This window comes from Miniopterus schreibersii (assembly GCF_964146895.1).
Source record: "Miniopterus schreibersii genome assembly, chromosome: 5".
Classification (NCBI taxonomy): domain Eukaryota; kingdom Metazoa; phylum Chordata; class Mammalia; order Chiroptera; family Miniopteridae; genus Miniopterus; species Miniopterus schreibersii.
The window spans coordinates 15,828,705-16,117,062 of NC_138106.1; the positions used below are offsets into that span (position 1 = coordinate 15,828,705).

A 288,358-nucleotide genomic window follows, 5' to 3' on the forward strand; every position below is an offset into this window, starting at 1 on the left:
ATAACCCATTGATGCTTAGGTCCATGGATTGTGACGTTTTTGCTTGGTAAAAAGATTTAAATATAGGATGTAGATGCTCGGGTTAGCTATAAAGAACCTAGGAGAGTTTAAATGGGAAGCAAACACCATTTTCATCTAAAATTGGTACTTTTTAGAAAACATATTCTGATCAAATCTTTCAATAATGATATGATACTCTCTCCAAACTTTTCTGCCATATCCTATTATATCACTTTTGCTTATAGTCTTAACTAGACATTATATGTAGTAAAATAGAGAGCAAAAACTTTGAACTATGATTTTTTCATTTTTTGCTTTCAGCATAATTTTAAACATAAAGTTATGATAAATTTAAACGCATGATAATTTTTAATAAAATACTCCAATATAAGTAAACCAATAAAAGAAGACAGGATGTCAAAAATTGTTTATAAATAAATATTTGCAATATATGCAGGAAATCATTTAAAAAATATTCCTTTGTCTAAAGATTTTGGAACTGAAAGAGAAGGTCTTCCTTATTATCTTTCCAAATAATATTTTATGTCACTATGGAGAAAGAATATTATTTATCAACATTCAGTACTTTTTATTCAGACTCTCCGTGTAACATTGTTTGGAATTTCTAATGAAAACAGCTGAAATTCTTGCATTTAGAGTATACTTTGAACATCTGTATCCTTCAATCTTGCTAACTAATAATAAATGTAATTTTACAAGATATAATTTTTAATTAATGCCCAGCAATTGAGAATTATCAATTTTTCCAGTTTACTACATGCTAAAGGACCAAGGAATTTAGTCTGTTGAATAAAAAATTAAAATTATTTTCTTAAGAACTGATAGTAGGTAATAATCTGTTTATTACTTAATATAGCATATGTACAAATTTTCTATAGTTTCTGAAAATTGTCCACAATATTTGACAGGAAGTCACTGATGAATTTCTTTTTTCTCAAAAAATATACCATGGATATGAAATAGATATATTTTAATATATCAACCATGTAACTATTATCCTCAAACTAGAAATAATTTGGGCATTCTATTATATTTAAAAGTTTGAAAAAAATCAAAGTGATTTAGTGTAATTCCATCAGTAACCCCCCAAAAAAACAAATTATGTACAAGATGGTAGAGTACAAGCTCTTCACAATTTTTTAATTAACTGCTCATATCATCAGTATCACATATCTTATCCTTCTAATCTGTTTCATTAAATTCTTAAAATTCAACTCTTGCCTTGTCCTATATTCTAGTTTACATATAATCAAAGAATAGTCGAGAATTTAGAGATAATTTATTCTAAATCTCTTCATTTTACAGATGCAGAAACTACAGTCAAGAAAGGTTGTGTCATTTTTTTTTCTTTATATTTGAACATTTAAACCTACAGAAAAGTTAGAGACTAGTAGAGAAACCACCTACAGAATCTTCACCATTTCTTACTATTTACAAATTTGTTTGATCTCACTTCACACACACATATGTGTGTTGAAGTTGCTGCTGGACACCAGGATACTTCATCTCTCTTTTAGAACAATTCTCATTAAGACGTTCTCACACAAAAGCACAGCACTGTTAAAAACCTCAAGGTTATTTATAGTAATTGAGTTGTAACATCTAATGTGCCACCCATATTCAGATTTTTGTCTCAAACGTGTCTTTTGCAACTTGTTTTTTCAAACTAGGATCCAATCAAAGTTCATTTATTGCATTTGGTCAAGTCTCACTGGCGTCTTTTCATCTAAACCAATCCTTATGCTTTTTAGTTGTTTTTAATGACAGTCCAGGCCAGTTGTCTAGTAAAATGCCCCACGTTTTGGACTTGGGTGATTAATTCTTTATGATTAGATTCAAGTTAAACATTTTGGGCAAAAATATGATACCCTTCGTAGTATATAACTCTCATTGCATTAATCAGGAGTTACATAACTTACTATTTGTAATCTCAAATTAGATCACTCAGTTAAAATAGTAATCGTAAGATCTCTTCATTACGAAGGTCCATTTGCTCTTCATAATTTAAAAAAAAAAAAATCTACATGTAGGGTGATATTTTAAATTGGTGAATATTCTGTTCTCTAATAAATTTTTACTAAGTGACTTGCATATCTTTGATACCCTTGCCTAAATTTCACGTTACATTAGGAATTGCATAATAGAGATTTGGTAAGGCTATCACTTCCTCCGCATTTATTGCTAACATTCTTCTGTTTTAGAAGACAGTCTCTCTCCTTCAGGCCTCCTTAGTTCCTTACCCCGTCCAACCATATAAGGGATCACTTGATTACAAATGTCCCTTTGACCAGAGATCTCCGTCTCACACGTGCTCCTCCCCTTCAGCATGGCAAATGCTCTCGCCCTTACCTACCCACTAACATACTCCATCCTGGCCATACCAGCTATGCTTTGGTATCCACTCAGTCCCAATTTTCTGTGTGCTTTAAAGGGCTGAGGAATGACTGGACAAGGGATCCAGAAGAAAGGAAGAATCTAGGCTATGAGTTTATTCTCAACCAGATTAAACTTCAGTGTCAACCAAGGTTGGCCCCAAGATTAAGGCTGAAGGACATGTTATTTAGTTAGTTAGTTAGTTATTCATTTATTCATTCATTCATTCATTTATTTATTTTTTTCCTCCCTTTCTTTCTTAAATTCTAGTGGATATTTTCAAACACCAGAAAGATAGAACCAGAAAGAATGGTAAAATAAACCCCTAAATATCCATCATTCAGTTTCAACAACTCTTAATATTTTGCCAATGACATGGCATCTGTTCCTCACTCTGTTGTTGGATTCTTTCTCTGCAGATGCTTCACATCACATCATTCCATCCTTACGTGTCAGTGTGTATCACTCTCCGATAGGGTTTGGGACAGACAGAATTCTACGATGGGGCCTGGATTCCTGGACCCTGACGTGTACATATCAACTCCCAATTATTTAATAAAACACTAACCTAGACACCGCTCTAAAAGGTTTTGTAAAAGTAATTAAGATCCTACATCAGATGACCTTAGAATGGGAAGGTTTTTCTGGTGGGCCTGGGCTCATCACACGAGCCCTTAAATCTAGGTCTAGAGGTCAGAGGCCGAGGAAGGTGGTGACTCACTACATGCGAGGGATTTGACATGCAAGATGTTCTGTTACCAGTGTGAAAGTAGAGGAGGTCAGGTGGCAAAGAATATGGCCTCTGGGGGGAGGGAGCAGCCTCTGGCCTGCAGCAAGGAAGAAAATGGGGGCCTCAGTCCGAAAACAACAGGAAACTGAGCTCTGTCCACAACCTGCTCGAGCTTGAACCCTGTGCCTCAGAAGAGAATAGCAGCTCTGAACATCGCCCGATCGGTACGGGATTCCTGCTCCACAGAAACTGTGAGATGATTCACTCTGCTGCTTAAGCTGCTAAATTTGTGGTGATTTGTTATACAGCCATAGAACACTTTTTTTTTTCCTAAATAAAACCACCACACTATTATCACAGTTTATTATGTATGATGTATGAGGGGTTCTGAAGGAGCTATTCATCTTGGCTGTGTCATGTTATATGTTATGAACCAGTCGAGAAAATTAACAAAAGATAACCTTATAACTATGGGCGAGCAAATTCAAACAGCTAAGATACAAATAAACTTTTGGATCAGATCCCAATATAACTTGGAGTCTGTCTGTATTTCTGAGATTAATCAGTTAAAGAGTTGTAATCAAATGACTGTGGAGACCAAATTACTTAGAGCATGTTAAATCATGTCAGAGTTAACCTCCCCTCTTTGATGAGTCTCTGCAATTTAAAATAATTCCAATGAGTCATTTTTCTAAAAGTTCTTTGAGTGTGTGTCATTTGCATTACATATGAGTTCTTTCTCCCAAAAGTACTTTTCCCTTTCTAGTCTTTTTTTTTTTTTAATAATTTCCCAATACTTTACTCACCTATTCCTTGTACTTCAAGGTTTGGTTTTTAAATGAGCTCCATAAAGAAGAAATCATCTAACAAAGAGATACTTAAGCATTAGTAGTTTTTCATTCTGAGGGTGGGTACATAAGTGTTCATCATATTTTCTGAGCTTACCTTTATTTAGAATTTTGTTTCCAAATTAAAAAAAAATTGGTGATTTTCTAAATACTACTTTTGCTGCTTCTGACATAACTTTCCTTGTGAATTTTAATCTCCTGATCATCCTCAGTATGACATTCATTGCACAGTTCTCTTAGCTTTTGACTATTCATCTCCCTAAAACCTTCATTTGCCCAACTAACTTCCTTAAGGTGTATCCTTCCTTCTATAAAGATCTCCTCTGGATCTTGTCTTTCCAGGTTTTGTGGAAAGAAATTATTGATACTTCTCACTCACCTTTAACACACAAGCCACTGATACTTAATTCCTGAAGTCACCCACTTACATAATCAGACAGGCCGATTCCCAAGCCTGTCTCTTGCGAGTTGAGGCCTATCTTGGTTTGTAGCAAATAGTCCAAGCGTGTCTGTAGATAACAACAGAAGCGCTGGCAGCTGAAATTGCCTGAACGTAGAGCAATCAGAGTGTCACACAAGCTTGGCTTGTTTTAAAAGATTTCAATCAGTGGTTCTAAATGTGTGGGACATAAAAGGTCGCTAACTCATACACCTACAGGTACTTCAGTAGCCTGAACATATATGGTCTATAAGAATATATTCTACTATGTTCAAATGTACGTAGGTGATATTGTGAAGAAGTATTAGTAAGTTAATAGTAGGTTTGTCATTATGGATTTTCCCACTCTATGAATAGTAAAAATAGAAAGGCAGTTATATAGGATTCTGCTATATATGAATATGAATCTGGAAGGGTGTATATAAAAGTTGAATAGTAATAATCTCCAGCTGATTGAAACAAAGAGTAATTTTTATTGTCCTCCTTACAGTTTTATGATGATGACATGTTGCTTCTGTAACTCTCATACACAAAAATAACATGTATATGCATAGTGTGTGTATATACACATATATACATTATATATATAAAGTATTTTCAGGAAGCAAAAGTGCAACATGTCCTGACACTCAGAAAACTTTGCAAACGCCTGATTTAATTAAGAACACAGTGTAAGGGCTTAGTTTCTCCAGTGTGTGCCAAGGATTTGAGCTTTGATATTTTTGTGAATTTTCAGACACTGTAAACATATGCGACTTAATTTGAAGACTTCTAAAAACTGTGTAACTGCTAGTAATTGGCTTTGGGGAAGAACAGAACACATTAAGGCTCATGTCAGTGTTTTATAACAAACCATCACATCCAAAGCTTTGCAATATGACCACCAAGGGCTCGCTCTATAGTAGCCAAATGACATCCACACTTCCCATCAACTGTCAGACCTGCTCTTCAGAACTCAAAAGTAGTTAGCTCTGTTGAGAAAGGCAGCTGCTTCCAAAGAGCAGACATTAAATCCCCCTTAAGAAATGCTCTTTCTCTTTTTGATGCTCACAGTCCCATAAACGGAACCCCCCTAACATTCTCAAATACATATCTCATCATTGCTCCAAACAAACAAAAAGCAAATAAATGAAACCAATGTATCATTTTATACGCACTTCCCACATTATGCACACCACTGTTCCCTGGGAGTCTCATAAAAGCAGCCACAGCCCTCCCGCAGGGGCTGTGATCTTCTGTGGCCATCGCCAACGGCCGCTCCGTTACCTGCTGTAGATTTAGGTACGGCCAGTCCCCAGCAACTTCCCTCCAGAGACTTTTTTTGACCCAGTGCCCATTTTGAAACATGTGGTTGTATTGCTGTGGTTGTGTGCTGTGGAAGGAGAACATATCCTTTCTTTGTTTCACCATAGAAATAACAAACATAGCCCTCTCCCAGCTGGCAGAAGCAAAGTGTGTCACTAATCATAGAAAGCGTCTCTGCTCAGGAATTTCAAACGTTCTTATAGAAAAAGAGCGTTTCTTATTAAAACAAGTTTCTATTAACATAATTCATTTACTAGGACATGGCAGGCTCTTAGAATTTATATACTCATTTGATTGAAATTGTAATGAATGTCCCAGGAATGAAAAGTAATATATCTTTAAACCGTTTTTGCATGTATGAAAAATGTAAAGAAAATAAAATGTTGATTAGAAAAAAATTAATCAAGAAGTTATGCAAATATGCGAGATAGGTTAAAAGTTGAAAACCATTTTTAAAGTGTTATTTTCTGTTTCATATTCGTTATCCAAGAAAAACTGAAAGACTATTATTTGTATTTTATAAGTTACTAGTTTCATTAAAACAAATACAGTTTTTGGAAATCTACTACAAACAAGAAACTGGGATGGGACAAAAACAAAGTAAAGCATATTTCACCCCCTTGGGAGCTGGCAGCAGGTAGTATATTTTCTTGACTATGAGAGTCTTATTGTTTCCCTATTCGAATAGGTCTCAGATCAGGACCAGTCTTTCAGTTAATGCACACATTAGGGGAAAAAAAGTGTTTAGTCATTTGTGCATCTAGCATCCGATTCCCTCATTCTTACTGTACCTGATAGTCTAGAAGCAGGAATCAGAAGCTGGCGCACCACTTAGTGCCCTGGAAATGGTCCAGATCTCATTAGGGACAAAAGAATGGGTAAGATGAGGGCTTCGGAGAATTCTCCTCAACACCAGATTAGTTTCCAGACTGCCTTACTCTAACTGGGCGTTTCTACCCGTAGAGAATCTGACATGCGGCCTATGACTCCACAGTTATAGAGAAAGGTGTCATTAATGTGACTGAGAAATAAGGAAAGCTTTCAGGATGCTGTAGCTGCCAGTGTATTTTCACCGAGGCTTTGTTTTGCCTGCGTCATGTCCTTACCTGAAAATATTAAATAGTTCCGCACTCTAAGGCCTTAAAGTTTGACTTCAGGCTCAGCTTCAGTTGGGCTTCTTTGGACTCCACCTGTCTCCAGGATCTAGTCTAGGACTGTGCTGGCTAATTCTATCGAGCACTTGAAATGGGGCTAGTGTGACTCAGGACTCAAGTTTTAATTGTAGTTCATTTTAATTCATTTAAGTTTAAATTTTAAAATGAAACTGCAATTTTCTATATTGATTGCATATTGAAATGGTAATATTTCTATATACTGAGTTAAATAAAATACTTTGTTAACATTTCTTTCACCTGTTTCTCCTTAATGGAGGAATTAGAAAATTTTCAGCGATCTATGTGGCTTGTATTATATTTTTCTGGTCTAGGGTTTTTCATTGGAAAAACCTTGCTTTTTTGATATTCTACACTTCAAATCCAACTTGCCTCCTTCTCCAGATTTTCCTTCCCGATATAAAAGACCCTTGTGCTTGTCAGTGTCAGAAACCCAAGAATTTATTGGCACAATAAATGAAAAGAGCAGCGATAAGGAGTCAGGGACTACAATGATATTATCAGAGTTCAGTTTTCCAGGTAGCTAATCCAAGCAAGAGCAGAGCTTAAATTTTCCAGAAATAAGTCTCCTTGGCTGGCTTGAATCATGTGCCCCTCTTTGAACCAATCACTGCGGCAAAGGGAAAGGGTTAAGCTTAGTGACCAGTAAAGAAGAGGAGCTGGCCCAGAGCAGAATTCTGAGAGTGGCCACCTTGAATGGATGAACCCGGTGAAGGGGCCCAACGGGAAGGCCGAAGGAGAGGGAGGGTGCTCCGTGGTCGGGCGAGTGAGGCCAAGGACCCACCCGGAGGGCGCTAGACGGAGGAGGGGCCGCAGAGCCACGAGCCGCGAAGGTCAAGTGAGAGGGCTTGGAAGTGTCCTTTGAATTTGATAACAAGGCCATTTGGTGGCTTTGGCAAGAGAATCTTGATGAATAGGAGAGTCAGAAACCAGAGAGCCAAGGGATGAAGCATGAGGAAGGTGAGGGGACTTGACAGCCTGGCATGTCCTAAAAAATTTTTACCGTAGAATTACCATGTGCTCCAGCAGGTTCACTTCTGGGCATGTACCAAAAGAACTAAAGCAGAGGCTCAAACAGACACCTACACAGGCTCACTCGCGGCGGCCGCGTTCACAGTAGCCGAAAGGTGGCAAGTGCGAGTGCTTACCCAAGATGAACGGAGAGGCAGTGTGCGGTTCACACACACGGTGGACAGTTACTCAGCCTTGAAAAGGAAAACAACTCCGGCACATGCTACAACCTGGTTGGACCTAACTGATACAAGTCAGCCACCAGAAGACAAATATTCTATAATTTCACTCTTGTGAGGTGCCTAGAGTAGTCAAGTGCCTAGAGTCAGAACTAGACGGCGGCTACAGGCCCGGGGAGCGGCAGGGGGCGTGTGCAGTTTCTGTTTAATGGGCACAGGGTTTCCGTTTGGAAGCATGAAAAATCTCTGGAAATGGATGGCGGTGACTGTTGTACAACAATGCACATACACTTAATTCCTCCAAACTGTACACTTTAAAATGGTTTTAAAACGGTCAATTTTGTTTTACGTATATTCAAACACACACACACACACACAGCTATGAGGAATTGAAAGAAGTCAACGTTGACAACTTTCTCAAAACGGGAAGTGCAAGGGGCAGGTCAGTCAGAGGAGCGCTTTTGAAGACGTAGGGACGTTGAGCGGATTCACCAGCCTGTAAGGGATCATGAAGCAGATGTGTGGCCACCAGCCAGGCAAAGGAACACGGACACTGAGGGAGCCCGTTAAAATCCAGCATATCAAGCCCTTTGCTTCCAAAAGTGAGCCTGTGTCTTTGGGGTGAGGCAGATGAGCCTGGAGTTTTATAATAATATTCAAATACAATAATATTAAATTACAATAATATTCAGTTTTTATCAAAATACATAATATCTAAGCAATGTGATTCATATTAGTAACTTGATTTTCCTACAAGTATCTCACTAAAGAATTCAAATAAAATTTTGTATTGATGGCACACTGGTGGGGTTTTCTGTTTGGAGTTTTTTTGTTTTTTTGGGGGGGAGGGCAGCTTTCTTAGTATTGTTTGTTCATTTATTTTTACTTCCTGCAAATTCACATTAAGTACGAGTTTAGGTGAAGTGAAAATGCTTCTATTTTTAATCATCCCTAATTACACTTTATTGCCCCTTTGAAAATAGGTCTAAGTAAAAGGCAGAGAGGCGTGTGGTAGGATAGTTTGTAAAGTCCAGAAAGTGGTTCTTACAACGTGTGGAAGTTTGCATAATTAGGAAGTTTTTCTTGCAATCCGCCTTCCCCTCCCCAACGAGCAAGGGAGGCAGGGAGGGGCTGCCGCGTACAAATTGCAGCTACCATTTGCTTCGGTTATGCAGTAACCAGGGAGAAGTGCATATGAGTATTTCCTTTTATTTGAAGTGGACAATAGTATTTGCTCTGGTCTACTGTTTTTGCCCTTTTTTACCATTGTCCCTCTTGTCCTGTGTAAGTGCTTTTAATGCTCCAATCTGTTAGAAACTTAACCAGATACATGCTCAGCATTGCAGGAGGTGCACCTGTTTTTCGCTCTTGTGGCTGAAGTTGAGAGGCCATAGCACATGGATAAGCAACAGTTTCGGTTTTGCAATGCTTTATCTGCATGTAACAGGCAACTACTCATGAGAAAGGAAGTTTAAGACTTGTAGGTAGCAAACCACCACCCAGATTCCAGGAAAATGCCCGTTGACTGAAGTCACTTTTTTTTTTCATTTTACAAGATATCTGTAGTCAGCTAGGTCATACTCCAAAGACTTTAATTAATTAGCCTTATAAAAGCAATTTCATTCCTCGTGTATCAGCTTGACAGTTTGCTTCCGCACAGAGCTGTATTTTCTGGTTTTCTGTGATAATCATTGAACCACACACGAGATGTTTCCTCATGTAAATGAGCAGCACTTAACCAAGTATAGGCTACATACATGTGTGCATATGTTAGTTATATATGTATACCCACGCAAATTATAGCCTGTGACCGTGCTTCCAAGTGTGAGCCTTGTGAATGACTTTCCGTAACATTTATAAAACATAATGGCTCTGGTGTTTCATCACTTCCTCTTTTGGTAGATAGCCTTTTGCAGAGAGAAAAAAAATGCCTCGAGAAGACAGCAGAGGAGAGAACAGAGGTCTTTGAGGAGCTGGTAGCTTAGCTTAACTATTTAAGCAGCTCAGCAAGCAACTGTAAACAAGACAGAGGTAAGAAGAAACTGTTACTTGCTGTTTTTTATTTTATTATTTGGGTTACTATTTATAGATCAACATTGTTAATGCTGGCTGGGTTACAAAGTAGATTAGATAAATCGGATACCTCTCTCTAGGGAGTAGTCAATATAGTAAATGAAAGTTTAGAAAATTTACAAAATTTCAACTTGGCATTAGGGCCTTTTGAAAAGCTGCAGATTTTAAAAGTTCTTGCTGATCTTGAATTATTTCAACTGCAGAGTGAAACATACTTCTTTTTCTAGAATTTTACACATAATTTAATGCTGAAAGAACTTTTGGATTAATTTATAAACTTTGAGAGCTTTTTCTTCTCCTAGCTCTAGTTTATTCCTAACCTTTGTAAATTCTACATATATCCTTTTGTTAATTTTGCATTTTACAGTTGGACTTTAACCAGGAAAAGACATTCTTGCATTTGTTTTTACCCAATGCCAAAATATATTGTATTATCTACAATGTGACATTTCAGTATTATTTTTTATATCATCACATGATGATATTTAAATACTATAGAGAAAGCAATTTGTAGTATAGATAGTATGATTTTAGAACCTAAATAAGAGGAATAAATCCAATTTTAGAAATTCATCTTTTTTTTAATAAAATTAATTTACAACTATAATGGTTAAAAATGGAGCAAGAACTAAAACAAAGTAAGACCAATTGGATTCAAAATTGGAGATACAATCAAGCAAAAACTGATCTTATTAGTGAAAAATTAAAATAATCTAAATCCAGCAGAATTTTTTCTTGATTGTGTCAATGTAGAGCAATGCTTATATGTTAACTAATACAGTTGTATTCATTATTTACCAATTTCAAATCTTCCTTGTAAAAACAGTTGGTTTCTTTATACTTTGGTATAAACATCATGGTGTTTAATACATTTTTTAAATGCAGCAAGTGAACTATTCTATTTAGACATATGGAAGTTTGAACAGTTTGCTGCTAGCTCTACTCATTTTGAGAAGCTGAAACATATCACACCTTTGCTTTGTGAGATTTGGTAAAAGGTAAATATCCCAAGTAATAGAGTATTTGAATGCTTACTTAATTTGTTTTGGGGTATGTGTGTTTTAATTAGAATAATCTCTTGGCTTTCAAAGAAGAAAGTTTGCATTGTTCCATCAAATAATGGATTTAATTTTTTATTAATTTTGGTAAACAGTGTATCATACTGGCCCTATTACATTACCTGGAAAATAGGTTTGTTTGTGTTTTTGAAGTGAGGTGCTATAACAAGAGATTACAGGGGAAAGAACGCAGATTGTGTTATAAATTCAGGAAATGAACTGTCAACTCATGTTTGACATCCTAAGTAGATCGACATTTTTAAATTAAGTTGATAGCTGTGAGAAACCCATAAAAATTGTGCATGTATCACACACTAATTAAACACAAATAATCCCATCAGAACTTGATTATGTTATTTACAACAATACCATTTTTAATGCTCTCTTTAAAAAAAAATAAAGGAAATATTTTTAAATGTCCAGAATTTTAAGTTTGAGAAATTTTTTTATCATGATCTATGGAGCGCTGTGGGTGTGTTACACATAGCTTGGTATTACTGATAACAACCAAGAGAAAACATAGCCCAAGGAGATTACAGTCTCCATTGATTAGCACTGTAATTAAGAGCAGCAAATAAGGGCAGAGCCGTAGAGAAAATGCCATCCTGCTGGCAAGACAGATGCGTTGGTGCTGTTGCTGTTGAGAATTATTCAAGTCTCTGAATGAATAGCCTAGTTCTAGATTATGGAAACTAAGTTTAGAGTTTGTTCCAGATTATGGAAATGAAGTTTGGGGTTTCTTCTGTCTTTGAGAAAATTAATTTACAGAAAAAATTAGTGCCTATCTGACTACGTTTCCACAAGACATAACGATTGTTGAAGGCGACATTTTTGTCATTGTTAGGAGAACAGGGGACGCATTGCATGTGCTTGTTATTTCACATACTGCGGCAAGAAAAAGCATTTAGAGCCTGTCCCCAAATCCAGATATTTAAAGTGAAATGATATTGTAAATATAAATTTTGACTTTTGAACTATAGGTGCAAATTTTACTACGTTTCATTAAGATTACAATCATGTGAAACACTAAGACATAAATTTTCATTGAATCTAATAAAAGTAGAAACTGAATGACTGCTGTACAGCATCATAAAATTTTATATCTGTCTTCATAAGGCATGTGGGTGATCTTTCTGGGAATCTATGAAGCTATTGATATCCAGGGGTGATACAGCTAATCTCACAGTGTAGTGGTGTCTCCCTCCTTCAAGGTATGAGCCTCCTACCTTAATAGTTTCGTTTTCAAACAGTGATGCTATATGTTTTTGAAATGGCGGGACTTCCAAAACAACTTTTCAAAGGTTGAAACATTTGTTGGTTTGTTGGTTTGTTATGTTTTCCCTTCTATTGGTCATTTTCTTATTTACAAAAATAAAGGCAAGAAATTTTGTTGCCTGAAAAAAAGATTTGGTTTGGGTGCAGACTAAGAGGAATGGAATTCAGAAACAAAAATCCTCTAAATCTAGATAATGTGGGTCTTCCTGGCTTTAAAAACAAATTTGTGTCCGTCTACATTTGTTGAACTATTTATTTTTAATCGATGGGACTTCCAAATAAGTGCCACATGTAGCATATTCGTATTTATTATATTAATAAAAATATGTGTTAAATAAATGGAAAATTATTGTCTTCACAAAAAATATGCACTGTGGCAGTACATGTGCCCTTAAGATAGAATATGTATCTCGTTTCCATAGAAGAAATAATTTCTGCCAATATCAAAGACAGATGCAAGTACTTTTACATTTCTGCATATTTCCATTTAATAGATGCATTCAATGCAGTCGATTCATACATCTGTGCTTAGAAAATAAAAACACTGTTATTTTTTAAATCTGTAAAATGTCAATTATTTGTTGTTGGAGCATTCTTGTTATATTTCCAACACTAACCTGACATCATTGATGTTTTTATTATTTTACATGAACTAAAACTAGGCACTTAGATTTGATGTTTTCCAAATCCCTTCCAGCTTTATTTTTTCATTGTTCTGTACATGTACAGGAAATAGATTTTAATTTTTCAGCATTATTGTGGAAAATACTAACTTTGCATTTTTTAATCCAGTTCTTTAAAAAATGGCATTAAGATAATAATATTGGAGTCATGGAAAGTAGGTCAGAAGTTAAGTTAACCTACTGGCATTGCTCCATGAACTAGCACAAAATGTCATGCCTCATAACTTTTCTGTTTTATAGATATTTCACTTTTAGTGTGTTTTATATGTCCTGGTCATCACATTCTCAAAAATTCTTATTTGGAAACAATATAAATAGTAATATGATCTTGAAAAACATTACCAGTTTGTTCTCATTCTGAAAAACATGAAATTGGTAGAATTTTTTTTTTACATATATCTTAGTTAAATTTATCTTAATTTTTCACAAGAAAAAAAAATAAGTAGATACTTTTATTCTTTTTCTTTGTTGGTGAACAAAGAAAAAGAACTGAATTAGAGTAAAGGCAAAAAACATTCTCTGTGAAATTAGGCTATTTTCTGAGTAAAATAAGACATGTCTGATGGCACTGGATTTTTTTAAAGTGCTCACTAGAAATGCTTGTAATACTTCATTTTAAATTTAGAAATAATTGTAATCTCAAAAAGGTTGTAAAATAAAAATAATAGATTGAGCTCCATAAACCCTTACAAGACTTGTCTAATCTTAATATTTTTACCCCATTTACTTTATAATTTGTTCTCACTCTTTATATCTTTCCTCTCCATAATTTCTTTTATGAACCACTTGAGGGTAAGTTATAAACAACATAGGCCTTTACTTCAGTGCCTTATTACTAAAAACAGAGGTAATCGCTTACCCAGTGGTTACATATAATTGTCTACTTCATATATTTTCATGGATAAGATGCTGCTATCTAAGGTGCCCATCTTCATTTAATAATACCCCCTACGACATTTCCCCTCCTGAAAAGGGTCGAGTCTAGAGTCAAGGATCACATTTAGCTGCAATGTCTCCTTAACCTCCCATAACCTGGCACATTCCCACATAATTTGTCTTTTATGAACTTGGACATTTTAGTGAGTGCAGTCCATTCACCAGCTCCTTTTTCTTTTTAACAGAATGGTTCTCATTTTGCACTTGTCTGACATTTCCTCGTATTCGATGGCGGCTGTGCGTTTTCTACAGGGCCCCGCATAGGTGATGGAGCTTCCTCTCGGGCTGTTGTATCTGGAGCACACGACACTCACCTCTCCCACGCTGGTGGTGCTCCTTTTGGTTGCCTAGTGAAGGTGCTGCCTGGTTTTTATAATGATGGCTCCTCATGAGAAACTTCCCCTTGGGTTTAGTATTAATTGATGCTCTCATCTGATGCAATCTTTCCTACCACGGTTTCAAAATAATGATATTTTAACTCCAGGACTCCCTGCACTTCTGTGTCGATCTTTTCCCTTCTACTGTAAGCAAAAAACTCCCTTCTCTCCCATTTATTTAATTATTCATAGATGTATCTATCTGTTACTGAATTTCTGTCTTTTCAGTGGTTTATAGTTATCAGTGCCTTAATTATTTTGGTGCTCAGAGTGTCCACATTTGACAAATGGGGCCCCTTTGTTCCGGCATCCGTGTCTTTGCGGCCTCCCCCCCGCACATTAGCGAGCACTTTGTTGCTTTGTGTGGCAGAAGATGTTCTAGGCTGATCTGGTGCTTTTCCTGTCCCACCCCTGGAATCCTTCATCTCTCATTTCTTTCAGCGGGGGATGGTGTTAGCAGCCGAGATCTGGGTGTCAGGATGCTCACTGCCACCGGAGTGCTTTTGCTTCATGGCCCTTTCACAGAAGTATATTAATGCATGCACACATCTAGGGACACAGACATACAGGTGTGCACACACAAATGCATGTGCATGTATACGTAAAAACACAAATCCATATGCATGGATTTTGGATGTGATGAGCTCATCCGACACCTCCAGTTCCAGTCCGTCCCCTCAGGGTTCCCGCTGGCCCTGCCCTGTCCCATTTTCCGTGTGCTCCTTTTTCCACAGTGTGAGCCCCGGATCCTAACATCATAGTCGTGCTTACTCACCTGCTCAGTTCTGTAACACACCTAAAATAGCTTCTGAATTGCTTGGCCCAAACCACTACAATAAACAAACCTCCTGAAAAAGAATGCAGCGTTTCTGCATGTGCCTCTCCCCACGCGCCCAGCCCCCCACGTGCTGTGTCCCTCAGTTATTTGGATGAACTGGTCCTTCCTTCCTTTCCTCTTCCCTCCCTATCTCCCTTCCTTCCTCCCACCGCCCTCCCTCCCTTGCTCCCACTCTCCCATCCCGCTCTTTCTTTTGTTCAGGCTTATCACAGTGTTCCTGTGAAATACAGTTGGGTTCATTTATTTCAGCTTGTTTGCAGTGTTAGGACATTTTTCCCCCCTTTGCATTCCTATTGATTTAATTTTATTGTTTTGAATTGGTTTACTTTATTTTTTTTTCTCCCTAAGCCATGGAGATTATGTGCTTCTTGCCCCAGCCATTTTTATTAAACACACTTCATATGTCCTAATTCAACCATTCTGATACAATTCGGAAATAACTGTTTGAGTTACTGGATGAACTTCTGTCTTTATAGTTCACTTTTCTTCAATCTATATTTAGTCTGGAGTCAATTACCTTCTTGGGTATTCCAAAAACTGACAATTTCAGATGAGAAAGTAGATATCTTTGGTACTTGATCAACCTTATAAATTTATTATTCCAAATGTTTGTGGGGGTTTTTAAATTTTTAAAAAATGTGTCTTTATTGATTTCAGAGAGAGGAAGGGAGAGAGAGAGAGAGAGAGAGAGAGAGAGAGAGAGAGAGAGAGAGAGAGAGAGAGAGAGAGAGAGAGAGAGAGAGAAACATCAATGATGAGAGAGCCATCAATTGGCTGCCTCCTGAACACCCCCTACTGGGGATCGAGCCCAAAACCTGGGCATGTGCCCTGACTGGGAATCAAACCAAGATCTCCTGGTCGATGCTCAACAGCTGAGCCACACCAGCCGGGCCAGAGGTTATTAGATAATTAGGTAAGGAAAGTAAGGAAAGAAACAACCATGAATTTATGTAGCTCATAAGCACTGGAAAAAATTCTCACCCTTTTATATGAGTGATTCTAGAATGTTCCTGGCCCCAGCACTCCCCCCCTATTCTACTCTAGTACTTACAGCTCTGAACACATGTTAATATTTGTGGTAACAAGAGAAAGTGGGTCCATGTCAAAAGATTCATTTTCAATTTCCATTCTGTCTGCAGATCTTGGGTAAGTTACTTCTCTTCTTTCTCCAGATATCTAGCACCATAACTTTACATTTTAAAAAAATCCATATTTCCTTAACTTTCTGGCAACTTCTGGAATCACACCTCACAGGGATCATTACACTTCTTCACTCAGCTATTAACAAGCATCTCAAAGTCAACTTGTCCACAATATAATTCCTCATTCCTTCCCTGCTCTTCTCCATCCCCAATGACTTTGGTCAGTAATTGGCATCATCTTACACCCAGGTACCTAGGTGAAAGCATCATTGATTCCTTTCTTTCCCTCACCTACATCCTACTTATCAGTAAGTTTGTCAATATATTTTTCCAAACTATGTCCCAAGGCCGACCAGGCTCACCCCTCTCACCACCTGGAACACAGTGTGAGACGTTGCCATCAGTTCTGTTGTAGCTGCCTCAGAAGTTTCTCTTTTTCTACTCTTGCCTCCTTGTCAGCATGACCTTTTACAATGTAAGTCAAGTCATGTGGCTCCCTTCTCATAATTCTTCAATGGCTTCCTGTTTGAATGGGGAAAAATCCAAATTCCTCACTGTAGGTTATATGTCTTGGCCTCCACCTGCACCTCCTCTCTCATATCCCTCTTTACTCTTGCCCCTTTACTTACTAAGCTCTGGCTCCACTCACTCCTCACTTTTCCCCTAGTATATCCTAACCTCACTTCTGATTCAGGGACTTTGCACATGATCTTCCCACTCTCTCAGCATGCTCTTCCCACACATATTGCTTCGTTGTTCAGATCTCTGCTCAGATGTTCCTCCAGAGGGATGTCTTCCATGACCAACTACACATTGAACTGTAATGTCCCTAACCCAGTCACTCTCTGTCCTTTTGCCCTATTTTAATTTTCTTGATAGCGCATAATACTACATAAAATTTTCATCTTTATTTCTTTATTCAATCATTTATTGTCTGTTTCTCCCACTAGGATGTAAGTTCCACCAGGGTAGGAATTTGGTCTGTTTAATTCATGCTTCATCCTCAGTATCTAATAATGCATGGAACATGGTAGATACTCACATAAATGATTAAGTAAAAGGCCTCCACATTTCTGAGCCTCATGTACAAAGAAAATGGGCATAATAAAAAAAATAACAGCTATGTCCCAGGGTCATCTGGAAGGGGCATGGTCATGGTAGTGCTCTAAACTACCATGCCATTGACAGGTGGAGATACTTCTGTTAACACTGAGTGAAAGGAACTGAAACAAAAAAGTGGCCCCAAAGCCAACGAATAGACTGAGAAGTTCTCCTTTTTTCTGTGTGGGCTCTTTTCCACTGAGCTAAAAAGAGACGAGTTTACGGTGGCTGCTGCTAGTCTCTTAGAACCTGAGCTGCAATCGCACTGCATTGCTGCCCCGCTGCTTTCTCGCTTGACTGCCCCTGCTCTCCCCACCCAGAAACACATGAGCCCACCCTTCTTTGCCGGTTAGGGTTCATTGCTTTCCTCAAGCCAGATGGAAGAGCGATCTCCTTTCAGAATCCTTTCCTGATCAGCCATCTGTCTCTGCTGGCCTCACGGCTGAGCATATAGCTCACATATTGTTTTGCAATTATTTCCTGATTCTATTTTTAGTCTTGAAGTGGATTATAAAGCTACTGCAGGGAAACTGTTTCTTCTGTGCCAACATATCAAGTTTAAGGCTATAAACATGACTGGGTTCCTAAGAGTACTGGGTCCAAACAATAAACATGATCATGAAGATAATGATGACAATGTTAATAATAATAATTTTACTATTACATTTCTTAGCATCATTTAGATTTTTGTACCATCGCATATCATTTCTTAATACTAGCTTTTAGTAGCATTTTAAAATATCATTTTATGTCAAACCTTTCCCATGATTAACTAATTTAATACCCTCACCAACCCTGTGAAAGAAATACTAGTATTCTCATTTTACAGATTCTTTTAAAAGTTTAATAAAGTACAGCCTGGGAAATATGTACTTCGTAACTTACATAATTGTCTAAAGACTGTGCTGTGTACCTGAAAATAATACAAAATAACATTTAATGTCAATTGCAATTGGAAAAAAAATTTTTTTTAAGGAAAAAACCTTCAGAGAGCTTTGATAATGGTCACAGAACTGATCCTGGTGTGCCCGTCTCTAAGCCAGACCATCACCATATTATTATCTGCCTCTACTGCTTATTTATTGAGAAGTAAAGAAGGCAAAGCTGTGGTTTAGGTACAGCTAAGACTCTACAGATTATATGGTACGGCCCTTGCCTCAGAAGTCTTACACTCCAGTATGAAAATTATTAAAAGAAGTGAATTTTCAGTCATAATATGAAAAATATAAAGTGTCACCTGAGACATCACAGTGATTGAGAGATATGCCTCCAGGGCAGGGATGGCACCAGGCTCCTGGGAAAGGCACTCTGAAGTTGAAACATCAAAATTTCCAGTAGGTAGAAAAGATTTGGGATGATACATTTTCGCCAAATTCAGAAAAATTTCAAAGAACTGAGAAAACATTTGCATGCTACGTGAAATTAATATTGAGCCACTTTTTCTCTAGTCTACGGTCCTCCCATAGGAGGTGTTTGGTGACCCTGACTCTGTGGTTCTACTCAGAAAAAAGGACCTTAATTCCTGTGAGAAGGCTCTGTTTTCATTTTGAGATGCATTTGTCCATGTATTTATATATCAAACATTAGGCAATTAGCACTGATCTAGATGCTGGGGAAACAGTGATGGACAAGACTAAGTTTCTACCCTCCAAGAGCTGAGCTTCAGTCTAGTGGGCAGAGACAGGGAGTACATCAGTAAAGAGTAAACGATTAAAAAGGAGATTTCAGGTGACCATAGCGGCATGAAGAAAACTCAGCAAAGTAAAAGGACAGAGAAACAGAGGAGGGCAACTTCTCTGCCTCGCTGGCCTTCCCGGGTGGCCTCTCGAAAGGGTAACAGTTAAGCTGAGCCCTGAGTAATGAGAAGGTTGGGAGGGCCACACAGAGAACGCTGGGGAGAATGGCCCAGAAAGAGAGATGGGAGCGCAGGGGCAGGATGGAGTCCGTTGTATCTGAGAAGCAGACAGAAGGGGTCCAAGTCTCAGAGGGCAGTGGGAGATGAAGCTAAGGAGGTACCGAAGGGCCGGGTCACCTAGGCTGTAGGCCAAGGAAGGAGTTGTGCATTCTGAGCCAATATCTGCAAGTACATGCTCATGCGTGTGGACTGGGGAGAGGAATGCAATGAATGAACCATTCACTCTCTGTGTTTAACACAGGCCAGGAATAACTGTTGTTTGAAGAGAAGCGGGAATTACTACATAGGTCAAAAGCTTTCTTAGAAGATAAATTATTATATTTAGAGAAGTTTCAGGTAAGCTGTGTTTACCTTCAAAGGTTAGTTACGTTTTCTTGCCTTTTCATTTCCATAATAGCTGCACATTTGATAAAAGCGAAAGGGGCTCGAACATTATTTAAATTTGCCAACTTAAAATTTTTCAGCTATTTTACTATGGAATTATTGAGCCTAATGATGGCCATAAACCATAGGTACATTGATATCTGGTAATGGGGTAATCAGGCGTGTTCATTTTTGCATAGAGGGGAAGCCGAAAGGACTAGGGAAAAGGCTATTTTCCAGTCTCCAGAGACAGTAGGTGTTCTGTTGCCTCAGTGCCAATGACAACAGAGACCCTTGCACCATCAACCTGTTTCTCTCAAGTAGTAATAACTTGGCATTTTCCACAGTAATTATAAATATTCTCTGATTTATGTCTATTATCCCAACAGATCTAAATGACCCAATTATTACCTTTTAAATTCCAGACTTAGTTGGACACAACTTTTGGGGGGAGTTGGTGGTTGAATGTGATTTAGGGAGGGATATAGAATAGCTTGATGAAAAATACATATTCTTTATTATTATTATTGTTATTATTAAGTGAACAGTGTCAACATCTTTTAGGTAGGAACCAAAGAACAAATGACCTCCCCCTATACTTAAGAAGTTAAAGACAAAGAGGTGAAGGGATTAAGAAGTACAAGTCGATAATTACAGAGTAGTCCTGGGAATGTAAAGTACAGCGTAAGGAATATAGTCAATAATATGGCAATGACTATGTATGTTGCCAGGTGGTACTGGAAAATATCAGGGGAGCACTTTGTTAAGTATATGATTGTCTAACCACTATGCTGTATACTTGAAACTAATACAAAATATAGTTGGATATAACTGTAATGGAAAAATAAAATTTAAAGTTTTTGAAAGAAATATAAAAGAAAAAAATGATATTTATAGAAGCAAAAAAAAAAGTTAATGACAACTAGTATGGCTTCTATTTCTGGTTTGGATAAGAGCTGACAATGAAAACACTCTCCTATGGCCTTGGACTATGTGTGCTAGAAGGATGGCGATGGGTGGGGTTGAGAGGAACAGAATCCTAATTTCTCCAAGGCAGGCAGACATGGTATTGTAGGAGCCAGAAGCTAATTTTGGGGTGTTCCTGAGAACGTCCAAGTAGGAAACCAGATGCTACTGCACTGGGAAGTGTGGAGGGGTACAGGTGACTATGATGCATTGAACCCGATCATGTAACTGTGGGAATGATGATTCGCCGTATTATCGGATCATTGCAAAGTGTGAGATGCTATGTGGTTTCCAGGGCATGTGTGTGAGAGAATAAATGCATGAAAATCTGCAATGTGTGAATAAAAGGGAATGCTTTTAAAACATGAAGCCACTCCCGGGCCTGCTGCTTACCATAGGCGGACAGATCAACCAAGTAGCACATCTATGGAAAGTCTGGGAGGAGCAGGTTTTCTGTCCTAAGAGCTGTACCATGTGTTGTTTTAGTTGTGGAGTGTAGAGAGAACACATGGCCTTGGGACAGGACTATTTAGTTAACTTGATGACCTTCCTCCAGAACTGAATGCTAAGGATGCTTCCTCGGAGCCCGTCGGCCTCTCCTCCTGCCTTATTTGGCTTTGTTCCCCTGGTTGGAAAAGAATTTCTTTCACAGGCTAAATGTTCCTCTTCTGTGGGTGACGTCATCATTCCTGTGGCCCAGGCTTTTGTTATAAACCGTACTTAGCAACACACGGTCATTCTTTTCTCTCTGAGAGTTCTGAGCAGTTTGTTCTGATCACGTTGAGAGGCACGTTTTTTCAGGGAGGTAGAAGTAAAAGCTGAGCAAAAGGGAAGCTATGCTTGAAAGGAAGGGTCTCTTGACTTGTGTTACTTAAAAGAACAAGTAGATAACTACATTTTTATCCTGCGGCAGCGGTTCTTACTAAGTTAAAAAAAATTCACATACACCTCTAAAGGAAGTGGTTTCCATGCCACTGTGCATCATACACCCGTCTTGAAAGTGTTAGATGCTTTTTTGTTTGGCTTGGCTCATCCTTCTCATTGCTTTGCCTTGTCAGGTCAGTAGGGAAAGTTGGACAAAAGAAAGCTGTGCACTTGCCGGTTAAGAGTGATGTTTCTAAAGTGCCTGTTTATCATTCCAGGGAACATTGTGGATTCCCTTTTAATTATATCTTACCTCTCTATTCAAAAAACTGTAAGAGGATCTGCTTCTTCTCTTGCTGAAAGTAGCCGTAAATTTCTTAAAGTCGTAATTTGATGTTAACCCGTGTATTTAAGAGACCTGAAGTCTGACATGAGTTTATTTTTTGAAATAGCCTAGATTTTTTAAATTCATAATCACTATCTATTTTAAATGATAGACATAGCTATCATTTCTCAAAGGCCTGGCCTATGTTAAGTTAGTTTTCATGATGTCATTCATCATCACAGTTTTGTGCAGAAGATGTCTTAAGTTTGCAGGAAGCTGAGACTTAGACTGTCCAGAATCCTGTGCCTAATAATGGACTCCGAAAACTGTCTTTATTTCACAGGAATTAAGGCCATGGGCAAAACAGCAGCCATTAAAAACACCCTCTTTTTTTTTTTTAACCTGAAACTTCTGAAAAGTGTGATGCATCACAGACCATTGCACCAAGTTGGGGAGGGGAGGTGGGTACGTCCTATTGCCAATTGCAGCCGTGTGGAGAATGGCCTGTATGTCATATTTAGCATGTGTGTACCTATTGTCTGTAACTCCAAAGCAGACAGTGTTTTCCCTTAGTCACCTGGAACTTTAGTCATAAATGAAATAGATTTACTTGAGTTGGCTGCTTCTATCATTATGGTAAGGAAAATATCCAAAGTTATGCCTACTATCATCCATGTGCTCCCTTTTCCTAATAATTGATGTGACTGCCTCATATAAATTGGATATTTAGTGCCAAATCTGCCCTTTTCCACAAGTTCAAATCTAATCTAACAAAGTTAACACCTCCCAGGGCCCATGGAGAGTTCTCAGTATTTAAGGACAAATTATGTACAGCTTTTTCCAAGACCTATCTACCAGACTGTGTAAGAATAAACAGACTTCTAAGTCTTCACAAGGTAGAAAAACTCCTCTGGCTTAGTCTGTAATTTAGACTATCTTTAGAGAAGAATGACTTGATGAAAAGAGAGGCCCAGAGTGGCCAGCCTCTTTTATGTAGCGAACTTTTTCTTTGCTTAATTGTAGAGACTAAATGACAGGTAGGAAAGTGCTCTTGCAGGAACGTGGGAGTCTTGAAGCTGTAGAAAGAAGCTACACTGTGCATGGGAGTAAGCCTGTGGGCAGGAGTTACAGTCTACGGCTCTATTGCTAGTCTAATCAGGCATAAACATCCTTACAATGGCACCTGAACACAATGAACTCCTATAAAGGCACTTGATACATTATTTAAAATAAGCACATATTACCTTTTATATCCAGGAACAGAAAAAAATAATTTTACATCCAAGAACAAAGATTTTTTAAAAAGAACCTTTAACTTTAACAAAACAAATGTTAATACTATTGGATTTTTAAAAAAATTTTATTGATTGATTGATTTACTTATTTATTTAAGAGAGAGGTGAAGGAATGGGGGGAGAGAAACATTGACTTGTTGTTCCACTTACTTAGGCTTACTTAATTGGTTGATTCTTGTATGTGCCCTGACCAGGATCGAGCCTGCAACCTTGGTGTATCGGGACAATGCTCTAACCAACTGAGCTACCCTGCCAGGGCCCATTGGGTTTTCATATATTAATTCCAAAGCTCACATGCCATACTCTCTGAAAGTATGAGAGAGAGAAGCTGGCTTGGTCTTAGCTGTCTTAGCCTTAAGTGAATGAAAGCAAACACACACACACACACACACACACACACACACACACACACACACACACACAGTGGGGCAGTGTGGTAAAGATCAGTCACAGATTTCTTCAAACCTTGCCCTCAAGGGCTATGTGCTGGACACCCTGCATCTTAACAGACATAAAGTCACTCTTTCATGCCACCAGTGGTAGAATTCTAGCTTACAGTTGGAGAGGAAATCAGGCCTTGTAGACACGTGGTGTAAATAGCACTGAGGGCTGTCACACACATAGCTGTAATTCTAGATGTTTGAAGTCAATGAACAAAAGAATCATAAAAATAATGATAATTATCTTTTGAGTTTAGATTTAGTTGTTGAGAGTCATTCTTCTCTTTCTCTACACTTTGCACATTTATATAATTTACTTAATTGATTATAATTCTTTACTGTTTCATATCTATCGCCCCTGCTGGATGGTATATTTCAAGAGGCTTGAGGCCCAGTCGCGCTCAACCTGTAGCCTCAGATTCTGGGAAAGGCTGGAACTACGCCAGGCGGCTTTGAGGACTGGGCAGGAAAGTTGATAGCAAAAAGGCTTAGAGTGAAACTCCAGCAGTTAGTGGTGACCCACAGCCAGAGAAGCTTGAAAAGGGGAAAGAATGTTCAACATTGTCTAAAAACACATTCATTACTGAGAACGCTAGGTGGGATTAGGTCCTGTCAGCAGTTACTCATTGCTAAGCTTATGGCAGAAAAATGGGCATTCAGATCCATGCAGGTGTGGCCAGAAGGGTATTTGGACTGGTGGCACATTCACAAAGACCAAAATGAAGTCTTCTAACATTACCTGCACATGAGATACAAATGAGAAATGTCCTGTTAATTTATTTGTATTCATGACTTAACTATATTTGTTAAATGAATTTATAAAGTATATTAAAATTTGCAGAAGTTTTTCTCTCCAAAAATTCATATATATGACATATATGCATATATGTACATAGTCTACAACAAACATATATCTACAGTCTAATATAAATAAATCCAAAAAGAAGTACAACAGGATACTTGTGACTCTCAGAGGCCCTGATGTCATTCTCAAGGGGCACGCATGATCACAGTTTCTTTGGAAGAGACAAGGTAAAGAATTTTAGGCAAACAGCAACCTAAGCATTATAGAATATGTAGGATTATCCTCTGTGTGGGCTTGATTGTTTGTCTAGTTTGATTTAAGCCCACAAGCCACTGATGCTTCCTTACCTGGTATAAAGTGAAACATATTTCAGTTGCCTAAGGAGCGCCACATACAAGCAGGTGCACAACAAAGGCGTGACTAAGGTGCCCCACCATCTGAGCTCCCTAAACCTAACTCTGTTTAAGATAGTTTCCTGCAGAGAACACTTTCTATAGAGCCAAGTAAACTCTACTTGCCAAAGGGAAAAAATGGAGCAGGTCAATGGATTGCCACTGAATCTGGGTAATTTCATTTCCTAAACTCCAGCTCAGTGGCAGGAAGCCTTAGCTGTACGTTGAAATCATCTAAGGAACTTAAAAAAAAAAAAAAAAAATCAACACCTGGGTGTCGCTCTCAGAAATTCTGATTTCGTTGATCCAAGATGTAGTCAAGAACATCTGTCCCAGTTTCGGTCTCATTTGTGCCATCTCATAGGCCTCTCGTGATGGTTCATAGAGATGATGTGTATAGTTACGAGTCCCTAACATTTCAGTTTCCCTTCCTGGAAAGGGAAGGCAGTGGGGGTGGGGAGTCTGGGAAGGTGGGGAGGAGGGATCCTTCCACAGCCAATTAGTGGCTCCTTAGGGGTTAACAAGCTGTCCTTTGTCAAAGCAAACACTTTGAAAGGATTAAGCCTCATTCTCGCCTTAGTGAGAATGACTTTAATCAGATAATCTCCTATCACCTAGTTGAGGATTTGTTATTCCAAGTCTGGGGAGGCAAGGGGAGAGTTGCAAGGCAAGCCTGGGACTCACCCGGGGCAGGGTCAGGAAATCCGCTGTCTGGGGAGCCCAGGGTCTGGGAATTGGACTTGACACTTAGGAGGCTAAAGGCAGCATGGAAACTAAGGAAAACAAACTTTCTCCTCAGGCTGCAAGGGCAAGGTTTTGTTTAAAGTGTTCACATGATCATCCTTTGTCCAATGGCCCTTCACCACCTTCCGGTGTCATTCTTTCTGCCACGAAGCCCTAACATGTGCCAGGTAATTTTACCGTTTGCCAGCTGCTTGGGGGTCTGTGCGGAGCAAGGCCTGGCCCAGCCCGCCCCGCCTTGCCATCTGCTTGGCACATGTGAGCACTCAGGGTTTGCTGAACATAACTGAATTGTTTCATTTGCTACACTCTTTCCCAAATGTGTGAGGCTCTTTTTTCCCCACATCTGTCTCCACCAACTGGACCAGACTGTGAGCACCTTGAAGTCTGAATGATTTCTGTATCACCAGTGCCAAGCACAACTCCTGGCCCATAGTCAGTGCTCAATAAATACATATTAAGTCAATTAAGGAGCAATGCCAGCATACGGAAGCCTACATTAAGATATTAGAATAAAATTTGGACTGTACTGCTCAGTTGCCCTACTGTTGGGCAACGCAAGGAGGGGGAAAAGAGGAAAAGGTGTGTGTGAAGCTCCCACCATTTATTAATGTGATAAAAATTGCTCTTATTCAAAAACGCCTTTGGGGCACTTCTTGAGACATGACCTGAAGGTAATTTCAGGAAACAGAGGTAAGAAGGAATAACAGAAGCCCACAAAAGATAGATATTAGATAGATAGGTAGACAGACAGACAGATAGATAGATGATAGACAGATGACAGGTAGATGACAGAGAACCCACACAGTAGAATGAACAGAGAAAGGGATGTGGAATATTACAGAAGCCATAAGAAAAGAACCTGAAACATGAAATGAGTAGACAGATACAGTACACATTTAGGGGGGGGAAATCAACCTCGCTATTGGTATTTTCAAAAATTTGTTTACATTTAGGAACAAATAAGGCAATGGTCATATTTTTCAGTTGCTTTTATTCTACATGGAACAGAATCAGTACGTAGAAATCTTTGGATTATAGTACATAAAATAGTTACACTATCACATTTGTACTGTAAGGCCTATTAGATACTAATTTTAAAAGACTATAAGGGGATTTGGTCTAAGCCACAACACACAGTTTTATGAGATGGTAGGAAACATCTCACACTATTACATGTATTTATATATTATAAACATGCAGAAGTGATATGTCCACTTTCACCTTCTGACTACCTGTTTCATATTTATTTTTATAACTATGTTATTGATTAAAAGATCATTATTATATATTTTCTTTTCCTTAATGGCAGTCCATATTAGAAGACATGTGTATATCCCAGGCAGAGTGTTTAGAAATACATTGCACATTAGACACATTAATTTAGGATCCGAGAAACAGGCTGTGACACTCTGCACTGTGAGGCAGGAGGCTTGACCCCTAATTAGCTGTGAGGTTTGGTCAAAGATCAATTCTCCAGTCTCCATTACCTCATGTGACAGATGAAGATCATAATGAATGGCATGGGGGATGCCATTTATTTTACATAGTTATATTATGAGAGGAAATGGAGGGAAATGACAGAACAGAAGCTTGCATATATAGTGCAATATCAACTATGTAAAAATGTGTTGAGAAGTGCCTGGAAGGACTGTAATAATACCAGTACCTATCTCTGGGAATTGGAATCACTGCTGATTTTTATAAATATATTTTATCTTCAGTAGTTTTGAATTTTCCATACTGTGTTGACTATCAGGAAAAAATAAATTTCATACGCACACACACACTTCATGTCCTTCAAGGCATAGAAATGACCATCTTCCAGTTTCTTTGCAGCTCTGACATGTAAGATTCTACTGTTTATTTCACTGCTAAGGGTCTCACCTAAATCACTTTCTTCTGCCAGGTCTTCAGCCATCTGCTGCCCCTTGCCCTCTGAGCAGGACCCACTCTTTCAGAGCACTTTCTGCATTCGGGTCTGAGATTAGGCCATTAGACTCCACACAGCAGCCAAGGCGAATCTAGTTATATCTGTGAAAAGCAAATCTGGATCCTGTACCACCCCCCACCTCTAACACCAGCAAACACCTCAATGGTCTCCACGGACCAAAAGTATCATGACTGTAGCTTCCCACTTCGAGTATGATTGGCTTGATTAAGGTCGCTTCTCTCTCTTGATGGTGAGCTCCTGGGAGTGTCCCGCTGGTCTTTCCTCATCATTGGATGAGCTGGGACCCCAGGCCCGAGGCCTGCGGCTCCGCTGCTTTGGCCTTCTGCAGATATTCCGCACGGCCATGGGGGCGCCGCCTGCCTCTGGCCGCCTCAGTTCTTCCCCCTCCTGCTTAACCACCACCCCCTCCTCACCCCCAGCCCGCTTTCTTTCACGTCAGGGCACTTGCCTCCATCTGAAACAGTCTCTTGCAGTTACCTGTCTCCTTAGATTTCCTCTTTCTCTGTTTAGGGCCTGCGCCTCCACCTGGCAGGCTGCAAGCTCCCATTGGGGTGTGTTCATCTCTGTAACCACAGTGGCCAGAACAGGATGTAACCATGGTGGACGCTCAGTGAGCATCTGTGAAGTGGAGAGGCATTGTGCAAAAAGTGTTTTCTGTGTGGCAAGAAGGAAGGACGAATAGAAAAATGGAAAGAATACAAGAACATGGAAAGAAATAAAGGAAGAAAAACGTATAGTAGAAGTCTAGTGTGGCTCCTCTTCATATTACAGTTGGGGAACCATTATGCCTCTATTAGAGTTTTTATTGCCCCAGAGTCTTTAGGAAAAACAGTGAAAATAAATGGCCTAAGAGAGTCAGAAGACGTTAGTGCCAGTTCTGCTGTGTCGCAGTGCCAATGTACTTACACAACGGATGCTCTCCCATCTAACAAGGGAAAGGGCTAGATGGTCTCTGGCGTTCCATTCCCTGCTAATATTCTGTGGTTCCAAACTTTTAATTCTGAAATGTGTTTGCTTTCTACTTCTCTATTCAGATGCCAGAATAATTATATTGGAAGATTTAGATTCAACCATTAGGTAAAAATCATTTAATTGAGAAATGCATAATCAAATCAATATTTTAACTTAGTTTTAATCTTTATAAGTACTTTAAGACAAATACATTGATTTTTACATATTTTCACATGTATGTGATTTATGCATTAAGTGGTATATATTACATGTGCAGTGTGTTGTATGACATAATATACTATGTACACAATCTGTTGTATGATATAATATATAGATGCTTCTTGGCTTAGGATGGGGTTACATCCCAACAGACCCATAGTAAGTTGAAAATATCTGAAGTCGAAAATGCATTTAATACGCCTAACTTACCCAACCTCACAGCTTAGGCTAGCTTACCTGAACTGTGCTCAGAACACCTACATTAGTCTACAGTTGGGCAAAATCTTCTCTGTGACTGCCCAGCATCATGACAGTGTAATACTTCATGTTGCTAGCTCAAGAAAAGAGCAAAATTCATAATTTGAAGTATGGTTTCGACTGAATGTGCATCACTTTCGCATCATGGTAAAGTCAAGAAAACCAAAGTTGAATCTCTTTAAGTTGGGAATGTCTATACTCTCTATATACACAATGTATAATAAAATACATATATTTAAATACTGGGCATAATTTTAAAAACTTTGGTGTGTAAAATATATAAAGGTCCTTGAAAGTAAACTGAATTCATATCATTCTGTCAAGTATATTTATTCTTAAACAAGTTTGAATCCAGGCTACGAAAGAGTGTGCCTCCTCCCCTGCTGTGAAATTTAACAGAGATGCTCTTGCTCCATCTACTTAAAATGGATTCTCCATACAGGAGTGTTTCCAACTCTCCATTGCCTTTCATCAGCTTCCTCTCTTAACCATCTACATTTAATCATGGACTAGAACGCAAGGGACCTGAATTGGGTCTCAGTTTTGACACTATCTGGCAATGGATTATTTTTATCCTCCTGTGATAAAAATCAGTGATTCAAGACCCTTTCATATTTCAATATTGGAAAAGCATACCTTCTTGGGATATTTTCATTTATATGATTTTGGGGAGGAGCTGGAGGGGGCAGAAAAGGCAAATTATATTTGGGAGCAGTGAGAGCTTATGGAGCTATAAATGTGGTATGTCGGACAAGAAGGATACAATTCGGAACACCGACACTCACACACTTACCCAGGCACCTTAAGGACTGCCATTTGGGTGAAAAAGGTAAATGCTACCATTTCCTTGATCTACATATTGGTAAACCAGGGAGTTGATATTATTTCTAAAAATGATATTTCTTCATTGTATTTCTATTGGGATTAATTGGTATAGTTAAGACTTGAGTGGTCTGAAATATTTCAGTAACCCGCATTGAGCATGCTTTCTTTTGTCAGAAAATGTAGCTTTATTTCATCTGACATTGTTTTCTATAATTTTCCTCTCTATACATAAATGATCTTCTTTATATTTATGGGTAATACTCATCAAGCTGGGGACTATAAGTACACTTCACAGAAGTAAGAGAAACCATGATTCTCTCCTGGCACTGACAGAATATCCATGGGTACGCTAAATGAACTATTTACTTTTTATTACTATAATAATTTTTTAATAATTCCCACAATTTGAAGTGCAGTTAGAATTCCTCTAGTAGTTGCAAGCTGGCAACATGATTTAATATTTTTAACATATGAGATCCGCTGTTTGTTATAGTGCTTCAAAATTTTAAATGTCGTTATTCATGTGATAATATTATAAATGATAAATTAGCTAAACCAGTGACAGTGGAGTTTTATATCACAATTTACTTTAACTCATGCTTAAGTCCTCAGTTGATCGTTTATATGAGGTTTTGTTTGTTGTTTAGCCAGCCCTTTTCCTTTCTCAGATGTAAAATAACATTTTTTCTTTTCTTTGTTATTTACTGGGATGTTTATTTTGTTTCTAACGTTCAAGAGTCTTTCTTGTATTTCTTTGTAGTCTGTTTGGTGGAGCAGAAAATTTGTCTCAGTTTCAATTTCTCTTTTGTTCCCAGAACGTCCCCCCTCCTCCAGTGCTGCAGTGGAAAAATAATTTCCCCCTCTTGCACCATGCACAGATTCAAAGTCCTGTTTTTCACCATGTTGTTCCAAATAGCGAATTTCCTAACCCACAAGAAAACACACACGCACAAAAACACACCAAAGCACTAACTTGGAACTCCGCAAGGGTCTGAGAACAATTGCAAATAAATTTCCTGCAAGTGGGATCAGCCCTTGGCTGTCCGCTGGACGCGCTGAGGAGAGGCACATGGGAAGCAGGAAGGGCACCGACCTGCCAGCAGATGCAGAGGTGGCCCAGCTCAGAAGGCACGGCCTGCTGTCCTGGGAAGTGGGAGGCAAACTGCAGGAATCGAGGGGCAAGTGGCAAACAATTCAGTAGGCTAACCCAGGGATTTGGAAGCCTCCCAAGGCTCCTCCTTTCCTCATTCCCTGCATGAGTCACTTTTCCAGTCTGTCCACACCCATTCAGCCTTCTTCCATCAGCCGCCACCCCACACTCCAGTCACCCTCAAGCTGTTGCCACAGGATCTTTCCGACTTACAAGTCCCAACTCCACATATCTCCTTGCTGTGTCAACTCTTGTAGTTCACCGCCGTTTTCAGAGCAAAGTTGAGACTCCTTGGCCAAACACAGACCTACTCGTACCAGGTCTTAGCTCATCTCCTGCCACTCCCCTACTCTGATCCTGGTCTTCCAACAGGCGGACAGGAAGACCCATTGTGTTTGCCGTGCTCTTTTCTCCACCTGACTTGGACTCACCTCCTTTTTCATTTTGCTAATTTCTACACACCTTTCAAGGTAGCCATTAACGTGACTCCTCCAGGAAACCTTTCCTGACTCTCCTCAGGGTTGGGTTTGTCTCTTCTCCAGGAGAGGTATTATCCTTGAGGGTAGGGACTCTGTCTTGGGCACTCTTGCATCTCTGGCATAGCAGGCACTCTAGTGGCTGAAATAAATGTTGGATTGGAAGGAAGTCCTCATAGCTATTAACGGGGAGGTAGGGAATGTCCATCCATGTTCTCTGGGAAAGTGCCAGCGTCCTTTTAATTTGTTTCAACTGTGTGCGAGCTTGGGTAGATTTTAATGATTAACACTGGAAAGTGGCACCCTTTAATTAATTAATTAATTACTTCTGGAAGGGGGACAGTGTGCAATATTAACTGAGTGTTTTGTGGATCTAGCCAGGGGTCAAGAACTCCTTTGTTACTAGTACCTCTGGAAGTATTTTTGTACTTGAGCACATTTCATGATTTTTTTTCCCTTAAGCTGGCCCCACCCTCTTTAACACAACTTAACAAAGTTGTAGGAAGAACATGGAGCTGTATCTACCATCTTGTTCCAAATTGTGTCCAAACATGGAACAAATGTTTTTCATTAGTATCATTGAACAAGTTATCAACATCCCTTAAATCCAAAGAAAACTCTACCCCGGAATCTCCAAACCTTTATCACATCACGTTAGTCCAGGATTCTTTCCGTTCAAAGTGAAGCCAAGTTACATCTTGTAACACCCAGTGAATTATGATTCGGGGCTGTGGTTTCTTTTGTGCCAACAATAATATGACTTATTTGCCTTGGAATATTCCAGTATTTCAGAAAATGGTATTTTATTTTTGGGGGGTGGCGGGGGTTGGGGGACTCTTTCTATAAATCCAATAACGCAGAAGTGGGCAAGAAAGGGGATTTTGCATTGCACATATTACTTACAAACTCGATGGGCAGCTAGTCCGCCTGACTAGGGACTTCCAAAACTGTGGGCACCCTGTCACTTGAGAGAGACACACGGGCGGCAGGTCTTGCAGATGTTTTCCCGCCCGCGAGCCACCCAGGTCCAGCAGCCGCGCGCGCGGCGCCGCGTTCAGGGCGCGGCCCCAGCAGGTCCCGCCGCTTCCTTCTCGCCGCGCTCTCACCTTCAGCCTAACCTTGCGGGCTTCCCGGCCAAGCCGCGGCCACGGGCCTGCGCGGCGCACGAGCCCACTCGCGCGCCCGGCGAGTCGGAGGGAGCCGCGAGCCGTGGGAGCGCGTCCCGCCGCCCCGCGCCGGGAGGCCGGCGGGGGACGTGGGCGATGGGAGATACCACCGGGCGGCTGCGGGGACGCGCCTGGCAGCGCCGGCTCGGGCTCCTCCCGCTGTCCGCGCCCACCCGCGGCGGCACCCCCCCGCGGGCTCCGCCGGCCCCGGCCCGGCGGCGGGAAGTCTCGCCGCGCCTTTGCGCGCCGCGTGCGTCCCGGCCCCGCGCGCCCGCCCCGCGCTTCCTGGTGGGGCTGGGCCGGGGGGGAGGGGCCGCGCAGCGGCAGCAGCGGCGGCGGAAACCCGAGCGCGGCGATAAGAGGCTGCCCGGCGACATGCAGCAGTCTTTCCACTGCGGCTGAATGAGTTGTGGCGCTCGCGATGCTCCCGTGACCCGGCGCTGACAAGTTCAATTTTAAATCGCGGGCCCCTCGGAGTCGGGACTCCCACAATGCCTTGGGCGCTCGGTCGGCAGTCCGGCTGCCCGTGAAAAAACCATGTGAGAGGTAAGTTTCCGCGCTCGCAGTTGGCCCGCGCCGCCCGGCTGCCCGGCATTGTCTGCGCGCGCCCGGGGGGGACCGGGCCGGGGAGGCGGCGGGACGGTCCGGGCTGCGGCTCGCGGGCGCGGGGACTGGCTCGCAGCGGCCGCCGGCCCCCCGATCGCGGCATCCAGGGCTGGAGGGGGCGCGGGCGGGAGGCTGCAGCGGCGGCCCGGCTCCCGCAGCCCGTCCCCGGGCTCTGCGGACATGTCAGAGCGCAGCCGGCTTCCAACTTGGCAGGAGAGAGAGACAGACAGACAGAGGGAAAGAAAGGGGGGTGGGGGAAAAACAGGTGCGTGCAAGTGTATTTGAGCAACTTAATGACCTTCGTCGGGGGTGGGGGGGAGATGCGAGTCCATCCGATGGGAGCCACCGTTTGTCCCAAGAGGTCCCACATCCCGGTGCCCGGGGCTGCCATCCAGCCCGCTTTGCATCTGGGCCAAATATGTGCACGCAAAGGTTAAGTCTCCGCCGGTCCCCATAAATTACGCATGACATGTTTAGCTGGGCTTCCTTATATGGAGAGTGCTGTATTTCAGTCCCCTCGGCCTTTTTGCCAAGTTTACGGGGCGGAAGACGCCCCGCAGGAGAGGCCCCGCCCCGCCCCGCCGTTCGTGGTGCGTCACCCCGCGGTCGGGGAGTGGGTCCCCGCGCGCTCCGGGCGGAGCCGCGGGCGTCGCTCCCCGGAAAGGCCGAAAGGAATGGAAAGTAGTTAGTCCTCGGGTTCTGGTTTTTAGACAAAAGCAGGACAAATATGTGCAGCGCTTCCCCCTCCCCCGTCTGCAATTTTTTTAATTTTTTTTAAAACGGAGCCGGAATCTGTTATTGGTAGTAATGTGTCATGTGAGAATACTTTGATTGCAGAGCCTGTAACACGAGCAGGTATCTGGGGGAGCTTGGGCTTGCCCCTCGCGCAGCGCTGTGCAGCTGCAGGGGTGTTGCCAGGGGAGGAACCGCGTCCTGAAGCCCCTCCCTGCGCCTTCCTGCGGGGGGGCCCCGCGCGGGGGGTGGGCTTCCCCAGGCCTGAGGGTAGGACGCGCCCCCAAGGCTCTGGGCACTGCCCTGGCTCTGGGTGCCCATCAGCGCGGGCACAGGCGACGGCAGACGGGAGGGAGGCTCCGCCGGGCCCGAGGGGTTTCTGAAACCCATGAACAGACCCAGGGAGAAGCCGTGAGGAGTGCCCCTGGGCTGCAGGCCCCGCGGCGCCCCTGAACTGGACTCGGGGCGCGGCGTCGCTCCCCGGTGAGCGCGGGGTCTGCGTGTGAGCCGGGGCGCTTCGCGCGTAACTGTTGCAGCGCGCTCCGGGTTATCTCCGTGCGCTCCGCGGGCGTTGCTGTGTGTCTCCCTGTCTCGGAGATAAAACATTATCCCCGAGACAAGTCACAGTGAAAGTTGAACGAGGGTAGAATTCGTCCTAAGAATATTCAGCTCAGAACTTAGAATGCCTGAGATGTCGTTTCAGCCAGACACTGAATAAAGTTATTTTTGTAGCCCGAGAAAGCACATTTGTTGCCACTTGTATCTTTGCTTTATTAAAGTGGGTGACAAGCACAGCTCAAAACTGTTTTTTAGGAACCGGCGGTGTTCTCGTTTTCGTCTGTGATACATGTATTTGCATGGGAGTGGACGATTGTTCTGTTATTGTGTTGTTAGAACTTCTCACAAGGTGTAGACAGAGCCTTCAGCTTTATTTGTGTAATGGGGGGGTTTCCTCACTGAGGACTACAAAAGTTGCCTTTTGTGCTTGAGGGAACAGGTTGGGTCAGCACCAGAAAACCTGTTCATCCTTCCATCCGCCTGTAATTACAGCGTCATCTAAGACATAATAATCAGGTCTTCTTATTACTAAGAGACTCAGAAAACCTCACATGTGCTGTGTTTAATTTTCTCCTCATGTAACTAAGAACAAACTTGCGTGCAGATGCACATCCAGTGTGATACTCTCTGCAGCCAGGCCGGCAGAGCACCCAAAATGTTTCATGGTTTGAGATATGATGGCGTGTGTTTACATTTCCACATTTGAGGCAAACTTAGTCTCCAAGTTGAATTCATTAAATTTTGCTTCCAACATTCTGTTCTTCCTCTGGGCACAGAATTCCTCGGAAATGAAACACTGGGTTCTGTTCCAGAAAAAGAACAGAATATCCCAAGGTATCTCCTGGGAGGAGGAGGGGAGGGTGGGGGGCAAAGAGTAAAATTGTATTTCTCATTGAGGGAGGAGGTGTTCCTTCATTATATAAAATTTCCTATCTCCATTGTAAGCAAAAAATAAATTGCCCTTGCATTTGTCATTGTCACCATACATCAGGCCTGTGTTAGGTATATCTATTTATGGAAACAACTGCCTTGCTGCATCTTCTGGCTTTCTGCTTTGCTAGGAGATGCTCAGATTAGAGTTCACCTTAGCTCTTGCTTGGACGAAGCTGAAAAGAATGGGTGATCGGGGTTTCTTATACTCTAGAAAAAGGCGTCAGCGTGGGCAGTAGCTATGCGGGTCTGGGGAGTGGAAGAAGGAAGTGAAATACATTTACTTAAATGTTTGGCTCAATATAAAGTCGTAATAGCGGTACTGATCATAGAGGATGTTACACAGGAAGATTTTAAAGTGTGTGGCCTGTCAGGCCAAAAGCTCCGTATTATTGGAAATCTCGAATGTGCTGTACAGTAGAGTAGCCACTAGCCGCACGTGGCTGTTGAGCACTTGAAATTTGGCTGGTCCAGATTGAGAGTTACTCTGAGTGTAAAATATATACTGGATTTTGAAAACTTTGTACGAAGGAAGAATGTAAAACATCTGATTGATATTTTTATATTGATTATAAATATGTTGCAGAGATAATATTTTGGATATAGTTGTTTCAGTGGACTATATTATTATATAATTTCACCTGTGGTTTGTTTTTTTTTAAATTTTTAAAATGTGGCTATTAGAAAACTTAAAATAACAAATGTGGCAGGCATTACATTTCTGCTGGACGGTGCTGTTCAAAGGCACTATTCTGGGAGAAAGCCTAAGACTTTGCTGGTCAAAACACAATAAAATGAACTTTTTTTTTTCAAGCTAAAGACGTTTAGTATATGTAGAAATTCCTCATCATTCTTATCCATTATAACCAAAATTTTAGAAAACAGACCACCTAACATCTATTTTTATTTCCTCAAAACTACTATTTAGTTTAGAGATTTAATGGTGAGGTAGTAATAACACAGAAAAGGCTTATAATTAGGGGATGAGTGTTAACACCTCTCAAAGGCCAGAATAGAGTATGATTGCTACTTAGGAACATTTTAGAGACACTATAGTTATCATTGTCCCGAAGTTACCAAACATAAACGAGTCACTAAAATTTATTTTAGAACAGAGCTTTCAGTAAATAACAATTATCTTCAAATGTTTAATATGTGTTTTCCTTGCTATGACTTTCCTCCCTTAGAAAATAAAAACACCAAATAAATCCAAACAAACTTCTGACCAAATGTTAATCAAAGGTGAATTAATTCACCACGATGAAAATTTTCATCTGTAGGGGAGAGAGCTCTGCTTTGAATGTTAGAAAAGGTACAAGTACATTTCTGCAGTAATGTTACGGGCTTTGAAGAATTCCTATACGCGGAGACAGTATCTTTATAATTTGAACACATTCTTGAAAAATCATCTGACTGGTAAACAAAGCACAATGGCATAGGTCCTGGAAACATTCCTTTTAGATATTTTCATAACCGAAGTTCATTTTGCCATGCGCAGTGAGAGTTAGGCTGAAAACAAAATGCAGTTCTTTTCTATCTATATAAAATATGCTTACTTTTATTTCCCTGAAGGATGCCAAAGATATAAGACAGGAGGGATGTAGTGGAGTTTTTTTTTTGGTGGGGGGGAGGTGCAGCAGATTTTATAGGGAACCTCCGAAGAATTGCCTTTTGGCTGGTTGTCATCTTGAATCTGTCTCCCACTATATGAGACATAGCTGCCATTAGTGTCAACACATGTTTGGAGCGTGAGGGAACCAGGATCCCCATGAACACTGAATATCATTTCTGATGAGTCATGGAGCATATTCACTAACGGCTAGAGAATTATTGATTGCAAAGCAGAGAATTCAAGAAGAGCTACTGACATACGGCATTCCACGTCTCTAGACATATTTTGTATTTTTAGATTTGAAGTAGGGAAATTTGTATGTGGTGTTTTTCATACTATAAAAACATACATTTCTGTAAGCATTACATCTATATCCTCGGAGAAACAGCAAATACACGGTTACAGTTTTCTACATGTTATTATTAGTTTTTTAAAAATGATTCCAGTACATTCCTTTGAGATAATTATTCTTGTTTAAAAAAATTGTATTTGACACTGGATTTTCTTTATATGTAATAATGATACATTCACATTTTGTTTTTTTCTGTCATATCTGATTATGAGAGAGCATTACCTTTACAGTGGCCTTTCAGCGCTCAATGGGGACAGTTAACTCTCATGCTATAGAAAAATAGTCTGGGGCAGGTGGTGGGAGTCAAGTTAAGTTCCAGAATAGGAGAGCATAGGGCCTGCTGTGGGGGAAAACTTGGGAAAAGCTGGGAGCCATTGAATGAACTTGCCACATTCAGTTTCTCCAACCAAAGACCCCTCCCCCCATTGATATTTCTGTTTACTAAATTTTAGTTTCAAAGTGCCTGTGAAAAGATATACCAGTTCCTATAAGCACTATACTTGTCTACCTTTATTTTGCAGCTCCAATCTTTGTTGCAGTACAGGTAAAACCATAAACAGACCACAAGGGGATAGCACGTTTTGAAAAGTGCAACACATTATAAGTGTAGAAGGTGATATCAATATTATTGTCATTTTAAAATGATCATATCTTTATATATTTATTACATTTTTGTCTGTATCTTGAAAGGAGTAATAGACTTTGGTGGGGGAGGGGCACAGACAACCTCACAGTGTATAGATTTTATGTTACCATGGCAGATCTGACTAGATGCGTGGCCTGCGGAAAACTGTTTACTCTTTCTGTTCCTTAATTTCTACATCTCTGAAACGATAAACATATAAATAATAATTAGTAGTAGAAGCTGCTACTTGTTTTACATTTCCTTACAAAATATCTAATCTTTTTACAGCTGGAAAATAGGCCTTAAAGATTAAGTAGCATGACTAGAAAACACTTTTTCAAAAATATATATTTTTATTGATTTCAGAGAGAGGAAGGGAGAGGGAGAGAGAGAAACATCAGTGATGAGAGAGTCCTTGATCGGCTGCCTCCTGCACGCCCCCCACTGGGGATCGAGTCCCCCAACCGGGGCATGTGCCCTGACCGGGAATCGAGCCGAGATCTCCTGAATCATAGCTCCACGCTGGCCAGGCAGAAAACACTTTTTGTCACTTGTAGAGCTATGAGTCTTATTTATTTTTTCCTTTATCTCAATGTCCATATTTTTAACCAATTTTTTTTTTTTGGTCTTGCCTCCAGTGCTATCTAAAGATAGTGAGGACAATGAGAGCTATAAACAGTGATTACTAACATTTTGGACTACATTCTTTGTGCCAGAAGGTTTGTGAGTTAACTCCTGTATTCCTCAGAAGCACCCCATGACATGCATGGGTACCATTAATATCTCAGTTTCACAGATTTGGAAACAGGCACAGGCCAGTTAATTGCTCAAGGTTACTTAACGAGAAGCTGCACCGTGCAGCCTTGGACCAAAGTAGCCCAGCTCTAGAACCCATGAGGGTATGTAAAAGAATAGGAACAGATGAAAAAAATACTTGTATTGGGTGCCGATAGGAGATTGAGACCGTCCATCAGCATTTTGGAATACTCTAGTCGTGTTTTCTCCAGGATTCGAGGAGACTCCGGAAGAATGGGGGGAAACCATTAAGATGAGAGAAGAGGCATGGGAGGCGGGGGGCAGTTAACAGGCAGGAAGGAGAAAGGAGTCAGGTGGGAACGGGATTGGTAACTACAGGTGGTAAGTTTGATACACAGTGGGGGACGTGAGCCAGTTGGCCAGGCAAGCCGCCTTACGGGAGTCGGGTTTTAGTGCATTTTCTAGAGGAAGAGTAGGACACAAGAAGTAGAGACTGTAGAATAGAGATGAGGTTACTAATTGAGGGTAATGATGGGAATGAAAAGGAAGACGTGTGCTGGGGGAAAAGTCACAAGCTTGGGATCCAAAGGATGTAGCAACTGATGTAGACATTAAAAGCGATGGGAGGTATTAAAAATCATTTTTAACACAGAGCAAGATTTTTTAAAAACTTTTCTTAAAAAATTCCTTATTTAAAATTTTAATGTTATCCCTGTTCATCACATTGCTACTTGTGAGCTCTTTTAGTTGTAAAAGAACTGTACTTTAAAATATCAGCAAGAGAAAAATACTTAAAATCATGTTTTATCAGGGACTCTACCTTAAATAGAAGATACATGTTAAATGTTTAAAACACTTCATTTCGTGTCAAGCTCTTTAAAAGCACTGGATTTGATGAATTATAGAAGATCGCCAAATTTTTTATCCCAAATTAGTAATTCTAAAGTAAGCATAACGTCATCTTTAGGGGTATATTGTTATTTGCTAGGGACGGCCTCATCGTTGGCCAGGCAGCCCTGGCCTCGTACTGAAGTTCACACAGATCGCCAGTGGGAGCTGTCCTCAGCGATGCACCGGGTGGCAGAGAGATTCATGATAAAACCAGTTTGCAATGTGCTCAATGTGGCTGACGTTTATACTTCTCAGACCTTGCTATTTTAGGGAAGGTGTCAGTATAACTGTGATATTCTTTTTCCTGGACATAAAAATCTTTAATAATCAGACACTCTTAGAAACAGAGTGAATTACATATGGGAATAAATAAGCAGTTGCATTGAGTTAACAGCTACCTGGAGTTGTGAAGATACTTATATTTCAAATAGAATAGAAGACTTTATAGGAATACTCGTAGGCCTTTTTACTTAAGGTCCTTACATGCTTTTAGAAGTAAACAGCTTAACATAGTTTAAGTGGAAAATATCATAGCAATGATAGATTATGTTTAATATACATGGAGAAATTCCTATGAAATCAAGACAGGTTTTGAAAAAAAGATTGATATTTACCACTTATTGTTTATTTAAATGCTCTGCATCCACGAAAGATAATTTAACAATTGCACTGTTCATCTATCTTTAAATATAGTATGTTTACATATAGAGCAGAGGAAATAATATTAACAGTGCTAATATTATGTGAAAGCCAACTTAGTACATCTTTTTCTGTTATTAGACATTTTTTGCCCTTACCTGGATTTTGCTTTGTACTATACGGATGTGGTAAAAATCTGTTTTGTTATATTGTTTAAGATAATATTTAGGAAATGTTCATTTTTAAGCAACTAAGATTAAATAGTATTATAACTGAAAATCCCTGTTTGCCTTCTCTGTTCAATGGGCAAATTTTAACTGGACAAATGTACGTCAGATTATTTTCAACCATTATTTGCATTTCATTGCTGAAACTTTTCAGGGAAAGCTGCATTGTCAACTTAGTGGCATTCGCATAAGGTATTTGGTCTTAAATACCCCATCACCAGGACTCTTAAGAGTTTTGATGGACACAGCAAAAGCGAACAACAGGGAATACAAGCGAGTCTTTGACCCAGGTGCAGAGTCTCTCTGAGGTATTGTATTACCTTCCCCAAAAATAATTTGAAATGTCCAGAGCAATAATTGAGACTTGGTAAAATATATACAAATAGAATTCTGCCTAATGCTTTCTGGGGTACCACATTTACTGAAAATTGCATGTGGGAAATAACTGTCTCGGAGAAATACAGTGTTGAGGGTGGGATTTTTAAAGTAGATACTGCTTTGGGGGCAATTAATACAGGAAGAAATTGTGTCTGTTTCTCAGAAATGGAGGATCAAGTTTAAGTGTGGAGGCCTTTTCACTTACTAAGTTGTTTTACTTAGCTAACAAGAAGGTTAACTGTAAGGTTAACAATAAGGTGATACAGGCAAATGACTTCACCCTTTGTGTCCTGCCAAGTAATTAACAAACATATTTTGCACGCCCGTTAGATGAGGTATTGTAGTAGGTCAGGAGACAGGGACCCAACGGAGAATTACATAGTTTATATTCTTCTTTGACATGGAATTGGCTTATAATTGGGGAGCAAGATGAGAAATTGGCATGTAACTGGCATGTCGCTGGGGAGACAGACAAGGGAAAACGTTAGCAGTGCACCTGAGTATAGCTGAGTGCCACAGGAGGACATTCACAGAAGGAAGCCTTTGTGGAACCGAGTGGTCGGGGCATGCTGTGTGGTGGAGGTGACACCTGACATAGGCCCGAAGATTACACAGTCTTCAGGATATGGGGAGAAACGGTGTGAACAGGTGGAAGTCGTGAGCGTAGGTGCCATACTTATCTGTGCCTCTTCTCTACGTGACACGTTGCTGGCTTACGTTCTTTTGGGAGACACCGTCTTGTAACTGTGCTAAGCAATTAGGGAACAGGCCTCTGTGGCAGGAGCCACTGTCCTCTGATAGAGGTAGAGATAAGGAAACTGAGACTCAGAGAAGTGAACCTACCTGTCCACGTTCACACAGCTGGTGAGCAGCCAAACTCAGTAGCAGCCAGGTCATTCCTCACTTAAAAGCCAGCATTCTCTGTTTCCCCTTTAGGAATCTGCCAGGAGTGAATGTGGTATAGTTACGAGGCAGTAATTTTAAAAGCTCACCTGGACAACAGCTGACATAAGTCAAGAAGGTATAAATTTAATTTAATAGGCCGGCGAATAAATTTTTTTCTTTTGCGTTAACGTTGGATTATGAATGGCATGTTGTTTGACAAGTGCTTATCATTTTTTTATTTATAAAAAACAAAACAAAACAAACAAGGCCTCCTGTCTTCAGCAGATAGGATAAAGGCTTGCATTAGTGTGATGTTGCATTGCATCCGGGACCCTTTTCAGGGGAAGCTTTGCACAGGTCCAGGAGATAATGCACTTCCAAACCCGTAATGGAACGCCAGAAAACCGTCACCGCGACGTGACGGGGGGACGCCGGGGTGCATGGTAAATTCGTTTGTCATCCTCTCGCGGTCGTTTATGCTTTTCTGGTGCATCGCTCTCACACACCGGTCTGTGCTCTCTGCCACGGTGAGGCATAGCTTGTGATTTGAAAAGATAACCTATTCATTGAAGACTTGTTTGGAGACGTGTCATTTTGCTAACAAATCCCCCTCTTCGTAGAGTTATGTCGAGCACATACCAGGTCAAATTGTATATTGTTTAGAGGACAATGCAAGAATCTTATGCCATTGCTTTTGGCCTCGAAGGAGAGCACTCTTACTGAGCGAATGTTTATTGAGTGCAGTTCTCCACGGGCCACCTACCATGCTGTGTCCTTCAGAGGGTGAAGAGCTGAGTGGGATGTGCCCTGTGCTCAGCAGTGTCCGGTGCAGTGATCGAAATATTCACAAGTAATGTACGGGGGAAACAAAGTGGGCACGGAGGAGCCAAGAATAGGCTGCTTGTGGGCAGAGTGTGGGATTTTCCCAAAACCATCCAGTAGACACATGAACTCTTTCTATACTTTGCATATTAGAGAAAAGACAACATCAACTCACAGTTTATTAAAGTTCAGTATTTAAGACATTTATTTTCCTGTTCGAGCATTTGGTAGATAAACATGATCCAAACATAGTGTCGCCCTGGATGAGGCAGAAGAGACTGATTGATTTCTGCTGTTGGTACTTTTGGAGAAAGGCGGGACATACGAATCATCGAAAGCTTCTTCACGCTCAGTCCCTGATCAGGAGATTAAAACACGCGGTCCTGACAATCAAGTTTCAGAGCCTGCGACTTTTTTGTTAACAGAAAAGAAAAATCCGTAAGCGGGAGGTGCGCTGTATTTAACTTGAATGACAGAGGGTTTCAGATGTGCACACGATGCTCTTTTTCCCTCCGGCTTTTCTTTGTGTGTAGGAAATAAAGCTGTACTTTGTAGGCTGGCTTCCAAACTTCCGAATGGTGACAGTGCAGCCGTGCGTGTTCTCAGAGACCCCATTCAGCCGTGAAGGGTCCGTTCCTGGTTTCCAGGATCCGATCTGTGTTCTAGGTTAGAAAACTCAGAATTTTTATTTTGTCACTTACTGTAATTCATTCTTGCCCGTCAACCTTTATTTAAAGTCCACTGCATAAAAAAACTGCACGATCATACTCCGACTGAAATTTATAAGAGAAGTTAAGGTTATAGTTCTGCTTTTCTGAAGTGTAGGGCCTGAGGAAAAACGTGTATTCATGGTGAAATAATGAGAACAAAACAGAACCACTGAAGATTAGGCCATGAGCAATCATAATAATTATAAAAATAGTTACGTGCTTGCCAGGAACTTATTTTATACATGTGACTGTGTGCAGTTCTTACACAGCACTGTGAGATCTGTGTGTTGCTGGCTCTCTAGTTCACAGGATAGGGAGGCTCCTCAAAGTTAAGGTCAGTTAATGTGCTCAAGGGTCATGTGGCAAGGTGCCCCGGGTGCCGAGGTCTCAACCCAGCAGTTTTGCTATTTGTATGTTTCCATCAGTATGGTACCAATTAAGTACATAAATACTCATAGTAATATAGATTTGGGGCCTAATCCAGGTTAGTTTTAGGAAGACTAAGCGAAGGAGATAAAGTGTGAAAGGCAGGTTTTGAAGCATTGTGGTCATAAAAAAGCAGAAGATGGAAGAGGCTTTGAGGTTTCGCTGGCTTGGGAAGGAGGGCCGTATCAAATGGCCTAATCTGCCTCTGTGGTTTGCACACCTAATACCCTGTGCCCCGGCACTCGCCAAGATCAGCAAAATCTACTTTTAGACTCAAAATCATTACCACCTGTGAAGTTTCTGATGTCCCTTGTGAATGACATTGCACTCTGCCAGTTGCTCAACTGGTTGGCTTTAAGTTGTACATCGTAAGAAATGTCTTGAATCCAAAAAGTGTTGCAAGTGGTCTTATGATCTATTCAGCTACATTATTGGAGGCATTGGGGTAATTCCATTCATTTCTCTCAACAATGAAAAATAGAAATCGGTTGCGAACATTCAAATAATCAAATGTGTCATTGAGAATTGACATTCGCTTGGAGATTTCTGATTGTGTTTTCTCACTTTCTCCCCAAAGTAATTAGAGCACGTCTGTGTGTATGTGTGCATATACGTGTCTTATATATGTTGTACATGTATATCCCAAAGTAGTACATAATTTATAGCTAAAAACAACAGAATAAATGAACGAAACTGAGGGATAATCATTCACCAATTAATGTGATTTCATAAATTTGCCTTCAAATTGTACACTTAATATCATTTTGTAGTTCTCTGGACTGATCACAGGTAGGACTTGTGAAATTGCAGTATACCATAGATACTAAGTAGAAACAAAAGATACTGTGATATCCAAGTATAAATTTAAATATATTATTACTCTGTAATAGTTATCAAGGCTTCAGATCACTTGATAGATAGTATTATTAAGAACTTTAATCTATGTCTTAATGAGCTAATTTCCATTACTGTTTTCTTCTCTTGATGTTAAACTTTAACCTGTTCACACAGCAACAGTTTTGTTTGTTAATGACCTGACATTAATGGATTTTAAAAAATAGTTTCCTGTCATGTACCAGGAATTCTCCTGTGTATTTTTTTCCTCCTGCATAATTTTTAAGAGAAATATTCCATGCCGATGTACTAATTTTCAGGGAAGAAAATTAAGCACCTATATTTCAGTTCACTAGTTCTCTGATAAATGAAGTATAATTAAGCATGCAGATTCTGCAACATCTGCTTAAATATTAATTTGGGTTCTTTTATATTCTAGGCACTGTATTAGGCATTGCATATATAATAGTTAACACAAACAGATGCAATTATAAGAGTGCAATTATAAAATGTAGACATCTCTCAAATCTGAAATTGGCCATTGCAGAAATAATGACATTATTATGGTCCTTGTTGCCACAACATTTAAATAATATTTTCAGTAATTAAAAAAAAATTATGTCTAGATGTCAGCAAATATTTATTCTAAAGCTTCTATCAACATTAGGCTGACTGTGTATAAGCAAAGTATTTTCATGTAAAAGTGCCATTTTATGCTGAGAATGACTGCTTTAGGATTTAGTGGAAGAAACAGTATCACAGAGTCATGCAGAAAGAGAAAACTCGGTTTTGAGTGGCAGCACGCCATCCGGAGTTTAAAAGGTCAGGCTAGTACAGGAGGCCCCAGTTTTGCTAGTCAGTGTCCAGCAGAAAGCTGTGACAGCCGGGCTGATACAGCTGGAAATATCCGCAGCCTTGGAAGCCTTGAGCCTTTCGGAAGGTCATTTTGGCATAACGGTGCGATTCCCAGGGAAGGTCGAGCTGGACAGCCGGGCAGGAAGATGGGTTGTGATCCCAGCAGCTGCACGCCGTGGGGCAGTTGTTAACCGCTGGAACAGGGTCCCCTAATTCTGTATGGCCGTCTTTCATGGACATTTATAGAGGAGCAAGCTTGACTTCGGTGGGCGAATTCTAACTTCTCTTTTCTGAATCTTGGTGTCGCATTTATAATCTTACCTGGTACCAGGACAAATGTGGTTTAATTTTATTTATGTATGATGGGTGCTCCGTCCCAAAAGGACCCGAGTCGGCTTACAACAGCAAAGTGCACATAAAATAGGACTGTAAAAAAGAGACGTAACAAATCAATTAGAAGGAAAAGAGATGAAGCCGGTACTTGAGATGAAACTGAGCACTAAATTTATCTCTCAGCTTTCTGGCAACCAAAGCAAAAGCTTTAGGAAGTAAGAAAATCCCCAGTTTATTTAATAAGATTTCTTCATATGCCATATACAGTCTTATTCTTAACCCTGAGGGTATTTAGTAAATATTCCGACTCTGCCCTTGGGTGAAATCTTGGAATGGATGAATTCCAATTAATTAGGAAGTGAAGGCAGAATCCTTGCTGACTTGGGTCCCACCCCCATCCCGCTTTGTCCCCTCCATCCCATGGCACGTGGGTGCTCTAAACAGACCGATTCTGCAGTGTTCACGTCTGTGCTTTTCCATGTCCTGTCTTTGCTCTGTGTTCCTTCAGCCTGGGTTGCCATTCCTTTTTGTCTGTAACCAGACGAGACTCATCCTTCCACGCCTGCCTCAGATGTATTTTCACTCATGAAACTACCCCGGACATCTCTCTCTAAATTCCCAAGTTTTATTGTTCTCTCTGCTGTGTACTTCTCCCCGTTTTTAATGTACAGTTATTTGCGGGTTGGTTTTACATCCCCAAATAAGCAGTAAATTCTTCCAATCTGGATCCGTGTTTCCCCCCTGTGTCTGTCTAGGCTACAAAAGAGGGTCATCAGTGAACTTAATATAATCAATACATACTTTACTCACATATTGTTTATTTTTAATGAATATGCTTTTTCACTTAATAAGGTTATTTCCCGTATTGGATGCACGTGTTTGGATTTAAGGAGAGCATTTCTTTTTCTAGGATAGTAGGGAAGAAAGAAAGAATGATAGCAAAAAAGCATGAGGCACAGTTAGAATAACGTCTGCAATTTTATTTTTCAAAGGAGATCTTTTGGGGTAGTGGAGCTGGGATTGCAATATTTTTATAATTGTGTTGACTTTGGGCTTTCATATTAGAAAGGAACTTAATATTTACGATTTCTCTGTGTCATAAGGTAACTAGTATAAAAGAGAACAGGTTTGGTACATGTAAAAGAAAATATCATTTATGCCATTTCAAGCCCTCAGTGCTTTCTCCCTGGTATAATTTTCTGTGGTTTTAACTGCTGTCAAAAAATCTGACTCTACGTGGCTTAGAAGTGTTTCAGACAGCGATTCCATCTGCTTTTCAAATACCGTTTTAGTGGCTGATATAGGTCAGCCTTACTCTATGCATATTTGCTTAACATATACTCAGTTTTATACTTTCAGAGCAGAATTCCATTTTGCTTATGTAGGTTTCTACCATTTGAGCCGCTCTCACGAAAGCTCTGAAGAAAATGTAGGCTCCTCTTGCTCAGAAGGCAGACAAACAAAAATAAAATCATGCTCAAGGACCTCTTCTTCAACAGCTAATCTTTAAATCACTTAGTAAGTAGCACCCTGTGTTGTATTAATTATTAGATTAAAACTGATTAATATAGTCTTAACTAAGAAGAAACTGATAGTGCAGTGTATAATTTCACATCTCTAAGTGTACATTATCAGCGTCCAGGGCATACTCCAGAGATGTACAAGAACAGCAGCATCCATCTCTCAGCTCTATGAAGGGATCATCTTTTCTCCGTAAGAATCTATTCGCAGGGCTTTCACCTTCCCTTACACCTCGGTGCCGGCCACAGTGATGCAGGCCTGGGCCTGTCACCATATCCCACTCCACCCCCAATCTCTCTGTTTGATGGCTTCTGTTATATTTATAGTCATTGTCGTTTCCATAAAATGTGGCATGAAATTGTCAGCATGTGCTATGAATTAAATTTCAGATTTGATTCAGAAGACCTCATTTGGGGTCCTGATTCTTCCATTAAATTACCTTAGGGGACTTTGGTGAGTCGGTCACTTAACCATGCAAGTCCGACTTTATTTGTTCCCAAGTGGTGAAGTTGTGAGTAGCAGATGGCAAAATTCAGATGAAGGAAATTGTATACTAAAGTATAAAAGATTATTTGCTAGTATTGAACAATAACAATGTATAAGTTCTGGGGGAGGGGATACATTTTTCTACTTGGCTCCTCCAGTAGAAACTTTTTATTAAAGAGCCAGAGGAATACCTTGCCAATTTTAATGTATAAATTGAAAACAAATGTAGCACAAGCCAATTTCTCAAATGTTAATTTCTTTAAGGGTTATTACTTAATGAAGGAGCATAGTTTGTAGTTTTACCTAAAATAAAGTAGTTCTTACTGTGAGAAGATTAAAGCATTATTTAGGTCTTTTTTCCCTATTAAGTTTAACTCAGAGGTTTCACTTGAATTTAAATAAAGAGCTAGGTTTTAGTTATATACGAAGAACATGATTTCACTGATTTCTATGTTAAATTTTTTTCTTTATCTTTTCAATAGTACACATCCATGCAAACATAATTCATACCTACACACCTATACAGACATCGATCCTTACTTCACATTATATCTATTTAAATTGTTAATAGCAATTGATTTTATCCTTTTGTAGTGATTGTATAGCTGCTTGTTTTTTCATCTTTTTGCAAAATAATTTTACTACTATAAATTATTATAAATATGAAATAAGGAGACTAAATATCACTCTCTCTAACCTATTTATCTTATGTATATGTGCATTTGACATTTAAACAATAATAGGAATGTAATAGAAAATTTTTTAAAATTTGATTTTAAAGGGGGGGAGAGAGAGAGAGAGAAGCATTGATGTGAGAGAGGAACATTGCTTGGCTGCCTCCTGCACGCACCCTGGCTGTGGATCAAACCCACAAGTTGGGGATGTGGTCTTAATGGCAATCAAACTGGTGACCTTTTGGTGTGCGGATGATGCTTAACCAACTGAGCCACACCAGCCAAGGCAATAGAAAGTTTGAAGAATGCTTTGTGATCGCTCTCCAGATTTATCCAGTGTATCACTTCAGATATACTGGGGGGATTCTTTTTACAAACCAAGTGGATTTTGCCTGCTGACTTGGAGTGGACTGTTGCTGAGCAGGACTAAAAAAAAGTGATTTGAGACATGACGAGTATTATATGATGAGTAGTATCCTAGAGTGATGTGGAGGGCCATACATGGCGCCTGATTTAAAATAATATTTTAAAAAATGAATATAGCAGAACTTTGGATAACATTTTGCAGGTATGTCAGTTTTCTGTCTAGTTGGTAGAATGTAATCCAAAGGCATGTTACCAAATCTCAAGCAAGCCATCTTTTCAGGATAGAAATTAGGTTTTTAGGAAATTATTGGGTAGAAATACAATAAATAATTGCTGATGGGAGTAGTATGTTAGCTTTAGTTGATTGCTAACATTTAATGGAATTAAGAATAACCTAGAGAGTTTGGTTAAAATGTAAATTTCTTCCTGGCCTTTATCCTTAGTAGGTCTAGGCTAGGTCCCAGGAGTACGTATCTTTAACAGCCCCTTCTGGCTGACTGATTCAGACAGTCTAAGAGTCTTTCTGGAGCATTAATATCCCGGCACAAAAAGTTTTGCTCTTGATAAACTGTTGGCAGTTATTTGAGGTTTTTAGCCAGCTACCAATGCATTATGATTTACCTTGGGAAGCTGGTCATTGCTCTTTAAATGCATGTGACGCTGTTGGAAACACATAGAACTTTAATCACTGTCTCATTAGGAGGGTGCAGTTGGCTCTTTGGATTTCCTCATGTGTTACAGCTGTCCCAGAATGCACAGACCCTTACGGACAATTAACATAATTAAGAAAGGGGTGTTCTTTTTCTATTTAGCAAAGGAGCTAGACCTTAAGCTGCCACGTTAATTTTTTCATTGTGGTTTCAGTACATATTCTCTTTGGGAAAGTACAAAATCCTAAGAATAAAATCTTTGATCTCATCTCCTGAGAAGCATGATTTTATTTATACTCTGACAACATGCTAAAATCACATTGACAAAAAGATAATAAAAGCAGTGAAAATGCCCACATTTTGCCAACCAGGCATCTTAAGCCTTTTGAAAAAATCCAGTTTCAGGTACTTCTTTATTCTATGAACTGTTTTAATAATTGAAAAAGAACTGTCTGAAGAGGGCAAAGTGAAGGATGAATATTTTATTTTCTAACAGGGCATACGTCCATTGGCAAAAATCATACAAGAGTATATACCTGTCTTGGTCATTTTAATTGGAAGTTCATGTCACTTGAGGAGAATACTGCACTCCAGAGTCAGAAATGACTGCAAGAGGAGCCCTAGCCCCGGGGGAAAGGACCGCATGGGAAAATGTGTTTGGGCCTCCATGAGTTCACCGGTTTTATTGTGCCTTAGCTAGTTTGATAACATCTTGCATTATTTATAGCAGTTGTCAGAAACCATTTCCTTTAGTCAATTAGTGTCTAAAAAAGGAGGGAGTGGAGCAGGATATTTTCTGACATAAGTAGAAATAACGTGTAAAAAAAGCATTCCCGTAACCATAAGATATTGGGCTCTCAGAGGTTTTCCAAATAGAACATGCCCCTCAGACTGTTAACTACACATTTTGTTTTTATTAATAAGAATAGTAAGTTACATATTGTTTGTTTTGATACTCTGTCACCCGAAACATTTATTCAGACTTTCCACTCCTGTTCTTTGGCAGATAATTACAAAATATAAATATTGGAATTGTTTTAGCAATGAATGATTTATTTTGAAATAATTGGAGTTGAAAAACTGATTTTACAAATGTTTTCATTGATTAGCTGCCATGTCAGGGCTAACAACTCTAAATGTTTTGCAAAATGACAAGGCTTCAGTTCTGTTTGTAGGAGAAAAGACATATATCTTTTGCCCATTCCCGCAATAGAAATTTACAGTCTAGATTTACAGTCTTTTTAAGGTCTAACATAAATTTAACAAATTCATTGTTGGTAGAAGTACACTTTGGTAAACATTTTTTTGGGGACAAAGTTTATTCTAGTTCAAAGTTCATATATGCATATATTACATGTTTTGGGTGTTTATATTATTAAACCCACTCAAATGTAAGCATAGTTTGGTACATAAAATTGCAGCATTGCTTGAAATAATGAAAATTTGTATTAATTTAGGTGACCACTAGTAAAGAACTGGACGTATAGTAGAGTAATACATAGTTGTTAAAAAGTACTTACGTTGAACTATCTATTGGAAAAGAAGGATCATTAACATTTATTGTAGAAAGCAAGCCTCAAATATGCTTAGAATGTTTCCATCATTTGTGTAAAATGATAAACTGTTTATGTATATATGTATGTATATGAATAGAGAAAGAACTAAACACATACTAATAATAGTCAGTATCCTTGGGATGAGGGGGTTCTGCTTTGGCAGTAGGGGGAGAGGAAATTCAATTGGACTTCCAGTAAAACCCTTCTGTATAGTTTAAATTTATTGTAGTGAAACACACTCATTTAGTGTTGTCAAAACTAAAAAAAGAAGAAAGGAGAAAAGGAAGGGAGGGAGGGAGGGAGGGAGGGAGGAGGGAAGGCAGGCAGGCAGGCATTAATGTATGTGATTCATATAAATTATTTGCTAGAGACGTCTGTTCATCATTTGACCTTATATTTTCCCATCTCTTCCATTATTATTTAGTAGCATCTCTATATAGAAAATAGCCTTATAATTTATACCTATGCCCAATACATCAAAAAAAGCAGAGCCATAGTTAAGAGTAAAAACTGTTAATTCTTTGACTTTGAAATAATTAAGATTATTGTGGTCACTGGAGATGAGAAAGTCTAGGTGTAGAAGGAGAAAAAAAGATTCAAAGTCTAAATAGACAATGTTTGGTTGAAGTTTTAATTTACTCTTGAGCCTTTACATTTCTGATATGAGATCCTTTATTTTCACACCCTTAATCACACCACAGGATAGGTTTTATTTTATTTTATTTTACATCTCTTGGCATTTTCTTGTATGTTTGCAAAGTTACTGTGAATGAATGACCCAGAGACTCCAGTTTTGCATTGTTGTTAGATGCATATGTAATGAGATTTCAGTTAAGTGTTAGGTGTTCAAGGAAACAGAGCTGTGACACCGCGTGTGGGAAACGATTTATGTTTAGATATACATTTAGTTATCATGGAGACAGATTATCTTTCTATCCAGTTCATCTTATGTTTTCAGACTTGTAGAACCTCTCGGTGTGTTTTTCGTTTTTATAAACTAAGCCTTATAAGAAATATTGAGGTAGACACAAACGAAATATATAATATACCTCCTTGTTACCACCCTTTTAAAGACCTGTGGAGCTGCCTTTTGGAATTTTATGCTTCTGCAAAATACAATCTGAAGCTCAGGGTTATTACATAGCAATTGCAATAATATTAGCATAATTTGTTGTTTTTCAACATCTCATCTAGTTAAACATGTGAGTTCTGTAGAACGTTCCGGAAAGAATACATAAGCTGCACTGTAGTGAAAATAGCAGTTGTCAACACATGTCTTTGTAACATATCTTCCTCCTTTAAACCAGGAAAAAACAACTGGGTCTTGACTCACTATTAGTCAGGGAAAACAATTCTTATTTGTGTGTGAAGATATGCAAATTTGTGACTTTTGATTTTTAATATATTTTTATTGATTTTCAGAGAGAGGAATGGAGAGGGAGAGAGGGATGGAAACATCAATGATGAGAGAGTCATTGCTCGGCTGCCCCCTGCACGCCTTCTGTTGGGGATGGAGCCCGAAGCCCTAGGCATGTGCCCTGACTGGGAATCAAACCCGATCTCCTGAATCATAGGTTGATGCTCAACCGCTGAGCCATGCTCGCTGGGCACGACTTTTTTTAAAAGCTCAAGTTAAACTGAGATTCTGATATTTTATTGTTATGGGAATCAATTCCGTTCACATTGGTGTATTACTAAGAGTATCTGAGATTCATTAAAAAGGTAATATCTAAGATAAAATATATCAATCAATGGAAATATCAATAGAATTGTTACGTTAAACTATGTAACACCTTTATGGCTTGAATATTTGTAAAATTTGCAATAAGAGCTACATATGTGAAACTATAGGGACTTTTACTGATTAATGGAAAGGAGGAAATGTTTATGCATTGTGTTGTGTTATGGGAAGTCCACTGATTCATTTAATTAGGATGCATTCAAGTAACACTATACTATATTCACAACTGGTTTCATTTATTATATTCTGAAGAATAATTATTTTAGGTCTCTTTATTTAACTATAAACAGATTTTTATATACTTTTCTCATAATGATTAATAATTAAGCAACATATTTTGGGCACTCTTTAGTAGAACTAAGCCAGTAAAAATTCCTAGATTGAAGTTGCTATGTTAGGTTTTTAATCAGACATCTGGAAATTCAGGATTTATCTATTAAGATCAAGCTTTTGAGCTCAGATATAGTTGATGGTATTGAGGGCTATTGCCACATTAAAGCTTTAGAAATTCTGGGAAGTATGGCAATTATGATTATCTGGTCCTAATAGAGATATGCTTTATAGTTTGGCCTGAATTCTAAAATTTCTTCACATGTTGACTTTATTGTTTATCTCAACTGAGCATGCTCAAATGGGAAACAGGCATAAGTTAATCATGGAGACCTTGATGACCATTGGTTGTGAGAATGATTTCTGCCTTGGAAGGAAAGTTGGACCAGTGGGGCAGAGAGGTACACATGCAGCAAACTTCAGTGATGTGCAAGGCCCATGGGAGGATTGCCTCAGTTCTCTCATTAATCAACTTCACACTTATTTTTGAGTTGTGCAATAATGCTATTAGGGAAGCACAGATGAATTTGCTGCCATTTCTCAAGCACTGAAGATCATATTTAAACATGTTTCAGGCAGCGATACCACCAGTTGCAGTAAGAAGATAGGTGGTGGTGGTCAGAAGATATAAAGATTGGATATTAAAACAAAGATCTTGGCCCCTAGTTACTATGCCAAGTAAAATATAACTCGGTTAAGTGAACTTCAGAGTCAAGGTCAGTAATTACGGAATTGCATTGGGAATGACATTATCACAATGTATTGCCTTCCATTTATTGTTCACAGTTTGTCCTGCTCATTTCACATTGGTTGATTCCGTTGGGTCAGTGCACCAATCTTCCTGAAAATTGCCAGGATGGTGACATTGGGTTTTTCCACGCTTTAGCTCTTGAGCACATACCAGCATTATTAATTTTGTTGAATTCTGTATTCTGATTATGAAATGATATGGACAGATCAGAAATGACTACCTAACACTAACAAGAAAGCTTATTTGTGTAATAAATATAACACTCAAAATAGGATTACTGTTTTTTGTAGATGAATGATAAAGTAGCCTGTGTAGCGTTATTTCAATATACTTTTTCTTTTTTAGACTAAAAGAAATGTTAAAAAGCTTCCTGTTTGAATATCACCAGAAAAAAATGCAAATTTTCTCTTCTTTTGCCAGAATTGAAGACTGATTCTGTCAGAAATTCACAGATAATTGTTTAAATGCTCCAGAATTTGCAAAGCTGCGTGTAACTGTTTGCAGTTACTCTGTGGATAAAAACATTTCAGCAACGTCACAGTTAAGGAGGAATATACATATGGCTCCACGTTAACTTCGTTGCCTCGTGCTCTTTCCAGTGCATGGGGTTTGGGGCTGGTTTTGTTCAGTGAGAAAGGCGACACTGGCAGTGTCTGAAACTGCGAGTCTGTAGCCCAGGTGTTGTAACTCGTAGAAAATACTTGTGAGCCAGCGTTCAAATACGCAGAGAAAAGATTCAGTCCTGCCGCAAATACCGACTGCCGGCTTCCTGCGGACCGGGCGCCGAGCGGGCCTGGCTGCTGCTTGGAGAACTGGCCTGCCCGCTGCCGGGGAGCTTACATTTCTCTGCAAAGGTCGATGAAAAGCTGAGTGTGAGATAGTGCGTGATATTGTGCCGAATACTAACAAGTGTGTGAAGAAAAGCAAAGCCAGGGAAGGGGCTAGCACGTCAGGCCGGTGTTGAGAGGAACAGAAGGTTGGGTATTTTTTCAAAATTAAATTTCCTGGGGTTGCGTTGGCTAATAACATAATTTTCAGGTGTCCTCCTCTGCTAACGACCATACTGTGTCTGTGCCTGTGGGTTCGTTTTGTTCATTCGTTGCCTCTTGCTTTATGTCTCACATGAGTGAAGTATTATTGTTGTCCCTTTTCCATCTGACTTATTTCACTTAGCTTGATACTCTCAAGATTCATCCACATTGTCACAAAAGGCAATATATCATTTTTATGGCTAAGTAGTATTCCTTTGTGTGCGTATGTATATATATTAAGAATAGCTCTATTCTTAATTTTTTGGGGGATCCTCCCTAATGCTTTCCAAAGCGGCTGCACCAATTTCTATTCCCACCAGCAGTGGACAGGGGTTCCCTTTGCTCCACAGCCTTTCCAACACTAGTGTTACTTGTCTTATTGATAATCTATCCTAACAGGTGCGAGGAGATGTCTCATTGTGGTTTTGATTTGCATTTCCCTTAAGGCTAGTGAAGTTGAGCGTCTTTCCATGTATCTGTTGGCTATCTCTATGTCTTCTTGGGAGAAGTAGACATTTCTCTGTTCAGGTCCTCTGGTTGAATACTTTTGATAGTGGGCTGGAAAAGCTTCTAGGAAGATAACTTCGCAGTGGAGACTGGATGAAGGCCTGTTTAGATGCAAAGCTAGTGACCTAGAGTATACAAAGTCCAGCGAGCCCTTGTGATAAGTTTATCTTCTAATGATCTTAAAGCCTTTTAAATTTAAAAATTTTGCCTGATAGAGGAATCCATTCAACATGAGCTTTTTAATCATTGTCTGAGTTAGAGGACTCACGTTTTATTTTGTCTTAAATATAAATACTTAAGGGACAGTAATTGTTTTCTAATGTGAGTGCAGTTTAGTTAGTTGCTTTTGGAATGATCTTTGTGGATAGTGCATCACTCCTAACGCTCCTTCATGATTCCTCCGTTAGGAGACCACTTGATGATCAGGGAATCAGACCTATCAGAATTTCAAAGGGATGCTTCGACAGACCTTAGGTTGCTTATTTGAGTTGGTGAACACAGCCTTTCTTCTCTTGGCAGCAGCTTGCCACCCCTAATACCTTGCAGCGTGTCGACCAGCAGGCCACACTGACGGTCGCTGTGCCGATCCAGACACTGTGTGGTTCAAAGTTATCTTAATTTCTCAGCAGTATTTCCAAAACCAGTCATTTGCTTATCTCCTTCATGATTTTTGCCAATATTTTACTTAGTCTTATTCTTTAAATTTTTTTAAACTTTAGCCTGTTCCTGAGCTCTCATACCTGTGTAATCACAGGCTTGATGGGCTCGCTTTATTATTCTCGTGCATCTGTTAAAATCTTGTTTTTGTGTCCCTTAAAATGGCTATGGTGCTACCAGGAGTGTGTTACCCGTCACAGAAACACTGACCTCAGCTTTTTGTTACATGGAGTCCAATACTGCTGAAGACTGCGTTAACCCATTCAGATCACAGTTTTCCCCAGATAATAAATAACAGCTTTGTTACTTTACTTAGTAATGTAGTGAGTAGAGAAATGGCTATACAGCCTCCAGAAATACTTGGTTGTATACTGAAATCTTTGTTAATATTTGGGACAAACCGTGGACAAAAGATTTTTCCATGAGCTAACTTAGTAGTGAAGTACTGGTTTTCCAAATAAGTTTACTGATTTGTTATCTATCTATTCACTTACTAAATTTATTTAACAATGCATTAAATAAATTACTGAAGTTAATTATGGACTTGTTGACACCAGTGAAGGGGGTGAGAAGTTACGGTTTTGGACAGGGGCTCCTGCTTGTCCCCTCCAAATACACGCCGTCAAGTCGGACATCTCTTCCAGTTAGATTAAAATTGTCTTCGTAAAAAAGAAAATGGCCTCGTAATTAGTCAGTTAACTTCCTCAATGTGTAACCTATTTCAGAAATCGAAAGCTATAAAAAAAGTCCCTAAAATTCCCAGCTAGCCACTCTGAGATGTAATAGGACCAACCTGCCTATAGTTTGGTTCAGAAGAACTGAAATGATTCCTAAACATATGTAAGAAATTTAACCTTGCTCAGAGACGCCATCCAGTTCTCCAAAATAGAGTTTCGTCTCACACCTTGTCAGCGTCTGTTTACCCTCTACTGAAGTATGTATGTAACCTTTCGGTAGATATTTATGTGAAGATACCCACTGTCAGTTTAATGCTAATATGCATCAGTTACTATAAGAGTAATTGGCAATTTCCCTCGCTTTTTTTACTTGATCCTTGAACTTCTTCTTGAATTCCTTTCCTCTTTTATATTTTCTTTTTTCCCTTTTTATTCCCCCCCCCTTGTATCTTAAAGTAAAAAATAAAAGTGATTTCTGATATCACTCAAGGAGAAATTGGTTTTTGGTTCTTGTGGCAGAATGTATATGCTTGTGGCGGAACAAGTCACATGTGAGGAACTGTAGCTGAGTGTGTGGGATTTGATCAGTAAGTAAGAGAGGGCTTGTTGTTAGGCGGGCTTTAAAAAGTTTGATTCTCACTGCAAAACTGTTACAGTCTCTAATCTGTGTTTTTTGTTTGTTTGTTTGTCTTTTTGCTGTTGTTCAGGGTCAGAAATTTATCTCAGACACAATTTACCTATTAGTAAATAGTTTTTACCGTAACAATATTTCCTTTAATGATGATTTACAAAACAACACATATTTCTAGGGCTGATGTGTTTGCAAGAATTTTCAGAGTCTGGACATTCCCCGCACATGTTTCAATATTGTTCTATGGAACTAAAGCCCATTACTAGTTGAAGTAATGTTTTGGGAATTTGGTGTTAATCTAAATCCTGTAAAATGATTTACCAAAATACTCAGTGATGAAGATTTTCAGTCTGCCCTGAAATTCTTTTATTTAAGCAAAGAGAAAGATAACCTAATATCCGCAGTTCAGTCACATCAATTTATAAAGTGTAATCTAAATGTGTTCGTGCCCTCCCCTTGCCCTGTGTCAGGGGCTGGAACACATTTCACCAGGTACAGCTAGGTAACAAGCATAAATGTTGGCATCCATTCTGATTCTCGGTGTCTATGCCTGGCCGATTATCAATATTTTGATATCATCCTTGCCTATATATTTTACAACTAAATAGTATTTTCAACTTATAAAATTATGCCTATAATTCTTTCAATAATACTTTTTGAAGTAGATAGACTTTCTCTGCTACAGAAATTAAAAATAGCCAGAACATCCATTTGCTAGCATTTGAGTAAAGTATAATTGGTCCTTGAGTGGACTAAGCCTGTAACACGACCGAAAGGAAAAATAACCAACTCTAGAAATGGATTTTGTAGCTGTATTTAGACACAACCGCCAAGCAGGGAAGGCATTTCTAATGGTACCATTCTCCCTTCTCACACTGCGTGGACCCCGTAGATCATGCGGAATATTTTCTTGAGTTTGGGGATATATCCTTATATAACCATATACATGTTTATTACTATCAGTTTGAATAAAACTTATGAAATATTTTTTAAAAATTTTATTATGTTCTAGGTAGTGACTGGGTAAAAACATGGTGCTGGACCCTGTTTCAGGGGTTTTACAACCTGGGGGGCAAAAGAACTAAGAGATACAAAGCACTGAGCATATCCTGAGAGGGAATAATGTTTCCCGTAGTTGGCCCAGCCTCATGGAGAAAGTGATGTTTGAATAGCAGTTTGAACAAGGAGAAGGGGTTTGCCAGATAGAAGGGGTGAGGAAGTGTGCGTCAGATCAAACCAAGGGTTAGCGTGTAGCAAGCCTCAGGAGCTCACAGCAGCATGGCACGTGCCAAGGGCCCCCCAGCTCTTTACAGCCCCTCTCCAAAGGGAGGGTGCTAGACTACAGCACTGGGAGGAACCAAACGGTAGAGCGGGTCAGTTCCAGGCAAGGGGAAAGGTTCAAGACGGGACGTTACCAGACGGCTGGCTGCCAGAGGCTGGGGGGAAAGCGCAGGGATTGAGAAGGACAAGTCAGCAGTTACACAACAGTCCCGGGGCTGTGAAGCACAGCCTGGGGATACAGTCAATAATATTGTAATAACTGTACAGTGCCACGCGGGTGCTGGAAATACTGGGGGGACCACTTCGTAAAATATTTGATTGTCTAACCACTGTTCTGTCCGCCTGCAACTAACACCAAATAGTATTGAATGTAAACGGTAATTGAAAAATAAAATGAAAAAAAAGAAAGGAAGAGGGAGCTGTGAATGGTGTTAGAGGTCAAGGAGAAGCTTTGGATTTGGCTTTTGCGGGGGCGTGGACGGCCGTTGCTGAGCTGGCAGAGCAGTGGTGTGGGGTCACACTGGCACGGACTCCAGAGTGGACGGGGGAGGAAGCGGCAGAAGCACAGCACGTGTGGATGGATGACACGCGAGACATTGGTCAGTACCGACGGATTGGGAGCCCCGGGGGAGGAGGGCTCATGGCCAGCAGGGCCCCTTGCTCCGCCAGGCCCCCGCCTCCTTTTTGGAGTCACTCGGTGCCTTGGAGGGCTGAGAAGGAATGGAGGGAAGGTTGGCCTGTGGAGGGCGTGGCGAGGGAAAGAGGTCTTGAGAAGGAAGGGAGTGAGCTGAGGTGGAAGCTCGGCTGTGGGCAGGCGGAGGGAAAAGCCCTGGGAGACGAGACAGTTCAGAGGTGGGTGGCAGGGAGCTGAGAGGGAGCTCATGCCCAGGGACCACTGTTTTGGCTGGGACATATTTGTGACATACGAGAGCATCCCCTGTGGATAGCGGGAGGGACCCGAGAGGGATGAAGCTCTAGGAGGGCTGCTGCGTGGGATGCGAGAGGGGGCTGGCCAGGGCCAGGGCGGGTCCGAGGCAGCGGGAGGCCCTGCGTGACTCACGCGGGGCTGTTGTAACTTACAGAGAGGCAGGGACCGGGGTGCCCGGGTGTGTTCCCGCATGTGGTCATATTCATGTGTTGTGCTCATGTGTGTGTTCATACGTGTGTTTGTGCATTTTTTTGCCCTGGAGACAGTTCCGGACCAGATAGAGTAATCGATCATTTGATTTGCCCACATTTATGGAGATCCACCTATTTTATTTTTCTTCAGCATGCTAGGGTTGCTGAGAGAAGTAAGGTTATTTCTACCCTCTGGAACATGTAGTCTAGTGGATCAGACTATAAGGACATCGAACACTGTGGCGCAGTGTCGTAACTCAGAGGAGGCAGTGTGAGTGGAGAGGGAGGAAGTGGCATCCTGGAGACTTCTTGGAGGCAGTGACCTCTTAGCTGGCTTCTGCAGGAAGTGAATGGTTGCAGGTGAGGTATTTCAAGACTCTGGAGGGAAGAACAAAAGAGATTGTTGACTCAGGTGTGGTACATTGCTCAAGGCATGAAGTGACTGAGAAATTCTGAATTGGGGCAAATATTTCGGAAGGTGGATGAATCTTAGAGTTTATGACTGACTTGACTTTGTTTTCTAAGAGCTAGGAATTAGGACCAGAACATTTTTTGAAAACAAAAATATTTCTTGAGCATTGGTTGGTATGAATTGGTTCTGTTTCATTTTTCTCAATATTATCCAAGCCAAGTGTCTGGTAGGTTTCAAAAAATTAATGTTAAGAATGTCACTATTAATCCTAAAATAAATTTTTAAAAAGTGTGGTAGATATTCATGTCTATATGTATATAACATATTTTAACATATTTATATTCTGTATTCTGATTCAGTTATATATTCTGTATTATAGTCTGTATTCTGATGTTATAACTTGGACATCAGAATACAGACTATGCCAGTTGACCATTTTTGACCCTTGAATAAGTGTATCAGACACTACTTAAAATACTGTGTCATTGCCTCTCTGGAGTGTGAAACTCAGAGTTATTAAAGCCTTGTTTACTTCGTTGGTAACATTCATAAAGCAAAAATACATACTTTTGTTTCTGTGACTACTAAGCGTTTTCCGAAAGTATTTCCTTCTGATTGAAAGAGAAAGTAAGCTGTTGAAAGCAAAAATGCCTCGCTATAAGGAGCAGTCCTGTAGTGCCGAGGTAATAGCTCTATTAGGCAGTAGGGGATCCCCCCACCCCCCCCAGCCTCTGGCTTCACCCGTACCCCTGAAGTGCATCACGCTGCCCAAATCAAATTGCTCACTTAATATTTAATGTTTCTGCAACGGAATCACTTTCTCCCTGGAGGTCGACTTCAGATTTGCCAGACACGCTGACAACACTGCGCTCCTTATTTTCCCCACATGACCTCAGCTTCTGCTTAAAACATGGACGAATAAAGGATGCTTTTGTTCATATCTCGCCTGCCTGTGATATATTGACAAAGTGTCTGCCGGCTGAATGGAATAGTTTTACAGTGTGAGCGCCGCTTGCAGCGGAGGGGCCGGGCTTGGGCTTCAGAAGGAAGTGAATTGGATAGGTCAGGAGAATGTACCATTTGGAAACACCCCTTTCCTTTTTTATTCACGTGTCAGGACAGCAGGGGCAGGCTGCGGGTGCCGGCCCTGCGCAGAGCCCCAGGGAAAAGCGGCTTGGAAGTCAGCTGCAGTCTTTTAAACCTTGCTTTTTTCCCTTCCCCCGGTCACGATCGTCAAGTGCTCCGACTTGTCGTAGAGGCTGTTTTGAAACTAACATGGTTTAGTCCACTAACTGCATGTTGGGTAAATTCAAAACCCACATGCTCGTCCCTTGCAGTGGAATAAGTCACATCTGATGGACATTTTCTGTGCTTATAGCATAGTAATGAACGCCTGACAGGCGCGACCTTTCATAAGACAGCCCCCACTATTGGCTTTCTGCCCAGAATATTGCTGCAACACTCTCTGTGATTGGTTATCTCCCCTATCATGCATTGCTCCACAAGGGGAAACGGCCCCTTTTTTTAATAAATCTACGATGGCTGGCTGCAATATGCCTCACCGTAAGTATTGCGTGTGTGCGAGTGTGCGTGCGGGTGTGCGCGGCCGGGAGAGAGGAGAGAGCAGGCCGCCGCGAGCACGACCTAGTCCCGTAGCACATGGCGAGGTTGTGGTGCTGTAGGACGTGGGTGAAGTGCTACTTAGTAAATCTTAACCTGTCTCTTTTTTCTACAGGTTGGTACTAAGAAGTGCCTTTCCTGACGTCTCTGCTGCTTGGAACCGCTTCTAGAGCAGTCTCTGCTTTTGCCTTGCTTGCTGCCAGCTAGACTGACGACAGCACCTCCACCCTCCACCTCTAGCCCAGACACCCCCATTTCTACCTAGAATCAAGAGAAAAGCTCTGAGTATCTGGCATTGCCCTAGGCTGCTTTAGTTTTAAAAGAAAAGTTTGCTGAAAAAGTAAGATATCTTCTGCCAGGAAATCAAGGAGGAGAAAAAAAAAAAAAATCATTTTCTCGATTTTGCTCTAAACTGCTGCATCTGTCTATGCCAAACTAATCAATACCGATTGCACCACCAAACTCCATTGCAAATTCAGCTGCGAGGAGATTCCCTTTCAGACAACTTTGCTGAGAGCAGCTTGGAGAGAGCCGGTGTCCAGGGGTCTGCCACGTTTTCATGCTTGCATTTTGGGCTCAAAATTGGCACTGGGAAGGGGTTACTGAGAGCACAAGGCTGATCCGAGGCCCTACTTTTAAACGTTCATCTACTTAAGAGATCCTAGTATTTCTCTAAAAACCAAAACTTCTTTGAATTAACAGTTTCATGCTGTGAATTTCTAGTGGGAGATCTTTTCCTTGATATTGACAACACAATTTTCCATGTACTTTTAAAGCAGGGAGTGGGGGAAAAGTATTTTGGAGGGGACGTTTCGTCATCATTTTACAGTTTTATCAGTTCAGCATTTTTTTATTTTTTTTTTTGGTAGTTGCCTTTTTTTTTTTTTTTTTTTGAGGGGGGGTTGGGTTTGTTGGTTTCACTGAAAATTTTAACTACCTGTAAAATCTAAACATGGCTGTTAGTGTCGCACCAATTCGGGACACAAAGTGGCTAACACTGGAAGTGTGTAGAGAGTTCCAAAGGGGGACTTGCTCACGGCCAGACACGGAATGTAAATTTGCACACCCTTCGAAAAGCTGCCAAGTTGAAAATGGACGCGTAATCGCCTGCTTTGATTCATTGAAAGTGAGTAAATATTATATTCTTTTAAGGATACGCAATGATTGAACAGAGGGGATATGGACCTAGAGTTCACTGAGTTTGGAATTAATGGATTGCTGTGTTCATAGTTTAGTTCTATGGTGTGTTCTTATGGACGATGCTGGGGTTGGGGGACTTTATTGAGAACCAATAGAACCAAGCCTGGCCAAACTTGTTTGTTATGATTAACGTTATCAGTCCTTTAATGCTATGATTTTTCTTTTTCTAGAGCAGAAAGTGTCAGCTTTTTAGCTGACAGTGTCTGTAATAACAAAGTCAGTGTCTGTCTGTAGGAATAGTAAATGTAGATATGTGTGTGTTAGCATATGCATAGATTATATACAAGGCCATGGCAGGAGCTGAATGAAGATGACTTGATTTTGCTTGTTTCTCAAGGTGCTTGTAATGTTGTAAAAGAATAGCAGATATTAAGTCAGCTATACGTGGATAGATGTTTTGTATTAATATTTTGACATTATGGATTTCCTTTTGATTGTATGAGCATGTTATTTTAAGGCCAGAAGCAATGCATTTTGTGGAAAATATAATTAGAAGTAAGGTTCTGAACTGCTGCTACAGTCCCCTATCTGAGCCATAAACTTTGTTGAATGTGAGTTTTATAAATAAGTAGAAACTCTTAAGTATTATTATTAATGGGATTTTTTTGAACTTCTAAAATTTGAATATGAAGGCACTTAGATTTTTTTTTTTTTTTTGGTAACAATCTCAGCTAGAAATATTAAAAGTTAGCACCAGCATACTAAAAAAATCACTTTAGTATATCTAGACATTCAAAAACGTCATTGTGTTTCAGGTATCAGGTTTGACAATGGGTCTTTGAAAAGACAGCATACATGTCTTTATTTTGACATACAAGGTCAAGTCTAGAAATGTGAAGATTCCTGGGTACTCTTGTCTATTTGGTTTTAATTCAGTTGCCTTCGAATACTAATGTGCCAATATAATTCCCTCTTTGAACCTTTGAGACGGGGATCTCTGTCATTTCTACATATATAAAGAAATAAAAGTCTCAGTTTTATCCTTTGTTTTGCCAAAAATAAATAGTGCTGTAATCATAATGCTTTCTTTAATAACACAGGGGTGAATGAACTGAAATAGTTAACTCTTAAGTTAACACATAATTCACCCCAATGTTATGAGTGTACTTAAAGAGTTTAACTATTTCAGTTAATTGCATTTTTGGTCCAGATTGGGCTGCTCACTTTGCTAAAGTTCTCCAAAGACTCAAGGATATTATCTTCAGAGTAGGGTTAAAAAAGGGAGGTGTTAAGAACAGAGATAATTTATAATATTAGGTTATCCTTAAGAACAACAGAGATAACTTATAATATTAGATTATCCTTAATGTCATAGTCCTAAAGATCAGTAAGCAAAAGCTGTAAATTATCATCGGGCCCCTTTTTCCCCCTTCTGTCCGAAGGCATCATTGAAGGGCACAGTGGTTGGACCTTTGTGAATATGTATTCCTAAATTCACCCCGACTGAATCTAGGTGTAATTAGAAACTGGGATCCATAAAATGAGGGGCAAAGGGCTAATTACACTTGTCGGTAAACAGCTGTGTCCATAAGTAACCCTGTTTTGACCCAATTACTAGTAAATCCAATTTTTAATCCTACAGACAGTGGATGGTGCACTCGTAGCTGCAAAATGAAGGACATTTAACTTGGCTGTGACATTGAGTGGTTTCGCAGAAGACTTGCCTCCACAGCATTTGGAAACATTGTGAAACATTAAAATTCAGTTGCTATTTTTCCATCTCAAAATATATTTTTTTAGTCGCTGCTTACTTGTGGCCGCGGAACAGTCCCCCTTTGAGTAAAACAGCAGCAGCGTTGCTTAAAGACATGCTGTGTGGTTAACTAGATTCAACTGCCACATCAAGGACTTTTTTTTTTTTAAAAAACAACAAATAATTTGAAGATTTTAAACTTGCTTATGAAATGAACTCACTATAGCAGCTAATCAATGCAGACTTTGTTCTTATTCTTTGCCTTTCTAAGAGAAACCGAAATTTAATTTAGAGCCTAAAACCTGATAAAATATTTTGATCCGAAGGAGAGGAAGAAAACACAAATGTATTTATGGTGACGCTTCATTCCCAGAACAATAGTTCCTTAAACGTGAGTGAAATAACTATGTCAAGAATTAATTTTAAAGTGTTTGAATAGGTAATCGAATGTTCATGTTTCAAAAATTACATTTTTTTTATATATAGTTCCAACACATGTGATTCTTAACACAGTATTTGGAATCCTACCTTTTATAGAGTAGTCTTCCTGTGTTCAGTTTTGTGGCTAAAATAGATCAAAAACATATTTTAAACCAGTTCAAGTAAGCCTGTGACTCATGCTTGAAGTTCTGAAATTTGGGAGCATTATGAGATTTCCATGCCAGTAACTGCTAGATCATTTGTATTGTCTCAGAGAGCAAACGGAAGGGATTGAGAGAACTTGTAATATCCTGACTTCTTTAATAAAATGTGTTCTATGTGTTGCTGTAATCCACAGTCCAGCCTTTTCGGAGTTCTTGAGCCGTGAGATGGAGGTAGCCTGTGTAATCTACTATTTTTAGCAAGTTAAAAAGCAAACCAAATACTCTCTGAGAGGACCCTGTGAAATGGCTGTACCCTTCAGCTGTGCTGTTTCAGACTTTGGCCAGGCTCCCAGGTGACTTACGTTTAGAGCAGACTTTTACTTAGAAGAGGAGAATTTGTTCCATTAAGAACAGAAGTTGAACGGTTCGGAAAAGTAGTTATGTAAAAGAAATCAGTTGGCATATGACTAAAGGCAATGGGAAGACAAATAGCTGATAGTATTTTAGTTGCCTGTTGGTGATGTTAAAGTTTAAGTAATGAACTTAGATTAAATATACTGCATGAAAACAGAATTCTGTACCACAATAAACGTGTTGCTAAGTAAAATGAAAATACATGACAATGAGGAATGAATATATATATATGTGAAGTATGTTAGAAGTGGAGTGACAACAATATGAAAGAGCTAAAGCTGTAATAATGTGCATTGGTTTATAAATTAAACAATATTTTAAGTACTTAATTTTCTTTTAAACTTGCAGTCTTAATATACAATAGTCTAAGAGTATATTCAAATTTAGAATCAGATTGCTTGCAAACTATAGATTTGAGTGTTTTGGCTGCATCAGAAATCCTGAATATTTGAAAAGTTACATTATTTTATGCTAGAGAGGATTTTTTTCCTTATGGTTTCTAAAAGAGATGACAGAATAGAAAAAATTAAAAGAAAAATATCAACACTGCAAGCTGCCGCTAGAACATTACGTATCAGAAATTATTATTTAGTTAGTAGGTAATGGCAAGTTACCTATTTTTTTTCAGTAGCAACCTTTCAACTAAAATGTAGGCAGTTGATGTAAAGAAGCCTACAGAATGTATTTTAATGCGATGCCAAGTTATTTGTGTTATAAAAAAGCTCTCACCACATGAGGACAGAAATAGACTATTGCTTGTCGGTTCTTTTTTTTCAAGTACCATTCACTTTTCAGGTGCTGGGGCGGGGAGATAGAACCTTTACGTTTATTAGCTCTTTGCCAGAAATTTAGCAAGACTCTTTTATATTTGAAAACTGTAGCCACTTGTTCTCTTATCCCATGAGGCTATTTTGTTTAAGCATTTATTTCACTGTTACACACATTAGTGTATATAGATAGCACAGCCGATCAAATTGATCAGATAGATCAGACCCCACTGCAAGTGGCATAAAATCAAGGGCACTGACTGAGCACATTTAAAGTGTAATTGAAGACCTCGAAGAATATATGAAGTGCAGAAATCAGCTGTTAGAAGACACAAACAAGTGAACATCCAGGTAAATGGACAATTAGAAAGCCAAAGTCAGCGAGGCCAGTCAAGTCCTAGATCCTCCCATAGGACGAGCTTGCATGCCGCCATCATGAAGTGGTCCCCAAGGTTTCTCCAGTTTACTGTTGGAGGACCTCCCCTGTCAGCACACTATCTTCAGTGCAGCAACTGCCCCTTGTGCTGCTCTTTCCAAATCCCCAGCAGAGTCTGATAATCCGGACAGAATGATATCTGCAAGTTTCAGACTAAACATCCAATTTTCAATTACAGCTTGGACCTGGTAGGCTTCTAATTGGAATAACTTTTATCAAGAGTTTTGTTGTTGTTTGGTTTTGTTTGCTAATGGCATCTCCTATGTGATATTAGAACTTTGACGTCTTATGTTATATAAAGGTACATATTCAGTGTGTCTGTCGGTGACAGGTTGACACAGCACTTTCTTGCTTCCCCGTAATGACTCCAGACACGAACTCACTGTGAGGCCCAACTGGTGCAGTTGTGTGTATCATGTCAAAGTTCCAGTTGTGTTGTCTAAGCAGAAAGTTCACGGCTTTGCAGAGAAGACCCTGTGAGTGAGCTGTGATATCATCAGCTTTGACATGACCCTTTCCTTAACGAAATTCTCAATGGCTGTAGCTGCTTTGCTAACAAAACTTTATTCATTTATCTCTTTATATTCTTACAATTAGAAGCTTTTTAGAAAAAAAATTTTTTTTAAATGAGTATAGGTTTTTAGACATTTGGACACATTTCAAGCCAGGTTTTGAATCTTGCTTACCTAAGGCCCTAATTCTAGAACTAGTTAATTTGTTTCCTTCCATACAATTTTGGCACACTGCTTCTATTTTTATTTTTTTCTCATTTCAGCTTTGCTTCAAAACTAAAGACAATTTAAACCTAAAGCAATGTGGCACTTACAGTTGAGTTCAGACTTTAATTGTAACTCAGACTTCTAACCTTTACTCAAAATTCTGATTCCGCACCTCAAGACAATTCCATATACAAGACTGACATTGACTCAAAAGAGTCCATGTAACGTGGAGTAAATCTAGTCAGGACGTGTGTGACATACGCCCAGTTCATGAGAGAGGTAGGTGAGAAATGGAACAGACGCCTCGGGGCCCAGTTAGGGAAGCTTATCCTGTCATTTTCCTTGCCAAGGATAAGTAGAGGATTTCAGTTATCAGCATCGCTAATCCATTACCTTTCATGCTGAGCAGTGTCTCTGCCTTCCCACAGACTTTGATAAAGCTCCTTATTTTCTTACAAAGAGATCCTATTGAGGAAATTTTGAGGGTTGTTTTGTGTGTGTGTTTTTTTAAACTTTAGCAGGAATACATTCTCTGCTTTCAGGTAGGGGAGCCATGTTCTATGTTAACAGGCCAAAAATTATCAGTCAGTGGAAGCAGATAACTAAACAGATGAGTTTTGATTTAGCACTAATGATAGTTATTAATAATATGTAGCAACTTCAGTCAGAGTGACTGAAAACTAAGCAAACTTCGTTGTTTGATGTATGTAATAGATTATTAGAATAGTGATTTTTGTGTGAATTTCACTGTAAACAAGAGTAATTCTAGTGAGAGCTTCTTATTCTGATATTCATTTATAATGAACAAAGTTTTAAAATCTAATACTCTGTTTCTTATACAAATAACACCAAATGCACATCACCTACAGTATTAGTTGAGTTCTCTGGCACATTTTTAAAAGATTTTCACTTTGAGATAAAGTTTGACTTGTTCGAGATAAAACCTTCTATATTATAAGGACTTGTGTTTTGAAAAATATGGATAGTTATAACCCCTTGTCCATTATAATTTCATTGAAAGACTGTCCCCTGGGTACCTTTTGGCCTTGGTCATCTCTGACCTCTGGTCTTCTTGTGTTTTGTCTCTGAGTCTTTCCAGCTTCCTAATTGTTCAGCTTCCTAACTATTGGTTCTGATCCCTCTTTATGTTTTTCTCTGGAGTCACACAAAAATGATTTAGACATTTTGTCTTTAAGGAATTACATTTGGCATTGAGTAACAGAGACACCCCCTCCCCAGCACGGGGTGCAAACAGATTAAGGGTTTATATTTCAGTCCGTTGTCCAGGCCTACATGGTGACTCCGTAGTCATTAGGATATAGGTTTCCTCACCCTTAGTTCCCGAGGAGCACATGCTTTCATCCTTAGGATTATTTCAGAATTGCAAGGTGGCCACTGCAGCGCCAGCCATCGTATCTGCCATTCTGGGGGGCGGGAAGGAGCAGGGGCAAAAGAGACCTCAGCCTTGCTCCCCCAGGCTCCTTTTAATGAAGGTCCTTTAAGCTTCACCCGGCGATTATTCCTGCTCTCTCACTGGCTGATTCTGGCAGCAGGGAAAGCTGGGAGCTGTAGTCTTTAAATTGTTGCTTGGATTAAAATCAGGCCTTCGGTAGATATAGTTGAAGGGGAGAACGGCTTTCCAGGAGGGCAGTCACTGGGATGGGAGAGTTAGAGAGATTTCCCCTCCCCCAGTAAACTTCCAGGATCAAGTAACTCTCCCTGAAAAACACCTGGGTATGGGGGTTGTTGAGGAGAGATCGCTGTTGAAGAGAAACTTTTATCTTCGTATCTTGGCAAACCTGTCATCACTTCTGGTTAACCAGAGCTGGCTTTTTCTTTTCTTTCAAATTATGATATATTTAATCAGTAAACCTGGCATATCAGAAATGGATTGAGTTTTTACTTATGTGGAAAAAAATGGCTTCATTTTTATTTTTTATTGCCAATGCATATTTATGTACACAGTTACATATTTATAGCTGGACTAGAACAGGAATGCATGTCATAAAACAGGTCTCCAGTGATTTTATTTGGCAGGAAGAATCTATAGTTATTATGATACCTATTCCTGCTGCTTCTACAAATGTATTTGTTTTTTATTTCCTCTGAAATAAAATTAGTTACTGTTTATTGAAATTGCTATATGTTGGTCAGTATTTTCAGTGTTTTATTTCTTATTTTTTAATAGTATTTAATCCTCACAAAAACTCTTTGAGAAAGTTACCTTTATTACCATCATTTCACAGATGGATGCACCGAGATACAGAGAAGTTAGGTGACATGCACAAGGTCACTCAGCCAGTAAAATGTAAACTCCACGCTTGGTAACCGGACTTCACAGCCTCCACTTTTCTATAAAAATTGCTTCTTAATTTACCATCTACATCCTAGGATTCAACAAAGCAAGCATCTGAACGGCAGTGCTTAAGAATAAAACTTAGTGTTTAAGGCAAATTTACGGCATAGGACCTAAAACAGTGAATACTCAAAAGTAATTACAGGTAAATTCAGCAAATGAAGCAAAGAGTGTACACAAAGTAGCAGCAAGAACGCTGCCACCAAATTTGAAAGATTATATACCTGTTCTAAGTATATGGCCATATAGAAAAAAGGTTGTAAATTAATCATCTTCAATAAGTAGTTACTGTGTCAACTATATAGCTGCCTCCCAATGTATTAAAAAAATGGCATGTATTCCAAAGTGTCAATGGTTTAGGAAGCATTTTCCCACAGAAGCAATGTGGTTAAGTCATTAGGCCAACCCGGGAAGCCAAAGTAACGCATAGGATGCTTGAGTTATAGTCCTGTACAAATAGCGCCCTGAAACCCTAGTGATTAATTAAACCCAGGAGGCTCTACAGAAGCATTATAAGTATCATCTTATCATAAATCTTAAGTACTGCTAGCGTCATGGACCCCAACTGCTTTTGTCACGTCTTTTCCATAGGAACGTTTTATTTCAAGTTTCAGCGTGGGGCTCCAGAAGTTCACCTTGGCCTCCTGCAAGGGAAGTGGCCTTTCCCACACTCCTGGGACCCTTTCCCCAAGTCAGTGCCATGGTTTTCTGCAGCTCCAAGTTTGGGTGGCTCCTGATCCCCGGAGCTGTTCCCTTTGCACAGGACAGAGGCTCAGGATCACAGGGACTCAAGGCAGGGCAGGGGTGAGGGGCTGCAGTCCAAAGCTTTCCCAGGGTGGAAAGACTTCTTTGTCAGTATGTCTTCCAAGTAACCTCCTTCCTTTCCTTTCCTTTTCTTGTCTTTTTTTTCTAAAGAACCCACTTCCTTTTTGAATATACTACTTGTTGATCCGCCTGGTCCACTGTGAAACTTAGTATTAATAACCAGCTTCTCTCCTTTCTCTTTTTTCTGAAATTTTCAGAAGCGTAGCTGTTGTTCTGATACTGTTGCTTTCTAATGGTATTAGCTACAGGGAAATAGTTGAATAGTGAAAATATCAAACTAAAATATTTTTGGGGGGGGCCATTTTATCACAGGATATAGTCAAGGGATCAGCAATAAAGAACCAGATGTGAGAAGGACACTTAGGATAAATGATAGGGGTGCGGGTTCCACAGTTCCGACTGTGACTTAACCACTTCCTATGTCCAGCTTGGCGAAGGCAGGTGTTAAAACCGGTCCTCGGGCTGATTGTCACGGGGAGACCCGCGTGTTGGGTGGCGGAGGTTGAGCTTGGACGGGGAGCTCCTCGGCAGCATCGGAGGGGCAGTGGGAGAGGAGCTTAAGGAAAGGGGCTCGTCTGGCCCTGGTGGTTCACCTGTCCCTTTTCCCCTCCCTTCCCTCTCACAGCTGCTAATCCTGAGACCACAAGTGGGAAGAGAAGGAGAGGGAACCCCCAGTATGAGAGTTCCCATGGGCGCAGGATCATCATTGGTCATTTGGGAACCACCTCTATGTCCACCCCAGGTCACAGTTGTAGGCTTAGCAGCACCCTTTTGCAGCCCCCTTGATTTGTTCCACAATATGTGTGCATATTTTTAGTTCGGGTGACGTTAGGTTGAGACTCACTAATTACTGAGACCCAACACCCTGTGTTCTCAAGACCTCATAGGACGCCAGGCATCTTAAGTGAGACCATCTCTAGGCATAAAGTTCAGATTTTGTGTGCAGGCTTCTGGATTTCTGAATCACTTATGCTTAAGTCCAGGCTGTTCTCACATAAGGCAGGAAGCATCTGTGTTAATAGTCGACAGTAAATTACACAAAGCAAAACATGGAAAATTAAAGTTAGAAAAGCTGAGAAGCTTTTCTATCATTTTCAATTTTCTGCACAAGCACGGACATAATCAGTGTTTAGGATCTGCTTGTGATGGATAAATTACATCTGTAATTCATTCTTTCCATGTTACTGCATTCAGATGATAATTTGCTTTCAGATATCTTTGTTCATCTAATATTCTAAAACTGTTCTTAGACTGAAAATAAGTCTAGTAACATCTCCCAATCCCAGGAAGCTCTCATAATTAAATAGTGTTGGTTTACCAAATGGGCCAAATTAAAAAATAAAAGATTTCAGAGACAAACAGAGCCACATTTATTATGCCCAAAATAGGATTCCTCTTTGGTAGATGATGTTGCTCCTCATAAAACAATTCTCCTTCAAGGGAGGCAGCCGAGAACTGAACCATGAAGGAAGGAAAAAACGAAAGAATTCATTATTTATATAAAGAATCCTGTTAAGAAAGATCTGCATTCCGAATGACCTAACTTTCTTCACATTATCTCATATCTGTTCATGGCTAAGTGGAAACTAATGAAATCTAAATCTAGCCATGAGAAAAGATTATCATCACGATTTTATTTATTGAACTTTTTTTTCACTGTTATGAACTTTTACTCCCAGACAGTGCCTTCCATGAATCATAGTGGAGTAATAAATTGAAAACAAATGTCCACATAAGAGAACCCAATATATTTTAAAAACAACAACAAAAACCTCCTCAAACTCACATGAACTGAAGAGTCATTATCCACATTGAAGAAGAGTCATTCCCATTGCAGGTTTTGCATGGTGAAATCAATTTAAGTAGTTCTCCCAAAGCCTGTAAATGGTGATTAACATACAGTAGTAGCTTAACATGTAACCTGTATAAAATGGGTTAGGTATGCATAGTGAGAAATGCAAAATTACTTGATATATATTTTTTAGAATTCTTATTACACACTTTTGTCTTCTGTATTTCCCATTAAGGATTAATAATACTAAAGGGGAGATTTTCACCAGAAACACATACTTTTATACTGAAGGTTTAAGAATTGAAAGAAATTGCAGACCTACATAGATGCCACTTCTGCATCTCAAGTAAAGGAAAATAATCCATATTTCCTCCCCTTTTCTTCATTTATTACTTGCTATGTACCATATAATGTGATAGACAATCTTGCTGCAAGGGTGGTTCATGCGGAGCCCCTGACTTTTTGGGGGTAGATAGACTATTTGTTACTATGAGCTTTCAAGCTTCTGAGGAGTACAGTGAAGATTATAGTGATTATAGAATAATGAAACATTGCTTTAACCCTTCTATTTTTTAATTTTAAAATGTCCCAGTAAAGCACAGATTTGCCCATGTAAGACACAGTGGGCATTAAATGTCATCATATTTGTCTGAGAGATTTGTTTGGTAAAACTTTGGAATCCATTACATAGTTAATGTAGGGAGAGCAGCTGAATTTCAGCTACAGTTATGTGTGCTGCCAGAGAAACTGTTTGTATTATTCACAATGGGTTTACCACTAATTTTTCCATGGTAAGAGATTCATACCAGACCCATTATCATATTCTATAATTTAGCAAGATAAACCTGAGTCAGACTGATTAATTTTTTTTTTTAGTTTTCAATTACAGTTGACATTCAATATTAGTTTCAGGTGTAGAGCACAGTGGTTAGACATTTATATAACTTACAAAGTGATCCTCCTCCCAATAAGTCTTGCACCCACCTGACACCATACATAGATATTATAATATTATTGACTATATTCCCTATGCTGTACTCTACAGCCCCATGACTATCTTGTGACTGCCAATTTGTACTTCTTAATCCCTTCAACTCTTTTACCCATCCCCCTTCCAATCCCCCTCCCACGTAGTAACCACCAGTTCTCTGTGTCTATGAGTTTGTTTCTGTTTTATTTGTTTATTTTGGTTTTTAAATTCCACATGTTAGTGAAATCATATGGTATTTGTCTTTCTCTGTGAGTCAGATCGATTTTTAGGTAGCATGTAGAAGTGGTTAATTTTACTCCCCTGATTTGATCCATGTCTATTGATTATATAAAATGATGAGGCTCAGAATGATTAAATAATCCACATGAGGTTGCACAGCCGGGAAGCGGGTGAACCGGGATTCAACACAGGCAGCATATCTTCAGAGCCTATGCTTTCAGCCTTGATTCTCAGTTTAACTTGTTTAAGGTGGCAGTGTCATGAAGCACCACACAGTGATCTTAAACATACAGAAATATGGTGTTAATTATTCGTGAGACTGCAGAGTAGAGTGATGGACATACTTAGGCAAGTATTTGTTGAATCACTGTCATGTCCTGAATTTAAGACCACTGTAATTTATAAAAAATGCTCACCTATACTTTGTGTTAATTTTGAAAACCATCCCTGAATAATTACTAATGATATTTTTTCATTTAATATGGGAAATTTGCACTGCATTTTAACCTAGAAGTCTGATAATCTAGAGAGTCCAAAACTTAGGTCAAGAAAAATTTTAAAAGTAATGCCTGACTGAAAACAGTATAGTGCGAATCAAAATAATAGATTGTTCTGGAAAGAGAGAGAGAGGGAGAGTTTCAGGATTCCAAGACAGAACTTAGAAGTGAAGTAAAGGGCACCAGATAAGGAGGTTTTCATTTAATAAATATTCTTATGATTTTTTTGATATAAAATAGAATATCCTTTCTAATTCAAGGAAGTAGTATGATTATTGTTCTTCTAATGCATAGAACCATGAGACATTATTTTGTAAGAGGCTGAGATTCTGTTCCTTTTATTTCATGAGTTTTACTGGGTATTTATAATAATATTGGAAACAAACAGAAATGTACTTAGAAACCTTTGTAAGTTGTATGAAATTAAATCCACATGAAGCCATTGACTTACCTCTTTGACAATGATTCATATTGTGTCTTCCTACCCTATGCCACACTTAAGTATTTATGACAAATTTTGACATTACATTTTAAAAATTAGGAGTAAAATTTTAGAAATGAATTTTAATTTTCTGTATGTTTGTTTAGTACTTTATGAACAATGCTGAAATACCTAGATTTAGTAAGCACAAAGTTTTTCACATCACTGCCTTAATTTTAATGATGTATTTAAAAATACATCATTCTTTTTAAGACTTTTGCATTATATGTAATTGGAATAAGAAACAATATGTAAATATAAGACTCGCTGATTGCATTTTGTTCCTGATAAGGCAAAAAGAATGTGTTTGCCCTCAGAAAAGCATGAATGCAAGATTGTGAAATTCCTGGGCTTCCTGGGTATTTAGTAAATATTCACACACATTGTAATCCTGGATGGTTAAGAGATGTATCTCAGACATTAGTGTTCGTTATGTGATTTAAAATGCTCTCTGAGAAATATGTACTTACCCTCACAGAGCAGCCCACTTGGATGAATAATAGCTTGGACAAAAAGGAAAAGGAAACCTTAGACGTCAATAGCGAGCGTTACAAATACCTTTCCTGTAGTGGTTAGACGAAACTCGGTGCCTTTTGGCCATTTTCTTGAATGTGTCAGTTTAGTCAAATAGCCATATAGAAATGTTTTTAACCAAATTGATTGTCTTTGATACATAAATTCAAACTTAGTTTATAAGTCAGACTTATATTGTGTCCAAAACCAAATTGATCACAGGGAAACGTAAGCAGTATTTACTGTCCTTGATTTTATTTCTTTGGACATTTTCTTCATTATTTTGTGTCAGTTTTAGCTTTACCTTTTTTTTTTCGTTGCTGTTTTCTGAGTGTCTAGATTTGCCTCTGTACTCTCTTCCTTGGGAGGACATTTACAATTACTATTATTTTATAGCAAGTAAATATTGGCACCAGGAATAATGAGAATGTGACCACTGGTGGATTTCTCTTAGTCCCAGTTCTGCTTTGGAATTTTTAATCAAAGTAGGATCTTCAGAATAATTGCAAAAAGCCATGTGCAAAAATGCGTACGTAAACAACTGTTTTGTGACCTAGAGCAAGACCTGGTGAAGAGCCTAGACCATGAATTCAGCTGCATTAGGTTTGATTCCCTCAGCCACTTCCCCTCCCCAAGGCTCAGCCTCCCCTGTACATGAGGCCAGTGCTGCAGCTCTGAAGGCCTGGGAGGGCTCCGTGAGCCGGCTCTGTAACGTAGACCACTTCATGCAGGCTCTTGCTCAGTGTAAATATTCCATAAGTGCTACCTGTGGGTGTTCTTGTCCGAATGCTGGAATGCACTCTTAAGGATATTTCCCCTTACAGGAAGAACTTTGCCTTATGTCAGAGTAAATGTCATGTTAATATGAATAGTGTACTACAGGTATCTCTTTGTTATTTTATTAAAAATAATTAAAAGTGACTTTTATCTGGAATGTGTATAAATGTGCATTGTCACATACTAGCTTATTTACTTACCTGTTACCAAGGGAAAATGCCCCTTAACCTCTTAATGTGTAGATCACTTCACGTTCAGCTCATTGGGGTGGTATTAATGAAATAATTCAGTATTGATATCATTGTCTGTGCCTGAAAACCCATTTCCTAAATGCAGTTACTTATGAATGAAAAAGTGGTGGTAACTATCTGTTCCAATTTTTAATTTCATTTACAACGAATGCTTTATGCTGCTCTAAAATAATTCACATTTGGTATTTCAAATACTATATTATTGCACAGTAATACAACATATAAATATATTATTTATGGAAATTTCTTCCTAAAAGACTGACCTAAGACTTTTTTCAAAAAATAAAATTCACATTTGTTCAGTAAAGTACCTGTACACAGTAAAAGGTTAAATCTTTTTTTATTCAACATTATCACTATCCCTACTTTTTTTTTTATACCTACAGTAACTTACTTGGTAAAATATCTACGAGTTCCTCAAAGCTGTAAAGAAGCTTCCAATTCCATGATATTCTATTTGTCACACCCTCATTTATTTCTCCCTCTCACTATTGCTCAGCATTAATAGGGATCCAGTTCTAGCCCAGCACAGTGGTCTCTTTTGCTCCAAGATATGGGAAGGAGCTTGCCGAATCAATCCACAAGCTTGAGGCTTTTGATTTTGATTAGAAATAGTCAGCAAATGAGGGGGGGGAGATCCCGATCCCCGATTTTATTGGTTCTTCAAGAATAATATAGCCTAGTAGTGTCTATGGCCTGCTCTGGATTTGCCTTTTAGGTTGTGGCTAAATGTTGTTACTTTCTGATTCTGAACGTGAGCTGTGCACTTACTGTTTGATTAACTGCACCATGGCACTGCCTTCTCCTCAGGACTATTGGTTATTGCCCATTCCATTCTGCTGTGTATTGATTGAGTGTGTGGTGATGAGTTCATTGTGTTACTTGATGTCGAAGGACCATCAAGTACGTGTTCAGAGGAGATGCTTGTAGTCTGTTTAATTGAGTTGGCTATTTAGGCCTTTAACATGTTCAGAAACAATTAGGAGAAAGTACGGGAGAACCTCTGAGGGCAGGGAACATTACATTTGTTTTCAGCATTTTGGAAGATGCCAAACATTGTGCAGTAAGGCTTCCCCGGAGCTAACGGTCAACTGATATTAGTCAGCAGATGTGGCAAGCCTGGGATTTCTACCCCCGCCCCTGCCCCGTTCCATATTTTTCTTTTAAAAATCAGGGTAGGTGGCACCTTTAGATGCTCACGTTTGATTGAGCAGATTTCACTTCTCTTTAAGAATGGTTTCCTATAGGAACTACCTATTGTTGGACAAAAGTAGACATAACAAGCAGGGTGTATGTGTGTCAGTGGGTGCTCACATATCGGGGGCATTGCAGGGGGAGAAAATTAAGCTAAATGATTAAGCTAGGAATTAAATGAGCTCTTATCTACTACAGTTTTGTTTCATGTTTCATAGTTAAATTTGTTTTTCCATGCAAATTATAACATTTAAAGTAAGGCTGATATTTACTTGTTTTTCTCTGACATTGTTTGAATTTCCCAAACTTTAGACAATTCGTACTTGATGTAAAAACATTAGCCTTCAGAGTGAGATCATGGTACCATGATCCTCTAATGAATGTTACCTTTTGTTTTAGCAGCTCAGTTGGCTCAGAGCCATGGAAAAGTTTTTATTTCCCATCAGCTCCAAGGTGGGAGCCAAACCAAAGTTAAAGAAACATTTTCCAGCAGACAAGTTTCTGCAGATAATATCAACAGTCCGAGAGCATGCGCTCGTGTTTCTCCCTCTCCCTCTCGCTCCCTTCTAATGGAACTATTAGATCAGGAAAAAATATTGAAATACTGAGCTTGAAAGTAACTTTCATGTGAATAAAGGAGCTTCTTATGAATTCTTCCCAGTCACATCATGGCCTCGAAGTTTGCTTAAATTTTCAGAATGTATTTTCTTCAGTATGGATGAGGGAGGATCACTGTCTCCCTGTGTTAATACCTTCCAGGGCTTTCTGCCACCTCTGCTTTGTTTGGCTAGCATAAGATTTTTGAAGAATGAGGGAACATAAACAATTATGACTGGCTTTTTTTTTTTTTTTAAATACCTATTAAAACCCTGGCCTCCAAAGACCTGCCAGTTCAGAAATTTAACAGTAGAAATAGTGTATAGGATATGGTGCCAGTTGGACCACTTTGCTACAAATACCTACTAGACCCAAACCTTTCCCTTGCCTGGTGATCAACCATACTAACAGTAGGGTCCACTTCATGCCAGGTGAGTCAACAGCTTACGTGGCATGCCCACTGTGTGCCAAACACATCTCAGGTACTTTTCCAGGCTTCCTGCGCAAAGCGAAAGAGACTTGGAAAGGTGTATTTCTCCTACCACTTGCCCCACCACCCAAACCTACTCAGTTGGAATCTCTAAACCAAGAGATGTGCCCAGATACATTTTGTAAAAGCTACATGCTTCTGGATAACAACCACTTGTTTAATACTGCTGAGAAGTCAAGAGAACCTAGCATTTTTGCCATGGCTTCTCAATCTATATAGAAGACATATTTATCTCCTAAGGGTAAAACCATCTGGAAATCTTCACATGATCCAGACTTTCACATAGAGCTGGCTTTGCTTTCTGATTAGCACTGTGGATCCATTTTAAACCATTATTTTAAAAGCAAAACAACCTTCTCACCTACTTAGTATTTCTTATTCATAATTAGAAGGTTGAGTCACTGTGTCATTAATGTTCCCCTTAAGTTTCTGATTCAGATATAATTATTTCACTCTAAATAACATTCCCTGTGACTTCTGTTCTCTAAAAGAAATAATGCTACTTGATGTGCATTGATTGTAATTAGCAGGTTTCCATTGACTCTATATCCTGCATTTTGTTATATCTCCTCTATTAATTATAATAAAACAGCCAGTTGGTAAAACAATGAGTGTTATTTTTGAAAGATTCTTATAATGTGTATCAACAGATGTGGAGTTCCAGTGATGATCTGGTTAACCTCATGACTATTTTATTTTTTGTAAAGAATTTTTTTTTTTTTACACAATTTATTGTCTCGTGATAACTCTATATAGAGTACTCTCCAAATTACTCTAATATCTTCTCTTTGAATTTCTAATCAATTCGTATGTGTGGCACTGAAGTTAAAAAAGCATGAGTCATAATGAAGGACCTTACTTTGTTCATTTTATTTTTTTTAAGTGTAATAAATTTAAATGTACAAAACTTTTTTTGCATGAGCGGTAGTTCTCAGGCATAGCAAATGAATGTACTAGCATGTGTGGGTATAGTTTTATAAACTATCAACACATGAAAGTGGTCCTAAAACCCCAAATTCTGTTACTTTGGAATTTTATACATAAATTGCTTGTGTTGTTCTGGAAAACAGGGAAAATCAGTGGTTAGCCTTAGCCTGTAGTATATTTTGACAGCATGAATGAGTCAGGCAAGCAATTTTCCAGACTGTTTAATCGTACAAAGGAAAGGGCTTCTAAGGAAGTCATTCTTATGACTAGCTAAACAGTATTTTTTAGTAACTGTTACAGAGAAAAACAGGTCACCATTGGAAGAAAAATGAAATCTCCAGTTACATGCATTTGAAAGTGATTTGATCACTAAAATGTGTTTATCTTATGAGAAAACTCCTTAAAAGGATACCGCTGAATATGTTTCCAAATATTTAATGAATGTTGTCTTCAAGCTCAACAAGAAACTTTACACGTTTTAATTCAACCACTAAGGTAGAACTTCAGCCACCTTATTTTTTGAACTGTGGTTTTTTTTTTGCCCCCTGCATTTGCACAAATAAAACTACATCACATAACCTTAAAGATAAAATGCTTTAGGTTTATAAAATTACTGCAAATTTATTCCACTGTGTGGTTCTAAACTGCATTTGATCGATGGAAAATCATTTGTTTGTGGGTTTACAGATTCTATTCTGGATGATTTGTCCAGCAGCAGCCCCTCACCCGGTGACATAACACTCATTGTGAGCTTGATGGATTCTAACCACGGGGTTTATTATTACTGCATAGATCTTCGTAAGGACAGGCTGCAAATCTCGTTTCTAAGCCATGACTAGCTATTATGTCAATTGGAAGAACAGAAATAAAATCAATACACTTAAAAAAAAAAATAGACACTCTCTAGTCATTCACAGATTGTGGTCAACTTTGAAATGGTAATAACCTGGCTAACAAAGTGCCCCGAAATTAGTATGTCTTTGCAATATCAGGTTAATTTTTAAGTTTGGAATATAGCTGACTAACGTTATTTTTATTTGCACTATTGGAACTATCTCCAGCATTTTTGAAGTGACTTAAAAGAAGAATGAGATTCAGCAGTGGTTCCACTTAAGTTTTTACCAGAGTCACTGTGAGAGAGGCACATCACTGAGTAGTAGCCAAACCTCCACTATAATTAAATCTTTTTAAAAATTGTGAGAATGAAAACTTCAGGTGCTAGGTTTCTCCATGAAAAACCTGACTTTTTCTTCTTGCCTAAATGTAAGATTTGTTCACTTTGCATCTTAAAGGATCGTTCACGTAGTGTTCAAGGGTTTTGCTTGATATTTAAAGATCATTTTTTCCCTTTGTCACTTTCAACAATGAGCTCCAGTGATCCGTAAGTTTTTGGGGTTGCAATTGGAAGAGTCTTTAGAAACGATGCCATGAAATCCATTCATTTTTCACATTAGAAAACCAAGGAGCCACCAGTGAAGTTAGGGCTCAATATTTACAAAGATCCTGAGATCACCAGGAACCTTTAATTATGACTTGTCAGTTGCTCACAGCAAAACCTAGAATATGTTGTCTTCATTTCATGAACATGGCATTACGGACACGCTGCTACTAAGGCCGGGTCACTACTATTTTCTACTATTAAGGTGGATAACTTTCTTGACTAGTATTCTGATGGGTTGATTACTGGCAGCATTACAGGTGTATGGTGTTTTGTTTAAAGCATCCCCCTTGCCCCCAAAAAGTATGCATGTATATACCTAAATTTACTGCACAATTTACTAGTACAAAAGATATATAGGACTCAATTTAAAATTATAATAAAATATACAATATTATGAATTTTAAATTCTTTTTAGCCATTGGTCCTAACAGAATACTTTTTGCCCCTGCTAAACTTTTGCATCTGTAGCCAGCCTAGTGAGAGATGAGTTTAGTTGTCTCGGTGCCCTTACTCATCAGAGGGCCCTCCTACAATGATTATCAAATAAGACCAGCTTCATGAAACGAACAGCTTTTTTCTCTGCATTTTCCTACCGTTTTATATGTCACAGAATAAATCACATTATACCTGACTGTACAGTTCGCTTATGCATGTTTCTTTTTCCCCTTTCGTGTATAAGCTGAGCTTCGCCAGAAGGGGAAGCTTACGTCATCACCTGTGTGCGCGTGGTGTTTTGAATATATTTGACATTCATTAAGTGTTTGGTGAATTGAAAGCCATGTTTCTTCCTGACCATGAGCAATAATGGTGAACAGATTTCTTGTGCTTTCAAATTCAACTTTAGAAATTTTTTTTAATGTGATGGGGCATTTGTTAGGTATCTGCATCTAATAACTATGCATGAACTATTTCTCTGAGAAATCCAACACCCTTCATTTATGGTGGGACCCATCTAGTTAAATTGACCTGGTGTGATCATGGACTATTTCAGTTCCGTTGATGTAAATTTCTGGAACAGGCCTTTCTTGGGACTCATGCCGTGTTTTGTGTGCTACCTTGTGCAGCCAGGGACCTGGTCAGGCTTCCTGGTAAGATAGCTGTCTGCACAGCCCATGTCTCAGAGGGGCATGAGACATTCATCGGGGCACTGCACAACACAGAGTTATTTTGATAACAGCATTAATACTGTTAGTAAGAGTGCTTGGTTGGAAAAGTATCATGCTTTCAGAGGTGGCATTGGGAGAAGTGATACTACCAGGATAGCAGCGACATGATCAGTGTACTGTGAGAGGCACATTCTGGAAACCAGACTGCAACTGTAATTATTGTGTTTTTATTGTAGACTTAATAACAATAACAGAAATACATGATATTTATAGGGAGATCCATGCATCTCTATTACATTTAGATTTCTGTGCACCCTAATTTTAGAAACAAAAATTTGTTTTGTGTTCCCAGTGCAAAAACCTGACAGTGCTGCAAATCTTCAACCTGAAACAGAAAAGAGAGTCCAAGCTTCGGAAAAGCATAAATGCCTGGGCCCCTGCCACTTGTTAACTTGCTAAAGTTTTTCCCCCTCCAACGGTTATTTTAGGAGCTGTATTATATAAGCTATTTTTAAAAAGAACTGAAAGTTCTAGAGAATCCAAAATGATCCAGATTATGTGTTGATGCCAGTAGTCCTAGCAATTAAGAAATTTACATTTATCCACTGTGAAGAGGATCATCAGGAGGGATTAAAAATTTAGTACTTCAGGCTCATTAAGGGTTAGAGTGGAGTAATTATGTAGCTAGTAACAAGGGCTACAATCACCACTTGAACATTAAGATATGTTACTCATTGAGACTTATTGGCCCTCTTCAAGGAGCTTCACAATTGGTAAATGTCATCTACTTAGAAAATAAATTCTGCTGATCCACTAGTCTAGATTTGGCATGTGGTTTTCCAAACAGTGTGTTTTCGCAGAAGGTAAGGCCTCGATACTAATTTTAAAATATACAGACTCCATAGAGCATCTCCCCTTGGCATGAAGCAGCATTTACTGTCTGGAACAGTGAACCTGTTTTTCATACAGGGCTCAGAAGAGATGAGGGTGGAGAAGACCTTCGTACTATACTTACTTTGTTTGTCAATAATTATGAGGATAGTCTAGTTTTCTAAACTTGCAAGTTGGAAAATAATTAAAATGCTCAAGAGACAGGATTAAGCCAAGGTTCCTCTTCTTTGCCATGAACATTTTAAGGAGTTTTATTGTCAGTAGCTCTGCATTTCTGTGTTTTAAATCTTGCTTCCTTTTTGTATAGGGCACAGTGATGTAGTCATTTCAAAAAACCATGTAGTCAGATCTACTTTTAAATTACCTGGAAGGGGTTGTGATTTTTTTTTTTTTTTTAGCTTGAGATTTTTTTGGTGGTTGTTTTAATCTGGACATATCTGTTATGTGACCTAAAACTCTCTCTTAATGCCTAATCTAAAACGTATTCATTGCTGTTTAAGATATGATTCTAATTCGGCAGGTAATATTACCTTGGTATAGAAATATGAAAACACATGTTACTTACTAGGTTACCTTACTGCTTCAGGAGAGAAACGTTAGGATTCTGCCTTTTCCTAGTATAGATCCTTGTTGTTAGATTTTTACCTTCATGTCTTCTGTCTGGAGGCTTTTTAAAAGCAGAAACTGTGCCTTGGTCATCCATGCATCTCTAATGTCTACCATAGGCCTGACACATGGTAAGCTTCCAATAAATATTAACTTACTCATATTGAATTTAAAATGGGATGAGTATGGAATACCAGCTGAAATAGTAGCTCCCGATGCCATAACCTCCCTTGCTCCCACACAAGATTTTTTTAAAAACTTTTATACTAATTATAGTCATTATAGCTAAATTAAACCATACATTTCATTAAAAATTGACACAGTCACCTCTTTGAAAGGCCTCTTTCATTCAAGAAAATGAAAACTAGCATTGTATATAGAACACTGAAACTATTTGACTTGAATTTCTACTTCTCAGCTCATGGGAACATCACAAAAATAAAAATACACACTTACATTCTCATGTCAGTCTGATAACCAGGCTGAAAAAAATGCCAACTGAGTTAAGTAACAAAATTGATTGCTTGAGTTATTTTATGTGCTAGGCAACAGTGTTGTTGATTGATTAAAAAAATCTTAATCAGGTATTGTGTGGATTTCCCCCCCCTAAGTCAGTGGACTGAAAAAGTGACATTTTTCTGCCATTTATAAACATTATGAGTCAAAATCAATGGTTAAATTGACCCAATAAAAGATGCCTGGGACCTACTATTGAAATAAGAACATCAGAAAGCAACATATGTGGGTGGACTCTAACAAGTCTCAAAAGCATCTTTCGCGTTTGTTTTGCATGTGCGTTAAGTAGCCTCAACACGGCTAAGGAGTTGATGTGCTCAGTGGAGTCCGCTTAAACCAGGTTCTCTCACGAACAGGTAGGCCGCAGGGGTGCGAGAGCCAGAACCCGTCACAGGCCAGCAGAGGCTTGCTGTGTGCCAAAAATGGGGACTTGCCCGTTTCAGGCTGCTAGACCTCTAAACAGATTCACGTCAAATCGTTTTTTCTGGCTTTGCTAATTATCAGTTACTTCTCTTTTAACATTATATTTGCATTCTATGTGAAAAGTTGATTTTCTATTTTATTTAACATTTTTCTAGATGTATTTATTCATTGGACACTATTGTGAAATGGTAAAGGAACTTTATAAGGAAGACAGATCAATATGTTAATGTTCATAGTTCTAACTCCCTCTTATATGCATATAAAATTCATCTTACTAGGATGACTCATTCAACACTATTGTTAAATGAAGAACCTAAAGGAATATTTTTAAAGCAATAATGTAAACACACTGATTTTAATAATTTGAATTCCCATATAGACATGTATTTTTAACATACAAATAAGATGTCTGCATCTGGTTCTGTGATTGGCTTTTTTGCTCTTTCCTTCTGATCAGTATCTTTCAACACCTTGTATACAATGGGTAGTTTGTACAGAACAGGGTATGCAAAACACACCCCTCCCCTGTTTGGTTGTAATGTCTGTTGCTGACCCCAATCAGAGAGCTTCCTTCAACTCCTCTAAGTTGGGAATAAATCCTTTTGTGTGTTCCCTAAGGGACGAATAGTTTAGCAGGAAATCACTTACTTATCACAGTTTATTAATAACATTGAAAGGTTACTTTTTTCCAAATATCAACTCTGTCTTTCATAGAAAATGTATGTTTCCTTGAGGAACATCTATGAATTACTTGTTTAACCTCGTTGCCTTTCACAACATTACATGATACACCTGAGGCATTCATTAACTTAAAATATAAATGAACTGTTAGTTGCATGCAGAGTCCTGTAAACAGGAGTTAGCAGCTGCACTGTCCTCTGGTTTCCTTGTTATCCTCGCGGTCATGTACGCAGCCTGTTAATTTCGCTCCGCCTTTTACCTTGAAGGCTGCGGGCAGCGATAGGCCAGAGCTGGCTCACGGACATCCCCTCCCAGCCCCGTGTTCAGTGACTTCCTGGTGGCAGCTTGACATCGGTCATGGAAACTCACACATGCTAAAGCGCAGGGGCCTCCCCTCCCCAGACATCCTCTTGGTATAAACCTCTTGGTAGCAGTGTCATCTCTCTCTTTTTAAAAATCACTTGACCATGTGGAATAGCCATGCAGAATTTTATTTCCAAATATTTTCTTTCCACATTGCTTGAAACACTCAGAACCTCACTCCGTACACCGCTTGCCAGCTGAGTGACTGGGCAAGTTACTTGGCCCTTCTGTCCCCCATCGCCCTGATCTGTACGGCAGAGATGCTAATAGTCCCTACCTCAAGATTGATGTGCGGCTGAGTAAGAAATCCATTTGTCTCCGTGTACTACCAAGTGCCTGGTGCACAGTGAGTACACTCAGGTGGCGCCATGTCTTATCTCTTTCTATATAAATTCATAGATACTTATTGATCTCTTACTAAGTGCTTAGCATTTTGCTGAATCCAGATGGGTCATTGATTGAGACCTAATGCTTGCAACACTGAGTATTAGCCACAGTCCTCTTTTGCTTTTCCAAAAAAAGAAAAAATAAAGAATGAAGTTTTGCAGACTTTTTACATATTTAGATTTAGTTTAGATATTATCTCCACTAGGAAGCTTCCCCTCACCTCCGGCCTGGCCATCCTCTTGTCCTGCCCCTTTGTTTCTGTAGTATACCAAATTCATATCTTTATAACTGTCTTGACACATGAATCACAATTTTGCATCTCTGTTCTTAGGATTTGAGAGTGTGGCCTGTGGCTTACTACTTTTATGTTCTTACCATTTAGTGAAAATCAGAAAGATAGAAAACTTTACATTCTGCTTATCAGTCTATGCTAGGATGTTTTTTGATGTTACGGATTAGACTGAATTTAACTTTGAAGATCAATAAATGGATATTTATATTATGTCAGTTGAAAGGATAGTTGCATTTTTGACTTGAAGAAAACACTTGATAAGCATAGCACAAACGTTGTCAAAAAAGTTAGCTACTATGTTAATATTGATTAATTTGTTGAAAACAGAAGGCTAGCGTCAAGGATACAGTAGCTAACTCTAAAAGAAGTTGGTGAAAAGTAAATGTTATGCAACATGAAAAGAATACGGGGGAAAACTGACAGAGTAGAATAACAGGAAGATTAGTCATTTCTGGAAGGAAAAAAAAGCTGGAGGGGGAGAAAGATTTTAAACAGGAAAGTGCAGCTGGAAGTGCCATGCTAAACGACAGATAGGAGCTAATTAGCGAAACTGGGCTTTCGGACAAAGGAATAATACTGGTCACATCTCGTTATGGAATATAAAATTTGTATTAACAACACACAAAACTAAAAATGGGCAAAATTTTCTCTTAGGGATTAAGAGAACCCTGTAAAAATAAAATGATATTTACTCCTTAGCTGAGGTGACTTATCTTAGACCAGCCAGCAATGCCAAGAAAATGTATTTCTTTTAAAACAAACTAATGTTCTACTATATTCAAGTGTTGGATGAAATAAAAGTATCCTGGGCATCTTAAAATATGTGTGCTACTTGGTTTGAAATAATTTTCACATATACATTTACTTAACCTGACAACTAAAGGAGTAACCATCTATAAATACTTAAAAATTATTTTTATAAATTCTTAAAAATATAAGTTGTAACTCTCTATATGTCATACAAAAATATATATAACAGACCCTATAAGAGAAAACAAAAAAGTAAACGTGTGGGGGCGGGGTTGGTTGGTGGAATCCCGTTAGTACCTGGTTTCTGCCCAAGGTATTTGGGCATTTGTGGAAGAGATCTTGCTGGGCACAGTTTTCAGCATCACCGAGTGTTTTCATCTGTCAAATAGGAATAATATTATACCCGACTCAATGTTGTTCAAAGAGAATTTACTGAACTGGTAGATCCAGGTATGTGCCTGATATGGATGTGGCATTTTGCCCTATTAATTTACAATCCTGGGTCCAGATGTAGACGAGAGGCTTATGTGATGCATTTCCAACTAACACATGGGGAGATGGACAATTTCAGTAGAAGCTCTTACTGATGCCTTGATATCTTATAATGTCATTTGACAGGTTACGTATGTATCCATACTTGACAAATATAAAGCTGTTGCTTCTCTTGGCCAGTCTGTAGTAACTCCAGTAAACAATAAATCACATAAAATGTATTTAAGTAAAGTAGGTATCTCTAGGGTTTTATAAGTATATAACCTCGGGATAAAAGTCTGCTCATTCTAAGGTATCAAGAAAAAGTATATTATTATTAGTTAATTGCAGAAAAGGGCTGATGTATATTGAAATAGAGTTAATCAAATTTATCTAATTTAGAGACCCAAGACTTCTATTATTTTATGTAACTATATGGAATATATTCTGTATCATTGAGCTCGTAGAAATGTGATACGCAATCAGGTACGCGTTTCCTGTTGATTTTATGATAAGTTGTAGTATTTCATGGCTCACGTGCACATAACTTGCTGAGATAAATTCTAACTCCAGCACAAAATGAGCCGCTTACATGAATACCAAATTACTGCTAAAATCTCTCTCCCCCTTCCTCCTTTCCTCTCTTCTTTCTTCCCCCCTCTCAACTCTTACCCACAGAAAGTCTTTCACTCTTTACACACATTTACACACACACACACACACACACACACTCTGTCCCCCAGGAACAGCTGTGTAGGAAATGTTTATTTTCCAAACTACAGAAAGCAAACGTTATCTCAAACGTTGAAAAGTCTTCCTTTTCCTGGTTTGGAAACACTAAGTCGTGTTGAGTTGCTTGTAGATTTTCTTTCGCCAGCGTTTAGGTTTATTTAAAGCATAAAGTTGTGAGGACAAGGTGACTCAGGAAATTGTAATGCATAATTAGAGATTTTCACTTTTAGGTCACCAGTTTATATTTGGCTGACTTAGTATTAGTTAAGGACTGGTTATAGTTGGTGCATTGTTTGGTTTCTAGGAGAAGCTAGGAGCTCACTGCAGCCTCACCTGTTTTGACCTAAGTACTGCCTAGAGTTGATATTTATTAATATACTTCTTTCCAGAGAAAGCCCCAAGTTGAAGAAATTACATAAAAGAGAGTAGGCCCAGTTAGAGTTGGACAATAAGAAGATGTTAATGTATTCATCTAACTTCTGTTGACCTTTCTAAAAGTAATGTGTGTTAAAATGATCAGAAACATGTATTTCTGTTTTTTTATTGCACTGTCATTAACATCAGCAAGAAGTAAGAGCTGTAATTGCACTAGATAAGTTTAGCAGTCAGGAAAAAAGTCAAATATATGTATTTGTATGACGGCATAAATGAGCCTTGATCTTCCCAGTGTGTCACTTAGTACTGCCAAGGTCATGAAAATCATTCGTTATGATGGTCTTATGGTTTAGCTCCTATCTCAGGGGATGATCCCTGGATTTCTGAAGCTTTCTCTAAGCTCACAATTATTTTCTTGGCCCTGCACATAATTAAATTTATTTGCCAATGATGGGAGTAAAATACAAGTATGACTGCCAGCAATGGTAATCCCCCAAAACAGGATGGCCAACACCGTGATGATAATAAGGTCACTGTCAGTGCCTCTGAATATATGATACACTTGGGAAAAAAAAGGTGAAAACTGAATCTGTCCTTGGCTTTTTAAAAAATCTGAGAATCACATAAAGCACTTGTTAATCTCCTTAAATTAGTAAACATCACGAAGAGAAATGGATGTAGAATGTGTATTGTATAAGCTTATGTACTTTATACATACGAAGTTTTTGAAAAGAGACAGGAATAGCAAGTCCCCTCCCACCAGGGTTCTGGCCAGACCTGAGTTTCCTTGTTCCCTCTAAGTGTCTAACATGCCATCAGCTTTCAAGACAGTAGAGGGTAGGCCCAGGCTTAAAACTGCAACTCAGGAGCTGCATTCCCTGGACCTGAGGCTCCCATTTGCTACTTAGTAGTTGTTTCTTAGTAATTGTTTGAGCTTTGGCTGCTCACCTGACACTCTATGCCTTTGATCCCTTAGATGTGCCCCTAAATGGGAGCCCGTCTACTTTGTCGGGCTGTTGTAAATCTGAAATAAATACATACATGTAAAGGACTTATGGAATTTCAGGACACACATTAAATGCCATATTTATTAGCTATTATGAAATCTTAATTTTGTGAAAACATTTTCTAATGTCTTTGTAGTAAAGATAAACTTACAGGATACAAATAGATAAAAACCAAAACGAATGTTGCAGTTTCAGTGAAATGTTTAAGAGCTCCAGCTCTGGAACTGCACAGCCTGGTTTCAAGTCACCAGCGAGCTCTGTGACCTTAAACATGTGATGTAACCTGACTAAGCCTCAGTTTCCTTACTTGCAAAATGCGGCAGTGATAACATGTGCTCTGTAGTTGCTGTGAAGATTAAATGGGATAACACGTGTAAAACACTGAGCACATGCCGGGCCCTTTACGGCTGTTCGGTGGGTTAGCTGTATTGTTCGTATTACTGTGATAATGAAGTGAACATTAATACACAAGAAGCATTATCCTCAGATAATGTGGGTAGGGTTTCAGTGTTGCTAATGAGAATTGTTACTCTCTGCCGTGCAGAGAACACATATCTTGGAGTCTTTAATTCTTCTCTTAAAGTAAATACTATTAGGAAACAATCTGTTTTTCACTTATTCTTTTTAAAGCTACTTAAATGAAAACATCTAGGTACTTTTTATAGCTATAGGGTATTAGCTCTGACTGTTAATTAAGTAAATGCTTTGTTACTGATGTCACCTACTTAACTCTGTTGTCCAGCCATGTTCTAGCCACTCATTAAGTTGCACAGCACTGGACCGAAGAGCAGACTCATCAGTAACATTAAAATAGGAGTAAAATATAGAAGCAAAGAAGTCGTTGCTCCTTCTGTAACGTAAGGATCACAAGACCTGCTATTTCCCCATCTGTTGGCAGTGTTGTAAAGATTATGAAAACATTAGCATTTGCAAAAAGTGATTCCATGCCAGGAAGACAGAATATTAGGAAAGAAATGACCAGAATTACACGATGCCATTTATTTAATATGGTAACATCCTTTCTTTCATTAACAGGAAATTCGAGAGCATTTCACTTGCTTATTAGGAGTGGGAAGGGTGAATGAAAATTGAAAAAGTGTTCGTCAGGCCTTCTTACTAATAAAGTAAACCTTTAAGAACATGTTTTCCATAGAATTAAGACCTTCGAATTTCACGGCCACTGTGTATTCATCAGCTTGTTTGGGAACAGATTTTTAAGCATGATCGCAGGAAAGCACCTGCTTTGACACCGGTGGGAAGGCGCGAAGACGCAGGTGACGTCTGTGCGGGTGTAGGGTGCACAGGGTGCTTGGCTGGCGCCTAGGAGCCGGGTCTCCAGGGTCTGCTGCAGCTTCTGCCGCCGCTGCTGCTGCTACTGTTGCTGGGAAGGAGACGTGGCTGACCCGGCATGTCCTGTACTCTCGGTGCTGCAGCAGCCACTCAGGAAGTGTTGTTTAAGGGGAACCTTCTGGATCCTTTCCATGGCACCATGGCAAGAAGAAGCCGTACCTTATCTATTGAAGAAAAAGCGCGGAGTTGGCTAATGGATGCTGGTGAGTGAGTGAGGCACGTGGGGAGCCAGCTTGCCGGTACCTGCTGGGTAGGGTATCCTTTGCTCTCTCAAGGACTGAGGTGGCGTCCGTGGAAAGTGGCTTCTGATCATCTCAACACCAGAACATTGTCCTGGGGAGGGACCTAGTTCTCATACCAGTGACCCGGTCTGTGATCCTGTGTAGGTCCCGTAAATAAAGGTTCCATTTTTTCCTGGCTTTACTTCTCGATGATGCCAGTCCTGAAGTCAGTTAGATACCTCGGTATGTGGAGCATAGTTTCTCATGGAATTTCTGTCACTATTTGTTCTTTCTTCTTGTTTTTCACTTGAGCCACAGTAATTTAAAAAAATGACTTTCTAGTAATAAAAGCAATTATCCCTCCTTTCAGTGCTAAGTGAGCACCCCCTTTTTTCACAACGGTATAGAATTTTAAATTAAGATATTGTTTAATATGCATAACTTTAATTCTTGCCAGGAGTATTCTTTTCAATTCAAGATAATCATGTAAGCAGATTTGTAAGATACTGGTCTTATTAGTCAGATAGCTGCGCAGGATGGATCTGGGACATTGGCCATAAAGAAACTTAATGGCTAATGCATTTATGTACCAATACTAGGCACTTTCCTTGAGCAAGTTTCTTTATCTATAAAGTGAATAATCTAAATGAGCTGTTTTAGTTTTCCTCACTCTAAAATTTCCTTTCCTGAAATAGGCCACTTTTGATAAAGCCTACTATGCTATTTGAAATACATATATAGTTCTTCCACTTTATAATTTTGAGTGGACATAAATATGGGCCAATAGTTTATCTGAGTCTTTCCTTAAAAGGTTGGAGGCTATAGATATATTAAGCTTGCCCTAGAGGGTTAGACCAAATTTTTCTAGAATAATTGATCTGTGATAAATTGGTATTTCATTAAAAAGGTAGAGTTTGGGAATTTATATTAGCATAATAAAGGCTCTGAGAAGTCATGCAGGAATTCACTTGTTTAATTTCATTTTAATTTTTAAGAAAGGTATTTGACCGTAACCCTTCCCACCCCCACCTCCAAGACACAACCTTTGTGAGGAGTGTATTTTCACATGCAGCACCACCATCTAGCCAATAAAAATTTATTGGGCACCTACCGTGGGTCCAGACTAGGTGTAGGGATGCAATTGAGCACATTTATCAAAAATTGATCCTCGTGTGATGCTTAGCAACAGGAAACAATGGTTTATATGATCTGGTCTATTACTTCAGTAAGATACTTTAGTAGCAATATAATATTTATTTTTAAAAAGCCATTGCCAATTTTTCTATTTCTGCTGATGATAATCCTGACATACCATCTAATCTGAAGAGCTTCATCAATGTACTCGACCATGTCACACTGGCAGAGTATATTCGCTTCCTGTCTTCTCTTGCACATTTTTAAAAAAATTTTATTGTTTATATTGTTGAAACTGATTTTTTTGAGTGGAATTGAAAACATGGGTCAGAAAAACAAACTAATTGATTTTTAATATTTAAAGCCAGACTATATTATATTTAAAAAATTCACCTCTCTTTGGTTTTTACCATAGGGGTTTGCTAAATATTTTCTTATCCAAACCAATCATATTGGCAAGATATGTTTTAAAAAATTAAGCTTTAGTTTAAATCAACATCGGAACTCAGGCATTGTTTATACAGTGAAGGTATTTTTAGAGGTTCCTCATCTTTTCTCAGAGTTACAATACTAGCTGCCTAGGCGATACTATTTTGTAATAAGGGTATTTTATAAAAATGTCTGACTCAGCTACTTACTGGACAGAAGTGAGTTTGCCCAAGCAAGAGCTGCTTGTATTTTACATGTAGCAGCATTATATATAATAGAACAGGGAAATCAACCTTTTCTAACATAAGATTATTTGAGCTATTTGACACCAAGTAAAATCGATCATTTATGACTATTTTAGTTCACTGGGATTAAGAAATGTATAAGCAGATACCTGAGGTCAAGAATTACATGCACATCAGTGCTCTCAGGCAGTAGAGTTTCTTCTTATTTAATTATAAAACAAGTATACAGCACTGGTTGACTTGCTTCTGGTCTTGAAAAAGTGACAGTTCGTAGAGGAGTCTGCTTGTTTTAATTTCGATACATATTAGGGGTTACTAAAGTTTTGCCAGAGTTTATATTTAGTTTCTGGCTTGATTGTACCCAGCGCATCAAGGCGCCATGGCCTGAGCTGTAACACCGAGTGTGCAGTGGGCTCCTGGAGGCGAGTTCCTGAGGCTTTGGAGCAGCTGAAGAGCTGCGGAGGGCGGTCAGGGGGCTCTGAGGCCCCCACGGACGCAGGACCTTCTGAGGCCCAGGCTTGGGAGGCCTTAGCCGCCGCGTGTGACGGTGGTGACCCTACTAGGTGTCAACCACGTCGTTTCTTCCTCCCCTTCCCCCCTTCCTCCTGCTGCTGTTCTTTTCATGCCTGGACGCCCCGGCCCCTTGCTGCTGTTCCCTCCTGTCTTCCTCTCTTCCTCCCTGAATTCCTTCAGTGCCCCTCACCCGGTCTCGATAGAAAGCGATGTTTGGTAGAACGTGTTGTACTTATTTCAAAAGCAGTGTGAATCCTTTCTCAGCGTAACCTTCTCTCTGTCTCTTTTCAGCGTCTCCTTTGGTAGTGGACGACTTTGCCTTTTAATCTCTGTTGCCTTTCGATCGCACCCGGTGACTGTTTCTGTGCAGATTTCCTTACCGCGATGGAACTGTGGTCGTGGCCGGATTTAGGAATGTTACGAAACGTACTGGACTTTTCACCGCGAATGCAGTAGGCGTACTCTATAACGTGCCTTCCTGACTTTCCTTTCTAGAGCTAGAGCTCCGTGCCCCCCACTGTGTTTTTGGCTGTCGTACGGGACGCTAGAATGGCCTCTCTCCGTGTATTTTGTTGCATTTCGCCATCGCTTCTTGTGTTCTGTCCGGGAGTTTTGGTGATTCTTTTCAAGCGCTACCTGAGCTCTGTGCTAGTTGTCCCCCTGCCCCCAGGGTCTCCTGCTGTGTGGCCCTGTCTCCACGCCCTTGGCCCTGTGCCTCCACAGAGCCTCGGGGTCCCCGATGGCTGCCTCTAAACCCTTGTGAGGGCCGGAACATTCCTCCCCCTGCTGCTACGATTGAGCCCAGTGCTGGGTACCACGTTGCCTTCTACACTCGCTTTCAGTTGTTAAGGCTTCCCAAGCTTTGGCTGTGGCTCAGTGATCCTGCTGGCAGAACCCTGGAGCTTTCCTGGCCTCGACACTCAGTGGTAGCAGCAGGTGTTGGGATTTCTCCAAGCCCTTAAGACCCTGGGAGCAAGAGAATGGCCGTTTGACATAGACCTCAGGAGTTGTCAGAGCACCGGGAAGCCTCTGCGGAAGATGAGTGAAGGTAAGATTCCGATTTCTCTAGGAAGCCGTGTAGAAGCTGAAACGTGGGTTCCATGTGGGCTGGACAGCACCGGACCTGTGCGGGCCTTTTTCTCCTTCACTGTCCGCGTCGTGGAGAGAATCGCAACAGCCGCCCGTAACATGGGAGTGATTTATTTTTCCGAAGCCTGTATTCTGCTCACCTCCTCGCTCGTGTTTAAAGCCAAAACCATTCAACGGTGACATCCTCAGATTCTTCGACTCTTATTCCTAAACCCGTAATTAACCGAGGCGTGGGAAGAGCGGCGCGCGTCTCGGCAGTGCTGGGCTGCTCCGGTGTCCGTTGTCAGCAACGACTGCTTAGCATCCCCAGGGGAGCAGTCTCTTCTCTTGTAGGGCTTTACATTCAGTTTATTTTGTTAAGGGGATTATTCCGCTGCTCCTATATTTTTGGAAAAAGAAACGACTCCTTACGGGTGTAAATAACCTGGGTGAAGGATGTGTGTGGGGCGTGTGTGTGCGATGGGGTGGGAGAGAGTGATCAGCACAGATCGTTTCTGCAGCATTTTAGCTTGTGTGGCAGCATTTATTTATTTAGGACCCTCTGTTCTTTACCCTGCCCCCATTCATGGGCAGTAATCTGTGGAACGATATTAAGACACTAAGGCTCATATGAGGTCTTTGGCGGCCTTACTGTCAGATCGTGTCTTCTTTTTCCCCCTCTGTTTTCAGTGGGCTTAATCTCGTAATTGATTCCCTATAGTTGGGATCAAAGCTATTAGCTGCTGTCACATGGAAACTCCTTCACTTCAGTAACTAAAAAGGTAACCCAGGTTTTAAAGATGTAAATGGGGAACATGGAGTAACCGCTTTACCAAGTGAAAAATAAGATTTATCTTTGGTAGTGCGGATGTTTATTTTTAAAACGAAAAGGTGTTTGACAAAGTGTTTTATTTACACTTGAAAATATCTGGACTTCAAAGTATAAGTAAATAGACTGTTTTGAAGTCTTTCTAGTACAATAAATTGGGTAGTAGATTTCATACATCAAAATGGAAAAGGGAAATTTTAATGCTTTGATTCTTAATATTGATAATGAGTGTACATTTTTTGAAACCATGTGGTATAGCCTTAAAGTAGGAGCTTGCCTCATTCTCAAGTTGGCCTGTCGAGTGTATTTTCCCTTTTTTATTTATCCAGAGTTCTTATCTATATGTATACATACATATAATTTTAAATGGTTAATTAAATATTAAGATACAGTGATCGATTGTACTATGGACATTTATAAAATTACTTTAAAACTTCAACTTCAAAATATTTTTAATGGAACATAGTGGATGAGTGGCATTTATTGGATTTAATATTTTATTGATTGAGTAAGCACGACACAGTACAGCACTATCTAGAGTTTAGTGGTTACTTTTGGGGCCTGCAGAAAAGGCACATGATTTCAAAAACTGTGGTGCTATAAAGATCTTAGAAACAGAGCACTGATAATTCACAATTTCTGAAGCCCGGGGCCAAGGCCAGACTCCAAGTCACTGAATTCTAATCCAGTGCCCTTGCCTCTCTGTGCAGCGCTATTTACTGAAGTTATAATACATTTGAGGGACCACCTTGCCAATGTCTGCAGTGCAATGAATGGATTGTAGGAACTGAAGAACTTTCCTTTTGTCTCAGGTGTGTCTAAGCATGGCTGATAAACATGGACTTACTGTGCACTGTGGCCTGATTGAGGCCTTTAGAATTTTTTATTTCTGTCTTGTTTAGTGTGGTTTTTATAATCGATTTTGAAAAGTGCTGTGGAAGAACCATTAAAATATTTTTGTTTGAAGGGAGTATAGAACTTCTGGCATGCCATTCATTTAAGCTTATGATCCTGTAAATTGGGCAATTATCTGAACTATTAAATTCTGAGAATTGAAAAATTAGACTAATGTGCAAATACGGGCAGTCTATTTTCTGTTTCTGAGCAAAAATTTTTAATTGACTTTCACTGTTTCCAAATTTTAAGGATTCCTTAGCTTGCATCTTTAAAGATATCTGTTTATTTGTGATATCCTAAAAGTGGAAAGAGTGTAGATGATCTTGGCAAGAAATTATTTGGTGTATTTATTAATTAAATGCTTTCTGGTCCCTGACTTAGAAATATTACTTCAAACTCAAGTTTTCCCTGACTTTACCAGATACCTACCAGCATTAAATGGGACCGTGCTCAGGCTCCTTCAGTGTGATTCCTTGGGAGATAACACAGTAATCCAGTCCCCTTGCATGATGACCAAGATGGACCCAAGACCCAAGATGACCTAAGAAAAAAACTGTGTGCAACACTAAGAATGTATTATCTTTTTAGGAAGTGTAATTTGAAAAATAGAGTATTTTTGGTATAGGATTTTCTAACACTTATTTCAGAAAAACAAAAAGAAGCCCTTGTTCATGGAAAGTCTTAAAAACCTTATGCTGATTCTCAAAATAAGGTCTTAACCCCAATCAGTATGATCCCTGAGTATTTCTGGTATCACTCAACTTGTAAGACTCGTGCCTCTGCATTCCCAGTGGTTCTTTGTCCCTTCTTAGAGGGTGTGAGAGAGAGAATATTTACAGTAGATTGTGGGAAATGTTGAATGTAAGGCTTTTCTGATACATTTCCTTTGTTGTAACGAATAAGTCAGAGTTACCAGCCTTGTTACACATATCCACGTAGGAAAGAAATAAAAGAACAGATCTGCACTTGGTCTAAACAGCTAAAAGGGAGGAATGAGCGAGGGATGAGCCCAGATACCAACATTTTTGATACTAAAGGAGTTTTACACTTCAAAACTAAAATATTCCTGTTCATTACTCATGTCTTTATATGGAAATAAAAGCTTGCTGAATCAGAATTATCCAGAATTAAAGTGATCTCTAGTTAATTATAATTGATGGATTACCTACTACCTCCAGGCCCATGATAGTCTCACTTATCAGCCACACAAACACCTGGAGGAATATAGTGTTACTGTTTTACGTTTACCCAATGAAGAAACTGAGGCCGAGAGAAGCTACATAGCCTGCCCAGGTCATCACAGCGGGACACCAGGGTTCCAGCGCAGGCTGAGTGGCTCCAGTGTTCATCCTGAGTGCTCCTGATCAGCTGTGACCACCGGCAGCGGTGCTGGTCCCCAGGTTCAGTCCGAAACCTTCTTACGGCAGAGTCCCAACAAGGGGAGCTGCCTGAGCCTCTGCCCCTCTCCGGATGGGCTGCGGCTCTTCACTCCCTGGCTCTTTGACCTTGGAAAGGTTATTACTTATCCTCGCTCAGTCATCGCCCCACCCGTTCCAAAATATGAATAATATCATCTCTCGTCAGGGTTTTTATGAAGATTTAATTTAATGAGACCGTGTATGCCAAGCACTTAGCACAGTGGCCAGCGTATAGAAAATAGCCAATAAATTGTCGATGTTATTAGGTAATTTTCCCAAGGTCACACAGCTGGAAAGTGATCGAGTCAGAATTCAGACCCAAGTCCGTGTGACTGGAAGACTTACGGGACACAGGAAAACAAGAACACACATACACATGCACACTCTCCACAGCCACAGCAGCAGCCACAGCCGAGCTCGTGCCCTCTGCCCCCCGTCATCCCTGCCGTGCCTTTTATGATGAACCGTCAGTGTCGTGTATGCTGATGAGAACAGTAGCTACGTTCGTGGTGCAGGGAAAACTCGAGAAGTCAGGCTCCAGGGATTGGGATTTCAGCCCCATTGCTTAGAACCGTGATATTAGGCAAGTTATGTAAACCCCTCTGGCGTTCTTTATCTATTTATGAAGCTAATAATAGTACCAATTAGATTAGGTTATTGTGGGTAGTAATAGGTGACTAATTAATATTAAGAAAGATGTACATATTCCTTTACAAGGTCAGTATGCTCTCAGAATGAAATGCATGGCTCATGAAAGTCAGAAACCCATAGGGTTTTCAAGATCGATGGGATCTCGGTGATTTCCTGGTCTTCCGTTCTCCAAGACGGCGTACTTTCCCTGTCAGAGCCTTTTTCCCTCAGTGGCAGGCCAGCGGAGAAAGTGGGGGAAAGTCATCCAAGATCAGAGTTGACCTAAGTATGGGGTGGTTGTGCCATCGGGAAGGTGGGTCAGCTTCTCTTGCCTGGGCTGATGGCAGCGACTGGAATCACCCTCGCCAGAAGGTGGTTAAGCAGATGGTAGGAAAGCTGGGGCTCACGTCCTGGAGCAAGAGAGTGAGTTTCAGGGGTTGGCCTTGAATGCTAGTCAGAGCAGGGGCTTCTTGAATTGCTGCCTCAGGGTCTTGGCCTCCTTACTAGAATCTCAACTCCTTGAAGTCAAGGATGTTTTTTAATTATTTGCAATACTTTGCACAGTCTGGGAAATAGTGGGCACTCAGTGCATGTTGAATAATTCAGTAAAAGAATATAAGTTCCAGAGACGGGACAGAAGAACTCACTTAAGGATATTGTGGCCACCAACGGGATTGGCTGCCTTTCAAGAAGTATAAGCTTCCCAGGGCTCCCTCAGGGACAGAGGAAGGGTTAAGGCGGATCCCAGGGCTGAATGGGCAAAACCTTTGTAATGACTGGTTTGGGGACCTGGTAGAATTGAAACTGTCAATGTAGGCTGATTAATGAATGCGGGAATAAAGTATTTTAAATCGTTTATAAAACTTTCAAGCGGAGAACATATTTCAAGAATCAAAAGCTATTGGAGCCCATTTACATTTGCTGTTTCATGCAGTTATAAATGGTACGCTGGCATTAAAAACTCAGTTCTGGTGCCAGAGACCTGAGGAAAATGTATCTGTAAACATGTCATTGATGTGTATACTCTTCTATAAAGAAGTGATCAAAATATGGTTTTAAATATGTTATATTGCAAAATTATAATTTGTAATATGTGAACATAAAATGAAGCACTTATGTGCTTGATGTGGGGAGTCAGTGTAATTCTTAAACTGAAATATCTGTGGGGGGTGGGGGGTAAAATGGTGAGGTTTTTTCATTATAAATTTCACTACTCTTTTGATGTCTAGTCCCCCAAATAACAAGATGAAAGCATCTTTTAATCAAAGTCTGTATTAAAAACATAAAGCATACTAAGAACAAAGAAAATTAACCGTGCTTAGTGTTAAACCTCACACTTTATGTGGATACTCAAGTTGCCTTGGAGGTGTTCCTGGGTAGCCTACCAGGCATTCCAGTTACTGGGTGTGGAATATTCGGGCCGGGCTCATCAGCCCTATGTCCAAACCAGGCTATTTGTGCTGGCACCTGAGAGGCGGTTGTTTAGAAAACTTCAGCTGAGAGTTAAAATCAAACCGAATGTTTCCAGGCACATTTGTGTCTCCTTAATTTGAAAAAGACCATATGTTGCCGCAGAACTTCTATAATACTAAGATAGTGTGGAACTTTCCAGGGTATCTCAAGCTCACACTCGTAAATCAAGTGCTAAGTTATTACACATGTTAAAAATTGGGCTTTGAAAAGCACACATCGAAGTGAAGGTAAACAATAAATGGAGTCCAAAAATGGAAAAGCCATTGCTAGCACATGCACCTTGTTTTATAGAAAGGTAGGGTTCTTTCGTGCTTTTATTTTCACATGTGCCTGTGAACCCTTCCTCTCTCCCCGCTCAGTCTGTATATGCAAAGTGCATACAGATGCTGACACACATGCACGCACACTCACACGCCTGGAACAGGAATTGCAAGGTATTAACTCTCTGTAAGTCTCTTAATTGTTTACTTTCATGGCTCTGCATCCCTGAATTATGTGTGGGTCAAGCATACTATTTGTGATTGTGGGTAGAAACGCCCTGGCAGCACTTTTATTTCCTTCTGTTTTTTATTTCCTAATTCCTGCTTTTAGTTTCTTTTGGCAACCCATCATGTGAGTTTTAATTAGGTCCTAAGTTTGAGACATGATAGGAGCAGTATGTACTAACGTACAAAAGGTAAACGCATCATAAAATCCTTTGGCGTGAAATAACTTAGACACCTGAGTACCAGTTAAACCTTCCAGCCCTGGCCCTGGACGTGTACTTGGCAGTTTAATCTGTTCTGTTTCACCCTTTTTAAAAACAGAAGAGGCAGTGGTACAAATAAAATCAGTGTGATCTCTCCCTGAGGAGAATTTTGTCATCGGAAATAAAAGTGTCAAGGCTAAGAGGAAAAAAAAAATTATAAATAATACGAGTGGTGTCTCGATGTATGGAATTTTTAAAAGAATCTTGCAATTAAACAAATGAAATTTGCCCCGTGGAACAAGCCAAACATTTAAGAATCCTATTTTTATATAGATAGGCAGCTGTAACACTGTGTGTGTATGTTTATAAAACATTAGACATAATTTGCAGAAACTAACTGTTACACCATTTCTAAGCAGAATTGCAAGCGTAGCATCGCTTTCCAATTAGGAACATTGCCTCTGGAGCCAAATAACGTGGGCTCCAACCCCAGCTCCACTTACTTACTGTTTGTGTTTCCTCGGATAAGTTACTAGACCTCTCTCAGCTTCGGCTGTCTTATCTTCATAATGGGGATAATAAACGAGCAATAGGATTATTTTGCGGATTGAATAAACGAGTAAGCTTGAACCGTGTGGAGCAGCGCCTGTCGTGTAAACTCGGTGTTCAGCAAGCAGTTCTGATTCCTTTTGCTATCGTTTTGTGTTATGCCCAGTTTCTAACGGAAGGGTTCCTGGCCGCCTGCCTTAGGAGGCAGGGCTGATGGGACTGGCAGCCTTAGAAAAAGGTAAGACTGAGAGTCAGTGAGGGAGTTTCCTTAGTCAAGAGGTCACATGTTCAGAGGCCAAACTTACGCGGTGGGATGGGACCCGACACTTAGGATGATTGAGGGGAGGGAGCCCGCCTAAGAACAAAACTAATCCGAAGTCCCATTCTTGGGCAGTAGCGCCCTTTGGAAAACTCATGGAATCAGCCTCAACTGTCCCCACATCACTTCTCCATTGCAGTGACTTACAGTCAGAAATTTCTACCAATATCTCTTTCAACCACTGTTTTGTTATTTTTTTAAACTTATTCATGCCTGCCACGTAAATAGGCTGGATTCATTATTTTTAAAAACTTTCATTGTTTTCCTTCCTTTCTTCTCGATGTTCCATTGTCCCATCGCTTTCCTAGAAGAGTGTTTCCCAGGGATCGAGGCAAGAGTTACCATCTTGTGGAACAGACCTGATGACCGTTAGACTGAGGATGTACAGGACAACCCTGTTTTCTGGGGATGATTCTAACATCAGGTTTTCTGTTAGATCTTGAATTACTCTTTTGAAGTTAGGAAAATATATATGGTCCTGCAGTTGTGTTTCAGAAGTTTGCCTAGACCCTTGAAAGCCGCCAGTATCATCGACAGCAAAAAGTGAAGGTCACCCGAGAGGAAAGTGCATGGTGCCTCCAATTAAAAACACAAAATAGCCAAGGTTTCAGAAGCTGATTTAGTGATTCCTGACCCCAGGTTGGAAGGCTCTCCTGTCCCAGCTATCGCAGTGGTTGTCATGACACTGTGTCCCAGCCCCACACCAGCGCCCTAAACAAAATCACTTCAATAGAATAAGTTTTCTATATTATATTGTTAAAGTCCAGGAGGGAGGGATCAAGCTTATACGTTCTTTTATGTAATTTCAGCTTTGGAACTGTGTTGATTATATTTGTAAATGAACATTTAATAAATTCTCATTAACGAAGGGGCACCTGACTGTACTATATATAGTAAATGTATGGCATGGAAATGGACCCCTTTAAAAGGGCATCTCAGCTCAGAGCAAAGTTTGAATTCAGGTTCATTATAGAAGCAAAATTATTTTTAAATGTCTTTATTGAATTGAAAAGTAACAGGTTAAAAAATAAAGTTAATTATTAAAAAAAAAATAACAGAACCTCAAATTGAATTAAAATTATTCCTTAATTATTTTTGTTATAATTTTTTATTTCAAAGATATTTTAATTCACATTGTCTTCAAATTGTACGCTTAAGTCTTCAAATAGACTAGTTTCTGCTTGTAACGCAAGTATACCAGTTCTTATGGAACCAGGTCAGTTTCTACTCAGGGTTCATAATGTTCTTGACATTTTTGATATAATTCGGGATCTTTACAACAAAGACACAGCACTGTACTTTGCCTCTGTAATTTAGTTTCTTGTGACAGGTCCCCATGTAATCACCGTGTTACTCTCTGTGTATCATGTGTCCTCGGAAGCATAGCCACCATTTTCCCTCCCTGGATGGAATAAAATCTAACAGAGACAATACCCAGCACACCCCCTTCTGTAAATTCTGCATCTTGTTTGTGAAGTAATTCCTTTATCGGAAAAGAAGTGTAAGTGCAAGTTTAAAAGTACTCTGTGAAATGTAAATTATTTTCTGAATCCTGCCCACTAATGACACAATTGTATGTTGCTCCCATGACCACTAAAATTGAAAGTATAATTATTGTTTTTATAATATAATTGGTAGTATACATTTTAATCGTTTAGAAGAACAACAAGAGGAAAAAGGGTCCAAACTCTTCCTTCAGGATAAGCCATAAATTATAAAAGTCCAAATCGTCTTTAAGATTTATTCCACAATTTTGAGACTGATCTCTGTTGCCCAAAAGAGTTTGACAAACACTAGAGAATATAGAATTTACTGTGTCAACAAAATATATTATTTCCTCAGCAGCTGGATAAGTCGATGAGTGTTTATTGAATAAACGAACCTGCTCTGGTGAAAATCAATGAGTAGATGAATGAATGGGTCACTTAGTGGTAACCGTCTACTTCCTGTTTGTTGTTTTTAGGAAACGATACTTATTTTAAAGTGCTACAGAAATTTCATGAAAAGCAGTTGGGTGAAATTTTTCTCTGTGGTAACAGCCAGTTACAGTAGGACGAGAGCTTGGTCGGTTATAAGATAGTGTTTATGTAGGTCGAGGTACCCTACATTTGCAGAGCTTTTGGGGGTCAGTACAGGAGAATAAATTATAAACAAAAGGGCTGCTAGCACTAGTCTAAAAACCAACATCGGTCCGTGTGATTACATCCTAAATAAAATAAATAGGAGTGGATTGAGAAAGCTGCAGTGGTTTGGAGGAGTGTCGGGCGTCTTCTGCCCCTCTTTCAGTTTGCTGGGATGGTGGTTGGCATCAGAGGCACCCGGGGCGCTGCACGTTTGAGGCCCTGGGCCGGCGGCCCCCGGAGTGTCCTGTGTGTCCCGCTGATGGAAGAGCCCTGGGCTCGACACTGTCCTGGCGAGAAGGTTGAGGCGACAGGTTAAATGTTGGCGTGACCTTAAGGCTTGGAAGCCTTGGGACACCGCGGAGAGCATAGTAAGCCTTCCTGGAGCGGGGGGACAGAAGGAGAATCCGCCGGGCGGGAATTGCAGGGAAGGGAGGACCTTGGCCGCCAGAAGCACGCTCGCGGCTCTGGGCCTCGGGCGCATCCCCAGGAGCCAGTCCCTGTGCTAAACAGAGTACTTGTGTAAACACACTCTGTAGACCTTTGAAAATCCTCGGGCAACACCTCTTCAGGGGGTACTGTGTAATTAGTTCTAGCTGTTGCATTTATTTATCTTGGTACCGATTTATAGAGCTAGATTTTGACTTGGTGTTACCTACAGTGTCTTATTTCACAGTTTGAAAAAGGGCATAAACAACATTTAAGAAAAACGCAAACATCAGTGGCTTTATTCGATAAATAGAACAACTGGAAACGTATTTCATCGTATTTTGTAAATGAATAGCTGAATGTAACATTATATCCGTGGCATGTTAAAAAGGAAAAAGAAAAGGAATGGAAACTTGGACTTATGAATAAACATCTTATCAAAACACTAGCTTTTGATTTTATCTGAGCTTCACTGCAGAAAGTTTTTACTATTTCTACAAAGCCTAGAGGAAATTACTGAGCTAGAGAAGCTGAATGTCATTTCAGACTAATCTTTTAGTCATCCTAATAATAGGAAATTATTTAGTTCTGACTTTTCATAGTAGTCACTCTTGAACAATGAAAATCACGTAGCCCACTCAGGGATGTTTCAGGAAAACTGATGTGATGCTTTTAAAAAATAGTCCTTAAAAAGTGGGCACATAAATGTTTTGCCTTGTGCTACAGTTTTATCACTCAGTTCTCAACATGTAGTTAGGGAAGTTAGCTGAAAAGTACCTTGAGGGTTAGAGTTTGGATGATTGAGCATGGGGCATTGTCAACAAAATATTGGTGGATTCTCTTTCTTTTTATATTGCTATAATATTAAATATATAAGTAAATACACAATACATAATATTGATAATACATACTATTGGTGTATTCGTACTTTGTAGGGAGACTGAGCAGGGAGTGGAGAGCTGACTTGGTTGGGGATGGTTGAATTGAAAGAAAAAGCATCCAAAGGTCATTCCCATGACACCGATATGCCTGTATAACAGGACAGTGCTGTGTTATATTCAGGAAGAATTACAGTTAGAAGAAGGGGTAGAAAGACAAATCTTAATGGTCTGCATATAATCAACAGTCAGAACGGAGGAAAATAAAAGAAAGTGACAGAGGACACTGTATCGCCAGTTGCGTCTTGACTATTGCCTGGGTGGCTCGCTGCCTCTTGTTCACACTCCTTTGTGTTTTGCTTTTTAAATCCTTTAGTTTAACTTTGCTTTCCTTCTAGTCTCCTCTTCACTGTACATCTTTTGAGGGCAGAGGACATGTTTTACACACGTGTACATTGCTTAATAAGCTCCCTTCTCATGGGATCCCCTAACGTTTTACACTAACATCAAAGCCAGTGCTATCAGGGGAGAGGTTTTGCAGCCTGGCCTTCTCATTATAGTACAGTGCTGGAGGCTAATTAGCCACCGATGCGAACCTCCAAAGGTGTTTCTAAAACAAATCCTTAATTTCAAATGAATGGGAAAGGTTATTAGATCAGACTTTTTTTTTTCCTGGTTAACAAAGTTACCACATAACAAAACATAACTTAGAGCTTAGAACTGGATACTTCCAAAACCAGTTAAATTTTTTAACCTTAATTCATTGTAGAAAGTGGAAGCATTTTACTGAAAAGAAAATAATTATGAAAAGACAAAAAATTGCAAAGCATATGTTTGCTAAACGCTATGGTTTACACCACGGTTTATATCAACCAAATAAGATTAGGTGATGTCTTCTGGTCTGGTCTACATTCTAGGCATAAATCTGTTGGTTAGAATAATTAAAATATGTTTCCTGATTCTGAGAAAAAGGAATTCTAAACAAAAGTTAAAAATGAAAGGTTGTCTTTGCCTCCCATTTAGAAACATTTAGTAAATATATTTCTATTTTTTATAATAAGTTTGTTGCCATATGTTTTATGGTTTAATAATCCATTTTCCTTACTTTTTATATAAATGCTCAATGATCCATCTTTAAAAAAATAGAGCTCCATAGACACAAGAAGATTATAGCTACTGTTTTCATGGTTTTAGACCCAACATTGTACTAAAAGTGAAATATTATATCTATTTAAATTTCTAAATTATGTTAAAGCTATAAAGTTTATAATGTATGCCTCTTGATTTTATTCCTTCTGACAAATTTGGTTATATTTCTATTTCCAAACAAGTAGGGAAGGAAACATCAAAGGGTGAAACATATATCTAAATAAGTAAAATGTGGCAAATGACAACTTTCGTTTGTTCACTTTTCACATTTTTATTATTATCCAAAACTCATTTAAAACACTCATTGATCATGACTGTTGTGCAGTTGCACGAACATCTTATTTTCTTCTGCAAGTGCCCAGGAAAGCGTGAGAAGGCCCTTTTATTTCACTGGAAGTTTACGCTGAAGCACAGTTGTGCCCTGCCCACCTCTCGGGCCACCTCAGGCCACCCTTCAATGTAGACCCTTCTCTGCAGCCCCCTGGAGTTTTCTACACATGTCTCACTGTCTCCCGTTTGTACTTCTTCTCATCAAAACCTTCCCAGTCTTGTGTTCTTAATTAGCGACTCCCTGTCCTTCTGGACTCGATACCGCAGGCCATTCCTCTGGGGAGTGAGCCTCCCTTGGTCTTTCCGTTCCCCAGACTGTGGCGATGTCCCCATAGCACCCTACCCTGGACCCAATTGTAACTGTTTACTTCGGGATCTTAGCCTCTGGGATGCAGCAGGGACTGTGACCCTGAGCTCTGTACCCACAGTGGCCAACACCAGTGCGGAAATGCTCGTTTAGTGTATTGCTTGATGACTGCATGCACAAATAGCTGTGCTGGACATTAAATTAGGTTTTATCTTTATTTGTTAGGGAGGAGCGTGGGCATAAAATTTTGGTTACGGAGTATGTTATTAAATAAACCAGTTTAAGTCTAGGTTATAACGAGTAATTTACAAAAACATTAAAATAGCGCTTGCAGTAAACCTGCCCTTTTAAACATTAGTGCCGATTTAAACTATGTCTGACCTATTTTTTATCTTTAATATGAGGGTGTTAGTATAGCCTGTGATTATTAACAATAACAAGAACAAAACAGTGCCCTGGCTGGTGTGGCTCAGTTGGTTGGAGTGTCGTCCTGTGTACCAAAAGGTTCTCCGGTCATATGGGAGGCAACTGATCGATGTCTCTCCCCCTCTCTCTCTCTCTCTCTCTCTTCCTCTCTCTGAAAACAAAAATAAAAACAAAAAAATAACACCACCACCACCACCAAAACACCCCCATTTCAGTGACTTATCCAGGCAAAGATTTATTTCGTGCTCTTGTAAAGCCAGCAGCCACTCCTTCATCCAGCAACTCAGGGATCTAAGTTTGTTCAGTTTTTTCCAGTGTGTGACTCCTGAGGTAGCCGAGGCTTCGACCAAGAGATGGGGAAGCATCTTGGCTTCTTGTCATCTCTTCTCAGTGTCTATGATCAGGGTCCCTGGGCCGGAATCCATTATATGGCGCCAACTTAATCGCAACAGAGGCAGGGAAATGTAGCCCTTTGGGTTACCCAGGGAAAACCATGTGTAGAAATTAACCAAGCCACTGTGAATTTTGCTTTGTCTTTTATGTTCCTGTTTTAGGGGGGTAAGAGGGGCCAGGTAGATGCCGCTGGGTGAGTTCAAGTGCAAAACATTAATTCTACAACTAGTTATTGAGTCCTTGTTGTATCTCATGTCTACTAATTCCTGAAGAAGTGTCTATCCCGATAGATCCTTGACTTTTTGGTTCATGGTCCATTTTGAGATTCTAATAGAAGTTATGAAACACAGTGCACATTAGCCTTTCACCCTGAAATCTGGCAGGCGGGTTAGGGGTTCATGACTTCTCTGTAGCCCACCCGGCCTGGCCCTGCCAGTGATAAGAGCACATGGCCTCTGCTACCTGAAGTATTAGACGAGATGAAAAATCAGTATGAACAGGAATCTCACCTGCCTTAGGTAAAGACTAGGAACCTTTCACAATTAAAACTTGGTCCCTCAGCTTAAATGGAAGAGGTAATTTGGTTGCTACCTAGATATAGATTCATTCAAGGAAGTGTAGACAGTCAATCAAATTGTTGATCAATGAGAGCCAGGTAGCTATTGAGGAAAGCACAGTAGCTTTTATTCATGCTCTGTCTCGACAGTCTGTCCTATATGAGGCTTTAATGAGAAATGACCAAACTCGTCCCGGTTTTAATGGTTACAATGCGGAGAAGTTAGTGCTTTACTATTAAAATACATACTTGAGTTTGAGGATCATGCAGACTAATGAAAGGACTCTAAGAGATTTCCATAGCTTCTATACTCAAGGTCCCTTCATTCTTTAAAATTATAAAGCAAACCTCTCAAATTGGAGTTTTATAATCTCCATTATTTCCCTCTAATTTTACTTTTTTTTTACCATATGGAAAATAAATGCCCCAAAGCCTTTCATTTGTTTGTTCTCTTACCTATGTAAGAGAAGTTAATTTCAACTGAATATGTATTTAATCATGGTTTTAGAATTGTCTCTTCTCAGAAATAAATGCTTGTTATTGATACCCTTTTACAGAGGAAGAAATTGATGTTCTGGGTGTTTAAATGATTCCCCCCAAGTTCTTGCTCCTATAGAAATTTTCTCAGTAGATTTTAATTATTTCATCGAGGGACGTACTGAAAGGCATGCATTCTATATTACTGACCGTTATTTCTCCAGAACCTGGAACTTATTTGGGGGTCCCAAGACATGTTTATTGAGTGAAGGAGTGAGCAAATAACTAAATGAAAGTATTAAAAAATAAAAAAGAATGACATCCAGTTCCTGCCCAAGGTAGTGTCATGACTTGGGAGTGGGACATCTGAGCCAGGCTTCCTCTGTTCACGTACCAGGTCGACCTCACGCTGCACCAGGGAGCCTGGCAGTGACATTACCCGTCCTAGAGTGCTGATACGAAGTTTAAGAGTGTGTGTGTGCAAATGCGTAGAGCAGTGCCTATGTCCAGTTTAATTTTGCTTTACACATTTAAATGCCAAGGATTATGTAAGCAGGATATAAATATTTAAATTTTTGACTAAGATAAGAATCAGGGAGTGAATGCAATTTGACATTGGTTAAATAAAAGGAAGCAAAATATTTTAAACTTTGGCTTATTACAATGCATTTGATAATCCCGGAAATCGAGGCTAAATTCGCGTTTTAGTTCTAGCATAAAATATTTAAGTGCACATTATTTAAGATACCATGAAGTTTATAAATACTTAAATTTATAAGATTATACAGTTGACCTTTTCTTCCAGATTTTATTTTCTTTCATTGTCAAGTGAGCATTCAGTTAGAGAAATGCAGTCATTAGTTAGCGAGCAATTAGTGAAACTGCTAGGCTAGCCATGTTATTAGGTGCAGCCCACGATTTAGACTAGTACACCGAATGCAAGTGTTCCCCGGTTCTCTTAAATAAGATACACTGCAAGACCAATTTAATATGAACGTTACCCGCTAAATGTGACTTGGTTTCCAAGAATCATTTCATCTGCCTCGAGCCGATTTCAGTATTCGGACCGACTTAATGAAAAGCGCAGAGTGAAAGCACGAGAGCGCGTTTTTCCGTGAGATCCTCCCAGAGCCCGAGGGCGTCCCGGGAGCTTGCTCTTTGGGGGGCACCTGCTGCCCAGTGAGCTGATGAGCAGTGAGCAGCAGTGACAGGAGGGCCACCCGCGCTCTGCAGCCTACGGGAGTGCAAAGAGGAGCCCGCTTTGTTTTTGGTTTTTTTGAAGCGTATACAAATCGCTTCTGACCTCTTTTCGTGGCACGTTGTTTCTCACGGAAGTAGCGAGACTCCCAGAATACGTGACGCGGGAGATGGGGCGCTTTCTCCGAGCCGCGTACCTTGCGGCCTGGCCCAGCAGGACCGCGTAGGTTGGTGACAGTCGTCAGGCAAGCACCGGTTTTCATGGTTTTCTCAACCTGTTTTCTGATTCGTTAAAATGTGTGCTAAGGCAACAGGCTCCCCGGCTTATGTTTTATTATGCTCAGAGGCAACTTTTATAGTCTCAAACTAAAATAAACAAACAGCCCAGCACACGTTTTATATATAAAGACTGCCCACAGAATTTATTACTCCGTTCTGTTCTGAGACTGATTAGAAACGGAGAGCCTTTCTCAGTTTTTATGTGCCACCAACGGTGTTAAACTATTGAGAGGTAAGCTTGTTAACCCCTTTATAAAACATCTTGGCCAGTATCTGCCCCTTAAAAGAAACAGCGGAATCCTAGAATGTACAGGGGGGCGAGGGCGCTGTGTCCTGATCCAGGTCTGCCTGACAAAGGACCCCTGGTTTTCGACACTACACAGACGCCTCTTATCTTTCCTCTGTGATGCTCAAGGGTCCGAAGTTCAGCTGCTCATGGTACCTGTTCTGTGAGAAGTAGACTGACTCCCCCACCAGGGCACACATCCACCTTGAAGATGGAAATTAATGATGCGGAATAAAGTGATGTTACTATACTCCTCAGGACATTAACTTTATTGTAGTAATGGTTTTCTTTTTAGTTTTTAAAAATTATATCAATATAATTATTTTCGTTCTCTATCCCAAAGGAGGCGTGTCTGTGTGTGTTGTATGTGTGTGTCTGTGCATGCGTGTGTGCTTACAGTGTTCCGAATATATTTTTAATTCAAAGTCATACATTTCCCCAGATATTACCACACTTACATAATCCCAAATGTAGTGAGTCCTAGGGCGGTGGGGCGGTCCAGGAATGAGAAGACTGGGTTCTATCCCCAAATTCGCCCTTTGCTATTGATGTGAGATTTGGGCTCTGCTTTGCACGTGTTCTCAGCAGAGACCACCAGTCCTGTGCCTTGTCCATCTGTCCAAGCTTCCGGGACAATGATTCTAGAGGGCCCAGCACAGCACTGTCCCAGAGAGGCCCCCAGGAATGGGACTGTGCTTAGTGATCTTATCTATACTGTCCTCAAAGGTGACACAGGGAAGAAGTCCAGCCAGTTTTCAGAAGTCCTGGTTGTAGCCAAGACCACTGTTACTAATTATACGATCCTTGGCTAGACATTCCTCATCTCAAAGCTGGTTTCCTTACCTCTAAATTAAGGTAGTAGTCATCTGTCTTGCTGACTCCGGGTGACTGTTGTGAGGATTTTAGAACATCACAGTGCGTCCTGTAAACCAAAACAGTGGTAGTTTTCCCACCTTGTCCTTGATCCTAGGCTCCCATCCCCGAGAGGCAGTCCTGCAGGGGCAGGAAAATGGCCCAGAGCGTGCGCGAGGGAGGGAGGAATGCTTAAAGGTTACCGCTGTGTCAGCAACCTGATACTTAGGGCTCCGAGAGGATGTGTGTTCTTCTTTTTTGGGGGGAGGTGAATGAAGGGGGGCCAGGAGAAAGAATATGTGGAGAAGTGCCATAGAAATAAAATCTCAAATGGCGCTTTTCCTTTTCCCACTTTATTCTTGTTTCTTTATGTCACGACTCCCAGAGTGACCCCTGGGTGCTGACCGGCATATGAATGAGCAACGCGACTGAGCAGGGAAATGGCAGCTCTGATGAGAAAACGTAAAAGGGTCAGAGCCGTGAGACGCAGAGTTAGCAGTAAGGTTGCCCCTGTTCCGGTGTCAGCGTGTCAGGGTATGAGGGTGGCAGAGAAACCACCAGAACCGACGCTGAAATTAGAAACAGGAGGCTCCAGAGCGTCCATGGAGGGGAAAACACTTGAGAAGTTAAGAATGAAGATAGAGGGGCGTGTGTGTGTGTGCACGTGTATGTGCGTGTGTGTGCGTGTGCATGTGTGTATGTGTATGTGTGTGCACGTGTGTATATGTGCGTGCATGCACACACGTGTGTGTGTGTTTGTATTAAGGAATGAGTACTTTTGTAGGTGGCATTTAAGATAAAAAGGTATTTATTAACTTTAGGTTATTAAATTTTATACCCTATCGATGAGGATAGCGTCCGGCACCCATGGAGAGTCCAATGTGTATTAAGGAAGAATTATTAGCCTTAAAAAACAAACTGTGATTCAGGGAACTTTAAGTCATATACAAGTTTATTGACTACTTATTAATGTCATCTTTGATTACTGATATTTTATTAGAGATAATTTTTATTTATTCATACTGAAACATAGATGTGCTGATGAAGGCAGCGAGTGTAACAATGTTCGCTCACTGGCTTCTTAAGAATTGTGTGGCCTGATTTATAAAAATCTAAGAGACAAGTGGATAAAGAGGAGAAAAGTAAAGCTGAAAGTTACCTTTTGGGATGTAAGTGACTTGAGAGAATAAAGAATAGAAAAGATGACAAAAGCTATCAGGAAAAAAATGTGTCCCATTCGCTTTTAAATGCCCACACCGAGTTTCCTTTCTTCCTGGATAGGCCTCTTTTCCTCGCTGGTAGGAATGAGAATGCGTTGCGATGTCTTAAGCGATGGCTTTGCGCTCTGTTCCCTCTTCACACCGATAGAACATCTTTTGCGTCTTTTCTGACTGCAGATTGCGTAAGAAGGCACTGGCTCAGTCGTCCCACCAGCAAGAGAATACAGTGATCCACGTGGGCTAGCTCCTGAGTTATAAAAGATACCTGAATGATAAAAGATACCTTTATAATTTTATAAAAAATCATATGCATAATTTTAAATCAATGCGTACATAGCCTATAGAAAGACATCAGGTGCTGAAGTGCAGGAACAGGTATCTTGTATTAGTTAATTTCCCCTGAAGGGAAAATAGCCTGACTCTTTAAAAACGACATTTAGCATTTATGAGCGAAGACTCATTCCCCTGGAAAGTAACCTTGTACCCCCAGAATAACACAGTGTGAACTTGTTCCCTGCTCTGTCATTTGACGTCAACTGCGTGTACAACAAGAAACGGTTTTGCTTCCTCCCTAGTTGACATTAGCAGGAACTGTACATATTTTGACCCAGTCACTTGGGCGGGACAGATGACATCGCAGGCTTCAAACACTTGATTTACAAGAGGAATCCAGACCGGTTTGCTTGCTGAGAGATCGCTGAACCGAATTTCAAAAATGTTCTCCATGCCTCATGTACTTTTTATTTAAAATAGTATTCAATCGGACGTTTCCGATAATACTTATCATGAGATGTGTCGCCGGTTTCTGGCCGTCCAGCTGGTAAATGTTGAACACGCGGCTGTCTGAGACGGAAAAAAGAGTCGCCTTGATTTATTACCTGTGCTGACTTCTCGGCAGAAATACTAACACGGCGGATGTCAAGCGACCACTGAACGTAGGTGTCTCCTCCCAGCTCTCACCGAATGTGGACTTGGGAAGAGACACATCCATTCAGCCAAGGCCGGCCGGTACCAGCAGGCGCCAGCACACCCCTGGAGGGGTCTGCGCCCCAGAATCCCAGGCCCCTCCTAGGACTTGAGGAGGCATGATGTGAGCCACAGGGCGGCTCTAGGTGGCTCTGCCCGTGTCAGCTAAATGCGATTGCTGTGAGCACAGCTGTGGGCCGCCGCCCCTTCCATTCAGACCGACGGTCCCCGGCGATTCCTGCGCATCGAAAAGCCAGCAGAGGATTCAGACGTGAAGTAAATCATCTGTTTTACAGGCCCCGCCTTGGCTTCCTCCGCGCTAACACCGCACTCAGGCTGCGCGGCTCCAAGCAGCGAGGACCAGAGCATATTCCCAAAAGAGATTTAGCGAATTCTAATCTTATTGCCTCTTGAAAACATTGGCCTTTTTCCTCCTGTTCAGCTTCTCCGGGGATACCTGCCTGTCAGGTTTTTCAGTAGATTCTTTGGGCTTTGTCATGGCAACCGAGTACCTTGGCCAGGGTCCTAATGTTTTCCAAATGTTTAATTATCTCTTGTTTTCAATATGCTTATTCTGTCACTTTTTTTTAGTGCATTCACCCAAACACTTTTCGAATAGGTCCTTGTCTTGCGCTTGTAATCAGATTAGTATTCCATTATTTCTCCCCTCCCTCCGCTAATATTTTCCACGTTTCTTTGAAGCCAAGGCAGCGCCCGTGTTATATCATAATTTAACAAAACCATAACAAAAGCCCCACACCCACGTAAGTAGTTAAGATAAGCGATAGCTAAAAATAGTAGACCCATCCAGTAATTATCTGTGGTAATAGTAATACAAATTTTAACTTTTTTAAATGGATAGAACCCAATAGAAACAAATCTTCCCCTGCGTATGCCATTTAGGTCATCTTCTCATCCCGGGGGCTCCTCTCCTTCCTTTCCCGATCCCTATCTGTCCTTCAGGACTCAGCTTGGTGTCACCCTCTCTGTGAGGTCTTTAATTAGCCTGCTCTGCTCCCAGACCTAATTACGGCTTCTTCTCTTGTCCTGCTTGGGGCTCCCATAGCACTCAGTTGACCCTTCTGTCAGTACTTGTACATTTATTATAATTGCTTGGATTTTCCTCCCAAACTTTCATTGAGAAACTTCAAACCCAGCAAAACTGCAATACCAGTGTCACAGATACCCACGTACCATGTGAGTAGGTTTGCCGGGTCGACGTAAGCGTTTGTACACCGTTTTTCCCCGAGTCCAGAAGGAAATAAGTTGCACATATGCACTCCTTTTGTCGGGCAGCCTCCCCGACTCACAAAAGAGCGGCCTGTCTTTGGATTAAGTACACTCAGTAATTTTTGGAGGTTTACTTCTTGATCGGTTCATTCATCAAACATGTATTAAACCAGCTACTGTGTAACACACACTGAAGCCGAAGCTTGCAGGTTTGATGAGAAGATGGCTGGCCTGCAGAATATGTATATAATCGAGGACGGTTAGATCATAAGGAGGGGCTAAAATGTTACCATTGTTAGGTGGAGAAAGGAACCTGGGCAGGTACCGACCCTCGCTCTTCCATTCATTCAGTCGTTCAGTCACCCACATTTGTCGCCTGCACGTCATCAGGCGCTGCCGGGGGCTCTCCGTGTTCCCAGACGAGGCTTCTCACCTGTAGATTTCAGTCGCCCCAGGAGAGAGGGTCAGAAGACGGTGGCAGACGCTCGTTAGCGGAGGTCCCGGGTGCTATGGAAACCGAGGGAGGAGGCAGGCGGGTTCCCGAGTGGTTCCAGGGCCGCCTGGGTAGTGGCTAAGGCTGTGGAGTAAATGAGGCAGATAAAAAGAGAAAAAGCGCATTTGAGACTGAGGCATCAGCAGATTTCAAGTCAAAGAGGCATGAAAAGGGTATGGGACGTTCCAGGAACTGCGAACAGTTTGGTGGCACTGGAGTGGCAGTTGCCAAGGGGCATTTGTGAGCAAAGGGAACACACAGGGCTGCAGGCTAAAGCCCAAGTGAAGAGGGACTTTCTGAGCTCAACTGAAGAGTCTAAGCTTTCCCTGCAAGCTGTGGGAAACAAGTGAATGATTGAGACGGGACAGTGATAGAGATCAGATCTGTGTTTTAGTAAACTTATCCTGAAAAAGATTTTGAAAAAGACAGATCTTAATGTATTTAATGTGGGCAGACTAAATATCGCTCTAATAGGGGCTAACTCAGAGAGTAAAAGTGATTCAGTGGCAGGGTTAGGTAATTATTGTGCATTTAATAAATTAATCAAATTATTGTTACCTCAACCAGGGTCTCTTTCCCAAGAACCAATTTTATGTTCTTTCAGACGTTTTTTCCCTAAGATAACTGACATATAAAATTAAAAAAAAAAAAAAAAAAAGTATTGCTCATGGCAAGGAGTTAGTAGTCCCTGAAGTTAATATTGCTGCAAAGAAAAAAAAAAAAAGACAAAAATTGGAAAGGAGAAGTAGCTATAATTAGACACCTCCTGGTTCTGCAGGGCACTGGATGTCATTTAAAGTATTTTATTTCTTGCTGCAGAACTCTTTCTATTGAGTATGTGAGCAGGAATTAATCAATGAAAACAAGACAGTGATTCTGGAGATTTTCTAATTGATGCGATGTTTTTGTTTATTGGACCAATTAGGCCTGATTGACTTGCAGATTGCAGCAGCTCCCACAAAGCACCCCTTGCTCACCTTCAGTTCCCTGTGCTCACTGCAGGGCTCATGTGCCTGCAGGATCAAAGGGCTTCAGGATGCGCCTGAGATAGATAGCAGGGATAGGGGTCACCGGTGCGGGTGCTTAAAGTCTATGATAGAGATTCCAAAAACTGACCCAGCTGTCACTGGTTCAGAATATCGCGCTGCGCTTGTTGCAAACTCCTACAGACAAGACGATTGCATAGTGCTTACCGTAGGTTAATGCCACAAATGCGCATATCAACTTGATTTCTGAAGGGCATGTTATTGAATAGATTTTCATGTGGACCAGGGTTTCTCATCTGCACTATTGACATAAGCAGTAAAGGGTTAAAATGAAACAAACCAAAACAGTAGTTTAGTTGGCCTGCTCTTGTGCTAATCCATTTATTCATTTCTCAAATATATGTATGTATCTTTATATAAACATAGACAAATATGTAGATGTAATGTTTTGCTACTTTGCTGAGTGCTCAAATTTAGAGAATGTTTCATAGGATGACTAAATCTGAAATATCTGTGGAACCATCTAACTTAATGTATATGTGAGATTTTCGTATTTTTAAAAATTAACGTACAGAGAAAGAAAACTGAATCCCAGAAATGCAATCAAACAAAATAGAAGTTCCATAACAAATTGTGTATTTTTACATAAAAATAGCGGAATTAGGATTAAAGCCATAAGAACATAACCAAAAGATAGTCCATTCTAGTCATGGTTTGCAGTATTGGATTTATACATTGTCTTAGAATTTCATTTTTATCTACAAATTTAATATTTCTCCACTTTTGAAATGCTATTACTAGTATCTGAAAATAGCATTGGGAGATATAAATTTAAATTGTTACGGGGTTATATACATACCTTACACCTCAAAAGCCTAAACTTTACTCTAAAATGTTAACCACTCGATGTTAAGTGTATAGACTGAGCCACAAGGTACCGTGGTAAAGGGCGTCCAAGCGTGAGAAGGGATATGCCACTGGCACTAAGCTGAATAGAGGTATTAGAATATTTCTAGCTAAATTTATAGAAGACCAGTAAGTTTCCAACAGGAAGGGGATGGAGGTGACAGATAAAGGAATAACCCAATAAAATTAATTTGTCTTGGTCCCATATCAACTATTTCTAGCCTTTAGTTTCCCAGAAGCTTTGACCGAGCGCTGCCTCTATGCCAGGCATCGGGGTGCGAAGCCAGGCGCCCCCCCTTCCGTGATTCCATTCGTTCTGTAAAACATCCCACGGAGGCAGATATTGATAGTTCTGTTTTATCGGTGAGAAAACTAAGAATTAAGAGCTCAAAGACAGGTCATATAGTTGGTCAGTATCAGAACCAGAGATGGAGCCTGCATGTTCCAGTCCTTTCTTTACTGGATAAAAATACCCACAGTGTACCAGGGACTCTGCAATGAAGAAGACGCGGTGTGTCGGCTTCTGCCCTGTTGTAGATAATAGTCTTCGTCGGATCGCCCTCGCATCTCATTCTTTTGTCACCGTTTTTCTCAAGCACAATAAAGAATGAAATGTATCCATCACATAGCTGATGGCCCCAGGGAACATAACCTGTGAGTTGATACAGTAGCCACATTCCATCAAAACTTTTCCATAAGGAGAGTATGTGTCAGGTGAACTTTTGGTTCCTACAATATACTATAAATTCAGGATGTCCTTATTTTTCATGCACAGCTCCCAGAACAGAGTTCCTTCTTCCTCTAATTTGATCGCTTAAGTTATATAATTAATAGAGGCATAATACCATCTTTGTTTATCAGTGCCCGCACTTTTATATTTAAAACTTCTTAAGATGAGTGACATCTGTGTACAATGTAGCTGTAGTGTGACTTGCATTAACTTTGTGTTTTTGTTATCTCAGCAAGAGATCACTTGCAAGGACACAATGCACCCTTTGTGATTTAGTTAAACACTGCATCCTTGTACATGTCTAGCATATGTGCAGCAGGGCGGAGGTCAGGAAGAATAAATTCATTACATGCCTGCCGTCGGTCTAGAAACCCACCTCCAATCAGAGTCGATGTGGAAGTGGGAAACCTATCTGACACTCTAAATGATATATTCTTCAGATATGTTCTCTGAAATGTAAAAAAAGCTTTAACTGCACTATATATCTGTGGCCCACGTTGACCTGTTAGTGAACAGATTTAATTTGGGACTAAAAAACCTAAATGTCATCAGAAATATTTTATTTGGAGCACATCTGTAACGTTAGGTTATTTTCTAAATCTAGTCCTGCTGATAGAACTTAGCTTCTCATAAAATATTTTCAACTAGCAAGTCTCCAACTTGGAAAAAAGTCAGACACGGTGAGAGAGATTACAGCAGAGTAGAGAGTGGATCTATTATTACAACAGTGAAAAGGAATCCAATTTATTTTGTGACTTCTGCCATTTTCTTGGCACGGCCACTTTTGAAGTTTTAAGTGAAGGTCCAGGGCAGTCCACATTCGGACCTTGGTTACAAATGTGCTGGGAGCTCTGTGGAAATGGACTGCTTGGCTGGAATGCTGGACTGTCTTCCATCACAATGAGCTCAGCCTTGTATAACTGACTTCTCTTTGGGGAAGCTCTTCCGATGACCTAAGTCACTAAATCTGTGTACCACCAAATTTAGGGTGGTTGCAGGTAGCTTATTTAGAAAGCATTTCAGGATGTTTTAGAGTTTGCAATATGCGCATGTCGTATCTTTAGTAAATTTACCACCTGTAAATAGATATTGAGATGAATTTCCTAAAGAGTAATCCAAAACCCTCTTGTTTATCAGTCTGTAAATTTTGAAAGTAAAATGGATATGCATCCTAAACCAATTTTCTGATAATTTTTTATAATTTTGAGTCCCTTTTGTTACTTAGCTAAGGGAAAAATTATCTTGTGACTTAACTTTCTAGGTTCCAGCAAAGAGATAAAATGGTTGAATGTTTGCTGTCTCCACATTGCTGCACTACAAGGCAAAACAACTCCCATAATTAATATTGTCATCATTCATTCTCTGAAGTATGATAGCCTTTCATTTTCAAATTTTGATATCTCAAATTGGATGAATGTAATTGAGCCATTAAGCACAGTTTATCTTCCTGAACTAATAGAGAAATTGCTAAAAAGATGCAATGAAGGTTAAGTTGGTGATGTTAAGCACTTTTTTCCCCGACAAAAAAATCTAGCTTCTGAAAGTAGAGTTAAGGAATCTTTGCTTAATTTTACTTTGTCTTATTTATTTTTTTTTTTTAGCAATTTTTTTTTATATCTTTATTCATTTCAGAGAGAGGAAGGGAGAGGGAGAGATAGAAACATCAGTGATGAGAGTCATTGATTGGCTGCCTCCCGCATGCCCCTCTGACTGGGGATGGAGCCTGCAACCCGGGCCTGTGCCCTGACCAGGACTCGAACCCCGGTCGCCTGGATCCTAGGCCGACGCTCAGCCGCTGAGCCACGCCCAGCCGGGCTCACTTTGTCTTAAGAACAGTTTGTGAACAACTGATACAGCCTTGAGGTGGCATAACAGAACTACATTATTTAATTACACAATTCTGTTAAACATCTGTCAAAAGGCTGAAAGTTTATGCAGGTTTTTTTTTAAACCCCCCCCCCCCCGAATTCCAAGATAGTTTTCAGGGACCTCTGTTCTTCTGAAATTTTTTATTAGCTTAAAAAGGAGACTATATCTCTGTTATGTATGAATATGATTTATGTGTGTGTGTGTATGGGGGGAGTGAGGGCAAGAGATACATTTTTGGATTCAGAAGTACAAAGGAATCTTTCAAAAGCCTAAACAAGCAGCCCGTGTCAAGGCGAACCTGTCAAAGGAAGCCAAGTGTGCTACAACCTAGGAGGAAGGCAAGACTGACAACCCACGAACCTTCATTTCTTCATCTACAAAAGTAGGTGGATGTCTTAACACTATTTCTAAATTCTGTTCCATCTCTAAGATGCCACAATTTATTAACAGCAAAGTTAAAATTGAAGCAGAAGAAGAGTAGTCTCAGTAATCACAGTAGAGCCGAAAAGTTGTTAACTAGGCTTGTAATCCAGGCCAGAGGGTTTGCTGCTGTTTGCATATTGAGCAAGAGCTTTCCAACCCTGAATTTAATTACCATCAGAAATGTCTGATTTTGGTCTAACAGGCCAAGCCGTATCTGATTTCAAGGCGTAATTTTTAGAGAAAGGACACATCTTTTATCACGTGAAATTTTATTTTTACCAGTTGATTTTTACATACTTAATTTTATTCCATTTCAGTCGCCTTTCCTTTTTATTTTGCTCCGTGAGTCCTCTTGCTGCACTCTGCAGGGTATAATGTAATCTCCTCGGCACCTAAGAAGCTGGCAGGTACATTTCCATTTGAATGTAGATGCTATGGAAAATTTAACTGAATTAAGCTATAATGCCTCACTTACTTTTAAGCGGTCCGTGTTGGGAGATTAATGAAGGGATCTCTCGGTTTATTGTTATGTTTTGGAAATGGAGCCATCTGATGCTTTGAGGGGTAGGTGGTGACAGGTGAAAGACTGGAATTTAAATGCGGAGGCAGAATGAAGGGACAAAGGCAGCAGGCAGTTAGGAAGGGGCAGGGTTTTGAGGGCATAAGCACCCTTTGTTGTTTCACTATTTGTTCTGGAGACGAGGGACATCACAGTCATTGCTAGCTAATCAGTTATGAGATAGGGAATTAAGACAGATCTTTAGGTACCATCTCGTTTGCCCTTAATTAACAGCCAAGTAATAGTTTGCAGAATATTAGACATTGCTAGTTGGGTGTAGCAAAGATAGACTCAATTGATACAGTGTTCGTATTTTTATAGCAAAATTGAGGATATGGTATATATTTATTTAAAGTAATTAGAGCTTTAATTTTAAAGGGAAAATGTATTAGAGTTTATATTTGACTCCCTTCAGTGATTTGGTTAATTTAGGGAAAGTAGTGATGTAATGTGTTAACTTCATGTTTATATATTTCTAAATAAATTTTTAAAGGAAGATTTTCAAACACATACAGAAGTAGAGAGAATAGTATAATATAGTGTAACCCAATGTCAGGATTTTTAATATTTGGTAATCATGTTGCTTCTGTCTTCCCACTTTTTCCTTGGGGTGGTGGTGGTGGTGGACGGTGGGCTTGTATTTTAGAGCACATCCTAAATGGCATATAATTTCTTGTGTATATGCTTTAATGTGCATCTTTTATATATAAAGACTTTTTTAAAAGTGAGGATCTCCTTTATCTCTTCTTCTTAGAAACATTTAAGTTTAAAAATAATATAAATTAGAAGAGACTAGCCCAGCTGTAGAAAGAGCACTTATAAAATCACTTCTCATTTTTAAGTTGACTGTTTATGTACAGTGATTTCTTATTTGAAAAGTATCCAATTTTAAAAATTCTAACAAAAGACATCTATACATTTGTTTTATTTATTTTTCAAGAGTAGAGTGTTGGCTAGAGAAGGGCCATTTTCATTTGTTGGGTATTGGACATTTGCAAGGACCTGATGAAAACAAAATGCTCTGAGGCATCTTTGGCCAGAAATCATCTGTCCCACTTTGTGTAATTGGTGTCAGCCACCAGTGTCTCCCAGCAGCACTGCACGTGGCCACTTCCCAGCTTAATATAAATTATTGAGTAGCTACACTACAGTGGCTTAAACCCATAGAGCTGACAGATATGCCCTGGCATTTCCCTTACAGGCCATGACCATTCAAAACCAGGGTGTGAACTTGGAGTTGAAGGAAGCAGGCTGAAAATGGGCAGGATGTGATTGCCAGGAAAGTGAAATGGATGTATTATTTATGTTTGGAAAAAATCTAGATAAAATTTACCAAAGAAGAATAAAGTGTTCAGTGTGTACCTGGATGCAGAAAAATAATTGGAAAAGTAGAGGGGGCTTCAGGGATGTTGGACCAGTGAACCGCTGATTGCCCCCCAGTGTGCCCACCACCACAGCTGCTTTGTGTTCCTATAGGTCAAAAGAGGACCTGTAAAGTAGGAGTAATTATTTTTCTCATGGACAAAGAAGAATTGACTTTATCATGTCATTTCTTAGACTGTGTCTATTAGTCTTATATCTTATTTGTATGACAAAGAAGATACCCTAAGATAAGAAGATATCTTATAATGTGTATATTATAAAGTGTTGAAGTTATTAGCTCCTTTTGAGAATAGCTGTATTCTGCAGTCAATAAAGATGGGTTTGCTCCAAAGTATTTTTTTCTCATGCAAAGCATCGATGCTGAAAGCCTCCTCTTGGCAACTTGTTTATAGCTCTTCTCACAATGAAGTGGAGAGAATTGAAGATTAATTTCATTGAAATCATAAATGCATTGCAGTCTGTAGATGATCAGTTAGTAGAGATAAACACTACTGATTACTGTTGAATTATGCATACACATGTTTACAACACCCCGGGTAATGAATTCATAAAAATAAATAATAATTATAATAATAGAGACCTATTACTTAAATTTCCATCCATTTCTTGAATCCTGAAAGGATTGCTTTCCAACTGCTTAATACTGTTGTATAATTTAATAAGTATTTGCAATGCAGTGTAAGCCATGTTTATTTCCCTTTAGACTGCAGAAGATGCAGGTTTAGATATCTTTGTTTCCAGGAGAAATTTCTATATATTTTTATATTTGTGCTATAGGACGCACTAATATACACATAACTTAATACTTTGAAGTATAATATGGGATTCTGTTTTCAAAAGGAAGTTTAAAAATTTCAGAAACAATTTTTAAGTAAATGACTAAAATGTTTAAAATTTTAAAATGTGGTTTTTTTTCTTCCTTATGACTGTATTCTGTTAACTTGTTCGGATACGTGCAGACATTTGACCCAGATGTCTTAGGAAACATTCTCACATAGTGTGGGGAGGGGATACAGACTGGACCGCACTTGTTTTCTCTACTGTTTTAGTCTTTGTTTCATACTGTGAAATAGTTCTGCCTTCCTAGTGGGGATCTCTTAAATTAGAGATTCTTTGAGATTGCCACTGTTATTCGCAGCTCATACCTGAAATATGAAGCTGTTCCAGAAGCAGGAGACTTGCTGACTAATAGTCGTTGGAAACGTTCCATCTGTCAAACTGTTACGTAGATGACCATATATTAGATCTCGCTGAGAGGGGAGCCGGTGCCCAAGGAATCTAAGATAACACTTTGTTGCCCAACAGTGTGTTTTTAGGAACAAGAGCTTGTTGTGAAAGATGCAGGAGAGTCGTACCGTTTGTCCCAAATCCGTGTCTTAGCAGCTGCTCCGAGGGCTGCAGGACTTTGTGTCTTCTTGGGGAGCCCTGATTCTGCGCTGCCCCTGGGGGATCTGCATGCTCATTCTGTCCCCCCAACTTCTCCTGGTCTGTTTCCCTTTTCCTCACTTCCCCTTTCCCCTTATCCTCTTTTTCCCCTAAACTCAAAATGGGTTATGGACTAGGGCTTGTGGTTGGTGATTCACAGGCCAACTTCCCGTTCCTTTCCGTACAAAACCCCCAAACCCTGGCAGTTAGGAAAGGCAGGAACAGCAGCGAGGCTGTTCCAGGGAGTTGAAAAGATTTTCACTGTAAGAAGCTGTTCATAGTGGTTCTAGTTGTACCTTTCTTCAAAGGTGTCTTCCTTTTTGATAAGATGACATTTTGCTATTTTTAATAGAATTATGCTTGGGTAGGATGGTTTTCTCACTAAATTGGCTGGGTCCTTGTTCCTATGGGGGCCTTTGAATCTGGGTGGATGTGAAACTGTTCCTACTGCTTTCCTGCTAGACTGTCTCCAGAGACCTGAACCTCCAGATCAGCGATTTTCAACCTTTTTCATCCCATGGCACATAAACTAACTGCTGAAATTCTGCGGCACACCAAAAAATATATTTTTTGCTGATCTGACAGAAAAAAATAGATATAATTTTGATTCATTTACACTGGACGGCTATTGTTGTGTTGGCGGTTGTCATTTTTTTAGTTGACAGTCTAAGGGGATAGAGGTCAATGCACCTGAGGAGTCAGGTATTGCATATTTTATTGCATGTTGGCACATCTGTTGAAAATCACTGCTGTGGACTGTAGCTGGGGCTGGTAGAGTGGTTGTAGAGCCCAAGTTAAGAATTTCAAACTTGACACTCAAACTTATCAGCCATATGACTGTTAGCTAATTGCATAACCTGTTTCTGTTTTATTATTCTTGCTTTGGGAGGAATAATAGTACCTACCAAGAGGATTGGTAAGGGTTTAAATAAGCAGATACATATGAAGCACTTAGAACAGTGTTTAGCACACATTCTATGACAATAAATATTACTTGTCATTATGTGTCCAATGACAAATTGTTGATGGAATTAAACCTATGCTGTGACACACCTTAGTATATTTGGAGGTCACACTCATGATTCAGAGTCTTTGGCACTTATTTGTTTAGAATTCTTTAACATTGAGTAAATTAACTATCGTCTACAGGGCCCTAAGTTCTTTTACAGTGAGAGCTATTATTACATTGGTTAACTTATTGTTTGATAAAATGTACAGCTGTCATATTCTGGGCACAAGGACAGAGAATTAAGAATATTTCATCTGTTCTTGGTATGCAAATGAGATGTAGTAGTACACTTGTTTGTATAATATTTATCAGTTTTGTTTTGTTTTATGATAGCTAAACTCACATTTTGCTACTATGAAATAGGTATATAATGCAAACACATTTTCAATGCTGTTACCTCTCTGAGTTTATTTAAATGTTTAACAGTGTATTCCTACCTGCTATTTATTTAATAGCTAAATAACTTTTTGCAAAACCATTTTAAATGTATCATTGCCTTTTCCTTTAAAAGATTTCCTCTGAAAATTTTTAAAACTTTTTACGTTCCCAATATTATCAAGAAGCCCTTCCTAATGTACTGCATTATTGATGTAAGTTTGTAGTAGACCTAATACCTTATCAACTGTATTTTGATTTATAATATGATTATCCTGCATATTTAACATATACTGAATAACTTAAAACTAGGTTGGAAACAATGGCAATCAAATATAAGGACTTATTTTATAAGAGGTCACCACTGACATTTCTGATAATTAACCTTGACTTTATCCTTTGAAGACTATATAGTAAATTCACAGAATGTACACTGAAGTAGAAATTGCTATACCTGTAGCTCACTGCTAAACTGCGAGTATGGTTAATTCTGAAAAATTTCATCAAAGTATGTGGCCTTTTGCCAACCAGTGGTCATTGGTATTGGGTAGTTACAGCATTCTCCCTTGCAGTAGAAACCAGCTGTGGGTGCATAGTAACTTCTCTTGGAGGCTTAAATATTAAAATTATTTCATATTTTCTTTCAAACTATTGTTTTGATTGTACTTTATATTTTTTGGCAAGATGTAGTTTCCTTTCCTGGGAACATTTCCAAATTGCTCAGAATTGTCTTTACTGTATTTTTTGGAACACATATTTCCTAATGACATTTTAATGATTGTTACAAATAAGGAGTGAAGGAATAGGAGGTTGCAGTGGTGTTTTTCGTTTTTGTTTATTTTTGTTTTTTGTTTTGTGTTTTTAGTTTCACTTTTCTTTTTTTGTCAAAGATTGAGATGAAGATGAATGAAGGGTTGAAAGTACCCTGTCTCTGCTCCATCTGAATTGGTGAAAGACTGTAATTTCCTTGAGATGGGCTGAGGCTAATGATGTAGGATGCTTACTCAATAAGGCAATTAAAGACCTTTAAAATAGGTCTAATTTCTAAAAGTAAAACAGAGCTTAAAACTACAGACTACTCTTCCTAGCCTGGATGAATTAATACTAATGCTCACCCACCAAGATCTCTTATTAAAGATTTCTATGTGTAAAGGTTTTTATACCATTGTTCAGTACTGCATTTCAGGTTGCGTGTCGTTGAGATAGAAAAGGCTTCCTTCACTGCGCATCATTTACTATGTTCTCTGTGTTTGAAAAGTCTCCTTTTATTACAGATTTGAAGTTTGAAAGATGCGTCATAACGTATAAAAATAGGAAGTGCCCACAAAATCCAGCATTAACAGTTGTAGAACATATTGGCCCTTGAATGCCTAAAATACAGTGCCTGAAATAAGAGGAAAAAAGGAAGTGGGATAATTTGAGAATTTGACACTGCCTTTATCTTCCAGATTGTTCAAATTGGGCTCTTTCCTTGCATCTAAACTCAGAGTTTAGACGCTGAACCCCAAATAGAAAGGAGAAAGTGAGAAGACCAGGGGAACTAACAGGCACCAGGAGCAGGGATGGAAGATCTTTCAGATTATTAATTGATTGCTAGGCGTAAGCCCCTAAAGAGGTTTTGAAGTAGATTTTGTAGCTTTGGCCTCATCATCTGTCCCCCAAGGCTTGGCTGAATATATCCAGAGTATTATGAACTTGAATAAGTAAATAATATTTCTAATACCTTAATATATTATATATAACCCTTCATATGGGAATTACTACATTTTTCAATGCTATATTTTATATAGCTTTTACACATTCTCCTATTAGGTTCATTTTTAAAATCATTTATGAGCATTTATGTGCTTCAAATGTGTATATATTCCACTGCACATTTCCCTAAGCACTGAGTTATTATTTCTGAATATTGATATGGTTTTGTTTGGCATTACACAGGAAGACTCTGAATAGTCAAAATATTCATAAGCCAATTCCAAGTTAAGTTTTTTTTCTTATAATAGCAAGTTCTTAAACCATTCGTAAAGTACACAGTAAATAAAACTGGGGTGAGGGTGAGATGAATAAACCGGCTTTGTATCAGAAAATACTTCCCTGTGGTTAGACAGATCCACAGTGCAAAAGTCATACATCCTTTCCCAAACTAAGATTTTATAATAGATGTTTTCATTACAACAAGTTTTATTTTTACATTATATTTACATAAAAGGCAGCTCTAAACTCTGCCCGTATTCAGACTTATTTGTAACAAAGCCTGAATTGAAAGAACACATCTGGATCTGGGGATGTGCGCACATACGGGAATATGTGAAGGTTGCAGAAGTTTATAGGTTTTCTTGATAGAACTATGTCTATATTCTTTAGGCAGAGTGTAGAAAAAGCCCAGGGCATGTTGAATTAGTATGTATTCTTACATGCTAGAAAATAAGCATAAAAACAGATTTTAACCATAAATGCACACTACTTCCTTTTGACATCTGTTTATAGTTTGAATGCTTTAAATTTTAATACATTAAAAAGACAAATAGTTATGATTGGTTACTTATTGAATTATTATAATAGGGAAATGTGTCCTGTGTTGTTTATTGAGAAATCTATCACAAAATTAATTTTGGGTGGTGGTAATTAAATTCAGTAGTTAGCCAAAATTTTATTTTATTTTACTTTTCCACATTCATATATCTATGAAAATGGGTCTTAATTTAATATGTAATTACTCTTTTCATTCACATGCTAATTTCCACATGTGTTTCTGTGGAAGGTGTTTTTATCTCTCTGATTGAAAAATGCTATCTAGTTTAGCATTATCTAGTATCAGTAGGATGAGAAAAAACTAAAGTTTATTTTTCTCTAAAATGCTTCACTTCATTTCGAAACAGTCCACCCAGAGAGTTTGAAGGTTTTAGTTATTTGATGACAAATAATTGTCTCACTTATTACTTTGTTTTTGAGTCTTCTTTTGCTAATCTAACCTTCTTCAGTTCAGGCGTCCTATTTTTTGAGGCTAGGGACATATTAGATGCTTGGTGTATTTCTCAATTGATTTACAAACAACCTTAGTGTAACCAAGTAGTCATAACACACTCCTTAGTTACCCCATGGATGGTATATTTAGACTTGTTTAGTAAGCAGAGGTGGTAATGTTTAATCAAGTAAGCAAATAGAAGTATGAAACAGTTTGCCTTTAAACCCACTTGGCAGCAGAAAGAGCCAAATGGAAAACGAGCTGACCACTCGCACCCTGTTTGTCTTACGCAGTAGTTAAGCTGACTGCCACTCAGTGGTTTATTAAGGAAAGGAAGCCTTTCTTTTCCCTAAAATTACAGTGTAAAATCATAAACCTAAGAGTGCATTAAGAATGTGTAATAGAAACCTTGTTCCTTGCCGTGGCACATTGGGCCACAAAACATTCTTTGAAGGGGGCAAAGGCTGGAGAAGCCGTAGGTTATGCTGGTGAGAACCGAGGGCTAATGGAAGTTAGACCTTCCAGCCCCTGCCCTAAGCTTCAGGCAATTTGAAGAGTGAAAGACAAAATAAAACTTTGAAAATTCAAAATAAGTGGGAAAACTGTTTTTCTAGAGACTCTTTTTTATTTGTATAGTACTTCTGTGCGTGAATGCTGCTGGATATGAATCCCAGGCAGTTACGCAGACTGCAGTGTATCTGTTAATATTTTTCAGTTTGTCCTCAATGTCAGAATGTAAGTAGGGATTGGATAGATGTTCTGTTGTTTCTCTTACTACATCGAGTAGGTGCTATCTCGATCTTGTTTTTCTTACCTGTAAATTCAGTTTTTGTTATTCTGACATTTTCTACTTCATTTTTTTTTTAACTTTATCATTCTTGGCTCTATAATTCTAGTATATTTTGTGTATCTTTTTATACCTATCAGGGTGTTTCCATATATTATTGAGTCTCCCCATAACATCTCTTTGAAGGATTGAGAGGTGGTGGGTCCTTCCTTCCAGTCTCACAGCCAGGAGAAGGGAGGACCTGTTTGATCCCAAATTGGGACTCCAGAGGCCCAGGAGACATGGCTCTCCTGGAAGGCAGGGTCAGAGTTTCTGTTTTGATATGAGTTTCTACCAAAATTGCTCTAAAATCTCTTTGTGCTACCCGCTGAAAGCCTCTCTCTGAGACTGCTTGCAGAGAATGCGTCTGTGCAGGTTGACTGGCCTTGGGGTGCTGAGCTGAGCCCCACTTTCTGTAGTCTGTAACAACTACCGCGGCTGGAGCTTGGAATTCCAGCTTACCCGGGATGCTTCAGAGTGTCAGCCCCCCGAGAGGAGTTCACAGTTTCACTGGGACGCTTCAAAGGCCCTAATATTTTATGTTAATTCCACATGGGTGGTTTCTGGAGAGTGAGTCCGTAGCATACACAGGTGCCCATGGCCCTCCACAGCTTTAGAGCTGTTTATATGGCCAGGCAGGGCCAGAAAGTATTCTGAGAATATCAAAGATCTGAAGACTTTGGCCATAGAGCAATACTGTTTCATGAATAGAGAATACATTGGATTGGATGAGCTGCTGTGAAGGGTCCATTGTAAGGAGATCAACAAAGGTCTGTTATCCCCATGGACTGGCCGCCGTGGTGCTGATTCCCAGGTGGTGGCTCCAGGGTTGTTTTTGGAGGGATCCTCTGGCAGTGCTGCATGGTATTTTTTATGCTGACGCCGAGAGATGAACACTTTTCAGGATATAGATGTGTCGTGATATATTTTAGGGTCCTTTTACCTTGAAAACTATATCCGTCACGTTGGAAAAACCACACCTAACAAACATGATGATCTGGAGAGTGCACCTTTAATCGGTGACTGGGAGAATTAGCGATTCCACATTCACTCACCTCATGCCCCCTTTTGTATGTTACGGGCATTTGAGGAGATCAGTAGCACCTAAGTAAATCCATACCATTAAAGGACTTTTAGATTTACTATTTATTAGAGTTATTATTTGTTTAGATTAGATGAGAATTTGACTTAGCTACCTATGTTAGTTATTTGAGTAACAAAGTGACAAACATTTTCATGTTACTTTTCAAAATGTAAAATTTAAGTAATTTGTATTTGAATTATTACAGATGCCCATATGCTTAGTGTACAACAAAAGTTTATAATTTTTTACGTTAAGAAAAGTTACATCTAGAGGGGGAAGGTGGTGAGTGAAGGTGGGTTATGCCAAACTGTACCTAGAGGAGATGCTTCTTGGGAGATGCTACCAATCATTACACTTCTTGTCCTTATATCAGGGTATATTTAAAACTTTTTAAAAGTCCTTCTCATATATAAAATAATCCTTTATCCCCAAAGATTGTTGCTCATGGGTTTTTATCTGGCTAGAGAATCATGGAAAAATAATTGAAAATGAAATTTATACAGTCTGAAAGAATCCAAACTAAATTCAAATTGATTTTTAGAAGTTACCTTTTTTTTAAAGAAAAAAAAAATCACATTGTATTGTCACTTTCAAAACTGTAAAATTGTCACCACAGTACTCTGTGAACAACAGAAAACAGAAAAAGAAACTAACCAGCAAGTAGATGACAGTCCAGGGCTTCACACCCTCCCAGGCAGCCTGAGGAGCAGCCTGCTGAAGCGAAGCCGGTGGGCACTGAAGCAGGCCGTTCCCAGCGTCCCTGGCAGTGCCGCCTCTGTGAGGCTTGCTTTCCAGCCTTTGATTTTAAAACCTGAAATCTAAATCTGCAGAGGGCATTCTTGCTTGATAAAACAGACATTGTGTTGTGTTGCTTTGGAAATGTCTAATTTTATAAACCAACATTGTCAGGGGTTTCGAGGTCCACAGTTTGTACCGTTGGATAGGCTGTGGTCCTGAGCTGGCCAGCGGCTTACCTGAGCCTTGCCTGCAGGTAGGATTCTTCAGTGGGCACCTTCCCACAGAACTTATTTAGGTGATTATTACTCACTTTTTATGCCTGAAAAGATGATCAGATCATCATGGGCTGATTTTCAGAATTGTTGTACTTTTTATGTAAAGCAAGAGAGGTTCCACATCTCCAGTAGAAATCTCAGGAAGGGAACTCTTTGCATTCTGGCAGTACTTAGTTTTGAGATGGGATTTGTGTCTTTGTTTCAGTTTGAAAGACAAATAGGGTAAGGTTTTTTAAAAAATGAATGTGTAAGGTATTTTTAAATATATACTTTTTTTCCAAGAATATTTCTTCTTGTTTTTAAGCATTTTTTAGGTTAAATCTTTCAAGAGCCATTGTTACTTAAATAAATAAGGTATTCCCTAGTCTTCTTTGAGGGCAGAAAAAGGGGAACTTATAGGTCTGGCCTTTTTACATACTTTATAATGCTTTAGTTCAGGTGATGTGTGATTTAAAAAAAAAAAAATCCTCCTAACAATGACTTTCTTTCATTTAAAATATGATCAAAATCTTCGTGGATTTCATTTATATCAAATTATATTATTTCTAGATAATCCACAGTGTACACATATTAGTGTATTACTTAAGTATTCCATTCAGCACCTTTCCACATGATTGATAATTCTGTCCTCAACTGACAAAGGAATAAACAATTTTTAAATTTTCATCAGTCACAGGATGACTTTTTTATATGTGTAATGAATTAAGTCACATCATAATAGATCGATCCTTTCAAAAAACAAATATTCAACACGTCACTTGCTTTTTGGAGTGATGTTGAAATGAGTATAATCTGGGAACTGCATGATAGAATTTCTACAAAACATTAATATTTATATTGTGGGTCACCACCTGAAGACTAATAGCACTGTGCCCAGAATTCTTGTCATGGACTACGTTAGTAAAACAGTAATAAAAGTGATAAAGTAGTTCACTATTTTATACCCTGTGACTGGTTATGGTCATCTGGCTAGAGTCTAACCCATATTAATCCCTTGAGTCAACAGTCAGGAACATTCAATGATGTACTTAAAATACTTTTTAACATGTGGTATTTAGAGTGTTTAGAATGTCAAAGGATCCTTTGTAACGATCTTCCCCTTGAGTGGTTCAAAAGATATTTTTAAAGTTATTTTTCAAAGAGCACAGTGTTTGAAGACTTTCAGAAAATATAAATCTCATAGAGTACTTTGGGGGGAAAAAAAGTTTAGTTTTAGAAAAAGAAATCACACCATACACTGAAGTTGATATAGTAGTCAAATAATCTATGAAAAATTCAAGAAAACAGAGTACGGGCTCATTTTTGGTTGAGAAGGGAACTTTTATTTTTCCATGAACAAGAGAATGTGTTCGATGCTCCCTTAGGGAGCTACACCCTTCTCTATAATTGTGTTTTTCACATTTTATGTTCAAATGTAAATGACTGAAGAGAAAGCATAATGTGTTCATATTTCTCTTAGAACATATTAAAGTCTGTTTCTATGGCAACAACTTTTAATTGGCAAATCCCATTCTGTCAGTACTCTGAGGCTTATTTTACTTGGGTACATTGAATTGTTAGAAATGCTTCAGAAAGTATAACTTAGATTTGGCGTTGTTCTTTGGCATGAAAGATGTTCACGGTCAAGGAATTATTTTATTGGATAATTTAGCTGTGATGTGTTTGTGTAGTAGGTTGCTGTAGAGATGACACATGGATCCCAGCACTGCTGTGTGTCGGGAAACCTGCTGAGGATTAGTACAGACGCTCAGACTGCAAAGTGAGAAGAGCAGCTTGTGTGATTTCCTACAGGTAGAGCAGATGACTGTCTCACCTGGCAGGACAATCAGTGTTTGAAAAAAAATCAGAGTCCTTTTGGCCTGTGTTTCAGTGGCTTCTTATGCCTTGACTTTAATAGTATAGAGTAGATTGACTTATCAGAGACGAGCATCGTTTGAATCTTGCCTCTCATGAATTTTCTCTCTTGAGTCAATGCGGCGCAGAGTGTTGAAGCAGGTATTTGGTAAGTTGAATTTGGCTGCTGCAGTGTTATAAAAATAGATTGGGTACACACACACAGCAGGCCGATGCAGCTCGGATTCTGAGCTCTTCTGAGACCCAGGTTAACTTTAATAGTTTATAGGTCTAGGGAGAAAGAAATATGAATCTGAGAGATAATTTTAATATTATATAATGAAGAACTGTTTTACAGCAGAGAATCAGGTGTTGTATCTATTATAATTATTTCAGAGAGCTTTTTCTGAAAGCTTCAATTTTTAAGCTATTCTAGTCTGCTGTGATTTTTTTTTTCCTTTGCTATTTTTGTATCACTGCAGTAGCTTAACCCTGCACCAAGCACAAGGCAGCACTGCAGTTGGTGTTGAATGTAAAACTGTTATTAAACGAAAGCTAGCAAAGTAAATCCTTGGAAAGAAAGACATCGTCTGCTTCGGAGACTGGCAATATTAAAACTAAATTTGTCTTCTAAAAATTAAAATGTGAAAGGAGTAAATGGCGCTGTATAGTTGCTCCTTCAAAAGCCATGCTTTCCTATAGTCGAGAACCAAAATATGTTTAGTCACTTCTTTTAATTATCCTCTACTGTTGCAGATCTTTTTTGAAAAAGTGTTCCTTTCTCATATATCATCTTTGTCTCTTAAAACTGTACTCTGTGCATTTTTGGTTAACAGATGACTTTGTCCCTCTCATCAGAAGTCACAGAAAGCATTTATGCCTGACTAGTACACCCTTACCTTGACAGAGTGCCATTGTACCCTCCTAAGCCATGTTTCCTAAGCAATTTTGATTCTCATGATTTTATAATTACTTATGTATATAGAAAACAAATTATATATATGACTCGCTATCTATTGATATGAAGGCGTTACAGATATATGTGTGTATACTGATGTGAGTGTATACATATATATGTGTACATACACACATACATACATGCTTTGTGGGTAGATTTGACTGTATCTCATATATCTCCAGTAGTCTAAGAAAAGTGATTAGAAAGGGTATTAGTAACTTTTATAAAAAGTAGTAAATCAGCTTACCAAGGTCATTTTATAAAGGAAAGAGAGGAGTACAATTAAAGATTGAGATTAGGCAGCTCTGGGTTCAGGGCTTCCCTCTGTAAGCCACAGGCCCTGAACACTGACGGGCCAGCAGGATTTCGCTAGGCCCTGTCCATTCTTGTTTTTGAATACTGGGGAGCAGTCCCAAAGGCTCGGGACATGTAGTCGATGGCATTGGTGCTCGGGAGGAAATTTAAGTCACGTGCCCTGTCGGCTTGATGACTCAGCTGGAGGGGGCACCTCCGTGGCCACCCGCCGGGCGTGTCCCTGTTGACTGTGCCCATAACCAGCCACCCCGATGAAGTGGAGCGTTTCTGCGTTTGGGAATTTACAAGGGTCTGAGGGACATAAAGCTGTATAATATCGAGACCCTTTTCAAAGCGGTACCGTACAAACAGGGTTTGAAAAATGACAAGTCGTCTGCCAAAGATTATAGTTTTACCTCTGGTTTTCTAGCCCAGAAGCCGCAGTGTCATAGCTGAGAGGAGCAGCATTCTGCCCCTGCCCCTCTACCCTCAGCTCCATCCTCAGAGCATGAGGGGCCTTAGGATTCCCAGCCGGCTCCTACGCCTGCCTCCCTAACATGCCACCCGGGGTTTATGACTCGGAGGCGTGTCACTCGATGCGCCGTGGGGAGAGGGCAGTGCAGAAGGGGACACAGAATTTTCTGGGAAATGGCCAGCGAGCCTGGTTCAGAGACCTAGCAGTGGGAACTTAGAGCTGGAAATGTGGAAACGTCACTGATGGAATTTAGTAGGTTAGGTGTCTGCTAAGCACATGCGGGTGGTCTACATGTCCATTACTTATGCAGGCATGCAAGTAACTGAACTGACTAACTGGAGAAGCAGGTATCTTCATTACATGAATCATGCTCTAATCTAAGGGCAGAGAAGGAAAGGCAGGTGTTGGTGTGGTTTCTGAGTTACTGGAAAATATGAGTGTGGCTATTATTAATAAAGACCAGTTAATAAACTTTTTCTGGTTTAGAGCCATCTGATTCACACAAAGTATTTCATAGACCTTGAGTGGGGATTTATCTCCATATGTGCCCTTTATATACATGTATATATTGATTTCTGTTTATGTACATACACAGCTATTTTCGTCTCTCATCTGCTTGTCTCCCCCTCCCTCCCCCTCTCTCCCTCTCCCCCCTCCTCTCTCTTACACTCTCCCTCTCTCTTTCTCTGTTCCCCTCTCCTTTATTCTCCTTTCTACACACACACACACACACACACACACACCCACACACACCCCGGATGTGTAGAAATGCGTGGCAGTCCTGTGGATATTTAGTCTAAGATCAAGCTTTTGGAAATAAGACACCCTGCCTTCTTCCTTCTGTCAGAAGCACACCCAAGCAGCAGTCATGCTGATGTTGGGGATACTTGATTCAGGGAGAGGGTCACAGGATGCAGGCTCAGATGTCCTTGTCTCACAGTCTCTGGATGGCAGAGCAGGAGCTGGTACTTTGTGTAAAGGCCCAGATTACCAGGACAGTGAACCGAGGCCTTCAGAATGCACTTGCATGAAAGAGAGACTGGAGGATTTCATTTGACAAATGCAGATAAACTTATTATTAGAACACTGGTGTTTTCTAGGTGCTAATACTGGCTTTATGCACATTTCCACTTTGTAAATCACATTAGTTATTCCCATTTTATTGATGGGGAAACTGAGGTCCAAGAGATAATGTGGCATGCACAGAGTCGGTCACAGGGTTGGCAAGCGGCAGAGCTGATATTTGAACGTGAGCGTATCTCTTTGCTTTTTAGTTTCCACGGTTAAGTGCTGCCTCCTTTATCAGTTGTAAAGGAACTGCACAGCCTGATATTACACAGAAGCACGACCTTTCTCGGAGTCGTGAACGCCTTCCCCAGCATGGGTGGCGATGGTCCCAACTTTGGCACCTGAAGTCCTCCCAGCTGGGCGCAGAGTGTCGTGTGACCGCTCAGGCTTCCGCTCGCCCATGCACATGCCTGGCGCTGCCTTCAGAGGCCCGGCCTCCTGTCCACATTTCCATTCCCTCTTCCCGCTCCTCATTTCTATGGAGCTGCTGCTGCTTGACCTTGTCATTTTCATTTGAAAACGTGGTTCCTGCAACTTGCCCAAGAATCACAAGGGGATCATTAATGCTTCTTATAGCTCTAGAAGACTTTGGGGATGAAGGTGACAGTACCTGGGCTTAAATTTTGCAGGCTTCCCTACTCTCCCTGCAGTTAGCTCCTGCCTGATACGGTTTTATTTGTGTATTATCCAGCTAAGCGTTTGCCTGGCATTATTGCGGTGATATTTCCTATACAAAACACCTTGGCACGGTTCAGAGATGAGAAACAGCATGCGTGAGGTGAGCACTCGGGTCCGATCAGCGGAGGCCTCACACCCTCATTGGAGCTGGGAGAGGTGGCAGACCTGAAGCGGTTTGTCTGTCCCCTGCCCACCCCCAGCTCACAGGGAAGCACATTTGAAAAATTCTGATGAGTGCTTTCCAATTCTATTTTGGTTGGGAAAGGCTGAGTTTGCAGGGAATTGGTAAAGTATTGGCACTCTCCTAGCACCTATCATCTGAATGAATTGCAAACTGCTTTTAAGCGTTTATTTTACTGAGCGTGGGTTACAATTACAGGGAGCATCAGTAAGTCCTGTCATTTTGAAAAAAAATTATGTTTACATTATAGAGAGGCAGTTGAGATTTATAAATAGCAAGTGGTAGTTACGTAAAGACTTATTTTTCCTTTATATAATGTGATATAAACAGAAATATCAATAAGAGGTCCCCAAAGATGAGCCTTATTTTTTAAAATAAAGTCCCTCCTTAGGTAATATTGTAGCCATATTAGTATGTGGCTCACGTCTTACTGTTATATATGACTTCTGTAAAAAATTTCAGAACCTCTTTCTGGGACTAACATTGAGAGCTAAAACTGACACGAGACCCATGGCAGTGGTGTTAATGGGGGCAGAGCTCAACACAACTGAGCCTTTCATACATATTTACATTTCATGTGCTATTTCAAAACTCAAAAAATGCATGGAACGCTTTTGAAAATCAGCGTACTTAACCCTACTCCTGCCTCTTTGAGTAAGCAACTGCCCCAGGATTTCTGCTCTTCTCGAGCAGCTACGAGATGTACAAAACCTCCAAAGTGTTCATTTCTAATTTTTTGAATAATATATGTCTCCTTTAACATTTCTTCTTCACTAACCCCTTTCTATTTTTGGCAAAATTATGTAATAGCTTTAACTGGCTGAGCCTTAATCTCAGGGTGGGAAAGACACAGGAGGAAGACACATACATCACAAAAGCAGCTTTTCCGAAGGTGCCAGCGCTCTGCCAGTGATGCCAGGTTCTTCTGAAAGGTAGCTGCTCCCACTTTCAGCAGCACTGTAAGGGAAACTTCATGTAAGTTAGATGCAAAAATATTCCCGAGAATTCATCCAAGTAAAAAATCCCAAGGCTAGCCTCATCTGTTTTTAACATGCAGATGGTCTGTTGAATTTTTTTAGCATTTTAGTGCCATGTACAATTTGTTACCTTAGCTTTGAAGTGTCTAGAGTAGTGTCATCTTCTCTCTCTGAGGTACCTTCTAGGAGGAGTCCAGAATCTCTTACCTGGATGCCATCGGAAGGTAACAGAACTTCTATATATAAGCATCTCTCTCCTTCCCACCCAACCCTCAGTGGTCTGCCTGCCTGTCTCATGTCCTTCCTCCTCAGTTCCCTCTGCATGTGCTCCTGTGTAGCTCTGAGATCCTAGAAAGCATGGCATTTATTCCCAATAGAGTTTGTATAGCAGGGGCTCATGGCCATTGGATGGCTTTTAAGTCTGTAATGATGATAAAAAAACACAAATTATCTTGCAGTTAGATCTATGTTAGAGGAAATTGAAGTCAGATTCCAGAGAGCTTTTAATGGGTGTGATAACTCCAGCCCTTTCACTTTCTGAGATCAGAACCACCACAACCTGGCAGCAAAGAGCTAAACATCTCTGGAAAGATATTGAATTAGTAGGTAAGAAAGCTACTGACTTACCTTCTCAAGAGAATGAATAAGGTAGAATATGAATCCTCCCAGGTCTGAGAGAATATCTTTAGACCATTTTGGCCCAACTTTCCTCATACCTCTTATTGGGGATGTTCCTCCTGATGTCAGCTTCCATGGATGTCTCCGTCATCTAACTCTCTTTACCAATAGGAATTGCATTCTGTATTTCTTTTTCTATCCCGTGGCACCCAACGTAATGATAAGCTAATAGACATCCTATATACTTATTAGTAGATTGACGTAAATAAGTTTATTGGCAAAATTATAGCTATACATTCCTCATTCCTAAGTATGCACAATAGTTGGCACAGTGATTTTGAATATTATATATAATTCACCAGTTCTTTGTAGAGCTTGTTTTCTTAAAAGAGTCATTTTTTTCTCAGAGTCCTCATAGATATTATCACTTTTAGTAGGAGATATAAAACATTTTAAATAATTTTTTCTAAGAACCTCACTGAAAAGTGTTGTCTCATTTATAGAGCTTTTCTAACAGTTATTGTGAGTAACCAATTTAATGTGAATCTATTTTTATCACTAACGTTCAGTTCATCCTACATGGTTTTCCAAGAGGAACCTACAGCTTTCAAAACCAAGATTATCAGATAGGTTCTCTTCACAATTTCATCCAAAGTGAGAACCACTGAGACCTGCTATTCTCCTTGCAGTATCAACACTAACACATTGGGGGCAAACTGAGTTTTTCGGAAAGGGTAACATAGACGACTTTGTCTATGATTTGCAAAATGTCATAGTCAATTGGTGTGAAATCCATAGTATAACTAAATGTGTACTGCGGTGATATAAGAAGCCTTATAGCTATAAGAAGTCTGCCTGAATATACATATATATGTATGTACATGTGTATATATACATACAGACACACAATGAAAAGAGTCCTCTAGAGATTTTCTTAATTGCTGCATTTTAAGCACCAGTGGCTATTTGAATTGCAGCTTGATATGCCAGATTTGTTCATACAGTACATATGAATCAGGCAGATGAGTCTCCACCACGTTAGATGTGCTGTGACTTTGTACAAACTACTTAATTTCACAGGATCTCTGAATCCTCGCCAGCAGAGTGGGGTGGGGGGCGATAGTACTCTCTTCGTAGAATTGTGGGGCGGACTATGTGAGATCTGTTGTTTCCTTTATTCAACACTGTGGCTCACTCTGAGCTGGGGGAGACAAGGCCCTGCCTTCATGGATCTTACATTTCCGGTGGACTCAGTCAGTCAGTCAGTCAGTAAACATAAGTAAGCAACATAACTGCAGGCATGAGCAGTGCTATGAAGAAAATAAACAGGGCAGAGGCAGGTGGAGTCTGGCTCGGGAAGGACTTGAGTTGACTAAGTGGGTATGACCACTGCTCTGTCTGGAAAAACAGACAATAAACGGTAATGGTTCTTCCCCCTCATCATTCATAGTTCATTTTCTTACCTCGTATTTAACTATGTTCACAAGTTTGTAAAACAAAAATATGGATAAATAGTTTTTATTTGTGAGAAATGTTTTTGTTATAAATTTAGGGTTTCTAAGCAGATATTTTATTGCTTCCAGGTTAGTAGACTGACTAGCTTCGTTTTCATTTCCTCACAGAGTAATACAGTTATTTTAAACTCAATCAAATGATAGTCCTGACAATTGTTGGACTCTCTTTCTTCTCTGCCATTTTGGGATTTAATAAATTTCACGGAGGACATTTGTGCTGGCTCACCTTGTTAACCCACTTGAATAGTGCAGGGCAGCTGTTTTGTCTTGGATTAAGTGCCACATAACCAGATGAACAGTCATTAGTCTTGAGTTTGTTTCATGAGTGCCGACTTTTTATAGCCTTTTGACTTAGGCCCATCTGCACTACGAGTGTCTTCCTGACAGTAAGGTTGGCCTCAGCAAAAGCAGTCAATGAATGATTATTTTGCTTGTAGATTTCTTGACCAGACATTCAAGTTTCTTCCACTTGCTTTGCCTTAACTCTCTGAAGGTACCTGCCCTGAGCAAAGTCTTCATCCCAGTCAGGTTGGTGTAGTAGCCACTGTCCGTTGAGCAGCCTGAATAATCCCACCTGTGTGGTTTTACTTGCTGCCATTTCACCTGTGAGGACCACCTGGCTTTAGGGCTCCCTGGAAAGCCAGCTGTGATACAGAGGACATGACATCATCCTCAGACTTGGCATCACACCTGGCGTGGAGACTTAAATGTTTACTATTCTGTCATCCTGGACGAGTCATGTGACCTCTGTGAGCCTCAGCTTCCCCACCAGCATCATGTAGTTAATACCACTTCTCATATGGTCATCGTGAGATTACAAAGGATTGGGAAAGTGCTTCATCTCTGCACTTTGTTTTTCTCTGCACTTCGTCCACCTTGCTCTCACACGACACACTGCATAGTATGGATGATCCATTTTCTCACATGTATCCTATATTGTACTTTACGATCTGCCCCACCCCACTTTTTTTTTTTTTTTGGTAGGTCATTAGACCTACCCAAAGAGAGAGGTCGATTAAAATTTTCAAAAAGAAAGTTTGGGGATTACCTGTTTATTTTAATGAGACATCTGTTCGTTTGTGTGAGCAGAGTGCTTACCTTATGAAAAGTGAGGTGTAAGAAATGGTCTGTGATGAGTTAAGGTAACACATGATTTTACATAGTGGACCCATAGAAATATATTGAAGAAAAACGCGTGGAGGTGAGTATATTTTTAAGTAGATCATTGGAAAGATAGCAAAAGGAGAAGTGACAGAAAGTATACCCACAGTAAGTAGTGAACTGGCAAAACTATGCAAAAAGAAAGTGTAACAAGGCAGTGCTTTTAAGCCCATGTAATAGTATGTGATGTCCTGTTGAAAGTGGATGACCTCATCTGAAAGTTTACCCAACTTAGAAAATCTGGGCTATGAGAACATTGGCATGCCAAGACCTGATTCTTCTCAAATGATTGGTAATATGTTTTATGCATAAATAATAAGGCTAATGATAATTTGTAAATTTTACTTAAATCTATTTAAGGTATTTCTTGGTCCTTTCACAGTACTCAGTAACCTTTTCCTAAAATAACTATGTTAGCTAACACATTATAAATATTTTCCTGCTGTGTGTTCCGTGGGCTCCAGTAATTTCATCAACTTGCTCTTGCAGGAGGAGGGACCTGCCCCCTGCCCCACATAAGCCAGTCTACTTTAGCACACCCCAGCAGTTTATAATGTAGAATACTGGTTTTAGAAGGAATTATTTTTGTTTGCACAACCAGTCTATGTGATTATCAGCCAACTTTCTTCTCTTCTAGATTAACATTGAAAGCAAACTCCCTTACTAAATAGTCCTTTTCACACCACAATTTATTTAAAAAATCAAAATAAAACAAAAAAAATTGTCCCAATAATAGTACAAGAGAAATTTGTTGTTAATCAGGAGCCACAACATTTTAAAGGAAACTTGAAACTATTTTGACTTATAGGTAAGATCTAACAATGAAATAAAAAAACCCCAAAAGCACGATTTCAGAAATAGCTAAAAATAGTTGCATATGGAGACTGAAACCTATTTTGGGTAATTTGGAACTTAATCACATAATCATGATTCACTGAAATCGTTTTGGAAAAAATGGGTTAGAAGGTAAGCAGATACATGTAAGTGCATTTTCTATACCAATTTAGCACAATGCCTTTTAAAAAGGTGCCTTTTATGTTTGATTTTATGATATGGTAGGATTCTCTTAGGGTGGGTAATACAATTGTTATTTTCAAATATTATAGATGAATATGTCACAGTCAGAAAATATACATTAAAATTATCAATATCAACTAGTGAAATAAAATGAGGCAAACATGAACTTTGTTTTTTATTGTCTTTGGTTTTTGTGAAGTCAGGAAACATGTCAAATGGTTATTCTAACAAGAAATACTAGAACAGGAAAAAAACCACATTTTTAGTTTCATTTTATTGGTACATCCCTTGGTCATCAGAATTTTTTCTAAGCTATCATTTTGACACTTCTAGGTGGCATTTTCCAATCTGAGTAATCTAGGTTACAGTTACCATTTATTCCTTTCTCATGTGAATGTGGTGTGGAGTCCAGTTTTTATCTTGGTATGAAGGAAACAATGAAATAGAGAATAATGGACTGATGATTGAACCAGAAATTTGCTGTTAAGTTGCAATAAATTGCAAAATAATAAAGCTTAATTTGGCAGTTAATTAACGTGCATTTTCACAACATCACTAGGTTTTGCCAAAGCACCGCTTGGGAGGTGTGTTTGGAAGTTACACATATAGTTAATGCCTGTCATCTATATGTCTACGTCTGTATGTATAGTATATAAAGGACATTCTGCTTTATAAGTCTCCTTCATTTACTCATTCAGTGAGTTAACACCTGTTAGGGGGCTGGCACTGTTCTAGGTGTTCTGTTTTGGGAACGCAATGGAAAATAAAGTCATGGTTCTTACTGTCATTGGGCCTGGTCTAATGAAGGAAACAGACAACTGATAAACCATGTGATGAAGTGGTGTGAATGCCCTGAAGCCAGCTAGAAGAACAGTAAACAGAGGCTTGGAGCTTAAAGAAAACTTCCTGGAGGAGGTGACATTTAACTCTGACTAGAAGTCAGCCAGACACCTCCCGCCCCAATTAAAAGGAGGGCATAGTGTCTTCATAGCTGAATCTCCGTGGGCAGAGTGCTGTCTTGTGCACAGGGTGGAACTCAGTGGGGGGGGGGGGGGAGGGAAAGAGAGAATGCATTTGTGTTTTCGTGCATTGGGAGAGGTAGGAGATTGTGCGAACGCTGGGCCTGCGATGTTTATCTGGAGCCCAGCTTTGCTGATGCCATCCCCGGCCCCACTCAGCAGCCTCCCTGGCCTGCAGGACGCAGTAGACAGTCTTTAACTCAGTTTTTACAATTACGCTAAGTTCGACTCAGCCTACTTTTCAAACTTATTTCCCATTGCTCTTATTACAGGTTTATTCCTTGTCGTCAGTGCCTCAAATTATGCTGTTTTCTCTACCTGGGGATATTGTATAACTCCTCATGTATGAATACCACCTCTTCTTCAAAGCTATTATTTGATTTTTTTCTGAATTGGAAACCTTCTCTTTTTCCTTCAAAGTATAAGAACTTATTATCTGGATGCCCCTTATGACACTTTTGCCTTCCAGCCTTATGGTTTAGTTATGTGCATGCTTTATGCTTTATTTCCCTTCATAGACTGTGTGTCTGATTCAGTTTGTGTCTCTGCTGCCCCATAGCCGTGAGCACACGAGAGGTCCCACCAGGTAGTTGGTGAATAAACGTATAAATGAGTTATTCTGGAAGATAATGAGATTTCGCGTAAAGTATATTCAAGGCAAGACCACTTCTACATTTATTTTATTTTACTCTTTGGCTTCATCCATTCATTTCCTATCTTCTAACTCACTTTTTGGGTTATATTAGGAGACAATGAATTATTTGTTCTGCTCTCTCTTTTCCCTGTGTGCACATACGCACTGTATTTCTAGCCTAAGTATAAATCTAGCCTCCTCTAGAACGAATTCATAGACTCATTGCAAGGAACACACAAAAAACTTTCCAGTTTATTTCTGATGATTTCTACTGGGGCAGCCCATTTTGCCAGTTTTCAATTTCTAGCCGTGGATTGTAGTGAAATAATTTGATATATCTGAAAACAAAGAGCAACAACAAATTAGAGTTGCCCTCAGTCCCTAGATGGCTTAGGCCGCCGTTTCCCGGCCTGCCAGTGGTGGGAGGCGCGCTGACTCTGACGTGACCACTCCCTGACTTCACCCCTAACGCTGGTGGAGCCTTAGGTGGGATAATGAACCTCTGGAGGCCGCCTTCCTCATTTGCAATCGGAGGCTGGTAAGAACCACTCCTTGGGGATTGCCCTGAGCATAAATGATAGATACTGTTGTGATAGTTAATGAGACACTGTAATTGCATCTGAACAGGACGCGGGGAGGTCAGCATCAGAGAAAGGATTCTGCTCATCACTGTGGCCTTCTAAAGCAAATGCCACTAAATCTCTTCTATTCTCGCTTAAAAATTTATAACTTGCCAGTTTACCTTACTGCAGCTGTGGAAGTTTTAACCTGAGCACAGGCAACTGTCCTTGAGTCGTAAAAGCAATATTGTCCAGTTAACATGGGCACCGCCCAAGGCCTCGAACCCACAAAGATGAAAACGAAGCTACGTTGTATAAGACCTGTTATTACGTACCTGAAATAAATGTCATGGGCACACTCTGTAGTGTACCATCTATATTGAGTGTGCAGGAAAGAATACTTACGGGCTGTCATGGGTACATCGGTGACATGGATCCCTCGATCCTTGTTTGCCCATGAGATCGTTTGCTTCTTATGAACAAGGTGTTTGGAAACAACTTTTTTTTTTTTTTGGCCAGAGGTGTTACGGGTCTGGGGGCTTCGTTCTAGGATAATATGCTTAAGGGAGCAAAGGCATAGCTCTTTTTGTACAGCCCCTTGCCCATGAGTGCCCTTTCTCCCACGGTATGGGGAAGGAGCTATGAAGAAAACAGACTAGAAACAGAAGTATCTGACAGATAGCGTTGCTGTTATGTTGAAGTCACCGGCAAACACCTTGGGTTTAAATGAACTGTGGGAAAGTGATGGTGCTGGTGCTGGCGATCGGTCTATATAGACTAACCAGTGGTCCTCAGCTCGAGTAGCAGTCCTCAGAGTTGGCTGAGAGCCTGCCTGGGACCCAGCCAAGATCAATTAAATCAGAATTTCTGCGGGTGGAGGCTATTTTTTTTATTTGTAACGTACAGCGATGATGGAGGACCCAGGGCCTAGGCGTTAGAGCTTGTCTCGGCGATGTGACAGAACACTGGCAGTGCCCTCCACTCTCCTAAATTGCTTATTCATCCTCAAGCACTTACTAAAAATGCTCAGGTTGCTAAATGAAATTCAGCCCTGCCTTTAACAAGTTCTCAATCTGGAGGGGTAGACAGACTTGTAGAAATTATCTGTAATACAATTTGACAGCTGCTGAATTCACTTGGGAGTTTACTCTTCTTGCCAAGACAGGAAAGAGGAGGGGAGAGACAAAATGTCCACAGAAAGTGACCTCTGAAAACGTTTACCTTTTATTATCAACCCCTCTGTCAACCCCTTTTGAAATACAGATGCCTACTTTCTTAGTGCTTCCCGTGGGCCCCTGGCAAAGCTTTCTCCAGCACCCAGGATACAGTGTCACAAAGAAGGGCACTGTTTGGGGTGCGAGGCTGAGGCCTGTGTGAGGTCACAGAGCTGGTGAGCGAGACAGGTGAGGGGATCCAGGCCCCTGGGTAGGTGTCTGCCACCCCCGGCCCCCAGAGGCTTAGGCGGGCTCGCCCGTTCGCAGAGGTCCACCTGGATGGTGAGCCGGAGGGCTGGCCAAGGGGAGGGGGATGGCACAGGAGGAAGGACGCTTCGGAGCGTATCTAGAGAAGTGGGCCGAGTGACACCAAGCGCGGGCTGCAGGGTCCCAGGGGTGGGAAGACAGTGAGAGGAGGGTGGAGGGGCCCAGTGATCCCCACTGACTGAGTGCCAGCCGGCCCGTGACTGAGGCTCCTGCATTCCTTCCTTCCTTGGACCCATCACCCCTAGGAGGGTTCGCTTCTCTCCTGTTTGATAGACAAGGAAGCTGCAGTTCAGGGGCGTCGATTGATTAACCTCAGGTCTCCCTGCCGGTAATATCAGAGTTGGCATTTATCTGAACCCCTCTCTGATTCCGGCCGCGTGACCGCTCAGCTGGGGCTGCGATGCTTTCTCACGTCGAGGCCCCGGGCAGTTGTTGATGTGTAGATCTTGTGTGTGTGAGAAGCCTGCACGCTATGGACACAGCCAAGTGTCCCTGTTTCTTCTCTGGGCGGGAGCAGAGCACACGGTCGCAGTGGAAGAACAGTACTGAGAAGTTCCCTGGAAAAGGGGCCCGTGGGAGGGACCAGGAAAACAAGAAAATATACCTGATTGAAGGGCCAGCGGGTGCTGTGGGCGCAGGTCCTGAGGAGGCCCTGGAGAAGGTGCCGAGGCGCGTTGGAAAAGTGCTTCGCTGGACGTGATACCTAATACTCTGAACTATACTTGGGACGCACTCACGTGGCAAACAGTTCATGGGCATCCTGGCCCGGCCTAGGCTGTGGGCGCAGGGTCGAGGCCCGAGCCCCTTCTGGAGGCTTTCGCCAGCGATGAAGACACGTAAGCAATGCAGAGTAAAGCCAAGTGACCCTCTTAGGACAGAGGCAAGGACAGAGTGCCACGAAAGGCAAAAACCACCGTTTTTCCTAAGGGCCACTTGCTTTAGCCAGAGGTAGAGAGTAAAATTCATGGATACGTTGCTTGACTCAGTGCCCCCAAGCTGGGTGTTTAGCAGATCTGGGCTTCCAGCCTAAATGTTGTTGATGTGATAGCAAGAGAAAAACATCATGTGACAGCCGTCTGTGCTTGTCCCCATTACGTTCGCATTCTGGCTTATTAAAAAACAGTGTTGCCATGGCTGGCGTTCCTGCGAGGCCCAACATCTCCATACTTTATATCTTAAATAAGCACTTAAGGATAGATACCCTCTACAGCTTTTTAGAACAGAGCGCCTGGTAATGATTAAGCTTGTCCAAGTGCCCGGGCTTAAGGGCTGACTTCAATACCTTTCTGCCTTAGAAACTCACCTTATAGGTGTTTTGTAAGAGTTGCATAGCTTATAGGCATTTCTTTTTATTTGTTTATTGTTAACATGGATCCTTTCTCCAAAAGCTGTTCAAGGCTATTAGGAACATATGAATTCTTTCTAAAAATCCTGAGACTTTTCTCTTTGAGCCCCAGTGACAGTTTTTAAGAAGCTTTGGTTGAGTGTTGCTCCTTCGACATTTGCAGACCTTTGGAAGCCTCTGGGTGGGGGGTGGGTGCAGAAGGGGAGGCAGGCTCGGGTAACCTGTATTATGATCCCGGTTTCTGACGCGGGAGATTTTATTTTCCACCCTGCCTGCCTGCGCTGCTGCAGTCAGCATCCGATGGAGACGTGCCCTGGGCGCAGGAGCCAACCGCCTCTCTCCTCGCTGGAGCCTGGAGTCCGCGAGAGCTGAGGGCTGTGCACAATTTTAGCAGATTGTCATGGGGCTGGGGGGAGGGCGGTGTTTTCCCCACAGGGACACAGCCAGTGTCATTGAGCACATTGTGTTCAAGTACAAAGTTGATCTGTCCAAAGGAGACAGTGGTCAGCAGTGGTGAGGACCTTTGTCACCTCATCGCTTCTTCGTGCTCTGTCATTGTTGTTTGTGTGAAGCAGTGGCACTTAATGGCTGGACTGGAGGCAGGATTTGTGAGGTCAGAGAGCGACATTTGTTTTCAGCCAGGGAACCCGAGAGGTTTATGGAGGAGTCTGAATGAAAGAGTGGGGAAAAGAATTGATATTTGGCAAAGAGCAATAGTGTTTCTAAAAGACTGGAGAGCAGTTGTAATGCAACGAATTCTGTATAAAACTGAAACAGCCAAGGTTTTGGACATCTGTTATAGTTTAGAAAAGCATTTAAGCACCAATCATATACATAATATCCATGGTCCCACCTAGTAGGCTTTGATCGAAGATTTACAATGGAAATAATGAAATGGGACTTTGAAAACCCTGCATAACATTATACTTTAAAGTTTATCACAACTAATGTTGTGTTAGCCTTTCAGAAATGTAAGAACAGGGTTTCTTTTCCCGTATGTGTAGTCATATGTCCGATTCGCAGGTACAGATATATCAGCTGACTTTCCCAGAACGTTTTACCCCTTTGATTTTCTTTAGTTTCTTTTATATCTCTAAATAAGATTCTTGCCCCTAAAAACCTACCATCCTCTCTATATTACTAACTTTATATTTTTTATTTTATCTATTTTTCTATACAAAAACACTGTCTCTGTGCTATATTCAAATCACAGAGGCCAGGCCGGTGGAATCCACAGATAATCCAAGAAACCTCTTGCCTCCCCCAGTCTCTTGTCGAAATGGATAATGTGAAGCAAAATGTTAACTTGTTTAGTATTGGAATTATTTATTTTCAGTAGAAAAGATCAGTTGATCCTATAATACTGGTGTTGCTGAGGGGAAAAGAAAAGAATGACAGATAAGCCGAAATTTAGAAGAGAATATCTTTCCATTACACGTTGGAAATACCATGTGGATTAGTCTTTTCCAAGGTTAGTTGCTTATATTGTGGACCATCTTTGTATTTGCAGAACTCAAAGGGAGTCCGTTGAGGCACCCATTTGGGTAGGGCCTCTTCTGGTTTTAGTGTGGACAGTGATGAGGAAAAGTACACACCGGGGGACAATCGAATGATCATCGGCACAGATGCTTCCCGACGGGAAAGAGAGTCAGTCTGTGGTTGGTTGGGTTGCTGGGGCTCAGTTATGTGCCCGTGGGCTGGCACTCCACAGGCGCTTTGGAGGGGTATTTAAAGACAGAGAGCTTTTGCTTTGTTAGTGCGACAGGAGCTGGAGTAGGTCTGTAAAGAACCGATTAAACAAGTCTTCCAAGAGATACTTGGGGAAAAAATTATATGCATTTAACTTGAGAAGTTTACCTCCTTTTCATTCTCAGGAAAGCTCTAGAAACATAATAGAGATGGTCACGCTGTAATCCACCTAATAATGGTACGATGATGAATTGGGTACAATTTGTAAAACATTTTGTGTTTCTCAATTCAAAGGCATGCGCCACAAATAGAGCACTAAACTCTATTATGTAAATGTTAGGGCTTTTAATTATTAGCCAAGATTGAAAAGCGTCTGATTTGGATGCCATAAAACTTCACAAGTGTTTCTGCTACAGTTTTGAAGCCTGACAGTTGCTGTACTGAAAAAAAAAAAATATATATATATATATAATGAAGCAATTGAAAAAAAATAATAGACACGTAGTGCTCTGGCATTTCCAATTTCATGATGCTATAAAAAAAGCAGCCAACAAATGTTGGCCTGCTTAATGATGCTGGCACCTACAAAATGTCACTGGGCTTTCACAAGGTCGTGGAGAGTCTGGTTTGGCTCAGAGATGCTGGCCAGACTCATCTTTGGAGCCCAGAAGACTGGGAACTAGGGAAAGACAGTAGGTGCCAGTTAAACCCTTCAGGGCCCTTCATAGACGGCCGCACCCTTTCCCGGGGCTCTGTGCAATGGGGGAGGCCCCGGGCACAAGGAAGAAGCGAGGCCCTTGCTTCTTACCGCATCTCACAACGAGCAACGCTAAATATATGATTCCTGTGGGCCCTCTCCTAGGAGGCTAAGATTTCTTCCGATGACTGTCAGCTAAAACTGTGCTGATATAACTGTTGCTGTCACAGTTGTGTGTATATCTGATCTGTCACAGACAAAAGCGGCTGGAGGAAGGAGTGTATTTTTGCGACCAGAATGTGTGTGTGATTCGTTGCCTTTCTCTCTCTCCACCCCCGCAGCAGCTCCCCCGGCTCTCGCGCTTACATAATGCTGTCTAGATGTGTAGAGTTTCAGTGATGCCGGTTCGAGATGATTAATGGGAGTTGTGCAACGCAAGCCCCCAGCTCTCTGAGAAAAAAGTCATAGTATCCCGGTGTTTGAGCTAGAGTGCGTTGATATTGCGTCAGCATTGAGTTTATTTTGGGTTATTGTAAATGTCACTATTGGGTTTTTATGTCCAAGAATCTTCATCATCAAACTTAAGAATGTTCTCTAAAGCCGTGCCTAGAACACCCATTGGATACTAGAGAGGACTCTTTAAACAGGTAGAAAAGTCTAACCTAAAACCCCTTGCCTAGGGATCAGATCGGGCGTTGATGAGAAAATGTTTAATGTCCATAGAACAATCTGTTCCATTTTTTTTTAATTTTTTTTTTTTTTACATTCTTTCAGGCCACAGTAAAATCACAAATTTCAGCTCAATAGGTTGTGTGTGTGTGTGTATTTCTGTCTCCATTTTTCTGTCTTTCTTTTACTGGCACCCTCGGTAGTTGTTACCTTGCAGTGTATATGTGAACATGCACTTTTACTGGGATCAGGAAAGGAAAACAACCTAAATTTACCTTTTATTGTGATTCTGTTGAAAATATATTTTATGTCTGTTGTAAAGTAATTGAAAGAAATTGGGACTATTAAAATGAAAATACATTCACAAATTTTTACTTCTCTTTTGTCCCACTGGTAGGAGAAAACCCTCCCAGATCTCGTGTTGAAGCGAGGTTCAGGAATTTGGCATTAAGTTGATGGAAGAAATAGTGATTTACCCCGAGAAAGTTAAGCCTTACCTGTTGGTCCCTGGTGCTGAGTTTGCTTCATGTTAAGTGTAGAAGACTGTAGGTGGAGGACTGGCTCTTTTCTTCACACTCTAAGGTGGGGACTATAAGCATTTGTTCCCTGTGTCACCTGACAATCCAATGAGGGAATGAAAACAGAAATTGTGTTTGATTTAAAGAGGATTTTACAGATGATCTTAAAGATTTTCTTGCCTTTCCAAATTTTAAAACTCTAACATAAGTACAAGGCTGCCATGATACTAAAAACAGGAAATTTTTCAAGAGAAAAATCTCATTTACTTATCTGAGTTAAAGGGTCATAATATTTGAGAATAAAAAATGAATAGAAAAATTACTGTTAGTATGTCAATACAATCTAGTGTATACCATACTATTTAAATATAGTAAATATATAGTATCGATTTATTATACATATTATATATGTATAATATATATTTATGATATTGTATAGTGTACTATTTTATATGTAAGTTTTTTATCTTTTTATTAGAATTGATGCAAGAATTGACCTAAGAGTGTGGGGAACCACACAAAACATTTTTGGAAATGCGTGAAACAATACTTCTTGACTGCCAGTGTTTTTCACTTTGTTTTTTTCCCCCCCTCTTTGGCAAATTTTTCTGAGATATTTGTATCATCTTAGCTGGAAAAAAAAAAAAAAAAAAGAACAGTATGAATTTTCAGTAGGAAGCTACCAGATTCCTTTGCCAAAGTTTCTGGCACATATCTGAGCAACGAATATCTCCAGAATGTGGTTCAAAGCTCGTGCACATCTCAGCTGCCCCCAGGAAAATATTTGTTTTGCTCTAACAATTGAAATAAACAGTTGCAGTTTGAACAGTCTTACCAGAAAACCAGCGTTTCCTGTGAAAACTGGGAAAGACATATGAGTGTAAGCTCTACCCATGCAATACTCCCATTTTCCTGTATTTCCACAGTCTGCCCAGACAGGACTCGCTAACTATAATCCTACCACGTAGCTACCCTTGGGCAGCTTAATAAGATGTCTTCTCACATTCTGATTTCATACATCACAATATTCCTTTTATGTTAGAAGGAGGAAGTATAATTAAAGATGGGAAATTTGTTTCTTCAGTTTTAAAATAGAATTTTAATTTTTTTGTTTGATTAAGGAAGTTCAGCCAGCTTCTAAATAAGATGTTTTATTTTTGATTGTTAACTGGTTCTTAAGTAAATATTAAAAATAGCTAAGAAATAGTTTCTTATCTCTAAATTACCATCTTTCATTCAGTTTTATGTTTATCCTGTGCCTCACTGTATATATATGTGTGTGTATATACATATATATCACATACATATCATTTTTAGATATATACTATACATACAAGCCCAGACTTCATTATTTAAAAATATACTTTATTAAAGTAATGTTTAAGAATTAACAAGACACTTATTGTTAAGCTCAAACAATTAACCTAAATATACATCTTCCCTTGTTATAATCACAAGCTTTGTACCAATTTCAAAGGCTAATGAAAAAAAACAACCCTTAAATTTATAGTCAAGCAGTTTGTAACGTCAGAAATTGGGGACTTGACCAATTGATCTCTCAAATGACCATTATTGGACATATACAGGCTTTTAAGACTACAAGGGGAAAAATGTTGACTTTTTTGGACAGATTACGTCTAATTTATAGATGTAGAAAAATTATTAGAGAAAAATGGACTCAGTCTGAATCAATATTATTGAACTTCCTCCATTCCCTTAAAATATATAGTTCATGCATTACAGTGATACCTTTGGAATCTGTGTTAACCTGTAAAAAGCCTCCTTGAATGGAGTCTAAGGTATTGATGGCATAGGCTGATGGTCAACTGGGCGGCTCACTGAAAATCAGATTTCAGTGCAATCAACAGAAACCTAACACTAAGAAACGCATTAGAATGGCACTTTTCCTTAATGGATGTAGCAAGTGCGGAGTGATGATTAAGGGCCAAGCTTATATTACTGATGATTGTCATGCATTGTCCTTGTGTTGTGCTACTTGAATTCTTTTTTAGCACTTTTAACAGATAGTGGTGCTAAATGAAGCGACTGCTGCTTGCGATTAGCTTGAGACTTAAGGAAAGAGAGAAAAATATTTATTGATAGCCTGCTATACCAGGAGCCATGTATGAGGTTGGCCCTCTATCTTGCTCAGTCTTCATACATCACCAATGAGATAAATGGTATTGTTACTATTCTACAGAAAAGGTTTGGCCACTCAGAGAATTTTAGTAACTTCCACAGGGTCACACAGCAAGCAAGTAACAAAGCTGCTATTTGAACCAAGCTATATTTGATAAAATGTACCAGTAAATGGCACTAGTTGCAACTGCAGGTGGCAATCAAAACTGAATAAAAACTTATTTGTATGTATATTTTTGCATTAATCCTAACAGCCCAACTTAATATATCTTGAGGTGAAGTCTCGATGATTTAGATTAGTAGCTCCTATACAGAAATCTGCATAAGAAAGCGCTGATACTGGTTGAATTTCTGCTCTTAGATTTTTAGAATGTTATCACTGTATATATTTTTAGGATGTCATTCTCAACACAAACCTTCTTTCTTCCCTGGTGAAACTTAAAAACCTATTACCTTCTGTCCTTTTGTCACAGCAAGCTTTATTGTGTGATCAAATTGTTGGTCTCTGAATAAATGCACCATTCAGTTAGTGCAACTCAAAATCAAAGTTTGGTGTCAGACTTAGGTTTTTTTTCCCTGTTATCTTTATTATCTCCAGAATAGAGTTAGAATAGAATTCATCTTCAATTATTTTGTAAGATGTGTTCTTTCATTCATTCTGCAAGGGACTATTTTTTTTAACACTAAAACTAGACCTTTATTAATAGACTTTAGCAAGGAGCATGTACAAATGTATTGATTTCTGGTTGTTTCATAGACTAATCCATGCATTACACCTCTTTGGAGTATGTTTCAGTCTTTGAAGTAATACACCAAAGATTGAAACATATTCCAAATAACGCATGTACTTATTTAAGACACAGTATATAATCTATACATTTATAAATGGTCGTGGCCAACCAGTATTGGAACAGTGTAGTTATAGGGTTTCAATTAGAAGCTAGTTGTATAAAACTTGATTGACCAATGTAAAATTAATTTGTATGAAGTGGGATTTTGGCAAAGTTTTAAGCAAACACTAAAATGAATAAATAAGAAACTAACTATATAATAAATGTTTGAACATGCAAATGACTGTTGAGGTGTGGGTGCCGGGAACTCAGACAGTTGAACCTGGAGAGGTACCAATGTCATATTTACCTTAATTCTCCATGGAAGCTATGCTGCCTGTGGTTTTCCCTGGGGCTTTAGGCAATCCTCTAGAAAAAGATGTTTATTCTAAGTTATTCTTGACCTTTTTATTTGTCAAACCACCATTATTCAGCACAGTCAGCATTAAACAAGTTTTGAACTTCCTAAGAAGCTAAGTTTATCTAATATTAATTGCAGAGACTACTCTGTTATTTTTTCCACACACATCAATGAAAAATTCATGTGGCTTTACAGAGTTATGTTTTATAGAGTTTTATGCTCTATCAGAGTAACCTGGGCCCCCAGACCTATTGCCACAAACTCTCTGTGGAAGAGGCTTTGTAGTCTGTATACTTTTCCAAGTCTAGCTTTTTGAAAGGGAGGTTCCAGTGCAGTCAGATCAGGCTGGGCACACAAGGGCACCATGTGTAAGAAATGCAATAGAATTTAGGCATTTTTTCCTGAGTAGAGGTAGCTAATACAGGAAGAAAGCCAAGGGGCTGAGCTTCTGTTCAAAGTTTTGCAATACACTGACACAGTGTGTGGTGGGCAGACTTGGTTTCTTTCCATTATTTCAGTCTAGGCTGTGTTCATAGGTAGGAGGCCGGTGGTTTGTGTTAAGGGAGGCACTTGAGTGAAGTCCTTAGGAAGACAGACTACTGTTAGTGGCGTTGGCAAGGCCTGGTTCCCGGCTCAGGGCTACCTCTGTCCTGTTTATGGAACTATGGAAACTGAGCTCATGCATTGACAGTAACTGAATCCTCAGGGCGGATATAACTCTGCTTATCTGCACTTAAATCAGTCCTGTCTTTGTAAGAATGATGACGTGGAGAACCAGAATTTCTCTTAGGCCCAGGTTGTCCTTTGTATGGAAAAAGCAGGTTTTCTCTAGGAGACTTCAACTGAATGACCCTGAAACCAGACTATCGATTGCCCATGAGCTTATTTCTGTTGGCCAGTCATCCTCTGTGACTCTAAATGCTGTTTGCATAAAGGGTGTTTTGCATCCAGATGCTTTTAAGCTAATAACATGCTCATGATCTCAACAGATATCAATGGTGATTTCATATGGAATACATTGTAGATATCTAAATCTTACTTTATATGTGAACATGTCAACAGCCATAAAAATTACCTTCATGCCAAAATGTTGTTTTTTGTTTGTTGGATATGCAATTTAAAACGTGTGTGTGTGTGTGTGTGTGTGTAGGGGTGTTAATAGCAGCTCCGGACCTTACCTTGCTCAGAGAGGGACATGCAGTGTCAAGGGCATGCTTTTACATTATCTTATATAATCTTCATAATAAACCTCTGGTGAAGGTTATGTAGCAATTTTGAAATGGATAACAAACCTGAGGCTTAAAGGAGTTAGTTTTTTATGCAATTCATACAGCCGATGAGTGAGAGAGCTAGGCCTCTACTCCAGGCCTTGAAATCTGTAAGGGCCTTGCTCTCAGCTCCTGTCCTCTGCTGCCTCCGGATTGGAAGTAGCATTAGTAATGCTTTATTACGTGAAGCTTGGTCAAGTAACAGGCAGTATCCTAAGATACTAGCTTATTCCTAAGTACCTTCATCAAAACAACTAGACATCGATCGCTCAATTAGAATTGAAGGAGTTTGTCACAAACATACACATTTGTTTTCTGCATCAATTTACAGGATAAGGTCAAATTCTGGGAAATAGATTTTCCTTAGAAAATTCAAAGGAAGCTCAGGAAGGTGGTTGGCGCCTTCAATTAAGCTTTCTTTTATCCTCACAACCAGTTCTAGTTAGAAGTATTGATGAAAAGAAGTTATCAGGGTAGCAATTGATGAGATCTGTTACTATCAATATGACTTGACAATATATTGAAATAATATGGGTACAGTCCCTCAGACAATATTGCGTATGATAGACTTTAATACATGTTTTTGATGAAAACAGTCATCCCAAAAGGAAGGTATATTCACGTTTCTTATTTTATAGTACCTTATTTTGTTTCTCCATTTTACACTATAAATGTTTTGGTGGGTAAATGCATTTATTTCTGATTGATTTATGGTGCTTGGGCAATGGAGACTACATTTATCCCTGAAAGATTAAAAGCTACATAGTTTTCACCAATGTTTCATTGTACGTACTAATCTCTGTATACAGTGGGAACATGGGAATTTTCTTTTCATCTGTAAATATCTTAGTACATGGGCTTTTAAAGCTTAGTAGTAATTTAAGTTGTATTTGTTACGAGATACCTGTAAAGGTGTTTTGCTGAAGATACAGAGTGCCTTGAATCCTCTAAGTTCACTTCCTAAGAACTCAATACAAGTAAAAATAGATTGTAAAACTTCATGATTCTTTTGGGTTCATTAAAGCCAACCAGAAGATATTATGGAAGGAGCCTAATATTCTTTACTTGGTTCTCTACATTTTAATATTGCCCTGGCAATTTTTAGATTTTTAAACTGGGATCTTGATATAATAGAGCTAATATTAACATTTTTTTTAAAAAAAACTTCTTTAAGCTTTAAAACCTTTTTAAATGTCTTAATACCGTATTTTTGTAACGCCTTTGGGTGAATTCATTACTTATTCTAAATGTATTATAAAATGATATGGGCCGTACATTGTGTGCAAAACCCACGGTAGGTTCCAGTGGTAGGTTTGCATTGTTGTAACTTTTTAAGATTGGCTTGTTTTGCTCTATTTAAAGATCGTTTCTGCTTTTGTTTTTTAGGGTCGTTGCTCCAGGGAGAACTGCAAATATCTTCATCCACCCCCACACTTAAAAACCCAGCTGGAGATAAATGGGCGCAATAACTTGATACAGCAGAAGAACATGGCCATGCTGGCCCAGCAGATGCAGCTGGCCAATGCCATGATGCCCGGCGCCCCCTTACAGCCCGTGGTGAGTGTTCCCGTCCTCACTGGTTGCGTTTGTAGCTCCAGGTGCTCAGTTTCAGTGTTAAAGTGGTGAGTGCACTAGTGCAAGTAACACAGGTCACAGTATTAGTTGCCCGGCCCTTTCTAACACAGTTATCAGTCAAACCCTGAAACATTTTCACACTGTAAACTTACCCATCTTCTGGGTGAGTCATGTGGAAATTTGCTTTATAGCATGTTTTTCCCCTAAAATTTTCTTCAGATGACATTCCGTGGCTTTCAGATGTAAAGTGTTTTGTTTTTTGTTTTAAACGGTCCTCAGACTCATCAGTCTAGGTAATGTGCATTTTCAGGCTACCTTTATGGTAATAGTAATCATAGAAATCGGCATATGTCGTCTCTAATTTTGAAAAAGTGTTTTCCTTTCTTTCCTCCTGGAAGAGACTCTTTATAGTTCTGTTTCTGAAAAAGGAGTCTTTGTGATTCTTTTAAACGCAAATTGAAATTATTTCATGGTGGCAAATGCTAAAAGAGCTCTGACAGTGGTGAATCGATGTCATGGACTTGGGAGTCTCGTAAAAGGAGCAGTAATAGTCAGGAGAGGCGGAAGCTACAGGGGCTTTTAAGAAAAGAGCTAAGTAGTAGAGGCTGTAGGTGGCCATAGGGATTTCATGTTTACGGAGCAGTGGATGTGGGTAACATTTGAGTCTGAGCACATATATTTATTTACTTATTTGGGTTTTTGGAGGGTGTGTATGATAAATGACTTTAATAACTTTGATTCACATTTGTTCATAGAAATGTAAAAGATTAATGTCATAATTTTAGGTTGCAAAAGGTGTTCTGATGTTAATTGTGATGTGATCATTCTGTATTTAAATGCATGTTGAAATTTGTAGCAGTAAGACTGTATCTGTCAGTAATTTATGTCGCTAACTTATATGCAGTATTTTGGGGGCATGGGAATGTGAAGACCCACATTTTTCTGATGCACTAAGTGTAGCATGCGTGCTGACTGACTTTTTTCCTAATACATTATAACACCTGAACTCAATGTAATTGTTATTCTCTCTTAGAACTTAATGCACCAATCATTCCAAAAAAGAGGGGGGGATTGCATTGCGAGGTGGGAGGGATCTCCATATCAGATCGGCAGTGATACCAATTATCAATACTATGCAGTTGAGGTGAGAGACTATTGTAATTCTGTGTCTGTTTTAACCTGATATATATATATTTATTTATTTCTCATTATTGGGGGCTCAGTTTAAAATATGCTATCGTAAATTTATTTTTGTTATATCTGCTAATTTCTCTTGTCTTTATTGGGATAGCATAAACTCTTCCATTGGTTTTAAAAAGTTTAGTTATAATTATCCTCTCCAGCATAAAATACTGGATAAGAATTCTCTGTTACACTTGGCCCTCACACATACAGTATCAAAGATCCGATACATCCTTGGGGTAGCTGCTACTTTCGTTGCTATAAGATCCCTCCTGACGTGAGATACTTTGTTCCACCTAAACATTTAAAGCATTCTGTACCCCCTCAGGGCCGAGAGCACCTCCGAGACCAGCAGGTGGGATTCCCAGACTGGGGACAACAGCATTGGTCGTGGCCGCTCCCCTGCTGAGTCAGTCCTTGAGTTTTACTCCCAAGGCCATTTTCAGGGTCATCACATGCATCATCCTGGCACACACTATAGGCAACGTTTATGCTCATGGCTTTGAAATACTAGTAGCAAATATGCACTGTTTAGGAAATCACTAAATCACAGATTTCTGAAACCATTAGGAAAATCATCACATTTTCTGGTGTTTTTGTTGGAAAATTCTTAGTTTAGACCAACGTTAATCTTATTCTTTTTTAAAAACTTTATTTTATTTTGCTTTTTCCATCACCACTTATCCCCTCTATGCGCTCTTCTACCTCTACCCCAACCCCCCGCAATAAGCACATGGTTGTCTATGTCCATGAGTTCCCTCCCTCCCTCCCTCTGTCTCTCTCTCTCTCTCTCTCTCTCTCTTTCACTGTTGTGAGCACATTCAGGCTTTATATTCATTTTCCCTGATATTACTAGATTTGAAAGTGGAAATACCCTTTTGCTAGAGGCATAGTGAGATCAGCCTAGAAATAGACTCTGTGCGGAGTGACGTTTTTGTAATAAGTCTGGAAGTCATTTTAAATACTCAGTTTTAAAGCATTTGGGGTTGTAATGGCCCTAGAGAAGGCTTCAGTCCAGGAAACCTGCCTTTCACACCTCACCTGAGACTTTCTGATCTCGCTGTAGTCAGCCCTGTTTCGATGAGGCTCATGACACGGAGATCCAGGAATGAATGGGTGGTCATAACCCTCCTGGAGCGTTAGTGCCGGGCCTACCGATAGGGAAGCAGCCAGGCGACTGATACGGAAAAGGGTCGCCACTCGAAGAGGGTGGCCGCTAGTCCAGATGTTAGTGCTTGAAGACATGGCACAAGCTGGGACCCAGCCCAGGTAGTGGGGATATCAGAGGAGCTAATGCTGTGAGCAGACCCATGACATCAGGCTTATCGGCAGCGTCTGAGCAGCCACAGGGCTTGTGGTCACCCGGGTGAAGTATCTTTGTTTCCTAAGGGTCACCACGTTGACACCAGGCTGTAGCTGGAGGAACACGAACCGGGTAAGCGCTTCGCAAGGCCCAGGCAGGTTCAGAAGTGTCTAGCACTGTGCCTGGCGCGTAGCGGAGATGAGAACAGTTGCTTGGTGACCGAAAGAAGGAATGTGGGAGGCGTTTCCTGAACGCGAGGAAAAGCAGCAGAGGCTCAGGGTGGCCTGCCTTCCCCAGGGTCCGCGGAGCTGCGGCCGGGAGCGGCCCGGGCCCAGCGCAGAGACTGCGGCTCCGAGGGTGCTAGGCGGGCGCGGAGGCAGCCAGGGCCTTCGTGAGGGTACTTCGGGGGCCAGGAAATTGCTCTTCTGTCACCAGGAAATTGCTCTTCTGTCTCTTAGTTTAGGCTCTCGTTTGCTCATAAATTTTGAGAGACCCGGTCTATAAATTTAAGGTGTTTGGAACATGACACTGGGCTGACTTAGGGAGTGCGAGATTTATAGGAGAGTTTTCTGTTTTTAAGGACTTTATTAAAATGTAATGAAAGGTACCCAGCCAAGAATCAAAAGTAGGACTTAACATTTTGGGGGCCCAATACAATGCTATACAGGCATTTACTGGACTTGGTACTTTTTGTGTCATAAATCCTCACAACCACCCTATAAAATAGGTAATATCATCCCAAATTTGCAGATGAAGAAGACTCAGAGCTTCAGAGGGAGTAATTAATATGACTGGCCTTGCTACTGACTAGCTGTGTAACTTGAAGATAAATGGAAGACCTGTAGTATTTAGTTATCCAAATTTAAAAAAAAACAAACAACCACAAAAAAACTTTTGGATTTATTTCCTAGGTGCTACTTTAATTTTTTATTTTTTACTTTGCCATGCACTCTCGGATGCAAAGGTAATCTAATGAAAAATTACTAAACAACCTAACTGAAGGTAGATTGCACCTTGTGGCTTACAGCTTGGGGGCATCTGGTGTATTCCTTGGGTCCATTCCTGAAAGATATCTTCCAGAAATTCTGTTGATTTCAGGCTCTTGTCATTGCCCTCAGAGAGCTAGCTGTGGCCTCCCGTGCCTTTCCCTGTGCTCCCAAGGGTTAGCCTTGGCCACCCATAACTTTTGATGCCAGCCGCCCCCTAAGGTGCACACACGTGGCTGTGTTGAGGGACCTAACACATGTCGAATTTCCGGTGCACTTCATGCATTTGTAGCCGTCTAGGGAGAGAGGAATTCAGTCACCACATTGAGCTCAGGTCTCAGGAGCCTCTCTGCTGCTCCTGTCATCTCGTCTCTGCTCCTGCCTTATGTTCCAAGCGTTTGTTGGCAGTTGGATGCTGAAAACTTTGAAGTCATCATTTGTCACACTTCCAGGACCTCCTAGGATTCTTAAACTATTTCTTAGTGCTTTAGTTTCCAGTTTACCCAGCTAGTGGTTGAGATAAGGCCACTTCATCCCAAAGTGTTTCTGGTAAAATGTTTCCAAGCCAGTCACCCTAAATCATACGTCATCCCATCTGCCCTTCTTTTTTTTTAAATCCTTACCTGAGGATATGTTTTTATTGTTTTTGTTTGTTTGTTTTTTAGAGCGGGGGGGGGGAGTGAAAGAGAGAGAAAGAGAGAGAGAGGGAAAGAGAGAAACATTGGTCAGCTGCCTCCTGTCTGCACCCTGACCAGGAGTCAAACGGGCCTGACCAGGAATGGAACCGGCACCTCTTTTGGTGTTAGGGACAACGCTCCACCCAGCCGAGCCACCTGGCCAGGGCCACCTGCCCTTCTCACCTCCTGTTTCGGTCAAGGAGCCTGAGCTTCCTCAAGGAGCTGGAGAATAGGTTCCAGATCTTAGGGGCGGGCGTGTTTGTTGCTTATTTTCTTCTTGGAGAGCTAAAAGTGGGCCTTCTTTATTTAAATATTCAGTCCAGCTGGATTGAAAGAGGAAGTGAAATTAAGAATAAAACAAACGGTCGTTGGATTTGCCCTGTCAGCGAGTGCGTCTAAGAGCAGAGTTGGAAGCAGTGTCTCTGTGATCGTGGCTGTGTGCTACCTCCTTAGAAAAAGTGCTCTGCAACCTGCATTTGTTGGTAACTCCCGTCAGCTCTTGGCTCTGTGCTTATATTCAAAATTATTGTTTACAGAGGCTGTTTATAGCTCTTTTACAGGGCTGTACACGAAATCTGGTGTCATATACTTTGATTGTGCTGTTATTTTTTTAAAAGCTTTATTTTTTACTGCTTAAAAGTTTGACCTTCACAAATATACAGACACACACACCCACAAAATCTACACAACTCTAACTCAAAATTTATGTATATCCCAGCATACACCAGTTATGTATTGCACATACTCCCTCCATTTTATTAAAACTTGTCAACATTGCTTGCAAAACAAACACTGTTTCACGTAGCATTTTAAAATAAAGTAGAGCCCCTAGGATATTTGCAACAGCACAGCATGGTAACAGGGTAACTTAGAAAATTCAGTATGAAAATTGCAAGCCAAAAAGAAAAGAAATTAAACTTTTCTTACAAGCGTATTAGAGAACTTGATTAAATTTTAAAATGGAAGAAGTAACTTTAAATCTCTTTTTTAAATGTTTAAATATCTATTTCTAGAAAATATTGAATGTATTTGCTAGTTTCTGTGACAGAGAAAAAATAGCATATCCGTCGATATATCTGTTAAGCAGATGTTTGTGCAGATGCCAGTTGTAGGATAGATACAAAATGAACAGAACACAAGGCCCGGATCTGCCCGCTGAGAGCCTGCAGTCCAGTTTCAGTAGAAGAGAGAGATGGTCACGGACACTGTGGTGATTGATGCTGGGCCTGAGTGATGCGGGGTCTTGGAGACCCGAGGGCAGGACAAGCCTGGGTATAGTCGGAGGTGTGGGTGGGTTGGGAAACTTCACCAGGAAGAGTCCTGATTCTTGAATTAAATAGCGGGCTGGGCAGGAGCAGCCTTAGTGCGGAGGAAAAACCATGTCCAGAAGAAGAGATTTATAAGGGAACACCTGTCCTTAGACACCTCACATAGAATCAGAAAACAACCTATTTCTGCTTCTAAATGGTAGGCGAAGGCCATATAGTGCCTGGAATTGGAATTGGCCAGGAGTCCCAGAGCCTGATGAGGGGGAGTGCAGGGCACTCGGGATTCAAGGTCCTTGGGGACTCTGATGGGCAGTCAGCACCGCACAGAGGGCCACTGTTTTCAAACCACCTGGAGTCGGACACACCTGTGCACATATCCTGGCGCTTCTGTGCTCTCGTTTGTGACTGCGGGCCCATAATCTCCCGGAGACCTTCTCTTTATCTGCAAAATGGGATTAATAATACCCACCTGACAAGGCTGTAATTCATTCACACCTTCATCCATCCATTCGTCAGTCAGTCAGTCAGTCAGTCAGTCAGTCAGTCAAGCACTTATTCAGGGTGTATTTATTGTGTGCCTACTGTGTGCCAGGCATTGCTCTAGGTTCTGATAATTCAGCGGTGTACTAAACAGGCATCTCTGCCCCGTCCCCATCTTAAAAGCAGTGGAGTTTTTTGTTTGTTTGCCCCCTGCAGTTTATACTCTACTGTTGTGAGGATTAAATACAGAAACATAAGCAAAGCACCGAGCACAGTGCCTGGCACACAGTAAATAGAGGGAATTATGCTGATAGTCATGTTTGCACACATCCAACGAGGACCATAATGTGAAACTAAATAACATTTTCATTTCTAATAAAGCCTGATTACCTTAATGGAATCAGAGTGTCTCATTTAAAGCAAACAGATGATTAGCCCATAAAAGCACCAGCATTCCTCAGCTGGCCATTTGTTTTCCTCTGTTCAGGGGGTTCACAGGCAAAAGAATAGTAATAAGCCGACCTTCCTATGCCTTCCGGGAAGCAGGTTATCGGTAAATCATTGTTACAAGGATGCCGTTAGTAGCAAGTGCACCAATTATGTACTTATACATTATCCTGTGGCTACTGGAGGGAAAATGGGGTGCCACTCGATAATCCCACTCGTTAATATCCGCCCTGGCGATTCGGCCGAGCCCTGTCGGGGTAGCTGCTGGGTGGGAGCTGGCGGTGCGGGAGTTCAGGCTCCTGACTCGCCCGCTCAGGGCCCTGCCGGGTCCTGCAGTGACCTGCCTCCCGCAAGGTGCTCTTGGACAAAGGGATGTAACCGATTTGCAGAAACTCAAAAGAAATGGAGGAATGTTGTACCTTTTTTTTTGGAATCAAGTTTCAAAGCATAGAGCTATTATTATTGATTGCCTGCCTGCCTGTTTAGCAAATAGCTCCACTTATCTGGAGAGGGAACAGTTTGAGATAATGCTCGTTGAATAGTTGATGTTTCAGGTTTTTAAAAGCTGCTGCAGGTTTTACTTGGGGAGAGAGCCCTAAAATTCATCACATTTCAATCTGTTCTGCTGAAGCAAGTCCGGAAATCAATTCACGTGACTACTCTGTAGACACAGTCCAGCGGGAAAATGGTTGCCAATTACTAAGACCCATATTTTTATCTAATGAAAGTATTCTTTCCCCTGTAATATGCAACTGCTATATTATAGGCATTATAGATTATACATTTCTCCTATTCAGTGAGCTTTAGCAAAGCTGAATTTTATTGGCCACTGGTCTTATTTTCTTAAAATATGAAGGCTTTTCTTTCCTCCAAATAAGCTTGTAAAATTGACCACTGCTTCGAAATAATTATAGGAGATTGTGTACAGTGACATAAACATCTCAGTAACTTTCCAAAGTACACATTAAAAAGTACACTATCTGGAAATACATGTTAGTTCACAGCAATAGAATACAAAGAGGAGTGATCCTACCTGGTGTCTGTCCTCCGTGTTCTGAGCTAGTCTTGCAGTCTTCAAGGCTAAATTTCCTATCATTCTCAAATATCTCATAGAAAAAATAGATTGCTGGCCTGGCTGAAATTTCACGTGTTGTCTCTGAGAGTATGTAGCAGTGTATGTTTTACCTGACTCTATCAGAGTAGAAATCCAAGTTCAACATGTATTCACTGCGCAGGCCAAGTCAGGTCCTGCTGCAGCCCCGGCAGCCAGTGGACAGTGGAGCAGCATAAAATCAGCTGCTGTTCAAGTAATTGTTGGTGGGCAGAGAGTGTCCTGGGCCCCAGCTTCGGACAGGTTATGGATTGTTCATACCTGGAATGCTGGATAGTTTCCTGTTTTCAGTGCATAGCTGCTTTGGGCAGGGATGGGCCTGGGGATGGGAGGTATTACTTTAGGCCACTTCATCAGGCAAGAGCCATCCACCTGGCAGAGCAGCTAACCATGGCATTTAAACCAACACATTTGGAGGCATATTTTATCTTGAAATATCAGAGGAATCTATGATGTATCATTTCTTCTCCCAAGTGAATCAAATTATGTATTAAATATTCCATATTTCACAGTCTTCTTAATAAGGTCATGTATGCTAGCTGGACACACAGAGGTTTTGTCCTAAAACAATGTGTGAGATCAAGAGAAGAGTGCATCCCTAGGACAGGGATTTTCAGCCTCAGCTCTATTGACATTTGGGACAGGATAAATCTTTATTGTAAGGGGCTGTCCCATGTGTTGTAGGACATTTAGCAGCATCCTTGAACTCTATCCATTAGATGCAATAGCACCCCCCAACTGTGACAAGCAAAATGTCTTCAAACATTGCTGGATGTCCCCTGTGAGGCAAAATCACCCATAGTTGAGAACCACTGCCCTAAGAAAAGGGAATACTTGAATTGCATTTTCCTCTTAAAAATACGGGGTAAGTCAGGGCCATACTAGATAAAGGAAATGTGTTTTTAACATGGTTCTTCTGAGCTATAAGATTTACTTTTGTAAATACATCTGAATTGCTTTAAAACTTTATTCTAAATTTCTCTTGAATACTGTGTAAACTTGGGATCATCTAACTTCTCACTCCTATCAGAGGAGAGAATTAGCTACATTATAAAGTCTCTTTTATTCTACAAAAATTTCTATGATTCTATTCCTTACCACAGGGTAAAAGAAAATGAATTGTTAAAAATTACAATCAAGAACAGGATCCATTTTGCCTTTTAGTTTTTGTGTTTTAGAGACAAACATTACTGTGACATAAAGCGTTAAACTTTAGGAATTGAAACTCCATTGAATTAGGAAGTCAAAAATGTATCATCAACAAGATGAGAAACTGTTGTGCTAGGTTATGTTTTCAAAACTGGAAAAGATAATTGCTAAAGTAGATCTCAGGTAAATCGTTTAATTCTATCAAGAACAGATATATTTCCTGATATGCATATTTTTATATCAACAAGTAGAATCCATTCTCATGTATCCATAAAGCATTTCGGGCAGAAGTTCGACCTTGTAGCATTTTCTTCAGTGCTACCATAGGCATTCCCTTGAAGAATCATGTAGCATTTAGTTAGAAGTGTTCTGTTTCAGACTTCATGTTTTCAAATGGTTCCCCCTAGTAAGGTCAATTCATTGTTAAATGTCTCACAAGCGTGTGACAGACTGTTGGAATATTTATAATTTCCCCAGAAAAACCAGCAACAAGTGAGTATGCCAAACACTTTGTCTTGCATGCCCACAGGGAAGGATGTCATCATCACCTTTCCCTGGTCCCATGGGCCTTGTTCACAGTTTACATGGACTGTGAAACTCAGCTATCCACTGAGAGTTCTGCTTTATTTATTCCAGATAATAGGACACTTGCAACCTATTAACAGCTGTAAACACATCTTTCAAGAACATCTGACATAGCAATTGTGAAATATATTTCTTAGACAAGTTTCTAGAGTTAAATCAGGACAGAGATGAAAATTAGGTAGCCACAAGAAGTTTCCCTATTGAGTAGTTGATCTGTTGCAAATACTATAGACCCCAGGCTGTAAAATTCCCCTAGAAAATTTAATGGTATGTTACCTGTTATATTTTAGAAAAACATTGATTCGATCAATGCTTATTTAAGAAACTTCTTTATCCTGATTGAGAGTAAATAAACACAGAATTGAGTGCAGGGAGGTAAGGAGGAGGAAAGGAAGAATAGATTGGGGATGGATGGATGGATGGATGGATGGATGGATGGATGGATGGATGGGTGGGTGGATGGGTGGATGGGTTGGATAGATGGGTTGGATGGATGGATGGGTGGATGGATGGATGGATGGATGGGTGGATGGGTGGATGGGTGGATGGGTTGGATGGATGGATGATATTTCAATCAGGACCTTCATATTAAATTTTTCTTTTGACTTTATTTTTCAGCCAATGTTTTCAGTTGCACCAAGCTTAGCCACCAATGCATCAGCAGCCTTTAATCCCTACCTGGGACCTGTCTCCCCAAGCCTGGTTCCAGCAGAGATCTTGCCGACGGCACCCATGTTGGTTACAGGGAATCCTGGGGTCCCTGTACCTGCAGCTGCTGCAGCTGCTGCACAGAAATTAATGCGGACAGACAGACTTGAGGTAGGAATGATTAGCTGGTTTCTTTATGCACTCTATTCTAATTTGCAAAGTGTGCTATTTCTTTATTTCTTTCGTTGCCATAAAAGTTAAAAAAATAATCCAAGGCAGAGGTTTTGGTTTCATGTTTGGAGCAGTTTACTAGAATGTGGGTATGCTGTATTTGATGAATATAGAGTCACGAACGCCACAATATCCATGAGTAGAATAATGGATAAGAACTTGGACTCTGGGTTCAGACCGCCTGTTACTTTGTTGTGCCTCAGTTTCCTCATTTTTGGAATGGCGATAATAATGGCGTTCACCTCAGAGAGTAAGGAGAATATCGGGTGCCCAGCAAATGCTGCGTAGATATTAATTGCCGTTGTTACTAAGAACAAATTAATCGCCTGACGCTTGTTCTCATAAAGATGTTATTTAGTTACTATTGATAAAGCATTTTAAATTTTATTATTGTAAATTGCCTCATAAGCTTCACTGTATTTTGGTTGGACTAGCAAGGCAGCTTTGTTCATGAAGTGCGCTCTTATAAGCATTTTTAATTGGAATTTGTGTGATGCTCTGAGTCCCAGAGTCAAAGATGATGGGATGTGCGTGCTTTGCTGTTGCTACATGAAAATAAATTAGAGATATAAATCTTATATTGAAGTAGCTGTTCAGAGTTTCAGCATAGCTGTAAATTGATGGATTTGGTGAACTGTAGATGGAGGAAAAACGGTAACCTTACTGTGTTATCAAAGCTCTGAAACCTGGCATTGGTGTCCAGCTAAAGAACAAAATGACATTTTCCTCTTTTCCCTGGTTAAGTTTTGCATGTGTTAATTACTGAGAAAGCAGCAAAATAAGACTTTTGCGTGAACATAATTGACACTAATAATTTATCACTGTAGCAGGAATTTATTTAATAAGCACCAATTTCTTGTTTGTTGAGTTTTATTGCATGCTTTACGAAAGTTCTCAGATTTCAGAATAGTTATAACTCCTACCACCTTTTTAATGGTAATAATAATAGTTGATATTTAGTGGATATTTATTATCTACCAAATACACAGTCCACCCTTCACAAGCATGACACATTTAATTGTCAAGACAATCTTACGAGGAAGATTCTGTCATTAACTCCATTTTGCAGGGCAGCAAATTTAGGGGGAGAGATGCGACATCGTTTATTCAAGGTCACAAAGGTAGGATGTTCCAGTGGGGTGTGAACTCAGAATTGCATTTAAAACACTGTGTCACTGTCCTGTTCCCATACAGGTGATAATACAAAGAGGAGGCAGCACATTTTGGCTCCTGTATACTCTTTAAAGTTCTGGGTTTTTTTCTTCGTTTGTTTTTGTTTTTGTTTTTAACTCTCACCTGAGGACATTTTCTCCATCAATTTCTAGAGATACTGGAAGGAAGGGAAGGGGGGGACACATGGATATGGGTGTGAGAGAGACGCATTGATTGGCGCCTCCTGCCTGCGCCCTACGGGGGCGGCTAACCCTTGACTGGGAATCGAACCCGTAACCCCTTGGTCCACGGGCCCACTGAGCCAAACTGGCCAGGTAGAGCTCTGTTTGTTTTAGGCTCGTTTCTTACTTTCATTAACCACTTTGGAAAAGGCTGCTAATTAAGAGAGTATGGTAAGTAGAGCTCAGGAAGGACTTGGAGACTGCTGGGGAGAGAGATGCTTCTTGACCTGTGCGTGGTTTGTCATTGCAGACTTCACTTCTTCACTAATTAACTAGTGCCATTTGCAGGTAAATCAGGAGGAAGCTTAAGAAATTTTAAATATTTAAAAATTATCAGATGCTCCATATGTGAAGCCCCTTTCTGAAGCCAACCCTGGGTTCATAATGCGTAATTGCTGATTAATGGGCCCCAAATAGGCAGTCTGAGATGAACTTTCGTGAATTCATTATTGATGGGAGATGACATTTAAAAAGCTGAGAAAAATCTCTATTGAAAAAGCTTGAAAAGAATCCCTTTAAGAGACTAGCTGTGTGGTCAGAATGCTTCTCAACGAATCCTCTCACAGTTTTAGGTCGTCGGTAACTGATTGTATTTTGGTTCGTGTTTAATTAAAGTGAAAACTTTTGTTATTTGGTTTTATTTTTCTTTCGGGAAGAGCCGCTGCATGTGTTTTGTCTGGCTTATTTCAGTGTAGTCATAACAGATGCCCAGGGCTGCTCTGCCTGGCCTTTCCTTGTCACCTGGATGCCGCTTATCTGAATGCCCGGCGGTGGGCCAGCGTCCTGTGCTGTCCTTGCTAACTGGGTCTGGTCCAGTGTCACAGTGACAGCCTTTTAGGACACTGCAGTGCAGGGTGAAGGGGCATGTCTCCCTGCTCAGCACTTGTGATTTTAGAGGCTCTTATCTTCAGGTTATTTCCTCTCGTGCTAATTGCACTGCAGATTGGAGCAGACATGGCAGTAAGTGCACACACTGATTTGCTGATTGGCCACATGTTTAGTTATTAGGGGGTTTAAATCTATACTCTATTTTTTCCTCAAAGAACTCTGAAGTACATCTTTCAATTTTGAGTTCCTTTGGAGGTGAAAAAAATTTAAATCAGTTAAAATATTGTCCAGTTTTTCTTACTGCTTCCTTCTTTTTGTTACAATTTGTTAGACATTAAAGAAATTTTAAAAATCGTGGATTTATCTGCCTTCTGGTTCTTATATAATTGCTTGGAAGAATTGATATGTATTTATAAAAAAAAAAAAAATGTTAGATTGGAAAACAGGAGCCCAAGAACTAGTGATTCTACAAAATGTGATTCCACAAAAAGCGTTCAATTGGAAAACAGAGACCCAAGGGTTAGTGCTAGTGATGTTTCTGATTAGTTGGGTAAGCTTGGGTCAAGTTTCACATGTTCTGCAAGCTTCGTATCCCACACATACATAATTAGGGGATTGTGCTAGATAATCTCTAAGATCACTTACAGTTAGAACATCCTAGGGACATTTAGGTCATTTATTATTTTAATGCCAGCCACAAGCTTTTGAAAAATTTCATTTTATCTATATATATGTAAAACACACATATCAGCTTTATATCAATATTCACATTATTCGTTCTTTGTTGGATATCTTTTAAAGGACTGTCTATGCTGCAAAAGTCAGTTTTCATGGTTTTCTCTAATGAGGAGCAAGTGTCTTAAGTATCAGTCACAGTGGCTTTTATAATTCCATTTTGTGACCTTGGGATGCCTTCCTGTAATTCCCAAGCAGCTGTTTATTTTAAATGATTATTTTAAGGAACTGTTTAAAATCTATAGGTACTGGAAAGGACTGAGTTTTTTTATTCATAGTCCTGTTTCATTATGAAGAATAATTAAGGAGACCATTGTTTGACTCAGTGTCGAGAAACACTGAAACACGGTACTTTCTTATGGTGCAAAAGGATCCCTGAACGCAGTCATTCTCATTTATTCAACAATATCCAGGGAAGAGCTACTGAACCTCTCCAGGTCAAGCGTTTTGTGAGGGTATCTTTGAAATCTCTTAACTGCTTTCTTACCAACAATAAGAAAAGGTTCACATCGGCGTAGTGCCCAGCTCGTGAGTGATGCCCAATAGCTTGTTAAATGAATGACCAAATGAATCAGTCAATCACCCGGTTAATCAGTTAATCCAGAAAGATCCGAGTTCTTAGAGTTTAGGGTAATCCAACAGAGCGGTTAAAACATGACACATTTTTAGCTAATAATTTATTAGTATTCTCCCTGGGACCATGCTGAAATTTGTGCATTCCAAGTACAAACCAGGACCCCGGGTGCTTCGGGTGGTTGTTAAACATGCAGGGCCTCGCCCCACAGACCGATTGAGGTCTCGGTGGGCCCCGAGTCCTTTCCACAGCTGTGCCAGGCGCTCCTGCCCCCAGAGTCCGCAGGACTCGCCCTGCCCTGGGTGCCAGCCTCTCAGATAAGTCCCAGCTTCTCATCATTTACCTCTGTACAGTTTCTTAAGATCTCGATTTAAAAAACTGTCTCCTCCAACTCCTGTAACACCTTGCGATTTCGGTTGCTGAGAACATGATGAACCTCGTAATAAACTATTTTAGGTAATCGATGATTATTAAGGTAATTTATACCACGTAATAGCATTAATCAACAGAAGCAAACCAGTGGCCCCACAGTTCACACGCTGATGAAGATAAAAGGTTTCCATTTGGTTCACAGCAGCTTTTTTATACCAACAGTCTACCTGAGCAAAACATACAGAGTATTTCAGGAAAGGTGGACCAACAACTTGGCTTCTGGTACCTTCAGCTAGAATTTGTTTTAAAGGAAATTATTGTGCTGAACGTTTTATCCTACTGAGGTCACCGCGACATGGGTTTCTGGTTCAGGCCCCTGGATACTGGATGCGTCTGCTACATGATGCCATAGAAGGAAGACTCTAGCGACTATCATTCTTTTATATGATTAAAAATATACCTATTGACCAGACAAAAAGAGCACATAAAGCTAAATGGGGGTTAAGGTGGCAGTGAAAGCAAACCTAGATGGGGATTTTTATAGGAATTGAATGGATTTGACATGATCCAGTGAATATAAAAGACATTCAATTTTTAAAAATAGTAGAAAAGCAGGTGCTTTTAATATAAAAAGGATTATTGATAGGATTATTTTAATTTTGTATTTTTGCAGAAGATGTTTGGGCATTGCTTATATGATACTTTAGTGTCTCTAGACAATTACTAAGAAATCTTAAGAGTTTTATATACACAGGTTTATGTAGTTTAAAAATATTCTTTAAAATCTGTAGTAAAGCTTTAGAGTGGTTCTTGAAAGTGTACTCGCACTCCCATTTAAAACATTTAATATACTATGTGCCTGTGAATTATTTCTCTCGTGATTAGTTTGAATTTTATTTCAGAGGTGACAGAGTTGTAAATTGTTTCAAATAAGGTAATTGCTCATCTTGGCTTGGTCTTCAGTTTTGCTGTTTATCCACTAATTTCTCACCCAGTTAAAGCTAAAATTTCTCCATCTTTGCCATCACTCTTAGAAAAGAGTAATAAAAGTAACTACAGATTTGAGCACTTTGGCATATTGGTGAGCTTCTTTCATAGTTGTTTGAATTTCCTGTCCTGTTGGTTTGCACATTTGTTCATAGGAATAAATAAAGTAAAACTCGGCAGTGGGTTTAATGGAAAGTTTTCTTTAGTTGGTCATTCCTATGTATTCAGATTCAGTTTTTTAATCACATGAAGTCAAGTTACAAGTTCTTAGCTGTATCACCTATAGAAATATGCTCGTGTTCTCCAGCCTGAAAGTAATGATGGGTTCTGCCTTGTAGATTTTAAAGAAAACTCCCATTTGATCTTAATAGAAATCCTCTAAAATAGCTAACATGGGTGTCTTTTTCTTCAGTTTCTTAAAGCGAGGAAAACTGAGGTTCAGATAGACCAAATTTGTACAATTGTTAGATAACAGACTGAAACTAGATATATCATCAGATATTTGTCTTGGAAATTTAACTGTACAATTACCCAAGATCACTTCCCCCAACCACCAGAATATTAAAATGTGGAGATTTTAATCCTTTTGAATTGAAAATACAGATAATTTCTTTGCATTAAATTGCATACTCATGATCAGTAATACTGTGGATACTTATAAAATCATTGATTATCCAGTTTCTGTTTTAATGTGTCATGTTAGCTCAAGTTAATAGAAAATAAAGTCCATGATATTTATTGTTGAAAAATAGGTATGCATGTGTGTTTGAATAAGCCGTAATATTGGTCATTAGGTTTAAAATGACTTCCCAAAATATTAAAATGGACTGAGACCCTGTTTCCTGTTATAATTAGCTTCCTGTTCTTGCTTTCGGATGTTATTCTCAAAAGATGAATGAGTTAAATATGGTGAGCACCCATCTATTACTGGAAAGGATCTCTCCTTAAAGGACATGCACTGGACTGTCCAGTTTTGATTCAGTTCAAACATTGGCATTAATTTCCTTAGAATCCCAATGCCTTAACTTTGCAGAGAGCTGCTAAATTTAATACTGCTGATAAACCTTTTATTTTCACCATTCGAAATACGTTTGCCATGTTTGTATAAAATTAGAGATCAAATAACAGAACTATTTTGAGCAGATGTGCATGGTGTGTTTTAAGCTATTTACACATCTTCTTAGGATTCGAGATTCCATGGCTGTTAAGTGGAGGAACTAGAACCCACAATTTCTGATTGTAAACTGTCCTCTTTCCGCTGTGCCATTGCTATTTAATTAACCGAAGAAGCTTTATATGGAATTCATTCACATTTCTTTGGGAAGCTTTTCTGATGATTTTTCTTTCTATTTTTTTTTTTTTTATTCCGTAGATTTTCTTTTCTTTTTGGAAATGGAATATACTCTAAAGTATTTTCAGTGACTATCTTCATTGGAAAAAATGGTTTTTACCATGAAAGCAACCTCTTATCCATTTTGAATGAAAATATATAAAACTTAGCTGATTTACATACCAAATCCGGCTTTAATACTTAGAGTAAAAGACTCAACCAATATTCTTTTCGATTGAAGCATATTATGTGTCTAGCTAAATGGATGGAATTATTTAAATCTAGGTTTGAAAAACCACTTACTGAACTATACAAAGTATTTATATTTTTGACCTTCTAATGCTGTTTCTGCACATTTATCCTTAGGAAATGATAAAATAAAAACGCCTATAGTCATGAATATATTCTTTGCAGTATTTATGGTATTTGGGAATATTAGAAGTGATTCAAATGTTCTCCGAAAGAGTTACCTATATTATTCATGTCTATTTGATGGAATTCGATGCAGCCATAAAAAATTATTACTCTGGACACTCAGTAAAATGAAAATTGCTTAGCAAAAACAGTTCACAGAGTATAGCTTCACTATAATTACGTAAAACCTATTTGAAAAATGTGTACATGAGGACGACTGGATGAGACTAGAAAAGAACCATAATGTTGTTAGGATTTTCAAATTTAGTTTTACCTTCTGTGTTCCAAATTTACCAATTGCTATGGTAAATTGTGCAATTTCTTATCCTGATTTGAATTCCAAAATCAAATTTGTCGAAATTTTGTCAATTATAATTTGCTAGAATTATATATCTAGCAAAGTAGAATTTTATATCTAGAAATTTTGGGGGGGATCAGCCTACTCTAAAGTTTTCTGGACTTTATCAGAGAAATCAAGCCAAACCAGCCCCTCTGGCCTGTAGCCCTCACAAGTACAGGTTTTCACAAGACATTTTTTAAATTTCTTCTTTATTTTCTCAAAGACAAGAATAATGGGAGAACAGCTATTTCAGTATGTTTTTTCTGTTTCATTTCCCATGTCAGCAGAAACCTTAACTTGGAAAAAAAAGAAAAGAAAAGAAAGTCAAAAACACGTATCGTGCAAATATATTTCACTAAACTCTCTGAAGTTCAGAAAGGCTGGATTTAGAACAACTTCTAAACTAATTGCTAGTTATCAACTCTGCTTAAAAAGTCTTAGAATTCTCCCTAAATGCGCCCCACAAGTAAAAATTGTAATAAACCATTACAATAAACCTATATAATGAAGAACCCAGTCTAATAAATAAATAAAGCTCTACAGACTGCACACACGTGAACACAGTAAGTGGAGAGAGGAAATGAGGAGGCATCTCGAACGACCGGTGTCCTGTAACCTGAATTTAAGTTCACATCATTGAAAATACAAAGGACATTGAAATAGAGGGAGAAATCATCAAAATCAAAATCAGCCCAGCACTCAGGTTATATTTGGGAAGATGCTCAGATTTCTAGCACCGGCCTGCCATCATTGTTTTTGGAAAATAACAACTCTTTGATTTTAATAGCTATTCAAGATCCCACCAGTAGATTACCTTTAGATTGTCTTTCTCATCAGGGTGGCAAAGAGCGAGGCCAGTTGAGAAACAGCGTCCATTGACCTGCTGCCAGTTCCTCCGCGCGCCCCTTGGCGGGGCAGGTGACTGCGGAGCTGCCAGCACCAGCGTGAGGTCACGGCTTCCTGTCGGGCAGGGCCACAGGGACAGGTTTCTTTAAACAGAAAAGTAGCCTCTCTGTTGATAATAGTGTCAGTTCAGCATAAATGTCGTCTGCAGGAAAAACTCTTATTCTCGTGGAAGCGTGTCTGGCCGCCCACCTGTGCCCACGAGCCTAATCTGGTAGATGCTGGTTAGGGCCTGGGGGTGCGGCTGGGACGCTCCCGGCCCGTCCTGACACTCGGCCCGAGGACGGGACAGGCGCTCTGGGTAACAGCTTCATCATTTTCGCTTTCCGAATTACAACCTCCTGGTTATTGTTGTTTTCTTTTGTTCGAGAAGATAAATGAAATGGAGTAAAATAGGGTCGTCTGTAACTTCCTAAGTCGTTTTTGTATTCTTGATATCTCGGAGTGTCTGGCACAGAGTAGTGATTCGATGAATTTTTAAAGTTAAATAAATTGAATGAGGTGGTGAATAGACTTGGCCCGTGGGTATGTCTGCGGAATACAAAGCCTTAGCTGGTTTGAGGTTTCCAAATAGTGCAAGATGTCATCTGTAATGTTGTTTTTAAGATGTAGCTTGATGCAAATTAACCAGCCCTTTGTAAAGGAAGCACTTTCTTCAGTAATGTGGTATGGATGTATTGGGGAAAAGATCTGGAATTAAACGCAATCGTTTCATGTACACAAATCCAAGAAAACCTTTGCTTTTTAAATAGTAACAGGACTCCCTGTCTTGCTGAACTCCAAAAGAAAGCGCGCAGGGTCTTCACTCGCTCAGTTTGTGGAATGAAAAGTAAAAACCCAGTCCTTGAAGCCTGGAGTGGGAGCATGGGAATATTAAGGGAACATTCCGTGTTTTAGGTGGCCCTCTTGTGGAGAAAAGGTCCAACTATCCCGAATGGAGACAGTTTCAGAAACCTGACAGGAGCCATCACCAGGACAAACTTCATTAATAACAATAGCAAGAGTCAAAACTGAGCAAATGAATGTGAGACAGTCCATTCTAGCCTTTCCTCCACGGTCCCCATGGCAAAAATAAAAGACGTAAAACAAATAGGCAATAACAGAAACGAACCTTTTCCCACCGTCTTTGTATAACTACCAAGTCAATCTCTAGTGATTAAAAAAAAAAAAAAAGTAGCTCCTGGCAACACTTTACTAAAGAGCTATCCAATTTTACTTTTTACACTTTCACTTAGAAATAATTTCAGATGAGCACAAAAGTTGCAAAAATAGAACCAAGAGTTGCTGCCTGTTCTTTACCGACACCTAAATAGTAACATCTTACATAACCAGAGTCATTTACAAAACCAGATTAGCATTGATAACGCTGCTGTTAGCCAACCTACCGAGCTTAATTAAATTTTGCCATTCGTCTTATCAGCATCCTTTCCCTGACTCCAGAGCTGTCCAGTCTGTGACAGTGCCGCCCCCTTTCTTTGTCTTTCATGACCTTGACGCCTTGGAAGAGTACCAGTCAGTTGTTTTGTAAAACATCCTTCCATTTCTGTTTGTCTGATGTTTCCTCGTGATTAAACTCAGGTTATGCATTCGCAGCAGTCATACAACCAAAGTGATGTCCTGCCCTTTTTTCGGGGCCTCATAAAAGTGGGTATATGAACATCTTGTTACTGATGATATTAACTTGGATCACTTGGTTAAAGTGGTGTCTGCCAGATTTCTCTACTGTAACGTTACTGTTTTTCCCTTAGTGATTAATAAATATATCCACATATTTTACATCAGGTATTTAACATAATTAGTATTATAAATGCATTTTCTTGCTCACGGACTTCTTACTGAAATGGCGTTGTAATTTGTATACTGAAGTAGGAACTTTTCAAGATGCGTGGTTTTTTTGTTTGCAAATTACCTTTTCCCTCTTCCTCTGTAGCCGCCTTTTCACCAGCCTTGCGCTCTGAGTGAAAATCCTCAGAAAGATTCTGTTTGTCCATGTTGACTGACCCCCGCACTTGGTGACCTTGTAGGTGTGTCGAGAATACCAGCGTGGCAATTGCAACAGGGGAGAAAACGATTGTCGGTTTGCTCATCCCGCGGACAGCACCATGATCGACACCAACGACAACACGGTCACCGTGTGCATGGATTACATCAAAGGGAGATGCTCTCGGGAAAAGTGCAAATACTTCCACCCCCCGGCCCATCTGCAGGCCAAGATCAAGGCCGCCCAGTACCAGGTCAACCAGGCTGCAGCGGCCCAGGCGGCAGCCACCGCAGCTGCCATGGTGAGTAGGCACGCCCGCCCGCTCCCTGCCAGCAGAGCGAACCGTGTCTCCGATGGCAGGCCCTTCATTTATTAACTTTTTCATTTTTTTTTAATTTATTTTTTTGCTGAAGATATGTTTGTTCAGGTATCCCAGACAATCCATAATGAAGTTACCGTTCACGCAGTGAGGGTAGCCCCGCAGGTGGTTCACACTGCTTCTCCCTCTGGCCTAACTCTTCACACTCCGTCTCCCTTCGGATGTAGGGTTTCTGAGATTTCTGCTTCGTAAAGAACACTGTCTCCTTTTCGGTTTAACGATACTGCCGTCTTCGGTGCTTTAGTTCCGCGTGCCGTCTAATAATCAGCCAGTTTTCCCTCGGCGGGCACCTCTGCACACCAAGGCTCTTCTCTACATAGATCTTGCTTTTAACAGTAACATCCTCCGAAACGATTTAGGAGAACTGCTGCCACAAAATTGTTTTTAGAAGGAGCTGCTAGATTTTGAACAGCCGCGCTATCTAGATCGCCTTAAATAAGACCGTGGCATCAACTTAACTGTAAAAGGAGAGAAGCTTGCCTGTGCCGTTAGCTAGAAAGGAGAAAGAGAGCAGTACTCCAGGAGTTAGAAATTGGATCGTTTAGAACAGAGGCTCAGCTCTAGTCCGAAGGTAAATTTTAATGGGATCTAATAGCTGATTTTAATGAGTCCATTCTTCGTTCCTGGCTTAGCTGTTTTAATGTTGTCCCTCTTTTTTTTTTTTTTTTTTTACATAAATATATGATGACCATTAAAATAGCCAGAAAGTACAAGAATCGCGAGAGAGGTCTTCCCTGTGTTTGTGTATGGATACTTGAGCAAAAATACAGAAGGCGGACTCTCTCCTCTCTTCCTTTCACTCTTTTTTTTCTGTTAGAGTATCTTGTTTGTAATTAACTACAAAGAGGAGTGATCCTCCCAATAACAACTCAGTAGCGCCCTTATTGTGCATGCTTAGTCTTGTTATTCGTTGTATATGGCATTCCGATGATTTGTTTTTTTATTTGTTTTTTCTCACCTACCCAAAAATGCACTGCTGCCCCCATGATGCACCTCTGCTTGCTGTTTATGTTAATGCGCTTGAACCCCACTGGCCCATTGCCATCATGTGCTCGCTGCCTGCTAATTAAGACTCAGTCGGCTGTCAAATCACTGAAGCGACCCCTCGAGGCAACCTTTGACCTGGTACTATGACCTTTCACCTTTTAGCTTGGCATGTAGCTTTGTTGTAGAGACAAGTTTTTTTTTTAATCGATTTTAAAACTATATAGATCTATTTTTATGTTATAAAGTTGCAAAGTACAATGAAAAACTGAGTGTGGTTTCCTGAACAAAATTAGCGGAAAGACTATCCTATAAGTTCCTGGACGGATACGATGCAATGAAAGATTCCGAAAGCCCAGCAGCCCACATTCAGTTTAACTACCTTGTGGAACGTTCTAATGAAATACTTCAAGGGCATTTAAAAATGTATTTTGACTGTATATTTATGTACCTCTTTGGTTAGCATGGCTTTAGCGATAGAATTATTTACTTTTTTAATACGTAGAGTTCAGTGTTCAAGAAAAAAACAAAAAAAAAACTTGCATGTTCGGGGACATTTGCATGAGTAGGTAGAGCGGGGGGAGGGCCGAGGGGGCCCAGGTTTATTTTACCTGCCCGTCCGCTGCACGATTAACGATTAACACCGCTTACCCTCCCGTCGGTCTCGCGGAGCCGTGCAGCTTTCCTCTTCCCAGCCCGAGGCTTCTCAGAGGAAGCCCGAAGCATTATGGGACTGAGCCACTGTAACGCATCGTAACACGTGCTCATGTACTAGTGGGGTTTTGTTTGCCTTTTGGTTTTTTTTGTTGTTTTTTTTTTTGACAAAAATAATGCTTCCTTTAAAGCTTTTACCTTGCGTTTGTTTTAAAAAGTGTTTGTTTATCGGATCCCCCCCCCTTGGGTAGTTAAGTGCTCTGCTGCTTGCTCGCTCTTGCTCCCTAACGGTTTTAGCCTTCAACTGATTTTTTCTTTTCTCTCTTTCTCTTTTTACTGGTGTTTGTTTTTTATACCCATTCGCTAAACAGGGAATTCCTCAAGCCGTGCTTCCCCCGTTACCAAAGAGGCCTGCTCTTGAAAAAACCAACGGTGCCACCGCAGTCTTTAACACTGGTATTTTCCAATACCAGCAGGCTCTAGCCAACATGCAGTTACAGCAGCATACAGCGTTCCTCCCACCAGGTAAGGGGTCCGAGCCCGGAGCGAGCGCGGCAGGCGGTGCGCGGGTCCCGGGTAGAGAGATAAGCCGGCCACGCCCCGGGTGGTTAGTAGGAGTCAGGCGGAAGGTAAGGTGGCCACAGTGACAGCGCAGCCGAGGCATCTCGTGTGGCTTTCCTTACACACTAAGCAGTTAGCGTCGTGAAACGTGGATTTAAGATCAGGGGTGTCCTGTGTTCTTATTTCTGTGCGTGTGGTTTGGAAGTGAAATGTAGTTCTCCTCGTTGTTTCCTTGCTTTCCTCCAAGCTGTCGTATGTGTGTCGAGCTACTTTATGACGCTCTCCCGCTGTAAGACCCCTTTGCCTTGGCGATTCCATAGAGTTCATTCGCATTATTTGAAATGACACCTGCAGGTTAGATTTTGATTTTTCAGCCCTTTTGTTCTCAGGGTGGAGAATAAAAAACTGACTGTGTGTTCTAGAGGTCTTAAAAGTGCTCTTTCCAGAACCAGTCAGTGCATTGCTTAAAATCGTGATTGCTCCTAAGCTAATATGAAATAGCCCTGAGTGCCCAGTGAAGTTAACATTATTATTGAGTTTCACATCTGTGGTTTCAGTTTACTTCAGCCTAGTCTCGTAAACATACTCTGCAACTATCCACAAGGATATGAGATTTAAAGACATAAACTAATCAGTCATTGAATGGCCCGGAAATTTACTTTAACTTGTTTTTCATTTACTTCAGAAAATACATATGAAACGCCTTATAATCTGAAATTCAACTAACCAGAGATTAAGACCATTTTCCTCTTTACCGCTTAACCTTACCTAAAAAAAAAATTACTGTGGGTCCTAAGACCTAATTAATAAAATAATTTTTATTTTTTTAGTTAGATTAATAAATTTTTGACTAGGTGTGTCAAAGACCCAGACCCATTCATATAGTGACACTATTGATAGTGCATTAGGTTCAAAACGCCACGAGGGAATGTGATCATTTATTTTTGAATAATAAAAAAAGAATAAATTGTATTCACATTAATTTTCACTGCTAGCACAACTTTTCATGCAGTGCATTTTAAGAAACTGGTCATCCATATACAGCATATGTGCAGCACTCAACGAGCTAGAATATTCCACTAATTGAAATAGCCTAAGCTCTAGACACTGTGGATAACTGACATTTGTATTCATGAAATAGTATCTATCAAATTGAAGTATGCTCATATTTGAATTAAAATAAAATCATTTAGATCTGTAGGGTATTTTTTTGCATTTGAGTTAAAAATCACATTTCTCCTATGTTTTATAATATTAAAATTTTTTTTTCCTCAACATATATAGTTTTCCAGAGATTTACAGAAATTAATCTTTTTGCTCTTGTAAAAACTGACATGCTCCAAATCGATGCTGTCTCCAACAAATAACCCATCAATTTTTCTATAGTCAGATAACTAGACAAAATTTCAAGGAATTACATGTAACTGCCATAATTTCTGATTAAATTTAAAATCATTTTGTTAGTTTATTTCATTGAATAAAGCATTCCCATTAGAAATGAAGTTTCCCCATTTAAAATCTAAAAGTAAAAACAAATCTAACTTCTTCCATATATTAGTTAAAGAAACCTAAAATAATCTGCATTATTAAATGGGTTTTGCATTAGTTTCTCCAACACTCAGATGACTAAATACTTTTCTAAATAAGTATAACCATTATTTTCATGATACATATGACCCTTATTTATGACAATAGAGATTCTCTAGAGTAACTTTTTGTCTGTGGATAGGATAAAGCAAAAGATGCTAGGCAAGGATCAAGTGAGGGGAAAGCAATAAACACATTCATAAATCAGAGTCATGCTTGCCCCTCTGTTCTAGAAAGTAAGCATCGTTAATTTAAATAAAATCTGCCACAATGTATTGAAATATACTTACAAATTTAAAATATATTTGCACTTTTTGATGAATTTTGCATCAGAGGTATTCTCTTCTTGATATTTGTAATCCAAATGATGTGAAATGATTGTAATAGTAACGTAATAATAACATTTAAATTGTAAACCCAGTTTAAAGGTCTGAAGCTACGGGTTAACCCTTATTAGCAACATAATTAAAAATAGATACTGCCTCCATCATTTTTTAAAAATATTTTTGTTCTTTGTAGTATGTGCCTGTGTGCACAGAAGTCAGCCCTGTAACATTAAAAGGTTAAAGTGGATAGCCCATCTCTCCTTCTGCCACACGCTTGGGTCAGCCAGCCAGAAAGGAAAGCAATCCATGCAGGGGCTCTGGACTCGAGGGCCTCAGGAGCGGGCAGCTAAAACATAGACGAGTGATGAAAGAGACGACTGGGAGCTGGGAGGCCTGGGAGGCAGAGAGCACAGGCCCGAGTCTAAAGGGGAAGGTCAGAGTTCAAACTTAGGCTTTTGTTGCCCAGAGGAAAACAGCCAGCTCGTTTAAGAAAATCTACTACATACCACACTTTTAAGAAAAAAATTAGAGTTATGTGGCATCTACCTCTCTAGTCATCACTCATTCGTGCGTCCATCCATCCATTTCACTATCCATTCTTCCAACTACCTACCTATCCTTCACTCCCTCCAGTATGATTTCCTATTTTCTATTCACCCACCTATCCACAAATCTATCTGCCCCTCCCTCCCTCCCTCCCTCCCTCCCTCCCTCCCTCCCTCCCTCCCTCCCTCCCTCCCTCCCTCTTTCCATTCATTCAGTCAACAAACCTTTATTGTCTGCCACATCGTGTACCAGTATTTACACTAGGGATTGCTAACTTAAGACTTACGGGCTAAATCTAGAATCCAGAACTATTTGTCTAAGAGTATATAAATAAAAGCAAAATGTAAATCCTTCAGAAAGTGTGCACACTCTCTAGTTCCAAGTCCCACGACTCCCTGTTGCCTAGGCCAAGTTGTTTCACACATTTTGTTCAAAAGAGCTACCCCTTACTGAGTGTTCACCCTGTGCCGTGCTGCAGTAGGTGCTTTATACACAGTATCTCATTTTATCTCACAACGACCCCAAAAGGTTGGCATCGGTATTCCCATTTTACCAACGAGTCTAGAGAGGCCTAGAGAGGTTGCATGGCTTGTAAGGTTTAGATAGAACTTGAACTCAGGCCAGGTGAACTTGGACAGGCTCTCAATATCTGTGAGCTCTTTACATAAAGACCTAAAAAATAATTTGGGAGAAAGGAATGAATAGAACTAGCCCTTACTGATCACCTAACTCCATGACAGCATCCATCTCATTTAAAGATAAATACAGGATTAAATTAAGTTCACATTGAGTGGGTAGAGGGGAAAGGGGAGATTCAAGATAATATTAATTATTTTATAGGATTATGTTTAAATGAATTTTAAACATAATATGATAGCACATTCTCTTTAAGCTGTTTTATAGGCAGGTCTAAGAGTTTAGAATAATGACTGAAACATAGTAAGCACTAAGTTTTATTGTTATTTCTTGAATTTAATAGTGCAATAGAGTATAGATTTCAAAAGATTTAATAGAATCAGGAATAAATTATATGACACTGTGGCTCTTTGGATATTACTTTTGAGATAAATCAATTGATTATGGACTTTTAGTCCTAGATGATATAAATTATTTTTAGGAGACCTTAAGTCAACTTTATACTTCTTATCATAATATACTAAATAAGCTTGAATGATCACATCTAAATTTGAACCTCCAACCAAATTGCCATTATGATTCTTTTTCTCCCTCTTTTCTACTTCTTTCCCTTCTCCTGGAAGTGATTTTAACTATGCATGCATCTCACTTGTAAATTTTTTTCCTAGTTTTTCCTATATCTTCACACAGGTGGATTAAAAAGTTTAGTTTAAAAAGTCATATAATTACAATAATGCACTCCTCAGAAACACACCATTCTCTGCAAATATCTTCAGAGGGGAAATTTGAAATTGACAAATACATTCACTTAAATTTGGCCTTGTGCTGAAAGTTGAGGAAAAACTTAATGGGCTATTCGTGCATCATTACCAGTTAATCAAACCGTGTGATATTAAGATGGATATTATCATTTCAGAAGTGATTTTTGGTTTTGGTAAGTGGGTCCTACAGCATTCTGTCTTCCTATTTGTGAGTTATCGCACCCTGGCCAGTATTTTCGTTGCTGCCTTATGTTTATTTGCTGCCTGTCCCTCTCACAACTGTGTGCATTGGTTATAATGGTAATGAGGAAGATAACTCGGACTAAAATTCAAATAATCCAAGCTTCAGGGCTTTAGAGAAGTAGGGCGAGGTTAACTCCTTTTCAGCATGTGCAGGTTTAATGATGCATGGGATGAAATATAACAGGCAAATCGCAGCCTAATCACGAATAATCAATTTTAAATGTACAGCCCATACAATATTCAAACTGGCCTTCTTAGTCCCAAAACGCCGCATGGCTCCCCCTCACGCATCCTTCCACCCCTCGCCCTCCGTTGGAGGGAACCGATTTCACAGGGTGTAGACCGTGTCACAGCCCTCGAGTTCGCCTGCTCTTCTGTCTCAGATTAATGTCTTCGTTATTGCCAGTTTGTTTTCGTTGTCTTGCTCAAGTCTGTGACTCAGTAGTTGTAGCAGATGACAGAGATCTTTCAAGTGCCTTAAATAATGCCTGTCGCTGTAATCGGACGCCACCTGAGAGGACACCGCCCTAGCTCCATTACCGCTTCAGTCGCTGGTCGCGGTGCCCAGTGTGGCTGTGATAGCAGACTCACTGCAGCTGTCCCAGGGACGCCGGCTGAGTCATCTGCGGTCCTCAATGGCAGCTTTGTTTTGTAGTGCTGTCTCTGACAAGACTCAGTTGGCAGATATTTTTCTAACAAGTGTTCCTCCCAGATGCTGCTAGTATGTAAATAGGATGTGCCAAGATTGAGACAGAAGAATAAAATCACTGGAAATTTTAAAATCCAGAAGTCTAAAATGACCTCATAGAAAGAACAGTGGTTCTGTATATGGGAAAATGCCCTGTACTTGGTAGAATAAATTAGATTTTTCAATGTTTATATGTCTCAGAGAAAAGGGAGTATATATGTAATACTAATTTAACATCGTGGTTGAACAATTGTGAACATCAGTGCTAACACGGCCTTTGTAATGTATGTATATTCATTATCTCCCAGTCAGGGGTTTTTATTGAAGTCTGGTCACCGGTTTGTGTGTGTGTGAAATTTTGTAGAATATTTGCTACTCCAGGAAGTCCTGAGGGTCTAAACCAGCACAGAAAACTAGTCTGCTTTCCCGGATACCGAGTAAACCAATGGGAAGCATATGAAAGCATCCCCTCTAAGTGTTCCCCCGCATTTCAATTCCCAGCTAAGGCAGTGCAGAAGGTTCCCTCTCTCCTTCCACATAGCTCATCCTTGGTACCCCTCCCGATAAAGTTCCCGCGTGGGCCATGCCAGCCTCCTCGGTGCAGCGTGGCCGCCGCTACAGTGAACAGGAAGATAAACCCGGGGGATGGGAACGAACGTTTCGGTTTCGTTACATTGTTAAGTCAGTCGTGCACTGCATTATTTAGCATTTCATCACCCGTACTAGTTTTAATTATTTAACACGTGCTCAATACAGAGAACACGTTCATACGTTCACATCGGCAGTGGCAAAGCTACAGAGTGGCCAGGTTAGAACAAAACCAAGGACAGTGTTATTTTTAGCAGAATCAGCAGGCCCAGGTCCCCGCCGGTCCGGGCGGGCGGCCGCGAGGGGACGGGCTTGGACGCCCCCCAGGCCGGCGCCGGGGCCACTGTGCTGTTGTATGACTTGATTGTGCTGACGGTTACATGCCACTGTTCCCATAATAACCATTTTTCTTCTTTGTTCAAATGAATTTCCTAATGACACGTGTGATGGGATGTTTTAATTCTTTTCCCTTTCAAATCCACCTTCCTGCTGCAATGCATGATGGGCAGGCTCAATATTGTGCATGACACCCGCTGCAAGTGTTGGTAGGTGCCAGCTTTGTTTCTCGATTTTCTTAAACCTGTGGTGCACCTCACAGCCCCTCAAAATCCACTGCTGAGTTTAACGTGTATCTATTGGGCAAGTCCATTCCCCTTTTACTAACACCTGTCAATTAAATGCCATTTTCTATTTAATTGACACGGACTCACATAAATGTTTTCTTGACACACAACTTTTCCTTTAGTCACCTTTGGTGGATTTTGATTGGACTATGAGTTCTGGTGTGTAAAAAAAAAAATCTATCTCATAAAAGTAATATATTGTATATATTTTTATAATAGTAAATAAGAAACATTACTTTCATTCAGTTAACTATATCTGTGAAGTAAATACCTGTATTTTGACTTAGATTTCAAATGTCTGACTATGAACACTATATAAAATTCTTGTTTGTGACTTTAGCAAATTAAGCCTGTTTGTGTCAATTTTCTTGATTTGATGGTAACAAGCTTTTTTTCCCCCTTTTTTTTTTTTCTCTTTCATCTCCCTTCCCCTCTCTCCTTGGAATGTTGTCCTGCTTTGCGCTGTGATTGCATGTCACTCGCTGGTGATGATGTCCCGTCACATGGCTTATTGCTGTGATAAATACCATGCCCAATTATCTCCTCCATGTTGCCATGGTTTCCATATTGCTACACTCTTCTGTATGTTTGCTTATATGATTTTCCCTCCGAAAGTTCCCATGGTGCACGGTGCTACGCCAGCCACTGTGTCCGCAGCAACAACATCTGCCACAAGTGTTCCCTTCGCTGCAACAGCCACAGCCAACCAGGTTTGCTAATTTACAGCTTTGTTTCTTAAAAACCAACTCTGATAGGGCTCAATGCAACAACTCTTGCGCACGTGGATTTCCCATTGAGGTCAGTGGGAGTCCTGTGTACGTGAGGGCTGTCATGGGTGCTTTAATAGCATGGGGTTTCAAAGATTCCTCTTGTTGGCCTACACATTCTCTCTATGATGAGCAGCAGAATGCTTTTTTGCCATTTATAAGTGCTCCCAAGTTGTCGCAGCTCCGTTTCTAAAGCTACTAAAATGATATTTACACAAGCAATTCTCATGTGGTCTCAACCAATCATGCAGGTATTTTGACCAATCAGAAAAATAGAGGTAACTTTAAGGTTTTTTATTATAAATATCTGGGATGTACAATTTCTCAGTTCTTGCCTAAATTCTTAATAAAAAGCACATTATTTAAATGTGTAACATATGCCACAAATGACCACTCTTGTAAATAGAGTTTGTTATGAATTTGTTATAGTTTTGTTTGATAAGCAGATTGCATATTCAAAATAAATTCATGTTCAAGTTTTGATTCTTAATGCTTTAAGTGAGAAAAAAAAAAGTATTTCTATAGTTACCCAGCATAAATGTTGGGGAGTTATGAAGGAGGAAAGGCATCAGTTCTGTTCCATGCAAGTTTATAGAGTTACAATTAACAGAGGTTACTTTTAAGTAAAAGGGATCTGTTTCAGAAATTTAAATTTTATGATGTATGAGAATAACTATTTAAAAGAAAATGATTATTGAAATATTTAAAATTTAAAAATTGACATTGGTTCAGTGAGTATTTTCTGATCCTGTTTAAAATTATATTCTACAAAATACTGGTTGAATTAAAGTCAAATTTACATAAAGTAGGTTTTGGCTTGAATATACAGATATATTTGTTATGAAAGTAAAATTCAGTAGGGTTATAATAGCATGTGAAAAAATTTACATACAGCCAAATCAAATTTCACATAACCCACAGACTAAGGTTAAATGTAGTCACGTGAGTCTCGAAGGGAACGGCATCAGGTGGGAATCAACACGCTGCCCTTTGGGAAGAGAAGACCAATTAAGGGCGGTTTGAATTGTAGTTATTCCTTTGAGGAATAGCCGCCCTTGTTTCTGCAACACAATGTGCACTGTTGAAGAACTGTAAGCTATTAGGATAGCCGCTACAAGCTTTCAAAAGCAGTGTACCAAAATGGATGTATCTCAAAGGTGCGCACAGGCTTTAAACATTTCTTGGCCAAGATCGCTCATTAGCTTTTCTGAAGCTTGTCAAAACAGCCCTGCATTTATGCTCACACATCAGACTCATTTACAAGAATGCTAGATTGTGCATATGTAGCATGTTAGTAAGTAATCTATGGCAGAAATTTCTTAATGGATTCATGCAATCCATTTATGTGGATCAGTGATGCCAAATTCTCCTATGTGTACCATGTATGACTGTAGAATTGCTGGTGTAAGCAGAACTCTAGCAAAGCAAATTTCAACATGCCCTTGGCCACCTGGGGTGTAGGGGGACACTTTACTTTTTGCATTGTGCTGTGACCATTTCATGCATAATCTTGGGTCTTCATACTGTTTTACAACCAAAAGAAAGAAAAGGGAATGGATATATATATACACACATATATTATATCTACATATACATACATATGTATATGCCTACAGTACATTAGCGATGCTGGAAATAGCTGATGCCACAAAATGCAGCCTGCATGCATGCAGAAGTTTATAGCTGGCCCTTCATCTGCATCGATTGGTGTTGAAGGTCCTTGGTATGTTTCGACAGCCCCATCCTTGATGCTTCTACACTGTTGGGTGCAACATCCTGTCCTGCAGCAGCAGGAAAAATGGTATGAGAAGCTTCATTATGCTTGGAGCACATTTTCGTGCCATTTGCCAATGCTGTAAAATTGTATAAAGGTGTCAAGCTGAGAAATGGAAAAAAAAATAAAGACATATTAATTGACACTCCAGACGGTGGATTGTAATATGTTGAATTTAGTCTAGGGCATCTAAATTGAAACAACAGCAAAAGTGCCTTCATGTATGTGATTTCACTATTCTCCCAACCTTACTGAGATGGGATTAGTGCCATTTTATAGATGAAGAAACTTAAGCATAGAGGAATTAAGTGCTTTGCTCGAGGTTACACAGTAGGAAATGGATCACCAGTGTTACAACCCATGCTTCCAGTCCTCTGATAGCCTTAACCTATTGTGCTGCATCTCCTAGGTCCGCAGCCATAATTCTGGGTCAGAGGAGAATCAGGGTACATATTGGAAGTTCTTGGCTTTGGGGACTATTGAAATAAGTCACCTCTGTATTGGTTTCTTAATTGTATTTTCTCTCAAGTTTTTAAATTCTCTTGCCCATTTAAAATACCAAAAAAAAAAAAAAAGTGCGATCAGGATTCAGAAATAGTTGTGATGTAAATTTATGCTCTGAGTATCCAGTTCTTTTGAAATGCTCCCGTATAATTCCTACCTGGTATTTTAAATTGGGGGGGAAAAGTTAGATACCATACGTTGAACCAAAAAATATTAGGAATTGGTTGCACAAAAATAGGCAAGACATTTTCTACTTTGCTGTTTGGATAACCGAATAACTGAAACCACAGGGGTGCGGGGGGGTGTGTAGGCCAACAAAAAGGGCTTCTTTCAATTACTGCTCTGCATGAATTTGTGATAGTTTTACTTCTCTTCTTAAAATCCGATAACATTTATAGAATAGTGTTTAACACAAAGATTTAAAACATGAGTTGCTACTTTGACATTACGTTTACATTAACTTACTATTATGTTGACCAGATAAGGACTGTCACCTTACAACTGAATTTCACTTGTCTTAAAAAATTTAATATTGAAATGTTTCATCTCTTGGTGTTGGCTTGCTTGCATGGATCATTCATTAAATAATTTTTTATTTGCTAGATACCCATAATATCTGCCGAACATCTGACTAGCCACAAGTATGTTACCCAGATGTAGAATTTTCATCACTAAACAGTAAGTTGATTATGTAATGCATAGTGTATATTCGTGGTGGGATTTTTTTAAAGATAGCAACTGTGTAATGTATTTTAAGAAAACTTTTGCAAAATTTCAAAGAAAGTACTTATGTAGACCTCATATTTTTATCTTAGATGGGCTGTGAAGAATTTTATCATACAAACTTGTAATAAATATGTTAATACCACTTAAATATACATAATACTTAAGGAAAATACATTTTGTTTTTATTTTATACTATAAATAAACACAAGCATGAAGAAAAAATATATGACTTAAATCTAAATAGAAGGTGTAGGTCAGAGGCTGGCAAACTATTTTCTTAGAAGACCAGATAGTAAATATTTCTGACTGTGTGTTCCATATGGTTTCTGTCACCATTCTTTTCTGTTACAGCTACTCAAGTCTGCCAGAAACAATATATAAGCGAAAGGGTGTAGCTCTGTTCCAATAAAACTTTATTTGCAAAATAGGCAGCAGGCTGTATTTGGCTCACAGGCAGTAGTTTCCTGATTCTTTTAGTAGATCCTTATTTATTTTTCATTTCTTTATAAAATCTTAAATGAGAACATGCTTTACCACACAGTGTTATTAGAATATAAAGAGTCTGACTTTAAATAAGTACACACAACCCCCTGGCAATGGGCAAGGAGACACCCGATTGGTGGTGGTGCTCTGGTATCAGTCAGGGGCAGAGCAGATGTACAGTCCTTAGCTCATCCCAGCTTGATGCCTGTGTTGGTGGCCAAAGCTGTTTCATGCCTGAGGCACATTAAAAAAAAAGAAGTAATAAATATACGCATACTCACATATAGGCGCACGCACACATCTCCATATCCAAGTGACCTTTAGGTGCTTTGAAACGGTCACCGTGGCAGAGCCAGATAACTTCTGGAAATGTTGCCGTGGCTCAAAAATGGTTTGAAAGCCTTGTTTGCCTTCAGACACGCTGACTTAGATACTTGCGAAGGGGTCATTTTTCATGCTTAGAGGACAAGTTTCATTCCATATGCGTGCACCCGAGGTACCACATGTGCTCAGAAGTATATCAAGTAATTATTTTTATATTTAAGAAGAGCCGTGACATTTCAAACTTCCTCTGGTAAAGAAGATGGGTGATGATTCTCCGTCGCTCCCTTTCATTCATTTCTCTTCATGAGCCCGTTGACAAGTGACGTTTTGGTGCTAGGGTGTTAGTTACCACGCCAGCGAGATAAAGGGGACTAGACAATGAGAGAAAGACAGTTTGGGCACACTGCGTTCAAGTCAGAGAGGCCTGAATCAGTTTTCTGGAACAAAGATAAAGGAGCAGCTCTCCCAGTAGACGAAGAAGGTTGCTATAGGGAAGGGAGGCGTCCGGGCCTCACAGGAGAAGGGACAGTGTGTCCCGTCAGGAGACGGTGGCTGAGAACCAGTTCAGATGCCCTTGTGATGATAATTCATAATGAGGGCTGGGCAAAGGTCGAGCTCGTGCAGAAGACGATAGAAGACATTTGAGAGCCATTTAAGAAAAAATGAGAGACTCTGAGAAGTACTACCAAAGACATGTTACAGTCATGAGTTAAATGACTGAACATGGCTTTCATCTGTGTCCTAAGCTCTCTGCAGTCCTGAGAATCAGGTTTGTTATTCTGAACAATAGCCACATTTTTGAATAAGCACGTTACTTTGCAGTAGGTAGGTTTGGAAGAAGAGTTCTATCGACATGTTAAAAAAATCTGTCCTAAGCTTTTGCAGTCACTTGGCTATGTGCCGTATGTATATATATAACTATGTTCTATTTCTTAGCAGTGATCAGGTTGAAGAAAATGACGCCAAATGACCCTAAGTCCCGCAGTTGGGGAACCAGTGGATTTGTCTGTAATGAAGCTTAGGTTCTTAATAGTCTGTTTATATAACAAATGATTGGTCATTTTCACGAGTTGCAGTATTTAAACTGGTTTTGAGTGCAGCCAAATGGTGGTTTCTTTCATTCATTCTCAAAGTTGTATTCTAAAGTATACTTTGAATATGAAAAGATTCTCTGATGAGAACGAATTTTGTGTAAAAAACAGAACTACTTATAAATACAGTGTGATATCTGAATTTGTCAGGAGCGTAAGAAATGATATTTATTTTTCTAGGCTTCAGGAAAAAATTGTCCCACACTTTAAATTATCCAAAATTAAGTATTATTCTTTTTCCCCCCCTAAACACATGCTGTGCTAATCAAGCACCCAAATACAGACACGCCTCGACTTACGATGGGGTTATGTCCCGATAAGCCCATTATAAGTTGAAAATATCAAAAGTTGAAAGTGCCTTTAATACGCCTCAGCTACCGAACATCACAGCTTAGTCTAGCTGCTTTCTGCTGAGCGCTTAGCATCTCCGCACCATTGCAAAGTCAAAGACACACAAGTCGAGCCACCGTGAGGCAGGGATTCACTGTGTCGTGAACCGTGTTTAATAGGGCTTGTTGCATGGATTTTAATTTTGTCAGCCAAATCATTCCTCTTGAAACCTATTAGCATTAGAAGTAAAGTGAATTTAAATTCAGCCCCACAGCCACAGTGCTAAAAAAGAGCTCGGCTGTGTTGTGCCCCTCGATCGTGCAGGTTCGTCCTACGCTTTTAGCCGAGTACCTGAGCAGAGTCCACGGTTCTATTAATCTCTGCGTGTCCCTTGATTCTCATAGAGAAGATGAACTAATTTAGATCCGTTTGTACCTGCGCGGGGTCTTTTGTTTTTATACGAAGGGGTAATGACGTGTAAAGATGTGTTCCCGCTTTAAATCAAGAAATACAGTTTTCCTGTTAAATCTGTCCTGGGAACCGCCTTGAGGAGTCGTCCGTTCTAACGAAGATTCTCTCCCTGTCCCTTACAGATCATCCTTTGAGGAAAGGACAGTGTGCTTGGTTAGCGTCCCGGACGAGGTCATTAGCCATACTGTATATACCGACGAGCAGCCCCACCAGCCCCTCAGCCACCAGACATCCACACATTGCATGTTCCCCGGAAGGGAAGACGACCCGGAAGCCACTGCACACTGTTGCCTAGATACTTTGTACATTTAATTGGTATTCGTGCTGAGGTGATATACCTGTCTAAAAGAACAACGTTGTCTTTCTTTTCTAGCACAGAGTTATGCATTAAAATATGCATACCTAATTAGTTTCCTATATATTCATGCCATCTTGAAAAGACAGACTATGGTGTAACCATGATTCTCTTATGTATTGGTACGTCTGTAGACCAAGGTATAATTTTTTAAAAATAAGTTTATTTCTTTCAAGGTTTACAAATAACAAAGGTGCACCTTGTATTTAAAATTGCCATTAGAGGTGAGAGCGTGCATGCACAGTCATTTTTGTTTAAGAGTAATATTTTTAATGTAATAGATTGTAAGATGCGGTGAGGGAGGGATCTGACAGAGATGAATGTGCCAAGCAAAACCACAACTGTGTATCTTTTAAAGCACATCATGGCTTTAAGTACCATGTTGTTAAGGATTCTCATGAAGTGCCATAGACTGTACATCAAATTAGAGTATTATTTCTTCAGTGTTATTGTTTTCAGAGCCACATTTTGTTGCTTATTTGCTAGTACTAATCAGTCAAAGGGCACCATTTTTTTTGTTTTGTTTTTTTTGAAACCAAAGCTGTCTCAGAAATGGCCAATTTAACCACAGTAACAATAGAACAGCACAACACAAATTCTCTCAATACAAATAAACTCACACATACTGGAGATATATATGATAGATATATATTATATAAAATTATTTTAATGCATTGTAGTGTAATATTTATGCATACTATACTGTATAACATGTTATTCAAAAGGGAGATGCCATTTCTGAGACACGATGACAAAATATGTTTGAGGAAATTATTTTGCTTCTATTTATAGCTCTGTCAAAGTCAAAAGACTATAAATGCTTTGCAGAAATGGTTCCACGTTTGCTTAAATGCTTCATCACAGTCACGTTGAAAATAGTGACTCTAAACAAAGAAGAAAGCAGCACTGTCATCAGATGCATGATAAACCAAAACATGAAAACGGGAGGTGTCTCATTTACCTAGCAAGTGGGTGGGTTACGTACATGGGTGAATTTTATATGTGATTTGTTTTGTTTTGTTCAGATTAACTGCTTATAGCCTTAGAAAGCCTTTTACAAAATTAAAAAAAAAAATAGATGTGCATTCAGTTTTTAAGAATGGATTCATCCAAAGGAATTCCCTTTTTGTGGTTTGGGTGTTGCAGCTAGTAAAGGGTATTTTTGCTCTGTTCAGCAGTTGTAAACGCTGCTGAAGTAGGGGCCATGTCACTGGTAGTTCTAGTATGGAATGGGAGAAGTGAAAGTTCAGTTGTAGAACTTTCCATACTTCCAAGTTTACTGCAAGTTTTTATGCTTGAGAGAGATGCTTTCTAATATAAGACTGATGTGTTGATTTTACTGATTGTACTGTACATCTATTAAAGCCTTAGATTATTACATTACGGGTTGGAACCCATACCAATGTAATTTCAATCGTGTTAAGAGAGTAATGGTGACTTCACATGTTATTGTAGTTAGTTACATTATAGAATATTACTTATTTTTCTTGTTAAAAATGTAGTTTTTCATTTCCTACACTTATTAGATTTCATTTTGTATTAACAATGGAATACCATTTCAGTTTATAGACTATTGTTTTATTAGATTTTACCGATGAATTTTTCAAAATACAAAAAAAAAAAAAATTAACGTAGTGTTTCCTTCATAACATACTCAGTTTTGAATTACATGTAGTGTCATATGAATATTCGTATTACTGTTAACTAAATGATTTATATTTTACTGATTTAATATTAAAGTGTAAGAATGTCAGTCATTGTTAGTTCTTGTCTAGTTTTCATTAAAAGAACAAAGATCTTTTATATGGATATCTTATAAATATATAATCATTGCTAAGTAAGAAGTTAAGTTGTTGCTATCGCAACAATCCTGGCAGACAATTGAGTAATATTTTGATGATTTATTTTGTTTGTAATTAGTTATTATAAGAAGATCTAGATCCTAGATATTAGAATAAAATTTATTTTCTACTGTATCCATTTCAAATGTTAAAGTATTGTTTAATATTTTTGAAATCCCTGAATATCAGGCCTTGTTATAAATAAGCTGCATAATCAATAAATAGAACAAGGGACTTTTTGTTGATAATCCAAATACTCAAAGTTTACGTAATGAGAATTCTAGCGTGTGTGCAAACTCTTGAGGGTTGATTATGCTGCAGTTTAGCATGTTGGGACGTCTAGAGAGAAGGTTGACTTTTTGCACTTATGTATATAGTCAAAAGAGAGAAACCTGTATAATAGTAAGATCTTATTTTGAATAAAAACGTCTATAATTACAAGGAGTTTTGTTAAGGCTAATAAAATGACAGACTGAGCAAAATTGCTTGCAAAAGTGGCACCGAGTTAGCACTCCGTACCCCTTCAAACATGTTGCTTTGCTTTTTGTGGACAGCTTGTAGTTTGCCAGGATTTTTTCAGCTGGAAAGATATGCCATCCTTCCGAGATCTCATGACTGACAAAAACTCCATTGGGCCAAATCTGCCTGAAGACCATTACCAAAAATAGCAGGTACTTCAACCATTAAGGTGAAATCATGGATCAGATATTCCTTACATTTTTCAAAACTACTGCATGTTTAAAACTTCAACAACAGAAAAAAAAAAAAAAGGAGAGAAAGAACTATACTAAGGACATATATTATTCTAATCAGTTTCTGCCAATTTCAGTGGTTTGTTGTTCACACACACACAAATCTTCAAAACAAGTATTGACTTTCACAAAATTTAAACCATAAACAGGCAAACCAAACAGCACACCGTAGCTATAGTTGTTACGTGATTGTTTTTTAATTGCTGTAGGAGCCTGTTCTTTCAGCAGGTGAAAAGAGAAAACACAGTTCAAATGTCACGGTTCTAATTGTCAACTCAGAAGCACTGCAAGTGAGTGTGATCATGGGCACTTGTTTAATGAATTCCTGTAGCCAGCGCTCGCTCCAGCTGGTTACAGCCTTGCACTTACCGGCAACCCTGCCGCTTTCATCTGCTGACAGGACAGATGCGCTTGGTTTTACTCTTATGTAATCACAACTTACTTTCTGCTTGTAGTTGCTTAAAATTATGTATTTTGTCTTGGGCTGCAATTTGTTTTATGCTTATTTTATTATTACCGCAGTAGTTGACTTTGCTGTATGGAAAAATAAAGTGAAATTGCCCTAATAAAACTTCTCTTTCTTAAGTATATTCGTGTATCTGAGATTGAAGAGTGTATTAGTTTTGCGCCTTTCAAGCACATGTGAGTGTTTGTCATTACGAACACATGGGTGGGACAGTTCATCATCCAGTTTTAACTGACCGAAAGTAAGTCACCACTGTCTTTCTCACTGACTGTCCTCTGATACTGAAAGTGAGAATCTGAATCCTGGTGTATGGCCATCCAACATCCATTGTTTTCTGAAAAATCTTGCCCTCCCTTCCCCTGACGCTAAGTGCTGCCTGGTAGGATTTTAGGTGTGTGGGGGAAACTATAAGGGAGAAAAAGAAATTGTCTTATTAATTCTAGATCACTGTCTTTCTATTAAAGAAATTTTATTTGCCTGACTGCCCCAGGAGACTAACACTGGAAATCAGGCAATCTAAGAGAATATTTCAGTAAAGAAATAGTGATGATACTTGATTCAGAGGGATAGAGTTTACACACACACACACACACACACACACACACACACACACACCCCCCCCCCCCCCGAGCCAGGGCACGATGTCACTTGCTCTTGAGTAAGTGTGAGTGTGTATGTGAATTTTTTAAATGGTGAATTAAAAATTTGGTTGAACTGAGGCCGCATTTCCCACGTGGCGTTGCATTTTGCAGTTTACACAGACAGCCAATGAAAGCCAAAGTTCCAGTGGGAAGAAATTTGCTAATTTGATCATTCCGCGCACTTTATGTGACTGTACCACTTGGTATATGGTCAGAGCTGCAAATTCCCCTTTGCAGGCCAGTGCTTTTTTTCTAAACTTGCAATAAATGTGTGATTTTTATAATTAATACAATTCTGTTACTGGTTGAGTTCTTTCGAACATGCCTGTTACTCTAAGTCGACCCAACTATTCCAGGTGCTGCTTATCAAAGAGAGAGTAGCTGCCCTAATGATGATTATCTTAAAGCTGGGGTTTACAACTTTTTTTAGTATAACATCAGCTCTCTCCAGTTAGTGGCAGTACTTTGGATATCTTTCTTTAATTGAAAAAATTACAATAATAATGCCATTGTGATATTTTTAGCACTTTAAGCAAGTTGTGTTTTATGAATCACAGCATATACATGCGTCTGAGAAAGTGTCAGGGTGTGTGCTGCAGATGCTTGTTCAGGAGTTACTGCTACAGTGGCCACTAGGGGTCCTCGATTCACAGGATGGGGCCTGCATTAGAAGTCACTAGTTTCTTCTTACTTGGGAAACAATATAATTTGCAAGAGCTATTATTTCATTACAGACCCTTGACCCTCACGGAGTTCACACTTTGGAATGACCCTGAAGGCCGGTGATGTAGCCATCTATAATTTCACTGAGGCGCACCTCTGAACAGTAGCTTCCTTCATACAGGAAACACAACATGGACCTGGGACCTGGGACACTCAGCAACAAAATCTTGTTATTTTTCTGCTTGCTCTTACTCCCTTCCCTAATAAGTCTGAGACAGTCACTTGAATATTAGAGGTGCTCTGTATGTTCTGGAGAAAATATTGTAATATTGTTTAAGAATCTGGAAACATTTGAAAGCCTTGAACATACCCACTTTAAATGTTCAAAGCCTACTGTATTAGCATCAGGACAAGGTCCAAAAATGTGAAATACAGAAATTCGAATGTCAAAGGCTTGTTCTGAGTTCTCTTGATCTGTCTGAACAACATGGGGCCTCACTGAAATGAATGAAGCCGTCCTGTGCCACCACTGGCCCTGGCCCAGCCTCGGGCACATCATTCTTGCCACAGTTGGTCCTTACAAGGGGCCAGCCCTAGGAGGGGCCTTCACACCAGCAGCACTTGGGGTGAGCAGTGAATCTGAAACTACCCTCACGGTGGCTGTGGAGTCCACGCAGGGCCATGGCTCCCCCTCCAAACTTCTTGGGAGCTGGACTTCAGTTGGACTCATTGGGTCCTTTGTGTTCTGATCCCCAGAAGAGCAAAAGCCAGATGTGTGCTGGGGCTGACCAAGGCCCAGGGCTCAGGAACTCCCCTCCTTTCATGCCCTCTGCCGACTCCCTCGGTGTTGTCTGTATTTACCCTGGACACCCATCGTCCTCAGCTGCCCTGTCCTACCCCAGCCCAGAGACCTAGGCAACCAACGGGATGGGACTGACTCCTTTTGGCCTTCTGAGGAATCTGACCTTCCGTTCTCTCCCCTTTTGCTACAGGAGCTTTTTCTTTGATGATGTAATATTTTTCTTTTGCTAATTAAATATGGGGAATTGGAGGTACAGGAGAATTGCCTGCTCTTGAATTTACCATTTTAAGAAAAAATAGCAGTGGCAGTTATAACAAACCAGATGAAATTGGTTACTATTAGTGACCTGTTTAGGTCTTTCAGAAATGATTTACTGAAGCAAGAGTGATCAGTTGCTTTCTCCCTAGTTGGGTTTCATGATGACAAAAAAGAGAATTTCTTTTTTTTTTTTTTTTTGACAGATAAAGAATAAACCACAAGATTTATTCACAGTGGTTGGGAGCCGCCAGGGTGCTATGTAAATTCTAACTGCCATTCTCCCTCACCTGGGCCTCTGGGTGCAGCCTGGGATGTTAAGCACCTGAACTTGGAACTGAGGAGAGCTCGGTGGTTAGGTTAAATTGCAGATTTGGGTGGGCGTGTGTGATTTCACTGTACTGAGCAGTTTTGCTGGAGAGAAGTTGTAACTATTGCAACGAATGCCTGGGCCATGGTCATGAATACATCCTAAAAGCAGCCGTGGAAGAAAACATGCTTCGTAGGAGGGTCCCACATCTGTGTGACTCCTCAGGCCCGATGCCTAACTTATTAAATGTGCTCTAGCACTAGATAAACAGTTGCTATGGGGTCATTAAATGATGATTTATAACCCTGGCAAGTTATAACTAAAAGGTAGTTGCTTGGGCCAGGACAGCTATGACCAAGGTTGCCCACTGCAGACAGGATTCCCAAGTTCATAGTGGACTCAGAAACCAGTGGTTAGGGTGGCTCTGAAGGTCTGGAAATAAGTGAGCGGTTAGATCCGTATAAGACGAACACACTGAACTTAAATTTAGAGCAACAAAGTGCCATAAAACCAGTCATTTTAGCCAAGCAGGTCTCCCAAGTTCATTTAGGATGGTACACAGCACATGAGTCTGGAAGAGATTATCAGCTTACTCCTGCCCAAAGTCATATAGTAAGAGTGGCAAAGCTAAGGAGAAAACCTAGACCCCTGAAGTCCCATAATATAACATGACTTGCAGTTTAAGACAAAGGTCGAAAGACATCTGAGGAACTGGAAGCCTGGCAGAGGCTGATCGAAAGAAGTCTTAGTAACTGACATCAGCAGTCAAAACCTGGACACTGAATGGAGCTTCGTAACAGGAAGAGCCTCCCTGCTTGCCCTGCTTTGCTTTACCACTGGGCCCTTTCCTCTTTCACAAGTACAGCCACTTGTGTGTGGGCTTGGGTGGGCTCTGAGATGAATCAAACTGGTAACATTTGGGAGGAAGGGCTAAGGAATTGGAGCAGAAAGAGGGGCCGGTTTTGACAACCTTGTGCATGGTAAAGATAGGTACTGCCGGGGGAGACCAATATCACAAATAGAGGTAGGAATCAAACCATAAGAATAGGTTATAACTTCCTAAAATGACTATTTCTAAGACATGCATTGAAGATGTCCTTAAACTCATAAAAATCTAGGCTACTTATTAGAAACGGCACGAAAGCATTGGGCGAGGCAGTGAGGTGGTTAAGATCAAGGGCTCTGGAATCAGACCACCTGGATTCATGTCTCAACTTTTCAGCTCTTCGACCTTGACAAGTTACTTTACCTCTCTGACTCAGTTTCCACCCTAAGAAGATGGAAATAGTAACAAGAGTATTTGCACTGCAGGGTCATTGAGTGGTTCCCAGACTTTGCTGCAGATTGGAATTACCTGGGGGATCTTTAAAAAATATTGCTGTTTGGTCCCTAACCCCAGACATTCAGGCTTTTGTTCCTTATGGAAACAACCACTGGAGATATAAATATATATATATATATATAGAGAGAGAGAGAGAGAGAGAGAGAGCTTAGAACAGTGCCTGGCATATAGCAAGCAATCGATACATGTTGACTATGATTGCTATTTTTGTTGTTGTTGTTAATCTTCACCTGAGGGTATATTTTTTCCATTGCTTTTTAGAGAGAGTAAAAGGGAAGGAGGGAAGGGAAGAGAGAGAGAGAGAGAGAGAAACATTGATGTGAGAGAGACATCAATTGGCTGCCTCCCCCACGAGCACCGACTGGGGCCAGGGATCAAACCTGCAACCCAGCTATGTGCCCCTGACTGGGAATGGAGCCCACGGCCCCTGGTGCGAGGGCCGACATTTTAAACACCAAGCCACGCCAGCCATAGCTATGGTTGCTATTTTGTTATTATCCATTTTGCTAATTGCTGCACTTAATCTTAAATTTTTCACCCCAGTTCTTGGGTTACATGTCCTTTTCGGAGCAGCCGTGCACACACTCTGTCTTTCCTGTTCAGTACTGAAACGTTTTCTTCCTGTAAGTTGCCACCACAAGTCCTCTCATTGCTGCACATACAGTGAACATTTCGAAAATAGAACCAAGTCCTTTTGACTCACCCTGAAAACTTTTATTTCATGTTCCAGCGTGATATGATCACAGACCACAAACCATGTCAAATTGAAAGTGACTGTTTAGAGACAGCTAAGCTTAACTGTTTGAATTCCCCTTTTATCTAAATTGTGCTCAAAACCAAACAATAGAATGAATGCATTCATCATCATGAAAATTGTGCTATTAAAGTATTTAAAGTACTTTATTATATTTATTGAAATAATGTTTCTAATTACATTTGAGCAGCACTAATATATTTCCATATCATATTTTATCATAGGCTTTTTTAGATGCTTTTATTAGCATTGATTCAGTTCATAAACACACATTATAATCTAGTTTTATGCCAAGCACCATGCTGGGCTCTCAGAAGGTTGAATGGCAAGAGCCACACAGAGTAATGACTAAAATAAGATACACAGAATGCTGAAAACACACAGATTTGGTATTTCCAACCTCCCACATGTGTCCCAACCCCTTTAAATATCCCACAAAACAATTTAAGATTAAATGAAAATTACCCTCTCTTCTTGAGTACACTAGTATGACTACCCTAGTCACTGTCCAACTCAGATTATCCTTAAAAAGTAATCTGAATATTGAAAAACTATAAATGTTTATTGCAGCATTTTTACTAATAGCAAAACCAATTGATTAATGATTGAAACAGTCTTTGTTTCAATCATTAATCAATAACTCAGCAAAGTATTATAGAGTGTTATGTACTTTAAAGGCATTTAAAAAATTATTTAATTATGTGGGAAAGTAATTTTAGTGGTAAGCTTATAGGACCCTTTTTAAATACTCTAAGTTTTAAACATTTCTATTTGTTTTAGTAAATATTTATTGCTCTTCATTTAAATCACTTCATATCATTTTCCTTCATTCTTTGAATTCATATACACTATTTCTTAGACCACTCACCTTTAAGTAAGTTTGCCAAATTCAGAATATTAAAATGTGTTGTAAAACATGAAAATCTTGCCAGATTGTGTGAATATAGATGCCTGTTGCTTTATGGAAGACTAGTAAAAGGATATTAATAAAACTCCTCTTCAAATCATCTTTGGTCTTAATTCTCTAAAATTATAGCTAGTTTTTTAGTGATTATATTATCTCCTATTTACATCTTATTTATAGCACAAATTTCTATTTTAAATTAATCAATCTGTTCATATATTTAGGGGATTACCCCTTCACCCTCCCCTCTCTCCAAAAGATACCCTAATTCATCACAATCGGTTAATGTATTATAACTTTATTGAGAAAGACAACTAAGCCTGAGCAACATACGTTAGGAAAAGTTTGCTGGCAGGGTCACTATATTAACCAGGGAGAGGAGGGCAAGGTGCTGCCCTCCAAGGAGGTGACATTGGATCAGAAACCTGGATGAAGGAAGGCATGACATCGCCATGGCTGCACACCCTTTCCAGCCATCTTTCCTGTTTAATGTTAACGCGCCCTTTCTGCTAAGTTAAATGCCACGGCACACAGAAGCGTTATTTTCCCTCCTGACACCATGAATGTGACGTTCATTACTCCTTGCTCTGTTTTCTCGGGGCATATTGCTTTTACCACTATTTTAGTACTTATTTTATTCTTCCTGATATTACAAGCTTGTTGTTGACAAATCTGAATCTCCCCAAAGAAAAGGTTCTTTCTTATCAGGAGGAAGCAGCCTTAGTCATCTCTGTGGGGCACTCGCTGCCTAGCACCAAGTTTTGTGTTTGGTAGCCACTGGTTCATGTTTGTTTACCTGAATTTTAATTCAATCTATCTCCCAGCCTCAATAGGAAATGCAGAGCAGGAACTTTCCATCCGACTCTACTTTCCAGGCTGTCAAAACAATGCGACCGCTGATCATCTAGAAAGATTGATAGAATCTCAGTATTTTCCATTTTTTTGAAAAATAGTCTGGAGCAATGAGCTGATATTTCCCAGCTCGCAACCCAATCCAAACTCCCTTAGCTATACCACTAAGTAGAGTAATTTAGGAGTGTTTAATTAAAACTTCCCTCCTTTCTTGAATACAAAAAAAAAAAAAAAAAACTATGATTGCCTAACTCATTTTCTATAGAAGAGAGACTGCAGGCACACATATTCTGGTTGGTGTGCGACACCTTATGAATGTATTTTTGTAAGGTGTCTGTGCCAAAAGAGAGCGTATCTCCATATCTTTCTGTGTCCTTTAAAATATTTCTAAGTCGGGAATTCAGAAAGTGTTGCCTTGCATGCAAATGCCTTTTCCCATCAGCTGCTGAGATGTTTTTATTTATGTATTTGTTCCCTTTTCCCGGCGCCTAAAGCCTGTGTGTTCATTAGCATCCACGGCGGAGCAGGGAGGAACGCGAGCCAATTACTTGTGAGTGAATTATAAGAATGGCAGCGGAAATTGATTTCTCCAGAACATACACCTACCGTCTGAATGCTTTCTAATGTCCTTATCTTGTTTTAATTAGACGGTTCCTTTCTCTTCCTCCCTGCTCCCTTTATATTATTTCACAAGGCTCTGGGCTCTGATCATGATTTTTGGCGCTCTCGGCTCTATGCGAGGGGTACATGAAAAGATGTATTGAACAATTATTTCATCTGATGTGACTTAAAAGGGTCTGGGAAGCCAGTCTCTTCCCCTACACACAGTTTCCCCACCTGTGCACTGCTAATTAACAACCCTTGAATAAGAGATGAAGTTTTTCATTCTATAATTAATGAGATTTAAATACTTTAAGAGACTTTATGGGAAAATGGCTTAAATTCATATCACTCTATTCCTGTCCTCCCTCTTTCCATCCCTCTCTCCCCACCCTTTCTTTATATATTTTTTCTGGTGGTTCTTCAGTAAGAATTTAGAGAATGTTAATCTGTGTGCGCCCGGCACCATGGTGGACACTGAGGACAAGAGTAACCTGAGTCAGTCTCCATGCTCCAAGAACCCAAAGAAGAGTTGGGAAAATCTATGTGTCAACCAGCAGCTGCAGTAAATCGGATCATTGATATACTAAAAAACAACACAGACTGCTGTGCAAAGGAGGGAGAAGGCTCGTCGTAAGAACAGTAGAGGAGGAAGAGCCCAGAGGATGAGTCTCTGCAACACAAAACCCCCTAGCTTCACCACTGGTTTCGGTGCCACGCAGCTTTCTAAAGCTCATAAGGATAAAGGAGAACGTTGCCTTTTGCCTTCTGAAATTGCACAGCGCCCAACCCTACTTCTGCCCACCCCTGTTTACACAGTAAAATATTATTCAGCAATTTAAAATAAAATCTTGTCATTTGTGACAACATGGATCGACCTTGACGGCATTATGCTAACTGAAATAAGTCAAAGACAAATATCAAATGGTCTCACTTATATGTGGAATCTACAAACAAAATGAAACAAAACCTAACTCACAGATACGGAGAACACGTTGTAGTTGCCGCAGGTCAGGGACTGGGGGTCAGCAAAATGGGTGAAGGTGATCAAAAAGTATAAACTTCCAGCTAAAAAATAAATAAATCCTGGGGATCTAATGTACAGAGCATGGTGACTAAGAAAGTAGATTTTAAAAGTTCTCATCACAAGAAAAAAAACAACTATAACTATGTGTGGCAATGGGTGTTAACTAGACTGACTGTGGTGATCATTTTGAAATATATACAAATAACGTTGTGTGCCTAAAAATTATATAATGGTATATGTCAGTTATATCTCAACTTAAAACATTGGTAAAAAGTAGTAAAAAAATTTAAAAACCTTTATTTTCTCACTGCTCTATAATGCAAAAAAAAAAAATTTTTTTTAAGTGCCTTATGAAAAATATGGCCTTGGCATGAATGCAGCATGGATTCAGGATGGAAGAAGCTCGGGCTGTCAGTCAGCTGTGCTTCCTCCACAGCTGGAGATCAAGAGGTGCATATTCCTGGCTGCTAAAGGATGGGAAGAAACATATAAAATATTGAGGTTTCAAGGAGTGGGATTTGTAATTGATTGATATGGAGGGGAAACAGAAAGAGGAAGGAGGCAAGGATGACTCAGCGGCCTGTGTGACCCGGTGGAGGCCACAGGATTGGTGAAAACACGAGGTTTCCCAATGGGCCCTATCTCTATTGGTACCCCTAGCTATCGGTATGTATATACTCATAAGGGTGAGGCTACCTGCTTGCCAGAACCTCAGATTTAAGAAGCACTTAGTCTAAAGCCATTTATGTACAACTTGATAAATTTTACTGTGTTAAAATGAAGTAATTTTGTTCAAAAAAACATAACATTAAGAAACGGAATAGGAGAGCCAATGGAGGTCAAATGAATGAGATTGTAAAAAAAAAAGAAACTTCTAGAAATTTATAAGAAAAAGACTGACAGCTCATTAGTAAAATGGGTGAGGGACTTATATCAGTGCTTTCTAAAAGAGAATATTCAATGCAAGTTAAAAACAAAATGAGATGGTACTACAAATCCACCCCAATTGCTAAAACGAAAAAGTCTGACCCTATCAGGTGCTGGCAAGGACGTGAAGCACTGAAACACCCATATTCTTCTGAGTAGAATGGAAATGGATGCAACCACTTTGTAAAAGGACTTGGCGTTACTTAGCGAAGTTGAGGACCCATATAACCCATGACGCAGCAAATCCGCTCTTAGGTTTGTATTGAACAAAATGCTCGCAAATGCACTGTGAGACGTACATAGGAAAGCATATAGAAGAATTAGAAACAGCCCCAAGCCAGAAATGACGCAAGCATTCATCAACGATAGGTTGAATGAAATAGTAATATCGTCATAAAGTGGAAAACACTGAGCAGCGAAGATAAAGAAATCACAGCTACATGCAACACAACTACTCGGACAAAGTTCGCAGAATTTTGACTGAATAACGCCAAGTGTAAAAGAAAACATTCTCTATGACTCTGTTACTTAAATTTCAAACTCCAGCAACACTGTAGTATTTAGAGATGTATACGTAAGGGTTAAATGTAAAGAACAGCAAGGGTTGGATTGTAACTGAGAAGGGGCACCTAGGATTTTTGTAAGCATGACTTCCAATTTGTATTTCTGGATCTGAATGACGGTTACATGAGTGCTCCTTTTATTATAACGCATTAAACTGTACATGTGTGTTTTATGGACTTTTTTTGTACACTTGTAACATTTTACCATAAAAATATTCATAAAAACAAAAAGCAAAAAGGGACAAAATAAATAATCTGTTTCCCCAAAAGAAAATGTATGAAGTAAATTTAGAAGAAATTATGAGCATCTCTTAACATGAAAGACACATGTTAGGAAACTAAGAGTTAATTTTTACAGATAACAAGTATAAAATACTGGTTTGGGGTGGTTGTTTTTTTTTTTTTTTGAAAAATAAAATATTTTCCTTGAGTCACAGATAAGGAAAATATGTGTAGAGAGAAATATTTTACACCTAGTTATACTTAAAATTTATAAATAAACAAGTGGAGGACAGTATATTCTTCTTCAGTTTGACTATTTCCCAAACACTTAATTAGCATCACAAGGGAGACAGCAGAAAGGAAACATAGGAGAATGGGGGGCATGACCCAAACCACAGCCACAGGCCATGCATCAAAACTGAGTTCTCCTATCCAGGAAAACTGAAGCCTCAAAACGATTGCCTTTTCTCTGATCCAGAGGGCACAAGCTATGCTATTTATGAAAGGTGAAGTAGGAAGTAACTGAATCCTTCACATACAGAGATATGTATGTAACCTATTTTGCTTTAAAAAACAAACAAAACCTACACAAATACATTTTTGAGGCCAATTCAGATTCATAAATCTATGGCCATATTTATCTTCAAAATTTGTTTGCTAAGATTATATTCTCATTAAAAGAAAGGTCCAAGATTGTCCAAGCTCACCTCTTCTTGATATATCAGCTCTTTGTTTGGGTTCTGAGGTCCTTTTTAAGTAGTGTCCTATCATCCTGTTTCTGTGCGCTTCTTTCATGTTTCTTTTTAACCAGCTGCAGAGGATGTGGCAGGATGCTCTCCAGCAGGTGTCAGTGTTGATGTTTGATGCGATATAGGAAGTCTTCCAAACCTAGGGCTTTCCCGTGAAGACAGCAGAGCATTGTGCAGACCCTCAGTCCCTGTGAAGTGTGGAAAGGTATCCTGGATGAATTCTGTTCTTTTTGTGGGATCTCATCTTCAGAAGTCTATTGCTGTAGGTTAGGTAGACATGGCTTCAGCAGTATTCTTCCATTTTCTTTGAGATTTAACTTTTCCTAGTTATACATAAATTGTATGCATTTATTCTTCCTCTTGCTCCAAAAAGTATATTCATTACCTATTCTTGAATTTCTTCCCAGAATCATTACCTGGGGGAGTGCGGGCTTGAGGGATTTCAATGTGTTTATCTCAGAAGAATATATTTAGCACCTCCCAGCTATCAAAGAAATAGAATAGCCAAGCTGCCTTAAAGAATGTCTTGTAATTATAGGATTAGGCTCTATCACAAGGTTTGAACAACTTACTAAGTAAGCATGGAAGACAAGGTGACAACTGTCTGGATGTGAGAGGCAGGCTCCACCGAGGGAACTTGGAGCCTTGAAGGATGAGTAGGAGCTTTCTCGGGAAGACTTTTCAGAGAGGAAGAAATGAAGTGCAAAATTTTAATCCATGTTGGTCATGCATATAACTTCAATATATGTGAGTTTAAATCATAATTTTTGGGGAGACTATTTGAAGTATATTCAAATAGTTAAAAATAGTTTGGAACTAGATGGAGGCCATTTCCTAAATGATTAAGAACAGAGACTGAGGAGTTTAGAGTCTACCTAGGTTCACATTCTTGCTTTCCAGGTATTAGGTTATTATCTAGGAAATAAAAGGGGAGTCCAATGACACCCACGTTTTATAAGATTGTTATGAAATGAATATAAAATATTTAATGCAGTGTGGGGCACATAGTAAGTGCTCAAAATGTCTACTATGATTTGTAGCTTTTTTATTTCATTAGAAATAATGAAGAAGCATACAAGAAAGCTGAGACTGGGAGGAGGCACTCATATTTTAATGGGGAAAGTAAGTGAAACATTTTTTTTAGCAGTAGCTCATCAGCGTTGGTACTAGCACAGGATTTGCTCCCTCCTTGGAAAGAGGACATGTCAAGACGGGCACCTGACGCAGTTGCTTGTTCTGCAGATCTCGCTGGGTGGTTCTGGATCGTGTTCTGCGTGTTATCGATGAAGGACCGAGCCGGGTTCCTGCACAGCCAGAGAAGGCCGCCTGAAAGAGCAGAACGGGAGGCCTCTCCTCCGTGCAACACAGAGCTCAAGTCGGAGAAAACAGGGCTCCTGAGGACTTTGTCAAGATGAGCCTGTGAGCCAGCGTCTCACTCGAAAAGGCTGATCACCAGAAGGCTTATTTCCCTCTCCTCTTATGAAGAACACTGACTCTGTTTCTAAGTCACAAAAACTAGGAATGAAGTGCATTGGTTGAAGGAGAGGATGCTCACCGAAGTCACGATCCATGAAAGAAATAATTGATAAGCTGGACTTCACTAAAATTTAAAACTTTGTTTGGTGAAAGATGATGCCAAGACATAGAAGATAAACCACAGACTGGGAGAAAATATTTGCAAAAGACACATCTGATAAAGGACTGTTATCCAAAATATACAAAGAACTCAAAACTCCACAATAAGAAAATAAACGACCCAGGTAAAAAATGGAGCAAAGACCTTAAGAGATACCTCCCTAAAGAAGATATAGATTGCAAATAAGCATATGAAAAGATGCTCTAGATCATATGCTATCAGGAACATTCAAATTACAGCAACAATGAGAGACCACCACAGAATTCAAATGAGATCCTTCTGACCCCAGAGATCTTGAGAAACCCTTGGGATTCTCAAGATAAATGTCACTGGCTTATTTCATTTCAAATTCTGGTTAGCCTGATTTATAATTGTTTTATCAGTTCTTAATATAAATTTGTTCACAATTATCAAAACACACAAACACATTTATAGAAATCATGCATCTGGTTTTCTCAAGGGTAAAGGATACATCAAGATGTATCATCTATTTTAATATTAATTTCTCTTTTTTTAGGGAGAGAGCAGGTGAAATGTTTAATTACAAAGATTCATTGATTCCTTTGGATCCTTGAGCACATTTTGCAAGAAACCACTTCTAGTCATTTGAATTAAATCAGTTGAAAAACTTACTTGCAAAGAATAATTGATGAAAGATAAAATAGGTCCATTATTAATCATGATATACAATATTTTAAACTCAAGGTAATATTTTTATATTTAACATGTATGAAACTGATGTTTGTAACTTTGTTTCTATAAAATCGCCTGCTAATATTTTAGCAAATTTGGGTGAGGCAGTTTCGTCTTGATCTTGAATATTTTCTAGTATTGCGTAGCCCTATATCACCTCCTCGTGATGCAAAATACTTATTTGCTTCCATAGAAGATGGACAAGCTGTTTGTAAAACCATGTTCCTAAAATTTGGGAAAAATAAACCTTGATATTTATATTTGAATCATTCAAATTTTATTTATAGTCTAACTAAGACCAGGCTCAAGAAAGTATATTTATCAGATTGTCCTCTTCTGCAGGATCTTGTTGGGAGGTAGATTAGGGGAGGAAGAGGCGCAAGTCTGTGGCTTCCAGACCTGTCACTCTTGGTTAATGCTCAGCAATGACATCATTACACGAAGCCATCATTGGCACCGAGGCTTATTGTTTACAAATAAATTCAACTCATGATGCCAAGTTGACACTAGTTAAAGTCATGTGCCTCTCAGGCCCACATTGCATGAGGGAACGTGAGATGTGAATAACATATCTTAGGAATAAACAAAAATGGTTCTGGTTTTCTTCTGAGATATATTTTCAGTGGAAAAAAGGTTAGAGGAAAACAGAATTTGGATACTTTCTGTAAAAGCTCCACGGTATGAATTTTATACAAATAATAAAATTTAATTGAGAAAGATCTTGTGTGACCTTCAGTTTCGTTTTCCAGGGGGACTATCAGAATTTCTGAGTCTCCTGAGTCCAAGGCAAGTTTCTCCATTTAGCATTAAGAAAACCAACAAGATCATCAAACCCTCTGTCAGCATTTGTCTTCATGGAGGATCACAGGAATTTAAATCCTGCAGTGCACACAAATCTTATATATGGTAAAGGAGGCAGCAGATGTAGGCAGGTATATTCCAATCTGTGCCATACATTCGTGCAGGTGTAATCCTGTAATAGGAATCTGACTCCATTTTCTGGTGTTTGCCTACTGACCGCTTTTAAGTCTCTGCCTCCTTTTTCCCCTTCGGCCCCACATCTCAGAAAGCCTGACACTCCCTCTTTTGGCTCCTGAAAGGAGTTTGGGCCACACACAAATTCTCCCTGCAGTCCGCCCCCCCACCCCCAGCCACCATAAAAACCCCTACCCAGTCTCCTTTCCCTACTCTCTCAAATCACTTTAGACCTTCTTGGGAGGCACGCCGCTCCCCCCAAAAGCCTCACTATGTAATAACCCTCTTCCTACTCTCTAGGTGTGTGTGTGCCACAATCAGTCTCAACATTCAAACCAGATTTCGGGTGTAGGTCCTCGAAAAGCCTCTGAGGTTGAGGTCCTTGGGTAGACTATCCAATTTAAATCTTGGACTCTCAGAGAATTCACTGTTCCTTCTAAAGTATAATAAAACCCAGCCAATTCCCTTAGGAGCCATTAACATTTCATTGCTATGTAAATGTTCAGCAGCAGCAGAAGGAAGAACCGCATTCAGGGGATAATTCTGACAGATTACAGTTGGAGGTCTTGTTAAAGGTTATTAAAGGTTGTGTCCTCCAAATGATTTATCCATTAGGGTAGGAATAGAAATACCAACAGCCTGGATAAGATTCAGCTCTGCCGTTTTTTACTGGGGAAGCATTGGGTCGTTAAAACCCAAACAGACAATAATTATGATATAGGAAGCACTGCAAGGCATTTTTAAATAAAATTTTTGTGTCATTCAAAAATAGTCAGCCTCAAATATAACCAGTCAACCCACTTTTTCTTTCTCTACTTATCCCACATGTTCTTTCCACCGTCTCTTAGACAGACACTCTAGCTATTAAGCGTGGAACATTTTGGAAATTATACTGTTCTTGAAGGTGGCAAATGCAGTAACTTTAGTTTGAGAAAAGTTGAAAGATTGAGGTTATGTGAGAAAATCAAATGGCTTACAGTCTGCTTCAGAAAGCAGCAGAACATGAGCAAAGGGGACCGTAACAGGGAAACGTATCTCACTGGGCAACTCCTTACTCTGAGCAACTGGATTACGAAGCACTCTGCAAAACAAATAGCGCCCAAAGGAGTATGGATGCCATATAACTGTACCTATGCAGTATTGGATGACAAAATAATAATTCACTATTTATACCTACTTTGACGATAGAACCTGTAGGTAATGAGCAGAAACAAAAACCAAGGCTGCGGCTAATTGTTTTAAGAGACAGCAGCCAAAGAGTACAGGAGAGTACTTCTCAGGGAGGTAATTAGGCTTGTGGGAGTCAGAACGCAATCTTGTTAATGGCATGAGATTCTTCACTGTTTTCTTCAATCAATTATTTAAGCCTATTTCGGGAATTTACACAATGGATACAGTCAAGGTACAGAGATTTTGGGGGGCACGTAATTATCCAGAGATGCACTAAAGGTAATATAGTCTACACTGGAAAGTTTCCAAAGTATAAGTGCTTGTTCAAAGTTCTGAAATGGATTATTTTCTTCCAATTAAAGTCTTGGCAAGAATATGGCAGTTTAGTAACCCTCAGTAATAATAGAGCCTGAACAAATCATTTGGAGGCACTTGGCACAGGAGACATCCAAATCAAGCCTTGGAAGACAGACCCAAAATAAAAACTATCTATTGAGCACCGATTATGGACCAAGCACTCTGTCAGGTCCATTACCTAGATAATCTCATTTAATCCGAGGAAAGCTTTATAAATGTTGTTTTTAAAGCTGAGGACATTGTCATTCTGAGAATTTAAATAACTTGCTGTAACTCAGTGGATTAATGGAAGACTGAGGGTTAATGGAAGGTCCAGCTCTTACTCTAACACAGCCCCCTTTGTCTATTCACACAGACAATGATGAAAATATAATTCCAGCTCCTCAATCATGTTCAGAGGTAATTTTTATACCATTCTCTGGGTGTTTGTTTAGTCACCAGGCTAAAGCTAAAGTTCAGAAATGCAACAGTATGAATCGGGTCATTCTCTGACGGCTTCCATGTGACAGGCTGTTTTCCTAAACGCTTCCTGTATTTAGTGGTTTATAGTGGTTACAGTGTGTGGCGTGTGGGGTCTGGTTTTGGCTTCAGCTCTAACAACTGTATGACCTTTGGTAATTTACCCTCTCTAAACTTCCCTCTGTCACCTCTAAAACGGTAATCATAACAGTACCTACTTCACAGAACTGACAAAATAATTAAACGGGGATATGAGTTTAAAGTGTCTAGTCTCTATTATGTGCTCAATTTGTGTTCTGCAATTAGACTTATAAAAAACTGGTTTCTATGAGCAAAAATTAAGATTGCTGAAAATAAGACTACATAGTTTTAGAAAGTTGTTCACTTGATTGTTAAAAAATGATTATACATATTTCTTTGTAGCTCAGCATCAGAGAGATCTATAAAGACCTTATTCCTAAGGACAAAGAGCACAAAAAGACAATTTTCAGAAGATAGTACCTCAGGCTTGGGAGACAGCAGGCTTTCAAACTAACCAATCTCTTTCCTGGCTCTTTGCGGGCTTGTGTTGGGTCCTCCCCCAAACCAATCTCTCCCTTTTGAAGGAATCAGGCTAGATTCCTACCCTTTGGGGTTGTCATCTTGGCTTCTCCTGCACATATCTCAAAGTAGAAGGACCTCACCCTGTGTCATCTTGGCTTCAACAGTGAATGTCCCAAAGCTCTGCTGCGTCATCTGGTTTCTACTGCATGTTCTTACCTTCCCCCACCCCATCGTCCAGTCTAATGGACAGGCTGTCCTCTGGGGAGATCCTTCCTCCCTACATGGACATCAGAGGGGCATTAATCCCCTTGATGGGGCAATGCGACTATCCCCTGGAATGTGTGAAGCTGTAGCTTCTGACCTAATTAAGCTTAGCCAGTTTTTCTCCCTTCTCTTTTATTAACATCTAGCTACCTACTCTAACAGTTTGAATCTAATGTTTTCCTTATATTTACCATAAGCACGTGTGTGCATGCATGTGTGCATGCAAGTGTGTGTTTGAGATTCTTGGATCTGAAAGTCAATATTGTCCACCAATCTGTGAGGTGTTAGCCACTATTTTTTCAAATACCCTTTCATACTTGTCTCTCTCTCCTCCTTCTGGAATTCTAATTACATGTGTGTTAGGCTGCTTTGTATTATCCCAGAAGACTCTGAGGTTCTATTTCAGTACTTTTTCTATTTTAGGGATTAGGCAATTCCTTTTGATCTTCTTATAAGTTCCATCAATTACTTCTGCCACTTTCAATCTGCTATTGGTCCCATCTAGTAATTATTTTATTTCAATTTTTATATTCCAGGATTTTTATTTTTAATAATTACCATTTGTCTGAGATATATCAACATAAGAAATGTCCAAACCTGTAAGAATTTTTATGAGTTTATTTGAGCCAAACTGACTTGTCAGCTGAGATGTTTTCAGGAATTGAATGAAATATTTTACCTACTGTCTCTGACTGTCTACATCCTGTTTTCAATTTCAATGCCAAAATGGTCAACAGGCACATTACTCTCAAGGTGAATTTCGTAATGTTCTCTAATTTCCCAGCCAGAAGGTCATTTTTCTTTCCTCAATTTGCTGTCAGTTTTCTCCCTTTCTTAGCACCTCTACTATCACTCAACTCTGATTTCCAATTCCTCCTTAGGATTTTTATACCAGGTTGCATTGTTCCTAAATAAAAGAAAAAAAATACCATTGCCTGTCTTGGCCCAAAATATTTTTACTCCCTGCACAATTCAAAAGATGAATGTTGGGCTGTATTTTCTCTGCTGAAGGACAAAGTCAATAGAATAAGAAACATGTCAAGAAAATGTCAGGTTCTAGCAAGGGATGGAAAATATCTAGGTGAACAAAATGTAGAAGAATTCTGCCACAAACGGGCTCCTCCTGAGCTGTGAATAACAGCTTTTGTTATCTTTATTTTTATGTCATATATTTGGATAAAGCAATATTCATCTCATTAAGTCAAGTGTGCGTACTTGCTACATTCATTATCTCTTCATTCAACTACTACATTTTTTTAATTACTGCCTCATCTCAGAATAGTCAACACTGTCTCTACTCATTGTTGCCACCAAAAGTCATAGGATGACGTTAAACTTTACTTAGAATTGACAATGATCTTTGGATTCAGACTTAGTAAACTGCAGCAAAAAAGAGCAGAAGTAAGTAATTCCAGGATAAACATCTTTTGAAGGTGATATTATAAGAGATGACATAGAAAAGAAAAGCTTAGAGAATGTCAAATAATTTGTTTTGCCATTTTACCACTGAATTACCTAAATTGCTTCTAATTAAATTTGTTAAAATTTTATTACATTACAAAAGAAATACCTGCTCATTGTGACAGTTCAAACAAGAGTTAAGTCTGAAATCACACTTATATTAAGAAATCAATTGCTTTGATATTGTGTTACCAGGAAGTCAACACCATAATACATTTTCCTTCTTTTTAAATAAAATACACAACCAGAGTATATTAATGTAATTAATATAAAACTGATGTACCAAGTCTTTTAGAACTCTTTATGTGAATTTATTTGAAATATACATTCAGTTACTATGTGCAAATTTTTACACATCACAGTTACATTGTATTGTGAATCTATGTCAGTTTGTTAAAAAATTAACATTTACTTGGAAATATCACTCTATGCTTCATAAAGTAAATGATGTCTTTCATAGTGGCTTGTTGGAAAACATTTTTAAGTTGAATTTCTGTTAGCATTTGTTCTATGGCACTGATTTTGGGGATACCATATTTCTGAAACTAGATTAAAAAACAAAAATATTTCATATAAAATCTTATAGATATGGCTTGAATCATAGAATATTATAAGTATTATATGTTAATTTAATATGAAATATGAGAATGCTAGAATTTTTTTTAAAGGATGGATTGCCTCTTTGTTAGTTTATGAATATCAGAGAGGAGATAAGCAAAATCCAAGACTATTTCGAAATTCTCTATCATCCAATCTTTTTTTTTCTGGTGGTGGGAATGAAAGGAGAAATAAGAATTTCTAGAGCAGAGTAAATTGGAATATTAGGAAAGGAGATGTATTTTTGAGTAAGAAAGTGTAGCCATCTTTGAACATCATTTGTATATATTCTACATTTACATAAACGAGGATGTTTCAGTCAAGAAATCTTTTATAATTTCAATCTTTACTATTAACAAAATTATGTTATATAGTAGGCCAAAGCATATTGATTTTGGTTATATTGACATTAAATAGGTATGAAGACTATGGTCAGTAATTTAAAGCTATTGGACTGCTAAATTCATACATAATTGAAAGTATTATTTATCTCAGTAAAATGCTTAAAGGAAATTGTTTATTTAAAAAGTATATACTATACTTATCTTTTAACACTTACATTCTGTTTCACTGGAACACAGCCATTATCATTTATTTATCTATTGTCTATGGATGCATTCACACTATAATGGCAGAGTTGAGTATTTGTGACAGAGACCATATGGGCTGCAAACCCACTACCTGGAGCTTTACCAAAAAAAAAATATTGCCAACCAGTGATTTAATATATGAGTAAAGGCCCAATTAAAATGAAAGTTAGTTAGCTGAGAGGGGTAATTCCTTAAGGCACGGTCACTGTTTAATACGTTAGCACACAGTTTTGTGTGAGTAAGGGCACAAGCTCTGAAGGAAAAAACAACTGACCTCCCAACATCTGAACAAGAATAAAAATTCTTCTTTGCTAAAGTGCCAAACCAGGAACATGCATTTGCCCCTATGGCTGTTAAGAGTTTGCTTTAAAAAAAAAAAAAAAAAAAAGTAGGATGTGTGAATAAGAATAAACTTGTAATAGAAAAAAAAAAGATTTATGGAGAATTGTGGAGGTTAGGATAGGGGAGAAGTCATTGTGACTAAGGAGTTTCACCATATTTTTCTAAAACAGAGGATGAGACATCACAGAGTGAGGAAACAAAGTGAACAAATGCAATCACGAGGAGCACAGTGAGGTTGATTTCCATAAATAAAGACATATTTCTAAAGAAACTGAGCAAACCTCGGAGGAAAGCCACCGCTATGCAGGCTTTCTTGCCATTTGGCAGTGTGTGAGTCAGGAAGACCAGCGCCACCCCAGTTCAGCCTCTTGGCCCCACCCCTACTCCCACCCCCTGCCTCAGGTAGAGAGCTAGTCAGTTTCCTCTCCATGGACATGGTGTACCTGGGACAGTCCATGTAGGAGAAGGGTTGTACTTAGGTATTACTTCAATTATCATTTTTCTAACTCATGAGTTTCTGCCATCATTTTTATTACTCCCTTATTTTTTTCCTTATGTTGAATTTGGCATTTTTCTGTGTGTGTTTTTCAATTTCTAAGTTCATTTATTTGATTCTTTCCTCTTGATTTATATATGTATTTAAAACTACAATTTTTTTTCTGAGTGCAACTTTAGACAGTGTTCCACAGTAATGAAAATATTCTAGGTATTCTGAAATTAAAGGTTTGATGGTACAAAAATTTATGAGAGATGAAAAAAAATTACTTATTTTACATCCCCTTGATATTTCATAGTTAAAAGAGATAAGTCAAAATCTTTCTATCATGTTCAGTTTTTATATTTATTTTTCTTTACAAATTTTGATGCTAAATCATGCAGTGATTTGTGGAAAATAAACAAAAAAGTTAATACATAAAATATTTTTTCTTATTATTAATTATTGTTAATCTTAATAGTTGTATCCAACATTTATAGCATATCAGTTCCATGTGCAAGGTACTATTCCAAGCCCAACATATATACTAATTCAGTCACTCATTCCCATTTTGCAGATGAGAAATGAGAAAACTGAGTCTTAGAAAGGTTGTATAAATTAGGCTGAGTCATATAGCTAGTAAATAAGAAAATGTAGACTAACTTAGGTCTCTGACTGCAGAGCTAAAGCTCATACATCACAATTAAAGAACATAGAAATTAAGAGTCAGTGACATTCTAGTCTCATCTCTGCTATAGTAAGATCTAGTGGTGGTCAATCAAGCTCTATGGTGCTAAATTGGGGTGGTGGCAAATGTGTTCAAAGATCTACTAAGTTAGCATCAGTGTTATGTGATCCTCAATTTGCCGTTTCAGGAGTGAGGACAAACTTACGCCCTCCAAATACCGCTGCTGGTGGTAAGTAGCATCATCTGAGATATGGCCAACTGTGACCAAGGGAACATTCCAAAATTACAAAACAGAGAAACACTACCTGGACTCATTACCATTGGTGTCATTAAAGCTACACTGTAACCACCTGCTCTAAGTAACAGTGAGTTAAAGATTCCATGCAGGCCTAGAACCAGTGCTAGGATCCCAGAAGTCCTGGGGCTCAGCTGGCATCAGAACAGTCTTAATCCATGTGATAATTGCAGTGGACACGAACCTCAAATTTAATCATTACCAATTATGTTGGGTTTGACTGACCCACTGTTGGACCAACTTTGGTCATGTTAAATATAACTTGGAAAACAAAAATCACTTCTGTTTACCTAAGAAAAAAGAGAGAGAGAGAAAATACAGCCCCCCCCCCAAAGAAAGGAAAGATGAAATATATACATATATACACACATACACACATATATAAAAGATAATAGTAGCTCAAAATACAGCACTGAAGAAAAGTATAAATAATTACGGCAGTAACTAGGTGTTCTCAGTATCTAGTTAGCTAAAAACAAAGGGCTGTCTCTTAAAGGTAATGCTAGAAGAAGGAGCTCTTAAGATTTCTTTTTGTCAACCAAGGTTCATGATTAGAACCTATGGAATCCTATTGGTCACGGTTCTTCAGCGGACCCACCTTTTGTTCAGGCATGAGGGCATCTTGTTTCATAGTCTCACCAAAAGAACCTTCAGTGATGGAGAGATGGCTCCACAAAAGCGGAGATAATGTTACAGAAGAAGAGGAATAGATGCTGGGCAGGAAATCATGACAAGTAACAGATAATTACTATGCTCACTGCATTTTTTTCTGTGTGCTGTTCCAGAGAGTGAGTTCACTGGACTTAGTACAACGTCATGAATCAGAGTATGATTATATTCAGTGTGGCTCTATGTATCTGAAACTCAAAACAGTGGCTCAAGTAAGATATAAGTTTATTTCTCTCTTACGTAAAAGAGATAGCTATCCAGGGCCATTTCACAGTTAGCTGGCTGCCTTTTCCAAGGTCAACTTCAAGACAGCTTCTGGAATTTCATCCATCAAATCTGACCTTCAGAGATGAGGAAGGGAGAGGTGGAAGGCAAAAGAACATACCTCCCAGCTCCCGGCGGAGTCAGCTCCTGAGAAAACAGCCTCCTCAGAAATTCCCCCAACACTTTAAATTATATCCCATTTTCCAAAACCTTGTCATTGGACCTTAAAGGCCACTGGCTGGGAATACAGTCTGTTACCTGAGTTCATTGTAGCATCCAATATAACCAGAGTTCCAAACTAGGAAAGGAGAGAGTGAATAGTGTCTCTCCTTAGAAATTACTTCTCTAATCTGCATAGTGCAGGACTAATTCAGGGCAGCTAAAACACCCTGAGAGTTTAAACAACTGAAATTTTAATAATCAATGGAGTCATTATATCTACGATTTAAAGTTCTCTTTTCCTCCTTGCCAATCATTTGAACTTTTTGTCTTAATTGGCTGCTATTTCCAATCAAGTACAATTGTCCTAAAGTAAAGTTAGTCATATTCCACTGATTAGAGTTGTCTTCTAATGATTAATGAGCCAGACTGTGCTTATTTAGAACACGATAGCATCATTCAGTAATGAACTTTCAAGAGATTATTTCCCGTTGCCATATTTCTAATCAAGTGCTCATATGCATAATGAATGCTTCAAGAGAAATCTGTTTTTTGCCTTGTTTACTAGAAGAGTCATCCTAATGGCAAGTCATGAGCATGTTCAGATGGATTGTCTAGTCAGATCTGAACATGAATTAAAAGATTTCAAGGATTCCCAAAACAGTAAAACACAATGGCTTTTAAAATTCTAATAAAGTCACATAAACTCAGATATGTAAGAAACCTTTGAGATTCATTTAGTTAACCCCTAATCTAATTCCATGAATATAACCACCAGTAGGCGATTCTCTAGCATCTTGTGGATGGACTGTGAGCTTTATCACCTCTTGTGTCAGCACCCTCTAGATGGCACTAAATGTTAGAACATTTTTTTCATTGAGCAAAGCCAGAAAATTTACTTGCCCATTATCATATTTAACTTTTTCTCTTTTTCTCCTGTGGTTGCTGTTTATGTGCTGGGTGTTTATTTTAACAAAGCAAACTGTCATCCATGTTGACAGCCATATTAGAACAAAGTTTAATTTCAGAACAGGGTAGCACAAGTGGTGAAAAGATCACCAAAGGATTACAGAAGAAAGGGCGATGGATCAGGGAGGGGCAGGGAAGCCTATTTTGATAGGTGACATTTGAGCCAAGACCTGAGGGACATGAGGGAACCATTCATGCAGATATCTATTTCTCTGCCCAGAGTTCAAGGCAGAGAAAACAGGACGTGAAAGGCTATTGGGGTAGAGCCTGAGTTGGGTGGGTGTGTTCAGGATACAGCAAGACTAGTGTAGCCAGAGCAGAGTGAGTGGGGAGGAACTGGGGGGTAGTTAAGATAGACGGTGAGGGGGTAGTTAAGAAAGACTTCAATCGTGCATGAAGTCTTTGCAAGATTTTGAGAAAATGAGTGATGTGATCTGTCTTAGTTTTCAACGATTCACTCTCTTATGTGTGGAGAACATACTATAAGGCAAGGAGGAAGCAGAGACCACTGAGGAGGCTGCTCTGAAAGTCCAGTGGGGAGACTGGCTTATGCCAAGGTAATAATAGTGTCTATGTGGTCTGAGTCCAGTGGCGCTTTGTAGGAAGAGCCTCCCTGATGCACTAATGTATTAGATGTGCAAGACAGAACAAAATATAATGAATCAGATGATTTTAGCTTGAGCACTTGCAAGAATGCCTGTAGTAATTACTGAGGTGAAGAATCTTGGGAAAAGAGTACACTGCTGCAGGGGAAAATCAAACGCTTGGTTTTTATTTTCATATGCCAGTTAGGTGTCCAAATGGGGACACTGAGTAGGCAGGTAGATATATGAGTTGGAATTCAGCTGCACAGCATTCGTCCAATGTCTTTTAAAGTTGTTTGATTTGTAAGATATCATCTATATTACTTTCTCCTTAGTGTTTCAAAGGGTTTGGCTTGACCATGACAGGTGTTCTTTTCAGTCCTAAATGTCAATATTAATGATATCATGGTCATAATGCCAGTGGTACGCTGGACGATACTGTAGTGTACCCACTGCCTGCAGGATGAAGGTGCTCATTTCCCCAGCTGCTGGGGGTGGGTGCTTAGAGCTCCGGTTGCATCAGACTTGGGATAATTGTCCTTCTTTGAAGGGGGGTGCCTCATACATCTTACGACTAGTCATCAGAGGAAGGATACTAAGGCCTGGGCCCTTTGCCTCAGTTTGGGAACACTCTTGCACAAATGCATCACAGTTAAACTTCTCCTTCTGCTCAATTTTCTTTCTTTACTCCTTAGAAGTATTCCTGAGAGCATTGCCTAATAAACCTTTGACACCCAAGAATCTATTTTTCAGGGAGCCTACCTGAAGCTACAAATGTCTCAAAAAAGTGAATATTTTAAAATAAAGTGTTTTAAGCTTTTCAAAAGTAATAGACATACTATGGTGCAATTGAATTTAGTATTATTTAAATTATTTATTATAATTACCCAAAAATACTGGTTAAAGAAGAGCATTCACTTAAACTACATCCAGTTTAGAATTATATAGATTTATCCAGGCAGAATCAGAGTAGAATGGCAAATAACAAATTTCATTTGCCTTGCATTGCATTTTAAAGTATAATTTTAGATTAAACCATAGATCATCATACTTAAAGGACATTTTAACAGTAATTGCTAAAACAGAAAACATTTCAAACCAAATAATGTTTCAATTGCAAAATTACCTCAGAACAACATAGTATGTTCATTATTTTTATGATTCAAAAACTTCACAAAATGCACCAGAAGTAAGCTCTCAAAGCTTTTATGCAGATTCTAATCTGTCAATCAAATGCTCCTTTTCTGAATATGTTGCTTTTCATCATTTCAAAAAGTTGACATTTCTATGGTTAAGATTAACCCCTCGTTAAAAAATCTCTCCCCCTAACTTCCTGTGTTTTTCAAAAAACACTAGTAAGTAATGTTTGGATGGATTCGATTGTTTACTTGACTGCTTATGAACCAGCAAACGTTAAAAGTCAGAAAGAATGTTTCTTCTTTTTAAATTTTAAGCAGCAAAACAAGTATGAAATTTAAATTTGTTGTGTAAATTTTCTTAGCTTCTATTATGTATTTACTAATATTGATTTTAAATTTTTTGGAAATACAGGAAGAAAAGCATGACTGAAAAAATCAGATATACAAGGAAACTCATTACTTAATTGCTTTTCAAGAGCAATATTTCAATACAGAAACATCTGTTTAACATCTGCCTGAAATTGCTGACCCTTATCTACTTTGTTCCTTTAGTATTTCAGTCTTCAGATTCTTTTTGTTGTTGTTGTTGATAGAGTAAAACTATACCTTAAGAGAGAAATGGGCAATTTTACATGATGTTTAAGTAAAATAGTATAATTTCAAATTATATTTCATAAAAACAATGAAAGATTGCTTTTTCAATCTTAATGACTAAAGTGATTTTTAATATTTTGGAGGTAAGTTTAAACTGTCTGGCCAAAAATCCACTGTGGAATTTTTTTCCTTGCAATAAATCTGAGTAAGTAGATTATAACTTGGATTAAATAAAATTTAGATTAAATAATATTTAGGTAAAACAAAAGTTATATCTATTATGTCATGCATCTCTTAACTGTACTTGCAAGTGAATCCTTATTGCATAAACTAATTTTTTTTTTGTTTTCTTGATGCAAATTGTAAAATAGGAAAACTACCAGCTTCTTTACTCAAATCTATGTGATAGCCTAGAATGGCTTCATATGCCACTTCAAAAGTCAATTAGCAATGAGATGAATTAGATTTTTTCTGAGTGCTTCCAAAAGAGAGAACTGATATGCGCAGGTGAACACAAGAGACGGGCATATTTCAGCATAGTGGTGGAAAGAGCCTTCGAACAACTACAATGGTACAAAATTCAGATGAGCAGTGAATTACCATCTCCTGCTGTGCTTAGATACTAACTGGTCAGAAACATTGTAGAGGACACCACAGCACCAGACAGTAAAGGTGTTTCATTCCAATTCCGGGTTCTCTGATTTAAAATGATGACTTATTTGAATCTACTTCCCTTCAACTCAGGAAGGTTTTAAATTCATGTTGAAAAATGTTAATGCTGATTCCACAAAGCCAGCTTGTCCAATTTTATTCCTCCCAGTGGAGGACAATTAGCTCACAGCTAGAGTCTGTTGGCAGGGCTTAATTGTTGTTAAACTTTGAGTCATTCAGGACGAGGCCCTGCCAGGCTGTCTCCACAGTGACCCTCCTGGTTGTCCATGGAGAATGACCATTGAAGTGCTCGTCAAAATATTTTAAGCGAAGCCATCAGTGGTAGGCATACTAATGGCCCTGAACAATGCCCATGTTCTAATCTGCGAAACCTATGAAAACGTTACCTTCTACAGCAAACAGAGACTTTTGCCTTAAGACACAGAGATTGTCCAGGTAGGCCCAATCCAAGCACATGCATTTTAAAAAGCTGACAATATTTCTCAATTGTTGTCAGAGATGAGAGGACAGAAGAAAGGTTGGAGACATGCAATGTTGTCATCTTTGAGGATGGTGGAAGAGGCCATGAGCCCAGGAGTGTAGTCACCTCTAGAATCTGCAAAGGGTAAGGACATGGATTCTCCCCTAGAACCTCCAGCTAGGAAAGAGCAGCCTTGTCCACATCCTGATCTGAGTTCAGTTAGGCCTGTGTCAGACTTATGACTTACAGAACTGTGTGATTGTAAATTTGTGCTGTTTTAAACCACTCTGTGGTAATTTGTTATGGATCAATCTAACTCTTAGAATACCAATATCTGCTAAAGGGGAGATGTGAACATTTATAAATATAAAGTGAATCAATTCTTCCTAGGATAAACTAGTCTACAAAAATCACAAACTAGCATATGTAATCGGCACAGAAAGATGTTGTCTTTCTAGGAGAAACACATAAATCACTTAGCATGGTGTCTAGCACATGACAGGCCCTCAATAAGTCTTAACTATATTATCACTTAGAAGGGATATTTGATTTTGAGTTACAAAGATCTAAAAATAAGTGGCTTAAAAATAGATGAGCTTTTCTCCCATATACAATGGAGTTCAGAGGTAGGCTGTTCAGGGCTGGCATTTTGACTTTTTTATATTATCAGTGTCTTAGAATACTTCTATCTTCTGCTTTGCTATTCTTTGCAGAAGCTTACACCCTCAGAACCACCTCATGCTCACAATACGGCTGCCATGATCCTACCTACTACATACAGGTAGAAGAAGGAAAAATGCTAGTTGTGCAAAAAGGTGAAGGCCAGCTGAATCCATACCATTAAGAAAACAACAAACAAACAAACGAAACTCTTCCAGAGCCCTGAACACAGTCCCATGCTTTCCCTTTTCTTTAAGATAAGATGAAAAATATATTTTAACTGAATGCATTGCCAAACCTACCAAAAGCAAAATTAAGAAATAAGGAAAATTGGATTTGGATAGGCAACTTGCAGTCTTTCCCACTGTTGTTATTATTATGACTCTAATTATTGGGAGGCCCACGAATAAATGAGTCATTTTTTAGTGGTTTGTTTCTCTGTGTGCCGATAATATTTCCCTTTCAGCAATGTGCAGGAGAGAGTTTATATTGCCTTTCAAGAGCCAGCTGATAAAATTTCAACAATTTTGCACACTGGTAATTAAACACAGCTGTTATTAAAAATTAAATAATATAAACATAATTGAATAAATTATATAAGAAACATGGGTAATAAATATTTGAAACAGATAAATTCCTAATTATTTTACAATACTTACAATTACCTATTTCCCTGAGATTATGTACATGCATTGTATCTGCATGGTGAAGATACTATATAATGGAAGCCCATAGGATGGTGTGTTACCAGGCCTCTCTTACCAATTCTGCATTTAGTGACATCATGTTGGTAGCTTAAAACCAGTCATGCAGGAGGATATTTTACACCATGGAAGTTGACAAATAATAAAATGTGGGGCTCCTTTTCCTAGAAAGTAGGTTGTAAATATTTATTAGCACACTTCTGCCTTATATTAACAAAAATTTGTTAATAGTTTGCTCTATAGATGCTCCCCCGTATAGAGATTAGGGTAAGGACACATTTATTGTTTCCCTCACATAATCACATCCAGAAGGTTAACCAGTAACACATCAGAAGAGGGAAGGATTTGTTCTTCCTCCCTTCACGCTTTGTTTGCAACAACTCCCATGGGGCCACCAGCAAAGCCATCCAGGTATTTCAGCTCTTAGCTGGAGAAAAGAAATTTTTTGGTAAGGAATCTCTAGGAGAGATAGGCAAGGAAAGGAACTGCCACATGTTTTCCCCAAGGACTAGTAAGTTGGTGTATGTCCCTTTGAGCTAGGAACACTCTTCAAAAAAGAAAAGAGCTTCTTAAAAAAAAGCTCTGCCTCACTGATTGTCACTCTCGAGGGTAAGAAAATGAGACATTTTGGGTAAATGAAGATGTGATGTGAAGCAGAAAATCAATGAGACAACGCAGTGGGAATAATTCGAAAGGGTGATTTACAACTCCTTTTCTGTATTTCGTATTTAAATTGAGCCTATTAAATTAGAGCTAATTTTGTTTTTTCACATTGTTTTTTCTTTTGCTGTCTACAATTGTGTGTAAACCTTCTACCCCACTGTCGGGAGTGTGAGATGGTGCCAGAGAGAATTATAGGAGAAAGTAGTTTGGCAGCTTAGTCCTTGGGCAAGGCTGTGGGAAGCAAGCACTCCTCGTTCCAGGGGAGTGTGGATTCGTATGGCCTTTACAAAGGTCATAATTCTTTAGCTCTATGAGTTTAAGCAAGTTATTTACTCTCTCTATGCCTTGGTTTCCCCCTCTATTTAATGACCAAAATAAGAAGGTTGTTTTGAGTAAGAATTACATGGGATAATTGATACAAAATAGTTTACACACTACCTGACACATGGAAAAGATAGTGATAGCTTATGTTAAGATTTCAAGCGTGCTGATCATTTCTTTTAGTTCCTATATTTCAGACATATTTAGGTACTTGCATCCTAAAAACTGATCACTACTTAAAGAGGACAGAAAGTTTTAATATATTATCATAAGACACTATGACAATTATTATACATTCACTCTCAAAATACTTGTTTCTCAGACATATTTTGAAAGTAGTGCCAGAACCATGCAGAAATATCAGAACAAGGTGATCAGTACTGCTGCTTTATGGAAATGTTTGGTCCGCAGACTACATACCTAAACTTCTGCACAAAAAAATCACATTTCACCTTTGGTCAAATATTTTATATGAGTATTGGAGAGTGCATCCTCTGGACAACAACAACAAAAGAAATATGCACTTTGTTTATGAAATTATATTGTTAGTAACTTAAAATTGCAAGTTCATGAAATCCTGTGGTAATGCCGAGAGAAGGCTTGGCTTCTAGAGAATTCTAATATATTCTTTCACAATGAGAAATAGGACTAATTATCAAATAGGCCAAAATACCAGACCTCGCTGATCACCATAATTTCTTCCCGGAAGACTGGTTTACATTTGAAGCCAAATTCTAACAGAATGTTCAGCTTGCCAGCTACATCTTCTGAACTCAGGGAGCTGGGTGAATTCTTTGCCGCAGGTCTGCCTTCTCCTTAAAAAGTATACTAGAACTTTCCTTGGCTATCCATCGGAGCTGGAGACCACCAGATCAATTTCAATTGTTGTGTTTTTGTTTCACTGTTTGGCTTTAGTTAAAAATTGTTTCTTTTGTATATGTTAATGATATTTACTTTGTCCCAGGTCAGACATGCTGATATCCTCTGATATTTCTTTTCATTGCTCTGAACATCTAAGTGGAGGTTTCAATCATCTAAACATTTCTTAGATACCTGTACTAGGTTACTATTGCTGCATAATAAATTCCCACAATTTAAACACAAATGTATTATTTCACAGTTTCTGTGCTGCAAAACCCAGGTGAATAAGGATTATCACTCTGTTGAAATCAAGGTGTCTGATGGAGCTAAGATCTCCTCTGAGGCTCAGGAGGCTCCTTTTCCAAGCTCTCTGGTTGTCAGCAGAATCCAGTTTCTTATGACTGTGGGACTAAGGTCCTCGGATCCTAAAGGCTGTCCACCGTTCCCAGCCACGTGGCTCTCTCCACAAGACGGCAGTTTGTTTCTTCACGGTCAGCAGGAGAGCATCTGCTGCTGCTTGGAATAGCTCTCTGTTCGGTCATGACAGAGTCTTGTATAATTTAATCTAAAAAAGAACTGGCTACCCTTCATATTCATGGGCCCTGCCCACACTCAAAGGGTGGGGATTATACAAAGAGTGTGTGGTATTGTGTATACCATACACCAGGGGGTGGGAATCCTGAGACCCTTTCAGAATTCTGCCTGCCGCACTGTCTATTTACTGGTTATTATGAGGCTAAGAGATTCACAGGGATGCATATGACGTGAACTATGATCGCAAAGAAGCGTAGTATCAATCTAGATTCTGGTGTGTCCGGCTGCTATTGCCTCTAAGTTTTTTCCCACTATAATTTGATTTTCCATAGCCATAAATGATGGCTTTGAACTTGGATTTGAAGAATTAGATCTGAAGGATGCAGTGAGTTTACATGGGGAATAAAATGATGCTGAAGGGCTCTAGTATGCTGCTTTTCGGTGGGGGGGGGGGAAATAGCTTATTGTATACATAAATTCTTTTTATCAGGATTCAGAATAACAGATTATGGTAATTATAAGAAATAGTAAGAGTCACCAGCTGAATGCTTATTATACCAGGGGCTCTACATACATTACTTCTTCCAGTCTTCCCTATGGCAAAATTGAAGCTCAATTAATATTAATGATGAATAAATGTTATAACGGTAAAAAGTAATTAATGTCAATTTATTGTTCAGTACAAACAGCTAGTAAGTCTCAGAGCTAGGGTTTCAAATCTAGCTCCATTTGAGTTTGGAGACTATATTCTCTAAATTCTACACAGTTGTTAATACTCTGACCCTGATAAATTCCCATTCAGCTTGTCCACAAACATTTATTGAGGGCCTACTACGTGCTGGTACTGTACTAACCACAAGGAATATAATGGGGAAACAAATAGATATTTTCCCTGACCTCCGACAAGGCTCAAGTTTCCACCGGGATCTGAGACCATAACTGTTCCTCACATCAAATAAAGGGCTCATCTATGTTATTAGTATTCTTAATACTAATTAGTAGTATCAGTAATCCTGCTTTATATTAAATACAATACATATGCTTGGGTTTCTAATATAGTCACAGTGAATAAACTTCCTAAAACTGTAATAGGATGCTGTAACCTTTGTACTTGCAGTTACTACTAGAAAAGGAATAAGATAAGGTGTGTATGTGTGTGCACGTGTGTACGCACCTGTTTTAATTGAAGAAAAATAACTTATTTGGTGAAAAATTATTATTAACCATCAAAGAATTAAAAATTCTAAACTTGGGTTGTTCTTATGAAGTGTGTCTCTTTGGGTTGGAGCAGGGTTACCCAGTTGCTAGACTGAGCGTGTGCTCTGGGCATGAACAAAGCGGGGCACAAACACACAAACAAATCAATAGATAAATAAATAGAAGAGCGGGAGAGAGAGAAAGATGGGGAAAGAGAGAGAGAGAGAGAAAGAGAGATTTGGCTTCAGAAAATGTATCCAGAATTTTGAAAACAGAAAATCTAGGAAGAAATTTTTTAATATATATGTACATGTAAGTTTTACTTAACTGTTTTTATTCTGTATTATATAAGGGGAGAAAATCAAGTGTACCATAATGTTCTCAGTGACCTGGGCTTCTAAAAACCCTAAGAGAACCTGTTTTATTTGGCATAAGCTACCTGACACTTTGTTTCTCTTTTTGCAGTTACCCCTAAAACGGATGGACTCTGGAAGTGAACTGCTGTGTAACCTCCATTCCTACACTACAGAAATCAAACTGCTGAACTTCAATTTTTTTGGTCCATTACAAAGAAGCAACTACTGCCACCTAATGGTGGCAATGCAAATTGCAGTAGGTTCTTTGATAAGCATCTGCAACTTTTATAGCACATTGGACTCTAAAAATGGTGTCAGTTCAATATGCAAATAACATTAAAATAAAAAATATGGCAATGATAAATATGGAAACATCTATTACTATTACTAATGCAGCATTATATAATCATAGGGCTAGGAAAAACTTTACACCTCATATTAATACCTGACATTAATTTCAGTTTTTTGATAAATGTTTTCATGATGTTACTTCTGTTACAACAAAAGTATAATATAGCATAAGGAAATTATTTTTTATGATTCCAGGTAGGTTTTTCAATAAATATACAATGTTAATTGTTTGGAGTTTACAGTGAAATAAAATCTAAATATTTGATAGTGACTTTCTAAGTATTTTTTGTTTATGTGTTTAAATGTTCCATGAATTTTTTTTTCTTTGGGAGGATATATTTTAAATGTTTAGTGAAAACTAATGTTTATTGTATAATTTAAGATGAATTACCATAATGTCAAAGTTAGGTAATCAGTCAGTATAATGATTTAATGGGGATGTGATAATCATTAATATTCAGGATCTGTCCTCTAAAGAGACAGCACAGATAGTTGTCTACCTAGTGGGATCTGTAGGTTGCTTAACAATAAAAATAATTAAAAAAAACCCCACACAAATCAGTAGCAAAAACAGGCATTTGGAAATTTAAAAATGCATGTTAATATAATTTATTGATTAAAGAAGAAATAATGAATTATCCATAAATCAAAATGGATGTCTGATAGATATATCAAATAAAAAAGGAAGCTGCAGATTCATAAAATGATAGCATTTATGTAACTTTAAACACATAAGACATTACTATGTATAAATACATAGGCACTGGCTACTATAACATGCAGGAGATGACATAAAGCATCTTCAGAGCAGTGGATACTTCTAGGAAGTGAGGAAGAAGAAAGACTAGAATTACAGTTATAGCTGAATCTAAAACAATTTCTTTTAAAAAAAGATCTGAAGCAAAAGTGATGAAGTGTTATCTTAAATCTGTTTGTTGGATACTGAGCTTTAAAAATCTTTTAAAAATATATATAGATATGTTGCAATTAAAATAAAAATAATGTCTTAAGAAATAAATCATCCAAGTAGAAAAGAGTGTCCTTTTAGTCTGGGGAAACTGTGTCCATCCTGGCTCTTCCACTTGGGAGTGTGGGGCTTTGGATAAATCATATAATTACATTGGGTCCCAGGGTCCCATGTCATAAAATTACTCTGAGCATCGTATAGGGCATTTACCTAATTTAGAACTGCCACATGACACATGCTCAACAAATATTTATTCTCACATTTGTTGAATAAATGAATGAATAAAGGAAATCATGACCTGGAGGTCTCGAATCCTAATGAGTGAGCAATACACACCTTCCTCAATTTAGAATCCAGAAACAGGTCTGATAGAGTAAACAAAAGATAATCACTTCTGTGTTTGCCAAGAGGCGTGCAGTGAGTCTTGCCATGTTTTAACCTTTATCTTTTGCTTGCAACAAATTAAACATTACTTTCTGCCACATGAGAAAGCTGCACCTTTGGTCATTCTATTATTTGTCCTGATTTAAAGATGTTTTTCAGTATATAGTTCAATGAGTAATTCTGAGGTGGCCTTCTCAGCAAAATAGCTTTCTCTTAGAAATAAAATGGTGCTTAGATTTTGGATATGATTTTGGTTGTGAAAATGATGAACACCTTTATTTGGCAATATTTAACCTGATAGTCATTAAAAGCAAGTCACCTTTTCACCACCCTGCAACTCCCTCCCCCACCCTGACCCCTGCAAAGACATGCTTCTGTTAACTATCTCTGTGCTAAATATTAAACTCCCATCACAGAACATGAAGTTTCTGAGCTACCTGGTGCCAAAATAACCAGTTGAAAGGTGAATAATTCAGTCAAGATGATTTTGTGGAATTCTTTAGAAGAAAATATGCTTAGTTTAAAAAAATAATTAGCCATTTCCCTGAACTCAGCTTCTTTTTCAAATGAACTTATCAAAACCATCTGTATGTCTAGACATGGCCCAAGATAAAGTATTCCCAACAGTATATTAAGTAATGAAAATGAACAAGTTTAGAAAATGAATAGTACTGTAGGGAATATTAGTAATCCTGGTAAAGGAATTTAAGGGATGGTTTAAGTTTGAGATCTACTTAAAGTCTACATGCTTAGTACTCCAAGGTGAGTAATTTACTTAAATATTAATTTCAAAAACAGAGTTATTTTACCATCTGGAAGCAATATTTTGCAAGGTATAATAATTTAATTACCTAAGACCTATCTAATGCAATTCTGAGAAATACACTGTGGATATTTTTCTTTGTGGAACTAAAAGGTGAGATTATTGATTTTTAAAATCTGATATATTTAACTATGTATATTTTTACATAGATTTACCGTAAATCTTATGGAATCATTAAGCAGTAACCATGGAGGTAATTTTGGTTTGTATAATAAGTTGGCTATATATGCTTAGGCTTTTATTTCAGGCCTAATAACATTCTAAGTTAGAGCTCTTCTAATTTTTCACGAGGCCTAGACTAATATTCCCAGTTAAAGTTTACGAGAGAAGTAACATTCAAAATTTCCCGTTTCAGCATTGCTCCCTCACTGTACTAATAGAGAGAGGTAAAGTAAAAGAAAAAATCAAAGAGCAAGGTAAGACTGTGAGGATACTAACGGAGGATCCATGATCCCATGGGAAACGGACCACAGCGCCCAGGTCATGACTGTATTTTTAAAAATTACTTTTTCTAAACTGTTTTATTGGGATGTAACTCATTTTCTTCTATTTTGCAGGTTGTCTTTTCACTTTCTTGATGCTGTCATTTGAAAGACAAATATTTTTAATTTTTATGACATCCAGTTTATTTTTCCTTGTGTAGCTTAAGCTTTTGGTGGCATACCTAAGAGAGCTTTGCCTAGTGAGATCATGGAAATTAATCTTGTATTTTCTCCTATGAGTTTTATAATTTTAGCTCTTATATTTGTTTTTCTTCTGGGAATTACTTTCTGTGTATGGCGTAAGAAAAATGGTTCAGTATAACTCTGCATGTGTCTATCCAGTGTCCCAGCACCATATGTGGAAAAGACTACTCAGTCTCCATTGAATTTTCTTAACACTCTTGTCAGAAATCAATAGATCACAAATATGAGGATGTACTTTTTGGACTCCCACTTCGATTCCATTGATCTCTCTTTCTATCGTCCTACCAGTACCACACCCTCTTGCTTACTGTACTAAGTTTTGAAATTGGGCAATGTGAGTCCTGCACCTTTGTTCTTTTATTTCAGAATGTTTTGGCTATTGTGGGTTTCTTGAACTTCTATATACATTTCAGGATGAGTTTATCAATTTCTGCAAAAGCAGAATATAGAAATTTGATAGGTGTTGTGTTGAATTTGTGCATCACTTGGGAAGTATCACCATCTTAACTGTATTGAGTCTCCTAAATCCAGAAACACGAAATAGCTTTTCACTTATTCAGACTCTCTTTAATTTCTTTCAATAATTTTTGTAGTTTTCGGTTAAAAAATATTACACCTATTTCTTCAACTTACACCTGTGTTTTATTATTTTTTATTCTATTGGAAAAATTCTTTTATTAATTTCATTTTTGAAATTTTCCATTGTTAGTATACAGAAATACAGTTAATTTTTATATGTTAATCTGATATTCTGCATCCTTAACTCATTTATTAATTCTACTATTCTAATAGTTTTAGTGGATTTTAGTTTTAATACATTGCTATACAAAATAATGTCTTTTGAAAATAGAAATAGGTTTGATTCTTTCCAATGTGGGTGCATTTATTTTTCTTGCCTAAATGCCTGAGAACCCCCAGTAAAACAATGAATAAAATTGGTGAGAGTGGACATCCTTGCCTTGTTTCTGACCTTAGGGAGAAAACATTGGGCACACGAGGGAGGCAATCAATCAATGTGCCTCACATCGAGGTTTCTCTCTCTCTCTTTCCCCCTCCTTCCCTCCCTTCTACTCTCTCTCTGAAAAGCAATGGGAAAAACATCCTTGAGTGAAGATTAACAAAATAAAAAACAAAATATAATAAAACCAGAGAATATACAGAGTTATGAAACAAATCCCTGAAATATACAGATTCAGCTTATGTGCTACAGTGCACTTGCCTTGCTTACCAGTTTGTGCTGTTCCCTGGTCTTTGCAGGGTAGGTAATGGTACCCTCCAGAAAGAGGAGTGGCTGTGTGTTTCCAAGATGTTAGATGTGGGCTGACATTGTCATCAGGGTCCTCTGTTTGGAATGAGAACATACAGATGCCTGGTAATGTGTAAGAGAGTGGGCCCAAGTCCATTTCACGGGAGGTTCAGTGGATCTATGGACTCAGCCTGCGGTTATGTCCCCAGTCCTAGAAGGTGTGATTTAGCTGTATACTCGGCTACCGGTAGAACCCTCACGCTTACTTCCTGGCCTGTTAGAGAAAGGACTGCTGTGGGAGGAATGGTCAGCTGAATCAGACGGTGGTCCAGTTGCAGCTGCTTCGCTGGACGGGAAGTCTTTGCGGGAACCGACGACATAGCCTCTGGCTGCTGCTGGACAGGAATTCTTCATCCTTTGCGTAGGGAGGCACACGAGCAAGTTCACGGCACGTAGCAGAAGGTTACACGTTCATTGTTCGCTTCAGGGTTTTCATGATGCTGACTCGCTTTGTTGTTGTTGTCATAAGTTTGGAGGAATCCTGACTGTCTTGGCTTTTCTTGGAATACCACATGGGTCCCCTATTTTAATGCCATTATGCTAATTACACTTGTTGAACAGGAAGTAACATTTACCTTAGTCACATACATACATACATATATATATATATATATACACATACATACACACCAGGGGTGCTGAAACATTTGAAATTTCTTAGTGAACCACTGATCTGGGAAATGGTAGGAATTCTCCTCTAATGTAAAGAAACATTTTTGCATTTTGGCCCACTCTTAAGAAAGAGGCATCGTGTTTTGTTGTACCAATGATTTGATTTTTTTTTTTTTTTTTTGAGACAGGTTATGCCACACTTGAAAATATTGCCTCCAACTCATTAATCAGATAATGGGAAAAGCTTACAATATTGTTATGGGGCTCAGACTGGAGATGACTCTGCAGCATATGTAGGCTGTGGTGCAATCTTCTCTGTCACTCGGCTGTGTAATCCTGCAGATCTGATGGTGCTGGAGGTACCGGGAGTAGCCATGTGGAGTCTGGAAAGCTCCAATAAGAGAGCGTCAGTGACGTCAGACCTCTAGGTTTCTTGAGTTAATCTCCACTTGAAAAACAGCTCCTTGGAAACTAAAGGGCCTTGATAGAGATTGAGAGTCCGATCGAGGGAGTAAAGACTGACAATAGAACTTAAGGTACTTATGCTAAATTAAACATGATCAAATCCACAGTCATCGGGGGCACAGAAGAATCATTCATCTCCTGTATGATGGAAACAGTTTATTTAATATTTGCAAACCAGAAGCAGAAGCTACAAGTAGATTACATAAAGGGACGGCAGGCTCTGCCTCGTCAACTACCTCTACAGCGATGAAGGAAAATTTTCAGTGGTCAGCACCCCAAGCAGTACATAATGTTCACTTGACATGCAGGCAGAGGCAACCTGATACATGAAAATAGACAGAATTTTCTTGAGGTGCTGGAAATGTTTTATATCTGTGCTGTCCCATATGGCAGCCACTAGCCACACATGGTTATCGAGCACTTGAAATGTGACTAGTGCAACTGCGGAACTGTATTTTTAATTTGAGTTCATTTTAATTTATTTATATCTAAATAGGCACATTAGGTTAATGGCTGCGTATTGGGCACCACAGATCTAGATTTTATATATATATTTTAAACTACATAAACAAGCAAAAGTCATTGATCAAATTATTCTAATAATGTCCAACTAACATTAGATGTGCCTCTGGTTAGCTAAATGATGCTTCTGTCTGAGCTATGTTTTAACTGTATCTCTTCCAATGATTTCTTCATTGAATTTATAGTCATTAACTGCTGGGAAACCTGCCAGGTACCTAAGGGGATGAGTTTCTTTCTCTTTTCCTCACTGTCCTCCTGGCCATGAACCACACTGACACTGCCCCTACTGCCCAGATGCTGTTCATGTGCCAGGAGCTGGTGCTGGGAGCACTTGAACCAGAGGACGAGTGAGACAGGGGAGGGCCGGATGGCACAGGGAGAGGGGGTGAGGTGAACTAGACTTGTCCCATCCTGACTGCCAGGGTCAGCCTCTGGCCAGGCCCTGGTTTCACCCAACACAAAGGCAGGGGCACAGCTGATTCCGGTTCAGTTGCTACAGGAGACAAAGGCAGAGTGGGAGAGAGTGTTGGGAGACAATGAAGTAGGAAAGGTGAACGAGGACGGACAAAGGCTCAGTTGGCCCTGGGAAGCGGAAGACCTGGAACAGGACAGGCAGCCTCAAGTCAGGCTCCTCTGCCCAGGGGCCGATCAGGAGGGTGAGTCCAAAGGGGACAGATATGAGCCTCACTTGCTGCAAAGCCTGCTCTTCCGGATGTTAGCTGGAGTCTGCGGGACATCCATACCTACAGACCTGCCCCTCTCTACCGAGGCTTATGTGCTCCACCAGGGATTAAACTGTCCGGTAAAATAGAGCTCCCCAAACCCACCTGAAGGAAAGTTAACACACTGTGCGGAAATGTATCTCATTCAATCATCTGTTTAGGTCCTTGGTCACTGGCTGCCTTTCTGCTAAATATCTGAGCTGGAAGCAGCTTGGGTTGCCCCTTGGGCAGGTAGGCGAAGTTTCAGGGGTAGAAAGGATACGTCTTCCTCAATTTAGCTGTGCCACCCATCAATGTCTGAAATAAACAACAGATTTATATCCGGCCATTTCCCTCAACCTCAGTTTTAGCACCCAAAGGGGACAAATGTCTTGGGATCACAGTGGGCATGCTGGTATTGATTGATCGATTGATTGACTACTTATACTGCTTCTTACTACCATGGGCTCTTAGACTATTATCAGCCAGTACAAAAGTACTGCAGTATTTTATCAACCCATAAACGTGTTAAAATTGGCTTTCCCTGGGGGTGCCAGTCCTGAAGGCATGTGATGGCATTTCCCCGTTATTAGTTTCCCATAACTTTGTCTTTTCTCTCCCAGGAACTCGAATTGTTTTAAGTCTTCTTATTTTGTTTCTGTGTCAGCTGTATTCAAATGAGAATACCGATATGTGTTTGCCATTACCATTCATTATTTATCAAACTGATAATTTATCATTATTATTAAACTGACTCGTAGTTTCCTCCAGGATTTTGAGTAAGGAAGCCAGTCTGCAGAAAAGTGATTTGACGAAGAGCTGAGTGAAGGCTGGGACACTGGTCTCCAGAGTTGTGCATATAACTTGTGGAGTCCCCACACCGAACGGGGCCCTGTCGGGATAGGATTCAAGAAGGTTGCGCTAACCTTCAGAATTAGAATTTTGTTTTCTTTTTTATTGAATTTATTGAGATGATACTGGTTAACAACATTATACAGGTTTCAGGTGCACATTCCACAACACATCATCTATACGCTGTATTGTGTTCACCGCCCAAGTCAAGACTCCTTCCATCACCATTTATCCTCCTATACCTTCCTCTACCTCCCCCCACACCCCACCCTTTTGGCAGTCACCACCCTATTGTACGTGTCTATGAGTTTTTCCTTTTGCTCAATCTCTCCACCCCACCCTTGTCCCTTCAACTCAACCCCTCACTCCCCAACGGCAGTCAGCCTGCTCGCTATCTATGAGTCTGTGTCTATTTTGCTTGTTAGTTTATTTTGTTCATTAGATTCTACATATGAGTGAAATCATATGGTATTTGTCCTTCTCTGACCGGCTTATTTCACTTAGTATAATGCTCTCCAGTTCCATCCATGATGTTGCAAAGGGTAAGATTTCCTTCATTTTTATGGCCGGGTGGTATTCTATTTTGTAAATGTACCACAGCTTTTTTACCCATTCATCCACTAATGGGCACTTGAACTACTTCCAAATCTTGATTATTGTAAATTATGCTGCAAAGAACATAGGGGTGCATATATTCTTTCAAATTAGTGTTTCGGTTTTCTTCGGATAAATTCCCAGAAGTGGAATCACTGGATCATAAGGCAGTTCCATTTTCAACTTTTTGAGGTCACTCCACACTGGTTTCCAGAGTGGCTGCACCGATCTGCATTCCCCATCAGGGAGATTGGAAGTCTCGCTCTAGGCAGCTCGGGGAAGGCTTTTGTTTATGTATGTATGTATGTATGCATGCATGTATGTATGTATGTATGTCAGTGAAATTTACCAAAGGCCTTACTGAGAGTCACTGGAGCCAAACTTTGGAGTAAGTGCTGTTAGCATCATGCACTGAGCTTTAGGTAACTTCCCATGCCTGGCCGCCCAAGCCCAAGATCTGATAATCAGCCCAGTCAGCGACAAAGTGATTGTGTCCACTCTGCCTGGAATCCTGGTTGTGCGCTCGCAGGCCAGCGGATTCCTCTTCTGGGGGCCTGATGACATTCAACACTGGGATGCAGCTTCTTTGTTTCTGCGCCTTCACGACTGTTTATACAGAGGCCTCAGCCTTCCCATCTGTAAATACTCAAAGTTCACTTCAAGTGCAGTCTATGGATTCCTCTGCTCCCCTCCAGTGAGCTTGGCGAAGTGCCCACAGCCCAGCTGCTTTTTTATGGTTGACCCCAGGGATTTGAGTTTCTTTGACCTGAGCATTAAGTGGGGCACGGCCCTTCCCAGCCTGAGCTCCAGACCTCCTCCAGGTCCTGCTCTGCCTGCTGGGTTTGCTGTGTAGCACGCATGCCCGAGACAGGAGGGGGAGCCAGTGACTTAGCTTATTCCAGTGGGGGGAGCTCGGTCCTGGCCAAGGTCTGAGTTGAAGCACTCTGCCCCATTTGAGGGAGGCCCTGGCATTTAGTTACATAAGTATACATTTCTCTCCATTAACAGCCCAGCAATGCTACTACTGCAAGTAGTAACAGATTATATTTTGGCTTTAAATAAAAGATAGGATGTGCTAGCGATAGTTCACTTATTTGACTGAATGAGTATGTCCCTTAATTAGATACCTGAAAACAAAGTTACTCCTGTGGTCTACTATTAATCTATGCCCCTTCTCTCCATAATGTTTTCTCTTCTCCCTTTTCCTTTCAAGTAGGAGTTTTTGAATCTGATCCTGTTATCTCAAGAGAGGTCTCTGGAAGGGCAAAAGCCCAAGCTGTCTGACAAAAGGCATTTCCTTGTTTGGGTATTTAAAAAGCTAAACCCCAGAGGCTAAAGATGAGTTGGCTAGTCAAAGTAAAATAGCTTTCAAAAAAAATGGAGAGAGAAGGCTCTTCACAGACTAGTAAGAGATTAGCACCAGCAGGGGAGAGGGAAACACCAGAGACTATGTCCAGTCTACTGGGTGGGCCTGGGCAGGCAGTAAAGGGAGGGGCTCCACAATCCAGTGCACCGGGCATCTCCAACACCTACTATGGAAAAAGTAGGTCACATAAATGGTTGCAAAGGGCCTGGTGTCGAAAAAAAAACAAAAATCCTGCAACTGTTATAAAAAATGTCCACTGGCACTCTGCCTCCGTTGTTGGAGAGATAACTGAGGCTGAATGGGTCTATGGGAAACAGGACAGATAAAAAGACAGCCCCATCTCAGCTCCTGTAATTGTTGCCACATGAAGAGGTGACACACAATTGCTAGATTTTCTCACTTTTCAGAGAAGCCAGAAATTTTGATTTTTTAAAGTGTACTCTCCTGACTTTTAAAAGTTGGCTAAAGTGTTTTTAAAACATAGCTTAGGCCAAACAAAGCACATCTGTGGGACAGATGTATCCTCTGTATCACTGCTTTGCAACCTGTATTCTAAGCAGGACCAAAGTCCATCTCAGCATCCCTATGCCTGAGGCTGGCACTGAAACAGCAGAGGGCTGCTGGTCTGAAGGGGTCATGAAGAGAGGGGCCCTGGTAATATGCACTCTGATGACCAAGGACCGGAAGACACCTCCACTACCAATGTTTTGACCCCCTGGCCTAATTCAAGAGTGTGAGCAAGAGTACGAATTCACTAGTCAAGCAGAATGAAGTTTGAAAATAGAAATTGATTTAAGTTATGGAGAAAAGGTACATGTTAATTCTTGTACACAGAATTTGTGGATTGAGATTTATATCTGCTATGCCCAAGGACTTGTCAGGTATTGCTAACAATTCCCAGGTGAGCACAAATTGACCTCCCGCATTGGACCCAGTAGACGTCCCCTTAATCTTCAGGCCATCTGGTGACCTGGTGATATGCTGCAAACTTTGTTATGGGTAAGGGGGGGCCCTGTTCCATAGAGAATCTAGACAGATCTCTGTCTTTTTTTTCTTCTTACTTTTAGCAGCATTTTTTGGAGATATAGTTCACGTAACATAAAACTTACCCACTGTAATTATATAATGCAATGGTTCTAGTAAACACCACAATTCAGTTTTAGAAAATTTATATCACTGCAGAGAGTTCCCCTGTGCCCCTTTCCAGTCAGTCCTCCCTCCCACTCCTAGCCCTGGGCTACCACTGATCTGCTTTCTGTCTAAAATCTTCTTGTCTGGACATTTCATATAAATGGAATAATTAAATCGATACTTTTCTGTATCTGACGTCTTTCACTTAACATAATGCTTTTAAGGTTCATTCATGTTGAAACAAGCATCAGTTCCTTTTTTAAAAAATTGTATTATGGAATAGTATTCCACTGTATGGATATGCCCCATAAAAAATAAAAAAAAATACATTCACCAGTTGATGGATGTTTGGATTGCTTCCTGTTTGGGGCTTTTATGAATGATGCTGCCATGAACATTTACGCACATGTGTCTGTGTGGCACTGCCATGCTTTTGAGATGGAATGCTTCAACATCAGCCATTAAGAGTAGAAACTAATAAAATGTATATGTATATATATTTTTAAAAGTAAATGACACCCCATTCAGCTACCATTTCAAAGAATATCTTCCTAGAAGATATACACATGCACACACAGTCTTATATATCCCAAGGATCCCTAAGCTTTCTGGCCTCCTGAGATCACTGTTTTCTTTATCTGAATGTCTGGTTTTTTAGCTTGGTATTTCTTGGGATTCCTGGGGAGTGCATGCCCTCTCCTGGTTGTTGCTTATCAGTCCACTTTGAAAGGTTCCTCTGGTTTCTCTTGTCACATTGACCATCTGTACTAGTGAGAAACTGGAAGATTAAAAACTCATTCATGAGAAACTAGACCCCCTACTCACAAACCGTGCGATGCTTTCTCCGAGTGCTGGCCTGAGCCGCCCCGCCCTGCTCTAGCCATCTGGTCCCTGCACTTTGCCAGAGTCTGGAGTCTGGATGGATGCTATCATATAATGAGTAGTCAGTGGTCTCAAGTTTACCATCTTTCAAAAAACAAGCCAGAGGAAACTCTTTCATCACATGATGTGAAAACAGGAGAAAAATGTTTGCATTTCATAATTTTTGACTCTCGAATCATGAGTATCACTGGTCTTCTTCCTGCAAATTAAGACACCTTTAAGACATCTCTCTGGAATAGGTGTATAAAGACTGGTCCCAGGTTGTCATTCCTCAAATTGCTCAACACTTCGCCAAGAGACGGTGATGCCCAGTACAGCCAGGAGCCCTGCACTCCCAGGACTTGTCCACCTCACGTACCAAGTCCTCCCACTGGTGCCTGCCAGTGCCCTTCCCTGAGAGTCCTGTGAGTGGCCCTGGGTGGTCAGCAGTAACCTATTTTCAGGAAGAACCCTAATAGTCCCCGTTTTCCTATGTGAATCACAGAAATAGTGTTGACGTGAACAGGGCCTATGGCTCTCTCAACATCAGCTCAAGCAATGTCTCCCATTCCTACAACCCAGTCCAGGTCTTTCTATTTTGTTTGAGTCGACCTCTGAGTGTCAGACCTTCTTTCACTTCCTTCGTTAGACTCACGCTGGCTCTACGCCATAGGGATAAATAACCTTACTCAAAATTAGAGGGTAAAAGCAAGGTGAAGACTGTGCTACAGGATTATCATGAGGATTAAACAAGTTAATATACAAGAGAACGTAGAACAGTGGCTGGCCCTTAGGAGATGCCCCCCAGTGTAAGTGATGACGATGAAGATGATTATTACGGCCCAGAGGAAACGTCTGCTGCGCTTTTTATTGGTTCGATTCATCTATCTGCTCTGACACCGACATCACACGTTTTCATTATTATACTTTTAAAATACAATTGACGGAGAGAAACAAGATGGCGGCGCAGGTAACCGAGGGACCCGCCGCCTCCCGCAACCACATCAGAATCACAACTAAAACACAGAACCACCGTCACTCAGAGCCTCCTGACATCCAGCTGAACAGAAGCCCCACAACCAGGGACCTGAGGAAGCACCGAGACCGGTAGGAGGGGCGGAGACGCGGGTGGATCAGAGCAGAATCACAGAGACATGGCCGCGGGCCCACACCCAGTGCCGCGGGGTAAACCCGGGAGGGAATCTCGGTGGTGGGGGTTTCCCGGAGGAGCGAGGGGTCCCAGCCCCACAGCAGCTCCCAGCCCAGGGCTCCAAGGCGGGGAAGAGACGTCCCCACAGCTTCAGGCTGTGAAACCAGCGGGGACTGTCCCTGAGGGTCGCGGAGGCTGCGGGAGCCCCAGCAGCTCCTCTAAAGGGCCCCGCACAGACTCACTCGGACGCTCCCTCTGAGCCCAGCGCCGGGCAGCAGCCGGAAAGGACCCGGGACACTCGGGGGGAACTAACCTGCCTGAGATCCGGGCGGGAGGCGGAGGGCGGCTTCCTCCCGGGCAGAAGGGCTGGCGGAGGCCATGGCTCCTGTGGCGAGTCCTCCCCGCACACAGCCGGCGGGCAGGCGCCATATTCGAATCGCCAGCACCTGACTCACACCTTAGGCCCCGCCCCGTGATTCCCGGAGGCCCCGCCCTCCCCACCTGCAGCTCATCCAGGCCATTTCCAGGGGCTTTTCTGTGCAAGTGGCCTCTTGAGCCTCATGCTTAGGACTTTCCTAAAGCCTCTCAAACAAGCAGCAGAGGGCCCCATATGGCTTGATAAACGGCCCCAGGCCTGGCACTAGCGGCAGCTGCATTGGCTCATAGCTTGGCCTCTCCTGGACACCTCCAAGCCCAGCACAAGTAGCAGCCAGCTATGGTTTGCTGAGTAGCTCATGCTGGGGGGCACTGGGCAAGGCACTGGCACAGGCTGACTTTGCACTTCCCGGGAGGCCCCAGAGACAGTGCACCTGGTGGTCAGACTCAACCACGCTGGATTACAACCCTACCACAGCCACGAGTGACACACTCAAGGGGCGCACTTGGTGAACACCAAAGCCCCACTGAAGTAAATCCTGCTCCATAGGGATGTCTCCAGCACAGCAGCTCTTTGGCTGTAGTTGTAGCTGGTCCTCACAGAGGATTGGCCTGGAGGTCCATTCCTCCCAGTGATGCCAACAGCAACCAAGGCTCAACTACAACAGGACAGTGCACACAACCCACACAGGGGAGCACATAGAAGGCCCAGCTCAGGTGACTGGGGAGGCTGAGCCACTGGACCCCACAGGACACCTACTACACAAAGCCACTCTACAAATTCCGGGAGACATAGAAACAAACACCTGGAAGCAGCCAAAATGTGGAGGCAAAGAAACAGGTCACAAAAGAAAGAACAGAAGAAATCTCTAGAAGAGGAACTAAATGAAATACATCCAAGCAAGGTAACAGATGCAGAGTTCAGAATAATGGTTATAAGGATGCTCAAGGATATTAGTAAGACTATTAAGAAAACAAGCGAGACCATTGATGACTTAATAAAGTACCAATCAGAAATGAAGGAACTGAAAGAAAGAATAATTTACAGGGAATCAACTGTAGAGTAGAGGATGCTGAGAATCAAATCAGCAATTTGGAACATGAGGAAACAAAAAACACCAAACCAGAAGAGCAAAGGGGAAAAAGAATCCAGAAATATGAAGATAGCATAAGAAGCCTCTGGGACAACTTCAAGAGGCCCAACATTTGTATTATTATGGTGACAGAAGGGGAAGAAAGAGAGCAAGAAATTGAAAACCTATTTGAAAAAGTAATTAGAGAAAACTTCTCCTACCTGGGGAAAGAAATAGACTTACAAGTCCAGGAATAACAGAGGGTCCCAAAAAAGAGGAACCCAAAGAGGCTCACAGCAAGACACATCATAATTAAAATGCCAAAGGTTAAAGACAAAGAGAGAATCTTAAAAGCAGCAAGAGAAAAGCAGTTAGTTACCTACAAGGGAGCACCCATATGACTATCAGCTGATTTCTCAACAGAAACTTTGCAGGCCAGAAGGGAGTGGCAAGAAATATTCAAAGTGATGAAAAACATGGAACTACAAGGAAGATTACCCAGCAAAGCTCTCATTTAGAATTGAAGGTCAGATAAAGAGCTTCTCAGACAAGGAAATGCTAAAGGAGTTCATCACCACCAGACGAGCACTACAGGAAAAGTTGAAGCATCTTTTTTAAGAAGAAGCTAATGAACAAAAGAATCTGACGAACTAAATAGATCCAGAGACACTGACACATGCAGCAGACGATCATATTTCAGAGGAAAGAGGGAAAGGGGTGAAGGGTGGGAAGAGATTAACCAAAGAAGTTATATGCATGTATGCATAACCCATGGACACAGACAATGACGGGGTGAAGGCCTGGGGAGCGGGTGGGAATGAGGTGGAGGGGGTCAATTGGGGGGAAAAATGGGACACCTGTAATACTTTCATCAATAAAGATAAATTAAAATAAAATACAATTGACTATCTGTTAGAACAAAATTTTATTTTTAAACTGAATTTTCCTGTATATTTTTACATTTTTTTCTTCCAGATGAATCTCAAGGTCCTGATCAGAAGTAAAAATGATATATAGTGTATAAGAGAATTAACATGAGCACAGTTTTAACTAGACCATGTCTTTTGTCTCCACACGTTCACACATTGTACTTAGTCCTTCAGTAGAGATTCATTGTAATGTGTCTCACACATTTCTAGTCACATTTACTCATGCGAGTTTTATATAATTTGTTGCTATTGTGAATTATCCATAATATTCTAAATGATTGCTATTTGTTTTACAAATGCTATTGAATTTATGCCTTTATTCTGTACTTTAGCCATCTTACTGAATTTTCTCATGGTTTCTCAGTTAAATCTGATAACTTGCAAACGTGAAATAAGAGAAAATGTGAGTCACATGCTTTTTTTTTTTTTCTGGAAGGAGATACCATATTTAAAAATAAATGACATTTTTATTCTTTTCATTAATTTTTTTTAAATATATAAGAACATTATCCTTCTAAGCTCAGTTTTGGCAAAAAGTTACCCTTGGTTGAAATACTATTTCAGTTAATTTTTTCAGAAGGAGTAGAGTCTGGAATAACTTGTTCTTATTTCATGCACGGTGGCTTCATTCACAGTCATTTCCTTTGCAAAGTAAATATATTACTCACTCTAAAACTTTCCCTAGAGTTGTTCTCAGACTCCCTGGGTATATTTTGTGGCTTACACGTTTTTTAGTTCTTTGAAACCTGGAATAAAAATTGCCTGGTTTTTGTTTGTTTTTTCAAAGGCTTGGTCTTGCCGCATGGTGGCTGGCAGCTGTTTAACAACTTCATCTGCAAGTTCCCTCAGCCCCTGGGGTGTAACAGAGCCACTACAGGAGACCTGAAATAATGATGAGTTGATAGGTGATATCTGAAGGTGTATTCATCTGTTTTGGCTTTCAGCTCCCTCATGCTAATGTTTCCTTTTTTCCTGGATTTCTAGCCTAAGAATGATTTTATTTGACAGAAAGAATTTAAAAAGAAAGGGATTGAACAGTTCATCATTCTCACGAATCCATTCTCAGACTTTTTACCGCCAAGCAAGCTCTTTCATGCTCTTCATCTGATCATACCTAATCACATTTATTTTATGTACTTTACAATTTTTTAAGCGTAAGCTTTCTCTGGCCCATCTCGCATATCTATAGCTGTCTTCTATGTTTATTCTAGGTTGTATGCCCCTTCTTCCAAATGTGTTTATTTAGTGACTGAGCTCATTATATAACTTCCTATGCAGTCATTTCAGACTCATGGTGAATCTCTCCTTTCCTATGGATTGGAGAGAATTTGAGTCTATGTAAATAAATTTAATTTTTGCTTGGATATCAACCTTCTTAAATCCCCACTTTTTTCAGAGTCTTAGGCTATGTTACTATACCTAGATATATTCTGAACTTGTGAAGCCCGCCTCTCAAAATCTAAAAATTAGATTTTACTTTTGGATTTAAATGGCATCTTATTAATATATCCTGTTACTGCCTTGCCCAATGTCCAACGGAAATGCTAAGGAAATCAGAGAAAAAAGGAAAATATGCATATGCACGCACACATACATGCATACACACTGGAAGTAACAGTAAATTGATTGAATGACTCTAAAAGGAACAAGATGTTCACTAACTACGATGTTGAGTGAGTCTACTGAAACATGCTTTCGGTGAACTACCTGTGCTACTTGGCCTGACGCAGTGCTAGTCTAGTCAGAAGAAAGTAGGTTGAAAAGAATAATTCCTCTACACCTGCCCCCATTCATAGAGTCAATGACTGGAACAACTGGTAAATTGGGCAACTAACTTTGAGCCATTGCATGGATGATTCTCTTTGAGTAAATTATAATGCTACTTTTACTCCAGTCCCAAGATCCCGTCTCATTTTTCACATACTCCTTTTTTTATCACTATATCTTAGAGATGAAATTTCCAGAAAATAGCTAGACAGGAAGTAGTGATGGTGGGAGAGGCGGGAGGAGAATTCGGCAGGAGATTGACCATGGCATGCCACATTCTGAAAGTTAAAAGTTCTCCCCATATGGAACTCTGAGGGTAGCAACAAGGATGGCTCTGATGGTATATAAGAATAAGTGTTTTTTAAAATTTACTCATTATGGAATATATTGATATCCTCACTGCCTTCTAAATCTCTCCTATCTTACCTCCAACTTCTCGCTCCTTCACTCTGTTCCAGTTTCACTGGGCCCCTTAAAATTCTGTGAAGTCACCAATCATGCTTCCAACTCAAGAACTTAATACTTGCCACACCTTTGGCCTATAATGCTCTTCTCCGAGGCAGCTGCATGACACACTCATTTCCTTCATAGCTGTACACATTTATCACTTCTCACTGAGGCTTTCACTAATGATCCCATGCAAATGGCCATATTACCCCTCTCACTCTGCTTCAATTTTCTCCTCAGCATTTTTCATCATCTGACATTCTAAGTAATTACCCACTTATTTTGTTTTCAATTTCCCATGATGAGAATTTAAGCTCCAGGGTGTCAAGGAGTTTGTTTAATTTATTGTGGTTTTCTCAGAGCCCAGAGTAGTGCCTGGCTAATAGTTGATGGTTTTGGATAAAGGGATAAATCATTTTATGTGTTAGAGAACCAGCAGTGGACATGGAAGTAGATTACACTTCAGTGTAGAAGAATTGTACTAGGTGCATCTTTCTAAGAATATGAAAATTAGATTAAGTGTTGTGCACATCAACATGATATCCAGCTGTATATCTGAGAAGGAATTTAGAACAGAATGCAAATAGAGTGAACCCAAGGTCATTTCACACATCTCATTGGTTGACAAATATGAAGTATGAAGAAATCTTTCTATATTGTAGTCAGTCATTACGGCAAAATCTCATAACAAAGAGAAGCAAATGTAATTTTAGAGCTCATAAAGAAAAATTTCTCAATTTATTTTGGGAGCCAGAAGAAAAATATTATATATATTCATATAGTCACACAAACACACAATAGAAGAGTAGAAATATATAAGAAGAGCATACATTGAGACAAAATATTATTATAGAATAAAAACAGAGATTGATAAAATAAAAATATAAGGAAGAAAATGGAAATGCACACTGGATACATTAAATGTAACCTTGATATTGAGACATATCAAACCCAAGATAAAAAATGAGGGCATCTAACAGAGCACAGCTGTAAAGGACAAACAGAATGAAATGATGAGAAGACAGTTGATCTGAAGCAGAGAAAATACACAGATGTCCCTGAAGAATAATTTGTATACTTAGTGGATCTGGGACATTGAAAGCCATTGATAAAAGTAGAAGACTTTTCCTCAGCCACGTCACATGTCGGGAGACAATGGAGTCATCTATACAATTTTGATGGAAATATATTGTGATCACCAAAATTACTACTCACTTCCAAGTTGAAGTTGAAGACAAAAGTAACAGAATGATACCTTCAGAAATCCAAGAGAAACAACTTAAAAATTCTGATTTCTAGTTACAAATCTTAGCAAGGTAGCAAGATATATAATGAACATGGAAGTATCAACAACAAATTGACTGATATTGTGACAGAGATCGTGTCCTAAATGAGGTCATGTGTAATGAGAAGGTAAAGAAATTTGGACTTTATCGTATAGGTCACAAGACTATCCCCTTCCCCGGGAATTTAGATGCCAGTTGCAAGTCCAGGTTGCACCTGTGCTCTGCTCGTGTAGCTGTAGATTGGAGGTTCCAATGATTGCCTCCTCTTTGGATTCCATTAATTTGCTAGAGTGACTCACAGAACTCAGAGGAAAGTTCGACTTAGTAGATGACCAGTTTGTTATAAAGGGATATAACTGAGGAATAGCCAGATGGAATAGATGCATAGGGCAAGGTATGGGGAAAGGGTGCAGAGCTACCATGCCCTCTTGTGCACCAATCTCCATGTGTTCACCATCCCTCGCACTATTTTATTATCTAGTTTAATTTTCTTTTGCTTTCTCTATTATATCTAGGAATTTCAGAACTGGTGAAGTATCCCTCAAGCTCCAACTTCCCCATTGCCATTTTTTTCATAAAGGAGACATCAAGCTTTCACTGACCGTAACCAGAGTAAGGGATCCCCTCTGCGGAAAAGCAGACACAGCAGTTTCCCATTCACATTGTTGGGACAAGATGCCTGAATCTGTGCCTAATGGTTATGGCTTAGGATGTCTCCTTTCCATTGGCCTTGGCACTCTGCCTCTCTTCCTGACAGCTCTCACTTCTCTGAATTAGCCCATGGGGGTGGGGATGGGGGGTTAGTCTGGTCGAATCAATCCAAAACATCTTTAATCGCCAGCCATTAATACCATCGGCTAGTCTAATCCAGCAACTGTCAGGATACTTAAGGTGTTTAAAACAGAAGAAATAAAGACATAAAAATTATCTTATACCATTTACCAGAGTATTTTACAACAAACCTAAGTTCAAAAATAAAAAACAATTTTAGAAGTTGTTTCCATTTTAGAGGTTAATAAACTTAACTGGTTTATCAAAGAAAGAAAAGCTTAAGTAGATATAGAAAAACATGAATATTTTAACTAAAATTGTTCTTATTTTAATATCTATATGTGGGTGTAAGAGATAATAGATAATATACATAATGGTCTCTGCCCCTGATTCCTGGAACAGAGCTCTGAAACCCTTGTAATTCCCTAAATGATAAGAACACTAGGAGCATTTCTTATTTTAATATTTGTCTTTTACCCTCTTCCTGACACAGGGTTCCTAACCCTTGTAAATTCTTAATCAATAGGACCGCTAGTAGCATCTTTTATTCTACTTAGGCGACTCTCGGTGAGCTCCTGGATTGGGGGTTGCTCAAAAGAAAGACCAAGCTATGATTATAAGTTTGGTATTTTCAGCTCCCCACCACATCTGTAGAGAGGGGAGAGTTAATAATTGCTACCTGAGAAAGCCTTCATAAAATTCCAATAGCATGACTCAGGTCAGAGAGCCTCCAGATTAATGAATACATCCACACCTGGAGGGTGATGCATCCCAACTCCTTGGGGACAGAAGCTCCTGCACTCCAGACCCTTCCAGACCTCACACTAATCTCTTCATCTGGCTGGTCATCTGTAAACTTTATCACACCCTTTAATAAGCTGATAAATGTGTGTTTTCTTGAGTTCTGTAAGCATCTCTAGCAAATTAATTAAACCTTGATCTGAAGTAGGGTGGGAACAGTCTTGTGGGACTGAGCCCTTAGCTTGTGGGACCTGGCACTACCTCCAGGTAGACAGCGTTAGAATTAAGTTAAATTGTAAGACACCCAGCTGGTGTTTTGCAGAATTGCCTGGTGTGGGGGAAACCTCCAGAGATATGGTGATGGGAAGTGTAAGAAGTGAAGGATTCTGTGTGAGTAGTAAAGGAGACACACAGGAGAGAAAGCCAGGAGAAAAAGACAACTGGTCATTTTTTCCATACAAGGTGATTTTTGCTTTCTTTCTACATGTTTAAATGAGGCTATCAACCAGGACCTCAGGGTCAATCTTAGAGCATATTCCAAAGTCAATATACATGCCATTAAAGTTAATAATTGAGCTGACTGTACATTTTAAATATTACCTCAAAGGACTTCAGGTAAAATGTGGGAGTGGCGTCATTAATAGATGAGAGATTTCAGCACCACTTTAGAAGACAGAAAGCAAAGAACATGATGCTAGAACACAAGTCTCTAGTTTGAAAGGGCCCACTGTGCTATTTTATTACCTACTGTATACGAGATGGTCTTCCAGCGTTTTCTCTTTAATCCTAGGGTGCTGAAATTTTGTGAAGACTTGTTTTAGAAGGGTCTTTCCTTATTCTTCAACAATAGATTTAAATTCCTTTAAAAAAAAAATCTATTGATTTCAGAGAGAGGAAGGGAGAGGGGGAGAGAGAGAGAGAGAGAGAGAGAGAGAGAGAGAGAGAGAGAGAGAAACATCAATGATGAGAGAGAGTCATTGATCGGCTGCCTCCTGCACACAACCCTGCATGTGCCCTGCCTGGGAATCAAACCGTGATCTCCTGGGTCCTAGGTTGATGCTCAACCACTGAGCCACACCCGGCTGGCCAATTTATATTCTTTTATTTCATTTTAGACATCCTTCTACAACTAAATAATTTTTTTTATTTCCCTAAATCATTGTGTTATAATTTTAACAGTATCTCACTGACTTTTTTTGACTTTTTAAAAAATTGATCTTTATTGTTGAAAGTATTACAGGTATCCCCTCTCTTTTCCCCATTGATCCCCTCCACTCTGCATCCCCCCCCAGTCCCACCACACCATTGTCTGTGTCCATGGGTTGTGTATATATGCACATAAGTTCTTTGATTAATCTCTCTCCACCCACTGCCCTACCCCCGCCTTCCCTCTGAGATTCATCAGTCTGTTCCATGCTTCTGTGTCTCTGGATCTATTTTGTTCCTCAGTCTATTTTGTTTATTAGATTCCACATATGAGTGAGATCATGTAAAATGGAATCAGGGAGAATCAGAAAACCTGAATAGGCCAATAACAACTGATGAAATCAAGCAGTAATAAAAAAAAACAACCTCCCAGCAAACAAAAGCACTGGTCTGGATGGCTTCATAGGGAAGCTTTCTAATTCTTTCAGTTGTAGGGTTAGGTAGTTTACTAAAAATTTTTCTTGCTTTTTGAGGTAGATCTGCAGTGCTATGAACTTCCTTGTTAGGACTGCTTTCCCTGTGTCCCATAGATTTTGGGCTGTTGTGTGTTCATTTTCACTTGTTTCCAGGAAGTTTTTTATTTCTTTCATGATCTTATTGGTAACCCATTTATTGTTTAATAACATGCTATTTAGCCTCCATGTGTTTGAATGTTTTTGAGTGTTTTTACTGTAGTTGATTTCTAATTTCATGCCACTGACTTTTTCCCTCAGTGAAACAAAAGATTCTTTCAAGGAACTGACCAAGAAAACAAAGAATTACGGTAATAATATTTTGGGTCATTTTGTTATAACAAATATTTCATTTATGCTACTGTTGATAGCTTCCTCAAAACTCATCCAAAAAGAAGTCAAGTGATCCTGTTTATTTTGGTGAAAATGTATCTGGAACTTTAGAAAGTCAGCTGTTTCACTGAATAGTTGTATTCGATCCTATTTGGGTTTTGGAATGCAAAGAAACACACCAGTCATAATACTGGAAAAGGTCATAAAAATTTTTAAAAGCAAATAAAATGGCAGAGCCCAACTCCTCTACACCCAGGTAAGGGTGAGGACTCTCAGAGCCTGCCTGCTGCCCCCGTGGAGCTTCCCTCGACACCTGCCCAGGTAAAGATTCAGAGCGTGGGTGTGAAGCCAGAACCAAGGCTGATTCTTCCGCTGCTCTGATTGATGCTAATGAGGACAGACTATTCACCCTTTTAAAATGTAAGTATCTGCTCAAAAATATTAGAACACTTATTCGTAGAGTTATATGTACCCCTATGTCCACTGTCGCATTGTTCATGGTAAGACGTGGAAAAAAGCTAAGTGTTTGTCAGCGGGCGACTGGATAAAGAAGATGTAGTACATATACGCAATGGAATTGTGAAAATATTACCACAAACATTGTGAAATACTAACATTTGTGACAGCGTGGATGAGTCTTGAGAGTATCGTGCTAAGTGAAATAAGTCAAATGAAAAAAGACAAGAACCGCATGATCTCACTCATACATAAAACATAAGACAGAAAGCACCAAATGGACGCACAAAACAAACAAGCTCGTAGATACAGACAACAGTGTGGTGGCCACTGAAGGGGGAACGGGACATGGGGGTAAGACTAAGAGGAAAAGGGGGTCAAGTGTATGGTGACGGAAGGAGTCTAAACTTTGGGTGGTGAGCACACAACGCACTGCACAGATGGTGTATTATAGAATTTTACGCCTGGAACTTATACACTGTTATTAAAGAGTAAATTTTAAAAATGTCTGAATGCAAATGCCAACCCTTTTACCTTATTAGCATGCAAACCCAAGTTCTCCAGAACTTTGCCCCTGGCAGCCTCTCAGGCCTCATCGTCCCCCCTCCCACCTCTCATGAGCGCCCACTGCTCTCAAGCACACCAGGCGTGCTCCTGTCTTGAAGACTTTGCAATTGCTATGCTCCGTGTCCCAAACTCTTTTCCTCAGGTTTGGCCACTCAGTTTGCTCCCTGAGTCCCCTTATTTCTCTGTTTATATCACCTCGTTAGAGAGGTATTTCTCAAATACACGGTTTAACATAAGATCTTTCCTCCCATTGCTTTGTTCCCTTGCATAATTTTTCTTTATACCCCTTGATTAGCAGCTTCCCTATGATGTACTATTTGTTCACTGTCCCTCTGCCTCTACCAGAGTTGAAGGCTCCAGGAGAGGGGGGACATTCATTTTATTATATTTTCCACAGGGCAATGCCCCTGGCACACCGTAGGATCTCAAAAGACTGATTAAAGAAATTGTTAAATAAAATTAGCGAGGCATTCTCTTTTACATCAAGCATCCAAAGTGGTCAACAGAATGGCTTTATTGTTTAATGGCCAGGAGATGAGGCGAAGAATAGCGAGTTCAGGGAGCAGGGAATTTAGGGGAGCGTTTCAGAGAGGAGAGATTTCAGGCACACCCAGCACTTGGAGTATCCCCAGAAGAGAAAGAACTCTGAAGTTACACTGCGATCACTGAGTTAGGTTTCAACTTTATCCAGAATGTTTTTGTGGGTTTTTTGTTTGTTTGTTTTTTAAATTAAATTTAATTTAATTTAGTTTTTTCCATCACCATTTGTCCCCTCTATGCCCTCTCCCACCTCAGAATTTTTCACTTACTTCTATTGGTCCCCTGTTTTCTCTTTTGAAAAGGTTTTAAGCTTTATCATTACGAAGTTAAACTGATACCATCTCTTAAAGGGAAACAGAAGCGCCAGTCACATGCTCAGATTAACTCTAGAAACACCTATTTAGAAATATTATTTGTGTGTGCTTTTTTTAAATATAGCTTCCATGGGATGGCTTTTAACTTCTCAATATGGAAAGTGCTTACTGGGGTAGATTTAGAACAGTCTGATCTGGTTCTCTGAGCTCTATAGCACTCACATTTTTGTCGAGGCTAAGGATAATTATGTGAAAGATAGAATGTGGCGATAGCATATTACTATTCACCTAAACATCTCTGAAAATCGACTCCCTTTATTATTTTTCTGCGAAGCCAAAAATATGCCTACCATCATAAGAAACGTATCTGTATCTTGTCTGTCTTTGTGAATGTGACAGCTACGTTCTGACTTGCGGTTTCATTTCATTGTGCTGAACTTAAGGTTTTCAGTCTTCCATGAACAGAGAGTAGTAGAATAGTTTATGCTACTCGAGTTTTTACCCTTAAAGACCAAGTACGTATATATACAAAATAAATTAATTTCCTCATAAAATATATATTTCATGTTCAAACATGTTCCTTGTTTTTAATATTTTATACATTATCTTATATGTATAAGCTGTTGGAGGCTTAGCAAAAAAGTGACAATTAATTACATTATTGTTCCTCCATAGTTTAACTAATGCCACAGGCATATATATGAATTTCCACAATTTAAAAAATATATATCTGTTCAATAAGACCTCCTTCAATTTTTTTTCCTCTCCACAGGATTGTATTTAGAGGTGTTGTGAGTGAAAGGAGTTATTATTTCCATAATGACTCACCACCACGAGGGCACCTATGGGCGACATTTTATTGCTGAATTTTCCAGAAGGTATGATAACAATAAAGTAGATTATGATTGAGTTCTGAACAGGAACAAAACATGAAAGAAGATTTAGTTGGTAGATTGCACAAGTACATTAGGGTTAGAGTGTAATTCTTTCTAAATGAGAAAATTGCATTCTTTGAATTTTTTAAGACTCATGTGTTGGTAATGCTCTGGCCACGTCTGTCTCCAAATCGATTTTTATTGCTTAACTTGTCATTATGGGAAATAGTTATCTTTACAACCAAAGTATTTAAAGGTACAGCCTGAACAGAGATGGATATTTGGTGATTCTACTTAGTCCCTGCTTTGCTAGTTGAATATTTTCCTTATTGCGGCAAAACTAACTCATTCTTTTTCTTTTTTGGTATGCAGTGTGGCAAAGGTAGGTTTACAGTTGTTCGTATGGAAAATAATACAATAATTAATAAATAATAGTACAAAGATAAACTGTGCTTCGTGTACTCAGAACTGTAAACCTACTTTAGCCCCACAGCTAGATATGTAACCTTGGGAAACACATGTAACCCCTTCAAGGATCAACTTTTTAGATACATGAGCATTTGGCTCATGATTCTCTAACTAATGATATAGTCTCTGCCCATGAAACTTAAAATATGTAAGCGTCTCCCCAGCAGTTACTGCCGTTGCACATAATGCTCTCCTCCGCAGCCCAGCGTCTGTGTCTGCAGGTTGCTGCTGGGACGGAAGCACCATCGACAGCTCCATCTCTCCTGGCCCCTGGCAGACGCTGGTTTTGGTAAAGCCCTTTCTCTTAACCCACATGCTCTGGAGAGTATGGACGTAGATCCCTTTCTAAAAAGGTTTCAGATGCTTGGCCAGGATCATTTCCAAGTTAGCTTCCGCCTTCACTTCTGGTTTTAGGCTCAGTTCTCCGTAGAGGCCCAGTTGCTTTAACTGAGGCAGTTTATTGGAAGTGGATGTTGGCCGGGACCTCTGGTTGAAGAAGCCCCTTGTCCATGGACTTCACTTACTTCCAGCTGAAGGACCAAAGAGAAGGGACAGGCTGGAGACATTCTCCAAGCGCAGCATCGCTTAAGGCAAATTTGTAGAAACGTGTGCTAAGAGAAGACAGAAATCACAAGAGAGGTGTGCTCCACAGCGTTGCTCTCTGTCTGCGTCTGTGAGGCAGGAGAGACAGTGTGGCAGAGCCAGGCCCGGGGGCTGGGACGACAGAGCTGCCCTTGCTCCCCTCAGCCCCCCCCCCGCCCCCCGTGCTGAAGGCAGAGGGTGGGGTGGGGAGGAAAAGCCAAGAGGGGCGTCGGAGGCTGAGCTTAGTGCCCAGCTGGGCAGGATCCCGGGAAGGGCTCTGGGGCCTTTGCACATGCTTCTGCGCACGTTTGCAGGTGCAAGCGAGGACGTCAGAGGAAGGAGAGGAGCTTAAAGGGCAAGGAAAGGCGGGGGAATGGAACTGTGAAGAAAAGGCCCGGGGGTGATAGACAGCATGCGGAGCCTGAGAAAGCCAAAGATGGTCGAGTGCGGGTTACGTTCTGTTCTTAGAAGAGGAGGGTGGAAATGAGCGAGGTTGTAAATGGAGCTCGGATCCCACCAGCAATCGTTACAAATTGGGAAAGTGATGTTTATGAATGTGGAGGTGAGCTGCTGGAGAAAGGAAGGCCAGTGCGCCCTTATTGTTCAAGTTGTTACTGAGGCATCGATGCCACCTGGTGGCCAACACCAACTCTGGGGCCAGCTGCTTCGTGTCTTAGGGAGAGGGTACCAAGCTTTTTTAAAAAGGAAGACCTGAAGAAATAAAGCCGCTGCTAGTGCTCCCCGGACAACCTGTAGTTTGTGCTCTCTTCCAAGGTTCTTCTACTGGTAGGAGCCTGTGCAAATCTCAGTAGGTGCTTATCTCTTATGGAAGAGAGTGGAAAAATCACTGCATAAGAATAGCATTTTGCACTTTTAGTTACATATCAGAGTTACTTTTTGAAAAAATAAACATTATTCCTAAGTTCATGCTGATATTTTTACCAACTCAATCAAAAGATTCCAGTATTTTTATGTAAATTCTTTGGTTATATATTTATATCTCTTTTCCCTTCCTCTGAAAACATCTTGGCTCACGAACCCATGAGCCAATCTTATTTCATAATATTTTCCTGTTTTAATTTGCATATTTTATTGGAAGCCCTCTATAGAAAGTTAAGCACTCAGTTTTTCTTATAGGACATTCAACAACCACTTGACAAAATTTCACTTTTCCCCCCTCACAGCATGATTTGATGAGGTGTTTTCTTACAACTGCCCTGTACTAAGAATCAGCCAAGTGACTAAATCTCATGCGCTGAACGAATTGTACATTGAGAGGAATGAAAAGAATGTAGAGAAAAAGGAATGAAAGGGAACTTCTTGCAACTTAGATTTCTGCTGCCTTGGTCTCAAGACCTTGACACTTGACAAAACTGCCTATAGAGCTACTGATTATAACAAGTTGTCTCTTTAGGTTTTTGACCATTGCTAATCAGATTGCAGAAAATCTTCCTTCAAAGTCTTAATAGGGTAAAAATCACCACGTGAAAGGACACATCATTTAAATGTTAAAAAAAAGGTACATGGGTTATTTTCATTTGCTTGACTCCCATCACATCTAATCTGAGGTCACCACACGTCCCAAAGTGGTGGCTCTCCCTGTTGCAAGAAGACCTCTACTAGCTTTTTTAGGTAAGTAGAGATTTCTCTGTTAAATGAAGCCAGAAAATCTATCCCTTTAAATGGAAATAATAACTGACCCAAAAGCAGTAACCAAATACAGAGTGCTCCTAAAAAAATGTATACACACTTTTTTTTTCCCATAGTTCAATTGATGTTTCTTTCTTTTCAGCTTAAACCTATTAGAACTAATAATTATTCAAAGTGTGTATACATTTTTGGGGGGACATCCTGTATAATGTTGCAGTTTGAAATGTCTGCTTCATTTAAATTTAGACAAGATGTTTCAAAATACTACACCTTAAATCTTAAAGCCCTGCATTAAGTTTCTCTCAGAGTCCTTCAGTGTAAGTGGAGAGTGACTCGGATGGTCGAGAATACCCTTCACTCAACTCTTCCACTTGACTTGACATTGGTAACATCTGAAAAGTTAAGGTCGGTGGTGCTCAGGCAGGCTAAAGAGCCATCTTAGACGGTGGGTAAAGGAAATTTGAATTTGTTTAAGGAAAGGGAGTAGGGGGTGGGGACATCTAAAGAGAAGGGCTGCACAGCACTGAGTCAAAGGGTTTTGGGTCCATGATGGCACCAAAAATATACTTGGGGCAGTGAAACAAGGAAGAGCATAGATGAAGCAACAGGAGGGCCTGGCTGGGCTGCTTTGGAGTCAGAGAGAGAAGGGGCCTTGGAGACAGGCTCAGGGGGTTCGCCCTGGATGAGCAGCCACTGCCCATTGCTCCCCTGGTTGCAAGTCCTCTGGGGTCCCCTCGGAGGGAAGAAGGGGGAAGGAGATGGCGCTGGCGTCTCCCTGGGGGGGAGCATGCGCTGGGTCCTTTGTCGTGAGCATATTTCTCTGTCTTGCAGGTGGGAACCTTAGGGAAGGCCTCAGGGGAGGGTCTCAATAGAGTATCGTCAGCTTTCCAGGTGCTCTTTCAGGGTCTTGTCCACCACTGATTGGTCGGTGCCAGGGAGTCATTAGTCAGTGTATCTGGTCCTGAGGCAGCCAAGGTGCCACTTATCTGGTTTTGTGCTTTTCTGGGCCTGGAGCTGAAACACCACTGAGGCCTAGATGTTATCTTTAAGGAGGAAAAGGTCACGGGGCCTAAACCGCATGACCAAGGATATGCTGGAGAGGAGAGGTTACCCTGGGGACAAAGTTCTTGTTCTCCCAGTTTCGCCCCTTGCTAGGCATCTGGGGCTTCCTGCCCTGGTGAGTTTCTGTACCTGAGTTTTCTGTATCTGGGTTTCTGTAACTGGCCAGTCTAACAATATCCAAGAAATAACCACTTGAATATTTGAAGCCACAACTTAGGAAATGGCACTAATTCCCACAGAGGGATATTTTAACACATTCCTCATTTAATAATAAAAAAACAAAAATTTCAGAGAAGTTTGCTGCATTCCCCCCTAAGAACAGCACCCAAACACAGGCAACCATGTTTTCTGCCACTTACCAGAAAACCTCCCCACTAGACTTTCTGCCTAAGAATCAGGTTGTTCTTAGAAGAATTAGCCTTAAAGCCAGACAAAGCTAATTTGTACTCAGTTCCCCAACTTTCAAATTCACTGAGTGAATTTGAACAAGTGATGTAGCCACTCTGGTTCATTAGTTTTATATATAAAAGAGAAATTATGCTGCCTACTATATTAGGTTGTAGAGGTGAGAATAAATAAAATTATAGGTGTAAAGCTCCTGTTAGAGGGCCTAGCAAGGTACATGTACCAATCAGAAGTTAATTACATCTCCTTCCACCCATAAGCTAGCAACATGAAATGAAATATTTGGAACTTGAAGGACATATTCTTTAAGAATCACTTGACGACATCTCTTTCATTCTTTGTCACCATATAATTAAAACGAAAAAAGAATATCTCCATACCTTTGCTTGCCATTCCCTGAACAAGCTAAGTCCCCTTGTGTCGGCCCAGCTGAAATACTCCTTCCTTTGGAAGTGCTTCTCCACCCCTGTCCTGGGTGAGTTGATCATCTCATCCTCTGGACCCCAGTGGGACTTATTTCTAGTAATCACTGGGGTTGGCCTGTATTTTCTGTCTTTGATCATTTTATGATCATGTAACCCTGGCAGACAAAAGAATGTGTTTATAAGAATCATTTTCCAGCCAGTTGTCTGTAAGTCAGAACTTGAATGGCTACTGAAACCATATTAAATGTAACTGCTCATGCTGGAAGCCTGGGTACAAGTTGTACAGAAACTGAAATACAAAACACCATACAAATCTTCTCTGTGTGATCTTGGATCACTGCATGTTTCTGTGGGTACCTACTGAGTCTGCCTTATAGACCACTATAAGCGAGGTCCTAGAATCAGGCTACAACCCCTTTCTGTCCCATTGTGCAGAGAGTGATAGGCTGTCCATAGCGCAACGGCTTCAAAACAACCATACCCCACGTTAAGAAATGCATTTTACCTTTCAGATTAGTACACACACAATCACTTCTACAGGCACATGAATCAACCAAAAATTTCACAGTGCAAGACTTTTTTTTATAATGTGTGAGGGATTCTGTCTACTGCAATTCTATTCTCTTTTAGTCCATTTGATTTTTTTGATGTTGGTTATAAAAGACTAAATTAATTTCATATATTCCCAGGGAATTCAAGAGTACTTAAAGGCACATTAAATACCATATCATTCTCCTCTCCTCCCACAAAGTTTTGCATTCTTGTATAAAATCTTCCACATGTGGTTTGCCTTAACATTGATCTTCCTAGTAAAATGCCTGGATGTTGCAATGTTAAAAAATAAGATTGCAGAAATAAAAGTCAGATAACTAAAGGTATTTTCCTTTAAATGAGAAATGCTAGGCATCTGAGTCATAGTTCCCAAATTCTCGATGCTGCCTTCCAATTTCATTCGTGATTAGCACTATGATGGCCACCAGAACTCTCCTACCCACATTACACCAATTACAAATTTGTTTTTATAATGAATGGTCACTTCATAAACATGATGCATGAAAGATACACTTCCTGTGCCGGTCTCCAAAGATAGCTGGGGAGGAAAAGGCTGATTCTTTATACAAAGTCTCCTTGTTGTCAGGACATATGGTCTGTAGTTTCCAGACAGGGTGTCACCCCAGAAGCTGGCAACAAGGTACAGGAAAATGTTAGCCTTTGCTACTGAACTTAAACAAAGTTCACTTGTTAGAGCAGTCCAGCCCCTAATCCAAAACCTAGATGGGTTTGCTATGTGAGCTTACCGATGATGGGACAATATTATCTTCCCAATTCAAGGGGCAAATGTAGCTTTAATGTAAGAAAAGACTAGCTTCATAGCAGGAAGCAGTGGAGAAAGACAATGACTGAAAAAGTACCAGTGTCTTGAGCAGAACTCCAGGCTCAATATAAGTAGCATGATGTTTTTTATATTTTCTCATGGTAGCTGGGAACAGCCTATATACCTTAGCCTAATGACATTTCTCATTAAACTAGCCTCACTCTCTTTGTTCTGAGTTTAGCATTATGAAAGAACAACTTCCAGTGTGGATGGTTTCTAATGTAGGACATTCTAACTCCTTGACAGATCTTTATAGGCATGAGTTAATGCAATAGAATATTGGCTGATAAATTGAAGACCTCAGGTTTTAAGAAGGGTAAGGAACTTTAAGAGCATCTCAGTTCCTTTCTTTTACAGATCTTTAAACTGAGAACCAGAAGATGACGTGACTTTTCAAAACCGTGGATTAAAAATTAATCTGTGAGATAGCCTCCCCACACTAGATTACTCTAGAGTAAATGGAAAGAATTAACAGTCTTCCCACATTTAATTATTTCAGTTTCACTGGGGAAAATTTTATTTCTAAACATGCAAACGTTTAAAATACCACCATTAAACACCACCAATGGATAGCCAGTGAGCACAATTTGAGTAACCAGAATTTTGCTTTGGGGTTGGAGAAATCTGAATTTAACCCATATGTGTGACATTAGGAAATCTGTATGATTTGCCTAAACCTCCCTTTTTATCTTTAAAATGGGAATAATAATACTACATTAATTACAACTAACCCATTTATACATAAATTATTAAATACACAATGGGTACCCAATAAATGTTATTAAAATATTATTTTATTGTCTCTTATGTCTAAACCCCTTATAACTGTAAGTCAGAGGTTAGACCTCTGTCCTTAGTTTGGAGGCCACGTAGGACTGAAGTATCTACTGCAGCAATTTCCAAAATGTGGCCCCTAGAAAAGCAGCAACAGCATCACCTGGGAGCTTGTTAGAAATGCAGATTCCCAGGCTCCATCCCAAACCTCCTGAGTCAAACACTCTGGGGATGGAGCCCAGAAAGCTGTGTTTTAAAATGTCCTCTGAGGGACTCTGCTGGATGCTAAAGTTTGAGGGTCCTGGTTTACTAGATTCAGCTATGGTGGAGATGGAGATAGATGGGTAAAGGTGGCGGGATCATATCAGGGGATCCAATTGGAAGACAATTTCTAATCCAAGGAGGTTGGGCAGGCATGAAAAACAGTTGTTCTTAGAAAGAGATTTTGAGCTTTTTAGCTCAGTAACAGAAATCTGACACTTTGGCCTGGTTCAGCCCCTGATTATTGGCCAAAGATCCTGCAATTACAACAATCAGCAGTAGCTTAATACTGAAGAAAAATTCCCAAAGGGAGGCCTTAAAATGATGTACCCCAACTGGTGGGAGGACCTACTTCATTACTCTATAGTCACCAGACATTTGTGATATTTACATTCCGCTCTCTGTCCACAGACAGCCATCCTGTGAATAAAGGGGAACAGACGTCCGCCTCTGCGCTCTGCACAGCACCGTATGGTCAGTCTCGTGAAGTTCTGCTTGGGCACACAAAATCTGCAACTTCAACAGGCAGGTGAAATTTCGTCCCAACCTCTTTATCCAAAGGCTGGAGTCCTAGCCATTCAGTTCTCTCCTACTGCTTTTCAGGGGTCTCTGGGTCCAGCCGCTTGAGACCCCCTATATTTCCCATGGCCCCTCATCCCATTTTTATGTGTTATTTCTGTTTTTCTTTTCCAGAAGTAGTAAAGTATTTTCTACTTCAATCAAGCCACATCCTTGATTTCCTCCAATTAATTCACTTATCCAGTCAATAAATATTCATTGTGTGCATAATTAATATTAAACACTAACAAGTACTGAGGGCTGAGGAAGTCTTGTTTCTGTCCCTGCTTTGGCTCATGGTCTAGTTGTGGGGGGACAGACAAGGTGACAGGTATTCCCATATGGTGTGTGGAGTTTATAAGCTCTTAGAGGACAGACACTCGGTCCTAGGTCACAGGCATCACACACTACCCCAGGCATACCTGTGCTGCCCACATAGCTGGAACTTAAATCAAGGTGATACTGAGTTGAACTGATGCCTGAGAATGGTAAAATCCTGTCTGAATGTGTCCTTTGTTTGGGAGGAATAGGAACAAGGTAGAATATCTAAGGAATAATTTTTTTTTTTCTGGGAAATTTTGTAATTCCATGAACTAAATGTAGGGGGATGGAAAGAGGGTGAGAAAGCATTTGTGGGCTCACTCAGGAGAACCTCAAATAAGAGGTTCCCAGGCAGACACAGCAATTCCCAGAAAGCATGGCAAAGGACAGCCTCTCAAGTCATCCTTTCTGGTTTGGAGTCTGTGGCATCTGATGTACCCCTTTGCCCCATTCCCTTGAGGGAGATCTACTCCTGACTTCACCCGGCCTTGCCCTGCGACAGAAGATCTCTGACATCCCATTGCTCCTCCCATTGCTGGAAGCACTCAGCCTCTCTCTCAGCACAGATGCAGCTTCATGCTCTGTGGCTTCAAGTGGCCACGCTGTTGACTAGATGGTAAGAAAGTACATTTTGCACAGTAGTTATTGTTATGTTAGAGGTTCTTACTTTCTATGATCATAAAAATGAGTACTGAGATTCCCAGAGCTTAAAAATCAATGACACAAAGCACATCTAATTGAAAAGGAAACCAGTTCTCTCCTGCGTGCCCTTTGTCATGGAATCTCATTTGTTTTCCTGTGAATCTTCAGATAAAAGAATTATTGAAGAGTGTGCTGCCCGGATATACTTGACTGTGCTAAATCTACTGATGCAGTATACAAAGCAGTCAGGAAGTGACGGTATCCACAGTATGGACCGTGTTAATGCAAACTATTTAGGTCACAGGGAATTTTGTAGCTCTAAAGGACTTGGGAATTTTTATTTGGCAGACAATTGGCAAAGCTGATTTTTACATATAAAATGGCAGGCTGGAGTTTTGAGATAACCTGGAACAGTGATTTTCAGGTTTAAGTGAAGGTATCATTTTACCCATGAGATGCTTCCCTTATAAACACACAGAGTAGGTGATGATGACCTAATGTGACCAAAGAATGAGATTCTTTTTTTGTGAATAGCATGTACCTTAAATTTTACTGTTGGAGACAACTCTCGATTTGAGTATCTCTACTAAGAGATCATAGCCAGCTGGCCAGTGTGATTCTAAGTACCATTTGTTACCAGCCATCTACAGCTTCTGTTGAAGGACAAATCCATCACCGAGACAGTGTAGAGAATAAAAAACTGACATTTATTCCATGCTTTTGTTTTTAATTGAGTTTATTGGGGTGACATTGGTTACTAAAATTAGATAGCTTTCAGGTGTACAATTCTATGATACATCATCTGTACAAAATATGATAATATTTTGTATTTACCACCCCAAGTCAAGTCTCCTTCCACCACCATTTACATGCTTTCTATGTACAAGCCACTCTGCATTTATCTCCATTAATTTTTACAAAAATTATGAACTCTACAGGGTTGCGGGACTGGCTGCCACTAGTCTATAGAACACTTTCATGCAGATTAAAAAAGGCTGCCAGTAACCTGGAAAGAGAAAGTCATAGGGCACATGGTTTAGTGAGGAAAGTACGGGCTGGCTTTTAGTGTTAACTCACATTCTTTTGGGGTATACAAGTTAAACAACGGTTCCCGATGTTTAATCAGTTCTTTCTGTGAGATTAATTAAGGTTTGAAGAGTTTACACCACATCCAAGATAAGCGAGACTCTGTCCAATCACTGTTCTGGACCAAGCACTCATACTACCTCATGTTTGGGATGGATGCTGAGCCACCTGAGGTGATGAGATTAAGCTAGTCACCTGCCCCTGAATGAGGAAGGGGGTTATAACTCAGTAGGGGAATATGGTAAAGAAGTCATCCCTGCGTTGACATGATCCCTAACGCACTGTCTCTCATGACCGCACATGTACAATGACTGGGAGGTCAGAAACCATAGCTGGGATTCGTGAGACCTCCACTGTGCTCTAGTTGTGCATGCTTCATTCTTTTCTGTCTTGTCCTAAAGTCAAATATATTTAAGGCTGAGTGAAGCCCACTTTACCTTGAGAGTTTGGTTGTTATCTGATCCCAAGACCGCAGTTTGTAGTAAAGCAGTAGAGGTGTTGCATTAGATCACTGGGCAGAGTAGGGATCAGGAGAGAGGAACAGAAGAGAATTTTACTGAGGAGAGAGCGAGGTCCTCAGATAAACTAAGAAATGCTCTGGTTTCAAGAAAATGGAGCCATGCAGGCTAGAGGCCTAGCAGCCCCTGAAAGAGGGCCATAGTTTATGGTGGCTGAATCCCAATTGCCAACTGAATTGTCCTTGTATTGCAGAGTGTTAGAGCAGGATAGAAATATAAAGCAATATTGACTATCGGCTTACCATGTACCAGATTTGTCTGTGAGAAAACAAAACAAAACAAAAAGATTAGTGGTATTTTTTCCATTTCATAGGTGAGGGAGCTGAAGCAGTAAGTAACTTGCTCCAGGGAAGACAGAGCAAGTGGTGGGGTTAGTATTTAAGCCCAGGTGGACTAATGCCAAAGTCCTGCTCTTCCTTCTTTATCACACTCCTTCAAAAATATCAATGATGTTAACTTTTGCTGATGGTGTGTTTTATCTAAAATAATTATACCCACTTATAGATGACATTTATTGAGGGCATAGTAAGCTAAGAACTGTGCCTTTAAAAATGTCATCTCATTTAATGCTTATGACAGGCTTGAGAGGTAGATCCCACTACCACTATTCACAAATGAGGATACTGACCCAGATAGGTTTATTAACCTGTCCAAGATCACACAGCATGGAGTCACAAAGCTAAAAAATGGTGAAGTTATATATAAGAAAACATCTGGAACTCATGCTTCAATTGGAGTGTGAATTCCTCCAAGGTGGGAACCACATTTCAGTATGTGTGCACCTCCCCAGGACATTAAGATAGTGGGCACTCCATAAAAGTTTCTAAATAGACTATGACAGAGCATGGCTTTCTATAGCTCTCCAAGGGAGATGAAGTCTGAAAATCGGGCTAGCCAACAATTTGTAAGAGAAAAAGACTGGAAACAAACCAAATATCTATCAGGGTGAATTGAACAAACTAGGTGTACCCAAATATTGGAGTACTATGCATATTTTGGCAATATCTACATTAAAAAATGAGGAATATTTGTCTATATTTTAATGTAGATATTGTGGGGTTTTTTTGTTGTTTTTTTTTAAAAAGCAAGTTATACATTATCGTGAATACTGTGCTACCTTTTGTGCAATAAAGGGGGGATACATATGATTAAAGCAAAACCTAATAAATGTTACCTATAAGGAAGGGATGGAAACTAGACTTCTCTAAAATTGACTATACTTTGCTTTCTGATTTTGATTTTGGGATCATTCTCTTATTTCACATAATTTAAAAAGTTAAAACTAATCCCTAAAAATAATGATTATAAAAACTTGAAACAAGTGAACCAACTGTATATCAAGTAGGCAATGACATGAGGAAGAGTAATTTCAAGTGGCTCTAAACCCTATTATTTTGACTGTACATGCTAAGGATTCAAAAAAAACAAACCACAAAAATTTAAAAAATTAATTCAGTAAGTTTGTTATTACTGAAAATATTGTTATAATTATTTTGAAACTTTTATATATTGAAATAAAGCAAATAATGAATCATGAGCCAAGATATTTTCAGAGGAAGGAAAAAGAGATAAAAATATAAAACCAAGGAATTTAAGTAAAAATACTGAAACCTTTTATTTGAATTGGTAAAAATATCACCGTGAACTTAAGAATGATGCTTATTTTTCTACAAAATGCATATTTTCTCACTTGTTTCACTAAAAACTCCTAGAAGCCATGAACACCTGGAAACAATGAACACTCCTGGCGTTCAGACTGTAGTTTATAAAATATATATTTCCCATTAAAAGGAACTAAGACTCCTTGGAAAACTGTTTGTTCCAGGTCTGGAGCAGAAAATGTACAAGATGGATTTTGAGCATATTGCTGTACCTGAAAGAAATTAAAAAAAAAACTATCAAAGACAACTGAGTGGTGTCAAAAGAACACAGAAGTAAACTTGAAGAGCTCCCATAGGGTGGCACTGGGAGAACTCAAATATCCAAATACAAACAAACAAAAATTGCTTTGAACATGTTAAACAAAATATTTAAAAATCAATGAATTAATGATGATATTAAAAAATAAAAACCCAATGTTCACTTTTGGAGTTTGCTAAAATATCAACTTATGGCTCTAAAAATTGGTAAGTAAAGAAAAAGACTCAGATATTTATCCTGCCTTTCCTGTAAGTACCAAATTTTAAGGCACCCAAATATCTGATGAAAAAGAGTTTTTTGTTTTTGTTTTTTTAATATTTTTAAAAATTATTATTGATTTCAGAGAGAGGAAGGGAGAGGACGAGACAGATAGAAACATCAATGGTGAGAATCATTGATCTACTGCCTCCCGCATGCTCCCTATGAGGAATGGAACCGGTGGCCTCCTGGTTTATGGGGTGATGCTCAGTCCCTGATCCACACCTGCCAGGCAAGAGGAGTTCCTTTTTTTTTTTTCTTTCATATGCCAGTAAATTTTGTTTTATTTACATAAATTTTGATTTAACAAGGTAGTCATGTGATTTTGTTTTGATATAAATAGAAAATCAAAAAGACTAAAAAAAGATTGTAGAACTGATATAAAATGAGAAAGTATTTTCTTTATGTTCCTTCTTAAAGAAACTAGTATTGATTAATGGCTAAGTAGAGGTATATGCTAACAGTAGAAAATATAATTGAAGTACCTAAATCTTTACTTTGGAATTTAAAAAATTTCCTTTCAAGGGGGCCATCCACAAGTAAAATCATTGGTTCCTTCTTAATTTAGGAGCTCCATTATAGACAGGATTCTTTTTTATTTTTTCCTGGTAAGATTTTTGTGTTTCTTTAAATTTATCATTATTGTTGAAAGTATTACAGGTGTCCCATTTTTTCCTCCCAATTAACCACCTCCATCTCCCTCCCACCCGTTCCCCAGGCCTTCACCCCGTCATTGTCTGTGTCCATGGGTTATGCATATATGCATATAACTTCTTTGATTAATCTCTTCCCACCCTCCACCCCCTTCCCTCTTTCCTCTGAAATATGATCGTCTGTTACATGCATCAATGTCTCTGGATCTATTTAGTTTGTCAGATTCTTTTGTCCATTAGCTTCTTCTTAGAGAATACCCTTCAATGTTATCTGTAGTGCTCGTCTGGTGGTGATGAACTCTTTTAGCTTTTTCTTATCTGAGAAGCTCTTTATCTGACCTTCAATTCTAAATGATAGCTTTGCTGGGTAGAGTAATCTTGGTTGTAGGTTCTTGTTTTTCATCACTTTGAATATTTCTTGCCATTCCCTTCTAGCCTGCAAGGTTTCTGTTGAGAAATCAACTGACAGTCTTATGGGTGCTCCCTTGTAGGTAACTACTTGCTTTTCTTTTGCTGCTTTTAAGATTCTCTCTTTGTCTTTAAACTTTGGCATTTTAATTATGATGTGTCTTGGTGTGGGCCTCTTTGGGTTCCTCTTGTTTGGGACCCTCTGCGCTTCCTGGACTTGTAAGTCTATTTCTTTCCCCAGGTAGGAGAAGTTTTCTGTAATTACTATTTCAAATACGTTTTCAATTTCTTGCTCTCTTTCTTCTCGTTCTGGCACCCCAATAATATGATGTTGGGCCCTTGAAGTTGTCCCCGAGGCTTCTTATACTATCTTCACATTTCTGGATTCTTTTTTGTTTTTTCTTCTGGTTGGGTGTTTTTTGTTTCCTCATGTTTCAAATTGCTGATTTGATTCTCAGTGTCCTCTACTGTTGATTCCCTGTAAATTATTCTTCATTTCAGTTTGTGTAGCCTTCATTTCAAATTGGTACTTTATTATGTCATCAATTTTCTGTTATTTTCGTAAAACTCTTACTAATATGGTTGAGCATCCTTATAACCATAATTCTGAACTCTGTATTTGTTAGCTTGCTTGGATCTATTTCATTTAGTTCCTCTTCTAGAGATTTCTTCTGCTCTTTCCTTTGTGACGTGTTTCTTTGCCTCCCCATTTTGGCTGCTTCCAGGTGTTTATTTCTATGCATTAGGTAGAGCTGCTATGTCTCCTGGAATTTGTAGAGTGGCTTTGTGTAGTAGGTGTCCTGTAGGGCCCAGTGGCTCAGCCTCCCCAGTCACCTGAGTTGGGCCTTCTAGGTGCTCCCCTGTGTGGGCTGTGTGCACCGTCCTGTTGTAGTTGAGCCTTGGTTACTGTTGGCATCACTGGGAGGAATGGACCTCCAGGCCAATCAGCTGTGAGGACCAGCTGTGACTACAGCCAGAGAGCTGTTGTGCTGGAGACACCCCTATGGAGCAGGATTTACTTCAGTGGGGCTTTGGTGTTCACCAAGTGCTTCCCTTAAGTATGTCACTCGTGGATGTGGTAAGGTTGTAATCCAGCGTGGTTGAGTCTGACCACCAGGTGCACTGTCTCTGGGGCCTCCTGGGAGGTGCAAAGTCAGCCTGTGCCAGTGCCTTGCCCAGGGCCCCCCAGCATGAGCTACACAGCAAACCACAGTTGGCTGCTCCTTATGCTGGGCTTGGAGGTGCCCAGGAGAGGCCAAGCTATGAGCCAGTGCAGCTGCCGCTAGTGCCAGGCCTGGGGCTGCTTATCAAGCCGTATGGGGCCCGCTGCTGCTTGTTTGAGAGATTTTAGGAAAGTCCTAAGCATGAGGCTTGAGAGGCCACTTGCATAGAAAAGCCCTGGAAATGGCCTGGATGAGCTGCAGGTGGGGAGGGGCGGGGCCTCCGGGAATCACGGGGCGGGGCCAAAGGTGCGAGTCAGGTGCTGGCGACTCAAATATGGCGCCTGCCTGCTGGCTGTGCGGGGAGGACTCGCCACAGGAGCCATGGGCTCTGCCAGCCCCTCTGCCTGGGAGGAAGCCGCCCTCCGCCTCTCGCCCGGATCTCAGGCAGGTTAGTTCCCCCCGAGTGTCCCGGGTCCTTTCAGGCTGCTGCCCGGCGCTGGGCTCAGAGGGAGCATCCGAGTGAGTCCGCGCCGGGCCCTTTAGAGGAGCTGCTGGGGCTCCCGCAGCCTCCGAGACCCTCAGGGACAGTCCCATCTGGTTTCACAGCCCGGAGCTGTGGGGACATCTCTTCCTGGCCCTGGAGCCCTGGGCTGGGGGCCTGCTGTGGGGCTGGGACCCCTCGCTCCTCCGGGAAACCCCCACCGCCGAGATTCCCTCCCGGGTTTACCCCGCGGCACTGGGTGTGGGCCCGCGGCCGCATCTCTGGGATCCAGCCCCGATCCGCCTGCGTCTCCGCCCCTCCTCCCGGTCTCGTTGTTGTTTCAGGTCCCTGGTTGTGCGGCTTCTGTTCAGCTGGGTTTCATGAGGCTCTGAGTGCCGGTGGTTCTGTGTTTTAGTTGTAATTTTGATGTGGTTGCGGGAGGCGGTGATCCCGTGGTTACCTGCGCTGCCATCATGTTTCCTCAAGAGGAGTTCTTAATGAAGGAAGGAGAAACCATGGGCTTTAAAAAAAAAAAATCTCAGTTTGAAAGTCTTAATGAAGTAATAGGCTTAGGCGGTTGTAATTAATGACTGCTATAACCGTTGGGTGAAACGTTGGTGCGTGTTGGGGGCGGGGTTGTAGTAGAGAGATGAGGCTCCCAAAGCCTGGACCCTGGGGGCAGAGTTTTACTAAAAGTGTGGCTCGCAGACACTGCATTCTCCTCGATGTGATGTAGTGGGCAGTAGGTAGCACCAAGACTAAGAAAAGATACTGAATCATTAGCTTTAGACTTACAGGAAATGTGAAAGATAAAGAAATGCTGAAGCTACCATGAGGACAGGGTCAGCCAAATCCATCATGTGAGCAATTATAAATAGCAAGTGACCCAGCTTCTTCAGTAAATAAATGGCATGGAAAGGAGTGTTATAGATCAAAAGAAACTTAAGAGATATATGAATGAAAGCAATATTTCGTTCTTGTTTGTTGTCTGATTCAAGCAAACCAATTATTAAAAAAGTGCACTTATGGGTAATTAGATAAAATTGAACACAGCTTCTATATTAGATATTAATGGATTATTTATTAATCTAGCTAGATAAGATGATCGCAGTGTAGTTATACTAACAGACCATTGCCTCTGAGAGGGACCTACTGCAGCATCTGTAGGTGAAATCATGTGCTAACTGAGATTTAAGATTCTCTGAAAAAAATAAAAATTTGTGTAGGCACAGGGAAAGATGAGACAAGAATAGCAGGAAGTGAACCGTGGCGAGCTTGGTGAGGAAACCTATGAATTCATTGAATCCTGTCTTTTATGCAGTGTATCAACTCTCTGAAGTAGGTTGCCGCCTTCGGGCCATTGATATGAATGCAGCTTTCTACAATGTTACTGTAAATGGAAGAAGTAAAGATGCCGTCACAGGAATTGTGTTTTTGCTATGTTGTGTATGTGTGCATGTGTAAGAATGTTAACGTGTCTTTGTACATCTGCGGTCTTCATTAGTAAAGTTATATAATGTTCTTTTCCAAATACAGGTTTGCAGTTGTGAGTATGAGAAATGCAGAGTTTATTCTTATATCATTACTTATTAATTTCTGTATTATTTTCCATATGAATACATGTCAACCTACTTTTGCCACACCCTGTAATCATTCATTTGACAAATAAATCTGAGTCCCCAGTATGTGCTCCTCACAGTCCCAGGCACAGCAGATAAAGAAATGGACACGAGAGACACTTCTTGAGGACTTTGCCTTCACGGACATTAAACCAATATATAAACATGTTTGTTTCAAATAAAGGATAGCTAGAAGGGGACTTAAGGAGGGGTGGGCAGCATTAGGATCGTCAGAGAAGCCACTCTTGGGAAACTAAATTTGAATGGCGTCCAAAGCCAACTGAATTGATAAGGGGAGAGAGAGAGTTCCCGGCAGAGGGCACAGCAAGTGCAAAGGCTCTGGGAAGAGACATGGCTTAAGATACCCAAGGGTGGGGCTGGGGGTTGGGGAGCCGGCACACTGAAAGCAAACTGGGCTGGGAGATTAGTGGCATCAATGAGATTAGGGAGAAAGTACAGGCCATGAAGTAGGGTCACCATGCCTCTGGGTTTGCTGGTATGGTCTTAGTTTGTGCCTGCGATCCCACTGTGATGACTATTAGGGCCCCTTTCTCCTCACAAGGGGCATGATACTGTCATCTACTTAGACCTCAGATTCTATTCCAAGTGCCATGGGAAGACCCAAGGTGATTTAAAATTTGAGAAAGACCAGATTAACCTTTTGAAAGGTCACTGTAAGTATTTATGCAAACTGTCAAATGGTTTTTCCCTGTTTATAATACTAATAGAGATAAGGGATACACTTACCTGACTGAGCAAACAGAGGCTATTTCCCAGGTCTCCACCCCGATTTTTTCATATGACCATAGAACCACACAAGTCACCAAATAAACATGGACTAGATGCAAACACACATTCATTTACTATTTGCTATCTCAAAGGCAACGAAGAAATGTATAATAGTTTGGAAACTTCCTCTGCTAAATGTCTCTCCTTACCCCTTTATGTCTGCAGAAGCCCATCCATCGCCCAGTCACCTTCAGGGAGCACGTGAAGTACACATGCTCTTTGGCACAGAGCTCAGAGAATGAGATCAGGAGAAAGGCGCCCTACAGTCTAGCTGTTTGACTGAACAATTTGCCTAAACCTGTTAGGTCTCAGTTTGATCAGCTATATAAAATGGAGTGGAGAGTTTCCTTCCATTTCTGCCACTTTCAAGATAGGACTGTCAATGATGACTTGAAGATAAGAGACGAAATAATGAGATGGAGAGACAGTGAAAGTAAGGAGAGGGAGAGAAGGTGGAGGGCATGGGGAGGGAGGAGAGATACAGGGAAAGAGGTTAGAGAGAAGACTGGAGCAGGAGAGGAGGGCAGGGGAGGGCAGGGGAGGGGAGAGGGGAGCTGGGAAAGGGATTTTGGATTGAGGTTTCTGAGGTGATTCAGTCAGGGTTTTTAGTTGCAAGCAGCAGAAATTAATTTGGTTTATGGGCTTGGAGTCTTTTGCCAAGAACGGAACTCAACTTTCCCCTGCCCGACATCAAGTGGGGCAGAGCTGGTCTCACGTAAACACTGATACCACCATTTCTGATACGGACTCTGAGGCTTGTGGCACTGGCACTCATGCAAGACACTGACGGGAGGTCTCGCCATCCCAGCCTCACGAATACATCTCATCAGCAGGATTTGATTGTTTCCAAATCAACACCCCCCCCAAGAACGCATCTAGTTGGCATGTGCCTGTGCCCTGGCTTCAAGGGACAGAGAGGAAGCAATGTTTCAAGTTCTTTTATAGGAGGAGGTCCCTGCCTCCCACAGATACTCATAAGGAGAACTTCCCACACATAAAAAAGAGATTAAATTGTTGGGTATAGGGGATAAAAAAAATGACATGTTCATTATAAGACGACTAGGCTGTATTTAGTGATACATTAGCTTTGTGGTAAAAATCTATTACTATAAAAATAGTAACACAATAATCTAGAATTAGGTGAACAAAGTGACAAGTGTCTCTGTTCTGATATTTTATAGAAATATTTGTTTTGTTGATTTAAAAAAAAATTCCAATTTATTTTGTATATTTTTAAATTTTTTTTTACTTTTCAGTTACCGTTTACATTCACTATTGTCCTGTATTAGTTTCAGACGTATAGCAAAAGGATCTTTAGTTCAGTGTTGGGGAGAGTGGACAGAGCAGCAAGCCCCTTCCTCTCCTCCCCAGGGAGACAAGAGGCCAAACAAGAGCTCTTTAGCCAAAGGCGGATTTTAAAAATTAAGGCCTGAGTCTCAAGTTAGGAGAGTAAAGTGCCCTGGCTCTCTGATGTGGGCTAAGCTTTTACTTGAAGTTTCTGGGGCTCAGAGAAACAGGAAACACACTTCCTTATCGGCCGGAGCAGAATGAGTCCTTCTCGGCCGCCCCACCCTGAGCATGAACTTTGCCCTGCGGAATATGTGTGGAGCTGGTTCCTGCTCTAACTGAGCCCTTCACAAGCAGCGCAGCTGGGAGACCAGCTCTCACTTCCTTGACACTCTGCAGTCTGCAGCTCAGCTTTGCAGAGCCAAAAGGTGACTTACAGAGGGAAAAACAACTGTGACAGGAACAACATCTAAACGGAACAAAACCAGAGCAGCTCTCTGACATTTTGGCATGGCGATGTAGTCATTGTAATCCTGCTGCTCAAAATAATCTGTCTGGACCCAACACTCCACTTCTTTTAAGGTAATTTATAATCATGGAAACCACACAGATCCCTGAGGTTAGGAAGTCACAGAGAGACCACATCCTTTGTTTTCATTTCTCAGCTCCAAGTATCTTAAGCTGCTTATTGTGCCGGGTTCCAAGATGTACAAATCATCCTGAGCGGCTGGGTTGTGTAAGAATGTTTCAACTGGCACGGTGCCGGCCCCATCAATACAAATGACTTAACTATTTTCTGATGAGCCAGATGATCGTTGGATGTGGCTCTCACGAAACCCCGTTCTGTCCCTGAGCTGGCAGAAGAAGGCCTGCGAAAGTGCCGTGTTTGAGAATCGCCCGAAGGTTGGGTTCTGTTAGTTGGACCTCTCGCTTTGACGCCTGGGAGCGACTTGACGAAAGGGAGAGGAGAGCATCTGAATGTCTACCGCCCGAGAGGCGCTCTGTCGCTGCACCTGCCTTCGCTTCCCCTCCAACTACCGCTGGGCAGCGCCCTAGGATGAGCCGCTTCCTGTCGGCAGCACAGATGTTCTCGCTCAGGCACGAGTGGGGGCCTCTCCTTCTGCGCAGGGCCGAGCGCGGCAGCTTCGGACGTGCACATACCCGGGGCCATGGGTCAGGACTGTGTTCTTTCCTTTCCAGAAAGGACTCATATTTGTAAAGAGTCTTTTTGAGGCTTTCTTTCCCGTTTGTTGTTAGTTTTGTTCCTTGATTTGGAGTTTCAAAAAATTGTTACTTATTTGAAAATGTCTACCTTGACAAGCCCAGGGAAGTCTTGATTTGGCTAAAGGCGTCAGAGTTTAATGCTGGGGAAGCTGAGCACTCTTAGTTTTTCCGCGGAGCTTACCAGTGCTATGGATAAATCAGGGACATTAGATATATTCCTAGTTTATTCTGGGAAGTTGTAAAGTATGGCATATGGAAGCAAAAGAGGGAGGGGAGAGAGAGAGAAAGATAGGGATAGGTGGAGGAAGAGCTTGCAGGGGTCCTGTAATTGCAGTTTCTGGGGTACCCTGTTTCGTTGATGCTCTCATCCTTGGAAGCCCAGGGGGGACCAAAGGAAAGAACCTAAAGAGAAGGAAGAATTTATTGTCAACCTTGGACCAAGCCAAGCCTTAAGGAAGAAAGGTCTTGTATTTGATCTCTGTTTCATTTCTCTTTGCTCTAACACAGCCGAGGCGGTTAGGTGAGGTCTAGAGGATTTCCTTGGAGGGAACAGTAGGAATCAAGGAGGGCTTGGAGTAGCCTCTCCTGGAGGCTAGACCTCCTGCTCCAGGGTCCCTTGATTTTCTCGCCTATTAATTTATGCCTGAAGGTCAGAATAGTAAAATTGCATACGTTTGCCTGGTGTATAGGAAACGAAGAGCACAAGGCGCCAATGGAAGATCCATGGCTTGGGTTCTTGGTCTCACCATGTCTTAACAGGTAATTAAGGCATTGGACAACTTGCATAATCCTGTTCCTTAAGTGCACCTGCTCTACCTTCCAGGAACCTGTGGAACTATTACCAGCGTAGACAGGATTCTTGATCCGGTGAGAAGCACTAAGAAACTTTCTTACTTAGTAATCGGTAGGTACAAATGCCTATCTGCAATGGAAGCACAGCCAAATTAGGGCATATCCCCTCCCCCTGCAAGTACATGGCATGCATGTTGAGTGCTGAGAAAAAGCTGCAATCAATAAGTCAGAATCACAGACACTTGGGAGGAGAGACGAATACCCATTTTTCAGCAGCAAGTAAACAAAGTGAAAGAATTTGCTTTGTATTGGACTTGAAAGCAAATTCTTCCACGTCGGGATGCATATCGCTCACTAAATTCTCTTTGAACCTCTTGTGAATTCCAAGAACGTTTGGAGTCCCTTTACTTTCAGACTGCACGCTGTAAACCAGAAATTTCCAAAATTTCCTTGACTCACACAATTTTAAAGAAGTTAAGCTACTATTTTAAAATTGGGAGATCTAGATTTCCATCTTCCCTTGAAAGACTGGAAGATGGGGAACAAGGAGTTTACATATTTCCATGTGACAGCAATGTCCTGGGCTGAGAAGCAGCTGCCCGCATTAGGCAAGACGTGAGCTTTCTAGGACAGCACACATTTGATCGCTCCCTTTGTCTGCTACTCTGAGGCTGAGTAGCAGTTGCCAGTCATCACACCAGCAGAGTCAGTTTGGTTTCTTTCTTTTCGTTTTAGCATTGGAAATCCTCCTCTGCTGCTCACGTCTCTAGCAATCGTGGAGTAAAAAATGCCATGCTGGGCCAACACCGCCACGTATTTCAAGAACAATGGAAAGTGTGTATCTTCAGGGAAACACAGAATAGGTCACATGTTTATTAGGAAAACGCTCCCTTGTTTCCCTCATATTTCTATCTGGTTCTTGTAGGCATTTGAGATTTTTAAATCCTGAGGCAGGGTTTGTTCTAGGCTGTATTTCATCCTTAAACACCCACAGATTCTCGGAATCACTATGATCAGATAGGTTGTGGGGTGGTGTAGAGTATCCCTGTAGGAGGGGAAAGCCATATCCAGTGCTCAGGGACTTTGAATGGGTTTTGAGTTTCTTCATGCTGTTCTTAGTCCCTTGTGTCCTAAATTGCAGAAATGGAGATCACATTCTAATGGACTTGGGGTTTATGAGTCCAAATAGCACAGGCTCTAAACAGTGAAACTTTCAGCTGATACATAGGAAGTGAACTTGCATCGCCCTAACTCAATTACTGTGCATTTGTGCCCTTAGCATTGGTACCGGGCACTAGATTTAAGGAGTAAGAAAATGGAATGGAGATACAGGATTTTCCTTTTCCACATTAACAAATGTTTGGGGTGTTTTTTGTGTGTGGGGGGCCATTTAGTCAAAAAAAAAACTTCCTCTATCACTTCTCTGAAAACCTCCCAAACGTATCAGATGACAAGCGGTTCCAATGGTTACAATTTTTTCCTCTAAGGGTTATTTCCTTATCTTACGTCATTGTCACAAAGCTTTAAACATTTTTCTCTATGTTGAAATGATGACAGTATAGTAATTATAATTTTACAGCCTGAAATGTAAATAATTCCCATCTAATCTTCTCCATTAAAATATAACAGAAAAGAGGTTTTAAAGTAAGGTTTATGTGGGCTCCACTCACCAGACCATTCGACTTAGGACGAGTAAAGGCACCTTCTAGAAGCGGAATAATGAAAGGCTGAAAGGCATGAACACCCACTTTCTTAAAAATTGTGCTAAGGTAACTATGAGCCGTGAACAAACCAGGCGTTGATAAGCAGAGAGAGAGTATGGCGTGCACACGTATCCGTAACGGGAAGGGCATGCCTGTGGGTGCCCAGGCACTCTACTGAGCGCTGTCTCCGCAGTGAGGTTTGCATTATTGCATCTCGGAAGCACACGGACAAGCTCAGAGCTCTGCTTCCTAGTAGACTGTGCATATAACGCACCGTTTGTCTCATAGCCGTCAGCCAGACTGGCAGTGACTGCTTTCCGCTTTCCCTCCCACCTCCTTGCTTCCTTGCCTATGATATCATTTTCTTTCCATTTTTCTCATTTTGGTGAATACCTTTGAAGCCTAATGCAGATAAAGCTGTGGCTGATACTGCAAAAGGTGCTACAAAGAGTACTTAGGGAGACTCGTGCAGCACGTGAAAGCGCAAGTTTATACAAAGGGCAGCACCGAACTTGGTCGTTAGGAATGTGGGGGCAGGACAGCCAAGCAGGGCTCTGAGGTCTGTGTAGAGACCTCAGCCCGTCAGGAGGGTTGGTGCAGGCTCAGCCCTGCTCTGCTCACCCGGTCCTCTGCAGTGGGTACTTCCCCTGGGCAGAAGGGAGCCAGCCTTTTCCTTTGCACAATGGTGCTGGTGTTGCCTGGTCATTCCCTGGGAGGGGCTGCATATGCCCAGAGGGGTCACCTTTTCCAGAGGGAGCTCTTATTTCAAATTTACACAAAAATGCCCTATTGGTGCACATCCTTTGCATCCTATAGGACACCATGGAGAGCACAGGCCTTGGAAAAATACTAACGCTGATGAAAATGCATACCTGGAAGAAAAGGGACTTCTGAAAAATGGTGTTGCTTCAGGAAATGTTTAGAAAACCTAGTGAGTGGAAACACTGGCTGTTTGGACTATGTGTTCATAGGGATTGTGCTCTGATGATCACACAGAGCCCGGAGTCGGTGAAGGTTTCCACTCTGTGCATGGCCGCCACTCCCCACGTCCCTCCAGGTCCCTGGTCCCCCTGTTCCGTCACCACTGCAGCTCACAGGATAGGGCGGCTCTGGAAGGGCATGGATGCCTGCACAGTGCTCTCTCAAATCTAAAAGATAAAGAGGGCAGGTTGGATCCTGTGGATTAAGCAGTTGCCGCTCCTAAGAGATAGTTTAAAATGTAAAGACTGCTTTTTAATGAACAAGTTGTTCCACAAAACATTTTTCTGGTAAATGGGAAAGAAAACAAGGAAATGCTCCCCTGTCTTGACCACCAATCAAATTTTTGGTTCTGGAGAGTGTCCGTAAGAGTCCTAGAGTTCAGAGCGGAAGTTCACATCTGCCTCAGAAAGTGTGTGTGTGTGACCCAACTTTCACATTAATATTCTAAGTGGCTGGAAATATTTGTGCAAGTCAGCTTTATCTATGGTGTGCTCAAGAAACTAGAATCAGGAGGGAAGGGAATGGAAGCAGGCCCCGGCTTTCTGGGGACACTCGCCCAGCTCTGTCTTCTGTGCCAATACTAGTGAGGGCTGTTTGTCCTTCCTGTGTGCTTCCTTGAGTAGAAAAATTCAGCCAAAAATCAAGGGAAGTTTTCTTTCACATTGTACAAGTGCTTCTTTGAGAGCTGCTATAATAGCTAGAACAGTCCAAGTCCTAAGACGGGTTTGGAGCAGAAAAGAGCTTCTCTGGAACAGTGTGTTCAGAAATGTGTTTTTAATTATAAAACTGACCACCTGCATCTTCTATGCTGTCCTGGGGAGGCTGAGTAGGGAGTGGTGGATTAGGGGGAAGATGGCCAGGGAGAATGAAGGACGACAAAGGAGGGACAGTCTTCAGAATATCACCACCAGCGATAGCCTTAAGAACGACAAGGACAGAGGTCTATATAAATATGCAAGGGGTGTGTGTGTGTGTGTGTGTGTGTGTGTGTGTGTGTACAATGGGAGGTGTGCATGTGGGCGAGAGTTTTAAGGTGTATAGCTAAAAAGACAGCTGGCTGTAAAGAACAGTTTTTTTATGTCAAATGGGGAAATTTGAATGTGGATTTTATATTAGCTAATATTAGAGAATCGTGACATTTAAGTGTGATGATACTATTTTGAACACATAGAAACAGTCTCTTTTTAAAAGTGTACTAGTTCTTTCTTTTAAATTTAGGGATTCTTAAGGGTAGAATTTCATATCTGCAACATACTTAAAATACTTGAAAATAAAAATAGTAATCAAAACAAGTTAGGATTGAAAAGGGGTTTAAAACTAAATGTTAATCATTAAACTGTAGATATCTGTAACATAATTAAATTTTATAACAATATGTTGATAAATAAAACAGAATTGTTAAGCATTTATGCAGAATAAATTAAATTTTTAACAGAAGAAATTTATAGTAAGAAGCAGCCATCTGGTAAAGGAGTTAGCAGAGTATAAGATCCTTAAGTATAAAGGTTGGCATCTGCCTCTCTTTGCAACCTCTGCTTGCACAAAGCAGTACTCAAAATGGCAAACGTCTGTGAAAGAATGGAAGAGGCCATACCCGCCTCCTTCCAACTCTCACCCTCTTTACTGTGCAAGCACATCTCATAGGATCGTCCTCACATCCTTTCCCATCTTTCAGTATGTTGGTTGTACGTAATGTCTCAAAGCTCTTTACCTCTGAACGCAAAATCAGCGCTGCTGCTGAACCCAAAGAAATCGTGTCCTGGTGGTGCCGGTCAGTAAAAATGTAGGTCAGAATTCTATGGGTAGAAAGATTGGGAGAAAAGGCTCTTCTCTGTTTTTTGCTTCTTGTGGACCTCTGGGGATAATATGTCCTGCATTACAATACTGCATGTTAATGAGAATTGCACTCAGCCTCTTAATTTTAATTAAATCAAGCACGTAATGTTTTTCATCTGAAGGAAAATAAACAGATGTTTATTTTTGTCCTTTAGCCTACTACAAATAGTTTAATCTCTCTTTGTATCCATTCATTCATTCATTCACTCATTCATTCATTCCACCAATATTTACTACCACCTAGCAGTGTGCAAGCTCAGTAATAGATTTTGGAGGAAAAAGAGAAATGACAACAGACATGGCCTTTGCTTTCATGGAAATTTATGTCTAGTGAGTGATTCTGCTGCCAAAAGGCAAGATATAATTTGTGATACTGATTTCTGACCCTCACCTCACCCCCATATTTTTGGTTAACTTGAACCTTGTACTTTGTAAAAATTGGAAATGTTTCTATTGATATTAATTCTTTTTTCCACCCCCAGTTTCTGGCTGCTGGTCAGAGTATCACAAGATGGGCTGCTGCTGTTGTGTTTCTGGGCCTGGCCGGAAGTGGAGGTCCTGGGAGCAGCCCAAGGAAGCTTGTCTTTTGTAAGCGTCCCAAATCTGGCTTTACAAAAGAAAAATATTTATTTGGAAGTTGTGGTGACCAAGGGACTGATTCTCCTATCCAAGATGAGCCTAAAGCTTCAGATCCTGCATCTAAAATATGTCAGTACAGAGAGAATTCCTTACAAAATCCTACTTTTCTTTGCCACTGTTATTTAATTTTCAGAAAGTATGGACTTTCCTAATTAAAACTCCTATCCTTACTCTTACAGGCAAAGGCATGGTGCATTTCAAAAATCAGGACTTACACTTAATACATCTTACTTTCCAATACTCAAGCCTCGTTTGTGGTCCTCACTCTCCGTGGTGCGTCTTTGCAGAGTTTGGCCTCGTATGACTCTCCAGGCCAGCCTGCGTGGCTGAATCCTCACCAGCCTGCCTCACAGTTGTTGCTATAACACGCTTCATGAATCAGAGGCCCTTTTCATTTTTCTACAGGTCCCGTACAGACACGGTACTCCGTGGATGCCAAGGGGCTTTACCTCTGTTAAAGCCTCATGCCTGTTCTTGAAGATGAGCCATGTCATAACTTTGTTTTCAGTTGCATGGTTATAAATGATACATCCATATCTGTACAATGGAATGGGATACAGCAATTAAAATGACGCTGTGAAATGAGCATCTGTCCTGGACAAGGTGATCAGAGTTACATTCAATTTTTCTTATGCATGTTCATCAACACAGTACTGTTCATGGATCCTCTAAGAAGTTGTTAGGAAATTCTATAAGAGTTTTCCATAATGTTAAGGTCACTGACTGCTTTAAAAACCTAGTATATCTAGAGAAGGGGAGGAAGATATTTTTTTTAATAACAATGTAGAGTTACCTTGTTGAGAAATTTTAATCGGGATTGCCAATTGCAATAGTTTTACTTTCTGCCCTGAGTTTTGTTTTCCAGAGTAAAATTTGTCAATATGCTGTTATTGTTTTATTGCCAATAGTTCTAGTTAAAAAAAAATTATATTCAATACTGACAAAAATGATCAGTTAGCTTAAATGTAGGCAAAACAATTATTTTTCAAATTATATTTTATGTATCTTTATTCATATTTTGAAGCTTTCTCAATCATTGATTAATACGCCCAGTCAACATTTTTAAAGATAATTCACTTGAGGCAAGAAGGGAATATCAAAGGATTAAAATGCTCAATTTATTAAAAAATTTTTATTCATTTTTTAGAAAGTGAGAGCTGAAAATGAAGGCTGAGAGCTAGGAAGGGGGAGATGTGGGAGCTGCTGAAAAGAGGGAACATGAAGGAAGCCAAGGTGCCTTAGATTGAGGGAAAACACACAGCCCTTTTCTCACGGTGCATGGATTGTTCTAATTCAGATTTTCACTAAAACAATAGCTTGGAAAGGATTAGAATTCACACCTGAAACTGAGCCTTTCTTTCTTGAGACCTAGCTATCCACTCAGATTGCTCACTCAGATGAGCAAGCATCTCCCGAATATTGTAATGAGGACTTGACTTTTCTCTACATTAGATTTGGGCTTAGACACTGTGACTCAGATGGCCAGATGACCAGACAGTTAATGTTCTTCCATGTGCCCCCAAATAAACCCGACTTGCTCACAAGTCCTTATTTCTGCTCTGTAATGACAACCACTGCTCACTCCTGTGGATAACTCAGCCTCTGTCTGTTTACAACAGCCTCCTTCAGGTAACTGTTCAGTCAATTCAGGGTTTCACCTAGTCGGTTCAAGTTCAACCTCCCAGGCAGAGCTGCTTTCCTCTTAAGGCTTCACCCTTCTGTCTCCCAGGGTGTACCTGGGTGAGACAAAGAGCTTCACAGGAGTGTGGCTGGGGGAAGGAGCGTCTCTGCTGTGGTTCTTGCCCCTCTCTGGTATCTGCAAGGTGACGCCTTGCTCCATATTTCTCAGCCTTGCTCTCTGTCTCCAGTGCATCTACTGCTGACACATCCTATTTTCTCCTGTCCCCCTAGATACAGCAGAGATGTGCAGCAGCATGAATAATTTGGAGAAAGAAAAAAATGAACACAACTCATTTGGGTTTAGTTTTTCCTTTCCATAAATGAAGTGTTTTACAGAGAACAGTTGGCTTCTATATCGAGGAGAAGACAGAAGCATGACCCTGCAATTATCTCCTTTAAATATCAACCAACACACAAATGCTAGTATTTGCTTCCATGATTAAATGCAAATGTACCTATTATTTCCTAACCAAAAGTTTCTGTAAAGCATTTTAAAATTGCTTATAATTATACACATCATTAAACAAAAATGCATGAAAAATCCATTAATTTATTCTCTCGACAATATTTATGCCCCCCAGTCACTGGGGGAAGTTAAGATAAATTAAATCCTGCTCTTAATGAGTTTACTGTGTATTGGCAGAAAACATGTCTTTAAAAAGCTGTTAAAATAAAATATAATGATGGCTATGACAGAGGAGATAGAAGGGGCTGAGAAAGCATTGGGTAAGGGGAGTGAGATCTAGTTTGAAACTGGAAGGACATAGAAGAAGACATCTCTCTACACCAAAGAGAGAAAGAATAGCATGTAAGAGGCCTTGAGACTAGAAAGACCAGACACTAAGAGAAACCAGTTGAGTCTCATCATAGCTAATGAATAGTTGTGGCCCAAATTGAGACTGGAGAGAGGCCAGCACTGGACCTTAAGGGGCATGGATAGGATTTTAGAATTTATCCCAAGAGCATTGGGAGGCTATTTGCTGGCTTTAAGTTAGATGTTTATTAAAACCAACAATCTGGCTAGAAAATGTATTAGATTATAGGGGGCCCTGAGTGGCTGTGGGAGACAGCTGGTGGCAAGGGACAAAAAGAAGAGACAGATTCAGGAGACATTAAGAAAGTAAACTCAATAGACTTGGCGATGGATTAGATGTGACAGTGATGGAGAGAGAAGAATGATAGCTCCTCATTTCTCCCTCTGGCAGGTGGTGCACCATTTAAGGGGGTATGAGACAACAAAGACAGGTAGCAGGTTGGGCATGAGGAGCCGAGGAAGATGACACATGGATATATTTATTATGAGTAGCCTGTGGAGTGTCTATGTGCTTATATCCAGGAGATGATTTACTATACAGGACTAACGCTCAATAGACAGGGCCGAATTGGAAGTGCTTATTGAAACCATCCAATGCTCTTGACAGCAGACGCGATAGCCCAGGGGGAGAATATAATACTAGAACTAAAACCAAGACCGGAGGAAGCATTTCATTTAAGAAAGAATAAAGGTGAAGACTGTAATGAAAAGGAGACTTTGAGAAGAAAAGACCAAAGTGAGTAGAAGGAAAGCATCAGAGAAGCCAAGGAGAGAGAGACTTCTGAAAACGAGGGCATGGTCAAAATCGTCCAGGGTTGCCAAGAAGTTCACATAGTACAGCTTTCTAAAAATGACCATTGACTGTTGGTGGAGCTGTCTGGCCAGAAGTCCTTTTAGATTGAAATAAAGTGAAGACATGGATTGAGTGGAGAAGGGAGCGAGAAAATGTACGCTGAGCGCAGCTGCCCAGCAAAAGCCCTGTCTGGTATTGACATTTGTTCCCGCGACTTGAAATGCCTGCTCTGCATAAAGGAATCCGAGTTCCTATAAAAGAGATAAATTTTACAGTCAGTTCACTCAGGCCCCCAGCTGAGAGCCCTGAGTGAAAGATGGGTTTGTCGCGGCCATGTCTCTGAGCAGAGCCACAGAAAACTCTGGACAAACATTGGGTTTGTCTTTCTGTTCCGCTCCACTGCTTCAAAAATCTGAGGGCCTGAGAGGGCACGGCTCTAACCCACTGTCGTATTGTTCTCCAACTTTCTGCCAACAGTGTTTGCCAGCCTGCTTTGGAGCTGGCAGCTTGCTGAAGCCTGGGTCCAACTGAGATGTCCATGTCTAGCAAGTCCTGCTCTTTTATGGATGTAATGGCAGTCCTCTGGCACTGCCTGAGGCTCTCATTTCATTGTCATTTCGGCAAGTGGAATAAAATTTTAAGTAGGATGAGATTCCCAAGTAGAAACTGAGCCTGCTTGGGGTTTGTAATTAGGGTAGACTTCTCACTGAGAGTGTGGCCACTTGCAATAATTTTTGAAACAAAGTTGGTATAAATAGGATAAATAATCATGTCCTTCAATATGGATAGTCCAAGAACTGCCTTGACTCTATTGTGATAAAAGGAGTAGAGGATTGTTATGAGATAGTCGCCAAATGCCAAATAGAAAATAAGTTATATTTTAGGAGAATGGCTTAGAATACTGGTGTCCAACTCAGAAAAGTCATCAAATCTAAGTGAGCCTGAATTCCATGGGGGCTTTCTACAAATGACCTTTTGCACATGTGAAATGTCTGCTTTGTTTTTGCATTTTTAACAGTTTTGTTGCGTTCGAAGTCGAGCCAGCCCTGTTTCTTGGGGCAGCAGCAGCAGGCTGGCTCTGAGGCACTGCAGCCTTTCAGCTAGACACCCACAGTTCCCACTGACTCGCTCTCCTCTGAAAACAATGAGGCGATTCATGGTCCAAGTGTCCTCCAGGGACAGAAAACATCAGTCCCGAGCTGAAATCTTTAAATAAGGGAGCCTTTCAATGTTTGTCTAAAACGCTTTAACCCACCCACAAAATGAACCGAGACCGTTTACAGGCTGGGGGAGCGGACTGGAACAGAAGACAGGAGGAAGGGAGAGCAGAAAACTGATAGCTGTTTATCTGATTCTCCAAACGAGACTCCGAAGCCCGTATTAATCACGGGCAGAAGTATGTCTTGTTCTAACAGCGCATGGGCTGGCTGGCCGTGGGGCTGTGGGCTGTATTGGGAGGGAGCTGAGGGAAGTCTCTGGGTGTCAGCCTGTTCGTGCCTTATCATGTTCAAAGTGGCTTAGCTTTACTGAGCAGTGACGCGGTGATCTGTTTCTGTAACAAGTTGTGACGGCGAACTGTGCACTTTCTGTACCACATGAAGGGAGGTATTACTGCCACTGAATTTTAAGTCTTGATGACTCAGTGTGCTGAGCTGTAATTCCTAGCAACTGGGAGGAGAAAAACACACAATCCAGTTTTTTTGTTGTTGTTGTTTTGGGTGTTGTTTTTTTTGAGTGCCCAGAACAAGTCATGTACATTTTTCAAGCACTTGTCCCCTATTTGGTCTGACTATGCCGCAGTATACTAGCTTATTATTATTGCCCACTACATGTTTATTTTTCCCACCAGACAGCGAACTTCTCCAGTAAAGGAATGTTTATTTCCTTGTGTCTATTTCACTTTGTCCCTAGCACTTGGCACCCCAGTGTTTGTAACTTTGTAGGTGCTCAATAAATAGCTGCTGAGTGAATGGATATTTGAAAACATATTTGCTAGTAGGAGCAAATTGATAGTTATCTCTAAACAGATGTTAATAATCTAGAAATATATTTTTTCCTGATTGCCTACTGACACGTAAACCATTTCCTGAAGCCATACGAGAAAGGTGGTTATATCTTGTCATTATTACTATATGAGAATGCTGACTAAACAATAGTAGTTGTGTACTTCCTAAGTCCCAGTATCATTGTACTCACTTGTTGCTCTTAAATCAACAGCCCTGACATGTGTTCTTACTCTAGAATATCAAAGTAGGGAGGACTTCAGAGGTTTACGAATCCAATTGTTTTATCCATGAGAAAAGTAAGAGCTGAGATGATTGGCCCACAGTGTACTTGTGACAAAGCCAAGACTAGAATTCAGCCTCGCTCTTCCAGAAACTGTGACACCAGGGGCCAACCTTTTCATTTATGAATGAATAACTAGCACTGAAGTGTTAAATCCCTCACTCTAAGACCCCACGCAGCAAGTCTGGACAGAGCCAGGGCTGGAAAAACAGCATATGGAGTCCTAATTTTAGTGAGGACCTCTGGATTTTCCCCATGACTTCTATAAATAGTATACGCACACATATTCTGTATGTGGTTTTCTTGATGAATTAAAGAACTGTGTAAGGTCAGGATTGGTAAGGGTTCTTATTTCCCATCAGGCCACACCCCCCCTTGGTCTTCCTTATTACACCTCTTGTGCTCGGGAACGCACGCACACAACTTCCTGTTCTTAGTGCATTGTTGGGCAGATTAAATTATTAGAAAGTTCATTCTTTAGACCAAACATACCTCTGTGTTTTATCTACTTTCCCTTATTGGTTTAATTTGCATCTTTGGGGCTGGGGAGAACAGGTCTAAGCCCTCTTGAGCATGCTAGGACAGCCACTATTCAAACACCTTTATTGTCTCCCTAAGTCATCTCTCTTTCAGGATAAATATCTGCCCACTATGTTCTTATTGTCATAGGAACTGGATAACCTGATGGTAGATATATAAAGCATATCTTTTAACTACCTAAAAAATAACCCAGAAATCAAAATGATGCCAAAGCATACAAAATGGTAACAACTCACAAATTAAATAACTACAACACAAAAAGTAATAAAAACAAATCTAATGTATGATTATAATAGAGATTGTCAATTCACAAACAAGGACAAAGAATCTGGAAATAAAAATGAGGGTGGTAGAGAGAGTCTGTGAGTTGAAGAATTTCTGTAGAGGTTGCTCTACTAAAACCTTTAAGCAGCCCATTGATGAAAGCAGATTATTTTCATGTCTGAGATATATAAACTAAAAACAATTTAAAAACTTCTAGACAGCTTTTGGAATCTACAGGAATGACCCAAAGCCACTGTGTGTTAAGTGGATTCCACATTGCATTGGCTGTTTCAGGAAATTATGAGATAAAAAAAGTTTGGGATGGCTGCAAAGAGTTGAGAAACAATAAAATGATTGACCAAATTTATGTATGAAGCTCTGAAAATTGAACATTTGGCCAACATCTCCAGTTTCCTGTGGTTTCAGGGACAGAACCAATAAGCCCCAATGTCCATCTTTAGTTAGCCACCTACTTATTTTGTTAAGAAATCAAAAGCGCCTGTGAAGCAGAATTAGAACAAGACAGTAGAGAAGTTCATTCAAATTTTGCTGATCATAGAAGTTGAGGGTTGGGCAACAGCCAACAGAAGAAATCTGTACAGCAGAGTAAGGCATTAGCGAACTCTCTTGCAGTGCGGGAGGGAAAAGAAACACACACAAAAACTATCCGAAGGGTAGTTGTGATCTTTCCTAAATTATGAACTCCGTATCCATGCACAGAGAGCTTTTACAAAGCTTTTTTCATCCAGAATGATAGCACATTTCAATGATATGTTTTTGATTAAAAAATATAAAGTAGACTGGAGAGATAAGATTGCTTTCAATAGGGTAAAAATACATTGGATCAGCGCCTCCACTTTTTGTTTTGAGGCAGCATGGCCCCGACTCCTGATGACATTCCTTCTGAACAAAAACGGTCATTTCCTTTTGCTTTCCCTCCCCCTGCTATTTTGGACTCTTTATTCATTTTAACTCTGTTTTTAATCACAGATATAAAGAAATGATGAGGCTCACCCTAAATATGATTCAGGGGGTGAGGTAAAGAATGTATCTACTCTAATCCTAAAAGTCAACTTCTGACAAGTCTCAGCCAACATCTTGTGCCTACAGTTTCCATAATGGTGTTCTTCATTTGTAGGAAAATGGCAAATATTACATCCTGACATCTTAGGTTACTTGTAGAAGATATTCTTTCTCCTTTATACATTGTATAAATGACAAGTCAACTGTCTGTAATAGGAGGGTTTTTTTCCTTCTTTTTCTTTATTTTTAATGGACTTTATCTCTTAGAGCAGTTTTAGGTTCACAGAAAAACTGAGTGGAAATCAGAGTTCTCAGATACTCCCTAGTCCCACACAAGCACAGTCTCCCCCACAGTAAATACCCCACACCAGAGTGCTACATTTGTCACTCAATAAACCTGCATTGACACATCATTTTCCTTTATTTTTAAACTAAATCATGTCACTGAGCACTGTTGGTTAGACTCCTAACATAGGCCATGGAAATAAAGTGTGACTGTATTATTAGTAAAGTTGTATATTGCAAAGTATTCAATGTATTGCTTATTTTTAGTAAATCTAATAGGTGATTAGCAACAAACGTCTACTAGTCTTGAAGTCTGATGTTCAGGTGGTTCAGATTTTTTATTTTTTTATCAGAGGTCATTGAAGCATCCCGAAAGGTCAACTTAGGTCCAGGAAAACAGAAGTGTTGTGTCAAATTTTACATGACTAGGAAAAAGAATGGGACGTAGTTACTCACACTGTCTGGGTTTTGTGATTTTGTCATATTTTGGCAAATTTCAAAACCTAGATTTTAGTTTGTTTTTGAAACTCTGTTTTTTTAGATGTTGTAACCATAAAATCTTCTCTTGGAGAAATATGAAATCCCATAAAATTTAAAACATAAATAGGCTGTTTAGGGTCCTTCTGTTTTATAAATAAAAGGCAATTCTTGTTTGAAGCAAGGAAAGTTATCAGGGATAAAGAGAGACATTGCATGACAATAAAGGGTCAATTTCCAAAAAGGCGTAAGTCTTTAACACGTATACACCCCAAAGCAGAACATCAAACTATGTCAAGCAAAAAATAATAGAAATACAAATAGAAATAGTCAAATCCACTATTATAATCGAAGACTTTAATCCGCTCTATCAGAATCAGACAGATTCAAAGGCAGAAAATCAGCAACGGCATAGTTGAATTAAACAACACCATCAATCCACTGGATATAATGGATATAGACTACTTCATCCAATAGCAGCAGAATACACATTCTTTTCAAGCTCACATGGATCATTAACCAAAGGAGAGCAGAAAATCCTAAAATACTTGCAGATTAAAGAGCACACATTTAAATGACACATGGTCAAATAAAAAAATCTCAGAGAAATTTAAAAATATTTTTAACTAAATGAAAATGAAAGCATACCTTTTCAAGTTTTGTGGGATGCAGCAAAATTATTTTTAGAAGAATATTCGTAGCATTGAATTGAGTACATACATTAAAAAAGACCTAAAATCAATTATAATCTCCCACCTTAGGAAACTAGAAAGAGAAGAGCAAATGAAATACAAAGTAAGCAGAAGAAAAGAAATAACGAACATTAGAGCAAATACCTGTGAAATTAAAAACAGAAAAACGTTAAAGAAAATCAACAAAATGGGAAGCTTGTTCTTAGAAAAGATCTATAAAATAGACAAGCCTCTAAGCAGAAATACTAAGAAAAAGAGAGGGCAAAATTGTAAATATCAGAAATTAAATAGGGAACATCGCTACAAATCCCACGGACATTAAAGATGATTGAGGAATACTATGAACAACTCTGCGCCAGCAAATTAGATAATCAACATAAAATGGACCAATTCCTTGGGAGACACAATCCGCCAAAACTCATAACAGAAGAACTAGACAAACCTGAGTAAGCCTATGTCTGTTAAAGAAACTGAATTAATAATAATAACTTTCCAAAACAGAAAGCTTCAGGCCCAGACAGATGTTCATTAGTAAATACTACCAACATGTAAGGAAGGAACTATACTAATTCTCTACAGTCTCCTTCAAAAGATACAAGTAGAAGAAACACTTTCTAACTTATTCTATGAGGCCATAATTATCATTATACCAAAGCCATAAAAATACCACATGAAAATAAAACTATAGACCAATATCTTTCATGAACATTTTTAAGGGTGGAACAGAAAATCTGAGCTCTGTTTGGGCAGTGCTTGATTTCTAAGATTCTAAAATATGAGTTATATAGTCATACTAAATTACAAGTCACTTTACAAACAAATATGGGAATTAAAATTGATCTTTATGTCAAATACTTTAAAATTGACACAGGAAATTATTTAATTTCTTTGATAAAGAATTTTTTTTAATATAATCATTTTTATGTAGTTAGGAAACTATATCAGTTGCTCTTCAAATGGGATAATTCTATTCTTTTCCATATGCTATGAAAGCAAACAAAAGAAAGTAAAACAAAACAAAATAAAAAAGCTCACTTTTGATTATGCTTGATACTTGTCAATATTCTGGCTTCGTATCTCCATTAGGGTGTTTAAAAGGGAAAATGCAAATTTTTAACTTTTACATACTCTAATGATAGACGTTAGTGACTCCTTTGCAGTATCAGTGAGATTTGTAACTTGTATTTAATGCTTCAGTGGACCTGGAATTTGAACATTTTGCAGCAGGTTCCCTTTTCCCCTTGAGATAAAAATGAATCTTTGCTGCAATGGCAGCTGTCAAATGAAGAGAAACAAGAACTCTGAGATTATTGTGGCTCAGGAAAAAAAAGTTGTTTTTTTCTCTATTAAATTCTGACTGTTATTAACCAAAGAATCACTGCATTTGAAATAAATAAAATGGTCTGTATTGTTGTACCTGAATGTATAATAGATTTAGGTCTTGAGTCTGCAAGAACAACTGTGGTGTAATAATGACATGTGAACCCAATGACTTTCTATGTGTACATAAAAATTTTTAAAAACTAGTAGTGGTGACGTCATGGATCTCTGTTTATCTGTTAGAATACTTCTTAATTGTGCTGTTCATAGCTTCTATATTTTTACTACAGTAATCGCCCCTTATCTGTGATTTTGCTTTCTGCTGATGCCTGAAATAAGCCCAACTTTTTACGTTGGTATATTTTTTTCCAAGAAAGTCATAAGTTTTCCTTTTAGAATTTCTTGCAATTCAGCGAGTCAATATATCCTTTAATGTTTGCTTGCATTTCTTTCTTAATAAAGTAAACTCACAACACACAAACACATACACATGCATCTTTAATTGCCTCGGCAGAGGTACATTCGTTACCATATTAAAAAAACATTTATTAAAAAATACTTATACTGTAGTGGTTTCATGCCAGTAAAGGAAGGACTTGAAATGGTGAAAGGAATTTCAAAATTAATTCAAATTTATATTTTGGTCCTTCACAGCCCACAGGAAATTACAAAACCAAACAAACAAAAAAAAAACCCCAAAATCTTTGAGTAATAAAAACCATAAAAGTTGAATAGCCCTTGAACTGCTTCTATGTAAAAGGTTTATTCTTAAGGTTTTAAAACATAAACATAGGTTAAGGCCAAAGAAAGAAAGTGTTCAATGTGGTGTAGGTGATGTTAAAGCAGACATGTGAAGCAGACTTTTCCAGCTACCAATTAACATTTCATAACTATTGAGATACTTGAGTTTGAAGTATTGCAGAATTTTCTCATTTAAGCTTTGACATCTGGCACTATCTACATGCAATTGGTCTCAGGAA

At 39.8% G+C, this 288,358-nt stretch overlaps 1 protein-coding gene across 2 annotated transcripts; it reads left to right on the top strand.

Annotated features, from left to right (window-relative positions):
* The first annotated feature begins 33,015 nt into the window (after positions 1–33,015).
* MBNL1 (muscleblind like splicing regulator 1) lies at positions 33,016–193,005 on the top strand. 2 transcript variants are annotated; one of them, XM_081138525.1, is made up of 12 exons: positions 61,343–61,790; positions 61,963–62,973; positions 155,886–156,056; positions 157,108–157,218; positions 165,881–166,081; positions 176,043–176,300; positions 177,450–177,503; positions 178,388–178,541; positions 184,462–184,497; positions 185,191–185,285; positions 188,224–188,298; positions 191,168–193,005. In XM_081138525.1, the coding sequence occupies exons 2-11, from the start codon at positions 62,800–62,802 to the stop codon at positions 188,278–188,280; spliced, it is 1,311 nt and encodes a 436-aa protein (XP_080994651.1). In that variant the 5' UTR covers positions 61,343–61,790; positions 61,963–62,799; the 3' UTR covers positions 188,281–188,298; positions 191,168–193,005. The 2 variants fall into 2 exon arrangements, with proteins under 2 accessions (XP_080994652.1, XP_080994651.1); XM_081138526.1 differs by lacking the exons at positions 61,343–61,790; positions 61,963–62,973; positions 157,108–157,218; positions 177,450–177,503; positions 184,462–184,497 and adding an exon at positions 33,016–33,212.
* The last annotated feature ends 95,353 nt before the right edge of the window (positions 193,006–288,358 follow it).

What these genes read in the sequence shown, in the direction of transcription:
- MBNL1 (XM_081138525.1), top strand. Translation starts at nt 62,800, where the DNA reads ATGGCTGTTAGTGTCGCACCAATTCGGGACACAAAGTGGCTAACACTG. An exon ending in ATCAATACTATGCAGTTGAG is followed by an intron (nt 157,219 to 165,880) that starts GTGAGAGACTAT and finishes TTTATTTTTCAG; the next exon opens with CCAATGTTTTCAGTTGCACC. An exon ending in TACAGCGTTCCTCCCACCAG is followed by an intron (nt 178,542 to 184,461) that starts GTAAGGGGTCCG and finishes CATGATGGGCAG; the next exon opens with GCTCAATATTGTGCATGACA.